Source organism: Urocitellus parryii, chromosome 14 (assembly GCF_045843805.1).
Source record: "Urocitellus parryii isolate mUroPar1 chromosome 14, mUroPar1.hap1, whole genome shotgun sequence".
Classification (NCBI taxonomy): Eukaryota; Metazoa; Chordata; class Mammalia; order Rodentia; family Sciuridae; genus Urocitellus; species Urocitellus parryii.
In genome coordinates, this window is record NC_135544.1 from 51,486,147 (window position 1) to 51,748,673 (window position 262,527).

The 262,527-nt window shown below is 45.5% G+C and overlaps 4 protein-coding genes across 10 annotated transcripts; 2 read left to right on the forward strand and 2 right to left on the reverse strand.

Moving 5' to 3' along the window:
- Positions 1-42,972: 42,972 nt before the first annotated feature.
- Entpd4 (ectonucleoside triphosphate diphosphohydrolase 4) lies at positions 42,973-72,380 on the forward strand. 4 transcript variants are annotated; one of them, XR_013342392.1, is made up of 14 exons: positions 42,973-43,101; positions 49,513-49,606; positions 50,938-51,135; positions 51,960-52,165; positions 54,886-55,036; positions 55,798-55,901; positions 57,473-57,532; positions 57,810-57,964; positions 59,705-59,871; positions 63,136-63,460; positions 65,371-65,456; positions 66,442-66,603; positions 67,890-68,821; positions 70,707-72,380. XR_013342392.1 is itself a non-coding variant. In XM_026397484.2 (13 exons), the coding sequence occupies exons 2-13, from the start codon at positions 49,599-49,601 to the stop codon at positions 68,116-68,118; spliced, it is 1,851 nt and encodes a 616-aa protein (XP_026253269.2). In that variant the 5' UTR covers positions 42,973-43,101; positions 49,513-49,598; the 3' UTR covers positions 68,119-70,138. The 4 variants fall into 4 exon arrangements, 3 of the variants coding, with proteins under 3 accessions (XP_026253269.2, XP_026253270.2, XP_026253271.2); XM_026397484.2 differs by lacking the exon at positions 70,707-72,380 and having other exon boundaries at positions 67,890-70,138; XM_026397485.2 differs by lacking the exon at positions 70,707-72,380 and having other exon boundaries at positions 57,810-57,940; positions 67,890-70,138.
- A 31,606-nt stretch (positions 72,381-103,986) lies between these two features.
- On the forward strand, positions 103,987-189,512 carry Loxl2 (lysyl oxidase like 2). Of its 3 annotated transcripts, none has more exons than XM_026397541.2 (14): positions 103,987-104,127; positions 132,231-132,670; positions 139,022-139,197; positions 152,973-153,184; positions 159,650-159,872; positions 162,425-162,629; positions 169,261-169,412; positions 172,670-172,837; positions 175,625-175,787; positions 178,209-178,452; positions 183,830-183,945; positions 184,662-184,798; positions 187,452-187,563; positions 188,143-189,512. In XM_026397541.2, exons 2-14 carry the CDS (start codon positions 132,307-132,309, stop codon positions 188,220-188,222), a joined length of 2,352 nt encoding a protein of 783 aa, XP_026253326.2. In that variant the 5' UTR covers positions 103,987-104,127; positions 132,231-132,306; the 3' UTR covers positions 188,223-189,512. The 3 variants fall into 3 exon arrangements, with proteins under 3 accessions (XP_026253326.2, XP_026253327.2, XP_026253328.2); XM_026397542.2 differs by having other exon boundaries at positions 162,428-162,629; XM_026397543.2 differs by having other exon boundaries at positions 162,446-162,629.
- Positions 189,513-190,621: 1,109 nt separating this feature from the next.
- Positions 190,622-197,096, reverse strand: R3hcc1 (R3H domain and coiled-coil containing 1). The gene is made up of 8 exons (XM_026397510.2): positions 197,043-197,096; positions 196,560-196,687; positions 196,046-196,183; positions 194,787-195,402; positions 193,765-193,934; positions 192,596-192,666; positions 191,866-191,961; positions 190,622-190,863 (listed from the first exon to the last, which is right to left on the reverse strand). The coding sequence occupies exons 1-8, from the start codon at positions 197,088-197,090 to the stop codon at positions 190,733-190,735; spliced, it is 1,398 nt and encodes a 465-aa protein (XP_026253295.2). The 5' UTR covers positions 197,091-197,096; the 3' UTR covers positions 190,622-190,732.
- A 16,136-nt stretch (positions 197,097-213,232) lies between these two features.
- On the reverse strand, positions 213,233-224,635 carry Chmp7 (charged multivesicular body protein 7). 2 transcript variants are annotated; one of them, XM_026397523.2, is made up of 10 exons: positions 224,270-224,635; positions 222,200-222,371; positions 216,715-216,900; positions 216,475-216,608; positions 215,690-215,738; positions 215,349-215,468; positions 214,970-215,068; positions 214,723-214,783; positions 214,093-214,272; positions 213,726-213,864 (listed from the first exon to the last, which is right to left on the reverse strand). In XM_026397523.2, exons 1-10 carry the CDS (start codon positions 224,566-224,568, stop codon positions 213,812-213,814), a joined length of 1,353 nt encoding a protein of 450 aa, XP_026253308.1. In that variant the 5' UTR covers positions 224,569-224,635; the 3' UTR covers positions 213,726-213,811. The 2 variants fall into 2 exon arrangements, with proteins under 2 accessions (XP_026253310.1, XP_026253308.1); XM_026397525.2 differs by lacking the exon at positions 214,723-214,783 and having other exon boundaries at positions 213,233-213,864.
- Between the last annotated feature and the right edge of the window lie 37,892 nt (positions 224,636-262,527).

Genomic DNA, 262,527 nt, shown 5'->3' on the forward strand with positions numbered 1-262,527 from the left:
AGGAATGGATAAGCTAAGTGTGATATATCCATCTAGTGGAGTGTCATCCAGCCTTAAAAAAAGGAGGGGAGGGTCTGGGTTTGTGGCTCAGCGGTAAAGCTCTTGCCTAGCACGGGTGAGGCCCTGGGTTCACTCCTCAGCACCACATAAAAATAAATAAATAAAAAATAAAGGTATTGTATCCAACTGCAACTAAAAAATCAAAAAAAAATATTTAAAAGGGGAGGGGGATTCTGACACATGTTACAACACAGAAGAACCCGGGTAGATTGTATGCTAAATGAATAAAGGCAATCATAAAACACAAATATTGTACAATTGCACTTATATGAGGTACCTAAAGGCATCCAGTTCATACAGAGAGAAAGGACTGTGGTCAAAAAGGACTGGGAGCAGGGGCAGAGGGGAGTTATTATTTAGTGGATACAGAGTTTTAATTTGGGTTGGAGAAAATGGGAAATTTTGTCGATGGTTGCACAACAATGTGAATGTACTCAGTGTCACTGAATTATACACTTAAATGGTTAAAATAGTACATTTTATGTTATTTTACTGCAATAAAAATTTTAATTTTAAAAGTTAAAAATTTGAATGACCATTTATCAAACAAGCAAGGAGCTGCCTCTGAGAAAAGAAGTTTCTCCCAACTGGCAGCAAATAAGAGGCTGGGGAAAATGTGGGACATTTTGGAATTTAGGTGGAAATTGACCTGGATAACCCTTAAGGTCCTTGCAGTTCTTTTCATTTGTCTCTTTTCCACACGTACTGAGCGCTCACTGTGTCAGTAGCTGTCAAGCATGGGAAATCTCGCCGACTGCCCACCATGCACAGACAGCACCTCCACCACCCCCCTTTACAGACGAAGCTCACAGGTCTTGGAGAGTCTGCTCAAGGCCTCCAACTTAAAGGAAGAAGGACAGGACTCCAGAGAGCACCCTATGCTTTCTCTGCTGCCACATATGGGATCTCACAGGCTGCCAAGTTCTGTCTCCAAATCACAGCCTCCTCAGCCAGGCCAGACAGTGAGAGAGCAATTTCACCAGTGAGGACACCTAGAAGGTTCCGTAACTTATAAAGGTCATGTACAGCCAAGGTAGGACCCAGGTCTTCCCACACTGGCTGGGCTTCTTGGTGACTCCTCACTGCACCCCACTCCTTCTTCCTCTGCTCTGGGCATTAAATGCCCTGCATGTGGGCATCCTCTGTCCTCAGAAAGCACACACACAGCTTCTAAGGACATCACTATGACCAGGATGCCTCATGAGAGACATAAAGCTCCGACCAACATTGGTCATACCATTCCTGACCTTTTAGGGTCACGTTTCCTAGTTAACAAGAATGGTACCTTGTTATTTTCTTCTTGGTTTCCCATGTCAAAGCTTCCATGCTCTCTCATTTAGAAGGTGGCTGTAAAGGATGGTTTGACAGCACCAGCTTTTTCATGAAACCAATGCCCATTTTAATTTTATAAGCACTGGGCTTTGTATTTGATATGATCCATAAATGCACTGAAGTCACATGTGCCATTTCAAACATTCTAGTAGCTACATTAAAGATGCAAAAAGAAAAGTGAAATAAAGCAAGGATAATAATGTATTTATTTGCCCCAATATATCCAAAGTTATTATTGATGGGATGTTTTGCATTCTTTATCCCTGTCTTTGAAATGGGTGTGTATTTCATCCTGAATGTCAACATTCACAGTCCAGACTTGTCACATTGCCACAGCTACACGGAGCCAGTGACTACCATACTAAACAATGCCACAGACTTTTTTTTTCCAAGGAGTCTGAGAAAGCACGAAAGCGAAAGAAGGTGGTGTTCTGAAGGAAGCTGGAGCTGGGGGAGTTGTAGCACGGACCCAGACAAGTTTGGAAGCCGGTGCTGGTTGGTTTCATTTTCTATAATTGGCACTTATTTCCTCCTTCTCCCCCTGCTCTCCTGCCTTATCCAGTTGCCATCACTTGATATTGGAACCACAGAGCTGGGACTCTCATCACCTGCAAGTCCCTCCCAAGCAGCCACTGCTCCCTGCAAGGCTCAGAGCAAACCATCCTCCCCCTGACTTCAGTTTCCTTCTTCGTGAAATGAGGTCTTCAGGAATTCAGCCGAGTAAGCACCAAATGCCATTCTGGGCGCTGTCACTCCCTTCGGATCCTCATGTTTGGTGTTCCCCTTGACTTCTGCTGATATTTTCTCTGCTGTGATATTTTCACAGGCGGCCAAGTTCTGTTTCCAAATCACAGCCTCCTCAGCCAGGCCAGACAGTGACAGAGCAAGGGAGAGGGAATGATTCCTAACAGGATGGGCTGGAGCTGTGCCCACAGCATGTTCCCCTTGGGGGTTTTCTTGGGACATGGCCTTCAAAGCTGACATGGGGATGTTCTAACAATGCCCCCTGAGCTCTTCCAACCTTGCACAGTGGAAGAGAGTTTCGGGAGGGCAGGGATCAGCAGAACGGGATCCCTAAATTGATCTTCCTTTCCGGAAGTGTGATTTGAATTTGCTTTTTGGTCCTTGGGGACTGCAGGACAGTGCCCCTGTCTGCAATATGGTAATCAATCCAGTTTCCCCTGCATGCTGACTGCGAAGGCTGCACACAGTGCAGGCACCTGCAGGGCCCAGGAGGGTGTCCAGGCCTGTGAAATCTGACTGCTAATGCTACAAGAGGCCGTACTTCAACCAGAGGGGGGAAGAATAGGTTAGAGACAAAGGGTTGTGAAGTGTGGAAGTAAAAGGAGAGTTGCAGATGGAGACTCTGCAGTACCTGTTCCTGCAGAGATGGGAAAAGGGGCAGCCCCAGCAAGGCCTTGATGGTCCATCCTCTGACAGCTCAGGGGCCTCTCGCTGGACAGTTGCATGAAACCCTGTTACTTATCTTGATGCCATGAAATGGCAGATTCATCTTGTTTCCTGGTTCCAGCTCACCACATGGCCTCTGGGTCACCCTTTGGTTTCCACAAGGATCATCCTCCAGAAGAGGAATGGGAGTTGGCTATGGAGGCCAGTTATTTATTTCTCACTGGATATTTATGGCTGGCTTGACCTTCTAGTTTGACATATGAATCTTGTGAGTTTGGTAAACACAAACCAGACCCTGGAAAGTCAAAGTCCTCTTGGGACACCCACCAAAGCAGGCTTATGAATTCAGAAGTAACTGGACTATGTGTAACCAGTCACCCAGGTGCCACCTAGCAAGAAGGGCCACACCTGAAGGCCACACCTACAGAGGGGCCTTTTCATTGATAAATGATGTTTGATCATCTTCCAAGTGATAGGCCTGGGCCTGAGTTTCGGGGACAATAGGCCACTGCTGCTTTGGTGTCTCTTTTGTTTTCAACAATAACATTCAGAGAAATTGAAAGAGCAGGCCTTTCTGATCCCTTTTCAGGCCAAAAGACTACCTTTAAAAACAAAAATAGACGTGAGCTGAAGGACACTTCTGTAGTCTGTCCAGACAAGAGATGTCTTGAGCGAGTGGTTTCTGCTATGGGCCTTCTTAAAGTCTGGCTCTGTCTTTGCTGAATGCTATCTGGATTGGGAACTGCAGCCGGGCCATCTGCAGACAGATGAGGAAATGCTGAGAGGCAGGTGGGAATATCAGGTGTACTGGAGCCCCAGAGTCAAATCCTCCCAAGGCTACAGCTATTGTGAAGTAACAAGAACCAGCTGGACCCACATATTTTTTTTTCAGCCTAATTCTGCCTAGAAGTATCCAGCCCAGCTGAGCTAGTTTGGAACATGTCTGCCATACGTCCACAAGTCATAGAGTTAATCACCCAAGAGGCTCCTGCAGGGCAAGTCGTCCACATTTATCTCCCATGGGCTTGCCGAGTCCTTTCTGGTTGATTAGGGGGAGGGTGGGTTCAACCTCCTATCAAAAACCATCTGCTCCCAAGCCCCAGACTCGTGTATGAAGCAAGATGTCAGAGAGGTGGTGGGTATGGTAGGATAAGCTAGGAGGGGCTCATTGCAGGAACACACCCATCCTAGAACCAGAGGAAGAAAAACTTAAAAAGGGGTAACAAGGGGAAGTTTGTTTTTGGAATGTGCTTTGATTGTCCAGACAGTCAACCTACGACTCTAGCTTAAGGATATTTAGCTCCTCATCAGGCACTGTAGCTAACTGCAGGCATGGCATTGCTCAGTGGCAACGAGTGGAATCTGTTCTTGTTATTTCTCTAGAGACATGTTATCCATGGCAGCTACTCTGCCTAGATCATTTAGAACTGATATAAAGCAGGGTTGCCAGAGCTCTGTGCCAATGGCAAAACCTTTGGCCTTGGAGAGGCCACCGAGTAAGAGATGCACATATATAGATCCCCCTGGTATATATCCCCCTATTATATAAAACTGGATGCACATATATAGATCTCCTGGTACCACTCCCAGAGATTCTGATTCTTTAGGTCTGGGGTAAGATCCAGGAATTTGCTTTTAGACATCACCATACCATCACCACCATCCCCTGCACTCCTGTAACACATGCCAAGTGATTCTCAAAGACAGTATCAGAGGACCCCATTTTGAGAAAGTCTGTGGAGGAGGTACTGGGCTTACGAGCTGAAGGCCTGAACTGGCTATAGCTGTATAGCTGTGTGATCTTGGACAGGTGCCTCCATTTCTCTGGGACCTCCATCTCTGTGTCTGTAAAATAAGAGAATTGACCCTTAAGGCCTTTTCCAGGACCAATATTCCAGAAATCAGACACATTCACATCACTGTCGCAGAGCTGTGGGTGTTTCCAGTCTCCTATTGAGCTACACTCTAAAGAGGATCAGTTGAGCCAATTTACTCATTTGGGATTAGGCCTTTGAGGAGAGTTAATGCTGTGCTAACCCAACACAACCCCTGCCCCCCCCCCCAGGTAACTCTAAGTCCTTCCAGGGGCATTATTTATTTTCACCATCGTAAGGCTAGACTTCAAGCAGGAAAAGGGGCAGCACTCCCTATTTATTGTGGGGACATTGAGGTGCAGAAAGATGGAAAAGCTCAGACCCGGGAAGCCCATCCCTGCTGACTGCCCTGCTTTGTCCTAGAGTCTCCTTCCCCACCACTGCTTCAGCCCAAACCCCGGCTCCCGGAGCCATCATCTGCCAGGGAGGAGCAGCCCCACTCACCTCTTCTCTCGCCTTCTGTTAGGAGTTCTTTGGCACAAGCTCGTCATAGGAGTAACTGCACAGGGCCTGTGCTCTAGGGTGAGACCCCTCCTGAGAGGAATTTGGAACTTTTGTCTTTTGTGTTTTCATTTGATCTGGTCACCACCACCCCAGCTACCTGATGGCACCAAATGAGGCATCTGGACTCAGGGGCTCAGAATCAGCCATGAATCAGCTCCCCCTTGAGTGACTGCCTGGTTATTAGGGTATGAAGAAGGGTGAAGGACCGTGACATGTAAATTTTAAAAGTCCTTATTTCTGAACTTCGCTGCTTAGTTTTACACTCTCCCTTCCCTTCTTCCCGCTTTGCAAATAATACACCTGAGATTGTTTCCCAGGCCCTGAGCAAACCTTCCTGGGTAGCTCTGGCAGCTGGACATCTACACTGACTTACTGTGGCTACTAATGGTTGAGAAACTCCTGCCAAAAACTGACCAGTCTCAGAACAGGTCCTGCCTGCCTCCAGTTAGGAATATTCACACTTTCCATCTGTTGGCAGCTCCGCATGTAGCCAGAGCTCTGTGCCAATGGCAAAACCTTTGGCCTTGGAGAGGCCACAGTGTAAGAGAAGCAAAGCCATGCTTTACTACCTTCACCACCTCCCAGAACAGCTTCAAAGACCACCAGAAACCACAAAGCAGTCAATACAAGAAAAAGGTTGTGAAAGCCAAAAATAGATGCCTTGTTCTTTTTATATTCGGGCATCCTCTGCTACAAGCCTCCCTACTGGTTATTTCACAAACAATTTCCAAAAGTTAACTTTTAAACCCCTGGTGGAGTAAAAGGAAGGAGGTAAGGTAGGCAGGTACTGACCACAGCCTTTAGAAATGGCAAAGTGTGGGTCTTCTGTGTTCTGGTTAGGAAGGAGGGAAAGAAGACAAAATATTCTAGAAATATTTCTACTCGAAAGCATTGCAATGTAAAAAAACAAATAAGAGATTAAAGGACAAACACTCCACCATCCGAGAAGATTCATTTCCAGAAAGTAGTACGCTGAGCTGCAGTTAAATATTTATTATAAGTCCATAAATCTGAATCTTTGGAGTGTGCTGGTTAATAGACCAGGGGTGAGCAAAGTGGAACATTTACCCAGCAGGCCTGATCAACACTGGCTAAATGAATCTTGGGACCGTTTTTTCCTGCAATTCCACACACTGGGGACTTATCTAATATTGCAATAAAACCTGCCACCCTTCCCTAACACAGTGCTGTAAACCTAAGCAGTAGGGTGGGGCAGTAGTATAGTTAAGGTCACCTCAAACTCACTTTTTGAGAATCTTTGAAACTTCTGGCACTCCTTCAAAAACCCTATTTTTAAAATTATTATTATGAATGTGACAGGCATTGTGGAAATTGCAGGAAATGTTAGTAAGAAAAAAGAACACAGTAAAAATCACTGACAATTTCATTTCCACACAGCTGTAGACATGCATCCTTTCAATCTTTTATATTTCAAGTCATTTTTAATTGAGTGAGAGATCCCAAAATACCTATTGTTTACTTCTAGAATCCCAAGCCCTCCTCTCATCCTGTGACCATTTACTCTGTGGAGTTGGGGTGTTTCCTGCCAGAATTACATATGTATAGAATGCATATAATTTTACATATAAATAAATAATGATATATAATGTCTTTTGTGTGTTAAGTGGTATTCCATTATATAGAGGAGCCATATTTTACTCGACCTCTCCCCTTTGAGTAGACACAGGATGGTTAGAATATTTTTCCACCACAAACAATGGAGCAATAAATATCTTATATATGTTTCCCTGTGTTTCTCTACTCCAAATTCCTACAAGAGGATATTGTAGGTGAGAGGTAGGCCCAAATCACAGTCACCATTGTAAGTATGCAACCAAAGTATGAAAACTGCCATTTTCCACAATCCAAACACCTTTCATCTCCCAGATCTTTCTACACGACCAGTACAGTGAGTATAAATGGTGTCTCCTCCTTGCCTTGGTACTTGCCTGTTAAAAATGTATTTGAGCATATTCTTTTATTATTATTATTATTATTATTATTATTATTATTATTGAGTACCAGGAACCCACAGGATTGCCTCTCCTTGTTGAACATATTCTTGTATGTTTGTGACATAAGTATTTCCCTATTTGGGAATTACCTCTTCATATCCTTAGTTCATTTTTCTAAAGGGTATTTTTTTATGTATCTGTAATACTCATTTTTTTTGTTGCATACATTGCAAATATTTCTCCCAATCTTCAGCTTGTCTTTAATACTATTTGGGATATTTTCTTATATAGTCTTTGGTTGTCAACGTAGATGACATTCATTGACTAACTTAAATTTTTCAGCCTTTACTGAGTGAGTTTTGCTTTTTATGATTTATTTAAGATCTCCCCTTGCCTGGGATCATAATGATATTTTCTTAGACTTTTCCTGATCATTTACATTTTTTTATGTTGAAGGGTTAGATTTTTTATTCATCTGGAATGTAATGTACAGCAGAGACATGGTTTTTATTTATTTTATCCACAAATAGCTGATTCTATCAATGCTGTGTATTAAAGAGTATTTTCCCCCACTGATTTGAAATGTGGTCTTTATTATGCAGCAGAAAGAAAGGGGAGAGGAGGGAGAAAGGAGTGGGGAAAGGGCAAGATTAAATGGTGACTATACCAGAACTGTCCCACCCATTAGATGGACCAAAACCTGCATCTCATCCCACAGCTGGACTGCTGGTACTAGGACATTGCCTTTCTCCTTGGTTGATCTACTATAATTCGTGTGCTTGGCTCTGTTTCCTATTGAGATCATCCCCTTTTTCTCCTGCTCAATGAGAGCTTCGTATGTATTATTGAGTACCAGGAATGCACAGGATTGATGCTCTTTGTTGAACACATTCTTGTATGTATTGGGCCACTCTTGTTCATGAGAATAGCTAAGACTTTGCTTTTTGTTTTGCCTTGCCTGTATTGTGTTTCTGATGCAGACATTTTTTAGTTAAATGTGTCGATGCTTTTCATTTCATTTAGATTCTGTCCTTGATGGTGATTCTCAAGAAATTCTTTTCTCCAAAGGTTACATAAATGTTCACCCATACTTTTTCCCCATACTGCCATGGTTTCATTTCTAAAATTTATTATTGTCTGAACGATCACCATTTCATGGATAAGCCATCTTTTTTTTTGCTGACTTTGAATGGGACTTTATATGCTGAATTGAGTCTGCTTCTGTACTTTCTTTTTAAATTAATGTACATTCTTTGGCCAGCATCACATTAATAATTATAATTATGTCATGTGTCATCTCTAGTATCAGGGTAAGTCTTCATTACTTTTTTATTATTTCTTTTTATATTTTTTAGTTTTTGTTTCAGCATCATCTCAGATTCATTCTAGCAGTTCTACTTGCTTTGTCTTTACTTGTCATATTATGAGCATTTCCCACATTATTAATTTCTCTTTTTTACACCCAAACATGGTCAACTAAACTCGAACAGATAACAACGGTTGGAGAAGAGAGAAAAAGTGCATGGAAACACATACCAGTCTAGGTTCAGATGTCCCAGGATTTTTGCTCTAACCACCTCACAAACAGGCAGACACCAAACTCCTCTAGTAGGTTCCAACTCTCCCACCCAAAGTCACAGGACAACCTGGGAGTGAAAGGGGAAGGAGGCAGAGGGAGGAAGGATGGGGATGAGATGACATGGGGTAGAGAGAAAAGAAAGACAGTGGGATATGAAATTAAGAGGAACACAAAACTATATGAAATCTAAATACTGAAAGCAATCTAGACAGAATATCCACAGATCCCAGATGTCCACTTTAATTCACTTTTGTAAACAAACAAAAAGTCTAAATGTTTTAAAGGAGACACTGAAAAGTTTCAGTACATATCCTTTTCTAATTTGTGGCATCTAGAACTTGCATCTCAGAGAATCCAGAGTGGCCTAGTCCTGGTATTTATCTTCTCCTGCCTCAGGTGTTCCCGGTGGCCTTTGTCTGGAGTGACTGTCTGGTCTCCTGTGGCCATTGCCTGAGGAATTATTGACTCACTATCTTCTGAATTCTTTCTGTGTTTAAATTTACCTTCCAAGAAGTGTGTCGTTAGGTGATTTTGATTTCTGAACATCAGAGAGGGCACTTGCACAAATCAAGATACACAGGGAAATCACAGGGTGGTAGAATATTTTTTAATTTATTTTTTATTCTAATTTGTTATATATGACAGCAGAATACATTACAATTCATATTACACATAGAGAGCACAGTTTTTCACATCACAATTTTGTATACAAAGTATGTTCACTCCATTTGTGTCTTCATACATGCACTTAGGGTAATGATGTCCATCTCATTCCACCGTTTTTCCTACCCCTGTGCCCCCTCCCTTCCCTCCCACTCCTTTCTCCTATCTAGAGTTCTTATAATCTTCCCATGCTGTCCCTCACAACTGCACTATGAATGAGTCTCCTTATATCAGAGGAAACATCCAGCATTTGTTTTTGGGATTGGCTAACTTCACTTAGCATTATCTTCTCCAACTCCATCCATTCACCTGTAAATGCCATGGTTTTATTCTCTTTTATGCTGAGTAATATTCCATTGTGTATATATATTTCTTTATCCATTCATCTAATAAAGGGCATCTAGGTTAGCTCCACAATTTAGCTGTTGTGAATTGTGCTGCTATACATATTGATGTGGCTGTGTCCCTGTAGTATGCTGTTTTTAAGTTCTTTGGGTATAGACCAAGGAGAGGGATAGCTGGGTCAAATGGTGGTTCCATTCCCAGCTTTCCGAGGAATCTCCATACTGCTTTCCATATTGGCTGCACCAGTTTACAGTCCCACCAGCAATGTATGAGTTTGTCTTTTTCCCCACATCCTCACCAACACTTATTGTTGTTGTGTTCTTAATGGCTGCCATTCTGAATGGAGTGAGATGAAATCTTAGAGTAGTTTTGATTTCCATTTCTCTAATTGCTAGGGTTGTGGAATCTTAAAGGATCACCATTATTTATGTGGTCCATTGTTGACAGAAATGCTATGCAGCACATGGCTGTAAGTCTGAATGTTAGAAAACTCTTGACATTACTGTCAAAATCTATCTTACAGTATTTATCTCCTTCAGCCCTGGTTCTGCCTTCTATAACTAAGCTAGACCTTCACTGATTTGAAGGTTACTCTTGTATTGCCCTTTTGTTGTAGTTTTCATGAGTTGATGGCTCCTGATTCCTTGAACTATTCCTTTTAGGACATAGTTTCTAGACCTCTCAGTAGCCTTCTCCCCCAGAAATCTTGCAAAACAGCTGACATTTCTTTAAAACAGTGAAACCCAGACATTAACCTATTTTATAGAGTCTATCTGGGCTGTTTAGTAAAGTGAGAGGGTCTCGTTCCTTATTTTGCATGTTTTAAATGGATGCATCTAGGGTTCTGGTTCTGTTTTAGAATAACAGACTCAGGCTCTAGCTCCCATTTGTCTCTGTGGTTGACAAAATTGATTAGGGCCTGTTCACACCAGCTAGAGAATGAAGTTTGCCAGGAGATGATCGACTCTTGGCTTGCTTTGATCTAGAAACCACAGGGGAGAGTTCTTCAAAGTCAAGTATAGGGAAAGGTGTGCCCCTTCCACATAGCAATGAAGAGTCCAGATTGGAGAACAGCGGGTGCTGAAGAAGTTCCCGTGCCAGGGAAGGAGGGATCCTGCCCATCAATGCAGAGCCTGGAGCTGTGTCAGTGTGTGGTTGTTAGGGCCTTGTTCCAGGTCTAAGTCTCTGCAGACAAATCATGATGATGGTGGTGCCTTCTCAGTCTTGTGTCCTGTTTCTCAGGGTTTGATGGGAGCAGTGAGGGCTAAATTGCTTACATCTCTGTCCTGTGCATCCTGGATCAGGTTAAATGGCAATAAATACTCAGAACCCCAGTTACTCCATGTCTAGTCTAGTACCCTGGGTCCTAGAGAGCCTTAGCCAGGTTCCTCCCAGAAGCTTCCCTCTAATGCACAAATAGTTTAACTCCGGGAGGATTTGTTCCACCCTCACTTCTCCATGGGCACCCAGGACAGCTGTTCCCATGTGTGTGGGAGGCTGTGGTGAGTCCACAGCTAGAACCATGGCCCTGGCGTGGACCAGAGCATCAAAGGCAGACCAAGAAACTGGGGGCCTTCATAGCCTTGTCTGAGCAGTTTTCTCTTGCTGCTTCCAGACCAAAAAGATTAGTGAAATGAACAAGTCAGCCCAGACTGAAACCCAGAAGGGAGTCTGTGCACACAGCGACACATCCCAGTTTTCCATTATCCTAAATCCTGCATACAGTATAATGAGTTAAGCCAGGAGCCAAATACTGGCTTTAAAGGGAGGGAGGAAGCAGGACGAGGGAGGAAGGGTGGACCCCTCACTCAGCTTCCATTGGTAAGAGGATCATGTGACCCTTAGTGCTAGTGCCTTCTGTAACACTTAGAAGTTTCTTCAACTAGTTCTTTGTCATGGGCCCAGTGCACTCACTTTTGGGGAGGGGGGACTTATTTTCTATTTTTCTCTTGGAATATTGAAAAAGGAAATTTTTACAATAAATTACATATGTCCTCTTACTCTGCTGTTCTTGCTGACAAATTCAGTCGCAGACAAAATTACAAAACAGCCTGGTTTAGCTTAACTTTTAACATCCAATAAGACACAGAGGAGAGGTGCTTTCTCTCTAGTTGGCTCAGCCCCGGTCTCCCTTTGCAAAAGGTGCCTCTGAGCACAAGGCCATGGGCATAAAAATATATGGGACCGGGGAGGCAGTGTCCTGCATCCTGCCCATGACACACACTTCCCCAAGCCCTGAGAACCCCTGGTTGCAAAGCATGTGACTGGGAAAAGAGCCCCCTCTGTGCACCTTCTCAGTCTTCCTCTCCTGGAACTCCCCTGTGCCTGGGCAGAGTGGGGAACCACACGCAGCCCCGCCCTTTCCCTCCTCCCTCACCCTGGGTCTGGGACAGCTGGGCCACTCTTTCCTTGCAGTCTTTTAACTTTTCATGTGTACATCTTAGCTCCTCAATCTCCGCTGTTTCCCTCAGAGTTTGTCCTCGGGCTCAAGACCAAAAATAACATTCCAGAATGAATGACCAAACCCAAGTCCCCCTGCACAAGTCCATTGGGAGGAGCTGGGCTCTCAACTATTTCCCCAGGCTAATTGGAACTAGCAAAGCTTTTGAGAAAGTGGCTGTAGAGTTAGAGTTGTCTTTATGTTCTATTCTAGACCTTTATATTCTAGGTTAGAATATCCACAAAAAGGCCATTCATAAAATCTCCAAAGACTTGAGATGTACTCACCCCCTCCTTTTTTTATTTTTACATTTTAGTGAGAAAACTTTCAAGCAAATACAAGACAAGAGAGAGCCTCTACCGTCTAGCTTTGGCAAAGTCAGCTCAGGGCTGATCTTGTTCTACTTGTTCTCTATCCATTCATTGCTACTCCCCCTGCAAGAATTATTTTGCAGCAAACAAAACATATCATGTCATTTTATCCCCCCAACTGCAGGGTGTCTCTGAAAGATAATGCCTCTTGTTTTAAATAACCACCTGCATGCTTTTATCAAGGTGCTCCGATCTTGACGCAGTGCCTCAAGGCTGCTGAACCCTGGCCAGCCTCCTGTTTGGTTACCATTCCAGGGGCCTCCACACTCTTGCTCATTCCCACCCCTCCCCTATTCCCAGGAGCCTGTTCCCAGGGGCACTGGCCTCTTAGGAGAGCTGCTGCTCTGGAGCTCGATGGGATAGAATCTGAGCTGCACTGTTTCCTGGCACTTGAGACCGGTGGTTGACCCTGCCATGCCTCCCTTTCCTCATCTAAAAGTTAATTAATAGTGCGTGCCTCATTGGGTGGTTGTAAGGGTTAACTGTGTCAAAATAATATGAAGTCATGATACAATCACACAATGAAATAATATTCAGCACTAAAAAGAAATAAGCTCTTATGCTACGAAAAGACATGAAGGAAACTTCAGTGCTCATCATTAAAAGGAAGAAGCCCATCTGAAAAGTCTACAAGATGTTACTCCAATTATATGACATTCTGGAAGAGGCAAGACAGAGAATAAAAAGACCAGTGGCTACCAGAGGCTAAAGGGAATAAGGGATGAATAGATGGAGCAGAGGCAGATTTTAAGGTAGCGAAACTACTCTGTGTGATGCTATCATTACCCACTGTCCAAACCCACAGAATGCACAATGCCAAGAGTGACATATAATGGGAACTGTGGACTATGGGTGAGGCTGTGTCCATGTAGGTTCATCTGTTCTAAGAAATGCACTGCTCTGGCAGGGGGGTACTTATGGGGGAGGCTGTGCACATGTGGGGTAGGAAGTTTATGGGAACTCTCTGTCCCTTCTGCTCAATTTTGCCATTAACCTAAACCTACTGTCAAAAATAGTCTCTTACAAAAACAGCCATAGTATTGGCACCAAAACAGACTGGCAGACCAATGGTACAGAATAGAGGACACAGAGACAAACCCACATAATTACAATTATATTATATTAGACAAAGGTGCTAAGAATATGCATTGGAGAAAAGATAGCCTCTTCAACAAATGGTGCTGGGAAAACTGGAAATCCATATGCAACAAAATGAAATTAAACCCCTGTCTCTCACCATGCACAAAACTCAACTCAAAGTGGATTAAGGACCTAGGAATTAAACCAGAGATCCTGTCTAATAGAAGAAAAAGTAGGCCCTAATCTCCATCATGTAGGATTAGGCCCTAACTTCCTTAATAAGACTTCTGTGGCACAAGAATTAAAATCAAGAATCAATAAATGGGATGGACTCAAACTAAAAAGTTTCTTCTCAGTAAAAGAAACAATCTGTAAGGTAAATAGAGAGCCTACATCTTGGGAGCAAATCTTTACCCCTCAGTAATCACTAGGGTATATAAAGAACTCAAAAAACTAGACACCAAAAAAACAAATGACCCAATCAATAAATTGGCCAAGGACCTGAAAAGACACTTCTCAGAAGATGATATACAATCAATCAACAAACACATGAAAAAATGTTCATCATCACTAGCAATTAGAGAAATGCAAATCAAAACCACTCTAAAATTTCATCTCACTCCAGTCAGAATGGCAGCTATTATGAAGACAAACAACAATAAGTATTGGCAAGGATATGGGGAAAAAGGTACACTCATACATTGCTGGTGGGATTGCAAATTGGTGCAGCCAATATGGAAAGCAGTATGGAGATTTCTTAGAAAATTAGGAATAGAACCACCATTTGACCCAGCTATCCCTCTCCTCAGTCTATACCCAAAGGACTTAAAAACAGCATACTACAGGGACACAGCCACAGCAATATTTATAGCAGCACAATTCACAATAGCTAAACTGTGAAACCAACCTAGATGCCCTTCAATGGATAAATGAATAAAAAAATGTGGCATACATACACAATGGAATATTGCTCAGTATTAAAAGAGAATAAAATCATGGCATTTGCAAGTAAATGGATGGAGTTAGAGAAGGTAATGCTAAGTGGAGTTAGCCAATCCCCAAAAACCAAATGCCAAATATTTTCTATGATATAAGGAGGCTGATTCATAGTGGGATAGAGAGAGGGAGCCTAGGAGGAATAGACGAACTCTAGATAGGGCAGAGGGGTTGGAGGGGAAGGGATGGGGCATGGGGTGATTAATGATGGTTGAACATGATGATCATTATTACCCAAAGTACATGTATGAGGACATGAATTGGTGTGAGTATACTATGTATACAACCAGATATGAAAAATTGAGCTCTATATATGTAATAAGAGTTGTGATGAATCCTGCTGTTATATACAAATTTAAAAAAAAGACTTAAAGTAAAAAAAAAGTCTCTTAAGGGGAATGATATGAAGTGCTTTGAAAAGTTCCTGGCACACAGGAAATCTGATGTGTTTGTTTTTATTCTTCTTTGCTTTGCACGAACACTATTTCTACCAGTGTCACTGAGTCTCTGAATTGACTAACAAACAATGATAATTTCTCCCATATACATTGATGAACTTCCTGAAGTCTTCTCATACACAGTATCAGACACAATCTTGCTATAATCCATGAGGGTGCCAGTCCCAGGAGATTCAGAGATATTAAAGTAGAACATCAGGAATGAAAAGATTTGGCTACAATGGCATTGTTTATAATGGGGAGAAATTAGAACCAAACCAAAGGTTGAAGGACACAAGATTGGATAAATCAGATACACCACATCTATATGTTGCTGTCATCATCAATGACGCCAAAGAACATTTATTGATATAAAAATTGTTCATGCTGAGTCACATGAAAATGCAAAGTTAACCAGGCACAGTGGCATGTACCTGTAATCCCAGAGGCTCAGGAGGCTCAGGCAGGAGGATCGCAAGTTTAAATCCAGACTCAGCAATTAAACAAGGCCCTAAGCAACTTAGTGAGACCCTGCCTTGCCTCGAGATAAAAAATAAATAAATAAATAAAAAGGGCTGGAGATGTGGCTCAGTGTTAAGCAACTCTGGATTCAATCCCTAGTATGGAAGGAAGGAAGGAAGGAAGGAAGGAAGGAAGGAAGGAAGGAAGGAAGGAAGGAAGGAAGGAAGGAAAGATGTAAGGTATGTACTACAGTGGTGTGCTTTCTTTTTTCTTTTGGCATAATACACTTGTTTCAAAGAGCAGAAAGATATGCATCAAATACTAATATTTGCTATTTCTGAATGGAGCAAAAAGAAGCCATTTTTTTTTCTTCTTTGTGTTTGAATATTCTAAATGGTATATAATGAACATGTATTACTTGGACAATAAGGAGAAGCTACTGTTTAAAAATACCAGAAGTAACTGTACATATAGCATGATTCAATTACATAAAAGATATTGAAAGAGCAAAATGTTAAAGCAGCACAGGAGGAGAGAAGAAACAGGCCACAGGGCCCCGAGAGTGTTGGGCAAGAGGGTGGGGAAGCTCCCAGAACCTGTAGAGGTGGCAGACTTGCCCTCAGCTGTGCCCCGCGGAGGCTGTGCCTCTTCAGATTGTGGTGCAACAGCCATCTCCCGGTTCCAGAAGCCAGCTGTTAGGGAGGAGTGAGCCCCAGAGGCAGATGCGTTCACTAGTGATAGCAGCCCTCACGGGACAAATCTCATGGGCCTTCCTAATCTGCTTCCCCGACAAGTGTTCTTAGGACAAAATAAAACAAAACTAGTGGAGGTGGAGGGGAGATGCAGTTGGATCTGATGAGCAATCCAAGAGACAGAGAGCAAGGGGGGGGGGCTCAAAGGGTTAAAGCTGTGGTGTGAGGTCACAGGCTGGAGGCTGTGTTTCCCCACTGCTCAGGGCTGATGATCTAAGACACAGCCCCTCCCCTGGTCAGTGCCCGGCTACTAAGAGGCAGACTGACCAAAAGGGTGCATGCAGAGCTCCCAAAGGGGAGCTCCCCACACCTCAGCCGCCAACCACAGTGGGAATTTCTGGTAGACCCTCCCATTTCTGCCTGTTTGGATTGGATTGTCACAGCAGATGGCTCTCATTGTCAGACTTGCTGCTTGCAGATCTGTGGTTAAGAAATAACTCCCAACTCAGCAATGTCACACAGTGGGCAGCCCTGGCCCTGCCCCTGTATATGGGAAAGGAGGCAGACCTGGTCCTAGGTGCAGGGGCAGCTTCTTCTCTGAGAAGCTGTCACTCACAGCCAGCCCTTCCACAGGCCCACATCACCCGGGAGGATATTCCCAGATCTGTCCACTGGCCTCAAAGTAAAATGGGCTTTGGGGATTTTTCCTTCCTAGGTAGAATGAGCCCAAAAAAGTATCTGTAGCCTACTGCCATTAAAAGTTCATGTGTAACTAGAAGAATGAGAAGTTATACTCCATTTATGTATGTTGTACATAAATACATTTATTGCCACTATAACTCATTAGAACAAAATTTTTTTAAAAGAAAAAAAGTTTTATTTCTTAACAAAAAAAAAAGTTCCTGTGTAGCTCTGACAGCTCCGGAGATCCGGAGATTCCCCACGTGTCTTGAGGAAGTCACTTCCCTGTCTTTGGAGAAGGGGAGTCTGCAGCAGTGACTTCAAGGCAAGAATGTGGAAGTGGTGCTAGTGGGAAGATGACTCACTCTCACTCGATAGCTGCCTAAGTCTTCCTCTGCAGGTGACCTCGAAAACCCCAGCACAGGCTTCCACTGGCAGTTATTAGCTTTGGGGATGGATTGAGGCTGACAGTGCAGCCCATGGGCCTGGCATGGACCAATGTGTGCAGAAGGAAACATCAGAAAAATAAAACTTGGTCTCAGGGTCTCCAGATCTAGAAGGGGTGATGGGGAGCCAGTCAGGCAACGATGCTGAACTCAATGATGTGATACAGGGTGTGAGCAGCATCACCCCCAAGCAGAACATAAAAAATGAACCCTAAAATGCACTTTGAATGTTCACCCCAGCCAGGGCTGGTGATGAGTGTGCTGCAGGGGTCCTTTGTCTAAGATTGCAGGAACTGCAGCTCCACCTCCCTGCCTGGGTGTCCTTAGGGGCCTCAACATTGACCTACAAGTGGCAGCAGCTGGGACTTTTATAAATGTCTCTGGTGGTGCTGATGGATGTCCTACACTGAGAACAGTATACAGGAGAGAAGATTCTTACTGGACCCCAAATTAATTTTAAGAGCACTCAAGCTGTTTCTGGAAGCTTCCGGGTCAACGAAATAACTCTGCTTCTCATTTGCAGGGGACATTCTCTTTACTGACTAAAGGTTCCTTTCTTTTAAATGTCCGGATCAAGACACATATTTTCTCCCTCTCCTGCCACTGATGTCTCCTACTGCTCTTTCAACACCAAGTCAATGTCATTAAATGAAGGCCAGGATTTACATTTGTGTTTCTTTTCTGTATATGTTGTCATTCCAGAGGGTGTGGCCACCAATACTCATGAGCTCCTCCATGGGACTTTAACAAACGTCAACAATCCTGCCACCAGGTAAAGAATCGCAAACACCATCGGAGGTGTCTAGTGATTGTCCACTCTCTATTGGAAACCTGACCATTAATTGAACTCCAGTGAACAGTTTGATAGCTGCTTTGGAGAGCGGGTGAGTCACAGATACTCAGGACCATGACTCGCACCTTACCCTATGCCAATTAGATGCTTGGATTATATTGTTCAAACCTATGTTTATCAACAAAAAGATCACAATCCAAACAGTCACCATTACAAATAGTAATTTGTATAGTGAGTAGTCATTTCAACAAGATAATTTGTGCAATAAACATCATCTTTGGATACAACAATTACACAAAAAGCACAAGTACATCCAAGAAATAGTTCTAACATCCCACACACTAACTCCCACTGGAAGAGTATGACAAACAAAATATGAATTTTCTCTCCATTCATATATCCAGACCCAAAGCTAATAGTTAATATGTGGGCCTTGATACAAAATTTAGAATTTTAAGCTATTTACATTATGCACATGAAGTTGATGGATGACTAATGTACCAAAAGGTGAATATTTCTACATAGATACCTTCATTCATGGTAGAAATATATGACTGAATCATTCTTCAGCACAATGGAGGTAAGCACAAAGGCAATACCAATTAATCTATTAATTTTTCTACCTTGCTCATAGAATTAGACTATATTAAAGAATACTTCCTTTATAGATACATTGAGAATTTGTAAATTCTTATGTAGAGATTTCTAACATATTTTCAAATGCATAAATCAAGTTCCATATCTCCAACACAAAATTAGTATTGCAAAACCTGTCCTAGTAGAAATTTGTCTTTAATGAGTAACTTGAAATGATTTTTAATTCAAATATCGAGGAGCCAACTTAAGCAATCAGGGCATGGCCTTTGCTTACACTGAATTACTGTAGATTATTTATAAACCAAAGGTTACATTTTAAACACTTTAAGTAGTTCATTCCCTTAAGTAGGTAAACAGTACTTGCCTTAGTTTGCTATAGCTCCCTAAATTCAAGCCTCAAATTGGTGGCTTAAAAGAAAACCACAATTGATTCTCTTACTGGACTTCTGGAGGCCAGAGTCTGAGATCAGCTTCCCAGGGCTAAACTCAAGGCGTCCACCTGGATGTTCCTTCCAGGGCTCCAAGGAACCACTGTTGCCTCCCCTTTTCCAGCTTCTGGAGGCCACCTGCCTCCCAGTGCTGCCTTCCATCCCTCCATCTACTCTCTTCCCTCCTCACATCTGGTTCCCCCTTTACCTTCTCACTTGCTCTTCTAAAGACCCTTGTGATTATTGTAGGCCCCACCCACATCATCCAGGTTAATCCCCCTGCTGAGATCCTTAGTTAAGCCACATCTTCAAGTCTCCCTTACGGTATCATTCCAGATTCTAGGGATTAGGAAAAGGACATCATTGGCGGGGAGGAGGACGACATTATTTGGCCTCCTCCAATACTTATGTGATCTTATTCACACTGTGCCTTTATGAATTTCTTTTTCTTTAGAGAAGGTGCAAAAAATAAGTTTCAGAATGGATGGCCATAATTACACGCCACGGTATTGACTAAGGTGCTGGATGGAGGAGGAGGAGGCCGGAGTTTAAGTTCTGCTCCACCGGATCATTAGTGGGAAAAGTGAGTGGACGTTGGCATGTAGAACAATTTTGCGTGTAAAGAGATCAAAGAGGTGAGGGAAGAGGAAAGAAAAGAAATACAAAAGAAATGTATGGGCTTGTGGACCTGAGACGACGAAGAGGAGCATGTGAATTTGCCTCCATCACCAAATACCATGCTGGATGATCTGGCCAAGTCGGTTCCTTGAGTTTCGGTGTTCCCATCTGGGAAATGACGTTTTGAAGTGTATTCCATCTCACTCTAATTACCTACAAATAGTAATCATGTACAAACTGAGGCAGGGTTTGTGGGGTGTCCTGTAAATGGTATGGTGCTCTGCATGTTGAAGGCAGCATCATACCCAAAAGCCCTGAGACCTGGGTGGGAAGGAAAATAACTTCATCCAATGTCAAAACCTGCCTTCTGTGTCAGCCTGGAAAAAAAACCAGCAATACAGCTAAAAAAGAGATCTTGTAATAATAATAATAATAATAATAATAATAATCTGATTGCATCCCTGGATCTCCTCTCCTCCTGTTTTTATCTGCATATCCAATGCAAACGCTCCCTTCTCTAAGACACCCAGTGAGCTGTGTGTGTCTGTAGCCTGGCCGTTGCAAGGACTGCAGTCTGCCAGGGTAGGTTGATCCTCCAACCTGGAATCTCTAGGGGTCTTGTTTCAGTCATCACTCAGATTTCAAATACCATTTCTCATTTCGAAGGAAACTGGTTTAGACATGAGTCATTTGCAGCATTACTGCTTTAGGAACCCTGCATACTCAGGAAGCAGAAGGACCTAAAGCAAGCAGCTTACTCCCTATGGGCATCCAATAATCAAGGCAAAACCGACATCAGAGTGCCACACTCAGGGCTGGGTCAAAAACTAAAGGATTAAAATGGGCCTGTCTCCTCCTCCCTCCCAGGACCCCACCAGGCTCCTTCTCAGGTGTGGAGTCCTGTTCTTCCTAACAAAACCATTTTCTTCGAAGGGTCAAGTTTCTGTTTGGTTTTATTTTCTGATTTCACTCCAGCTACTCTGTGACAGTTCAAATCCCTGGGCCTTGGTTTCCCCATTAAGAGGTATAGGCTCAGTGGATCACGGACAAGAGGGACTTAGTTCTATGTGCCACCTAGGACAACCTCCTCATGTTGCAGATAAGAAAACTCAGGCCCAGAGAAGGGAAGTGAGATGGTTAGGGCTATGTCTTGGCCTTCATTTGTGTCCCTGTAGGTGCCCAGGTCCACAGTTTCTGTGGACACTTGCTAATTGAGAGCGATGATGGAAGAAACACAGGACTGGGGGATTTTAGTTAGAGGGAAGACATCAAGAATAATCCAGGCTTTGAAGCAAGCCCAGATGGTCAGGTGTGGGAGGGTGGGGGCTCCAGGCAGCCACTTACCAGCTGGGTAACCTTAGAAAAAAATTATTTATTTTTGTTTCTAAAACTCATTTTTTTTTTCAATTTTAAGATGGAACAAGAGAAGAAACAATGAAAACATAAGGATAAGGTGGTAGTAAAGCACAAATATACTTGGCATTGCTGCCACCTTGGAGGCCAAAAGCAACAATAAGCTCTGGGGGCTCTGGTGGAGAGGGCACAGAACCAGTGCTGAAGGCCTGAGGCTCGCACACCCTCGACCAGCCTGGAAGCCCCGCCCCATCACCAAGGCAACAAGGCTCTCCTGGCTTCCACACTTATCCCTCGCAGCTGGTTACCATTCTAGAAAACTCAGAGGCGGCAGTCTGGGTCGAGCTGACCTGGCTACACCTGTGTGCCTCTAGGGGTGACCTCCCTGGCACCTCCCCATCCCACGAGTTCACGCTGCCCTGCAGCTGGTTCCTCCAGAGCACCGAGCCTGTGGCTTGCTACAAACTCCAGGAAGATGCTCGGGGGACCTGGAGGCACACCAAGCTGGGCCTTGGAGATAAGAAGGGCTGTGCCAACAGCAGGGTGGGCCACTCTGCAGGGAGGAACCTGCGTGGGCCTCCAAGCTGAGGAACGTTGATACAGCTATGGGGGAGATGCCCCTGTCACCCCTGGAAGAAAATAATAGCAGGGAGAGAGGTGGCTTGCAAGGTACTTTGAGGAAATCTCACCTCAGGCAACAACCGAGGAATTAATGTCTAGGTCATCTCAGAAAATGTTTCTGGCAGTGTGGCCCTGGCTGACAGGTACAGTTTGGCAGGTAGTTCTTCCAGTTCCTGAAGCAGGTCCTCTGCCAGGTGTCAACGCTGTGAATTATCTCTGCTCTCCTGAACCTCTGTTTGCCCTTGCAAAAGTGTGAACTGATAATGAAGCAGTGAGATTGTCAAGCCATTTTAACAGCGGCAGAATAAAGAGGGAAACTGGTGAGAGGAAGTATGGTGGCTCTGGAGTGCAGAAGGTTTGGCCGTGACTTCCAGTGATGCCCTGCCTTGGATAGGCGGGATTTTTTTCCATGTGTCCTCATCTATGAAATGAGAATGTCAATCTTGCTTGTTCTCTTTGATCATGGTGAAGTTCAAGTAAGAGTCCTGTAGTACAGGTGCTTGGTGAACTGTAAATGCTGTCCACCAGGAGGACGCTGTCATTGCCACTGTCTCTCCTTGCAGTTTCCTTTGGGGAGTTTTGAAGTTGGCAGGGAAGTTCTCAGTGGTGACTTGCATGCTGGTGCCCCATGCTGGCTTTCAGGGGTAGGCGTGCCCTGCAGTCTCTGTCCAGGGCAGTCTTTCCTAATTAACAGCAGGCACGTGCTTGGTGACCACCAGGAATCCTCCCAGTGGATGGAAATCAACCTCTCCCTCGGATCAGAGCAGGCCAGTGGCGATTGGTGCTTAGGAGGCAGGGAGGTGAAATCTCAATGGTACAATCCTGTGCCCTCTTCCCACCTGGATGGCCTTAGTTTCAGGATCCTGAGCCAGGAGCACAATAAGACAGTGACTCTGCTGGTGAGGGTGGCAGAAGACACGGGTGTGTGCTGAGGCCAGAGGGAAGAGAACGCAGGAGGAAAGTGGCTCACTCTTGCCTCCAAGATGCTGTCCGACACAGACTCTGGGTGGACACTGCAGTGGACGAGGAAGAGAAGAAGATCAGGAAGGACAGCAGGGAGCATGAGCAGGCCAAGAGGGAAAAGGAGCCGGAACAGGAGAGGATCCAGCAGAGTGAGAGATCCCTGGGCAGGTGGGAAGGGGGCGAGTTTCCCAGGAGATTCTGTGGGGACTGAGAAGGAAGCCTCTAGTCAGACCTTTAACCTTCTGGGTTTTTCTTAACTGAAGACTGGAGTGTGAAGCAATTGAAGGGCTCCGGGCTCCGTGGCAGGGAGGCAGCTGCTAGTTCTGATGCCCTCAAAGAAGCTGACCGGGGTCTGGGTCTGACAGTGTATCATCTTGAAGCCTAACTCAGAGGACTGAGGGAGGAGAGGAGACTCCTGGATTCCTCTGCTCTGTGGCTCCCTGATGGCTGACCTGGGACACCCCAGGACAGGGAAAGCTCTCAGCTCTCAGGCATGCACTTGGCACATGGGACTCTACAATCAGGCAGCAGATCATACAACCCATTCCAACAACTTACCAGCAAAATGTTCTTCTCTAAGAAATGTTTACAGTCTTTCTTCCAGGACTTGAAGAAATGTCTAGACCTTGTTTCTCCCACTGTCTGACCCTATGAGGAGTTCAGGGGAATTCACTGCAGCCAGGTGACCTTGACTGAGCACATCCTACCCGCCGGGCAATGTCCCAGGTGCTAGAGATTGGACAATGAATGCCATCTACTCCTGGCTTAAGGAGCTCTTGGTCTAGTGAGAGAAGATATAATGCCATCAATTTTACAGACGATGACACAAACTATAGAATTCTGATGCCATAAAATGTTCCTTTGTTCTTTTTTTGACTCATTTATTCAGAAAATCTTAGTTACTGAGTTCTCAGGATGTTCTGGGCATTGTACAAGGTGCTGATACCAGGACTATGGGACATACTCTGCCCCACCATTGACACAATGACAAATATATGGAACCCTTGAGGGGTTTATATTTTGGATGTGCTCTGGATCTTACTGACCTTAATCTCTGTGCCTTCATTTCCATCACTTAAATGCCATCCAGTGGGGTGAGGAGCATCTCTGGTGTGTGTCTGTGTTACAGACGTGTGGGTGTCTGTGATACAGATTACGTACACATACACACACACACACACACACACACACACACACACTACTGATACTGCTGCCCTAGAGATCTCAGAATACTGGAAAAGAGGGATGGAGAGTGAGATAAGAAAAGAAAGCTGCAGACAGATTAAATAGGCTGGTACATGCAGGCGAAGGGGACAGTATCATAGTTCAGAGGACAGGCTGAATATTCAACCTAGCTCAACACAGTGGTTACGGGATTGGGGAGGATCAACTGGATCAGCCATTCATTAGCACTGTAATCCTGAGGAAATTACTTGATCTTCACATCTGAGCTTCCTCCTCTGTAAAAAGAGAATAACCGTGCCTGTCTCACACCTGTGTGGGAAGATTTACTGCAGTAATCTATGGAATACTACTGGCCTGACATTATCATCCATCGTCACTATCAAAGTGGCACTGACCAAAGCACCCAAGGGGAGGGATATGAGAAGGTGGCAAAGACTTGAACTTGATGTTGGGTGGGGACAGCCTGGGGCAGATAGAATGGGTCCAAGTACCCTTCTGTCTCTCTGGGATCTCAGGCAGGCCTGGGGGTGACCCACATCCAGAGCTGGGCTTTCAGGGTCCAGGCTGCATCTGCCTGGGAAGCAGTGTGTTCTATCTGAGGAGGGTGGCATGGGGTGGGGGAGCCCCCTGCTCCTAGGGTGGAGCCCTGTGGCTCTTGAATAAGGACAGCAGCTTATCAGTTCTGTCTCCACCCAACTCCAGGGGGCTTTCCAGAGAGAGATAAGCTCAACTCATTATCTCCCTCACAGAGAGCAACTAGTTTGCATTTTCAATTAATTGTACATTTTTCTTGTTTTTTAAATAAATAATAAATGAGTATATTTGAAAGGATAGAAAAGTAAAAAGAACATTTTACAATTGCCCTAAGTCTCACCACTTGGAACAATCACCCTTCTGCATTCCAGATTTTTCATGTATTATTTTTTATGTGTTTAAAATAACATAGTTGCAGTCAGAGTATAATATTATTCTCGCCTAACAACACTTCATAAGCTTTCTTTATTGTAAAAGCTTTTATATACTCATTTTTAAAGTCTCCCTTTGATTTTAACTAGGTGATGTGTTCTTTAATAAGTCCTATATTTTAAAAATGTTTCCAATTTCATATTATTATAAATGACATCACATGAACATCTTTGTATTACAGCATTCTGTGACTTCAAGTATTTCCTTAGAGTCAATCCCCAAGATGGAATTCCTATAAAGGGTATAAATATTTATAAGGCAAATAATTTTTAATACCATTTCAGACATCTCAAAATATTTTCCAGTTTCCTTCCCACATTATTTGTAATTCATTTTCATTGTAAAAAAAAAAAAGTTAAAACAGAGACAATACAAAGAATGGAAAAAATGATTAATAATCCTACCCCCACAATAACCATTTTGACCCTTTCATATAAAATCATCCCTTGGTTTCCAGGGAATTTGGTTCCAGGACACTCTTTCTTCCCTGCAGATCCCCAAATCTACAGATACTCAAGTCCCTTCTATAAAATATAATCTAGGCACATTTTCCTGTGTACTCAAATCATAAAACTATACTTCGTATAATATGTAATATGAGGTAAAACTATGTAAACAGTTGTTATACTGTATTATTTAAGGAATAATGATAAGAAAAAGTCCACATGTTCATTACAGATGCGATTTTTCCCCCTAAACATTTTCCATTCAAGGTTTGGTTGAATCCACAGATATGGAATACATATGTTTAGTATGTAAAATTTGTATTTCTTGCTTATTTTAACTTATTTTTTCCACACCTTTAAGAATTCTTTTTAAACACAATTTGTAATTGCTCCAAAACATCCCACTGTGTGTAGATCGTTATGTCTCTCTTATTGGTTGTTTTGGGGATTTCTTGCCCAGTTTTCCACTGTTACACACAACACTAAAGCGAATGCTAAGAAGCCTCTATATTCCTGCCGAGGACCCACCTCAGTGAGTTGGAGAATTAGAAGACAGTCTTCTGAGAAGGCTGTGGGGAGCTGGGGCCCTCAGGGAGAGCCAGATTTCACCCCATGGTGGGAGGTGCACGGGGTATCCAGGCAAGAGCTTGAGAATGGAGAAAGTGCGCTGATCTCTCGCTAAGTGAGGTCGGGTCACACTGGGGGCTATATTAGGACCTCTCAGGTCCAAATGTCAGAAATTCAACCCAAACTAGACTGAGCAAAAGAAAGAATCCTCTTGCTCGTGTAACCGGAAGTCCAGGGCTCTGCGGTCTTCAGTCCTGATGGGGTATGGTCCCCAGAGCTCTCCTTGGCCTCTGCTGCACCGACCTCTGTTCTCAGCAGCCTCACCCCACTCAGCGCAGACAGTGCCCAGCAGCCCCAGGCGGATGTGGTCCTCAGTGTCTGCCAGCCTGAACCAGCCTGACCCAGCCACTGTGGTCATTGTGGATACGTCTCTAAGCGATCACCCTTGGAGGGTAGAACCCACAAGAACCACATGTGGGCAAGGAGGGAGAGAAGGGGTCCCTCAAAGGAAAACTGCTTTGCTGTCCTCAGGAGGAGGGCAGGGTACAGGACAGGCAGAATAACCAGGAGTCCTCAGCAGGTACACAGAGCAGGACCAGATGAGGGGCAGAGTGAGGTTGAGTCACCCCAAGGACTGGGTTTGTACTCATTGCGGCCACTGAGGAAAACAGAGCCATGTGGCATGATGGACCCGGCATTGCCAGCTTCTTGGGGGAAGGGGCCGTTGTCTTTTTAGCCCAGGGAGCACCCTATAGACTCTTGGCCAGAGCGCCATCTAGCGCCGTGTCGCAGTGTAGCAGGGAAGCTGCCTCCCAAGACAGCCCCAAACTCCTTGGGTTCCAGAACCGACCTCGGTGGTTAAAAAGAGGCGAGGAGTCATCTGACATAGGTTGAAGGTAAGAGGGAAGATCGGGTAGAAAGAGTTAAGAGGTGAGAAAAGGTGTTGGCGATTTGAAGAAAAAGTGATGAAATAGTCTGCATTTCTCCATGTAAGAACAAGCACCCATGAGTGGAAACCAGAGCAATTTGGGGGTTAATAATTTCACTTACAGGGCTCTCTAATGAAGAAGTGGGCCTTTTCCTAGGTAGTGAGTTCCCTATCCCTGAAAGTGTTTAGGCAGTGATTGGATACCTCTCCTAAGATGTTCTATAAAGACTCCTATATTGGGCATGGATTCAGCCCAAACAATTTTAGATTCTCTGCCTTTATTCTGTCCTGAAGAAGAAAGAAATCATCTGCCAAGTGGTGCAGTAGCTAAACAACATCTTCAGTGTCCTCTGTTTCCCTTTTCTGGCTCCCTCTTTCTGTCTCCAGGCACCCACCTACCTGCACCCTGAGCCTGGTATTCTGATACCCACAAGGTGCCCAAGACTGCCTTCCAGACCCAATGTCTCTGCCGCAAAGTTGGTCCTCTCCTTCCCCAATTTCCATTATCTACAAAAGCCTGGATGTAAACTCACACCCTGAAGGTCAGAATTTAAAACATGGAGCTGTGCTTTGAGTGTAAAGAGTCGGTATCATACACCTTCAGGGCTTTTCTTGCACTAGCTTCTGTGTTCACTCTTAACCGTATTTTAATTAATCTCATTTCCTCCAGATTATTAGAACCCAAGGGCAGTTTGTTTTATAAAATAACCTTCTGAATCTTCCATGAACTTAGTATTTTTGTAATAGGATATTGTTGGTTAAAATTGGAGTCCACAAGCTCCACTTGTGAGCTAGTTTGTTTATTCAAAACACATATGAGGACAGTTGTACCAGTCATCATGATAGGCAGGAGGATACACAGGTAAGTAAACAGAGTTCTGACCCCTCCAGAGTAAAAGTGAGTTATGAGTTACTTACTAAGTGCCAGAAACTCTGCTACACATTAGATCATGATATCATTTTACAATGGACAACCTCATCATTCAGGAATTACTAGTTTCGTGTTATAAACAAGAAAACTTAGGCAGAGAGGGCTTTGACCAGAAAATAAGAGCCAAAACTCAAACCCATATTAACCTGCCTCCCTTTTTCCTATAAGCAAATAAGTAAACACAATCCCAGAACACATGGGTTTTCACTGGAGAAGATATAGTCTCTTCGGGGGGAGTCTCCAGGAACAAAAGGACCATATTTTCCCTGTTATTGGATCCAGACAACACAGCAAAAAGCAAAAACTTCCTGGTTTAGTGCAGGTGGACCCCACAGTGGAATGAAGCCACACCAGAGTCAAAGTGGCTGTGTTTTGCTAGGACCAGACCTTGGGGCTGCTCTGGACCCCAGCTGGCCTGCCTCTTAGTGCAGCAACCAGAGCCACGAGCTTGGGAGCCCTCTAGTGGTGCTTCTGAAACCTCATTAAAAGGCTGGAAAAGGAGCCGGAGTCAACAGGATGCAGTCCCCTGTAGTGGGTTCTGAGCGTGATCCCAGAAACCATGATAGCATCCCCAGGAGAATTTATCTCCTGCTTGTGTTGCCATCACATCGATACCCCTGAGCTCAGAGGCCCCTTTCAGCCCACGCCCTCACCTTCCAGGCTTTCAGGAGAGTGATTTAAATTGTTCTCCTAATTCTCCTTTGTATTTCCATTGATGCTAATCACAAATGAAAGAGGAAAAAAAATGTTTTTAAATCTTAGTGAATTGAGCCTTGCAACTTCAACACACACACACACACACACACACACACACACACACACACACACACACCTTCATCTGTTAGTAAGGCCTCTCCAGGGGAACTTTTCCTAAAATAAAAGATAAAGGCAGACAATATTCAGCAGCCTGGGGAAGTACATGGGGCAGGACCACCAAGGTAGAAAATGCTGTCCTTGTAAAAGGAGGATCTGCAAATGGGTTCTGGGAAACATGGGCATCTTCAGCATCTTCATGAGGTCCAGGGCCACCTTGAAGGTCTCCCTCCAGCTCTTCTTTCCTCTCTGCCTGGTGTTACAGCATGTCACACCTCCACCCTGGCCCCACCTTCCAGCTGTGGTAGGCAGCTATGCAGAGTTTGAACCCAAAAAGGAAGACAGGCACTTTTGATTGTCCCCAGGTGCAGGTCAGTCCACAGAGTCAAAGGCAGTGGAGAGCCTACATGGTATCCCTGAGAACTTCTATGAACATTACTGGGTGATAGAGTTTTCTGAGGGTATACAATAGTCTCCCCTCCTCAGGGGACACATTTTAAGAAACCCCAGTGGAAATCTGAACCCACAGATGATACCAACCCAATACTCTAGGGGTTCTCCTAAACACACATACCTATCAGAAAGTTTAATTTATAAATTAGACACAGTAAGGGATTAGCAATAATAGAACAATTATAAGAATATACTGTAGTAAGATTGCCAGCATCACTGCTTTTGCACTTTGGGTTCATTGTTAAGTGATATAAGGGTTACTTGAACACAAACACTGCAGTACCACCACAAGCAATCTAATAACCAAGATGGCCTCTAAGTGACTAACAGGTGAGTAGCATACACAGCATGGATACTCTGGACAACAAAATAATTCACATCCTGGGTGAGACAGAGTAGGATGAGATAAGATTTTATCACACTACTCAGAGCAATGTGCAATTTAAAACTTATTGTTTCTGGAATTTTTCATTTAATAATTTCAGACTACAGTCGACCACAGAAAGCAAAACCTCAAATAATAGGGAGAATTTTGAACTGATTTTTGTATGTGGCTCACCTAATTTAGTCACTCATTATAGAAATTAATAAATAGTCTTATATATTTGTATTTTTTAATTAAAAAGCACATTTCCATTTTAGGTCTATGGTAGGGAAACTAACCCTTCTCACTACCTGTTATCTTACACAGGGAAAGAGAGATTGCAGATGTGATTAAAGTCAAAGACTTTGAGATGGGAAGATTTATTGGATTATTTTGGGGGGAGGCATGTAATCCCATGAATCCTCCAGGGAAACTTTCCAGGCTTTGGTCAGAGAGAGATTTGACATATCTGGCTTTGAAGATGGAGGAAGGGGACCATGCACAAACCAAGGAATGTGGATGGCCTCTGGAAGCTAGGAAATGGAAGCCAATTCCCCCTGGAGCCTCCAGAAAAGAAAGCAGTTCTGTGGTAAATGAGACTGTGTAGAGCCATGTCAGCAGAAGTGTAAGAAAATGAATTTGCATTGTATAAAGCCATAAAATTTGTGGTGGTTTGTTAGAGAAGTAATAAAGGCTAATAGTAGGTCTAATAATATGTAAGAGGTCTTCCTTAGGCTTTGAGATCACAAGTTCCCATTTAAGAACTGCCCAGAACTCTGTCATCACTCGGACTTTGCATTCTTATGAAAGCCATGTCTTGGAATTTTCTTTCAGGAGCTGGAAGAAGAGGCAACATTTCCATTAATAATCTATTTTGTGCTTGGACTCCAAAAAACATACTCAGTGTCACCTACTGGGACTGGTCACTAGTCTCCTGGCCTCCAAAGAATGTCTTCAGGCTCTTCAAAGAGTTTTGTGCATTTGGAGGTGGCCTCTGTGTCACTCATGTTTAACCTGAACAAACTCCAGAGACGGATCCATAAGTCTGTTCTTTAGAGAAGGCACACATCAGATTGTCTCTGTTGAGAAGTATTAGTTCCTTAGGGAACACATTGAACCCTGAAGTTGTCCATACCTCCTTTCCATAGTAATTCTGTTCTTGGGAATTTATTCTATCAAACTGAATCTAAAGGAGCTAAATAAAATATGCATGAAAAAATATTATCTATAATAATAAAAGCAACCAAAACAACAAAGGAAAAAAATACTGTTAGTTATACCATGGAATATAAAGAAATGTTATGATTCAGAATGAATATAGTATATTATAAAATAATATACACCCTCAATAATCATTTACTGACTTCATGCTACCTTTCAGATGTTGTACCAAGCACCAAGTAATTAAAAGGTACCAAAATAGAGACACTCCCTGCCCTTATGAGCTGAGGTATATCATAATCATAAACATGCAGAATGATGCTTTCCGGTGGCAGGTGCCAACAAACAAAGCTAGTTGGTTTTTTAGGGGAAATATTCTACTTACCCTTCTTATATTAGCTTTTCAGTTATAATAATTATTGAGGGACAGAGCAGGAAGAAAAACCTCTTGCCCCAAGTCATGCTGCAGAGCAGGGTGGCAGCAAATTCATCCAGGAAGGAAGGAGGCCTCAATGTTTTGTTTAGAAACACAATAAACAGTAGCCTTACAGGTCAGAAGACCGGCCTCTTCTTCAGCAGGGGGCAGGAAGCCAGCTGTACACCCAGGTCACTTCCAGGCAGGGTCAGCTGTGGTAGACCACTTTTGAGCCTGAACTGACATCCTCTGTGTGTTTGGGAAACTTTCCCTGGACCAAGCACACCCTGATGGACAGCAACCCCTGTCTCTACTTGTCTCTCCAGTCACCCAGAGCTTAACTGTGAAAGCAGATGTGCTGCACTGCTCATGGGTATGCCTCTGTCTGCGTGGGACAAGCCACATACCGACTTCGGTTTCCCTCTGTGAAGCTTCTAAACTCCGAAGCTATGGAGCCTCTCCTAGCCCAGGTGACTGGAATCTTCCACTTGTCTTGTGATCAGAGATTTAGGGAGAGAAGACCCTATAAAGAGAGCCTACCTGGAAAGTCAGGAAGACATTGAGGAGTTTGTTTGAGGCCAGCAACAGAGGAGAACAGAACAGAATCCCAGAGCAGAGATTATCAAAGTAGGACACCAGACTAGCGATGTCATCTCATGTGGAAACTTGCTGGAAGCAAAGAATCAGGGACTCAGGGGTGGGCCAGCAATCTGAGGTCCAAAGGGCCTTCCAGATTCTGATGCAGGAGCTTGATAGGGTGAAGTGAGGGAGGAGAGAAGGACTGGAACACAGGGTTGAAATGAGAGCTGGAGCGGGGAGCCAAGATGTCACATGGGCAGAAATTGTAGACTGTGGGACCAGGGTGCTGGACCTGCAAGGTCACTGATAGACAGGCTGGCACTTAGAAAAGCCGCACGTTTGAATTTATACCCTGCTGTTACTGTCTTGAAATTCTGAATAATTTTTGCACAGGGAACCAGCTGTTTCAATGTACACTGGCGAGTGACACCCTCTTAGGGGAGGTGTGAGTCTCAGCCTGGGTCAGGCAGGAGGGGCTGGGGGTGTTGTTGGGGGTGTCATCCCACTCCCCAGTTCCTTCAGGTCCCCTTTCCTTCTCTCTGAGTTAGCTGCTTTCCTGCTCCTTCTCCTTCTGGACCCCTTAATAAAAACTCTCCTCCTTCTCTGAATAAGGAAGTACCTTTACTTCCACTAGTTAACAATTTTTCACATTAAATTGTCCCTCTTCAAATAACCTAGATGCTTCTGTCTCCTGACTGATAGAGATAAACATAAAACTATTAAATAAGTAACATATATAGTTGTCAGATGGTGATGAAGAGACAGGATTTCTACAACCTAGAGAGTTGTACAACATAGAGAGTTGTAAGACAGAGTGGGAAGAGCTTATGATTTTAGATGGGAATTAGAAAAGACATCACGGAGAAAGATGTCAAATGGAGAAGTTGCATTGGATCCTCCTCCCTAGTTCCAATGGAAATGATGAGAATATGCAGCATCAGAGTACAAGTGTGCCCCGCCCCAGTCCAAATGCTCCACGGAATTTCCTGCTTGGCACATGGCACATGTGGTCAGAATATTGTGAGGAAGGACAAAGCTTATTTCTGGCTCTGTCCCTAATTCCTGTCTCTTTGTCTCTGATTTTCAGTGACTTTGAGTGGTGACATGTTAGCTTTCCATCATTAATAACAAAATACCAGAGATAACTGCCTTACAAAGAAAAACGTTTTATTCTGACTCAGAGTTTTAGAGGTTTCATTCTAAAACCGACTGGACAGGCCCATTGTTTTTAGATCTCTGGTGAGGGTGCCAGATGGCAACGGGAGGGAACTTGTAGCCAAGGAAATTGCTCACCTTGTGGCCAGGAAACAAAAGAAAAGAAAAGGTGCCCAGTTCAATGATTCCCTTCAAGTCCACACCCCCAGTGATCCAAGGACCCTCTGCTATGCCCCAGCTCAGAGGTTCCACCACCTCCCCATAGTATCAAGCTGAGGACCAGCCTTTAACACGTGGAGCTTTGAGGAACTTTCAACATCTCAACTATAACAGGTGGTATGCCAAGGAGTGACCTCCTCCACCAAGCTCCTTGGTGATTCTTGATCACAGAATCCTTCCAATCAAGAAGGAAAGTAGCATGATTTATTCATTCCTTCATTCACTCACCAGTCACTTAGCAGACAGTTTTGAGTACCTCCTCTGTGCCAGCCTTTGTGCTAAGCCCTGTAGAAGGTACAGAACTGAAGACACAGTCTCTGTCTTCAAAGAGCTTGAATGCTGTGGGAGAGGGTGTGGAGATAAGTGGATGCTAATAACTCTTACTCAGATCTAGGAATAATAGCAAGTACATTGTAACAAAATATGAATTCCCAAGACTTCCACAGATGAAGCAGCCAGGCGGACTCAAACAAGATGAAATCCAATTCAGCTCAGTTCAAGTAGACATTGTCGAGCATCTACTCTAAAAACACAGCATGGATTTCAAACAGAAAGGAGTTTGCAGACAGGACAAAAGTGGAAGCTCACCAGTGGGAGGAGGGTAAATCTACTCCTGCTTGTGGAAGACAAGGAAGCCAGGGCCTTCTTAGCTCCACAGGGAATTGGAGGGACAACACATGGACACACAAAACACACTTGTTGAATGGAACTCGTGGTTGCTCTGGGCTTAGAATACACAGAGGAATCGAAGAGACCTACTGTGGTCCTTCAGAACAATGATTCTGCCAAAGATGAAGAGAGAGACTTCCACCTGGGAGTTTAGGGAGCACGAAGGCAGCACAGCTTCTGGGGGTAGGGGCAATTCAAAGGATAAGTGGGCATTTTCCAGGAAGTCAAGAGTGGAAAGTGATTCCAAAGGAGACATGTGGAAAGACACAGAGGCATGGGACTATCTTAGGCACAACGGGGGAGCAAGCAGGTAGCTAAGCACGTTGGAACACAGGAAGCACTTCCCAGACCAGGAAGTATTAGAACACGAGGCTTAGAAGATGAATGTGACATAGTCATGGCCTTGGGGTGTCATGCTGAGAAGGTGAGCGTGAGGCCATGCTGAGGGCCATTGCCAAGTAGGAATGACGCATCGAAATTTCCTTGCCAGCGTACCCCATGTTAAATGGACTTGCCTTGGAAATCCGCTGTGACCTTGCATGTGTGTTTGAGAAAGGTGACCCTGCTCAAGGACCAGGGTGGATCCAGGTTTAAGGTGTATCCTGCAGGTTTTAGGAAGTATCCCGGTTTAAGATAATTTGGGTTTAAGGCGTTCCCGGTTTAAGACAATCTGGGTTTTAGGGAAGTTCCAGGTTGAAGGTTATTCCTGCTGGGAATGGGGCGTTCCTGCTGCCTGAGTTCCCTTTGAGTTCTCGTGGAATTGAGAAAGCATTTGGGACGTGAATTGTGCAGGCACAACTTGGATTTCCCCAGAACGTGTGTAGAGGCCGGTGTGAGTTTGGGAATAAAGAATTGCTGTTTGAATCTACAAGGTGTGTGGTGGCTCATGATTCAGTGCCCAGCCAAGACTGCGGCAAGGCCACCCTGTCAATGACATTCCAACACCCACTGATTTCCAGAGCCGATTTGCTCAGGAACTTGTACCTCAACATAAAGATGAGGAGGAACTAATGAAGGGGACTGGGAGGAAGGAGTTTATCTGGAGCCATGTGGGAATGTGCAGGAGTTGAGGTTTAGGAGGTCCAAAAAAGAGCCCACTACTTCCTGCCTAAGTCTGGATGGTTTTTAAAATGAAGCAAAAATCTATGGAAACCAAAATGTTGGCCAGGTATGTTGGCACATGCTTATAATCAAAGCGACTCAGGAGGTTGAGCCAGGAGGCTTGCAAGTTTGAGGCCAGCCTCAGCAATTTAACGAGATACTCAGCAATTTAACGAGATACTCAGCAATTTAGTGAGATCCTGTCTCAAAATAAAAATAAAAAGAGCTGTGGGTGTAGATCAGTAGTAAAGCATCCTGGGGTGCAATCCTCAATACCAAAACACATACACACACAAACACACATTTCATATGGCTTCCATCTGATCAGAATGACCTTGACTCAGAGACCAATTATACTGATGAGAGAGTGAAATTACCCTGCTTAACCAGGCTAGCATCATATTTCCATCCCCATTGGACTGCATGGGAGATGGTGTTGCTTTGGGACTATGAGCTACTCTTACCACAGATGAGTCTGGAGCAGCCGAAGCAACCACCCCCGGTACCACTTGCACATGTGGTTAATGTCCCATGTCCCACTGGACTATTTCCAGATAATGCTTGCTCTCTGTGCTTCAATAAGAAAAGGTGGGAAGAAACCTTGAATTCTGATGTGGCTCTGAGCAAGCCACTTTCTCCTTATGGTTCTCAAGTGCTCTCTCTCCACAACAGAAGTCCATAAAATAAGAATGCTCTTGGCCCTGTCCCTACCTTAGGAATGCTAGGCTCATAAATGAGGTCATGTCTATAAAGGGCTATACTCTTCTTGCAGCCAGATGCTGTATAAATATATAGAATTATTAGCCAAGCCACTCCAAACTAGCCCGTGCGTGAATGTGCTGGAAAGCCCTGGGGATGGGCACAGAGCTCATTATTCCAAGGTCTACACGGTTCCTTTGTTTCTGAGCCATCCAGCATCTCCCAGTTCCCTCCCCATGATGCCACACGCTGCTAAGCTGGACAGGTTAGACAATTTAGCCTCCCTGGAGTGACAGGTTATAATATTTGAAGAGTAAAGCCAGCAGAATTCCAAGAAATTCATACTGGAGTGTTTTTCAAAAAGATAATTAAGAAGAAATTGCAACTGGGTTTTAAATACTGGATTATTCATCTGCCCTAATCTATTTGTCAAGGGTCCTGCAGGCACTGGTTTAAAGAAATCTGCAGTTCACAAAAAGAAGGAAGAACTCTTCTGCCTCATGTTTGATTTCCTGAGGAGGAGGAGGGGAAGGAGAGTGTTCTAATCCAGTTCTGCTGCTGTAACAAAACACCACAGACTAGACAATGTCTAAAGAGCAGAAATTGATTTCTCACAGCTTTGAAAGCTGAGAAGTCCAGGATGGAGGTGCCAGCAGCTTTGGGGTCTGGTAAAGGCTTGTTCCTCATAGAGGATGCCACTAGGTGTCCTCACATGGCAGAAGGGACAGAGGGACAAAAAGGACACAGAACACTGCATTCTCACACTGCAGAAGAGCAGAGTAGAGTGAAACCACTCCCTCAGCCCTTTGACAAGGACTTTAATCCCTCAGGAGGGCTCTGCCCTCATGACTTCATCACTTTCCAAAGACCAGCCTCTGTCACACTGTCACTCTGGCCATTAGGCTTTAACACATGAATATGAGGAAGGTCATATCCTGACCTCAGCAGAGAGGGAAAAATGAGAGAGAAAGAGAAGATTCTGTTTTTAGTCTTCTCTTGCTGCTTAGAAATCATGAATTTTAGGCCTGGAAAGGACCTTCAGGTCACCTAGAAACCTCCTTCCACCCTAGCCCCTTTTGAGAATTGATATATGGCCAGTGAGGACCACTAAGGTAATTTTTCTTCTTTCTTTCTTTCTTTGTTTATTTATTTACTTATTATTTGTTCTATTTAGTTGTATATTACAGCAGCATGCATTTCAATTCATCATATACAAATGGAGTGCAAAATTTCAATTCTCTGGTTGTACAAGGTGTAGAGATATACCTTTTGTGCAATCATACATGTACCTAGTAATGATGTCCATCTCATTCCACCATCTTTCCTACCCTCATAACCTCTCCCCACCCTCCCCTTTGCCCAATCCAAAGTTCTTCCGTTCTTCCCTTGTCCCTCCTACCCCCACCCCATCATAGTTCAGCATCCACTAATCAGAGAAAACATTTGACCTTTAGTATTTTGGGATTGGCTTACTTTGCTTAGCATGATATTCTCACAAGCGATAAACAAATATATGAAAAAGTGTTCAACATCTTTACTAATTAAAGAAATGCAAATCAAAACTACTTTAAGATTTCATCTCACTCCAGTCAGAATGGCAGTTATCAAGAATACAAGCAATAATAAGTTTTGGAAAGGATGTGGGGAAAAAGGTACACTCATACTGCTGGTGGGACTGCAAATTGGTGCAACCCACTTTGGAAAGCGGTGTGAAGATTCCTCAGAAAACTTGGAATGGAACCACCATTTGATCCAACTATCCCACTCCTCAGTCTATACCCAAAGGACTTAAAATCAGCATACATACATAAATCAGTATGTGTATCAGTATTCAGCATACTGAATTCACAATAGCTAAACTGTGGAACTGATGCCCACCGATAGATGAATGGATACAGAAACTGTGGTATAGATACACAATGGAATATTACTCAGTATTAAAAGAGAATAAAATCGGGGCTGGGGTTGTGGCTCAGTGGTAAAGCGCTCGCCTAGCATGCATGAGGCACTGGGTTGGATCCTCCGCACCACATAAATGTAAAATAAAGATATTGTGTCCACCTAAAACAAAGAGAGAGAGAGAGAGAGAGAGAGAGAGAGAGAGAGAGAGAGAGAGAGAGAGAATATAAAATCATGGCATTTACAGGTAAATAGATGAAGTAAGTTTTCTGAGCTAGTTCGACAGTGAATTGGTAGCACAGCAGGGACCAGGATTCAGGTTTCCTGCCTCCTAGTTTGGTTCTCATCAAATCATACTGCCTCCCATTCAGTCCCATGACTCTGAGCAAGTCACTCAACCAGAAGACAAACTTTTTAAAAAGACTTACAGCAAATAATAGAATAATCAGGCAAAAGCATCTTAAACAAATAAAGGATTTATTTTTCTCTCATTACAAGGAATCAGGAAGTAGATGCAGCAACTGGTTCAATGGCCTAATGATGTCATGATGAACCCAAGCAACTCTGTCTTTCAATTCCCTCATATTTAGTGTTTGCTTCTTATCTGCATGACTATCGCCTCTTGGTTGCAAAATGGTTTCTGCAGTTCCAGGTGTCACATCCTTTTTCAATATTTTATTTAATACTTTAAAAATTCCAGACATATCAGAGGTAATTTGATCTTACAACCATGTTGGCTATGGTTCATTTATATAGATACTCTCCCAAACCAAGGAAGATCATTCCTTTTATTTATTCAATTTTGTTGGCAAAAATATTTTTTAAATAATGTATATGTGTTGATTTTTGTCAATTTTTTTATGTCAACTGAAATCATACAAAACATATAAATGTTCCCTTTTTGTATTTGTAGTAAACTATATCAATTGATTGATCGGTTCTCAAAGGTTGAACCAATCTTTCATTCTTTGAAAAAATCCTGCTTGGCTGTGCTATTGTTCTCTTCTTCAGATATTGCTGGTTTTGATTTGCCAATATTTTGGTAGAATTTTTGCATCTGTGTTCAGAAGGGATATTGCTGTATGATTTTCTTTCCTTTTAATTTCTAGGCTTATTCTGATATTCTATTATGAGTTAAGAAGTGCTCCCTCCTCCTCTTCTGTTTCTTCAAAAGCATTCTCTAAGATTAGTATTATTTCTTCTTCAAATTATTGATACAATTTACTAATGAAATCATTTGATTCTGGAATTTGCTTTTGTGGACCTTAAAGATATATGGAATTGGCTTATTTCCCTTAGCATAATATTCTCACAAGCAATCAACAAATGTATGAAAAAGTGTTCAACATCTTCAATAATTAGAGATGATCTAATATTCAGATGATCTATTTCTTCTTGTGCCAGTTTTGGGGAGTTGTATATATCAGGATTTTTTTTCCATTTCTTCTAAATTATTGAGATTAGAATAATTTTTTCATAATGTTTTCTTATTGTTTCAATTTCTATACATATGTGGCTATGTTCCTCTTTGGTGCTTGGTGTTAGCTGTTTACTTTCTTTTTTCATGATCAATCTTACTAGGAGTTAATCAATTTGATTAATATTTTCAAAGAAACCACTTGTGGTTTTTACTAATGTCTAACATTTTTTGTTTTCTTCTCTCTATTCAGTTTGATCTTCTTGCTTCTCTTATTATAACTTCTTAACATGGAAACTTAAGTAATTGATTTCAAATGTTTTTTCCTTTACTGAATTAAGCTTTTAAAGCTATGAATTTCTTGATAAATACTTCTTTAGCTGAATTTAGCACAAATTTGTGATGCATTGTATTTTCATTATCATTCTGTTTAAAATGTTTTCTAATGCTCTTAGAACTGTGCTTGGCTAAAGGAAAGTACTCAGTGTTACTTCTTGTTATCTTGGGGTTTCATTTCTCTTATTCATGAGTGAGAATAAGCCTCTTGAGAGCCTTTTTGCTATTTCCATTTCTTGCAAGGCCACTTCTTCTTATAGCCAGACTTCATCCTTGTTACAGTAAATTCTCATTCATCCTAAAGGTGTGACCGCAAAGATCACTTTCTCAAAGAACACTTTCCTAACATCCCAGACTAGGTACTAGGCTAAATAGTATTCCCTCAAAGGTCATGTCCATACAGAACCTGGAGGTGAACATTACTTGAAAACAGGGTCTCTGCAGATGTACTCAAGGCAAGATGAGGTTGTACTGGATTGGAGTGAGGTTAAATCCAATTTGACTTGTGTTTTTATAGGAAGAGGGCAATTTGAACATAGACACACAGGAATAACAACATGTGGCAACAGAAGCTGAAATTGAAGTGACATATCTACAAACCTGAGGAAGGCCACAGGAAAGGCAACCCCCAGAAGCGACAAAGAGGCAAAGGATCTTCTCCTGGAATCATTGGAGAGAGCACAACCCTGCTGACACCTTGGTTTTAGACTTCCAGTTTCTCTAGCTGGAAGACAACACATTTCTGTTGCTTTAAGCTACCCAGTTTAGGTAGTTATGGCAGCTCTAGGAAATTAATACACCATGTTAAATGTTTTCATCTTTTCCTATATATTTTAGTTTTTGACAGATAATGTGGGAGACCAACCTCGCACGTGACTGAGTTAACTCCCCTGCTAGGCAATGTGGCATTAGGCACTCATGCTGCTAGACTGCCCCACTCTTTTAGGGTTCAAGTGACTATGTCTTCCTGCCCAGGCGTGTCTTGCTACAGCCCCATGGGTGAAGCTACGTTCACCTGTTCCTTTGTAATATAACCCTTGCCTTGTTTAAGATGGAATGTTCCATGGAAGTGCCTTGTGTGTGTCCCCTTCTCTTACTGTGGCCTTGGGTGTGGCCTACCCAGGTGTCAGTCTACCTGCTGACAGTGGACATCATGAAGATAGACTCAACCCCCTGAAACTGACCCCTTGCCTCATTTGAATAGGTTCTCCTCAATAAAAGGGGTCAGCATGTGTGTGTGTGTGTGTGTGTGTGTTCTCTCTCTCTCTCTCTCTCTCTCTCTCTCTCTCTCTTCCTACGGACCTTTAAGGTCAGAGGAACCATCACAGCAACCCCAAAGAAAAAGGTATTTGTGTCTCATGTGTGGTTATTTTGCGCAGCCCAGACAGCTCAGTTTACCTGGAGTGACCCCTGAGCCTTTTAGTCGTGAACAGAAACCCAGGAGATGATTATTTCATATGAACTACCAGGAAACACACATAGTACAATAATAAACACCAGTGGCCAAGTACTCCAGCTTCTCAGTCCTGGACCTGGGTTATGTCACAGAATGTTTTCTATTGTAACTAATGTTGTTATTTGGTGTTTTTTTTTTTTTTAATACCAACAGATTGCCAAAAGAAGGAGAAGAGACGGAGAAGGAGAAGGAGAAGGAGAAGGAGAAGAAAAAGAAGAAAAGAAAAGCAAAGAGAGAAAAAGAAAAGCACTGACGCTGGAATCAGAAACATTGAACCTGTTACTCGTTCTGCCTCCCAGAGACCTTGCATTGTCATTCCAATTTCTCTAAGTTCTAGGTTCCTTTATTGTAAAAGGAAGAGCTGAGACTAAATAGTTCCCTTTTGATTCTAACCTTCTGTGGCTTCAAGATTCTAATGTGAATCAATATTTTGAAAGTCAGTGCATTTAGCCCTTCATATCCCTGGGTTCCACACCTGTGGATTCAACCAACCCCAGAGAGAAAATATATTTTAAAAATGGTATCTGGGCTGGGGTTGTGGCTCAGCGGTAGAATGCTGGCCTAGCAAGTGCGAGAACCTGGGTTCGATCCTCAGCACCACATATAAATAAATAAAAAGAAAGGTATTGTGTCTGACTACAATTAAAAAATAAATATTAAAAAATGGCATCTGTACTGAACATATAGAGACTGTCATTATTCCCTACATTATAACAAAATTCCCTACATTATAAAGTATAACAACTACTTACACAGCATTTACATTCTATTAGGTTTTATAAGTAATAAAGATGATTTCAAGGGAAGATATGTGTAGATTATATGCAAATAAACATTACACTATTTTAGGGCTGGGGTTGTGGCGGTAGAGCTCTTGCAACATGCATGTGCAAGGCCCTGGGTTCGATCCTCTGCACCACATGAAAATAAATAAAATAAAAGGTATTGTTTCCAACTACAACTAAAAAAATAAATATTAAAAAATTAGACTATTTTATATTAGGGGTTGGGCATCTCATGAATTTTGATAAACTGAGGAAGGCTTGGAATCGATCCCTCACTGATACCCAGGAACAACTGTTATTTAATTCTAAAACACAAGGTTCCCGTCACTGCTAGCCTACCTGCATGGACAGAAGCTCTATTGAGAGGTGCAATATTACTAGGGGGAGCAGGTGACACCAGGTGCTTGACCAAAGAGTCCACCTTAAATTATCAGTCCTGTCCAAGTATGTTTTATGATAAACGGAATTCAATAGATTGTTTTAGTCAATTTTTTTTTTTTTTTTTTTTTTATTTTTTTTTTTTGCTGCTGTGACCAAAAGACCTGGAAAGAACAATTAGAGGAAGAAAAGTTTATTTGGGGCTCACAGTTTCAGAGCTCTTAGTCCATAGACAGCCAACGTCATTGCTCTGTGCCCAAGGTGTGGCAGAACATCAAGACGAAAAGGAGAGGAGAAGGAAAGCAACTCAAGGCTGCAAGGAAGCAGAAAGAATGTTCCACTCAACAGGGATAAAACACATACCCCAAAGGCATGCCCAACAACCGACCCTCCTTCTCCAGCCATACCTTACCTGCTTACAATTCCCACCCAGTTAAGCCCCATGGATTAATGCAGTGGCTAAGTTGAAGCGTTCATAACCCAATCAACAACCTCCAATCTTTCTTGCATTGTCTCACACGAGTTTGGGGGGGGCATTTCATATCTAAACCATAGCATAGATGTTCCTTGGGCTTTACCTTTAAAAAATATCTTCAAGTGGCCAGTCACTTCTTATCTCTAACTCTTGACTGTCAAGGTCTCTTCCTATGGTCAAGTACAAAGCTCTGTGACTTCAAGGCAGTTTATCACTGAGCAACTTAGGGACCTTGAACTAACTGTGCTCTTCATCTTAGTATTTCTTCTTATAACTACTGCATATGTTGGGGTGTGGGAGTGGGAATGGGACAGACCTGCTCCCTTAGAATAGGCTCTAACAGATGCAAACTGGCGTCCTCAAGAGAATTACAAAAGCATAGGCTTTTATTTCCTATCTGTGAAACTCACAAACCTGAAACACTGTACAGAACCGGGCAGCAATGCTTAGCTCCTGTTTTCCTTGCGGGGCTGGTGCGGTGGACTGAACCCGGGGCCTCACACTTGCTAGGCAAGCCCTCTGCCATCGCGCTACCTCCCCAGCCCAATGCCTAGTTCTTAGGTTTTCCAGTGTTATTTTCCACAATCCTTAGAGCACCAAGAAAAGATAAACTGCGATCTCGTCAAAACAGCGTGGCTCGCTGACAGCCACACAGGCTAGAGGCGGCGGGAACCTCGGGCGCCTCCGCCTCGGCGCCCCGGGTTTGAGTATTAACCTCGGAGCAGCGGAGCGAAGCGGAGCGAAGCCCTCAGCGTACCTCAGGATTCGGTGCCCACCACTGGCCCCGCCCCCTCCCGGCGCGCACGCTCCCGCCGCCGCCGTGCGTACTCCGGGCACGCGCCGTGACGAGACGCCGACGTGAGTGGGGGCGGGGCCGCGCGCTGCGAGGCTCCGGGAACCGAGCGGAGCCTCCAGGAAGCGGGTCTGTGCTGCCGCCTCGCCCGCCGGCCGTGATGCTGCTCGCTCGCGGACCCCCGTCCCGGGAGCCCCGGCCTGCCGAGCAGGTGAGGCTGTCTTCCCGGCGCGGACGAGGGGAGGGCGAGCGGCCGAAGCCACGGGTGTAGGCGAGGACGGTTGGAGCGCTGGGGTCGGCGGGGCGGCGAGCGGGCCCAGAGCAGCCCGCGACCTGGGACTCCGGAGGACTCTCTCCGGAGCCCTCCCCGCGCGCGGCCCCCACTCCTCCTGCCCGGGTCGCGCGGCCACATCCGGGTTCTCCCCGGCAGCGCTGCGACCCCGAGTGGCAGGTGCTCGCCCCCAGCCCCGGTGGCACGAACCCGCATTCGTGTCGCGCCTCCACGGCGATCACGCAGGGTTTTCCCTCCCTGGCTGGTAGTGTGAGCAGAACCTGCCCAGGCAGAAGGCACAAAATCATGACATTTACATGTACTCCATCATTTTTACCCTTCTCTACTTTTAGTAAGTTTCATGTTAGATCTCTCCTCGGCATAATGGAGCTAATTGGGTGATAAAGTAATGATGCACAGCAGTGCTTCTCAAGTAATGCGTGGACACGTTGTCACGTTCTCTAGAGTATGCCCCAGGACATGAAGGGGTCCTCAGATCCCAGTGAGTTGAACACAGGTGCAGAGCATTTTCAGAGAATGTTTATCCCTAGGAAACGAAAGAGATGGATTATAAATTCAGGAATTTTGCATGCTGAAGGTAAACTAGAGGTTACTGAAGAATCCTGAATTAAGAGACTCAAATCCCAGCTTAAGTTTACATCGCAGTTTTATGTTCTGCTTTATAAGATGAAAATACCTAATTGTCTAACCTTGGAGAAAGCCTAAAAGGATTACGTTCTCTTGTGTTTTTGGATATTCCATGTTTCTGTTTGTATTCGGTTTAATTCTGTTTAACACTTTTACAGAATTATAAAAAGTAGCACTAATTTGTATAAGTAGTTTATTGCTCTACCTTGATGTTTATTTGTCACCTGTATTTGTTATATATTGAATCAATGACTTACATTCTTCTGACCCTAACAGGAAATGTATGATGTCTACCCTTTGAGAATATAGCCTAGGAAGAAGAGACAAAAATGAGAGTTAACTTAAGAATTTATATTCTGTACATATTTATTGAGGATGCTTATTTAAAATAGACTATACATGAAGAAAGAGAAGACTCAGAGTTGGTAAAACATTAGGAAGTAAAACAAATCTTGACAAAGAAAATTACTGTCCTTTGGGCCTTGAAAAAAAAATGTAATATTGAGAGCAGAATGTTAGAGGAAGTGGCATTATTAAAGGCCACAGGAGGCATGAGAACAGCTTGTGTGGGAGAGACCACCTCATCAGAGCATAGAGATGTTATCTGGACTGAGGACAGAACAGGTTGGTGAGATAAGATGGGAACAGTTGATGCATAGAGGGACTTGGGTTCCTCACAGAGAAGTTTATGTTGATCCACAGGATTACATAAAGTTCTTAGACTGCCATATTTTGAAAGCAGAGTTTTATAAAGAGGTGTTTACACAAAGGGATGTTCACAATGAAAGCAGAAGTGACCCTTCAAGATAGTCTTTAGATAGTCATGTCTGCTCTGTCATCCCTGATGTGTGGGATGTCTGAGGAAGAACTGTCAGGACTCGGTGAATAGAATGTTGGCACAATAGAAGAAAATTAAAGCTGAGAGCCAGGTAACCCTGGCAGTGGTGTTATCTCTCTTGCACCTGGATAATTTGGAAGGTGGTATTGTTTGCATCAAAAAATCGTGACCACAGACCTGGACTAATTGAATTTATGGTGCCAGGGCTTCAATAAGTTTGGAATGTAGACCTTGAGGAAAAATCATATTTGAGAGACTACAGACCGATGCAGTTGAACAAAATACACATCATAAAGGCACCACCATGCTTTCTTAAAACAGAATGATCAGAGTTGTTTAGGTGTATCTTTTACCCTAGTGAAATCACAGTGCCAACTGGCACCTTCACTTTTTTGCAGCTTTAAAAAAAAAAAAAAAAGACAGCTGTTTTTTAGAAACTTTGTTCAAATATTTGCAATTATTCAGGATCCTCCTGGGATCCTTTGATATTCAAATGATCTTTTTTGAAACCTGTCATCTGCCTTTTCTAATTCAGGAAGGCCTGCCTCTCCTAGTTGTTACCTGTTGGTGACTTTGTTTGCACTGGATTCAGGAGTTCCATAGTGCCTATTTCACTGCATCCTGCATCTATCACCAGAGAAAACTTTGCAGTTGATTTGTGTTGTTGGTCTTGACTGTCACAGAGAGACTGACAGAGACATTGACCCATGACCAAATGAGCTTCACACTGCTAAAGGATGATGAGCTAAGGAGGAAATAACCAACTGAAATAACCAGGCTTTGGGTGTCTCTCTGGTGATGATCTAATGCATGTTAGGCCTCTTAAAAACATTGCAGTATTACTGAGAATTTGCCTTCTTAAGCTCTGGTGCCAAGATTCTTAACTGAAAGGATTACTGGAGTTTACATTTTAATATCAAATTAATATTGTTGACTGCTAGCCAACAATCAGCCATACTTTTGTCCTAACTAAGAGTAATCACTTCAGCAAATTATGAACTGTCCTTTTTCTCTGTCTTTAAACACACATTTCTAAACTTAAAATAATATCATGTATTCTTGTCAAAACCCTCACATATCCTAAAAAAAAAAAAAAAGTTCTAAGACACATAACTTTCATCATTTTTAGGGTGCATCTTTGAAGGATATTCTCCACTCTCACCCCAACCAAAGGCTGTCTTCTACCTCTAGGAGTCCTTTCTGTTGGCAGTATCCTTCTGTTGGCAGTATCCTTCCTTTGCTCTTCTCTGAATTCCCACTGCAAGTTCTCTTGATAATTTCCTGAGTATTAGTATTTCTGTACCGATCTGCAAACTTCCTGAAACTTGGAGCTGGGATCATTGCTCCTGGAGTTGGTTTGTTCTCCTATCACCTTTCTAGTCTTGATCATTGACTCATTAAAGGCCTTTCTTCCCTTAGGACCCATTTGCCTTTAACAGTGTGTTACTAAAATTTTATTTTGTCTTGTTCTTAGTTCAGCTATCACATTCTATCATTGATTCTTTAAACTGTTCACATTGGAATTACTCTGTCTTGAGTTTTTAAAATAGGCTTTCTGCATATAGCCAAAGGGGATTTGATGCTGGAAACTGGCAATATCATCAGTCAAAGGTAGCTTGTTAGAAGTTAGTTATTTGTTCTGATGATAAAATTAATATATGCCCTTTGAAAAACATAGACAAATAACAGAAAATAATGACACATGATCCTACTGTTCAGAAATAAGCAAACACTATTAACATTTTTATATATTTCCTTCTGTTTTTCCCTTATGCATGATGGAATGTTTTCATTTAATGTATGGTGGCATCTTCCTGTTTCAATATATATAAAGCTAGATCATCACCTTGAATTATCACATTGTACTCAATTGCATAAATATGCAATTTTACCAACCTCAATAATTGACATTAGTAATGGTGATTTGCTCTTATACATTACTACTATGATGAACATCCTGTACATATTTTAATTAGTTAACCCTATAATTTCCTAGAAATTCTGGAAGGATGGGAGGTAGAGCAGAGGGTAAGCACTTTAAAAATTTTTTTTTTGTAATTTTAGATGGACACAATACTTTTATTTTGTTTCTTTATCTTTATGTGGTGCTGAGGATTGAACCCAGGGCCTCACACATATTAGGCAAGTGCTCTACCACCGAACCACAATCCCAGCCTGAGGGTGAGCACTTTGAAACGTTCACTTAAGTTACTCAATTGCCCCCAGAAGGTTAGTACCTATTTAGAGTCTCACCATCAGTACTTGATGTCCACATCACCCTCTTACCAAAGTCTGATCAGACTTAAATCTCTGCCAATCTGATAGCTGTCAAGTCTGTTTCCTGAATGCTGATGAAGTTAGATTTTTTTTAACCATATGTGTTTCTTATCTTGTTAATATCCAGTTACCCATTTTTCTGTTCCATTGTTTCTCTTATTTATAAGAATGTTTTATAAGTGAAGCATATTTCATTTTTGTTATGAGTGTTACAGTATTTTCCCAAGCCATGTGTATTGGAAGGGATTTTTCTTAAAACATACAGAAGTCCAAAAGTCTTATTGTAGACATTCTCCTTCATTGATGGTTTGAGACCTTGTGACTAGGAGAGACTGGACTTGCTCAGTGCTGTGCGGAGTACTTTCTATATGATTGTGTCAGAGTTCAACATCTGCATTGGCTAATGCAGATTTTGCATGTGACAGTTGAGTTCTTGAAATGAAGCTATTGCAAGTAAGGAACTTAATTTTTTATTTTATTTTAGTTACTTTAAATAGCCACAAATGACAGGTGGCTGCCATATTGAGCTTCTCAGGACTAGGTCTTGAGGAGCATTTTTTACATTCTAAGGAGTTAGGACCTTTTTCCCCCAGTGAAAGAGAAGAATTGGAGTGGGGAGTTCCTCTAATAGCTGTCAAGTTTGGAAAGATCATGCCGGTGTAGAAGTTTTTGACCCTGTTGGGTCCCAGAACTCTAACACTTGGCATCTTGCCAGCCCTTTCCCAGAGTCTGTGATGGTGGCAACATGGCCACTAAGCAGGCCTAAATCTGTCCCAACCCCCTACCCTAAAAAGCACTCATTCTGGAGGGGAAGACATGCGAACAGGAGAAAGCACACACACACAGAAGAGTAAGGGCCTCACACTTGAATCCCAGCTCCACATTTTACTCACTGACCTTAGGCAAGGTACTGAGCCTTTCTTCCTTGTCTTTAAAACTTCACAATTAGGGTACCTACCTACTATGCTGTTAGGAGGACTCAATATTTGCAAAACATTTGGAGCAGGGACTGGCACTAATAAGCACTTATGTAGATACTTAATGAAGTAAATGTTAAGGAGACAAATCATGGAAGGGAGCTGGGTGGAGGGGGATGTTTGTCATTATTGCTTCCTGAGAAGATGACATTTGAGTAAAGACCTGAAGGGGGTTAGAAAGTGAGCCTTAGAGCCATAAAATTCCAAGAAGAGGGAGCAGCAAGGTCAGAGAGCAGAGAGTATCTGACATTTTGAAGCCCATCAGGAAAACAGTGTGTCTGGAATGCAGTGAAAGGGGGCCAGTAGAGCAGGGGCCAGAGCCTGGAGGACTTTGGAGGTCAGAGTAAAGCCTTTGACTTTAAGAGGGTGGGAGCCACTAGAGGATTTTGAGTACAGGAATAATATTATCAGGGTCCTGAATGGAGCAGTGAGTGGGTTATCAGCTGCAGAGGAAGAATCTGTGCCTGAGGGTAGGGGGTAAACATTGGCAAGTCTCTGAGTGAGACAGCACATGAAACAAGAACCTATCCTTGTTGAAGGTGACAAAGAAAAGGAACGGGTTTTAGAAAGGCTGAAGTTAAAGAAATGGAAGGAATATATAAGAAATTGGGTCAGGAAGATGAAGTAGAGGCGGGTCACAACTCTGTTTTCTGATTTGAGCAGCTTGGGGTAGTTGAGATCAGCTGTGCAGGGGAGGAGCAGGTGGAGAGGAGAGAGGATGGGGATGGCAGTTTAGAAGTTCAATTACAGAAATGCTTCACTGTCTGCCACATTCAGATGGAGATGTCTTGGTGTTGAAGATCTATATCATAGCTCAGAAGAGCTGGTGGAGGAAGCTTTACGTGATCAGGTGAATGCAGCCGCATTGAGGCTGATCAGGAACAGTGATTAAGTTAGAAGGGAGTGGACAGAACCTAGGGCGTGCCAAAGCAAACAGGAGTGGCAGAGCACCCTCCCAAAGAAGTATTCAGGAGCTTCAAAGCCCACTAGCGAAGACTGAAGTCTTAGGAGGCCAGAAGGGGAAAACCAGTGCCCCAGAAAGACTTGGAAATATCCCCTAGCTTCAGCAGCCTGATAGGAGGCCCTGGCTAGATGCCACTGGCTTCTCTGTGCTGTGTGATGTGGGAGCTGGAGGAGGAGCAAAAATGGTGAAAGGGTCAGAGGACCAACTTGGGAAGAGCATCTGTGTGGCACTTTGTATAAAAGGGAAGTGTGATAGATATCTATCAAGTGAATGGTTATTTCCAATTCCCATTTACTTAATCATTCTGCATACCTCCTACCTCCTCAGATTCTCCCTGACATTCAGCACAACAAGACATTTAAATGTCATTAAATGACATTAAATAGGTCTTAAGACCTATCTGATAACCCAATATTTGGGGGGTTCCAGAGATCCTTAGTACTACCAAGTGCCAGACTATAATCATCTCTTGATTAAGTCCTGCTTCCCTGACAGCATGAAATTAGAAGTATGTTGCTCAAAATAAATACTTGCGACCCTTTCAACACAAGGATCACATATCAGAATCTGTGTGGCTGGATTGAAGTGTGCCCTTGACAGCATAGACATTTCCTTTGATGGCACTATCTTTCTCATTTCTGAAACAGAAGGGCGCTAACTAGACGAGGACCTCAGCACTGTCTGTGTGAGCAGCACCAACTCCATAGCATTGCCTTGGAGCTAGCCTTTCGGCATGGGGAGGTAAGTGATGGGCTAATGGCCGTCTTGAAACTGAGATTTGGGTGCCAAAAAAACAAGAGGGAGAGGGTTGGGGCTGTAGCTTAGTGGTAGAGCACTTGCCTAGCATATGTGAGCCACTGGGTTTGGTCCTCAGCACCACATAAAAATAAATAATAAAAAAAGTATTGTGTCCATCCACAATTAAAAAGAAACTATTTTAAAAAAGGGGGCTGAGGCTGTGGCTCAGTGGTCGAGCGCTCGCCCAGCACGTGCGAGACCCTGGGTTCTATCCTCAGCACCGCATAAAAATAAATAAAGATATTGTGTCCAACTACCACTAGGAAAAGTAAATAAATTAATTATTTTTTTTAAAAAATGGAAAAAAAAGAGAGAGAAAGAAATATAAATCCCAAGAGAAATAGGTTCAGAGTTTGACACCTTTATTCTTTCAGGGCCCAGTAGGTGAGGGAAAGTGATACTGTAGGAAGGTAGTTGCCATGGAGTGGCCAGATCCCTGTGGAGTCAAGAAACTACAAATGGAAAAGGCATTGAGTTGGCATGCTGCCTCCCCCTCAGTGAGGAAGTTGAATCCATAAGTACTCTCAAAGTGAACAGTGTAGAAATTAAATATAAACTAATAAAATTTATCCTACAGGTATTGAGAGTTTTTACAAAAAGCCTAATAGTAGTTCTAGAATGAGCCTCTCCTTCCTCACACAAACTAAAATGTTTCCTATTTACTAAAATGTTTCAAAGGAATCTTTCTAAAAACAGGTCATAACACCTTTATTAACTTTGTTATGAGGAGGTGTTGAAGAATCTGTTTGTCATTAGGCCTCTGGGAGAAATTTGCCTTGGAATTCCCTGTGAGGGAAATCTTACTTCCCTCAGCTACTTACACATCATGGAGAGTCTCCTGGATTGGTCTGCTCACATTTGTAGGATTAGCTGACAGCATGCTCACGACAGGCATTTCAATTCCCTCATTTTCCTTTGGCTTCATAATTTTTAAACTGACTTCATTATCAATTTATATATTTATCTGATTGAACACTTAAGTTTGTTTTTTGGGGGGAACAGAGCAGGGTAGAATTAAAATCTACACAATGCTCTCAAGAAGAGGGGGACAGTACACCCAGTGTCGTTTACCATCTGGGCCTAATTCTCATGTATATCATTTTTTAATAACATGTCTGTAGTAAGACAGCAACATGGAATGTACTGGTATACAGACACCAACAGGCAGGCAAGTAGGAGGAGCTCCAGCTGGACATCTACCCATAGGTTCAGTGCAGGGGAGGGGAGGCCTCTTTGAAGCATATTGCTTTAAAATCTGTTTTTTGGAATTTCAGGATCGGCATCTCCTGCCTTTTTCCTGCTTCTTGGCATTTTAGCATCTCTCCAGTAGGTTGTCCTCGAATTCTGAATACCAATTTACGCCAAATTATTGTCCTTAGCATCCTGGCTGCTTCTGTCTCACTTTTATACTATTCTGTCATCATAATCCGAAATAAGTATGGGCGGCTATCCAGAGACAAGAAACTTCAAAGGTAAGAGATGAAAACATCTTTTTTCTAGAAGGGATGCCATACCCTCTGGCTGACCTTATTCAGGCTACTATAACAGAATACTGTAGACCTCATAAACAACAGAAATTTAAATTTATTTTTCATAGTTCTGGAGGATAAGATATACAAGATAAGGTGCCAGCAGCCTTGATGTTGAGGGCCTGATTCCCAGTTCATAGATGGCACCTTCTTGCTTTGTCCCTGCAAGATGAAAGTAGAGTGCATTCTCTGGGGTCTCCTCCTTTATGATTTCATCACCTCCCAGAGGGTAGTATCACATTGGTGATTAGTTTTCAACAAATGAATTTGGGCGAAGACACAAGCATTCTAACTGTAACATGCCATTTTAAGGCTTCAAGGCATTTGAGTTAGGTTGAAATGTAAGGGAAATGTGGCTATAGGACCTGGATTCTGTATTGACTGCCACATGGCATGAAAAATTGAAATGTTTGAGAGTGGCTGCCCACTGACCACCCAACTGATGTTATAAGAGGAGTAGTTACTTAAACAAAAGCTTCTCCTCTATGATGTCTTAAGCCGATTTCTGAATTAACATTTGTAGGTTGGGAATGATTTGCTTTTTGGAACCTGTATGAGCTTCTGTAGAGGAGTAAAGAGCACAGCCCTGGTTAGATATTTTTCAGAACCACTTGTTTTGTCTTCTTTTGGCTCATCGGCTGTCCATGCTGAGAATGCTACAGGAAACCGCACAGCTTAGAAATCAGGCGTGGTGCTTGGGTGCTACATTTTCTCTGTTACGTAGGTGTAGGATGACATTCTAAGAGCATGTGCATCTTCCTCATAAGGTACTTGGCACGAGTTACAGACATTGAAGCTACAGACACCAGTAATCCCAATGTGAACTATGGAATCGTGGTGGACTGTGGTAGCAGCGGGTCTCGGATATTTGTGTATTGCTGGCCACGGCACAACGGCAATCCTCGCGATCTGCTGGACATCAGACAGATGCGGGATAAAAACCGAAAGCCCGTGGTGATGAAAATAAAACCAGGTATGTGAATGAGAACCGCCTGGTTTAGCTCCTGCTCTCTCTGGTGCCTTCCATATCCTCCCTTCTGTCCACCCTGTCCTCGGCCTACTTCTGCGCCCACACCAGCACCCGACAGCTCTCCTTGCTCACTCTCCTTCTCCTTCCTTTCTAGTTTGTACATGTGACTAACACCTTGATAAAACACCCAAAACTATGTCCTTCTGTGCCCTGTGGCGACTCCCTAGTGCCTCACTCGCCATGGCCACCCTCATACTTGCTGGTTGGCATTCACTGCAGGACTGTTTTCCCTGTTTGGTAGCCATAGTCCGCTAATGACAAGGCCATTTCAGATAACTCGTGAGACAATATACTGCATGTACTTGTGATTTAAAAACTATCATCCAAACACTTCTGATGACTAGAAAGAACATAAAAGAGCTAATAACATAATTATGGGCAGTTTTTAAAGATACTTTTGTTTCTAAGCAATTTGTAAAACTTAAGGCCTGGCTTCCCATCAGGTAATTTGAATCAGTGGTTCTCACTGTTTTCTTCATTGCACCATTTCCATGGGCAGCGGCCTTCTGTCAGGAGCATTCAGAATGAAACAATCAGGAGCGCCTGGGGGTGAACTTTTCTACAGTGGTGGTTAATAACATAGATTTTAAGTGGTGGACTGTAGATCTTAAGAGATACAGTGGCTTTTATTTCATCTTATCAATGTATTAAATGGCAAAATATTAAATCCAAACTATCCAAGGAACTTATCTTTAAAATATTAGAGAAACAGAAAGAAATGATAAATGTTTAAGATGGAAATACTAATTACCCTGATTTGATCATTACACATATGAATACATATCAAATGATTACACTATACCCTATAAAATGAAGGTTTATTACATATCAAGTAGAAAACTTAAAAAAGAACATTGATAAATAATAACCATAGCTTCTTATCACCATTCCAGAAATATAATTAATATCAGTATATTTCTGTGAGTGAAGATTAATTTTCCTTATAACTTGGTGAATGACTCAGATTTTAGTTTTCTATTTTCCTTTCCCAATTTGTATCTGTTTCTAATCTAGAAACATTTTCAGGGCTAAAGTAATATTGATCAAATAAAAAATTCAGCAGAAGACTAAAACGTGGAACTGGGTAAAGCACTGTACGTTTTATCTAGCTTTGTATACCAGGTCCCATTAGTGATTCATCACTTCTTGTGGAATAAGATAAAAACTTTCATGCTTTTCTAAATAAAGGGATAGCTGCATCATCCCAGGATGTACCCTGGACTCTTATTTAAATGAAGCTTACTGTGGTTCTCTCTCAATCTGTGCAAAGTACTGCAGGTATAAATCAGAATGCCTTTCTAGAGCACTTCTCATCTTGAAGCATGGACTCCCAGATACAGTAAGGATATGGCAAGATTCTAGAAATGTTCTTAATAGATCCTAGCTAGTTTGGGGCTTGGTGTCCATTGAAGTAGTATTCCATGTACAGTCAAAAAACTTGTCTATTAGTCCATTTTCTCCTGATGCCTTTGATAAGTCACTTCATCTTTCTTAGTCCACAGTTTCTTAGTCTGTGAAATAAGCAATCTTTGGACTTCTAAAGTCTCCCTCATTTTGAATATTACCAGGCTCTGCATTAGGTGCTGAGAATATAAATTTGAACCAGACGTGTGCCTTTGAGAAACTTACAGTTGTAATGGGACAGGCAAGTAAGTAGGTAATTTCTATATGGTGCAGTGAGTGTATGACTGGCAGTACTGGTGAACTGGAGATATAATGAGAGCTTTCTCTGTTGGGGTTCTGTGGGCAAGACTTCTGAGGAGAAAGGAGCTGAGTGGACAAGCAGGAGTTAGCCGGGTGAGAGAGCAGGGAGAGGGAAGACACTTCTGGCTGAAATGCAGAGGCCTAAGTCCAGAGTGTGGCATGTTACAGAACCGTTAACTCAGTGTAGGCAAAGGGAAGGAACTTGAGCAGAGGTGAGGATGGGTGAGCATTCTAGGGGTGGTGTGCTTCTCTAGAGTTGAGCTGTGTGGAGGAAATGGAACCACAGAGGCTTTCAAACCAGGAGGAAGCATCCCTCCAGCAGGGAATATTGGGGGACGGTGGAGACTGGAGTGTGTTGCACCAGACCACAGGGGGTAGTAGTGTCAAAAGAGACCAGGAGAAGTGAAGTAAAATGAGAGGAATTGAGGGGAGGTGTCTTTGAAAATCATTGTGCTGGCTGGGGGCTGGAGAAGGATTTTCTCCAAGATCCTGGCTTGAGTTCTGAGGGGGCACACAGTGGCACAGGCATGTTCACAGTGGAATTTGAGTTTGGATTGGATTTGTTGCCTTTGGGTGGCTGAGAGGATGAGCAGCCGAGATGGGCAGTGCACAGTTCATTCATACTGACCAGAAGGATGGGAAAGAGTTCTCAGGACTGGGGACAAGATTTGGAGACCGTGGCACATTGATGGTGCTAGCAGCCCTGGGAGTGGCAAGCTTGCCTGAGGAAAGGGGATGAGCTCTTGCCTGGGCCACTTAGTACATGCTCAGTCAGGTCTGTGCTCGTTGACAATGGAGAAGAGGGAATAGGGCTGAATGGATATTGCCATGGCAGCCAGGAAGAAAGGGGTAGGGCCCCCGGGAGAGTGTAGATGTAGCTTGACCTTCTCCACCTCCGCCGCGCTGAAGCTTGTCTTACTAAGATGCTCACCGCTAACTGGAGTGTCCTGTTTCCCAAGGCATCTCAGAGTTTGCTACCTCTCCAGAGAAAGTCAGCGATTACATTTCACCGCTTTTGAAGTTTGCTGCAGAGCATGTGCCAAGGGAAAAGCACAAAGAGACACCACTCTACATTCTCTGCACTGCTGGGATGAGAGTCCTTCCGGAAAGGTGAGCCTGCACCAGAGGACCAGGCAGCCCCCACTCCTCCACTGCCGCCCCATCACCATCAAAAGCAAGACATTCGTCATCTTTCTTCAAATCCAGACTCGTCCCAGGACCCACCAAATAGCTTTTAGTTTACTTATTTATGACAATAAATTAAACAGTTATCATTTTAGAATGACATCATTTAAAAAATCTATTATTTAAGGAATGGTTGCAGTTATTTTTCTTTTTTTGGTGGCAGGAGGAGGGATTCAACTCAGGGGCACTCAACCACTGCGCCACATCCCCAGCCCTATTTTTTATTTTATTTAGAGACAGGGTCTCACTGAGCTGCTTAGTGTCTCACTGTTGCTAAGCTGGCTTTGAACTTGTGATCCTCCTGCCTCAGCCTCCTGAGCTGCCGGGATTACCGGTATGCAACCACCATGCCCCGCAGTTGCAGTTATTTTTCACTGTAGGAATCACATAATCCATGTAACTTGTTCATTTTGAAAAGTCATTTCTACAATAAATAATCTTTTTTTTTTTTCTGGTGCTGGGGATTGAACCCAGGACCTTGTGCATGCAAGGCAAGTACTCCACCAACTGAGCATATCCCCAGCCCAAATAATCTTTTCAATGAATTGCTTTGGTTTTAAAATTCACTGTTGTGTAGGATATATCAAAGCCATGGGACTTTTTATTTTTTTGGTTTGTTTTTTCCAAAATAGAAAAAAACTGAGGTTATACTATTTTGATGTGTAAATTTTGGGGTTGCCTTACAGCCAGCAGAAAGCCATTCTGGAGGACCTCCTGACCGACATCCCAGTGCACTTTGACTTCCTCTTTTCTGATTCTCATGCTGAAGTCATTTCAGGGAAACAAGAAGGTTGGTATATTGGCTTTCAGCTTACAACCTGGGATGCTTTTTCTTTCAATTCTCCCCATTTTCCCCTGTATATACTTTATTAAATTTTGAAATATCTTCAAATTTGGGAAATCAAAGACCTGAAATATTCTTAAATGACTAAATTAGCTTCTTATATGCCTGTTCTTTATTACTAAAGCATTAAGCCAGTTTGTCTTTACCACATTTAAGGAACATACTTAGAACTCACTGTGATAGGGAAAATTTGTATTTCTTATCTGACTTATGTGGCTTTCTGAATTATAGTGATTGTTGAGCTTTTGGAATCTTCTCACTTATGCGTTAGCAAGGGGAAGTTCTTGACTTGATACTCTGAGAAAATGATAGTTCTATTTTGAAAGAAATTATTCTACTTTAGAATGAAATGACAAGTCAGTGATATTTGGGAAATAGCTTGCTAGAAATGAAGACTCAAAAGTCAGTATTTATTTCAGAATCATCTGTCATTTCAACAAGTACTACTTATGTGAAAAGCACTATAGAAAATACAGAATTTGGGGAGCTGCCATTGAACAGATAAGTGAGGTACACAGAACTAGGAGGTTAATTTAAGTACCAAAAGGAAGATAAAAAGTATCACATGAGTCAAGAGGTATTTTTTCTTTTTCCAGCCAGGACCATCAGGGAGTAATTGACCTCAGAACTATTCAACGGGTATTTCTAAATTGAACATGCCAGAGCAGTAGGAGGGTAGGGCTCTGCAGAAGGGGTAGGGAGTACATTCCAAGCAGAAGAAATGATCTGAGTTAGTTGTTGTTGGAAAGGGTGGCCCTGGACAGCTATTTAAGTAAGCATGGTTTAGTTTGAGCCCCGAGTCTGGGCTTTGTTCTGTGTGTCAGCCCAACAGCAGAGGATAGAGGGGTTACCATGCAAGGTGGAGGCAGGATGATTGAGCTCATGGATTGTCACCTCCTCTCTCTGTAATGACACAAATCAAGGTGAGAGTGAAAAAAGGACAAAAATTGTATGTAGGAAATGTCACAAAAATAGAATCAGACTTGGCAACTGAGTGAACGTGAGAGTCGAAGTAAAAGATAACTCAAATTTTTAAGACCTTTGAATTTATAGATTGAACTTCCTACAAAAGTAAAAATTTTAATTTTATTTTTTTAGTTTTAGGTGGACACAATATCTTATTTTACATTCATGTGGTACAGAGGACCGAACCCAATGCCTCATGCATGCTAGGGGAGCGCTCTACCACTGAGCCACAACCCCAGGCCCCAAAAGTAAAATTTTTATAACAAGTGAAAGCTCCAGTATTTTTAAACAAACCATTAATTTCAAAGGAAAACTTGGACCTGAGAAATTATATTTTCAACTTATGTAAATGACATAAAATTATCAGTATTAAAATTGAAAGTCCTTGAAAAATCACTAAGAAAAGATAAAAGAAATGTGTTAGGTGATATTTTTACAAGTTGTTGAGGATTAAAATAAATGAGATATTTGTGCAGGCTGTGCTGATAAGGGTTATACAAAGTGTTTAAAAGCTTAATTTTGCCTATTTTTATTTTGTGAAATGTCTGTAGGTGTGTATGCATGGATTGGCATTAATTTTGTCCTTGGACGATTTGAGCATATTGAAGAAGGTAAGTGTCATGTTTCCAATGAATGAGTCTAACTGGAAATTAAGGTTTTCTGTGTAATCCAAAGGCTTAAGAGGAGCTAAGTCTCAAGACGGTGCTGAGTGTGGGGGCAGAGCCAGAAGGCTCCGTCCAACTCAGTTGACTAAGCTCGCCTACCACTGGGAGGCTATCCTGGATTTGCCTGAGCACTTGAAACCTTCCAAGTACACAGGCGATGCCCCACAAGATCACAGTGTTCTGGGTTCGTTCTGCTCCGGTGGACATTTCCTGTTCTTTCTAGATGATGAGGCACTTGTGGAGGTGAGCATTCCTGGTAGTGAGAACAGCCAGGCCATCATCCGGAAAAGAACAGCGGGCATTCTCGACATGGGAGGCGTGTCGACCCAGATAGCATACGAAGTCCCCGAAACTGTAAGCTTTGCCTCCTCACAGCAGGTTACTATCTGTACAAATTGCCTTCTGTTTGGTTTGGTTTTCATTTAACATGTCTCCATCCATTTTTGTTTTGTTTCCTGAGTCTGAACACATCTTTACTGTGCTTGCTGTGGGCCCACCTTCTCATCCCAGGAGGAAAGAGGCTGCAGGAAGGAGGCGGGCCTCAGCCAGCCGCTAGCGTTTGTGCCTTGAGACCAGCTGGTTTGTTTTCTGAACTTAGACTTTTCTTTGGTATATGTCACTAGCATGCTTGAGTTTTTGATTTATGTTTTCACTTCAGTCACTTCTTTTCTCAAGGTATTTAAAATTTAATACAGTAGCTTCTGATTTTTTAAGTCATAATTGGGGAAGATCCTTTCTTTTTTTTTTTTTTTTTTTTTTTAAAGAGAGAGTGAGAGAGGGGAGAGAGAGAGAGAGAGAGAGAGAGAATTTTTTTTTAATATTTATTTTTTAGTTCTCGGCGGACACAACATCTTTGTTGGTATGTGGTGCTGAGGATCGAACCCGGGCCGCACGCATGCCAGGCGAGCGCGCTACCGCTTGAGCCACATCCCCAGCCCGATCCTTTCTTTTTAATGGCTCAATCAACTTTGAACTTTTCTGGAAAGAATCGAGGTTGTTATCCACTACCCCACATCTCTGAATTGGTGGTTTGCTTGTCTTTTCTCCACACCCTTGAGTATTCTCTGTCACAGCCTGTGGTCTTCCGCAGGCCAGGCAGCTGTGTACAAGGAACACCAGGGCCGCTTCCACGTGTTTTCCTGAATTACTTTGTGTCTCTATCGCTCGGTGTGGGTCCAGCTGGGAAGGAGCACCAAAGCCTGGTGTCCTGCTCTATCCCCCAGAAGTGGGGTGGGCAAACAGGCCTCATGGTGTCATCTTCCTGTTCCTCACCAGTTGTGTGACCTTGTGCAAGTCACACTGCTTCTTTGAGCCAGTTTGTTCTTCTCTTAATGTGATAAAAGCCCCTATAGGATGGGGTTAATGTAAAGTTAAAATAATGCACAGAATGTGTAATACACTTCCCAGCACCAAGTATGTGCTTAATCAATGTTTTTGGTGTCTTTGTTTCCTATTTCCCATTCCAAATGTGTCTTTAGAAATCATTATGTTCCATAAAAAAATCATGTCCCCACAATATAAAGCAACAAATACTATAAAGGAAGTTTGGTGAAAATTAGAAATGAAAATTCTATGAACTCATCATTTAAAAAATCATTATTAGTATTTTGGTGAATTTCTCTTTTTTTCCTATTTATAGTTTTAAAAAATACATTTGCCCTGACACTACTGTTTATATAATTTTGTGTCTCTTGTTTAGCAATGTATAGTATGTTCCTCTGTTATTGATTACTGTAATTAACTTAAGCTTCCCTTGAGATTGTGTATTAAGACAACCTCCAGTTTTTTTTGTCTCATAGAATTGTAAAGGCCATCTCTGTGTATAGCCTTTTTTGTTTTTATATTTATTTCCATAGATTTACTAGGTCAGAGTATGAACTGTATCTCTAACTTCCTTTTTAGAGAGTTGTAACAATACCATAAGTGTACAAAACACCTGAAATTTCCTAAGTCAGGATCATCATTTTGAATTATGAAGGATGCTTACGAGGATCATTGGGAAATGTTGAAGCATAAGTTTGCTATTCTTAGATCCTTTCAAGACTCTACTTAGATCCTCTTTTTAAGAGAAGTTAAAATTGCTTTAAAATATTAAAGTTCATTATCCTGTGTCTGCAGGAGGAAGTAGCTAAAAACTTGTTAGCTGAGTTTAACTTGGGATGTGACGTTCACCATACTGAGCATGTGTATCGTGTCTATGTGGCCACATTTCTTGGTTTTGGTGGCAATGCTGCTCGACAGAGATATGAAGACAGAATATTTGCTAACACAGTTCAAAAGAACAGGTAAAGCACCTCCCACTACTCGGTAGTTACTTGTACACCTGGGTCTTACATCAAAAACAGGACCAGGCCAAGCAAGGAGAGTTCCATCAGCAAAGTATGTCAGTCCTGGTAGCTTTGTATCAGCTCCCAGTGAGCTGGGAGGAGGAATGAGAAAGGATGTCATGGTCCTGCCACCAGCCCTCTGGCCTACCAGCCTCCAAGGAGGTACATGTGTGTACTGTCTCTCCCTCTAAAGACCTGCACCTCACTTATGGAGGTTTCACCATGAGGCTGTACAATAGTGTTGAGCCCTGGGGAGTGCCGTTCCTGATGACAGCACTGGTGCTGTCCTGGAGGCTTGCAGCTACTGTCCACTCCTGACCTTGAGAAGGCTGGTACTTATGAGTTCTGGAACCTATACATACCAACCTGGGCAACTGTCCAGTAGATGAGAGCCATAGTGAAAGGAGTTACTCAAGACAGAAGTGATACCAATGTCGATGGTTTTAAAAAATATTTAGCAATGAAACTTAAAAAAATGAGTTTATGTAAGATTCTGATATTTAAAAGATATGAAACAAGGCATACTCTGTTGTTTTAAACTTATTTTGTAAGTTTAAGTATATAGCAATTATGTATTTGAAATTCATCCATAATAACAGAAGTTAATTGAATGAATTAAAAAATTACATTTAGGGTTATATTAGATACCCTATTGATAACTGTGCCTTGTTTTTCTTTGCTTATTTTGATGAAACAATTTTAAGGGGAAATTTTTCAAATTCACAGGGCTAAGCACTAGTATACTTTCTTGACCAATTTGATCTTAATAAATATGTGAAGGCCTGAACTTCAATAAATACCAAGCTGGAGCTAGACACATTTGCCAGAAACTCAAGTATTTAAATAGGAAAAGCAGTAAAAACCATGTCCTGTGTTTATTTCCAAAGCTAACTGAATTCTGTTATTTATAGCATTGGAAGTCCCATGGTTTGTTTTTTTTAATGGGTATCCAGCATATTTAGGTACAATCATCTTTGTGTTAAAATATAAATATTCTATAAATTATATCGGAATCATTTTTGCAGATTTATTGAGCAGCTTCTTAAAAGCTAACTGAATTCTGTTAATTATAGCATTGGAAGTCTTATGGTTTTTTGTTTTTTTTAAAAATGGGTATCCAGCATATTTAGGTACAGTCATCTTTGTGATATAATTTATAAAATATTTATATTTTAAGAATATTGAAATCATTTTTGCAGATTTATTGAGCAGCTTCTTAAAAGGTTAGGGTTTCCTTGGCTTTATTACCAGTTTAAAATTTTTTGTTGTTTAATGAACAGTTCAACAGCATTTCTTAGTTTAGATGTGGGACAACTAAAATAGTAACATGAGGTATACATATGACTATCTTGGGTTTTTAATAATAATTACAAGTGTTTCATGTGTGAAGACTTGAGCCTTGAAGCATACTCTTTGCCATTTATGATGGTATTGTAGTTAGCCTTTTGTCATTTCGACAAAATACTTGAGAAAAACAACTTCGGGTAAGAAAGATTTATTTGGGCTCATACACTCAGAGATTTCCATCTATGGTCGGCTGTCTCCCTTGCTGTGGGCCTGTGAAGAGGCAGAACATCATGATGGAGAGGTATGGAGCAGAGCTGTTCACCTCTTGGCAGCAAGGAAGCAGGGAGAACAAGAGGAAGGGGCTGGGGACAAGATACATCATTCCAGGGCATGTTCCCAATGACCTACTTCCTCCAATTAGGTCCCACACTCTGTGGTTTTCACTGTCTCCCAGTAATGCCATCAGATTTTTAATCCATGAGTAGAGCAATACACTGAAGAGGTCAGAGCCCTCGTGATCCAGTCACCTTCCCAAAGGCCCCTCCACTGAACAATGCTGTTATAATAAATAGCATGACCATCTGCACAAGAACCTTGAGGGCCATGCCACTATAACAGGTGGTGATCAATTTTGATTTTTCTTTAATTAGGTAAATATTTTCATGGCAAAAGTCTTTTTTGATTGCAATCAAGCACATCATGAGTAGTCCTGATCTGAGAAATATACTTGTTAGTTGACTGTCAGTGGTGAATATTGAGTTCTGGAATATCTAACTTCTAACAGCTGAATACCTGTCACACTCACATGAGTTCATGGTGCCCAATACCAACATCACTTCTGTTTTTTGAGCTTTTTTTCTATCCCTCATTTGCTTGAAGGCACGAGTTCCCAGAAATCTCACAGGAAGTGGCAAGCCTGGTGCATTTCAAAAAATAGGTCAACTTTCCCCCAGAGCATGGGGCACAGCAGAATCCCTGCTACCTGCTGCAGTTGGGACCAATAATTGATAAAAAATAATTTTTAAAAATCAGTTGAAACAGGGCCTGGTGTGGTGGTGCACACCTGTAATCCCAGCAGCTCAGGAGGCTAAGGCAGGAGGATTATGAGTCCAAAGCCAGCCTCAGCAAAAGCAAGGCACTAATCAATTCAGTGAGAGCCTGTCTCTAAATAAAATACAACATAGGGCTGGGGATGTGGCTTAGTGGTTAAGCGCCACTGTGTTCAATCCCTGGTACAAAAAAAAAAAAAAATGGAAACAAAATACCATAAAAATAGATCAAATCTTAAACTTTTTTTCCACTTAATTATCAGCTGATCTTTTTTCTGAATTAAGCTGTCTTCTAATTCACCCTCATTGAGATATCATTTTGGCTTTCTTTAAAGAATATCCAGACTTAATAACATTCGTAAAGCAATCCTAGAATTTACTACTTTTTTCTAATTATTTTCTATCTTTCCCACTAGAGTTTAAAAAGTTTTCTAACAACTTGTACCTTTCATATTGTTCTAAAGTATTTAGTTGATTTTCCAGAACCAATTAGTTCTTTTCACAGTTACCTCTCAGCTTTATACAGTTAAAATAAAAGCACTGTTGACAAAATGGGGATAGGGAACAACGTGGTCACTGGGCACTCTGTGGCCAGTAGCATCAGGCTGTGTTGCAGGGAATCGAAAATGTCAGGTAATCAGACAAGTTTTTTTTTATCTGGACTTGGTTGTGTCTGCTGCATGTGACTCTGCACTGTGAGTCTCCAAAAGGAGGTTGGGTGCCAGTTTTCCTAACTTAATTATCTTAGAACCCTTTCTTTGCATACACACAGTCTTACAGGACCTGTGTCCCCCAGAGTGTGTTTGGATAAACACTGCTTTGCAACCACTTCTCCAAAATGTGGTACAGCATAAGTCTCATGATAGAATTGCTCTTTGTGCCATAGGCTTCTGGGTAAACAGACTGGTCTGACTCCTGATGCTCCATATCTGGACCCCTGCTTACCCCTTGACATTAAAGACGAAATCCAGCAAAATGGGCAGACGATGTACCTGCGGGGAACCGGGGACTTTGACCTGTGTCGAGAGATGCTCCAGCCTTTCATGAACAAAACCAATGAGACGCAGACTTCCCTCAATGGGGTCTACCAGCCCCCTATTCACTTCCAGAACAGTGAATTCTATGGCTTTTCTGAATTCTACTATTGTACTGAAGATGTATTACGGATGGGGGGAGACTACAATGCTGCTAAATTCACTAAAGCTGCAAAGGTAAACCTTCCAAGAAACCCTGTGCTCTGCATGCTTTTGAGAGACCAGAGTGGACAGGAACAGCTCACGTCTCCCTCACCCTTAGAAGGGAAGCTGGAGTATGGGAGGTTGTGGTCCAGCATTAGGGAATCCTGTTCCCATGGGTTGGGGGAGATGAAAATAGTCACAGAAGAAGTAAAGAATCAGGCTGGGGCTGGCTCAGCAGTAGAGCGCTTGCCTAGCATGTATAAGGCCCCAGGTTTGATCCTCAGCAACACATAAAAATAAATAAATAAAGGTATGTGTCCAACTACAACTAAAAAATAAATATTAAAAAAAGAAGAAGCGGCAGCAAATAATCCACCAGAACTGACTTCTACCCTGCACTTCAGTAACTGCACTGGTCATTGGGAACTTCCAATGTACTGTTACTTTTCTTCTTTGTCACATCTGACAGTCCTCCTGCCGGTCTTCCCATGCCTTTAGCCACCAGAACACTCCTGTCTTTTCGCGCTCCCTTCCTTTCTGACATTGTTTCCTCAGGCTCTTTCAGAAGTTTCCCCTTCACACCCCTTGAGCCTTGGTGACCCTAGACTTCTACTCATGGCCCACTGACCTAGTTCGTGGATGGTTTTCTGGTGCACCTCAAGAAGAGTCTGCAATCCTGACTTGTGCGCTGTTGCCTACTAGATTTCACAGCTCCAGACAAACCCACCGTTTCTCCCCATCTGTCCCTGTTGTGCCACCATGGTTGATGATATAACCAATGGGCCGTTCATCCCCAGTGTAGGAGTATGGACTTATCTCTTGTTTGTTTTTTGTTGCTGGGCTTTCCCCCTCTCATAGGCTTGGTTCCTGGCATTTCTTCATGAACCTCTTGCCCCAGGCTGAGTGCATTCTCTCTTGCTGCTTGTCCCACCACCCCATTCTCAGCTTCATTGTGCTATAAATAGAGGCTAGGAGAGAAGCCATGTGGAGGGCTCAGGTCTTCCATTCAGAAGCAGCACATGCTGCTCAGTAAACATGCTGCTCAGCACATGCTGCTCAGTGATTCATTTCATTCTGGGTAACTTCGGGAAAACCAAGTCCCTCTTTGCTTTTGCAGTCACTGTCATCTCCTCAGTACCTTCCACTGAGCCTGCCTCAGACACGGAACTCTGGGTATGTGATAGGCAGGAATGACCCTTCTCTTTGTTGAAGCGTTTGTCTGTGACAGGCATGGAGGGAAACTAGATAGTTTCAAGGAGCTTGTTTCCCACATCCTGTGCAGGGGGAAACAGGGTTCCCCTTGGTGGAATGGGCTGGCTGAGAAATAAAAGCCAAGAGAAATAAAATAGCCTGAAAAACCCACAGAACACAGAAAGCAATTTCAAAAGCAGAGGCAGGACAGGCAAGCTGATCAGAGGAATCCAGCTTCTGGCAAAAATGGAGCCCACGCCTGCTTTATTTATATCGGGAAACATCAAAGGCCTTCCATAGAATGTTCATCACCAAAATAGGATTAAGGTGGCCTGTTCAGTTCCTAGCAGGATACGCCATCTCCGTACTACTGAGAAGGACCTTTCTAGCAGAACAGACGGAAAGGCCACGTGCATTGGGCAACCCATTGTGTGGGAGAGCCACAGAAGATTCCCAGTGCCGGGCCTATCCGCCCCTGGCTCCCATGTGAGAGAGGGTCCTCATGTGTTTCACAGGTGGCTTCCCATAGGTGGCAGGCTTCTCTAGGGATTCCAGGCAGAGTGGTGGGGTAGAATGACCGAGGCATTGCTAACCAGCCAGCACGCTGCGTATCTGGCCCTCACTGCACTGATGCCATGTTTCTTGGTTGGAAGGATCTGCTTGTTATGCAGATGAGTTTGATATTGTTTTTAAATTCAAAATGTTTTAATAAGTCTTTCCTGATGATTTATTTTGGGTGAAATTGCTTTTAGGACTATTGTGCAACAAAGTGGTCAATCTTGAGGGATCGCTTTGACCGTGGACTCTATGCCTCGCATGCTGACCTCCATCGGCTTAAGTAAGTAGTAGACAGTCAAGCTGCAGGTGCTTTTAAGGACCAGTAGTAGTTCAGTGTCGGCCCAGTATACATCCTTATTCTCTGCAATCACTATGCCTTTTTCATCTACCCTTGACTCTTCCATATGGGACAAACATTTGTTCCTGGACATATCAGACATAACATACATTCATATATACACACACATATATATATTGGGGGGGCAATTTTGAAATCCCCCTGTTTGTTAGAGTTATGTCAGATGCTGTCCCTTTCCAGGCTTCCTCTGTCCACTCACCCTGACTCCACCGCTCTTGAGTCTCCACGACACTCATCATACCCCTCTAAAGCATGGATCCTATTCTGCTTTGGTTTGTTGTTGTTTGTTGCCTTTTTAAACTTCCCTTTCATTATAAGCCACTCAAATGGAGCGATTGTGCCTTATTTACTATTACATCTTATTACATGCATAGCACAGTGCTTTGCAAAAAATAAGCTGCTAGTAAACATTTAGGATCACAGAATATCAGAGCAGAGAAGGACCTTCCCGCCTTCTCATTTTTTTGTTTTTTTTAAAATTCTAATTTGTTAAATATGACAGCAGAATGCATTTATATTACACATATAGAGCACAGTTATGTTTCATATCTCTGGTTGTATGTAAATTCACGCCATTCTTGTCTTCCACCTTCTCGTTTTGAAATAAGCTGAGGTCCAAAGAGTTAGAACTTACTCAATGTTTTTTCAGTAAATATTGGAATCCCTAATGGGAAAAATTTGTCATGTTCATGGATTCAGTTATACCAAAACCAAACTTCACAAGCTAATCAATTTTGGCAGGTGAACTTATTCATGTTGTGGGGAGCAGGCAAGAGCCAGGTAATTGGCTGGAAATATGCAGCTGATTTGGCCGCTCAGAGGGCTTGCCTGCTAATGCCCGTTCATCTCTGTGCTGGGCCCATTCTGACATGTGAGTGGCTCTGACTCCTGTGCCTGGTGTTTGTAGGTATCAGTGCTTCAAATCAGCCTGGATGTTTGAGGTGTTCCACGAGGGCTTCTCGTTTCCTGTTGGCTATAAAAACCTGAAGACGGCCTTACAGGTGTATGACAAGGAAGTGCAGTGGACCCTGGGGGCCATCCTTTACAGGACCCGCTTCTTACCATTGAGGTAGGCAACAGGTTTGGTAAGGAGGACCACAAAAGATGCTTCTCTCCAGTTCAGGGCCCGTGGCACCTGTGTTTTGTGGATGTCAGTGTGTTGCTCTCAGAGCTGCCCAGGGCAGGACTAAGAGTCTTTGACACTTCACTTTAGTCTCCTCCCCTCCTCACAAGGCCTTGCTCCCTTCCCACCCTGCTCACCCCACAATACACAGCACTTTGTGCTGTTGCCCATGTTTGATTATTCTCAGCTGTCCTCTAACCTCTACAGAAGGGTTGATCCAGGGGTTCAGAGGGTTGTACAGGAGACCATTACATCAAAATGCACTTATCCAACGATTACAGAAAACACACTTGTCATAAAGTGGTATGTGTTCTTTATTAGCACATTAAATATCAAGATCTGGCCCTAGAACTAGTTATTTCTATAATTTCAGTGTAATTATGAGCATCCATGGTACTTTGAGGCATCAATTACAATAATGAGATATTTCATTAGTAACCAAATCATAGGTACTGCTAATATTACAATAATTTGTTGTCTACATTCATGATTAAAGGAAAATATTAAATATTAAACTTCAGTCTGAGATTGCTGAAATAAAGATGTACATTTTGGGGGCTGGAGTTGTAGCTCAGTGGTAGAGCACTTGCCTAGTATATGTGAGGCACTGGGTTTGATTCTCAGCACCATAAATAAATAAATAAAATGAAGTCCATTGACAACTAAGAAATTTTTTTTAAATGCACAAGTTCTTTTTTTATAATTTCCTGGTTCAGGTTTAGAGACTACATGCGACCCCATGTTAAGGACCCTGTTTCCTGGGCATGTGGTCTGTGGCAGAGTGCTTGCCTAAGATGCACAGTTCAATCCCTTGTACCAGAGCCAAAACAACCTCTGGTTAACCTATAAATGAGATATCAACTCTTTATCCCATTTAATTGAGCATCTTCTAATCGTACTTTTAGTTGAATCAACTGCAAAAATTGTTTAGAGTAGGATTACTGTGTGGTTTCACATTGTGTTGACTTCCTTGTGTTAGTGAAACCCTAATAGTTCTGATTTTTGCTACCCAGTTTATCATGCTGGTAATTGGTAGGGACTCAGAGCATTCCTTCACGTGTTACCACAGACTTCCAAGTACCCTAGTGCAGCCTTACTCTCCTCCATCTCAGAGGTGGGGAAACTGAGCGTCAGTGGCCAGCTCTCAGCTGTGTCTAGGGTCAGGCCCTGCAGGTGTGGTTTCCACCCAGCCCCTCTTACCCTGTTTCTGTTGTGTTTCCTCCGTTGGGCAGAGATATCCAGCAGGATGTTTTCCGGGCCAGTCATGCGCACTGGCGGGGTGTTTCCTTTGTCTACAACCACTACCTGTTCTCTGGCTGCTTCCTGGTGGTCCTGCTGTCCATCCTCCTCTACCTGCTAAGGCTGCGACGCATCCACCGACGCTCACCCCGCCACAGCTCAGCCGCAGCACTCTGGATGGAGGAAGGCCTGCCCTCCCAGAAGGTGGCCGGCACCCTGTGAACGCAGGCACAGCTGTGGCAAGACTTTTATAGGAAAAGCCATTTTTGCCTCAGGGTTTCTCCTCTGTGTTCTCAGATGGTTTTATTTTTCCTTTCCCTTTTTGTTCTTTTAAACAAAATCCATTGTATGTCGGCCCTGCTGTCTAGAAAGTACTGCCTTTAGCCGTTTTGAATACAGCTTTAACTGAGGAGTAGAAAAAAGGGAAACTCACCTGATTTTTGCTGCATAAGGTGTCTGCCAAAAATTAATGAGATTTGTGGGTTTTTCTTTAAGATATGGTAAATTTTCAACAAATGCACTTTGATTTTGGAGGCAGGTAGGAAAGATGCTTTCTGTCAGTCAGTGGAGATAGGACTGAAGATTGACACTTGTACGGAACCCAGAAGGCAAATTATAACCCTCTGTCTTTTTTGAAAGCTCCAACCTAAAGAGGGTGATATTTATTTTTTATTCATTGTGCAGGTCTGCCCCTGTGTGTTTTCTTTGCAGATTTAAAAATTCAAAATCAGTATGTCCAAAATAGATTAAAAAAAAAAGCACCAGGAGGAAACTATTTTTAAAACTGATAGTGAAAGATGTGAACTGTTGACCAGAGCGTGTGAAAAATGCTGAGGACCCAGAGAGAGGGACAGGCGCCCTGCACTGGCTGCTTTGCATCATTTGATCTAGGAAGTGCTCCTTGCTGTTCCTTTCCTAACTGCAGGTAACTGCACGCATTATCCCATCTTTCAGCATCCTTAGAACACTTTGTTTTTGAAAGAATTGGGGAATTCATAAAATTTCCCTCTTTTTAGTTAAACTTCATGAGAACTGAGCAGGCGTGTACTTCTAGATGCTTCAGCATTTCTTAGAAGTTCATTTGCGCTTGTTGAGTTATGCAGTTTTTTCCAATTTCAAGTTAGTATAACGTCCCCCTCCCGCTCCCTACCCCCCGCCCCCTGTTAAAAGTTGTCTTAGCAGTTTTACTTACTAAGAAACTTTTTTTTTAATGCAAAAGTTTTTTTTTTTTTAAAGTTCATTTTCCTGGTTCAGGTTTAGAGACTAGACGTGACCCCATGTTAAGGGCTGCTTAGAGCTGCAACTGTGGCTGGCATGCCCCAGTAAATCCGGGCCAAGGAAAACTGTGAATTTAACACAAGAAGTAAATTTACATTTTGAAGAAAGCAAATTTGACACTTTAAGCAAAAACCTAAAAAGGACAACTGGATTGGCGTATGCCTTTCACCTATTCTTAGTTTAGAAATTCTCAGTTTTTTTAAGAAGTTCTTTTGTGAGAGTACGTGTTTGTACATTTCTGGACCCTAAAACGGTTAAATTAATGTAGGTGGCAGCAGTTGGTATTCTGAGAACCCATTAGCTATTTATTAGAAAATCATTGATTAGAAAAATAATTCAAATTCTGAATCCCTGTTTAAGCTAGAAAAAGGAGTTGAAATTTATCTTGATTGATTACTAATTATAAGACATAGTGTCTATTGATGACTTCAAAGATTACTGATTTGTAAAAGAAATGTGAATGTTTTAATTCTCTTCAAAGTGAATATTCTAGCAAAGAAGAAAGTTATTGGTGGAGAGTTAGAGAAGGCAGATGTTATAGCATCTGAAGTGCTGGCCGCCAGCCACTTAAATCCAGTGCAGTTGAGCTGCCATCGATACCCCAGGAGCACACTGAGCTGTGCCACACCTTGAGTTCAGAGCCTTGTGGACCCTGGTGGTGTCATTGAGGAAAAGTAAGTGCAGTTACAGTTTAGCTTCTCTATTGCCAGCTAGTTGGAACAGCAGGGCCCTACCCTGTAGAATAAAATCTATGAATGCTTAGAGTTTGTGGTTTTACCTTTAAATCAAGACAAAGAGAAGCTAGCCCAGGAATAGATTTAAATAGTCCTTCATTAAAACTTACTCGATTAAATAAACACTCTTGAAGCCTGTAATTCCAGCAATTTAGGAGGCTGAGGCAGGAGGATTCCAAGTGTGAGGCAAGGCTGGGCAACTGTTTTCTGTACTGTCTTACAGAAACAAACAAACAAACAAACAAAAATGCTGGACTGTCTTCTGGGTTCAATCCAGGATCGATAAATGAATAAATAAGCAAACAAACACTCTTTTAAATGAGGAAGTCAGTTTAGTCCAGCTCTGCATTTGGGGGGCAGAGTAGACACACAAAGGAGCTCTGATGTTACTCTGCTCAAAAGATCCCGTTGCAAGAACCTACCTCATTCTCCAAAAGAAGTCCCCAGATTAGGGTTCCGCATTCCACACTACCTTGTACCTGATAAGCATGCACGCTTCTCTCACAGCTCCTTGGAGCAGCTGGGCAAACTTGCCAATCCAAAAGACCCTAGAACTAAGAATGGTTTTTGTGTTTTTAAAAAAATTTAAAAAAAATGTTGAAAAATATGCAGTAGAGACTATATGTGGCCTAAAATATTTGCGAAATGGCCTTTTACCATTACAAAGAATGGTAAAAGTTTTATGGGAAAAGTTTGGTGGTCGTGTTACCTTGTGGTCACTGCTACAAATACCTGAGTGAATCAACTTGTACAGAGAACAGACATTTTTTTTTTTTTTTTTTTTTTTTTGGTTCACAGTTTCTGAGTTTTCAATCTCTGATGGGCTGATCTTGCTGCTTTGGCCCTGTGTGAAGCAGCACATTGCACATTATGGTGGAGCAAAATCCGTCTGCTGGCTTTAAACCTGGAGCTAAGAGAGAGGAAGAGGAGGGGCCAGGGCCCAAGGACACACCCCCAGAAACCTGCCCCTGGGCCCACCTCTTAAAGGTTCTACTACCTCCCAGTAGTGCCAAAGTGGAGACAAGACTAAGAACAGTCTCATTCAAGAAAGGAAATAGGCATTTGTGGACACAAAAAAGATGGGCAAAAGAAGTGACCAAGTTTCAACCTTAAAATACTGGCTTATCCACCAGAAGTTAACTTCGTATCTTTGCTTTTAGATTATTTTCAAGATCAGTGTCCTACCAAATGAGGAAATCTGCCCCAACTCCAATTTTAAAAATAGTGCTGTTCAAGGGCGCTCAGTGTTATATTGAGAAAACTGCATCACAGCAAATTGTATTCCAGAGAGCCTCAGTAGTGTCTCAGAGCTATGTGTCCCATGGAAGAGAAGAGGGCCACATACTTCCTCTAAGTGATGCAGGGATGGATTTGAGGCCAGCAGAGGAGAAGCTTGCTTCAGGCAGAGGAGGGTTCATCCCAGTTCAGGGCTGGCAAGGAGAGCGGCCAAGTCTATACTTGCAATGGAAAGCAAAAGAAATCAAACTGGGACTTGATAAAAGCTTTGTCCAAGAAACAGTTTCTATGATAATCTTGGTAGAAAGACTCCCCAGTAAAAGCTTATGTCCCATTAGCCATGTCATGTGCTCTCCTTTCTATGCCTCCAGGAGATGTTCTCACAGGCTTCACAGTCCATTTAGGGACATCACAGGAAAAGACACAGTTATATTTGCACCAGTTGTTTTTGCACACACACACACACACTACACACCCTCCCCCTGAAACTGCTGGCTTTAGGCAGTGCCTACCAGCTCCAGGGGCAAGGGTCAAAGATGCTGCTCATGGCTTAAGGCCAGTATTGTCAGGGCTTTGCCTGATGACCCTCAAGGCTCTCGCCCCTGTCATCCACACCTCTGCACTCTAGCATAGCAAATGCTCGATGAACAGATATTTAAATTTTAAACTCAGGCCTACATAGTTTTCCTTATAAGGAGCATGTATCACTTTGCAAGAAACTGAAAAAGGCAAATGTGTTTTCCAAGCTTTAAAAGAAAATCTGCTTTAGAATTGTGTGTGGTCATGTGCAATACAGCAAAACTACCTTCGAGTAAATTATTTATTTATTTCAGTGTTTTGTTTTTTATGATATTGAGTTTCCCTTTCAAAAATGGATGATGTGACCAAACAAGGAGAATTCTTTGTTCTTTTACCCAAATCGTATTTTACAGATAGGAATTACAAGAACTAGGGGAACCTCTTTAAATGTCTTTTGTTTAAGTGATGTTTTCCATTCAGAGTGAGAAAGGGTCCTGGGACAGGGTTGTGGTGTCATATCACCTTCTGCATTTGGTCGCCTTGTCACACTTGCACACGGAGGGGTGCTGATAATCAATAACATGAAGGTTCACCAGCAGCCCCTAGGTGTGTGCTTGCTTCTTGTGATTGAAACAGATTTCTCTCTGATATTTGAATCTTTTTACTTGTTAGAATGATTGGTCATACTTGAGTCTAAGTTCAGTAAAATAAATTAAATCTGACTACACACTCTTTGTGTCTCATCTTGGGCATGTGGGCCGGGAAGCACAGCTGTAAGGGTCACAAAGACTCTGCAGCCCGCAGCCATCACCAAGGGATGCTTGAGGAAAGATACCCTGGGCAAAACCTAGCCAGTCACCAGCAGTACCTGCTAGTCTGAAACTGCCATTTATAAGCCCCTCACCTTGAAGTGCCTGAAAGCTATATGTATAGACAGGAAAAAGAAAATTAACCAAGGTTTATGTATTGTACCATGAAAAAAGGCCAAAATGGAGTGACAGTATTTTGGGGCACTTAAAATGGAGTTGGGAGGCCATCATTCATCAGGTCGCAGATACAGCTCAGCTGAGCCTTTAACTAGGCCAAACCACAGTTTCCTGGAACGTTAACTTCTGCTGACTGGAGGGTGGACTCCTTACCCCCACTACCCAGACACTAAGATTGCAACCAGCCCCTTTCTTATAGAACAGCTTTTCCTCTGCCAGCACCAGTTAAAGTTTCCCATCAACAAGTGGTGTGATTTCCAGCCCCCCTGGTGGCTAAAAGCTCTGAATGCAGTCTTCATTTTCTAGAACCTCAGAGCACATTCTCAAGAATGCTTGAATCTGTGTTCTCCCAGATTGCAATCCTAAACAGTCCCAGGTAAATGTAATTTTCGTTGTTCTCAACTAGGTTATCATATTCTCGGTTGACAGTCTTACTGATAGTAACAATAAATGCTCATTTTAGGAGACACCATTGCAATTAGACCTAAACTTAAATCTGTGGTTTATTTTCAGAAAATTATTAATCTCATTATTGACATTACTAATAACTCACAGAAAAGATCAAATTAGAAGCTAAGCTTTTTTTAGCTCTTTTTAGAACATATAAATAGAGGTTTTCCTGGAGGAAGAAGATGGGCCTGAGCCATACCTGAAAATAGACATAGAGACAGATGGCAAACCAAGGGGGCCAGCTGTTAAGAACCACACAAGCCCCACAGTGTTCCAAAGGAGCCAGGGAAAGGCAAAGGCAGTATGGGGGGGGGGGGCAGTTAGCACAAAAGTGAGGTGCCCAAGCCATGGACTGCAAGAACAAAGCAAAGTTAAAATAGAACTTACTTAAGTCACTTTAAGGCAATATGATCCATGTAGGACTTCACACCTGAGGGTAAATATCTTAAAATATCTAAGACAACTAAAGATGTCTGAATTTTCATTCCACTTGGTAGAGGGGAAGTACCTATATCCAAAAGCTGACCAGGCTAACAGATCAGAAAGGCGTGATTCTGGGTTTTTGTTTATTTTCTGTCTTTTTAGTCTTTTTATGAGTTTGGAATGCACTCTATGGATCTTTTTTGTTGTTTCTGAGGGGTTGGTTTTGTTTTGCTTATTTTAGATCCTGAAATGCTAATGGTGTGCATAGAAGGGGTTTTGGCCTTCACGGGGACCTGGGAGCCAAGGAGTCCATGTCAGCTCTGTCAGAGTTAGAATGTCGTCTTTTATAAGGGTCATCAAAAGACAAAGGCCTGTCCTGCTAATCCCAAAGCACAGCATAGCAGATCTGGAAACGTAATACCTTTTAGAGTCTTACAAGCTCCTCAGGCTTCTGTCAGCCTCCTCATAACAAAGAAGAATTTATCTGTTGATGTATTTTCTCTGTTTTTAACTAAGTAGCCCCCCTCCCCCTGCACACGGCCTCTTTCTGTTACTGTGCCCATTAAGACCCAGAGACCTGCTCTAGGGGACCCAGGCTGGGGGCTCTCTGGCCTTTGATCTTTGCCCTTCACCTGATCCTGTTTGGCAGGGGAATTATATCTGGGCTCCAGACGTCATGGCCACTTGACCGTATGTCACATGGAGGAGACTCAAACAATAAACCAGACCTTAAAAAGGATTTCTGCCCAGAGAAAAGTACTGAAAGCTCTTCACAGAACACCGTGGTGACAGGCACAGAGGCAGGTCACTCTAAATACACATGCTCACCCAAGTGGAGGGAGAGGCGGCTTTTACTCCATCATCAATGACTGTCTTAGGCATTGTGTTGTGGGATTCCCGTGTGTGACAGAAAGGGGAAGAGATATCCTATGGCAAGGACATCAGAGGACCAAGGATTGCCTTTCTAACTCCCAGCGTGAGGCTGACTTTCCTTGTATTCTTTCAATAAAGTATGTACACAGGCTGCCCCTGCTGTTCTCTGGTTCATCATTGGTAGTGTGAATTCTGCTTTTCACCCATTTTTGCTTCAGAGTTCAAAGCCAGCTACTCTAAAAAGATGAATCATCCTCTTCTTGGCTGTGGTTACCCAGGACTTAAACTCCAGGAACCAAGCTTAGCACTTTCTCCTCTTAAGATTTATCTCCACTTGGACTAACTTTGTTATGCCAGAGTTTAGGTTCAAAAAGACTGAGACACTTAAACATTTAATGGACTCTACTTAGCTTGTGAAGTTCTTTTATTCTGGTTATGGCAGCACAGGAGAATTTTCTGGAAGTTCCTGGCCATTCTGCTATGGATTGAATGTGTCTCCCAACATCCACGTGTTAGAAATGAAGTCCTCAGTGCAATACTGTTGAGGGTGAGAACTTTGAGAGGCGATGAGGTCATGAGTTGACCTCAAGGTCAGCATTATCTCAGGAGTGGTTTTCTCATGGAGAGAGAGGCTCTGTTACGAAGGTGTGTCTGGCCCCCTCGCCACTCTTGGACACACTCTCCCTCCATGTGATGCCCTCCATGAAACTGTAACAGCAAGATCTCACCAGATGTGGCCTCTGATCTTGGACTTCCCAGCCTCTAGAACAATGGGCCAAATAAACTTCTCTTGTTTATAAATAACCCATCTCTGATATTCTTTTATAGCAACATAAGACAGACTAAGACATATGTATAACGTTCAATTTACATCTTTAAATTCCAACTTTCTCTCTTTTTTCCATCCATGTATCTGTCCTATCTCTGAACTTCCTTGAACGTGAATCAATGCAAGGGACCTGCACTTACTTTCTTTATATTTATAGCTAACCCAATGATGAAAATACCTTGTAGCACATAATGTTTCCTAAATATTTGTAATCTTAGCAAAATATGATTTATTTTTCCAGACACCTCTTTAGGCTTCTAGAATATGTGCAGTAAGTCTCTCAAAACTGCCACAGTCCAGCTGCAGCAAAATAACCGGAGGGGCGTGACGAGGAACTTGTGTAGATTGATACAGCAGGAGTGGGAGCCGTGTATTGTAGGACAACAGAGGTATTTATACATTCCACACAGCTTATCTTAATTAACATAAACTCGATACAGCAGTCAACCAATAAGGAATCTCCACACTTAATGGCTCACTGGCGCCACCTCACAAACCACTCCCTCTGGCATTTTGCCAGGCACCATCTTGACTTGTTTACAGACCCTAACATTTCTCTGGCAAAATGCCAGGCGCCATCCTGACTTGTTTACAGACTCTAACACAAAACCCTTTTATTCTTGGGACTGGAGTTGTAGCTCAGCGGTAGAGAGCTTGCCTTGCACGTGTGAGGCGCTGGGTTCGATTCTCAGCACCATATAAACAAGTAAATAAAGTAAAGGTCCAACGACAACAAAGGTCATATAAAATATATATATATATATCTTTATATATGTATCTTTTATTCTCAGTCTTTGTTGTTCTTCCAGATTGCAGTTTTGTGCAGCTTTAAGACCACATGCAGGGCTGGGGATGTGGCTCAAGCGGTAGCGCGCTCGCCTGGCATGCGTGCGGCCCGGGTTCGATCCTCAGCACCACATACAAAACAAAGATGTTGTGTCCTCCGAGAACTAAAAAATAAATAAATAAATATTAAAAAAAAAAAAAGACCACATGCAGTGCGATGGGGGTGGGGGTGGGGGCAGGGGGGGTGCCCCTCACTCTTAGACATGGTTCACTTCTGATTTAGGGTTCTCTAGAGGTACAGAATCAACAGGAAGTATAATTATAAAAGGAGGACTTATTAGATTGGCTTACCCAACCAGAAGCTGGATAGTCCACAATGGTGGTTGGTAGGCTGCAGAGCTGGAAGAACCAGTAGCTGAGTAGTTCAAGAGGCTGAAGCCCCAGAACAAGAGGGATCAACGGTGCTACCCTAGTCCCAGACGGAAGATTTCTGGAGATCCGCTTCTGAAGAGTGAAGAAGCGAGTCCAGTATCCTCAAAGAATCACAGCAGCAATCAAGAACCCATCCAAGAAGAATCAGCTAGCATCTCTGCTGCTTTCTTGTTCTTCTAGTTTTTATTCCATCCAAGCCATCATCCTATCAGACGGTGCTGCCCACGCTTAGGGAGGGTCTCCATTTCAGTTGGCTATCCCACATGCCAATCGTTCCTAGACACACCTCATTGACACACCCAGGGGCCTCTTAATCATTGGCATATCTTAATCCAACCAAGTTGACAATTAACCATTACAACTTCTCTCTCCCACCAAAAGCTAAAGGAGCACTGCGTCCTCAAGCTGTGTGTAGAAAGCCTTGGGAGAACTGGGTTGACTTCCAGTTTTCTTTTATCTTAACCTGTTCAGACTTGAAGAAAAGGGCAGAAAGCCTAGAATGAGGGAGCGATAGTGGAGCAAAGGAACACTGATGTTTTCTGAAGCCCAGTCAGAGAAAATGATCCCTTTGTATTTGTCTTATTCTGCATGTAGTTTTAGCAATTTTTTTCATTCCAAATCGTCCTTAAAAAGTGAGTCTCTTGGGCTGGGTTTGTGGCTCAGTGGTGGAGCGCTTGCCTAGCATGTGTGAGGCCCTGGATTTGATCCCCAGCACCACATAAACAAATTAAATAAACAAAATAAAGGTATTGTGTCCATCTACAACTAAAAAATTTAAAAAGCAACTCTTTTTTTTTTTTTTTTTTTTGGAGGGGGATACCAGGGGTTGAACTCTGGGGTGCTCCAACACCAAGCCACACCCCCAGCCCTATTTTGTGTTTTATTTAGAGACAGGCCCTCATGGAATTGCTTAGGGCCTCATTTCTGCTGAGGCTGGCTTTGAACTAGCAATCCTCCTGCCTCAGCCCCTTGAGCCACTGGGATAATAGGCATGCGCCACCACATCCAGCAAGTGAGTCTCTTTTTAAACCTCCAAAGAACTAAAGGCATGGGGGAAATGGTGGGTTTGACTATGTCAAAAGTAGGTATTTCTGTTCAACAAATGGCAGACCAAGAGGGCAGTGACTAAAATTGAAATTTTCAACAAGAAAAAGGAAATCCAAAAGAAAAATTATCTATGCCAGTGATGCACAGCAAAAGCCACCACCCTATGCTCCTCTGAAGTGTTGACAATGAGGTGGGGGACAGTAGCTTAGGTGTTTTGTTGGTGTCGACTGCTCCATGGCACCCTGAAAAGCAAGCTGGCAGTATATTTAAGTTACTGGTGAAGGGTCCCCTGACCCAGAGAGCACTGAAGTGTATTCCCCAGAGAAATTTCTCCCCAGGTCCACAAAGGGATGTGTGAAGTGATGCTCTGGCAATGTTTGGCAGTCACCATGTTGGGAGCCAGCAAGGTCTTGGGTAATTAAAAAGAGACTTTGCATACTATGGAATACTGCGAAGCCAGAAAGGAGAGCTAGAAGCATGTACAGAAAAATGGATAATGGCTCTTAAAAATATTGTTGAATACTGTAAGAAATGAGATTTGTAGCTTAACGCCATGTGTGTAAATGTCAGGCACACGACACAGTATATCTTACAAGGATATGCGCATTTGACAGTGGCTGCTGTATTGAGTCAGAATTTAAATGGGCTGTAAGTGTAATTATATACCAGATGTCAAAGACTTAGTTTTGAAAGAGTTAAGTATCTCAATTTGTTTATCATAGTTATGTGGGCTGTGATAATAATTTGGATATATTGAGTTAAATAAAATATGTTTCAGTAGTTCCCCACCCCCCTACCCTTATCTGAGGCTTTGTTTTCCACAGTTTCAGTTAACCTGCAGTCAACTGAGGTTCAAAAATATTAAGTGGAAATTTTCAGAAATAAACGAAAGTTTTAAATTGTACACTGTTCTGAGTAGTGTGATTAAATCTCTTGCTGCCCTATTCTGCTCTGCCCAGGACATGAATGATCCCTCTTTCCATTGTATCCATGCAGTATACACTACCCACCTATCACTCACTTAGTAGCTATCTTGGTTATCAGGTCAACAGCTGCAGTATCATAATGTCTGTGTTCAAGGAACTCTTTTATGGTAGCCTAATGCTACATCACAATGGCTGTATCATTCATTCACCTCAGTTCATTTCATCATAGAGGCGTTTACCATCTCGCCTCACGGGTGAGAATAGTACCAAGAAAGATGATAATAGTACAGAAAAGATATCTTGAGAGAGACTGTACTCACAAAACTTTTACTATAGCATATTGTTATAATTGGTCTACTTTATTAGTAGTTGTAAACAACTACTAACCTTACTTTTACTACTAATCTCTTACTGTACCTAATCTATATATTAAACCATATCATAGATATGCATATATAGCAAAAAATATAGTCCAGTACATACACTCAGTACTATCTGTGGTTTCAGGCGTCTGCCTGAGTCATGGAACATATCTCCATGGGTAAGGGGGGGCTACTGTACTAGATGAATGTTGCCCCTTTTAATGTGGACATTGGACCACTTTAATTTGCCTATGTGGCTCATGGTGTATTTGTGGTAGCACAAATCTAGGTCTTTTTGCTCCTTAAAATGTGGTCCTTGGACCAGTGCATTGACATCACTGAATCCTAGTAGAAGGGCCCATCTCTTAGGTTGGGCCCAGGCCTTCTGGATCAGACCCTTCCCTTTTCACACCCTCAGTCATTCACAATGGGCGTCAGTGCTTGAAAAGCACTGCTCTAGAACAGGGCTCAGAAAAGCTTTTCTCTAAAAGGCCAATAGGATCTACTTCTACCTCGCAGGCCCTGGGACCTCTGTGGGCAGATCTCCCCCTGTCTTTGTGGTGTGAAGTGAGCCATAGGCATGGCCACCTGTGGAGCCCATGGTGGGCCAACCCTGACTCTCAACCCTATGTGGCGCTGGGCCCCATGTCAGGGGAGGTCGGCCTACCTCCAGGATACACCAGCTGGCCTTCATTTCTTCCAGAACCCTCCTCACAGACCCTATTTCCATTCCCCCTGCATGTAACTTGGAGGACCCTGAGGACCCCTCCTCTCTCCACACCAACTGTAACGAACAGAAGAAACCTGGAGGCCATTCTGGACCGTTCCTTCCTTGTCACCCTCGTTGTTGTCCATCTGGTCAGTCACTGCTCAAGTGCAGGACCCACGCCACTCACTGTCCCCTCTTCCTCTCCTCTTTCTGTCTTGCTCTACTTCAATCCTGTGGTAGACTCCTAGCTGAACTCTCGACTCGGCCATTCCAGCCCCTCTACTCAGCCAGAGTGACCTTCCCAAGGCTTCTGGCTGAAGCCCCTGCTACAGGACAATGGCCAACCTTCAAGCTGGCCCTCTGTGTTCTGGTTTCACCTCCCCCCCAGCTCATCCCCCCTTGCCTTGCTCAGTCCTGCCAGATTTTTAGATGTGGAACGAGCCTTTTCTGCTACTGTTACCTCTGCTGCCAGGTTCTCCTATGTGGCCCTCTCGGAAAGCCACTCAGCTTCTACTATTTAGCCTCGACCTTAGCCGCTCTTGGGAAGTGCACTGATTTGCTAGAGACATAATAACCAAGTACCACAAACTGAGTGGCTCAAGGCAACAGAAATTGATTCCCTCGCAGTTCTGAAAAGTCTGAGGTCAGAGCCCCACAGGGCTGTGCTCCCTGGGGTGCTCTGAAACCCTTCTTCGCCTCTTGTGGTTTGTGGTCATGGCTCCTTGGAGCTCCTTGGCATCCTGAGGGATCACTCATTTCTGCCTCTGTCTTCACGTGGCATTTTGCACTCATAAGGCCACCACCTGTCCTATTGGATGGAGCCCTGCCCTAGTGACCTCATCTTAACTTGATGACATTTGCGAATCCTGTTTCCAAATAAGGCCACACTCAGGGGCAGCAGGGTTGGGACTTTAGCATAACCTTCTGGGGACACAGATCCCTGTCTAACAGGAAACCTGCTCGCCTGAGTTCAGGCCCTTCTCTCTGACCCCATGGCGTCTTTCCACCCTATCTGTCACTGAAAGCATCTGTCTGTGTGTGTCATCCGCCCTCTGTCCACCCGAGACTGTGAGCTCCTTAGGAACAGTGACCTCGTGTCTTCTCTATTTCTTTGCCCAGTGGCCTCTCTCCCGTATCATCGGTTGTATCTGGTGGAAGGAGTTTAGTGGTCAGAAAGCCTGGCTGTGGCCCCGAGTCAGAAGGCCCACAGGAGGTGTCCCTGTCATCCCAAATGTGGCCTCTCCTCTAGAGTGTGAATAAAATGTCCTGCCCCAGAGAGGTCTGGGGCTCCAGCTGGCCGGGAGTGATGAAATCCTGCGGAGCTGACTCTGCCATAGGCCCCTGCAGCCACACTTTTCCACCCAAGCTTTTATTTCCTCCTCCATTTTTCTTGGCCTAAAGGTCCCGGCCGCAACAGCCGCAGCCTTAGTCACCCTGTCAGGATAGTTTTCTCTGGTGCTTGTGGTGGAGTGGGGAAGGGAGCCAGTCCCATGTCCCCTGATCAGGGCCTGAGATCAGCCTGTGGTCCTGCTTGAGGAAGATGTCGCCACCTAGTGGCCATCAGTCCTTCTGTAAAGGTCACATCCTCTGTGATGTCAGCACAAGCTAAAAGTAGTATTTTTACCAGAAGTCCAGAGATGTTGCCTGAATTGCACAAAGTGACACAGTAAAATGACACTTCCTACCACCCCTCACTCCCTGATTCTTGGGGCGCTACAGTGGCCTGGGTCCACTCAGTGCTCCTGCGTGCAGCCTGGGTCTGTGCCCTGGGGCTCTTCCCTCTCCCCAGCCAGTTCTTCCCACTGTTAGTGGCTCCCCAGAGAAGAGGGAGCCCCAGGACCCGGAGAGCTGAGGAAGGGGAGGGGGCACGCGGGTGGCAGGACATATAGACCAGCCCTTGATCTTGGGAGGGCCCAGTGGAAGGCTGCAGAGAAACCCACTTCAGATCCATGAGTTGGAATAGCAGCAATGCTAGTTTCCTGTGGCTTCTAGAACAAATTATCACAATTATGAAATTTATTCTCTCACAGTTCTGGAAGGTGGAAGTCCAAACTTAAGGTGTCTGCAGGCATGTAACTTCCAAACCTCCTGACAAGAATCCTCCCTGTCTCATCCATCTTCTAGTGGTGGCTGGTGGCCACCATCCCTGGCACTTTTTGGCGGTGGCAGCTTCACTCCCGTCTCCAATCCCTGACTCTCTCTTCACATGGCTTTCTTCTCTGTATCTTTGCATCTGTCTCCTTCTAAGGACACCAGTCATTAATTTAGAGTCCTTCCTAATCCGGTGTGATCTTATTTCAACTTGGTTACATCTGCAAAGATTGTTCTTCCAAACAAGACCATATGTAAGAGTTAGGACTTCAACTTATCTTTTGGGGAACACAGTTCATTCATCAAGCACCTCCCAGGAAGAAATGGCTCTTCAGATGAGATAGTTAATTAGCATATTAAGGGACTCATCAGAAATGTAGGGAAATCAGTGTCAGAAATAGACAAATTCACTATCATAGTAGGTTGATACACACTTCTCCCAACTACTGATAAATCAAGCAACAAAAATCAGTTTACCCCCTGCACTGCATCCATACGCTAAGCAGAGCTTGACACAGTAGGCGCTCAGAGAACACACACTTCTGAAGCACATGTGGGAATCTGCAAAATCAGAGCTGAACAAATGTTAAGCAATTAGTTTCACACAGACGGCATTTTCTGACTTCAGACTCATTAGGTTAACAACTAATGACAAAAGATAAACTTTTTAGAAAATCAAATATTTGGAAATTTTAGAACATTTCTAAGTAACTCATACAATGAAGAAGAAATCATATTGGAAGTTAAAAATTAGAACTGACCATTCATGAAATAACACCTCTTAAAACTATGGATGCAAGGCATGTCTTGTTTGTAGAACAATTGTGGTCTTAAAATACGTATATTAGAAGGACTGGGGATGTGGCTCAGTGGTAGAGAGTTTGCCGAGCTTGTGCAAGGTCCTGGGTTCTAATCACAGCACTGCAAAAAATAATAATAATAACTAAACAAATAGAGCATAAAAGATAAAGTTTAGTAAACTAAGCAGAAAAAAAGAACCACAGAGTAAATACAAAAATAAAAAGAAGGAATCAAGGGTCAGCAAAGCCCAAAGTCAATTCTTGGAAAAGGCTGATAAAATGGAAAAAATTGAGGCGGATCATTAAAGAAGAAAAAAAGAGGGCAGAAATAATTTTAGGAATAAAAAGAGGAAGCATATGTCAGATTTTTTTAAAATTATGACTATCTTCATGACACTGAAAATTTGGTTGACCTGAACAAAATCTTATACAATTATAACTTACCAAAACTGATTCCAGAAAGAATAAGGAACTTGAATAGTCCTACATTCATAAAAGAATGAATCAGTAATTTTAAATTATTAGTAATTTTAAACTGATGAGTCTAGCAGTTTTACAGGGAAATTTTACAAAATATTCAAAACACAGATGATTCTAGTCTTAATGCAAACTTTCCTAGATAATATAAAATAGAGGGGGAAATCCCCAACTCATTCCATGAGGCTAGTATCACCTAATACTAAAAGTAGCAGGAGAGGGCGGTAGGAAGAGTAAAATACTAATAAATTTATGTAGTTCAACATGTTAAGACTCAAGAAGAAAAACAGTCTGACCATGTCCATAGCCACAGGAAATGCTTGTGATGAAATTCAACAGACTTTGTAATAAAAATCTACCTGTAAACAATGAAGAGAAGGTAACTCCTTAGCTTGTTAAAGGTTGTCTACCACAATTCTTCAGAGAGCCTAACTTCTCATGGTGAAGTGAGTCTCTGCAAAATTAGAAGCAAACCTAGCATTCCCACTAAGACCATTTCTACTCAACCGTCTTATAGAAAAATAAGGTTATGCACAAGACCAGGGGGTAAAGTAAAAGGGTTGGAAAGGCAGAAATTAAGCCATCACTTTTCACAGATGATATGCTCATCTGCATTGAAAACCTAAAAGGGTCTTTTAAATTATCAGAATTAATAAGAGAGTTGCTAGATGTTTTCATATCCAAAGAGCAATTGTATTTCTATACATCAGTCACAAAATTCAAAAATGGGATTTTAAAAATGATATTTATAGGGTTGGGTCTGTGGCTCAGTGGTAGAATGCTCGCCTAGCATGCGTGAGGCACTGGATTTGATCCTCAGCACCACATAAAAATAAAAGATATTGTGGCCCCATATAACTAAAAAAATAAATATTTTTTAAATTGCATGAAGTGCTTTGAATAAATCAAACAAAATGGGGAAGAGCTTTATAGAGAAAACTGTGCAATTTTACTGAGAAACAAGAAGATCAAGAACGGAAGAATATACTTTATTCATAGGCAGAAAAGCTTAATATATCAACAATAAGGTAATGACGCTCTCCAAGTTCATCTATTGATTCAATGCAACTCCTGTCAAAATTCCAAAAAGGGTTTCAACAGGTTGGTTCTAAAGTTTCTAGGGAGGAACAAATGGTCAAAAATAGCCAAAATTCTGTTTTGTTTTGTTTTGGTGTGTGTTGTTGTTGTTGTTTTTGGGTTTTGATTTTTGGTGTTGTTGTTGTTGTTACTGTTGTGTGATGCTGTGGATCAAACCAGGGCCTCACATATGCTAGGCAAGTGCTCTGCTACTTTGCTATGCCCCCAACACCCCCAACACCCCCAACACTCTCTATTATGATGCTATGGTGGCATATCCTAATCACTGTGTATCCACCTTCCTGATCACTGAGACAGTGGGCCTTGGTGCCATGGTTGAATCCAGGGTTTGCCTTTATTCTGTTATCAGGGCTGTGATGACCTGTCAGTCTCTGCTCCAATATGTCTCCTGCTTTAAGGTCCTTCTAAGGCAACAACCAAGCTTGAAACTCAACACGAAATTCAAATATATCCAGCAGGATAAGCAAATTAAGGCAATCATTTAACTAATTAATTAGGTTAGTGAGGATTTTTTATTAGTTTTCATCAGATTGGCAACCTTAAAAATTAGTACCACCTAATTCTGGTGAAATATGACAATATAGGTGATCTCAGAGCTCTGCTTGATTGTAGGAATGTGAATTGCTGCAAAAAATCTTTGGGGAAAATAATTTAATAGTGTCAATTAAATTTTAAAAACTACTCCACATTTGGTTCCATCATCCCCTCCAAGAAATCTCTCCTAGACAAACAGAAATAAATGTTCACATCACAAGAGACTTGGCTGACATCGACGAGCTTCCACACTGTGGCCAGGCAGCCCTCTGGGTGCCTGATCTCACTGCATCCCCACAGCAATACCTTGAAGCGAGAGTTATTACTGTTCCCACAGTTCATTCCCATAGTTCACACGAGGAACTGAAACAAGCTACTTGGTAAAGCACATGGTTATTAAGGGTGAAGCTGGGATTCAAACCCAAGAGATACATGGTAGCAAGCACTTAAACACCTCACTACCCAGACTCGCTTGTCAATCACCTAAGTGGAATAAACTGAATGCTTGCCCACAGTGGAGGCTGAATAAATGATGAGACACCCAGGCTGGGAGCCACTGCGGTTACTCCAGAGTGAGTTCTAAGTACTGGCTGGAAAAGCCATCTCCAATGTGTTTTTAAGTAAATGGGCAAGTCACAAGGTAATTTGTATCTCATTAAACCATTTTAAGTGTCTTTAAATGATCCAGTTTGTTATGTTTATATAATAGGTTAAGTAATGGAGTTAATAGTCCTTTTGGACTATATTTCTCATGAGTATCTTCTCCCGTTTTAGAGCTTGGTGTTCTCACTTTCTTTAAACCATGTTTTGATGGATAGAAGTTCTTAATTTCAATGCAGTAAAACAGATCAGGCTTTTTAAAAATTATTTAAATTTTTCTTTTTTTCTTTCTTTTTGCTTTTGGATTTAGTTTGAGAAGGAGAACTTCTGACTTTCGGAAGGAGAGAAGTCAGGAGCTAACTCTGCACTCTGCAGGCCAGTGCTGAGAGGAGGGAGCCCTGCCGGGCAGCATGGCCCACTGGGATCTGCTCCTCAGGACGCTGCTGACCTCGAGGAAAGCCATCCATTCATTCCAAAATAGTTAGTGAACCAAGGCAACCCTGTTCTAAGTTCTTGAAGTAGCAGTGAAAAAAAAAAAGGATAAAAGGATAAAACTGATTAAAACTGATTTTTTTCTTTTTTTTTTTTTTTTTTAAGAGAGAGTGAGAGAGGAGAGAGAGAGAGAGAGAGAGAGAGAGAGAGAGAGAGAGAGAGAGAATTTTTAATATTTATTTTTTAGTTCTCGGCGGACACAACATCTTTGTTGGTATGTGGTGCTGAGGATCGAACCCGGGCCGCACGCATGCCAGGCAAGCGCGCTACCGCTTGAGCCACATCCCCAGCCCCAGATTTTTTTCTTTTTTAATCCCAGTGGACCTTACATTCCAGTGAGGGGGGAAAAAGTAAGGAATATATGTAGTTTGCTAGAAGGTATAACACAGGCTAAATGGAGAACTACCGAGAACATGAATAGGAAATGCCAAAGGGGGAGGGTGTTGAAATTTATATTTAAAATATGGCAGTCAAGAAAGTTCTTCCAGAGAAGATGGCATTGGAGCAGAGATTTGAAGGAGGCAAGGGAGGAGACCCAAAGAGCATTCCAGCAAGAAGGAGCAACATGTGCAAAGGCCCTGGGACAGGAACATGTGGGGCATTTGAGGAACAGTGGGAGGGCAGTGGCACTGGAGCCACTGTCCGAAGGGCTGATGTAAGGATTTTGACATTCACACTAAGAGTGATGGGAAGTGAGTACAAGAGAGCACGTGATTCCATCAATATTTTAAAAGAATTACTGGCTTCAACCTTGAACATCAGCTGTTGGGGCAAAGAGAGAAGCACAATGATCAATAGGGCTGTTTCAGTCACCCCGAGGAGGCAAGGCGTGTTTGGATTCTGGAGGTCCTTCCAAGGCAGGGCTGCCAGGATTTGGAGTGCATCTGCAGGGCTACACGTCAAGGAAGGATGGCCAAGGAGAAGCCCAGGCACTCTGCAGTGCTGGACATGCGTGGTAGACACCCAGGTTAAGAGCTGGACACTGGAGTCTGGACATCTTTGGAGAGGGCCAGGCCACAGACACAGGATTCTGCATGAGATCATCCAGCCCTGAAATTAGGAGGTCAGGGAGAGAAAAGGCAGAAGCCATCACCATTCACAGCAGGAGCATGTTGACCCATGGCCCGGGGAGGCGGCTCTGGCAGGAGCCTGTGGGTCATGGAGATGGTGCTGGGGACTGGTAATACACTAGTCCTTGAGCTACGTGGTTGTCATATGGGTGTTTTCTTGATGTCAGTCCTGATTGTTCATATTTATGTTTTATGCACTTAATTTTTTTAATTTTAGTGGACAACTCATACTGTATATATTTATGGGGTCAGAGTGATGTTGTGATACATCATGGAATGATCAAATCAGGCTAATTAACGCTTCATCACCTTTCCCATTTATCATTTCTTTGTAATGAGAACTTTTAAAATTCATTCTTTAAACTATTTGGAAATCTATAGCACATTGTTAGTTAGTAATTACTAAAACTCATTTCTCCTGACCAACTGAAACTTTGACCAAAGTCTGCCTTTTCCAGTCCACCTCCCTCTCCAGCCCCTGGTAACAATGGTTTTATTCTCTACCTCTACAAGCTTGGGTTTTCAAGACTCCACATATAAGAGATCATGGAGTATTCATCTTTATGTGTTTGGCTTATTTCACTAGCATAATCTCTGTTATTGTTTAGATGTGGTGTCCCCTAAAAGCTCACATGTGAGACAATGCAAGGTTTGGAGGAGAGATGATGGGGTTGTAAGAGTCTTAACATAATCAGTGAATCAACCCCGGATGGGATTGACTGAGGGACTGGAGGCAGGTGGGGTGTGGCTGGAGGAGGTGGTTCCCTGGGGGTACAGCTATGGGGTATATATTTTGTATCTGAAGAGAGGAGTCTCTCTGCTTTCTGATCATCATGTGGGCTGCTTCCTTCTGCCACACTCTTCTACATGATGTTAGGCCTCACCTTGAGCCCCAAGGAATGGAGCCAGCTGTCTGTGGACTAAGACCTCCCAAACCGTGAGCCCACAAATAAACCTTTCCTCCTCTGTAATTGTTCTGGTGGGGTCCTTTAATCACAGCAGCAAAAAAGCTGACTGAAACAATATCCTACAGGTTCGTCATGTTGATGCAAATTATATGACATCCTTTTTAAAATCGATTGATTGATTGATTGATCCATCCAGGGATTTAACTCAGGGGCACTTAACCACTGAGCCACATCCCCAGCCCATTTTTATATTTTATTTAGAGACAGAGTCTTGCTTAGTTGCTTAGGGCCTCGCTAAGTTGCTGAGGCTGACTTTGAACTTACGATCCTCCTGCCTCCAGCTTCCCGAGCTGCTAGGATTATAGGTGTACATCACAGTATCTGGCATACAATGTCCTTTTTTAAAAAAACAATATTTTTTAGTTGTTGACGGACCTTTATTTAATTTATTTATTTATATGTGGTGCTGAGAATTGAACCCAGTTCCTCATACATGCTAGGCAAGCGCTCTACCACTGAGCCACAACCTCAGCCCTACAATGTCTGTTTTTAAAGGCTGAATATTATTACTGTATGTATATGTATCACTTTTCCTTTATTCATTCATCCATTGATGGGGCTTAGGTTGATTCCCTATCTTGGTTATGTGGACAGTGCTTTGATGAACACAGAGTGTAGATTCTCTTTGACATACTGATTTTCTTCCTTTGGATATATACCCAGGAGTGGGATTGCTGGATCACATGGTAGTTCTATTCATAAATTTTTAGGACCTCCCATAATATTTTCCATGGTAGCTGTGCTAATTTATACTCCTACTTTGTACAAGAATTCCTTTTTCTCCACATCTTCACCAACATTTTTGTCTTTTTAAGAATGACCATTCTAGCAGTTGTGAGATTATGGCTTATTATGGTCTAAATCCAAATGAATGATGTTGAGCATTCTTTTATGTATCTGGTGGTGTGTGGGAGACCAATCTTGCACTTGACTGAGTCACACTTCCCGACTGGGTGCTGAGGCGCTCAGTCACAGAAATGTGGCAGAGCTTTCCCCACCCTTCTTGGGTTCAAGGGTCGGTGTCTCCTGCATGGGTGTGTCTTGCTACAGCCCCATGGGTGAAGCTACGCTCACCTGTTCCTTTGTAATATAACCCCTTGCCCTGTTTAGGATAGAATCTTCCATGGAAGTGCCTTGTGTGTGTCCCCTTCTCTTACTGTGCCCTTGGGTGTGGCCTACCCAGGAGTCAGTCAACCTGCTGACAGTGGACATCATGAAGATACTCAGCCCCCTGAAACCTGACCCCTGGCCTCATTTGAATACGTTCTCCTCAATAAAAAGGGGTCAGCGCGTGCTCTCGTGCTCTCGCTCTCTCTCTTCCTGAGGACCCTTAAGGTCAGAGGAGCCGTCACAGCGACCCCAAACAAAAAGGTATTTGTGTCTCTTGTGTGGTTATTTCGTGCAGCCCAGTCAGCCCAATTCAACTGGAGTAACCCCCGAGCCTTTTAGTCGCGAGAACTGAAACCCGGCAGTGGTGATTTGTATGTCTTCCTTTGAGAAATATCTATTCATGTGTGCTGCCCATTTTTTAGCTGGGTTATTTGGTATTTTGTTGTTGAATATAAATAGTCAGAAATGATGCATGTTGAACCACAGGAAGCTACATTATTATTATCTTTATTATGTTTTTAACTACAGTCCAGGGATCTCTGAGCCTCTTTTTGTTTAAGGAAAATGACCTCAATTCCCAGTATGGAAGACAGGACCTGTGTTCAAAGACCAGTACTGCATTGGTGGAGGATTCCTTGACTGTTTCTTAGCAACCATCTACAGGCTTAAAGCTGGGCGGGGCCCTGGCTAAACTGTCCCTTGCTGATTAGCCTTGACTCGCTCCTTCCTTAGTAATTCCACCCAGAGCCCTGGACCATGTGCCCTCTCTAGAGCGAGCTCATATTTAGTTTGTTCAGTTTCCTTACAGTTGAGTATGTGGGGAAGACAAAATGATTCCTCAATCTACAAAGAAGAAAATCAAGATTCAGAGAAAACAACAACGCCATTTCTTCAGCAAGGAGAGGACTTATCTGGCTCAACTCCTTCTTTCCTAGGAAGAACCTGGGCTGGAATCCCAGCTGTCTGATGTTCCTGGAGCCCTTCAGTCGGTCTGGAGGAAGTGGTCCCTTGGCTGGGTCAACAATGGCCAGTTCCAGAGAATGAGAATAAAAGAAATAAAATTCTAGTTTTACTGTGAAAACAGTTTGACCCAGTGGAGCTCCTGAAAGGGACTCCGTAACCCCCAGGGGTCCCGGCCATGCTTTGAGAACAACTGCTCCCCTAAGCTTTGGGGTTGAGTGGGACGCAGCTGGTCACCTGGGGAGGTCGAGGTGAGGTCAAGGGGAGGGGGCATCTTGGGGACATGCAACATTGCTTGCTTCATCTCTGAGGGCACCTTAATGTAAGACTCGGATTCCTTTGGGGAAAGCAGTGGGCCTCAGGGGAGCCTGTAGGTGACAGAGGGGAAGGTAACTATGGAGGCAGTGGACAGAGAAGCAAAGGCCCTGGGGTCACTTTGTTGGCCACACCAGCCACGGCTGGGAGGCTGGCAGCTGTGTGCTGATCTCAGGCAGCTCATGCTGGGTGGTTGACACAGCAGACGTACGCTCCTCAGGGTTCTGGGGGCTGGGAGGCCCAAGGCCATGGGCCTGGCCCATCAGCTCCTAGTGGGGGCCCTCTCCTGCTCTGGGGGTCATCTGATCACTGCGTCCCCCATGGCAAGGCAATATCCCTCTTCCTCTTCTTACAAAGCCACGGATCCCATCAGGAGGGTCCTTCTCAGAAGCTCACCTAGCCCCAGTCCCCTCCAAGGCCCCCTCTAGGCACCATCACATGGGAATCTGGGGGGACATACTCAGTCTGTACGCTCTTCCTGCTGCTTTGGTGACTCATGCCATTGAGGTTTGGAGGCTGTTTTCCTGAACAGTGGCTTCCTCTGAGACACCATCCTCTCCGCTGGCTGCCTGGCGACTGATAATAGAGCGCTGTGCCACTGCAGACTGATCCAGGCCTCTCCCCAGGAGAGGTGGCCACGGGCAGGGCAGGACGCACCTCCCCTGCCTCCTCTGTGGTGCTGAGCTGGGCCTGGGCACGCAGGAGCCTCATAAATACCGTGGCTGGAATGCAAGGAGCCAGCGTGTCCTCAGCCAACCCAGAGCCACCTGGGCAGGAGCTCGGACGCCTTCTGGGAGACTGGCGGGGCGGACTGGCCTGTGGCCTGGAGCCTGGGCCCTGCCAAGTGCCAGCCCATCTCGCTGCAGAAAAGCTCCCATTTTTGTCTGTGTCCCCCGCCCTGTTTCAGCTACATCTTTGAGACAGGTGGCCAGAGCTGGCAGAAGCCAGGTGTCTGGGAATGAGGTGTGAACTCACCTTTTTTGTTTGTTTAACTTTTTTTTTTCCCCTCTAAATGACTGTTCTGCATGAAAACCTCCCTCTCCTCTAGCAGGAGACTTTCCACATGAAGGGAGCAAGCGGCAAGTCAGGGAACCTGCAAATTATAACGTTGACTAAGCTCATCATTGGGACCTGTCACCAGTGTCTGTCCCAGGGATCCTCCGGGAGCAAGGATTAGCTGGCTTCTCAGGTCTGAGTCTCTTTTATGTACCCTCCACCTGCCCCAGCTGCGAATGCCTGGCCCTTCTACTGTCTTCTCAACCCCTTCCACATACCCGGCCCCTCAGGCTGCATCAGCACCCACCCCCCACTCTCTAGCCCCTCTGATCTCCGCTCACTACAAAGTGCCAGGTATTCCTCAATGAATCTGCCTTTTTTTGCTATTTAATATCTTTGTGATCTTCTCTCCCAAATCAGAATGTAAGCCCCTTGAGGACAGTCCCAAGTATTACTCATTTCTATTCCCTGTCCACCTCCTTCCAGAAGTTGAGCATTCCATATGCACACATGTGTGCACGCGCACGCACACACGCACTCTAGGTGTTGGTGAAAAGTGGGAGGATAAAAAGACAAGCCAGACATTAGAGGAAATCTGTGCAAAAACACATATCTGATAAAGGACATTTGCCCCAAATATACAAAGAACCCTTAAAACAATATCCAACTTAAAAAAAATGGTCAAAAGACCTGAATAGGCACCTCACCAAAGAACACATATAGACATACAGACGACAAATGAGCAATAGATGACAAAAACATGCTCTCTACAATATGTCATAGGAAAATTCAAAGTAAAGCAACAATGAGATACCACTGCATACCTGTTAGAATGGTCAAAATCCAGAACTCTGACAACACCACAGGAACTCTCATCCATTGCTGATGGGAGTGCAAAATTACACGGTCCCTTTGGAAGACAGTTTGGCAATTGCTCACAAAACTAAACAAACTCTTACCATATAGAGGCAACATTTGTCTTCCTTGAACACTTACATCCACACAAAGACCTGCACATGCATGTTTATAGCTGCTTTATGTATAATCACCAAAAAAAGTGGAAGCAACCAAAATGCCTTTGTGTAGGTGAATGGATAAACAAACTGTGGCACATCCATATAATGGAATATTATTCAGCAAGAAAAAATGAGGTGTCAGAAAATGAAAAGGCATGGAGGAGACTTAAATGCATATTAGTAAATGGAAGAAGCCAATCTGAACAGGCTACACACTGTAGATTCCAGTTATGTGACATGCTCAATCAGGTCAAGGTATGGAGACAGTAGAAAGGGGAGTATTGCCCTGGGTTAGGGGAGAGGGAGAGATGAATGGAAGGAGCACATAGGATTTTTAGGGCAGTGAAACTACTCTGTATGGTTATGTAATGATGGACACTTTGCATTTGTTAAAATACAGAGAACAGGGTTTACACTGAGTATAAACACTAAGGTACAGACTTCATTAATAAGAATGCATCGATCTTGATTCATCAATTGCAACAAATACACCTAACTAATGCTGCATATTAAATATTGGGGAAGCTCACTGTGTAAAGAGGGATACAGAGAAGCTCTCTGTATTTTCCACTCAATTTTTCTATAAATCTAAAACTGCCTTAAAATTTTAAAAAGAAGGGCTGGGGTTGTAGCTCCCAAGTACAGCGTTTGCCTAGCATGTGTGGAGCACTGGGTTTTATTCTCAGCATTGCCTATAAATAAATAAAATAAAGATCCATCAACAACTAAATTTAAAAAAAAAATTCAAAAGAACTATTACTAAAAAAAAATCAACTTGAGTGAGTCCAGGTCTAACGTGTCACATAGGGATAAATGAGTTTAAAACCAGCTGGTACTTGCCACATGTCAGACACGGGGTTCTAAGCACTTTGCATGATTGAATTCATTTCAGCTTTACAAAAATCCCATGCATTATCTCCCCCTTGACAGCTGAGGACTCTGAGACCCAGAGAATGAGAGGGCTGGCTCCGTTCCTGGACTCAGACCCAGGCACTGGGGTGGCAGCTACTGGGCTCTTCATCATCCCGGATCCTGCGCGGCCCTTCCTCCAATTGTGTATTTTAAGAGAGGATATCAGAGGGTGGAGGACTAATTTTAATATCAACTTCACTTTGAAATAATTTACATAAAACCAAGCCACCCATGCTAAGTGTCCAGTTTTATGAATTTTGAACAAATGTGTGTGCCAATGTAAATGCCACCGCAGTCAAGAATAGACCATTGCCATCTCCCCAGAGAGCCTCCTCCCGCTCCTATAGCTTAGCGTTGACATCTCTAGTTTCTTAGGAATAGAATCATACAGGATGCTACTCTTTTGGGACTGGCTGTTTTTTCTCAGCATATTTCTTAAAATATTGTTTTTAGTTGTAGATGGTCACAATAGCTTTATTTTGTTTATATATTTTTATGTGGTGCTGAGGATCGAACCCAGTGCCCCACACATGCCAGACAGGCGCTCTGCCACTGAGCCACACCCCAGCCCCTTCTCAGCATATTTTTGAGATTGAATCATACAGTTGTATGTGTCGCCAATCTGTTCAAAGGAACCCATTTTTCCTCTTTAACAATTTTGAAGAGTGGTATTTATTTCACTTCTGTTGTTGATGTTATTATTCATATTATTATGATTGAGATGAGATCTCACTAAGCGGCCAGACTGATCTCCAACTCATGGGCTCAAGCAGGTCTTTTGCCAGAGTCTTCTGAGGGCCAGGACTCCAGTCACATGCCACCACACCCAGCTGTATTTTATTATTACATCAGCATTTTTTATTTTTGTCACATAGTTAATTGTTACATATTCACAGATATTTATATAATTGTGTTCAATGAGCAATAATCAAATCAGAGTATTTAGCATGTCCATCACATCAAACATTCATGTGTGTGTGTGTGTGTGTGTGTGTGTGTTAGGAACATTCAAAGCCCTCTCTTCTTGCTATTTTGAAATATACAACAAATAATTATTAACTCTAGCCACCTCACTGTGGTATAGAATGCTAGAACTAATCTCCTGTCTAACTGTATTTTGTACCCATCAACCAGACCTCAAAGAGACCAGTTTCAGATCTGGTAACCCCAACAGGGTTAGGAGTAGGAGCTTCCCAAGCTGCTCACACTGTACTGACCCTAGTCCAGCTTCAAGACAGCAGAGGAACTAGGTGGCATCAGACTGGACCCTAACTGGACTTCAGGTACTACAAGTTACTAGGGGAGCCCAGCCCAGATAAGGACAGGAAGGCAGGTTACCATGGAACTAGTCATGGAGGGCCTCTCCTTGCAGCCCTTGATTTTCTTCTCAGCTGAATCCAGGATCGCCTCCCTCTGCCTACTTCATCAGAGAAGGGGGCTGAGAAGTTTTGAACTACTCCCACTAAACAGCTCTGTACTCTTGAACATGCTGGTGACAATGACGACGAATAATAGATCAAGGAAAAAATGACTAAAACTCAGCCCACAGTGTATGATGAATGTTTTGACATCCTAGAAAACAGATGATTTGAAAACGATGTGTTTTAATTGAAAACGAAGTTTCCTGGAGAAAAGGCAGGTGGATCCCAATGCACACGTGCAATTTATAATAGTGCTTTTCAGCTGATCAAAGATGCTCCTGGCCTGGGTCTTGCCTGGTGTTGTTGCTCAACCTTCAAAGGGTCCACGCTCAGGCTGATCGTTCTCTGGGCCTTTGGTTCTATGTCTGTTAATGAGATGCTGGGATCAAAGTTCTCTAAGATTTCCTGGTGATTGTAAAACCCCATTGGTTTTGTAACTTGGCACCAAGAGCAAGTGCTCATTGTTGTGTGTGGAACAGGCCACTAGGGGGAGCTGCCTCCCCAGAGGAAGCAGGAGGTGCCTTGCTCTGCCCAATCTTCTGTGAAGCTCTACACTCATCAGGAGTTCCTTAGAATGGCACAGATTTGTAATGACGAGAAACACGGAAGCCAGATCACAAAACCGATAGATATCCAGCCAACATACGACCCCTGGAATGTATGTGACCAGCCAAGATTCCCTGCCCCAGACCAAATGGGGCAATACCCTTACATTTCCAAATCACTTTCCCAAGGGAGGGGCCAATACATTTTGCTTGCTTGCTTGCTTGCTTGCTTGGTTCCCCTTTTACTTTAACAAATAGATCACATGGAGATCTTCAGTTCTGTTTTTTAAAACTACTATTTCTCCATTCTTATTAGTCTGGGAATCACTAATTAAACCTATTTCTGTTTAATCCTGCCTCACGGGCTTCCAGGAGTTTCCTGTTCAACCCGATGCACCTTACAAACACGGAAAGCCTGCGGGAGGGTGGGGCACACTGCTGCCTCCCAGGGTGTCTACAGAGGTTGCAGAACGTGGCCTCAGGGTACTGTGCACAATGAGCCCAGAAGAGAGGTGCATTGAATATGTAAACTACAATATAATAGAAAGTGACTCGTGGCCCAGGAGTGATGTGGGTTAAGTGCCATGGACACACCCTGAGGAGTGTGGGCGCCTCCCTGCTCAGTTGTCGGTTCGGCTCCCTGTTCATGCTTCTGGATCTTGGGCCTGGGACCACCTCATCCAATGGGCCTTCTCTTGTCACCTCTGGTGGACTAGCACCCATGGCTTCCCTCACCCTCTATCCTCCCCATCCACCTTGGCTCTCTCCATAGCACTAGTCACCACCTGCCCCCTACCATGGAGTGTGTTTCTTTGCTTTTGTCTTCTCCGTCTCCTGCTCTGGGATGCAAGTGCCAGGATGGCGGCTGGCCAGGACATTAGGTGGGGCTCTCATGAGCTCCAGCTGTCCTTACAGGGACACGCTGTGCTTCTTGTGATGTAGGTTGGTCCAGACTATTTGGAAACTAATTTGACTACAGAGCCTCAAAACCAGGAAAAAAAATCAAAAGGAGTCCCCAGCCTTTGATGAGCAATCCCCTCTGTCCTAGGACAGAGGGGTAGTCGGGCAGGAGGTGCTGCCTTCCCTTTGAGGGGGGTCTGCAGATATGAGGAAGGAGGAGTTGGTAGCTTGGCTCTGCTCTCCTCCCGAGAGGCCTCCTTCCTGCACCTCAGGAGCAGATGTGGCAACAGCGCACCTGCACTGTGCAAGGACCAGGCTGGGACTGTCCTAAGACCCTCTGTGCATGTGCATTCAGCTCCTTTCCCCCAGGAGAATTGTGAGTGAGATGCTCCTTACAGATAAGGTAACTGAGGGGAAAGTGTTCCCTGTGCAAGACAGGAAATGGTGGGGCCAGGATTCGAACCCAGGTTCTCTGACTGCTCAAGCATGCTCTGAGTCCATCATCTGGCTATGCCTTGGCAGCAATACAGGACCTGGGGCAAAGATGGAGGGTGGGACACCCGGACTTAAACCCAGCACCCTGTCATTTTGTTTCATCTAGAACAGGTGTCCACTGCCATTCTGAAGTAGTGCAACTTCCCTTGGTTTCAGTCCAACAAAAAGTACATCAAGAAATTACTATGTGCAAGCTTCCAATGCTCATTTTCCCTTGGGAGGAGGGGCGTGGTGAGGTTCAGATTGGCTTGCTGAGATACGCCTCCAGATGAGGCACTTATTACTGGTGATTACCTTTAATCACCCCAGCCTGACCACTCTTCAGCGCTGAGGCTCCGGAGTAATTACTTCACTTCTCTGGGCCTCAGCTTTCTCAATTGTAACAATTAGCAAGAACCACACTCAGCTGCTCCATAAACATTACTCTCACAAAGATAATTACAATGATGTAATTGGTACTAGTAAACATTGTAAACAACTTACGTTCAACAATGGAGAAATGGCCCCATGACATGGTAGTAGACACTGAAATAATCAGGAACCACTAAAAATTACATTAAGAATCAACACGAAATAACATGATGAGAAATCATGATATGGAAACTGTACCTATAATTTGGTGGGGGAAAATATCCTGAGGGAAATAACTGAAGCTATTAAGTGCTGACCAACAGCAGCAAGATGGTACAAGAGGTATCGCCTGCTCATATCCCATGGAAACCATTCTACACCCATCCACAGCAAAACTCACTTAGTGGGAGTCTCAGGATTATGACTAGAGGCTGTGGAATCCTGCTGGATCTGAAGACCTAGGAGGTTATTAGGAGAGTGCAGACCCACAGCCAGGTGGCAGACCCACTGATTGTACCTCTGGGCACAAGCCTGGAAACAGTTCTCTTCCTTGAAGGGCGTGGCTAGAGCCCTGTTTGGCTTTGAGCTGCAACTCAAACCATCTGCCAAAGGGTCCAGGAGGAGTCATGGGTACATCCTAGTGTCTCACTGAAGAGTTCATCTGTCCATCAACATCCATCTTGGCAGTAGGCTTGACAGCTGACCTATGGCTCAGCTTCCGCTCCCATTTCTGGTAGTTCTAGTTTAATACAAGGACCCAGAGGGAGGAAAACCTGTGTCTTACACTGTTGGGTTCCATCTGAACCTCTGTGACAGGGGGATCCCCAGAGGGCCCAGTTGTGGCTCCAGCCCCTTGCATGGCACTTGGAGAACCATCTCACTTGTGCAGGGAACTGTTGAGAGACCTATGCCCATTAGCATTACCAGAGTCTGAAGGCCTGTGTCTCTCAACAAATTCTGAAGGGGCCCAGGCTAAGATCTAACCCTCACTTATCTATAGTCAGGCCTATGCAAGGCTCTGCTGGGAGGCATGCCCATCTGGGCTTCTGGGCAAGGCTTCCAGGTCCTGGTCAGATTTCCCACACAAAAAAAGCATTGAAGTAGAAAGCTTATTTAAAGAAATTATAGAAGAGAACTTCCCAAATGTGGCAAAAGATACAAATATGTAAGGCACATGAAGATTAATAGTCACCAATAAGATTCAATCCAAATAGGAGTACTCAAAGACAAATTGTCAAAGAAAGGACTCTTAAAGTATCAAGAGAAAAGAAGGAAATAATAGAGGGTGCATGGGGGCAGGAAAAATGGTAGAATGAGAGGGACTTCATCATCCTAGGTACGCATATGGTGTGACGCTACATTGTGTACAACCACTGAAAAGTTGGGCCGCAATTGTGTACAATAAATCAAAATACATTCTGCTGTCATATATACCTAATTAAAATAAATAAATAAATAAATTTTTAAAAAGAAGAAGAAAATACATACATCAGTATGTCTATCAGCAAATTCTCAGCAGAAACCATACCAGCTAGGAGAAATGAAATGATACATTCAAAAGATTGAAACATTAAACTGCCAACCAAAAATACTATTCCCAGCCAAACTGTTCTTCAGAGAGAGAAAAGCCAGGTGTAATGGCACCCACCTAGAATCCCAGCAACAGTAGAGACTGAGGCAGGAGAACCTCAAGTTCAAGACCAAACTCAGCAACTGATTAAGACCCTGTCTCAAAATAAAAAGGGCTGCGGATGTAGCTCAGTGGTAAAGTGCCCCTGGGTTCCATTCCCCGTCCAAAGAAAAAAAGAAAAGAAAAGAAAAGAAAAGAAAGGAAGGAAGGAAGGAAGGAAGGAAGGAAGGAAGGAAGGAAGGAAGGAAGGAGAGATAAAGACTCCCAGACAAACAAAAGCTGAGGGCGTTCGTTCATCACCACCTGGCTTACCTTAAAAGAAAGGCTAAAGGGAATCCTTCAAGGTGAAAGAAAAGGATGTTAGTGAGGAACATGAAAACATCAGAAAGCATAAAATTCACTGGTAAAAGTCAGTATAAAATCAAATTCAGAATATTTTAATATGGTAATATGGATTGTAAGCCACTATTATCTTTAGTAATTTAGGCTAAGTTTCAAGATAATAATAGCTTCAATAAATTGTTGAGGGATATGCAACAAAATGATGTGAGCTATTGCATCAAAATTTCAAAATGTGGTGGGGGAAAGGAGTTAAGGTGTGGATGGTTTTTAAATGCAGTCAAAATTTAGTTGTTATCTGCTTAATATCATCTATTATAAGATGTTTTTTGCAAGCCTTATACTAACCACAAAGCAAAAACCTGTGACACACTTTAAAATAAAAAGCAAGAATCAAGGCATAATACTAGAGAAAAATCATTTAACAACAAAGACATAAGAGAGAAAGGAAAAAGGGATACACAAATCCACTAGAAAACAAATAGCAAAAAAAAAAAGTGCGATAATAAGTCTTTATCTATTCATGATTACATTGAATGTAAATGGATTAAATTTTCCAGATAAAAGCCATTTGGTCGCCAAATAGATAAGAAAACAAATGCCAACTACATTCTATGTAATAAGAAACTCCCTTCACCTGTAAGGACACTTCCAAAGGAAAGTGAAGGAATGCAAGAAGACATCCCAAATTCTAGAAATCAATAATAGGAAGATGCTCAGACTTTACAAACGTGAAAATTTAACTTAAGAAGGAAGGAAATAATAACAGAGCCGAAGTAAATGAACTAGAGTCTAAAGAAATACACACAGTCAATAAAACAAAAGGTTGGTTTTTTTTGGGGGGGGAGATAAACAAAATTGACAAATCTTTAGTCAAGACTAAGAGAGAAAAGACTCAAATAAAATCAGAAACGAAAAATGATACAACTGATACCACAGAGGCTATAATGAATAATTATATGCCAACAAATTGGATAAGTAAGTAGAAATAAATAAATTCTTAGACTCAATACATCAAGATTGAACTATGAAGAAATAGCAAGTCTGAACAGACCAATAACATTGAGAAATTGAATCAGTAATCAAAAGTATCCATCAAAAAAAAAAAAAAAAAAAAGCCCAGGACCCAAGGGCTTCACTGCTGAAACCTACTAAAAGCTTAAAGAACTGATATAAAAACTTCTTGGACTATTCCAGAAAATTAAAGAGGAGAAATTCTTCCAAACTCATTCAACAAGGTCAGAATAACCCAGATACCAAAACCAGACAAGGACACAACAGAATAAGAAAACTACAAACCAGAATCCTTGATGGATATAGATAGAAAAAAATTCAACAAAATATTAGCCAACAGCACATTTAAAAGATCATTATGTGATCAATTGTGATTCACTTCAAAGATGCAAGGATGGTTTGACATAGGCAAATCAATAAACATGGTACCTCACCTTAACAGATGGAAGGATAAAATCATATGATCATCTCCATATGCAAAAAAACCCCACATTTGATTAAATCCAAAAGTCCTTCATGATAAGAACTTTCAACAACTTAAGCATAGAATGAATGTAGCTTAACACCACAAAGAGACGTATAAGTAATTCACAGCCGGCATCACACTGAACAGGGAAAAGTCAAGAACTTGGAATGTCTGCTTTCATCTCTTCTGTTCAACACAGTCATGGAAGGCCTCACCAGGGCAATTGGGTGAGAGAAAAAAATAAAAGATATCCAAATTGAACACAAAGGCACTAAATGACAGGCATAAGAAGCCCTAATGACTCCACCAAAAACCTGTTAAAACTAATAAATCAATTCTGTAAAATTATAGGATGCAAAGTCAACATACAAGAAACAGTATCATTTATTCTTGCCAATTGCAAATTAACTGAAACAGAAATTAAGAAAACAACCCATTTACAATAGCTGCAAAAACAAATAAAATACTTAGGAATAAATTTAACTAGGAAGTAAAGGAACTCTATGCCCCAAATATAAAATACTTATGAAAAAATTTAAAGAGAACACAAATAATGGAAAGACATCCTATATTCATGAATTGGAAGAATTAATATTACAGTAATAATATCCATATTGTCCAAAACAATCTATAGATTCACACTATTTGGTGGGAATGTAAATTAGTATAATCACTGTGGAAAACAGTATGGAGATTTCTCCAAAAATTAAAAGTAGATCCACCATAGGATCCAGCAACCACAATACTGTGTATACATCCAAAGGAAATGAAATCAGTATGTTGAAGAGACACCTGCACTTCCATCTTTACCGCAGCACTATTCACAATGGCCAAAATATATCATCAACTGAAGTGTCCACCAACAGATGGACACAGATGTAGGAAGAAAAATGTGATACACAGTAGAAACACTGTGTCAGTCAGCTTTTCATCACGGTGACCAAAAGACCTGATGAGAACAACTTGGAGGAGAAAACGTTTATTTGGGGCTCATGGTAGATATGAGATACACAATGTGTTTTGATGCATGGATCAGAGCTCTCGGTCCATGGTTGGTCAACTCCATTACTCTGGACTGAGGTGAAGCAGAACTTCATGGTAGAAGGGCACGGAGGAGGAAGACAATTCAGCTCATGGCAGACAGAGAGGGGAGAGAGGGAGAGACAGAGGGAGGGAGAGAGGGAGAAAGAGGGGGGAGGGGGAATATGAATGCGTATGCGTGCTCAAGGAACCAGAGACAAGGTTTAGTATCCAAGAGCATGCCCTCAGTGACCTACTTCCTCCACTTCTGTCCAGTCCACAGTGGTACATGGTAAATTCAGTAGTCTATTAAATTGTTTATCCATTAAGTGGATTAATCCACTGATGAGGTTAGAGCTCTGATCATTGCCTGAAGGCCCCACCTGAACCTTCCTGCATTGGAGACCATGCTTTAAAAACATGATCTTTTCAGGGGACATTTCTTAACAATCACACACACACACACACACACACACATACACACACACACACACACACACACACAAAATGTGATTTTGTTATTTGTGACAACATGCAGGAACCTGGAGGACACTGTGTTAAGTGAAATAAGCAAGGCACAGCAAGACAAATGCCACATCATCTCACTCTTGTGTAAAACATAAAAATGTTATCTCATTAAAACAGGATAGAACAGTGGTTACCAGAGGCTGCAGAGGACAGGGGAGAGGGAGATGGAGAAGGGGGGGTCAATGGGCACAATGCTAGGGTTAGATTGGAGGAACAAGTTCTTGTGTCCTATGCACAGTAGTGTGACTAGTTATCAATAATGTGTTGTATATTTCAAAAGAGAAGAGGATTTTGAATGTTCCCGCCCCAAATTAATGAAAGATGTTTAAGGTGATGGAAATCCTGATTTGATAATTCAACAATGTAGCCATGTATCAAAACATCATTTCCTATTTCATAAAATGAAAAGTAGAACTACCATAGGATCCAGAAATCCCTACAATTTCATATGGTCTGATTATTTCACAAGAAGCTTGCTTTTTGTCAGAACTAGACAAAACAGTTTTCAAAGTTGGTTTCCTTTCATTTTATAACTTATTAGTTAATGCTTTAGCAAGAGGGTTTGGACTGGCTGTGGAGGGATGGGAGAAAAGGGAGAGGGAAGAGGAGAGAGTTCAGTTCCACCAGCATTTATTGAGCATTTGCTGTGTGCAGGCACTGTACAAAATGTTGACAGTGATAGTTGAGTGTCATCTCAAAGAACTAGGTGTTGCTAGGCAGACAACCAACAAAGCAATGGTATGGTCAAAGGTCCTGGGGATGAAACAGCAGGCACTAGAGGACAGCAAGGAAGGCCAACGGCAGTGAGGAGTGTACGGTTGAGAGACAGGTATGTTGGAAATGACCAAGTCACTTTGTCAGCTGCACCAACGGGTTTGGATTGCATTCTGAGGGCCCTGGAGCCACTGTGTATTTTGTTGTTGTTGTTTCGTTTTTTAATTTTCAACTGAAATTGTATTGGGTGTAGTAAGTTCTACATAATTCTACCATAGTTTCTTGCCACACTTGAGATACTGAACTGTTCCTACACCACAAACACACCTCCCCTTGGCTTCTTATGATCACACCCCGCTCTCCTACTGGTCCTCTGTCTGTGAGACCCCTGGCTAATTCAAATCTCAAGGGGCCTGAGAAGACCCCATTTTTGCCTCTGAGATCTCTCAGGGGATGGAGTGGGCTTGAGTTGGGGTGCCAAGTTTGGAGTTGGCCATGGTTATGGGAATGTCCAGAGGCCAAGGAGGAAATGTCCTGGTGTTAAGAGGTGGATGGATTTGCAATCCCATGACTGAGGAGAGAAGCCTGGGTGGGAGGGGAAACCTGGTACTCACACCTGTCACAGCTGGTGTGGAGCTCTGCCTAGGGCACAGGGAAGAGGACAGGACTGAGGAGGAGCCCCGAGAGGATTGCGCCCTAAAGTCAGTGTCTGTCCTAGAGGAGCTGACAGTTCCCTTCTTACAGAGGACTCCCAGCTGGTCCTTTGTTTTAGAACTGGCTGCTTCCACCGACAAAGCCTTGCTCTTACAGGAAGGGCAATCTGTACAGAGGGCTTTCCCTGGCCTTAGGACCCAGACCCACTGCAAACCTCAGAGCCAGACATGTTCTGTCCTTCTGCACCAGGTCCACCCCCTAGCTGTGTCTCCTTCAATTTCTGGAGTGCAGGGCTTGTTAATCTGGGGCCTGGTGCAGCAGTGGGGATGTGTGTGTGTGTGTGTGGGGGGGGGGGGAGACTTAGAGGTCACAGGTTCCGAAGCCTTTAATTTGCAAAGGAGAAGACTGGTCCTGGGGGAAGAGAGACTAGGCCAAGACACAGATCTGCTGGCAGAAAGGGGGCTGTTTGTTTTCATGTTGGGAATCTGTTTCCACCTACAGGTGAAGGGAAGTGAAACCCAAGCGAGATAGATGAAAATCTGTGATCACTTTCAAGTCTTACTTTTTATTGAGCGTCTACTAAGTGCCAGGGAGGGGTAGGGTTTTGGATATGGAGCTGGATTGGGCACCGGCCCTAATGCTACTGGTAAATGAGGACATCGAAGGGTTAAATTCCGGAGCGCTGTGGGGTCGGGATTGGGAGTCTCCCCTGCAGAAAAAGTGCACCCTTTTCCCGCCCGCTCCTCCGACTCCGGAAACCTGGGCGCGAAGAGCCTGGGAAGGGCTGCCCCGCTGGCTGGCGCGCAGCCTCCCCCGCAGAGCCCCCTCTGGCCCGGGAGTGGCCGCTCTCGAATTACAACAAAGGGGGCTGGAGGCCCGGCCTGTGGCTGTGACCGTAGTCGGCCAAGGGGGTGGGTCCAGGGAGGGGTTTGCCGCCCGATTTGGCTTAAAAGTTCGGGGGAAAGAGCGGAGCCGCGACTCCGGCGCGCGGCTCCCTGGGCTGGAGCTCGCCTTCGCTCTTCCGAACGGCCGAGAACTCTGCCTGCAGCTGCGGCGACGGGAGCGGAGAGGGGCCACCGTGGAGAGCCCAGTCCCGGCCCGGCCACAGCGGACCCCTGCTGCCAAGTAAGAGCGCGCGTCCCGCGACACCCTTCCCACGGCGGTTCGAGGAAAAGCTGGGGCGTCCCCGGGGGTCTCCAGGCTCGGCTCCCCACCGGGCCGCCCCTCCGCCCAAGTGCGGATTCCCGGGACCTGAGCGGTGGGCACCCGCTGAGCAAAGGCTCCTTGCGGGGAGCGCGCGAGGACGTGCAGGCTGGCAAGTCCCCTCCGACGCCGGGGCCCCGCCCAGCCAACCCCACCTCGCCCGGGCCGGGGGAGGCGCTGCGGCTGGCGCGCCCCGGAGCTCGGCTCCCTGCTAGTCTGGAGCTCCTGTGGCCCGGCAGGGCGCAGCCCGTGGAGCCTCGTTGCGCGCTGGGTGCCTTGGAGGGTGCGGCGTGGGGACAGCGACGTGGGGACGGCGACCGTGACCGGAGTTTTGGCTTTTGAGATGTGGAGCGCTCTCAGGGGTGGGAGGGCAGGGCCACGCAGGAGTTCCCCCGAGCTGTGGCTTTGGGCATGTGAGCGCGCAGCGACGAGATGGCGTGGGGGTGGGGACCACTGGGGCTGCGCCCCAGAGCGCACCGCGTGGAATTGGGTTTTCTTCCCCGCGATCGGGAAGGCTGAGCGCCAGAGCAACCCGAGCCCTGCCGTTGGAGACGCGCGGTCCCCACTTCGAAGTCTCTCTCCCTGGCTCGTCTGGGGACCCGGAACCTCTCCCGCTTTATCACCGAGGAAACATCGAGCCACGGTGGTGCGTGCAAGATCTCCCCGGGGTAGAGCGAACCCCAATCTGAAGTGATTAGTCCCGCGGTCCCCTATGCCCACAACTTTCACGCAGGCGCCTTGCCCACCCTGCCTCCCCTTCTTGGTCAAAATCTGCCAGCGCTCGGGTGTAGCTCCCTGCCGGAGGTGTCGCGGTGGAGGAGTGCAAGGCGAGGGGCAAGCAGCATAACACCGGGCGGGGTTGGGTGGGGGAGCTACTCAATATGCTTAGGAAACTTTAAGTCGTGATGAGAGGGGAGATGCATGACAGCCAGAAACATGCCCCCAAATCTTGCAGCTGAGGAGGTAAAATCAGCCCAACCATTACTTTTTGCAGAGAAGGAAAAGTACCGAAGCTGAAGGCCACTGGGTTAGTCAGCGTGGGAACTCAAACCCACAACCCTTTTTCCAGGGCGCTCCCTTACACCACTGCTGCCCTGTCTGTCTTAGAGCACCCAAAGCCCTTTTGTGGTCTTCGGGGAAATCCATTAGGTTATTTCTGGTATCTAATTCTTAATGGCCAGGGATGGGGCTTAGGATGGAAGATAAGAGTTCATTGCTCTGGTCAGTTCCCAGATAAATGCCTGACTCACCAGACCCTGCCTTGGATAAAATTTTAATCTCCTTGCCTGCCTTTGTCCTTTCCCCTTCCTAGACCTTAGCCCCTGAGATGTCCATCAAACCCATGGCAAAAATGCATGCATCCTGTGGGTCCCAGGTAGCTGTCCCCCAGGGGGTTGGATCTCAGTGGTGTGTGTGTGTGTGTGTGTGTGTGTGTGTGTTTGCTTGTCCTCTGTGACTGTGCTAAACAGTGTCTTGGTGGCAAAAGATAAATATGAAACTCAGGTCCAAGGCAAGGCATGCACTTACCCTTACATGTTGCCTGACATTTTGATGCTTCCCAGACAGGAGATCCTAGGAGGATACTTCCTTTTATCTCCTTTGCAGCTGGGCTCCTTGCCTGGCCTCTCCTGGCCTCTTCCCAAGTCCTTGCCCTCTGACCTCTGGATGACCAGTTTGAAAGGGCCTTGTGGAGGAAACAGATTTTCTGTGCTCTGGACGTGACAATCAGAAAGCTGACTAATGTCCCAGAAAATTCTGCATTGTTTATTTAAATGCTTTTTGAATCTGAAAAATTTCAAATATGCACTCAAGTAGAGAGGAGGGTAGAATGGAACCCCCATATATATCTCGGTGAGCTTCAGCTGTTATCAGCATTTGCTGCACATAAATCTGTGCTCTTCCTCCTTTTTTCCATTGATGTATTTTAAAGCAAATACCCGACATCGTGACATTTCATCCCTACATAATTCAGTGTGATCTCTAAAGACATTAAATGTCTGTGGTGCCATTATTATATCTAAGAAAATGTGTGAAAATTTTTTGGCATCCAGCACTGTTACCAAGTCTAGATGAAAAATTTTACCCCAAAATTTCTTTTTGTGGTTGCTCTGAGTTCCTCTGATTCATATAATTTGTTAAATTCCTATTGTACATTATTTCTTTCAAATCACCCTCTTATCAAATTGTTGTTTGATTCTTGCAACTTCCCACTAAAGAGTGAGGGGGGTATTATTAAATTCATTTTACACTAATGAAACTTGAAATCAGAGGAGTCGTCCAGATGGCACAGCTGCCACCAGGGAAGCCTGCATCTGACGGACCCACCTCTCGATTCTGGGCAGCAGCCCTTCTGTTCCTTTTTAGGAAGACCTGCTCATGGAATATCAGAGGCTTCTTAAAGACTTGGCCTTGACTTGGGCTTCACCTGAGCACTCACTTCCTCTATAAGTGCTGTCAGAAATCCCTGTGGAACCATTTAGTAATTGGCCATTTGGTGCTTGAGATAAATGAGCCGCAGAATCAAGAAGTCTGGGTTTGTTTCCAAGCTTATTGGACAACTCTAAGAAAGCAACTTGCCTCTCGAGGGCTCTGGGATGGGGGTTCAGGGGCCTCTGAGCTAGGTAGCATTGTCTTTCTCATTCTCTGGCTTCTTGATCTAAAAGTAGGATGCGTGAAATGACTGCAGCTGGGCTTCCTAGAAGAAACAAAGGCTCCAGGAAGAAATTTGGTAGAGAACAGTCACCCCACTACGAGCGTTGCTTGACTGCTTTGGCAGCTGGCATCTTCACATTGAGCACCTAACTCCTGAGACAGGGAAGCAGAGCAGAGATATAGCTTAGTTTATGGACAGCTTTGCTCGTTCTGCCTTTGTTTGGTGAGGATCTCCAACACCAGAACATTTTGCTTTGAGCATCTTTATTACTTATTTATTTGCTTTTGAAATGGGGTGATAAGTTTTTTTTACATCTTATTAGTAAAACTCATGAGTTGGAATCCTCCTTCCTTGGCAGGCAGTGTGAAAAAAAAGGAAGCCCTTGTTGCTGGACTCCTAGGCTGGTATGTTCATTGTACTGAAATAGACAGGCAACAAACAGATCTTCCATAACAGAGCCAGTTGGGGGCAGAGAAATGGGGGGATCCCATCCCATCATCCACCTGGAGGAACTCAAAAGAAGCAGAACATTCACCTTCAGGCACACTGTTTTCTGGCAGCTATACATGCTCTTCCCCGTTAGCTAATAGAGTGCTGGGGGTGGGGGGTAGACTCATAGGTGATTCACATTAGCACCTGCAGTTGCAAGAGCATCATTGCTTTCTTCATCTTATAGTTTAGGAGTCTTAGGAGGGATCCTTCCCACCCCTAAGAGCAGCTTGCAATCACCGCTGTGGTCAGTCTGTGTGGCAGTCACACCCTGGTGGACCATTTGCAGCCTCAGATGAAGTGGCTGAAGTCCACCTGGCTCTAGGGCCATAGAACCAGCAAGACCAGCAGTTGTGGGCTAGGAAGGGAAAAGCCAAGCAGATACCACCGGGGTACAGCAGCAGCTGTAGGTACCCAACAAATCTTCCTAGGCTTCAGCCTTGTGGAAATTGAAGCAAGTCTTCAGAAACTTCTCAGCCTAGTAATTCTGTGGATGCACTCCTGTCCTTGAGTGTGGTGTGTGCTCAGTGGGGAAGACAACCTGTGTGTTCTGGTTTCCCATACACTGTCAGAGAAGTCTCTAGGCTCCAGGACTACCTTTGCAGAATAGCCACTTGCTGGAGGATGATAAAGCACAACAGTGACAGTTTAGATATCTATCCAGAGTTTTAAAGAATATTTCACACTTCCCTTGATAAAAACAATTTTACCAGGAAAATTGTGTTTGGAAAATAAGGATGTTTGAGCAACCATGCATTTAGCAGACAATGAGGATGTAGGTAAGACCACAGCTGATCAGCTCTTTTCATCCTAGGTTTTTGATTCCTTCACTTGGGACACCTTTAGAATTATATTTAATTGTAGTTGGCCCTCTTTATCTGTGAGTTCAGTTTTCACAGATTCGACCAACCATGGATTTAAAGTACTTTTTTATTCTGGAAAGTTTCCAAAAGCAAAACCTCAGTTTGCCATGTACTGAATGCTGTGCAGAATCCATATGAATGAAGTGATGTGTGGGCATTGTGTTAGGTATTAAAAGTAGTCTAAAGATGATTTAAAGTACATAGGAGCACTGTGTAGCTTATAGGCAAATACTGTGCCATTATACAAGGGACTTGAGTATCTGCATATTTGCATATCTGGGGACGGGGGAGAGCTGGAAACAATCTCCCCTAGATACCATGGGACAGTTATATACTATTATGTGCAAATGGCAGTATGTTTTCTCTTTAGTTTTTTCATTGCCAGAAATCATGTCAGACAAGCACACACAGCTGCTCCTATATGTGTCTTGTGGCAATAGTTCCCACATGTGCTCCTTGATGTATTGCCAGCATAATGTATAACTTCTGCAAAAATAATGCCATTTGCCTATGAAATATATACTTTATGAGAGGGTAACTTGTGTTGATGACTCATGAACAGCTAATTTTCAGTTTCTTTGGAACGTCCTTGAGCTTGATCCATGAACTGCTCCCTTCCCCAGCCCTCCTGATGGTCCACTAGTGGACCTGGCTGACATAGCCCAACTTTTTAGAGGGCCTGCATGACTCAAAAATGTAAGAGGAAGGACTCCCCCCATACACATATCTTTCTGAAAATTCTCTAAACAAATACAACTATAAAATTGAATAATGTACATTTTAAAAATCAACCATTTTTTTTCTAAGAATAGCACATGTAGGTAAAACGACAATACTAAGTATATACCTGGACGAACTTTTTCATTGCATTTGTTTTTATCATGGTAAATATACATAATATAAAATTCACCATTTTAACCATTTTTAATTGTATCATTTGGTAGCATTAAGCACATTCACAGAGATGTGCTGCTATCACCACTGTCCATCTCTAGAACTTTACCATTTTCCAAAACAGACACTCTATAATGTTAAACACTACTAACTTTCCATCTCCCCATCCCACCTTTGGTACCCACCATTCTACTTCCTGTCTTTGTGAGATTGACACCCTGTTTGTCCTTTTGTGATGACTTATTTTACTTAGTGCAGTGTCTTCAAGTTTCCTCCATTTGTAGTATGGAATTTCCTTCCTTTTAAAATTGAAATAGTATTCCATTGTCCATATGCACCACATTTAATTTATCCATTCATCCATTGATGGAAGTCATCTCCCTGATTTTGTGAGGAATAATACTTCTATGAACATTGGTGTACAAACATCTGAACGAATGCAAAACAAACATGCCCTTGTAACTACCACCTAGGTCAAGAACATATCATTACCAGGAATGCATGAATTTAAGGGTAAAGCAGGAGGGTTCCAAGATGTTTCCTACCCACATCCAGAAGCTTCAACTACACCTCAAGGTCTTGGGATTGGACGTTCGTTTTCTCTACCACGAGGGGTTTGGAAGAGGTATTTGAAAAACTACAGTTTGCAGTCTAGAAGACCACTAGAATAGTTGTGAGATTGATGCAAGTTCTTTCCTTAAAATATCCAGGGAAGGAAGTTTACCATATGTGGGACTTGTAGTTATAGCTGACTTCAGCCCTCACGCTAGGTTCATTCTTCAAGGATCCCATAGCAAGGAGGGGAGTTCCAATCCACATGGCGAACTCCTGCTCATCTGTCAGCTTCTGCTGGGCATGGCTCATAAGCCCCAGGAGGGGATTCTCTGGGCATATCTACCTTCCTGCCTCACTTGCCTTCCTTCCTCTTTCCCTTCTCACCTGGTCTTCTTTCTCCTTTTTTTTTTTTTTTTCTTTTTAACTAAAAGAATGTATTGGTGACTCCTGATTCCCTACTGTGCCAGACACCCTGTCAGTCACCTTAGGAGACCACTCCCACCAAAAAAAAAAAAAAAAAAAAAAAAAAAACAAGGTGTGCTATTTGACATGTGCATTTAAAAATGAATCTACAGCCAAGAGTAATATTCTGAAGCGTGGCAGCCAAGTGCCCAGTGCCCTCAGCAGCCTTGCAAGGAGGCAGCCCAAGCATCAGTGGAGTTTGGGCTGTGGCAGCCCAGGGAAGAGAGGCTCCCAGCAGGCTCTCTGGAGCTGCCTTGCTGTGCTCTTGGGTGCCCATGGCCACGTCAACAGTGATTCTCTAAACGCTTTGAAACTGCCTGGATCCACTGCTCACAGCATCCTGCTAAACTTGAGGCACAAGCACCAACCACTTCAGTGACTAAGAAGAAACAAATTTCAGACATCGGTGAAACCCAGTGGGGCCCCTAATCCTTTTCAGCAGCACTTGTGACTTTCTTAAACCCTTACTCCTCGGTTTTTTTTTTTCTTCTTCTTCTACTTCTTCTTCTTCTTCCTTTCCCGCAGCTCTCCGAGCTATGCCTATCTCTACCACCTCTTTCAGTTATCCGGTGGCCCCAATGTCATGACGTCATGGCATCACCCCGCTGCTGTTTTTCTGGAGAGTTTTGAGAGTCCTCTACCTGGCTTCCCTTCCCCTAGTCTTCACCCACGCAAACCCGTCTTCTGAGGTCGCCTGCTGATCCTTCTCAGTGAGCTGTTCTGAAAGGAACAAGATAGCAAACGTCTTACCCTCCATGAGCCACGCGGTCTCAGTGGCAGTGACAGGCTCTATTTTAGTGTGGAAGTGGCCACAGGCAGCACGCAGAGGGCTGTGGACAGCGGTGTCCCAGCCACCTTGATTTGTGGATTTGGCTCCCAGCCGAGGTTCGCCGACTCCCGCTCTAGATTACAGGTCAGCCCGCATCACCCTCCTGCGACCCTTCCCTGACGTCCCACCCCTTGAAGGGAACCCCATCTTTCTCAGCATGGCCTTTTGCCTGCCAGCCTAGCCTCACTCCTTCCTCCATCATCGTGGCCACTTCCCGCGTCTTCCCTGATTCATCTGGCGGTTCGGAATTCCCAGAACCCCTGCGTTAAGTCAGACCCGCTGCACCTGCCACTGGATGATGGCCAGCGCCCCTTCCCCACACCTGCCAATCAAACTCTCACTCTTCTTCCAAACCCGCGCAAGGGGTCAGCTGCCCAGAACCTTCCTGGCTGCTCTTCCCCAAGCAGACCACTGCCTTACCAATTCTCTCTGGACCTTGGATTTAGTTCTTATTCACTCTCAAAGTATATGGTGAATTCCTCAGACCGTATCAGATTCATTTTTGAATTCCCAGCGCCCGACACTTAATAAATAGATATGACTAAACTGTCATTAAGTAGATTCTTTGATGGCCATAGTGAGATGTGATTCGCATACCACACAATTTGCCCATTTAAAGAGTATGCATCTGGATTTTAGTATATTCATGGATCTGTGCAAATATTACTACCGCCAGTTTTATAGCATTTCCATCAACACAAGAGAAGCCTGCCCTTAGACATCAACCGTATCCTTTCACGCACCCACCTGAACAACCGCCAGGCTACTTTCCATCTCTGTATGGCTGATTCTGGTTATTTCCTACAAATGGAATCATATAATATTTGGGTCTTTTGTTTGGCTTATTTCACTTCACCTAATGTCTTCAAGCTTCATCCATGTTGTTATCATGTGTTAGTCTTTATTTTGTATGGCCAAATAATATTCCAGTGTGTTATACCACGTTTTGGTTATCCAGTCATTGCTGAGGGACATTTAGACTGTGTACACCTTTTGGCTCTTATGAACAATACTGCCTTGAATGTTCTTGTACAAGTTGTGTCTGAACTTATACAAGAATTTGTTTCTTTAGGGTGGAAGTGCTGGTTCATGTGGTCATTCTATGCTTAAGTTTTGAGGGGCCACCAAACTCTTTTTCATTGTTGATTGCATAATTATAAATTCTGACCAGCAATCGTGAGTGTTCTAATGTCTCCACATCTTTACCAACACTTGAAACTTTCTACTTTAAAAAAAGAAGATTATAATCATTCTAATGGTATAAAATGGGATCTTGTTTTTTTTTTTTTTTTTTTTTTTTTTTTTACATTTGTCTAATGACTAATGATGTTGAGCAAATGTTGGTGAGCTTGTTATCTGTTTGCATACTTTCTTTCAATTCTTTGCCCCTTTCTTTCTTTCTTTCTTTCTTCTTCTTCTTCTTCTTTTTTTTTTTTTTGGTACTGGTGATTGAACCCAGGGCCTCCTACCTGCTAGGCAAATGCTCTACCATTAAATTACACTCCCAGGCCTTTGCCTAATTTTTAGTTGGGTTGTTTGTCTTTTTATTGTTGAATCATAGGGGTTTTCACATATTCTGGACCCCAGACCCTTATCAGACATATGATTTACAAATATTTTCTCCCAGTCTGTGGCTTGTATCTTCCCTTTCTTGATGGTGTCTTTTCTTTGCAGTTCAAATCACATTTACTTAACATCTATTTGAAAATAGAACCAGAAAGGTAAAAATACAGGTACTCACCATCTCGGGGGCTCACTGTCTTAGAAGGAGATGAATGCAGCAGATGACAGGACAGAGGCATAAGTGCAGTGATACTGGGCCACTGCCCTGCTTTACCACCCATCACAGCTGCTCTGGCTTGAGAAGCACCTGAACCGTGTTTTCTTTTTCTTTCTTTCTTTTTTTTTTTTTTTTTTTTTTTAGTTGTAGATGGACACAATATCTTTATTTAATTTATTTATGTATATATGGTGCTGAGGATCGAATCCCGTGCCTCACGCATGCGAGACAAGTGCTCCGCCACTGACCCACAACTCTAACCCCCGCACAGTATCTTTTGATGCATAAAAGTTTTTAGTTCTGATGAAATCCAATTTCAATGTTTTTTCCCTTTGTTGCTGTGGTTTTGGCGTCTTACATTGTCTAAGGAGGTCTCAAAGATTTCCCCTTATGGTTTCTTCTCAGAGTTTTACAGTTTTAGCTTTTGCCTTTTGGTCTTTGATCCTTTTTGTATTGATTTTTGTGAGTGGTACGGAGTCTGCATCCTCCTTTATTCTTTTGCATGTGGCCGACCAGTTGTTCCCATGTTGCTTTTTGAAAAAGCTGTTCTTCCTACATTTTTTTTAATGAATGAGGTGTCCCCCAAAAGTTCCTGTTAATGCAAGGATATTCAGAGGTGAAATGATCAGATTATGAGAACTGTAATGGAATCAGTCCACCCTAGTTAGGACCGTGGACAGGTGGGGCATGACTGGAGGAGGATCACTAGGGGTGTGCTCCAGAAAGGTTTATCTTTCCTGAAGTCTCTTCCCCCCTCTTCCCTCCACCCTCCATTTCTTTGCTGCCATGAGGGGAGTAGCTTACCTTTATCAAATCAATTGACCCTTGATGTATAGATTTATTCCAGCATCTCAATCGTGTGACATTGAGCTATATATATGTCTCTTATGTCAGTGCCATTCCACTCTGATTTTTAGTATGTTTTGAAACCAGATAGGTGAGTTCTTTCACTTTGTTACCCTTTTCAGAACTGTTTGACTATCCTGTATCCCTTGTAATTCCATATGAATTGTAGAATCAATCAGCTTGTCAAAAGATCATTGAGATTCCAGTCAGATTATATTGAATCTGTAGATCAATTTGGAAAATATTCCCATTAAAAATGTGAAGACTTAAAGTCCATGAACATGGGCTGGGGATGTGGCTCAAGCGGTAGCGCGCTCGCCTGGCATGCGTGCGGCCCGGGTTCGATCCTCAGCACCACATACCAACAAAGATGTTGTGGCCCCAGAAAACTAAATAATAAAACATTAAAAAATTTCTCTCTCTCTCTCTCTCTCTCTCTCTCTCTCTCTCTCTCACACTCTCTCTTTTAAAAAAAAAGTCCATGAACATGGGGTGTATTGCCATTTATTTAGATCATCTATTCCTTTTAACAGTGCTTTGTAGTTTTCAAAGTATGAATTTTGCACTTATTTTGTTAAAATTTTTCCTACATTTGTTTGATACTATTATAAGTGGGGATTGCTTTCTTAATTTTACTTTTGGATTATTTATTATTATATATTGTTCTTGCATCCTGTAACCTAGCTGAAATCATTTATCAGTTCTAGTGGATTTTTAGTAAATTTCTTGCACCGGGCATGGTGGCACAAGCCTATAATTCCAGCAGCTCAGGAGGCTGAGATAGGAGGATCTTGAAAAGCCAACCCCAGCAAAAGTGAGGTACTAAGTAACTCAGTGAGACCCTGTCTCTAAATAAAATACAAAATAGGGCTGGGGATGTGGCTCAGTGATTGAGTGCCCCTGAGTTCAATCCCCGGTACTAAAAAGAAAAAAATTCTTGAGATTTTTAAAATATACATATGTGAGTTCATTCTTAAACAGATAAGTAGGGGTCATTAGGTGGCTATGTGGTGTTTTAGAATAAGGAACAGCTGTATTTTATTTGGCTTTTGTGTCACTGTGACCAAAATACCCAACAAGAACAATTTAGAGGAGGAGATTTGGGATTCATGGTATCAGAGGTCTCAGTCCATAGAAAGCCAGCTTCATTGCTCTGGGTCCAAGGTGAATCAGAATAACATGGGGGAAGGGTGTGATAGAGGGAAGCTGCACCCCTCATGGCAGCAAGGAAACCAGGGGCAAGGGGAGGAAAAGTGGGGAAGGGACCTTAGGGAAGGTGAATCTTTCCAGGGCACATCCCCAGTGATCCACCTCCAGTCATGCCCCACTTGCCCACCGTTACCACCGTTACCAGTCAGTCTGTTCTAATTAGGGTGGCTGATTACATTACAGTTCCCATAATCTGATTATTTCACCTCTGAATATCCCTGCATTAACAGGACCTTTTGGGGGACACCTCATATTCAAATATCTAACATTCTGCCTCTTATTCCCAAAAGCTCATGTTCATCTCACAATGCAAAATGCATGAAGTCCATCTCTGAGAGCCCCATAGTCTTAACAGTTTCAGCATTGCCCCAAAGTCCAAGTTCAAAGTCTCCTGTAAGCCTTAAGGCAAACTCTTTGCTGCGAGCCCTTATAAAAATCAAAAGCAAGTTGCTTATACCCTATATAAAGTTGCATAGAGTAAACATTCCCAATTCAAAAGGAAGGAGTAGGGGCACAGCAAGAAAGGGTAGGGTCAAAAGAAGATTGAATCTCATCTGGGCAGATAGATCTGGTAACTACTTGTACAGCATCTAGGACACAAGATTGCAAGATGTTATTTCCAAAGGATTTGGGCATCCCTGACCCATTGGCCTTGCAGGGTGCAGCACACTTGGTCTCTCTTTTAGCCTGGCTCTCTCCTTAGCCAATAGTTTTTATCAGCAGATAATCCCATTGCTGGCATCTCTTGATTCCTGGGGTCTCCATTCCACCTTTGCTTCATCTTCAGTTGTACATATGGCCCTCTCAGGGTCAGCCTTCAGGGATTCCAATCCTGCTACACTTTGCATGGCCTCCTAGGCCTTCCTTTGAAATCTCAAGGGAAGCAAAGTCTTCATGACCCCTTAAGTTTAGCATCTTATTCCTGCAGAACTTGGATGATGTCTGCTGTCAGTTCACACAATATCCAGGCCCCCAGGAATCACAGATGCAGCCTCTGAGTGCTTGTGTAGCTTAGCACTATGAAACAACTCCCTAGCCCCCCTGTATGAGCAGAGTACCCCCATATCTCTTTTCAAAGGAATTTTCGGTGCCCTGGATCCTGTAGTGGGTATGGTCTTGTAAATTCCTGAAGTGCCCTCAAGCCATCTTTCCTGTTGTCTCTGTGCAAAGTACTTAGCATCTCTTTAGAGGCTGCAAAGTCTTCAACAAATACAGCTTTCTTTGCCCAGCTTTGCAAGGTGCAAGTTTAAAACAAAAAGCAAAAACAAACCCTTTAGCTCTGCTTTCTGCTCCTGATTCTCACAGTAAGCCTGGCTAAAATCTTCTAACAATATCCATGCCATTGACTAAATGCTGCGCTGCCTTGAAATTTCCTCTGCTGGTTTAATTAGTCCATCACTTTTATATTCAGCCTCACACAAAGTCTCAGGACACAGGAACAGGTAGCCAAGTTTCCTGCCAGACTATAACATGAATAACCTCTAGTCCAATTCCCAATAGAGACCTCATTTCTCTCTGAAACCTCAGGAGTACAGTCCACATTCCCGTCAAAATTCTGGTCTTCTGGGTGCCCACCAGAATCAACTATTAAGCTCTGCTTATAACATTGTAAAACTTTTCCAGCCTGCATCTATAAACTTTTAAAATTTCCTCCTGCAAACCACTTCTGAACCACATGGTCAAGTTAGTCATAGCAACAGCCCCACTCTTAGTACTAATTTCTGTTTTGGTCAGCTGTTGTGTTCAAATACCCAAAAAGAATAACCCAGAGAAGGAAAAGTTTATTGGGGCTTATGGTCTCAGGAGTCTTGGTGCATAAACAACCAACTGCATTGCTCTGGGCCCAAGGTAAGGCAGGACATTATAGGGAGAAAATGTGACAGAGGGAAGCTTCTCCCCTCCTGGCAACAAGGAAGTAGAGAGACAAAGAGGGAGAGAGAGGGTTGGGAAGGGAGGAAGGGACTGCGAGGAAGAGGTACCCTCCAGGGCAGCCCCCTTGACACACCTCTTCCAGCCATGCCCCACCTGCCCACGGTCACCACCTAGTCAGTCTGTTCAAACGAAGATGGACTGGTTAGGTCGCAGTTGTTCATAATGTAATCTTTTCACCTCTGAATATTCCTGCGTTAACAGGAACTTTTAGAGGACACCTCACATCCACACCATAACAAAGAGTGAAAGCAGGCGGAAGCAGATGCATGACTAGTCCTTGTCATGCTCCAGAGAGGGGCGGCGTCTGACAGCTGAAAGTGGGAGCCATGCCATGACTGGAGACACAGCAAGAATATGAGAATCATTCTTGGAAGGATGTCTAGTGCAGGTTTACGATCGGTACCAGTGCTGATCAGCTTCAAAGGTCACTGAAAAGTCCGTCCTCCTCAGTCAGCATAAGAACCTTCAGGTCTCTGGGTACGTGCCACTGCCCTGCCAAGGCTGCTGTCTTGATGAGTGATCACTGGTGACCCACGTTACCAGCCGGCATTGTGCAGCCAAGCCAGCCAGCTTCACTGATGTGGCAGTTGGTGCCTGCTGCTTTTGCTCACTGGGCTTCTGGATGGCAGCCAATGCTTCAGCGGGCAGCAGAAGCCCAGGTCTGGGGCCGTGAGCAAGCTGTCCGCTGCACACCTCCCCTCTCTCTCATGGAGCCAAACATCTCCAGACAAGCTCAAGGTGCAGTTGTGGTTTGTACCTGCCAGCCCTGTCACTGCACTCTCTGGGTATGGCTGTCATCTGAGAAACATGGTCATCTGAGAAGCACCGTCCTGAAGAATCGATTCTAGGCCCAGGTTATGATGTTCAGATGACAGTGTGACCCGGCAGTTTCTGGAGATGGAAAATGTCCAGAAAAGGTGTCCAAAGTCCTAATTTGAAGGCAGGCTCCTGCCTGAGGCAACCTGCTAAGCTGGGTCGTGTGTCACTTAAGGACTGAGCTGTTGAAGTGTCTGTCAATTTTTTTATGAATCATCTCGGAAAAATTGGTCGTGCACTCCCTCTCTCCCAGGACTCCCATAATCTCCCACCCATCACACTTATCTTACCCCAACCATCTGAGCCCCTCCCTACCCCGGTGACTGTGCCTGGACCAACTCTCGGCTCTTCTCCAGGAATAGGTGTCCAGTGAGCCCCATCCCTGGGGACACTGGGCTCCTTCACAGTGGTTGGAGTGCCTCTCAAGTTTGTATGTCCTTCTGGACCTCGCTTCTGTTCTCCCCTGCCTGCCTTTTGTGGACTTTTAACGTCTCCCTCCAAATGGCAAGAAACCCAGACCAATTTGGCTACTGCTGTTAGCTCTGGGAAATATGTCTCCAAGTGTGTGTGTCGGTGGGGGGAGGGAAGCAGGAGTGTTAAAGCCTGCTGCCCAAGTGGTGAGTTAGGAGTGGTTGATGGGTAGAATGTTGCCCCTCCTGGTTTTTGTCTGGATTGTTCCCAATTTTAAATTACGCTAGTTATCACCTGCTGAGCAGTGGCTATGAGCCAGTCTTTGTACCAGGCACTTAGATTTCTTATGAAATCCATCAAGTCACTAAGACGCTTCTCTGTTTACAGAAGCCAAATTGGAATCGGAGTTCAATCTTGGATGCTTGTGCCATGTTCTTTGGATTGTTATGTGTTATCCTGTAGTTGAGCTATGTTTCTATTTTTCCTAGGGATTGGGGGTTGGACAATTTGAACCCTATGGGCATCCTTGTCTTGATCAGTTTCTGTGTTGCTCTGAAGTACTGACTGGTTTTCCCCTGTCCCTTCTCCATGAGCTTCCTGCTGAAGAGATACGTCTCTTCTAGAAGAGATCCAAGCCAGTATCTCCAGAAGGCGTATTCTAAAGTGTTTTGGACCTTCAGTCTCCCAGGGAAGCAGACTGGTCAAAATGAGATTCCACCCAGAACCAGACATGGACTGTGAGGAACCCCAATTGGTCACAACAAATTATGCCAACAAAGGCCTCTTTTTGGAAGACTGAAAAATATTCAACTTTGTATGCCTGCCTTCTTCCCACCTCACTGTGCTCTGAACATTCCCGCTCTGTGGCCAGAAATAGACCGAACTGAGGAGGAATCCTTGGCCAGAAGCCAGATGGACCAGCCCTGGCTGAGCCTGGTGTCAAAGTCTCCATTCTTGTCTGAGGTGGTTCAGAAGGGCCACCTCATCCCCCACCCACTTCCCGCATCCTCCAAATACATCCCATTCACCCAGGACTGCCTCCTTCTGTGCAGGAGTATGTTCCATGTGGCTAGAAGCAGCTCCCAGGCCGCAGAGGGGATCATGGTACTGTGCTGTGCTCCGGACCATTCGTCACTCCTGTTGACCATTGGTCACTCCTGTTGACCTCAGCAGGGGTCCCAGGCACAGAGGGTCCAGTGGAGAAGACAGCCCCCTCCTTGCCCTGACCCCGAGTGTCTGCGTCTGGTAGAGAGGTGAAGCAGGGCGTTCTGTCTGGGTGACAGAATTCAGCTGAGTTCCCAGCCCCACTGTTTTAAGCAAGTGCCCAAAGCAGTGTGGCCACTGCTCCCAGCTAGAAAGTGGCCTGGTTGTTTGTACCATGCTTCACATCTGGGGCAGGCGGGGCCATGACTGGGAGCTCCCAGCCGCAAGGTATGAAGCAAGTAGCAGGAGGAGTGACTCATTCCCCTGACCACTGGGGCCCATGAGGCCAGGCACACAAGGGGGCCCTACAGATGCTGCTGAAGGAGAGAGTCCTGCGTGTGGGTGTTCGTGTGGGGGAAGGGCACTGTCAGGAGGATCAGATGAGGATGGGGTTGGGTAAGGGCGATTTGAAAACCCAAAACCACAGTGTCCAGATGTGATTGGAGTCTTTTGCCTTATTTGTCATGACTAGGAATTACTGTGGCGATTGACAATTAATAGTCGTGGTCATGTACTAGGAACCGGTTTGTCACATTGGCCGTTATTTGAGTGGATGCCACAAAATCAAGCGTCCCCAGGTAGAGGCCGCAGTTTGGGGTTGTGCTTTTGTTTAAGGACATACTGGGGAGTCAGCCATTCACTTGGTTTTGTAGAAAGGTGAGAGAGACGCCCCAGGGTGCCCTTTTCTGGAAGATGATGAAATGATTCAGAAGAGATTGCTTTTAGAGGAGGAGAACTATTTGAGCAGATTCAAGGAAACCTCACTACTGAGTTCTGGGGAGCAGGCCTTTCACCTCCCTTCCCAGGCCAACTCAGCCCTTGAGAGTCACCTAAGGAAAGGGCCCTGGAAATTCTAGCTTCAGCTTTTCCTCTTGGAGTCCTGTTGGGTCAAAATTAAATAAGACTTTATCAAGTGTCCTCAGGTATCCCTGTATTGTCAGCACGAGGCCACTGCTGAAGACAGAAATTGGGGATTCTGAGATGTACTGGAAAGTTCTTGGGATGACTGATGTCCTCCAACCGATGATGTTTATCAGATGATGGAAATAGCACTATTCAGACGCACTCAAAACTGGAGTAAGTAAGATCAAGGTTGAGAACCTTTTCCCCTCCCTCTGACACCAGCCTCACTCCCATCTCCTAGCAGGACCAGCAAGCATTGGTTGGCCATGCTTAGAGTCTTACCTGTAGACCTTTTGAAGTGCCGTTTCCCTTTGACTCAGCATAATTTAGCACCTACCTGGTTTATACAGCATAAATGAGTTCAGCTTTTCTTATTTAGGTAATTAAGCCTTTGCCCAATATTTTGTATTCTGCAAATGTGCTTTTTTTAGCCAGGCATGGAAATGCCCATCTTTAATCCCAGCAACCTGAGAGGCTGAGACTGGGATTGAACAAGGCCAGCCTCAACAATTAGGCAAGGTCCTAAGCAATTTAGGAAGACCTGTCTCAAAATAAAAAACAAAAAGAATTGGGGATGTAACGTAGTGATAAAGCCCCCCCCCCAGGTTGAATGCTCAGTACCAAAATAATGGGCCTTTCTAGTTTCTAAGCACAGTATTTCAAAAACTGGATCTGAAAAACACTACCTAGGCTTATTCTGAAGAGCTCCTAATTCCCCAAATAACACTTAGGAAAACTGGAGATCAAAATTAAATTATTCAGCTGAGTCTCAACCAAAACCGTAGTTGACACTTGAAAGCTGGGCTAGAGTCTTGCAGGTGGAGTCTCGCTGATTTTTTTCTGACTGCCTTCTATGGGTCAGGAACTTAAAGAATGCAATCTTTCATTTTTAAGGAGGTGTTCCTTGTTTTTCCTTTTTGAAAGTTGTTTTCAAGTATATATAGTTTTTATTTTACAGAGGAAATACTGAGACTTAGAAACCTGAAGTGTTCCTGAGGTCACAGAGATAAGGAGGGTGGTAGAAATGTGATGGGAATCCAGTTCTGTGTGACTCTGACACTCTAGTCCTTTCTATGTACTGTCCCCAGCAGGAGGAGCGTGTAGCCGTCTCAAAGATCACCATGAGCAGGGCAGGGGGTGCGCAAGGCCTTGGGGAAGGGGGAGTGATTCCAGCTGCTGTTTGTTAGAAGTCCCTCTGACCCTGAGTCCCAGCCATATGATAGGATGGATTCTTTCCCCATCTTGTCTCTCAGATACCCTTGGGGCCCAGTGCCTCTTTTTTTTTTTTTTTTGGTACCAGGGATTGAACTCATGGGCATTTAACCACGGAGCCCCAGCCCCAGCCTTATTTTGTATTTTATTTAGAGACAGGGTCTCACTGAGTTGCTTAGTGCCTCACTTTTGCTGAGGCTGGTTTTGAACTTGCGATCCTCCTGCCTCAGCCTCCCGAGATGCTGGGATGACAGGTGCATGCCACTATGCACGTCCCCAGTGACTCTTGTCAGCAGACCTTCCATTATTATCCACTGTGTGAATAACACATCCTCAAATAGATTGAATTGAATTGAATAATATCCTCAATTGTTGAGTCACAAGCCCAGTGAGAAAATATTGGGGACATAATTTACCACTTTCTGATAAGCTACAGTCCTGGCCAGCCTCCTTCTGGCAGTCACTGACGTTTATCCCATCCGTCAAATGCCTTAGTCCTTATGCATCCTGCCCCCAGCCCTCTGCTGGTGACCCACTCCTGGGCTTCACTGTGTGAATAATTAAGACCATCTGCTGCAGAGTTCCTAGAGCTCACTTGAAAGAGGTTTCAACAGAAATTCTCCAAGGTGGGCCTTCCTCTCGAGGGACAAACCCTGGCATGCCGTGAACCCCCAGCCTGGCTTGATATGTGCGAACTGAGCTGCAGAGATGCTCCATGTTCATCTGCTGGGTTGGGCTGACCCAGTTGGCAGACGCTCTCTGCTTGCGTTCAGGGTCGAGGATTCTGGAATTTCCGTGATGCGTGATGATGCAACTTCACTGGCGCAGCGTCTTCTTGGACTGTCAGAGGGAAGAGACACTCTTGGAGGCCTGAGAACGGAGATGCTGAGAAGAGATCCATCTTCCTGTAGTTCAGCCACTCTCCCAACGGGGCATGGAGACCTGACTTGAGCCAGGCTTTCTAGTTCTTTCTGAAATGGACTCTGACCAAGGACGGACAGAACAGGTCTGGAGTAGAGAAAGGTGACTTTCACCAATCCACATGTCCTCAGACGTCCAGAAGGGCAGATTACTGTATTGATGTTTAAGCATCAGAAAAGGTTAAGAGATATAAGGTATTGCTGTCTTCAGTAGAAGGCAGTGCTGCAGTGGCCACAAGGCTCAGCGGAGTCCTGCCATTCAGAGTCCCTTCTTACCGAATGCCTGGCAGTTTTCCCCTCCTGTTAAGTTGGATGGACACCAGTGTGGAAAGTGAATTTAACAATACAGTAGCCACAGGTGCGAAGCCATGATCTCCTGAGAAAGAAACACAGGTAGGGGACATGTTCCACGACCCTGGTAACAGAAGCAATGCTATTTAAAACAAAATAACAAGCCCTTTTTGCTTATCAAATGGAAGAAAGTTTGAAAACATAGTCACAGCCAGAGTTTTGAGGTTTGGGGGGAACCCACACACTGCTGGCTGAGCTATAGACTGGCTGCCTTTCTGGAAAGCAGGCTAAAACACTTTGCAAAAGTGTTGGCTTTTTATTATATGCGTTGATCCATCATCTTATTCTTAGGAATTTATCCCAAGATAGAATTTCAGCAAGAAGGATATTCATTTCAACAAGGTGCATAACAGTGAAACAGTTTAACAGGTATCATTTGACCAAATACAGGGTAATAACCTCGTGAAAGAACAGTCAATGAGGGCTGGGGGTGTAGCTCAGTGGTAGACGGCTTGCCTAGCATGTGCAAGGCCCCAGCCTGCAGCCCTAGCACCACAGGAAAAGGAAGGAAGGAAGGAAGGAAGGGAGGGAGGGAGGGAGGGAGGAAGGGGCATAACGTTTGCATTTACTGTGCAATGTGTAAAGCATTTGATAAAGTAGTATGTAAAAAATTCCAATTTGTAAAAGGAAATAAGTATAGAAAAAAGACCAGAAGAGTAGACACTAGAAATTTGATAGTGGTTACCCCCAACTGTGGTATTGCGAGTTATTTTCTTTCTTTTATCACTTTGCATTTTTCCAGATTTTTATTATCAACTTGCATAGTTTTCACAATAAAGAGGAGAAGAAATCCACTAAAGTTTTTTTTTTTTTAAAAGGAGAGAGAAGCAGCTGGATCTGTTATGTTACAATCCCCTGGAGGAGGGTGCAGAAGGCCCAGAAAAGGAAACAAGTAATTCAGGGGCACTTTTCTAGGAAAGACTTAAGCGTTGAAAGCACTGAATGTTCCCAGAGTACAAAATCCAGGAAAATGGGTGGAACCATTTATAGATAATGCAAATCCAGAGATTAAGAGTTCTTTTTAAAAATTGCAAGATCACATTTTCTCCATTTCTTTCTGGAACAAAATTAGAGGATCTGGAAGTGTCTGAAGCCCTCACGGATGGGAGGGAGGCAAGTGCTGGCTGGGGCAGCAGAGCACGGAGGGAGGGCCATGGCCTGGGCCAGCCTGACACCTGTGTCCATTTCCTGGCTCACACTTACCATCACTGCAACCTTAGGCAACTTACTGACCTTGTCTGTGCCTCAGTTTTCTCCTGAGGATACTATGTTTCCTACTGCATCAGGTGAAGTAGAACCAAGGAGTACAGTAGTTCCTCCTTATCTGCAGGGGATACATTCCAAGACCCCCAGTGAGTGCCTGAAGCCACAGGTAGTATATGCAATGCTTTTTCCCACTATAGATAAATACGTATGATAAAGTTTAATTTTAAATTAGGCAAAGTAAGAAATTACGGTAACAAATAATAAAATAGAACAATTATAATATACTGTAATAAATTTATGCAAATGTGTGCACTCTCTCTCTCCAATCATCTTATTGTACTATACTCACCCTTCTTCTGGCATGAATTTCTTTTTCCTTATACATAATTTCATAGATACAAGAGTCATTCTTATTATAGATTTTAGCAACCTTGGCTCATGATATTTCTTTTCTTTTATGTCAAAAACTTTATAGAAGGCACATTACAGCTTCTCTGAATGACCAGCATGAGTACTCTTGCACTTTGGAGCCAGTACTAAGTAAAATAATGGTTTACTTGAACATAAGCCCTGTGGTACAGTGTCAGTCATAAGACAAGCCACTGGGTAACTACTGGGTAGGTGGCATATACAAGGAAGATATAGGTCACACTGGACAGAGGCATGATTCCCAGCTGGGGAGACAAAGTAGGTGGCCCAGCACAGAGGGAGATTTCATCACACTGCTCAGAACAGCTGCACAATTTAGAATATGAGTTGTTCATTTCTAGAATTTTCCATGTAATATTTACAGAATGCAGTGGACCCTGGGTAACTGGAACTTTGGATTTTGGAAACTGACCTACGGTGAACATAGGAGGTACTTTGTGTTAGCAGTTTATAAATCATTCTTCTTGACCTTTCTGTCTTTAATATCCACACGACGAGGGATAAAGGGGCTGTGTAGAAGAGGGAAAGCCTTTTATGAATTCAGAGTCAGGTCACCTGGGCTCAGACACCTCAGTCCATGAACAATGATTGATGTTCACGTTCTGAGCTAGATTGGCAGCATCGTTTGGGTGCCCAGGCAAAGAACACTTCCGCCAGACCTACCACGGGGCTCATGAGGAGGAACTCTGTTTGCTAAAGAATCAATCAGTTTGGCATGGTGAGCTGGATGGAGAGTAACAGCAATAGGTTCATTTCCTTAACCATTACTTCCAAAATTTGGGGGTTTTCTAGTTGTGATGGTTAGAATATGACTTGAGTGTGTCCTCCGAGGACCCATGTGTTGAAATTTAATTCCCTTTGTGAGGTATTAAAGGAGGCAATGTAACCTGACCAAGGTGTTTGAAGGTGGGGCCTTGGGAAGGTGATTAGATCAAATGAAATCATTAGCATGGAGCTCCCATGGTTGAATCCTGGTGGCTTGATAAGAAGAGGGAGAGAGAATAGAAGAGACATTCTTGTGATTCCTGACTCTTGCCCTGTGATGCCCTCCACCCTGGGTCCTGCCAGCAGGAGGCCCTTACCAGTTGCAGCCCCTTCTCCTTGAGCCTCCAGAACTATGAGCCAAAATAAACCTCCTTTCTTTATAACTTACTCAATCTATGGCGTTATGTTATTCAAAACAAAAAAAATGAACACTGCACTAGTTCTTCTTATTGATTTGTGGCTTCATTCTACTGTGGTCAGACAATATCTTTCATTGATTGTGTTGAGACATGTTTTATGACCCAACTTGGGGTTCATCATGGGAAATCTTCCAGGTGTCCCTGAAGCAAATCTGTCCTGGTGGTTGATGAGCACAGGTTATAGAAACTTGAGAATCAGGTCAAGTTGGTTAATAATGCCATTTACATCTTCAATGCTGTTATGGTTTAGATGTGAGGTGTTCCCAAAAGCTCACGTGTGAGACAATGCAAGAAGGGTTGGAGGAGAAATGGTTGGGTTATAGCCTTAATTTGATCAGTGAATCCATCCCTGATGGGATTAGCTGCGTGGGGACTGGAGGCAAGTGGGGTGTGGCTAGAGGAAGTGCTTCATTGGACTCGTGAATATATGGGGTATATATTTGTATCTGGAGAGTGGAGTCTCTGCTTCCTGACCACCACGTGAGCTGCTTCCCTTTGCCACACTCTTCCACCATGATGTCCTGAAGGAATGGAGCCTGTTGTCTGTGGATTCAGACCTCTGAAACCGTGAGCCCTCCAATAAACTTTTCCTCCTCTATAATTGTTCTGGTTGGGTCTTTTAGTCACAGTGACAAAAAAGCTGACTAAAACAAGTGCCAAAATATCTTGTCTATTTCTTCCATCAGCTACCAAGAGAGGTGTGTAAAGTCAACCCCTGGGATTATAGTTCTATTATTTCCTTTTAATTCTGTCAGTGTTTCATGCATTTTGAGGTGTTGTATACAATGTCAGCAGAGTTGCATCTTCTTGGTGGATTGACTCTTTTGTCATCATTAATTGTTCCTTTGGTCTCTAGTAGTCAACTTTATCTCACTTCATACTCACTTTCCCTTAACTAATGTATGCATAATGTATCTTTTCCCATTCTTTTACATTTAATCTGTCTCCTGTAAGAAACATAAAGTCTCATTGTTTTGTTAACTTCATTCTGATGACCTTAGCTTTGTGTGTGTGTGTGTGTGTGTATGTGTGTGTGTGCGCGCGGTGATGCTGGGAATTGAACCCAGGGCTTTGTGTATGTGAGGCAAGCACTCTATCAACTGAGCTATATCCCCAGCCCTGACATTAGCTTTTTAATTGGAGTATTTATTTCATCTAATGTAATTACCAATATATTTGCACTTAAATCCACCACCTTATTGTTTTTCTTATTTATAACAATTGTTCTATGTTACTTTTTCTACAACTTTAGTTTTGGATTCATTAGGTGTGTCCCCTGAAGGCTCCATGTGTTAAAGGCTTGGTCAACCAGCCCATGGCACTATTGGGAGATGATGGAACCTTAGGAGGTGGGGCCTAGTGGGAGAAAGTTAGGTCATTGGGGGCGTGCCCTTGAAGGTAAAATTGGGACCACAACCAGTTTTTCTCCTTGCTTCCCAGTTACCATGCGGTGAAGCAGCCTCCTCTGCCATGTGCCCCTACTATGAAGTTCAGCCTCGTCACAGGCCCAGAGCAATGTGACCCACTGACCATGGATGGAAACTTCTGAACCATGAGCCAAAATTAAATTTTCTTTTTTATAAGTTGAATTCTCAGGTATTTTGTCAGAGTGACAGAAAGTTGACTAACACATCAAGTACTTCTTTTTAATAATTTTGTTATTTGCCTTTTCATTGTTAACCTTTCGACTTTTTTGTTGTTGTTTTGCAGTTCTTATGGTGGCTACCATCCATGAAGGTTAAAATCAAGTTTACCTTTCAACTGTTGTAAAGTCAAGTCTAGTAGATAATAGTACTTTTACTACATCTCAGATCACACAAGAACCTTAAAACACTTCAATTCCTTTTAATTCCTACATACCTCTGTGCTATTGTTGCCATACATTTTAATCACAAACACACACACACACACACACATACACACACGCACACACATACACGCACGCATACACACAGTTTTTATTTGTTTTCCTGTGGTGCTAGATAAAACCCAGGGCTTTGCCTATGCTAGGTGAGTACTCTACTCCAGGCCATAATGCAAAAATATATGGCCATATGACATCATTATCATTTTACACAATGAATTTTTACTTACATTTACTGACTTAGTTTCTTTCTCTCCTTTCTACGCTCTCATACTATTATCTGGCTGAAGAGTCTCCTATTAGTATTTCCACCTTATGGCTAAGGTAACAAATGATCTCCACTCATCTTTGTCTGAAATGTCCTTATTTCATCTTCATTTTCTCCAGTAAGTCCAGATTATCAATTCCTTTTTTCCTGCCATTTGAAAATGTCATGCTGCTGTCTTATTGCTTCCTAATTTTTGTGGAGAGACCATAGTGGTCCTGTTGTTCTTTGAAAGTTAACAACCCACTCTACTCTGGTTGCATTAAGACTGTCTTGGATTTTCCGTGGTTGGATTTTGATGTGCCCAGGGTGATTTTCTTGATAAACTGTATGTGTGGGTTTAATAGCATTTGTCAATTTTGGAAAATTCTTGGTCGTTATCTCTTCAAATATTTCCTCTGCACATTCTTTCTTGTCTCTCTATATTATGTTTTTTAAAAATATTTTGTTAGTTGTAGATGGCCACAATACCTTTATTTTATTTATTTTTATGTGGTGCTGAGGATTGAACCCAGTGCCTCACACATGCTAGGCAAGCGCTCTGCCATTGAGCCACAATCCCAGCCTCTACATGAAGTTTTGAAATGAAGCCTCACTATGCTGTGTGTGTGTGTGTGTGTGTGTGTGTGTGTGTGTGTGTCGTGCTGGGGATTGAACCCAGGGCCTTGTGCAGGCAAGGCAAGCGCTCTACCACCTGAGCTACATCCCCAGCCCTCCTTCTTGTCTCTTCTTGGGGATTCTGAGTATGTGGATTTTAGACCTTTCTAACCAGTCTGTGCCCTAACTTGTAGCATTCAGCCATTTGGGGACCCCATCCAGGAGCCCAGGGCTGTCTAGCAAGTCGCCCTGCTCCTTGGCAAGCTCTGAGCCCCATTTTTTCTGTCCTGTCAGTCCTTGGAGGCTGCCAAGAGCTGTGCTTAGCTTTTCAGCCTCTTGGCCCCTGGCAAGTTCTGTGAGGGAACAGCAGAGACAAACATGAGCCTCTGATGACTGTGTTTCCTGTCCCCGTGGAGTATTGGCTCCCGGGGCCCTCGCTGGCCCGGTTTGCTGCCTTGGTAGCCTTCCAGTGTCTTCCAGTTCGGCCAGGTTCCACCTAACGATGGGACACATTCTGATAAACGCATCATTAGGTGCCTCTGTCACTGTGTGGACATCACAGAGTGTACTCACAGCCGCCCAGCTGGCACACGTCAGTCCCACAACACGATCACTTGATGCAGTAAAGAGATTCATGAACACAAGATGCACGAGGTTCTTGGTGATGTGACACCATGTTCTGTTTTACATTAAAGTTTTATTTTATAAGTAAAAGGAGTACACTCATAGATAATGACAAAATGGCATATATAGGGCCAGGTGTGGTGGCGCACGATGTAATCCCAGCGGCTCAGGAGGCTGAGGCAGGAGCATTGCGAGTTCAAAACCAGCCTCAGCAAAACCAAGGCCTAAGCAACTCAGTGAGACCCTGTCTCTAAATAAAATACAAAATAGGAATGGAGATGTGGCTCAGTGGTCGAGTGCCCCTGAGATCAATCCCTAATAGCCCCTGCAAAACCTATATACAGTAAGTACTTAAACCAGTACCATAGTCATTTGTTATCATTATCAACTATTATATATAATGGAATGCGTTGTGCTTTTACATGGCAGCCAGGGGCTTGTTTCCACCGGCATCATGAGCACATGGGTGATGCTTCATGCTAGTGGGTGCTACCAGGTCACTGAGTGGTAGGTATTTTTCACTCTGTTGTCATCTTATGGGGCCACCATCATGTACACAGCCTGTGATTTAGTGAAAAGTTGTTGTGGGGTGCCTGACAGGGTGTTTTTAGTATTTCTCTACTTTTTCTAGTTGTTCTTGGCAAGAAAATTTATCGAATGCGAGCTGGTCTTCCCTAACCAGAAACAGACGTGGTGCTTTCTGGGGATGACAGAGGGGTGTGGTTTCTGTCCCGGGGGGCTGAGGCTCTGGTGGCAGAGCCAGACACAACAACAGTATAAAGCATTAACAAAATGCGACTTTCAAGGGGCCAGAGAAGACATTCATTCTCAGAGGAGGACCTGGGAAGGTCTCCCGAGGAAGAGGAATGTTGTGGCATCCCTCGTCTCCGACAGGAAGGGGCCAACGTGCTGTGCTCTGGTGGACATGATGGGGTGTTGGGAAGGGCAGGAGTGAGGACAGGGAGGGAGGTACAGTTGGAACTGAAGCTGGAAGAGCCGGTTTGCACTGCGTTGATTCCCAGGCTGAACTTGACATTTTTTGTATGAGATGGGGGATGGCTGACACCTTCATAGGTTGCGGGTGGCCAGTTCCAGCTTCGTCTGTACTAACTATGCAGCTGATTGTCTCAGTCTTCATTTTTTCCCGTGTGCAATAAGAAATTGAATACTTGCCTCCTTTCCTCCGCAAAGGCCTCTGTGGCCAGGAGGGGAGCCTGGCCAAGCCACCATTCTGCTTTGGAGCCACGGCCTCGTTTGTCAGGGTGTGATCTGAAGGGGGTGGTCTTGGAAACCCCCATCACTTCTGGCCTTGTTGTGAGTCACGGGATATGAGTTGCTGGGGATCCAGTGACAACAGAGGGCTTCCTGTGCTCTGGCACCCACCTCAGGGCTCTGGGCTCCATGGGCATCCCTAGACCCATGGAACTGCCTCTCTTCCTGGCAGATGCTCGGCAGCTCTGGGTGGCTGTGCCTTTGGGAAGGTCATTTGGTCCTCCCCCCAGGGTAACATGCTGTGAGCTGAGGAGCGTGATCACCCTGCCCCTGCGCACAGTGGTCACAGTGAGTGTATGATGCCCCTGCGGCTTCCACCTTCTCGTCCTGCTTTTGCCCTTTGGGATTCCACATCCCATTCTGCTTCCTCCTCCTTGAGATGCACCTGCAGTCCTTGTAAAGCCCCAGATCTCCGTGATGTAAGGTCCAAGGCATGGGAAGTTCCTTGACCTCTGCAATGAGAATCAGGCTCCACTGGATATGGTGACCACAAATGCTCCTGTAGTGCTTATGAGGTGACCTTCAGTTAATCCTCAGAACATTTCTGTGGGCTAGATATGGGTATAATCCCCATTCTGTAGATGAGGAAACTGAAGCAAGGAGAAATATTGCCCAGGAGACCGCACAGCTACTAAGTGTCAGAATGAGGATTCAAACTGAGACCCTCTGGCTCCTGCTAACTTGCTAACTTCCCATTCTGCTAACTTGCCTCCCTGGCTAGTGACAGGCCACTTGGCCCTCTTCTTGTTTGCCACAGAGAGCGTATTTCCTCCTCTCTGGACCAGGAGCAGGCTGGTCCTAATCTCCTGAGTTCTTCAGGAATAGTCACTATGAAAAGGAGGAGATTGTCACCAGGGCACTGTGGCTGCTCTGAGGGTGAGATATAGACCTCGGGATGGCTCCCTTGCACAATTCCCAGTTTGGCTAAAGACAAATCCTGAGGCCTGTTTGAGGGGGCTTTGACTGACTCCCCTAGGAGTGGTTGCCCTCCTCATGGTCCAGGATGTAAGGCATGGTATGATCAGAAGTGTGGGTGGGTGTCCAAAAGCAGAGCAGAGGAAGGTTTGGATACGTATGGGAGAAGAGAGAGAAGGAGAAGGAAATGCCAAGCTTCCCTTTAGCTCCTCAAAGAGGCCATGTCCTTCTGGTCCATGGTGCCCAGCGGGAATGCCTTACCCTAGAGAACTGGGCAAGCTCACGCAGAAACCTGCCAGACTCTCCAGCGCGGGCAGCTTCAGAGTGGTACTCAAATCCTGCACCCCACTAGCAGCTCAGTCCCTGGAGCCAAACTATCTTCCCATCCAGTAAACGTGTCCATGGAGCCTATGAAATTTACCATGAAGGGGCCAGAGAACAGTAATGCACGAGCCCCACCCTAAGAGGCATCTAACCAAGTTGGGCACCTGAAAGTATCTGGGCAGGTAGCAGAAGAATGTCAGGATCCCCACCCAACCTCGGCAGGAGACGGCCCTGCAGGCTGGTTCAGTAGGGATGTGTGGAGGACGCCAGAGGCGAGCTGGCCCTGGGGAGCGAGAAGATGGAAGCAGTGGGAACCAGGGAGGGTGCGGAGTGGCGGCCTGCACTCGCCCCATCCCCCATCAGACCCACTGCCCTCCCTCTCCACCAGCCCCTGGACCCCCAGGTGGCTGGTCTACTGGGCTCCTCCGGTGGGTTCCTCACCCTCTCTTGCCTTCAGGGTGGGTTGAGTTGGGTTTGCCCAATAGGAGGCACCAGAAAGAGAGCAGAGAACATGGGAGTGAGGGCCACCATCCCTCCCAAACCCTCCTAACAGAGGTGGCTGTGGTGGCTCTGAAACCCTTTAGCAACGTCCCTGCTCCCGTCCTGGAACCAACTCCTCTCCCAGGGACCCTTCAAGCCCTGTGGGTGGTCAAGCCCACCTCCGTTGCCAGCCCAGGGTTCCCCACCGTCCTTCCTTAGTTCCCCTGAACTCTGCCCACATCTCCATAGACAGACGTTTAAAAACTCTTCCTAAATTGAGTTCCAGTGTGTGGTGTTCCTGGCCAGGAACCCTACTGAGAAAAGCCTTCCAGAGGTATGGGAAGGCAGGTGGGCAAAAGAGGTGGCACCCATTGACCCATATGGCCCAGATGCTAGGTGGAGTGGACATGGTGGAACACAGAATCGGAAAGCTTTCCAGACAAAGCCCAGAAGTGTGAACTCGGAGGTTCTGGGGTGTCTGTAACCCTGAATCCTGTCCTAAACACTCTACCCTGACGTGACTTTCCTCCCTTCCAGGAGGCCCCTGCTGCTTCCCCTGCCTGCCCCTGACTCCTCAGGGCTCCTTTGGAGGGATCCTCCCACCGCAACGAGGATGGCGAGGCCGGTCTGCCCCTGCCTCTGCAGCTCTTTGGCCTTGCTTGCCTTCCTGCCCTCCCTGAGCCTGGCGCAGTACGAGAGTTGGCCCTACCAGCTCCAGTACCCCGAGTATTTCCAGCAGCCAGCTCCAGAGTACCACCAGCCCCAGGTGCCTTCTGATGTGGCCAAGATCCAGGTGCGCCTGGCAGGGCAGAAGCGGAAGCACAGCGAGGGCCGCGTGGAGGTCTACTACGACGGCCAGTGGGGCACGGTGTGCGACGACGACTTCTCCATCCACGCGGCGCACGTCGTCTGCCGAGAGCTGGGATATGTGGAGGCCAAGTCCTGGACGGCCAGCTCCTCCTACGGCAAGGGCGAAGGTAAAAAGCTCTGTGTTTGGAACTCAGTGCCCATCACCTGGCAAGACCGGGAGCAGTTTTCTGTAGGTTAGCCTGGCAAAGAAAGCTCAGATTGCTATCGAGTCTGAATTCATGCCTGCTATTCCTCCATCGGCCTGCAGGCTGCGTCCTGCAGGAAAGTGGGTGGGAGGGCACCTGGGAGGGACATCCTAATTTTCTGGGACTTTCCTGGTTTGAGCACAGAAAGTCTCAGGCAAACCACGAATGGTTAGCGACTCTAGGCGGGTGCTGAAATCGGCCTTGAGCATCTCTCCAAGCCGATGACCTCCCTGAACACTGCATCAGCTGCCCAAGAGAACCATGCCTTCCTCCGGATGGCCCCTTCAGAGCAGGACCTTTGCCCTGTCTCACAACGGCTGCCCAGGGACTAGCACATCTACCCAGGTGGAGTTCATCGCTTTAACACTAACATGCTAGTGTGGCCTTGGGCATGACAGGAACAGAGTCACTTTGTGTTTTTCACCACTTTTTGGCCCATTCTTTCCTCCATTATTAGATTCAAATTACTTTATCTTGAAAGAAAGATGCAGCAGCAGCTTGTAGGAGCTTTGAAAGGTGGGTCTTAGAACCCTAAACCCAACTCAGAGCTAGTGCTGACCTAAGGACACATTGTTTAATGTTGGGGATAAGGTCTAGAAATGGGTCATTGAGTGATTTGTTGCTGTGACATCATAGAGTGTCCTTGCACAAACTGAGACAGCTAGGAGGTCACTCGGTGATGGTATAGAATTTGGGGGGACCACTGTTACATACATGGTCTGCAGTCAACTGAAATGTTGTCATGCAGCATGTGACTGACTGCACACGAGAAGTCAGTCAGACTTCCATAGAGGGAGACACATATCCTCTTTGGCTTCAGTTTCTCCATCTGGAAGTTGGGCTCTCTGAGAACTCTTGAAATCCTCAGCCTGTGTTCCCCAAAGGGAAAGTAGGTGGTGGAGGTGAAGGGCATCATTTAAACAATCTCCCTCCAGGAGCTGAGTTCTTCCCTGGCTTGGTAAAGCAAAGGTAGCTATCCCACCAGCAGGGGCCGGGTTGCCAACTAGAGAGAGGTGCCGCACTCCTGTCCTGGGCTACTGGATCAGTGCACTGACTGTGTCAGACTCTCCCGAGGGGATGAAAAATACAGAACACCTCAGACCTAAACCCACAGTCTTCTGGTTTCCAAAGTCTGGGCTGGTGGTGGGGAGCTGAGCTTCTGGGAGCCTGTGCCAGGATTGTATCTGTGAACTGGTTTGGGAGACAGTGAAATAGACAAGTGTTAGGCTCCCTTCCAACCCTTCCTTCTGTTCTAGAAATTATAGGAGAAAGGACGCATGCACCATCCCCTGCATGCCTTACCTCCATGCAATGGAAAGTTTCCTGTTAGGAGAACTGGCTCAGGAGCCGGTACCTAGAGTCAAATGTTTTCAGCAGCTCGCTCTGGGCTTCTTGCAGGATTAGAGCCAAAGCAGCCGAGATGGGTTAGCAGATGTGGGACCTTTGGAATCCATTTCTGCCTTCTTTAAAACTTCCAGGGCTCCTGCGTATGTCCACACCTCTTTATTCTGCCAGCTGAGGGATCCAGGGCTGACAACATCAGGCTCATGGTTTTTTCCAGACTCTCTAGGGTTCATTATTTTGTGATAAGTACTCTCCAATGACAGTGGGGTATTTTTGTCTCTGGTGACAACTTTATTTTATTTCTGCCCAAATTTAAAGCTTACCTGTCATCAGACAAGGTGGTTATGTTTTTTCTCAGCAGGAGCAGGCATGAGGGTAGTTGGAAAGATGGGCTTTCCTGGGTGGGATTCTGCTCTCTAAGGATGATGTGGATGAAGAGTTCAAGAGAGTTGAGGGAGGGATTAAAGCTTGGTCCAGGGAGCTCATGCTTGGTCATGGAGGAGTAAATGATCATGCAGGTTGCTGCCATCTGTACATCAGTGGTCCCTGCAGACACCGTGGCATTAAAGGAATAGACAGATAGCAGGAGGGGCACAGATGGAAGAGTGAAGTGTGAAAAGGAGGTGGAGGAGGGCACAGTGGTTGGTAACAATAAGGTGTGAGCTATGACCATGGAGGAGCTGGGTGGAGGAAGGCCGCTGGACAGAGGAGGTATGTGACCGAGAATCCAAGAATACTAGAAGGGCAGTCTGTGGACACTGAAGCCATCAAGGTTATGGCAGGCATAGTTCAAGGAGAGGACAGAGAGAAATACATGCTAGACTCAATGAACAGTGTCCCGTGTCCAGGGCTTTAAGAGGCAGGCTGTTCATCTAAAGTGGTACTTGGTTTGCATTATGAGAGGCCTTTTAAATATGAATGTGAATTTCATTGCCATGGGTGGAGTTTTGGTTTGCTTTTAGCCCTGGGCACCTGTCGGGCACTCCTTAAGTATCAGCTGATTGATCCATTTTGATCTGGGAGAATACAAAAGCAGTTGACACAACAGTGTGTGCTATTATGACCCGAGTATGGCCAGTGCCCTGGGCTGTGCCCCAATAGAGTTTGACCTGTCAATCAGGCTTGTGACCCTATAAGAGGCCATTCTTCCAGGAGTTCCCAGTCTCTTGTGTAGTTCAAGCAGAAGTAATGAGACTGGGGTACAAGGGACCCCCTCCCCTCCCAGTTTTCCAGCCTGGCTTGTCAGCAGGTCTCAGTGCTCACAGAACCTCTGATAAACCACGGCCCTTTTAGTTCTAGAAGAGGCAGCTGGCCCATTTAACACCCTCTGGGTGGCTCCCAGCCTCATGAACCCAGGTTGAGGTTCTCCACCCAACTGCACCCCAATTCCTGATCAGAACCCCAAAGCTGATGACCCTGCAGATTCTAACTTGAACAATTTCCATTACCCCGGCAGAGCCCAGGGCCTGGCATGCAAACGGAAGTTCGTTTATGATCTTTCTCCTCCAAAGGACCTGTTAATTTGTTCACACATCTCTTCTCTCATCAGGAGAAGCATTTCATAGAGTAAATGAGTGGAAAGAGTAAAAGGAAATTTTGCTTCTGATTGAATAGCTTTTTTGTGTCCAAAGTGTGAGCCTCATCTTGTGTCCCAAATACCACTTTCCCAGCAAGTGAGATGCCAGTCTATGCCTAGATCCATCCTGTGTTCCTGAAGGCAGGCCCAGAGGCTGAACAATCTAGGAGATGGACATTAAGTGTCCAGGGGGAAATCACAAAATAAAACAAAAAATTGTTGTGAAATTGGGCCAAAGAGTAGACCAAGCATGGTGATGTCATCTTGTTCTAAGTTCAGATTTACATATTAAGAAAAAGTCATTGGCCAGGCTTAGGTCGTGTGAGCAGCCTCACTGGGGGTCCATTGAAGGTGCAGAAGAGAGCAACTGTTGGGTGGCTCAGCTCCCTTAGCACTCCTGGGTGCTAACTTCCTAGGCTCCATCTCAAACGTGAAGCTAACTCCGTGGCATCCAGGCTTTGCAACTCTGCACAGTTCCTTTAAAGGTGTGCTGCTCTGCTCCAGCCCTTAGCGAGGATGGTTTCTGTCGCTGCAGATGGAATAAGGGCACCACTTCTTTTTGCCATCAGCTCTTGGGCAGCGCAGCTACAGAACATTCCAAGGGAGAGGCCCCGCTTGAAAGGTGGAGGGTCTTTTCCGTTGCTAGTACTTAGTAAGACAAACACGGGCTTGTTGTAGAAACAGCAATTGATTAGGGAGCATCTGTTTCAGTGGAGCTCCACGGCTTGGGAACCAGGCCAGATTGAGAAACCAGTTGGAAAACCTCAGCCCAGATGTTTTCAATAAACTCTTTGTTCCCACAACGTGTCTGAGGCGCTCTCCTTTGAGACCAGACTAACCATCCATCAGAGCAGACGCGTTCCAACCAGGCCTGGAAGTCAGAAGATTGGCCCTCGTGGCCTCCCTGACCTTAAAGAACCTCAGCTTCCCTCCTTGATTTTCTGATCTCTATAATGGGGGTGTTTTAAAATCTTCTTTTTTCCTTGATCATGGAGGCAGTAAAATGTATTGTTTTCCTGACTTCCTGGGAGGAGGAAAGGAAGACTGAGTATGTCCCAGGCAAACCCATTATTTTGTTGGATCTCCATGGTTACCTGTTGATTGGGCATTGTTTCATTTGAAAAATGGGAACCAAGCTTGGTTAAGTAGCTGACCAAGTCACTAGTGCCCAAGTCCATGGTAGATGGGACTAGAAGCCAGGTTTGTGGGACTCTAATGTTCAGTGGGCTTCTAAAAGGAGCCTTGAGAAAAACGAGACTCTTGGTTTTCTTTCATTTGGTAGTGGCATTTATAAAAATCACTATTTAAAAACCCTCCAGCACCTTTTTAAAATTTTTTTTTTTTTTTTTTTTGGAGAGAGAGGGTACCAGGGATTGAACTCGACCTCTTAGCCACATCCCCAGCCCTATTTTGTATTTTATTTAGAGACAGGGTCTCACTGAGTTACTTAGTGCCTCGCTGTTGCTGAGCCTGGCTCTGAACTTGCAATCCTCCTGCCTGAACCTCCCAAGCCACTTGGATTACAGGCGTGCACCACCATGCCTGGCATTTTCTTTTAATTTTTATTTTTAATAGTGGTAAAGCACATATAACATAAAATTTATGCCTTCACCATTTTGAAGTGCACAGTGCAGTAGTTCACTTTTAGGTATATTTAGCATGTTCACCTTTCCTGTGTAGACATCTCCAGAACACTTTCATCTTGCAGCACTGAAGCTCTGTGCCCATGAAACAAGCACAGCCCACTCCCCTTGCCCCTGGACCCTGATGACCCCATTCTGTTTCCTGTCTCTGAGAGAGTTTGACTGTTCTAGGTGCTGCATCTAAGTGGAATCATCTAGCATTTGTCCTTTCATGACTGACTGACCTACTTCACCTGATGTCTCCACGGTTTGTCCATGCTGTGATAGGTGTCAGAACGTTTTTCTCTTTAAGTCTGTTCCATTGTATTTATGTACCACGATTTGTCAACAGACAACTAGACTTGCTTCCACCCCTTGGCCATTGTGCATAATGCTGCTGTGACCAGGGGTGTGCAGGTACCTGTACGAGACCCTGCTTTCAGTTCTTTTGGATATATACCCAGAATTGCCAAACTGTATGATAGTTTTATTTTACTTTTTTTTTTTTTTTGGCACGAGGGATTGAATCCAGGGATGCTTAACCACTGAACCACTACTCCAGCCCTTTTTTCAATATTTTTTATTTAGAGACAAGGTCTCACTGAGTTGCTTAGGGCCTCACTAAATTACTGAGGCTGGCTTTGAGCTCACTATCATCCTGCTCCAGTCTCCCGAGCTGCTGGGAGCCAACTTGCTGCTTTCCATAGCAGGTGCATGATTAGACCTTTGCACCAGTGGTGCATAGCCACACCAACACTCACTATTTTCTGTGTTGTTTTGATAGTAGCCATCCTGATGGTGTAAGGTGGTATCTCACTGTGGTTAACCTCTAGTTCTTTGCACACTGGATTCTCTACTTAGCAGGTGACATAAAAGAGCAGGAGGTGAGCAGAATTCCACAACGGCCTTCTGGAATGTGAAGAGCTGGCTCTCTGGGTTAGTGTAGCTGGCCCATCTCTCAACCAGGCTTAATAAACATCAAGAAATGAAATGGGCACTGAGCAGGGAATTGAGGCCCAGGCTCTGGGATCAGAAGCCTGGCACATGTGGGCTACCTCTCTGAACCAGGGCTCTGCTTCCTTCATGTGGAAATAATCATGCCACCCTGTCCTCTTCCCCAAGGTACGGAAAGATCTAGGAGGTAATCCATGGGAAATTGCCCCCAAATCTGCAAATCTTCAATTGCAGAATAGCTTTGCTTTTCCCCAAGGGGTCAGAGGTCAGCCTCTACCCCACATGGCAGGTGAAGCTGGCCTGTGCGATCGTCAGGAACACTAAAATCCTTCTCTTCCTTGTCATTACCATTTTTGGTAACTAAGGGGTGGCAGTAAACCAGGCACGTGCTATGCACTATCTAATCAACACACACCCCTACAGCTCCAGTGCCACTGTCACCCCACTTTAGCTTTAACCAGGATCATTCAGCTGAAAGTGCCTGAGCTAGAACTCAAACCCAGCTCAGTGGCTGATGCCCCTGCTTTTTCAGCTACACCACATGACTACTGAGCTTCAATCTGATTCTGTCTTAACTGTTTCCAGCCTCCCACTTCTCCCAAATCACATCAGCTGCCTATTCCCGCAAGGGAATCCTGATGCTCTAGGACCAGATGCAATATCTTCACATGAAATCAAATGATAGCCACACACAGCTGCCAAAAATCAGTACCCCCCGCCCCAGACACCCGATCTGCATTGATGTGGTGCTTGATTTCTCTCTTCTGCTTCCTTCAGGGCCCATCTGGTTGGACAATGTCCACTGCACTGGCAAAGAGGCGACCCTGGCAGCCTGCTCCTCCAATGGCTGGGGTGTCACCGACTGCAAGCACACAGAAGACGTTGGCGTGGTGTGCAGTGATAAAAGGATTCCTGGGTTCAAATTTGACAATTTGTTGTTCAACCAGATAGAGGCAAGTCACATGCTCTTGATGACTTCCTTTTTAATTTTTATTTTGAGACGGGGGTAAGTTGCTGAGACTAGCTTGGAACTTGCGGTCTTTCTGTAACTGAAATTCCAGGGGTGCGCCACCTGGCTTCTTGATAACTTCGTCACCTGGACATTTTCCTTCTCCCGTGTAACTCACTTCTTTCCTGATGATTTTAAGAAGTGTGTGTGTGAGCACAAACGAGGGAGACCTGCCCCAGCTGGATCTGTGTGTGAGGACACTTTGGGGATGGCATTCATGGGGAAAGGGAATTTCTGGCACAGAGAAGAACTGGGGCAAAGTCAGGAGAACAGAGTGTGGCCTGGGATGATGTTGGAGAGAAGATGCATCAAACATGCATGAGACCTGAAGCTAAAAAGGCGAGCAGGACACACCTTCTGAGTTTGCCCTTTGGACTGGGACCATGTATTTGTTATTATTTGATGGGTGACACATTTCCCTGGATTTTTCAGCCTAGCAACCACATTTATTATCTTGCATGGTTTCTGAGAGTCGGATGGCACAGTGGCTTAGCTGCTTGATTCTTCTCAGTCTCCTGAAGCTGCAGTTAGGGCTGGGCTGGAGCTGGAGATTCCACCCCACCCCATGCTAATTCCTGTGTTTGTAGGCAGGCTTTGGTCTCTTTCTGGCCATGGGCGGGAGCCCTCTGTTTCCCTTGGCTTGGCCTCTCCATAGGTTGCTTGAGTGTCTTCAAGACATGGTGACTGTCTGCCCCCATATTGAGTGACGGTGAGAGGGCAGCACCAGGTAGGAGCCAAAGTCTCTTAAAACCTCATCTCAGAAGTGATGTCCATCATTTCTGCTGTATTCTCTTGATCGCACAGACCAACCCTGGTCCTGTGTGGGAGAAGATGATATAAGGGCAGAATGATATAAGATGAATATAAGATGAATACAAGAATGATATAAGATGAATATAAGATGAAGATGATATAAGATGAATACAGAAGACGGAGATCATTGGGGGCCATCTTGGAGGCTGGAAACCACTGGATAGTTGGTCCCAAATCTAGCTGAGGACCAGATTACAAATGCAGACCTGGGGTCTCGCGCCTGACCTCCTGCAATAGAACTTCCTGTTACAAGACCAACTTATTTTTCTAAGCTTCCTCTGATGACTCTAATGTTGCCAGCCCCAATCAGCACTTAGAAGAGGCCAGCAGGACTTGTGACCCTTTGACATTTATGGCGCAATTTCAGATTGAGCTGTTTTTTATTTTCCACAAACTTCACCCGAACAGCTAAACAGATGCCTCTTGCTCTCCTCGTATGTGTAAGGTAGGACAGGAAAAGGTGGCAGTGAGACTCCCGTCCCCGTGGACCATGTTAACTCTCACCCCCAAGGGACTGTGGGATCTACCATGAACCCGGGTCAAGGAGCCTCACTGTGCCTTGGCCTCCAGTCCACCCCAGCAGTACTGCTGATGAAAGGTGACTTGAAATGGCCTTATTTGGGCCCCAGAGGAAGTGCCCCCCAGACTGTGGTCCATGTGTTTTCCTCTCCTGACTCACGCTGCCCTGCTTCTCTCTCTGTGTTCCCAGGGCAGGCCAAGTACGCTGGGAACAGGTCCAGCCTGCCCTGAGCGTGGAAAGGATTCCCATCCATTCCTCAGCTGGAAGGGCTGGACCGCCTCCAGTGGACGCTTGGACGTGTGTTCTTCCATTGGAGATAACCAGAGGGTGTGTTGCAGAGACACACTTTGCTTGGTAACTGAACTTTACCAACGGCAACTTGGCTTTACCATAGAGTTGATTTGGAAGGTGGGCTTGTGCAGCCCAGTCTCTCAGAATTTTCTACTCTTTATAACCTCAGGCAGAATAGTTAGCACCCATTGGTAGGCATCTCATCCCTCTGAGAAGCCCTTGAGGGCAGGAGTTCTATCTTAGTGTAATTCTAGGTACCTCATGGGAATGGTATCTCCAACTCCCCAATTTTTTTCTCCCCAGAAATGCAAGGCAGATATTCCTTAGGTGGAGGGCTTAAACCAGCCATGAGAAAGACCTAGGAGCAAATCACCCCTTCATAACATTTCCCTGCCTGATAGGACAGTGACCTTCGTTATAACATCTTTAACAGACCTCCGTTCCACGTAGAACACCAGGATAACTCTCTGGGAGCATCCAGTAAAGCGCCAAGCTTCTTGGCATAAGAAAGGAATGGATGGTGTGGATAAAAGGCCAGAGCATCAGTGGGTTTGGGGCTGAGGATGGGAACATTCATCTTCCACTAGAAAAAATGATCCTGGAAAAAGGCCTCTGTGAGTGACACTTCATTGGATAAATGTTTATTGAATGCCTACTATGTGCCAGTTCCAATACTAAGCATTTGGGGTGGGGGTTAAGATGGGTCATATCAAAAGCAGAAACCTAATGGGATGGAAAAGGCATAGACAATCTGAAAAACATATCGCTGGAGGGAACTTTCTTATTCTTCCCTCGTAGGGAAGCTCAGTACCCATCTCTGTTCTGCACACTTGGTGGATGTCTGCTGCACATATCATGGTCTGGGACACTAGTTAAAAGAAGACAGGGCTCTTAGAACGTGTGAGGGCAGGATGTGGGCCCTGGGGAAAGAGTAAGATTGTCCAGGCAAAAATCTCAGGCCCAAATGCATTTACAGTGATCCAGAGGGTCTGTCAGGGCAGACATCTGGTTTGAAGGGTCAGAGGACATTCACAGCCATCATCCTGCATTTTCCTAGAAGGCCACTCTCTCGCTGTCACACAGACCACTCTAGTGACCACGAGCCAGGGTGGAGCTTCCTTGCCCAGCCACAGACCCTGAACATAGGAAATTTCAGCTGATGGGCCGTCCCCCGGGACTTTTTTCTTTGGTGTCCACTAAAAGTAGGTCATGTGGGGACCTCTATTGAGGTTGCCTAAGGAAAGCCTTTGTGAGTTGCCAGAAGATTCTGGCGTCTCAGGCATTGTGGCTTAAGCTCATGCTTACAGTCAGCCCTGACAGAGAGGGAGCCACCCAGACCACCTACAGGGGACACTTGAGGGATGCAGAGAAGTTTCTCCAAAATACCTGATGGAATGGCCTGTGTCAGCCGCTGAAGTCACGGAATCATTCCTTTTGGCTAAGAAAATGACATCTATTAAATTCTTGTGGATGAGAGGATGAGACATAGCTTTGGTGGCCATACAGTTAGGTGGAGTCGTTGGGTACTGACTAATGATACCCAGGGAGAACTAGTGACTAATTTAGTATGAGCACAGGGGATGGTCTCTAATGGTGGGCCTTAAGGCTCTGCTTCAGCTGACCCATCAAGCTTCAGGAGTTATTAAGATTTGGGCTGATAAAATATTTAAGAAACAGAAAACTAGGAGGGACTGCTGGAGTTTAAAATTGTGGAAGAAAGATTCAGGAAAACTACTGTAGGTTGAAATAACAGTCTCCAAATGTAACAATAATAGACTCAAAATGTAACCTATTAAGGAGAGATGTTACCTTTTCCATATGCTACCTTCAAGATCCTGTGTCATGGTTCACGGAGAAAAGGAATCAGCCCCAAGAGAACAGGCAATAGGGAAAGTGACGAAAGAACACTGATTATTAAAAAACAAACAAACAAAAAACCAAAAACCCAATCTCTGTGGTGTCGATTGACTAAACACACAGCAGGGGCCAACTTGAAAAGTGAGTGCAAAGTGCCCCACAGAGACCGGGTGGTTTCAGTGACCTCGCCAGTTCAGCTCTAGTCCATCTCTTGACCAGGTCACACCAGCAGTACAGAAACAAGCCTGGAAACCACATCGTCTAGGGACCGACAATTTTTCAATCAAGAAGAGAGAGGTGGACAAGGCTTGTTAGTTCTCCAAACGTCTGAGGTACTACCATGGAGAGAAATTCTACAATACTGTCCAGCTCCCACAGCCAAGACAGAGGGCCGGGTGTTGGAGCCAGTTTCAGCTGTGGGGAGCCCACAGTGGACGCTCCCTCAGAAGGGGTGAGCTCCTTGTCCCTGGAGGAGTGCAAGCAGGAACTAGACGACCTCCTGCCAGGAGCGTTACAGTCAGATTCCTACGTGGAGAAAGGAGTGGGATTGGTGATTGCTGAACCCCAAGATCCCTTCTTTCCCTGAGACTTAAAATGTACCCACTGTCCCTCCTTGGAGGTGCCCACCAGCTAGCTCTTGGCACTGTAAACCCTTGTGTAGATTGGTGCCACCTCTTCTCCGCCCCCAGACGCCCACACACACACATAGGCCCAGCTAGTGCATGTGTTGTATGGTGGGGCCCTCTCCTGCCTCTTCCCTGGACCCTCACAACCTTGACCTTGAAATCAGCTGCACTTAAACATCCTCACTCTTCCACATCCAAGGGTGTGTGTATATATAAGCCCTTCCTTGATAAGAATTATTTTTGAATTAATTCAAAAGTGGCTAGGAGTGAAGTGCAGTCCAAAATGAAGTGTCAGTTAGTGTTCTGTCTGCGTCTGTGACCCAGTTGTAAACCCCTGGGTTGATGGAGGTGAGGACACCCTTGTCTCTTCCCACCCCTACTCTTCAGAGATGTGACTCAGGCTCTGTGTTATACTCCCTCAGTGATGTCTAGAGATTGGGGACAGATCACAAAATTACAGATGACCCTTACAGGCTTGCACTTTCTCCACAGTGCATTAGAGTTACCCAAGCAGAAAACTGCACCAGCATAGACCAAGGTCATTCCCCTCAGGGATGCTAGAGGCATGAGTCACGAAGTCTGGAGCCTGGCTGATGAAGTTTCACCTAATTGGCTAATTAATCGTGTTCCTGGATTTCTTTGGGCTTGGAGCATCCTGGGGGCTCCTTTGTAAATTCTCCTGTAGATGGCGGAAACTTTCCCCTTCCTCAGATGAATGCCCTCACCAAGGGAGAGTTCACAAGTTGGACCCTGTTGGCCAGTGTCAGAACACTGGGCAAATACCATGGTCAGTAAGCCACAGTGGCATTAGTCTCTCAGAATGACACAGCATGCACTCATCATTTGCAAGGCAGTTTTAAATGCTCTGCAGGGGCAAGAATCAGAGCATTTCTATAAAAGTGCTTTGCAAGACTATAAAGTGCTGCAGTACGTTGGTGTCCCTACTACTGATTCAAGAACTAAGTTCATCCCACTCAGGGATGCCAGAGGTATGAGTCATGAAGCTCGGGAGCCTGGCTGATGGAATTTCACTTGATGAGCTAACTGTGCTTCCCTGAACTCTGGCGTTTGCTCAGGGCTCGCTCAGGGGCTCCTTGACACTTGGTAAATGCCTCTCCAGAGGCAAGAGAAAGGGCATCTGCTTCTCATGTGTGGTCATGTGACCATTTCATCCAGAAAATTAGCAGGATGGGATCTCAGTTCTCCCCTCTCCCAACACAGACTGTACCGTCTGGCTGTGGATTCTCACTTTTAGACCCTGGAGTTGGAGACTTGGGTTCCAGTCTCATAGACTGAGTCTTGCAGCTGTGTGTCCAGAGTGGCTGACTCCGTGGGTCTCTGGACACTGCACTGCAAAAGAGAAGTTTGGCTGATAGAAGAAAATGAGGCTTGGGTCAATAGCAAAAAGGAGGTAGGCAGGAGCAAATAATAAAACATGCAATATGTTGATTCCAGGAAAATAGATTGTTTTTAAACCCAGAAAACAGCCTCAACCAAACCTCCCAGGGTTTCAAAGGCTCTTAAACCATGAGGCTTTGTTTCCTGTCTGTGGCGGGTAGACAAGTTGGAAAAAGCATTAGATAAGGAGAGATGACAACTCCAGACACCCTTCTGAGCAAATCCCTGTTCCCTGGCTGGTTTGCACATTGCTAGATCATGTGTTCCAGAAGGCTCCTGGCCGGGCCATGTGTTGTTACACCAGGAAACAGGAGTGCGTCCTTTCCCCTCCTCACCCTCCCTCTTCCCTGCCCATTTTTAAAAGTTTCTTTTGCAAAGAAAACAAATAGATTACCAGAGCTGATAGGAAATCCCCGGGCTGTGAGATTGACATGTTGCCTATCCCCAACTGACTCTGAGCCTCAGTTTCTCCCCGTGACAGGAGGCAACCTAGGAAGGTCTGAGAGACCCACAGAGAGATGATAAGGACAGAGCCCGGAGGTCATTCATTTCCACTAGAGGGGAGAATCTGGCACCCCTACCCTCTGCTCTCTTGCATTCTTCTGGAAGGACTTGGGAGACCTGAAAAAGCCCTTTCTTCTCCTCTTAACCACAGGGACTAGGGTTGCTGTGAATTTTTTAAATTCCAGGAGACCTGGTTTTTATTAGTCACAGTCAGCTGCCAAAATGTTCCAACATCACCCTCCCAAGCAACAGGCTTATCTGCCTGCATCTTGGGGATCCAGGGCATGGAGGCCCCAAAGGAAGAGTCTCTAGAGAGAGTTCCAGAAGAGTGAGCGCTTCCCAGCCAGGAGCTTCATTGCCCTCTTCCTGGCAGGTTGCACTAGGAAAGAAAGGGGCCTATTTTCACCCGTGTGCAGTATAGAGAGGGGTGACCCCTTCCCCCAGATTACTGAAACATAACTGGACGGCTTCCCTGTGGTAGGAGAAATGGTAGCAATGAGTGATTTGTGCTGGAGTCTTTGGCAAAGGAGTGAAGAGCAGAGGAAGAGACCTGCAGCCCTGCATCCTAGGCCACCTGGGCTGTCAGGTGAAGCTGTCGTGGCTGTCATCTCTCCCACCTCCCAGGGCACTTAGGCAAGAGGAAGTATAGGATCCTGCCCGGCACTCACATTCCATGATTCTCTTATTCTCCGAGAGCCTCCCTGTGGCTAGGGCTTGCCAGGCATCACAAGGGACACAAGAGAAGAAGCTCTAAGGTGACCTATTTTCCCAACCAAAAATAGGTTGCAGTGTCTGAAAAAGCAAGAGTGTTTATGCAGATAACAGAATAAAATATTTGAAACTGTGCACACCCTCGTGGATCTGGAAAATTGGTTTCTGGCCAAGGTGGAGCCCATGGGACCTTGTGCAAAGTTTAAACATCATTCTAACCATTGGTGAGATGAAACAAACAAGTAAGTAAAGTCATACTTATTTAAAGATGACATAAATGAACCAGGAGCATTACCATTTGTTTTAGGTGACAGAAATGAATGAGCAGTTTTACACTCAAACTTATATGGATGGGACAGTACATTGTGTGGCCGTCTGGAGAAGAGAAGATTGATGGGAGAGAAAAGAGGGAAGGTTGTTCTGTGGAAGTGGGGCTGAGCAGGGTGGAAGAAAGCCTGTCCCTGTTCTGGTGGGCAGCCCCGTTGTGTGGGGTGGTCTGGTACCACAACTAGGACAGGCTGGTAGTGTCCAGCTTGGCTCTGCAAGAGGCCTGAGTGCTTCATCTGAGGCACCTCAGCCATGCTGGGTGACCAGTGCTGAGGAATCTCCTACCTCCTCCCCATGAGGCTGTATGTAGCTACAGGATCTGTTCATTGAACACCTATACTGGGCATGAGGATAAAGGGATTGTCCTCCTCGAGCTTACTATCCAGCAATGGAGAAAGATGGTTTCAGGACCCATTGCTTGGTTACCATGGTGATGGTTGCTATGAGGAACCAGGGTGCATGGGAGATGATCTGGCTTGGCCCAGGCCTCACCTGGTCTTTAGCCTCAGAACTCCACCAGGGACTGAGGAGCTGTTGGGCCAGAGGTGCTGGTAGCTGGAACAGGCAGCTTTAGCTTCCTGCTGATGGCAGGCCTTGCCTCTTCTCTAAAGAAGCAGCCTCTGTTACCTGCCCAAGTGCTTCCAGGTTGGAAAATGTAACTGAGAACATTCCATTTCCCAGCAGCCTTTGCACAGCTTTTGATTTATAGGAGGAAGCCCAGACGGACTGCTGGCTTTTTCCTCTGGTGGCGTCAGTATGACCTCAGCTCTCCTCGTCACCCTACCACACCCCTGCCCCCCACTGCTCTCCATCCTGTAGAGCCTAGCAACAGGAGTCCCTGAAATGCCTTTCCTATCTCCCTTTATTCTGTCTGACTGGGTCAGAAGTCAGTCTCTGGCTAGAGAATGTTACCCGCAGCTTCTTAAACCATGGATTCGTGATTTGATCATCCAAAGGGGGATAATTACAGTGTAGGAGACGTTTCTAACACAATTTCCTCGCACTGTTTATAGACAGTCTGCTCTTTGCTAAGCCATCTGGACCTATGCTGAGGATCAGATAGCATCTCATTCAGCTCATTAACCATTAATTGGTGTCAGGTCTTAGGGGAAGTGGAGGTGACATGTTGAATAGTTCTAGTGACAAGAGAAATGCCTGGACAAAATGCCACGTCCCCATGTCTATCCATAAGTCCTGTAAGCAGTGCTTATATTAGGAAGAGAGAAAAGAAGTCCCTGGCTGTTTATCTTGTGTGCAACTAAGAATAAAGGAAGTCTTTATTAAAGTTTCTGGCTGGGGTGCCCGACATTTCTAAGCTAAACTCCTATTGTTAGATTTTAAAATATAATTGGCTTATTTAAAAATGTTTGAGGACCCACAGTGTGGCTGGCAGTAAGAGCTGTGGGTAATACAAATAATGATCGAGGTGTAGTTTTGCCCTTTGGGAGATTAACAATACAACTGGGTGGCCAAGACACAGGGAAAGATAAATATTAGTACTGGTAGGCATGGAGAAGGTGATGCTGTCCCCTCTGGCCTAGGCACCTCATGGCAGCAAGGAACTCACCTATCCTGTGTGTCCCAAGGTCTCATACAGTCCCTGGGAGGTAGCAGCCCTCAACAGATATTTATGAATGATTAACTTGAGAGTTAATCCTGAGGGTTGGTAGGATTCTGATAGGTAGAGAGAAGAGGGAATCGCAGAGGATGGCTTGAGCCAATGATGTTGGGAATCCCCAGACAGGTCTAAGCGAGACGTGTGGGTACACCATGGTTAGAGTAGATGAGTCTGTGGGTGGATGGGAGCTTAGACCAGAGCCCAGCAGACAGCACCGGGCTGACAGGAGATGATGGGATTAGGATGCCCTTCTGGTCCGTCCACAGTTCTCCCTGCCCACCTGCCTGTGCAATAGAAGTGGGGCTGAAAACCTGGTGGAGACAGAAAGGCATTGCCGAGGCCAACTGCGAGTGAGGAAGAGAGGGTGGGAAAGGAGTTGAGGCTTGTGGTCTGCCGAGCTGGCTGGGCAGCAGCTTCACTCGGCTCCCTGAGAGGAAGAAGGACTGAGGGCATCTTGGGTGTGTTTGGTTTAAGGTGCTGAGGAAGCTGGCAGGCTGGCAGCGGGGAAGATGGGTCTGAGTCTGGCAGGCCATTTTAAAAAATAGGCAAATAAAGACAGCCACAGGCTATAAAAGCAAGATGCAGGAACGTGTCAGCGTTAGAGGATGACAGTGTGCTATGTGAACAGAGGGCGTGGGGAACTAGCCCGTGGTAGGTTCTAGTTAGATGTTGGTTGCATAATGCTACATCTCCCTACCCGGGCACCGCCCCCCAGGATGACTTCTTAGAGGGAAGGCCTGTGATGAAATAAAAATGGGTGTTATAGAACAGAGGAAAGGGGACAGGTCATGGAGGGAGATCAGGCCTTGCAAACATCCCTCCTGGGAGGCCGTTAGTCCAGGGCTGAGCTTTTAGACCAACGTTGAGTAGGTTCTTAAGGCTCATTTTGCCCTTCGCTTTGCTTCTCCCCCTGGTTCCCTGATGCAATCTTCAGCTAAACTTTCAAAATGCAGTTCTCACTGGCGACAGCCCCAGACTGTTCCATTTTGGAATTTGAAGTCACGGACAGATGCTGCAGATGTTAAATGGCATTCGGGCATGAGCCTGGTGTCCCAGCCCCCAGGCTCCCTCCTCAGCCCTTCTTTCCACCAACCCACTGGCTGAAGCTCAGCGAGTCCCTGGCCTCACTGCACCTTGGGTGTCCCTTCTGAAAGCAGGTGCTTCTATCTAACTCTCAGGGCCTCCCTGAGTGACAGAATGTGATGAGTGGGGGGATGGGACAAGTCCCAGGATTTTTGGAAGTCCTTAGGAGGGAACCCTTTTGGAGGCCTGTGCCACTATTATCTCTTGCCAAAGGGGCAGCTTTCAGGTTTTCGGGGTTTTTTGTTGGTGGTGTTTTGCTTGTTTGCCTGTTTGTTTTTGAAACAGGGTCTCGCTAAGTTGCCCAGGCTGGTCTCAAAGTCACCATCTTCCTGCCTCAGCATCCTGAGTAGCTGGGAATACTACTGTACCCAGCTTTCTCATTTGAATTTTTAAATGAGCCAGGTACTTGATGAGCTTCTAGGCTATTGGGCTTAATGTTAATGGTAAGTTCAGTGAGCCCTTTGTTTAAAAAAAGACAAATGTGTGTCTATTTTCAAACCTTCTCTTTTGGGACTGAACTTCTGGGAAAAAGAAAATCTAGCACTTGTGGTTTCAGAAGGGATTCCACAGCAGTGAAGTAGGGGACCGTGCGTGCCTGCATGTGGTGTCCAACCCGAGCTCTCCCGGGAGCCTGGAGGAGCTGCTTCACTCACACAAGTGCCCAGTGCAATCTACTGAGGGCTGCCCCGCTGCTCCCACTGGCCTGAGAAGGAGAGCATCTGGGGCTGAGTTCTCCCCTCCATACAGAGTCCAACCTGACACACGGTGCAGTCCTGGGCTTCAAGTGTGCACAGCACCAGGCAGGCCCTGAGGGGACCACCCAGAAGTCTGAGCCCTGTCCTCTGGAATACCAGGTAATGGACAAGCCTTGGGCATGAGGGTAAGGGCTGCTTGGAGTGTGGTGATCACTATGGCCTGGAACACAGGCTTGGAGTCAGGACTCGGTTTTTATCCTGCTTTACTGCATATTGGCTTGTGAACTTGGGCAAGTTGCAAAACCTCACCAAGTCTTTTCATGTCTTCACTTGTAGGTTGGTATAGCCTGAATCAAGAGCTCCGATCAATAGATGCAAAGGTCTATGCACAGAGCCTCGTGTACAATTGATTGGTATTTGATTAGTGATGGCTATCATGGTCACTCTTCAAAGAAGAGGCAGGGCACTATGGGATGTAGGGAAGAAGCCTGGCAAGGTCCATGGAGGACAGAGTCTATATTTTGTCGAGTATATGAGTGATTGAAAGTGATTCAAGCCTTGGGCTGGGGATGTGGCTCAAGCGGTAGCGCGCTCGCCTGGCATGCGTGCGGCCTGGGTTCGATCCTCAGCACCACATACCAACAAAGATGTTGTGTCCGCCAAGAACTAAAGAATAAATATTTAAAAAAAAAAAAAAAAAAAAAAGAAAGTGATTCAAGCCTTACAGAAGGGGAAAGATTTGGTTCCAGGGAGTGAGGGAAAGACGCGCCGTTTCAGAAGAGGGAGTGCAGCTCCTATCCTGACTGCTTTCCTGAGGCAGTGGAGGGACAGGTCCCTTTCCATCTGTCCACAGACTCACCCTCCACACATAGAGGGTGACACAGGCACACACCCATAACTGGTCACATGCATGTCATCATGCACATGGACACAAATGCAGATACTTGCTCCCTGAGACACACATGCAGATTCCGACACACATGACACGTAGACACAGGGACATGCACGCGCAGGCGCGTGCACATACATCCTCTTCTTGGAGGAAGAATGAGGACGGTGGCAGCTGGGCCTCATTGCCAGCGTCCTGGAGCCCACAGTCGACTGGGGGGACCCTGCATTGAAACAGGAGAGGGCCAGCTTCCTTTGGCAGGTGGGACGGTGTCTGCTGGCCTCGGGCCTGTGGCCAGCATGGGTTTTCCTCCTCCTATAGTAGCAGTGCTGAGGGTCACGTCTCCTGTCAGCCAGCCTACGCTGCTGCCCCATAGCCAAGGAAGGGATCTGTGAATGGAATGAGGTCAGCCTGGAACTTTCCTTCTGGGCATGACGCATTCCACACTGGAATGCCAGCCAGCCTCCCAAGGTGGGGAGAGGCAGGAGGGGCTGGCCCATGGACTGGGGTTAGACCTCAGGCCCCCTCTTGGCTCATCCCTGTCCACGTGTCTCGGTGGCACGGGTCCTAGGGCCTGAATGAGGGCTGTAAAGGATCCAGGATCCAGGCTGGGAAACATAATGCTGCCGCTGGCAGCCTTCCTTCCGCTCTGCGTGGAAGGAAATCGGGGCCAAATGCCATCACTCTGGGCCACATACTTTCCACCACCTTGCAGGACGTGTGGAGCAGTAACTGGCTTTGGACCCTGAAGCTGGCGGGAGGAGTTGAGTCCCTGGGCACCCAAATAATGCTTCTGTTCAACCTTGTGGTTCATTTGCATCCTGGCTGGACAGGCTCGGGTGCTCAGGTCACTGGGTTCCAGCCTTCCAGTCTCACCCTCACCAGCTCCACCCCTCCCTCCCTGGCCCAGCTTAGGGTGCATCTTACACTGCACCTCAGGGTGGTCCAGGGGAGGAAACTGGAATCAATCAGTTGGTTTCCTCGCCTGAAAATGGGAATGATGAGAGCTGTAAACCACCTTGTTCTGCAGCTGAGGGTTGAACAAGAGATCACACAGAACGTGCTCGGCATAGGATTCAGCAATGGAAAGCACTCTTGGTAGCTGAGACGATTACAAACTGCATTTTGTGGTGTCTGGGGATTGATTTGGAGCTGTGGACATTGAGAGGGCTGGAGGCATAGGTGGAATCAGTCATGAAGTGCCACGAGCATCTCTCTAAGTCATTTGTGCATTGTATAAATAAAGAGGAGCCAAAGAACAAGTTAGATCAGTGTCTTGGAAAGAACTGTCTGGTGGCTGACAGATGGGTGGGGACAGGGACTCAGTTAGAGACTGTTGCAAGAGCTGGCCATGCCCCCCTAGAGCAGGAGCAGGGGCAGAAATAGGGGGGCCAAAGGTCAGAGATTCAGAATGGAGCTTCCTTAGGATTTGGGGACTGATGCAGGATGCCCCAAAGGAGCCTAAAGAGTGTCAGTGTGACTCCAAGGAACCCCCCTCCTACTGTTCCTCTCATTGGGTGTGGCTTCTAGAGGCCCCTCCTTCTGGGTGGTAGGCATGGCATGGGGCATTCAAGCTCAGTGTCAGTGAGGAGGAAAACCCATGTGACAGGGAGAAGAGCGCTCCTTCCATCCGCCCCTCCAGCCTCTTTGGCTTCCTCGAGGGCCTGCCAATGAATCCTCCCAACCCTGACCCCAGTCTCTACCTGCCACTGCCCAGAAAGATGAGGAGGGGACTTTCCAAGCACCTGGAGCATTCAGAATCTCACCTTGCCTCAACCAAGTGACTGTCCCCCAACCCTATTTATCTACCTTCCCGGCCCCTGGCACACACTGGGCACCCACCTCATTTCCCTGGGAGCCCTGCCCCTTCTCCAGCCTCTGGGGAGAGGAATGCAGGAATGCCATCCCTAGGATTTGAGGTAGTGCCCCCTGCTTTAGGAGACCTGGGGCTCATCTTCCTGGAACTTCAGTTCTTCGAGGTTGTTGGAGGAGACACGCACACGTGCGCACACACACTCAGAGGCACATGTACACACTTTGGAATAAAATGTAAAACCCAGATTATTTTACATGAAAATTCAAAGAACACTTTCTCATGCTCTGATTTCTGAAACCTATGCAGGAGGAAGTACTGCCCATGGCCCTCTGGGCTCTTTCGTAGGCTGTTGGGAACTCCCGGGTCCCTCAATTCTTTGATTGCTCCAGGTCGCGTTTGCTCCCCCCCCCCCATCCCTGCAGCCACACTCCCCCACCCATAGCACTGTGTTTTGGGCTGGGTGGTCATCGGGGGCATCATAGCCCTCTGTTATTGCTGAGGGAGTTCTTGCTGCCTGGCACCCCTTCTGGGGTTGGCCAGGGTGGTCACCCCTCTGCTTCCCTCTCTCCAGAACCTGAACATCCAGGTGGAGGACATCCGGATCCGCCCCATCCTCTCAGCCTTCCGCCATCGCACACCCGTGACAGAGGGCTACGTGGAGGTGAAGGAAGGCAAGTCCTGGAGACAGATCTGTGACAAGCACTGGACGGCCAAGAATTCCCACGTGGTGTGTGGCATGTTCGGCTTCCCCGGAGAGAAGACCTACAACACCAAGGCATACAAGTAAGGGGCTGTGCCAGGCGGGCTCTTCCTGGGTGCTCGCCCTCCCGCTCTGTCAACAAGTCAGGGCTGGTGACTGGCCGTCCACAGCCCCTCACAGCTGGGCAGGCTGTCGTCCTTCCAGCAAGCCTGCGTGGACCCTACCTGTGAGAAGCTCGCAGCCCTGGGAGACGGGCCTGCACCTGAGCTAGGAGAGAATGGAAAGGCTTAGGAAAGTCAAGGGCAAGCTGCTCCTGGCCCGGAAGTCCCTCCTCTCGGTGCTGACGGGCAGCTCATAGTCCAGGTAGCCTGAATAAGGGCAATACACGGGCTGGGCCAGGCAAAGACAGTTCCAACTTTAGAAGAAAGGTTGGCTTTCTCTCAGCAATGATTGCTCAGAAATCTGGGACTGGCAGCAATTGTGAGGTAATTGAGAAACTGATCAACCCAATGCTCTTCAACCAATCCCAAATAAACCTGACAGCGCTGTGATGATTCCCAAGGTGAATTTCACCCAGGGGGAGAAAGGTAGATAGTGGTAGGACTTAGAGCTGTTGGACCTGAGGGGTGTCCAGGGAAAGGATTTGGGTGCCCTGACAAGCTGTGGGTAGGGTATGCAGCCATCCCTCAGTGTCCTTGGGGGGCTGGTTCCAGCACCCCTCCCCCACACTAAAATCCACACTCAAGTCCCTTATGTAAAATGATGTCCCTTTCTTATATAACCTACACATATTCTCCTGTATACTCTGAATCCTCCCCACATGACTTGTAATGCCTAATACATTATACATGTTGCTTAAAGAGTTGTCATGATGTATTGTTTAGGGAATAATGACAATAGTCCGTACATCTTCAGTGCAGACATTTTTTTTTCATAGCATTTTTGACCCAAGATTGGTTGAATCTGCAGGTGCAGAATCCTAGGATAGAGAGAGATGCCGGAATTTGGTTGGAAGTGAGGTTTTCCTGTCTCTCTGTGCTGACTGTGTGCCAGGAACTGTTCTTTTTCATTTAATCTTAGCAATGCTACCGAGAAGTGGAGGTCTAGTTTCAAGCTGAGGAAACTGGAGAAAAGTCACAGAACCAGTAAGTGGCAGATCCAGGCCTCGGGTGCCAGGTCTGCCCTCCTGGAAAGTGCCCTCTCACGTGCCTCTTTCCTGACTTTGGATTCAAGCCCCAGTTCCACCTCTGTTTTCCTGGGGTGCAGGGTAAGCTGTATCCCTGTGGGCACCTGGCCCTGTTCTGCCTGGTCATGGCCTAGACACAGCTAAAGAGAACTATGCTTTGCTCCTAGCCCCCAGCCCACCATGTACAAGAGTGAGTGTGGGCAGCACCCTGGGGTGACACAGTAGTGAGTGCCACCCTCAAGTCCCTGAAAAGGGCTCAGACCTTGTTGGCACCAGGAGGTCTCTATCATCTGAATATTTGGGGGACCCCCACCAACTGGCTAGCTCTCCCTGGCGAAACACTCTGGTCTCGGCTTTTGCTACCAATGGAAGAGAGGAAACCCAACTCCTCCCCCACAGGCTTCCTCCCTGGCCGGCCCCACCTGAGCCCCAGCCGGGCCACAGATCTGAGCTGGGCAGCATTGGCTTGTTCCGATGGCATTAGAAAGCTGTCTTCACCTGCGGCTACCAAAGTCCCTCTCCTGCTTTTGAGGAGGCCCTCTGAGGCCACTTTGAACATGGCCCCCAGTAATCGTCACGTGTTTGAACTGCTCCCTGCTCTTGCCATCCCCACAGCTGTGGGTTTCTCTTTTTAACTGAGAGGAGGGAAAGGATTTGAAGGCCAGGAGTTGTCCCAGGTGGTTAGGGTTAGGGTCACAGCGAGGGGGTGGCAGGAGGGTATGAAGCCTCCTGAGCTTCTCTCTGTAAGCCTCTCTGTTGTTTTTGGGTTAGTCCCTGGGACTCAGTGGCCAGTTGGGCCTCTATGTGCTCTGGGATAAAGGGAAGAATTTCTGGTGGTACTTCTGGGGCTGAGCTGGGAGGGATTGGAGGGAGCCAATGGCACAGAGCCAGGGCTCCCGGAGTGCAGCAAGCCTCGGAGGTTACAGGCCCATGTCTGCAGTCTGCCGAGGAGATGGAGACCTGAGGGGAGTGGGCCTCAGTCACACTGCCTGCTCCTGAGGAGCCTTTGGGACTGCCCAGGGCTGCTCCATGACAGCTGTCCCCCGGGGTCTGCACCACAGACTGTGGCAGCTCTGGTCCTCCTGGTGGCCAGGCCAGCTCGGCAGGGCTGAGGCACTGCTGACTTGGGGAACAGGATATCCAGGGACCTCGCTCAGAGGTTGAGGCCCCCAGAAGCCTAGGAGCCAAGACTGAGGGCCTTCGTGGTCCCTGAATCAGTAGCTTCCAGTAGCACCTTTCCCCATCTCCACTCACTCTTCCCACAGCCTGTGATGTGATGCTGACACCACACCCATGGCCTCCCATGCAGCCCGGTGGTGCTAGGAAGGAAGTTGTTTACAAAGTGGTTCTCAGTCTGTGTCTGTAATAATCTCAGCATTCCCCAAAGCCCCTTCTGGATTTTGAAGTTCGGAAATTCTCCTGTGTAGCCCGCGAGCCTCTCCGTCTCGGGTTCGCCGCACTGTCTTACTGGGACTGGCTCTCTCTGCTAACCTGTGCAACTGCTGGTCACTCACAGGTTCAAGTTACCCCACGGCCTCAGAGCGTCTGTTCTCCTTTCATTTGCCCACACCCCAGAGGCTTCTGCACCCTTAGCCTCACCACAAGTAGTCAGCCATCCTGACCCCAGACTTCTCTCTCCCTGCCCTGGCTTCTGCGCTGATCTGGGGAGCCATGTATGTACCCTGAAGCTACGAAGCTTACACATCAGGGCCCTGTCCCTGGGGCCAATTACACTGTGTAGTCATCATCTTGATTTTAAAAGCAGGACCTCAAGGTAGGTATTGATTTGAGATGAACTCACTGAGCGGCGATTCTGCTCGTAATGTCGTGACTCAGGAGTTAGAAAGGGCTCTGACAGTTTGGTTAGCTGAACCTTCCAAGCCCACTGTGAGTGCTGGGCCTGCCTTGGTCTAACATAGGGGAAGGGATGCCGAGGCTGAGGGAGACTGAACTGTTGGCGTGGGTTTGTCACTGAAGACCTGCTCAGGCAGAAGGGTCGAGGATGCACACCCTTCACCATGTGGTGATCAGTAAGTTTATAAGGGGCCCCTGCCTCCTTGAAGAGCTCTGTAGTGTCTCTTCTTTGTGGGCCAGGCCCCAGTGGGAAAGGCAGCACCAAACTGGGAAACCTAGCGCAACGGGAGTAACTCAGAGTGGCAGGAAGTGGTGCCAATCAACCACCAAAGACAAGGGGCCATGTTCCCTGCAGGGACAGCAGAGTCTGACTCCTGCAGACCTCTGCTCTGGCAAGTGCATTTGGTGCACCTCCCAGTGATAAGAGAAGCTACTGAATTCTCCCATCACCTGCAGAAGCAGACAAGTTCTAGGTCAAGTGAACAAGTCTAACCTGAATCAGAACAATAGAAAGTCACAGCCCTTAAGTCAATTCCCAGACTTAAGCCCCACTTTACAGACAGAAAACTCCAGAAAGAAGGAGAGGCCAGGTTCCCTTGATAAAGGACCTCGGTGCCCTGCCAAAGCTTATACTGTTGTAGTTTCTCTCAGCCTTCTCCAAAGGGTCCCTTTACCAGGATGACCATGCACTGGGGAGAAGGAAATAACTAGATCTTTTAGGGACTCCTGGGCATTGATTCCAGGAGATCCAAAACATCCCTGTGGCCCTCCAGTCCGAGGGGCTTATGGAGTTTTAACCTAAGTCTGTCTTAAGGGGAATCCAGTGGATCTCAAACTTATTTTCTCAATTCTGGAAAGAACATTGGAGTAGACATACTCAGCAGCTGGCAGGATCCCACACAACCTAGTTCCCCCTTGGCTGGGGAGCCACTAGGACATTGCAAGTTTAGTGGACTGGGTCCAGCTCAGTGTTCCCACTAATCCCCAGCCATGGGCCTGGAGACCTCTTTTGTAAGTGGCTTCCATCTTGGCCAGTCATCCCTCCAATCTCCCCAGAGCCTCCTCTCTGTGTTGCTGGGGCCGGCAAGCCCATCTATCCAGAGTGAATCATGCTGGGGTAGAGGAGGGGGTGGCCCCTGGCTGCTGAAGGCCCGTGGAGGGTCATGGTGGGCCGTGCATTCCTGGGAGCTGATGTCAGATGGAATCGGGGCTGCCCGGGGGAAGGCAAGAGCAGGGCTGGGGCCGCTCCGCATTTGCTGTGGGTGCTTCGCTCTCAATTAGAGCCTAGGACATCTGTTCCTGGAGAGGGTGGTGTTCACTGATGGCTGGAAGCCAGAGGAACTTCCTCAGCCAAGGCCGCCCAGTGTGGTCTGACCAATCCTGGTGCAGCTCCTGTTCCCCTGAGTGTGTCCTCCCGGTCAGCCGATGTGGGGGAGTCCAGGGGAACAAGCTGTGGGTTTCCCTGTGCTGGGGCCTTGCAGGAAGTGGGGAGGGGCGGGCGGTGGTTCTTGGAATGATTAATAATTCTCCTGTGGAGTTCTCCACTCTCTGATGTCACTGTGGCGAGCACACATCCTGAATTTCCCAGGATAGTCTGCATTTCCAAGGTTTGTGTCGTTGCACCCACAGGTGAACTGGAATTGTCACAAGCCCCAGTTTGGGTTAAGGAGAGGATGACGGTGCCTATAGGATTTCCTCTGTGCTCACATCCCATTCGCCCCAAGACAAAGCAGATGCTTTCAGGCCACTTCTGGCCCTTCAACGGTCAGCCTGCCTTCTGTTGGGCAGCTGGCCATGATGCTGTCTGACTTTCTGTGGCATCTTGCAAAGTTCTGCCAACGAGGGTCAAGTGCATAGGCCCCAAAGAGCTGGCAGCATGAGAGGACAGGGTGCTTCTTCCCTCCTCCTTTTCAAATCCCACGATCACTCAAGGCCTAGTAACAAGCCTGCTCTCCCATGAAGTCACCCTCATCTCTCTAGCCACAGGGGTTCCTCCTTCTTGTATCTCACCTGGGCTTTTATATTTATTTATTGAACAGACACTTCCTATGTTTCACATACTGTCTTAAGAGCTTTATAAATTTTGATTAATTTAACTGTCAAAATGCTATAGTTTGTCTCCTCCAGAACTCATGTTGAAATTGAATTGCGATTGGAACAGTTTTAAGAAGTAGGGCCTTTAAGAGATGACTGGTAGCTGGGCATGGTGCTTCACACTTGTAATCCCAGCAAATCAGGAGGCTAGGACAGGAGGGCTGCAAGTTCAAAGCCAGCTGCAGCAATTTAGCAAGACCCTGTCTCAAAATAAAAAAGGAAAAAGGTCCAGGGATGTGGCTCAGTGGTTAAGTGTCCCTGGGTTTAATCCCAGCACCAAAAAAAAAAAAAAAAAAGGCTTATTCCTGAGCACTCTGTGCTTCTGAATGGATTAATGCCACTCTTGTGGGACTGAGTTGGTCATCACGAGACTGGTTTTGTTTTAAAAGTAAGTTTGGTCCAATTTCCTCTGTCTTGTGTGTGCCTGCTTGTTCTACCATGAGGTGACCCAAGGCCCTCCCCCGATGCTGGCAACATGCTCTTAGACTTCTCTCAGTCTCCAGAACCATGAGCTAAACAAACTTCTGTTGTTTATAAATTATCCAGTCTGTGATATTCTGTTAGAGTAGCTGAAAATGGGCTAATACACATCATAGTCTTATTAAGTAGATATTTATTCTACTTCTGCTTTGAACATGAGGAAACTGAGTCATAGTTACATTTTTATTAATCCATATATTACTTATTATTTTGGAAAAAAACCACATTGTCTTATCTTAATCCATATTCTGCCTTAAAAAAAAACGAAAAAGGAACAATTTGCATGTGTAGGAAATACAGACTAAGAAATTTCCTAGGACATGATATGGTGACAGCTTCCACCTCACTGATTTTCCTGGGTGAGGATTTGATAAGAGCAGGGCATTTTTTTTTTTTTTACTACTACTAAGAAAATTGTACTTTTGATGCCACAGATGGGGTCATTTAAGACTGTTCTCACTGGATTACATATTTAGTCTTGACTATCATTGGGAGAGAATTTAGCTGTCAACTTGTACTGATGGTTGACAAAGAGAAATAAAGCCGGTGAATGACAACAGCTTGTGCTTAAATTAACTGAAGAGTTAGGGTTGCCAGTCACTGAGAGTGGGGTCTTGGGGTCAGGGACCTCAACTCCCTAGAAACCTTGTTGCATTTTGTATGGACAGGCTGTGTCATTATCATTTCAGTGCCTGAGTTAGTCCTTGCTCTCTTAGAATGGCAGTAGGCCCTGTGCACCCTCTGGGTCCTGTCCCCAGGTGTCCAGCATAAACCTGGGCTCAGGGGGTGCTGGCAGAACACACTGAGCAGGACCCTGTCTTGGAGGCAGGCTGAGCTCTGGGAGCAGCGGCCGTGTCCATCTTGTTCTGCTTCAAACTAGAATCAGGGCTGTGTGCCACGATGCCCTGGTCACTGTCCTCTCTCCCCTCTGCAGGATGTTTGCCTCTCGGAGGAAGCAGCGCTACTGGCGGTTCTCCATGAACTGCACCGGCACGGAGACCCACATCTCCAGTTGCAAGCTGGGCCCCCATGTGTCTCGGGACCCTGTGAAGAACATCACCTGTGAGAATGGACAGCCAGCTGTGGTCAGTTGTATGCCTGGCCAGGTCTTCAGCCCTGATGGGCCTTCGAGGTTCCGGAAGGCCTACAAACCAGAGGTGAGCATGGGGCTGGAGGTGTGGCCACTTGGCATCCGGCAGGCTTGACCCTTCCTCTGCAAAAGCGAACGTGCCCTATTCTGTCTTCCCTCCATAACCACGAGGGGCAGTTCGCTCTTCTTTTTTCATACATCCACCAAATGGTCCCTGTGATATTTCTGTTCTGGAAACTGCTGGTAGCGGGTGGGTGGGCAAGAAAAGCATGTGGGAAGAGAAAAGGGAGGGGGAAGAGAGAGGCTGACCACTGGTCAGGGCTGCGTCCCTGCCCATCCAACCCGGGTACTTGGTAGTCGTTTACTGCAGCCTGGTGCATCCCGTGTTAGCTGTGGTCAGACCCTGGGTATAAGGGAGTGGAGGGAGGCAGCAGGGAGTCCTTTGTCAGCCAGGTGAGGACGGTGGGCGGAGCATGGGAGCAACAGCCCCTCCCCTCTCTGGGGTAACCTCTCTCCTCACTGCCTCCTGTCCCCTCGGTCCCTCCCCTGGTCCTCCCCTACTTCCCTCCCTGCGGCACCTGCGGAACTGCTCCTAGGAAGAGAAATGAAATCAGGGTGACAGCCAGAAGCCTCCAGGGTGCCTCTCCCAGTCTGGGGAGATGTTTGGACAGAAGAAGAGCCTTAGATGACAGGGGCACAGCACAGGCCGGGCTCTCAGCTCAAGATGTAGGGACTGTTTGGAGTGACTTCCTGCCTCCTTAGCCCCTCAAGGGTTTCAGAGTACACAGACATGACCACACCACCAGACGTGCTTGCAGCCAGGGGACGTGGGCCCTCCTAGGCAACCCTATTTCACAGCCTTCCACAAGCCAAACCAGCCCCCTGCACGCCCCACCTCCCCTGCTGCACAGTCTGATGGCCACGTCCTCTCCCTGGCCTGAGCCAGAGCCTGTGAGCACTCCTCGTGTGTCATCCAGAGTACCAGATCCTACTGTTTTGGAATTCCTCTGCTGTGTGGTTTATAGCAGAGCAATCAAGTTCATACCAAACCAATGGAAAAAGAAAAAAAAGAAAGAAAGAAACAGGATGATTACATCACATTTTCCTTGGTTTCCGGCTTCCCTCCAGGGCCAGCTGACTCTGCCTGGCCACTGCTGGGCTGGGGCTAGGTTATCTGACACTCTGCCTCCATCAAGCTGGGGCCAGGATGCTGGGTTCTGTGGGAGGAGCCCCCTGGCATCCCCCTAGACAGCTTGAGATGAGGGAGCAGGGAGGGGAGATCAAGTTCTACAGAAAACAGCAGTTTTATTGATTATGTTCCATTTTTTTGAGGTGAGAATAAAAGTTCCTAAAGCCACTGGACAATCTGCCCTCATCCCATCCCCCTCCTTTATTTCCCTCTCTCCCTAGTGCCTGGATCAGAGCAATCCTGGGGGTCTGTGAGTTCCCCAGCACCCCATCCTGCCAGGCTAGCTAGGTGCCACCACTGGGAGAGACAGAGTGGCAGCTATGGAGAGCTAGGCCACCCTCAGGTGGCCAAGGGATGTGAATTCTTGAAATCCACCCCTTCCAACCAAGTCTGCCTCATCCCTGCCATGGGTGGGTGGGTTGAAGGGAGTCCTGGGCCAGCTTAGGTCAGGGTGGAACAAGGACTGTGGTCTGACCTGACTAGGATGTCACAGTCGCCCAATAACACAGAGCCGCACAGACTTCTGAGCCTCCCTCAGCACACGTGCACATGCAGAAATGCTAGTAGGTAAGTGTGCACAGCATGCAGACATGCACAGAAACTGGTGCAAAGCAGAATTTGTGAACAGATTGAGGCCAGTGGTTTCCATCTGTGGAACATGACCATTGGCTTCAGGATGCTGGTCCAAGTCCAGAAACCCCAGAAGGGGAGGAAGGCTTCCAGGCCATCCGTGAGCACCAGGACCATTTAAACCATAATGCTCCCACCTCTGCATGCTGGGGGCAGGAGGCTATATCTTCTGAAATCAGGCTGCTTTGGGCTGGGCCTGGAATCAGGGAGCAGCTGGACAGATGTTAGTCTTAACTAGGGAGGCTCCTGTCCCTGAGGCATCTGTGTTCTGAGTCACGGCCTGATTAGGTCTGGCTTTCTGGGTAAAACCTCACTTTCTAGCTCCCGATCTTCCCATTCCTCTCTCTGCTCCTTCCTGCCTCTCGTGGGTGGGCACAGCATACTCTCCACAGGGCAGGCTCCCTGCAGGCCTGGTCTCCAGGGCTGCGCTGTAAGCAAGTGGGGTTGTGAATTTGCAGATTTGGGGGGGTAGGAGCTTCTCTCCATAGCTCTCACACAGGAGGTTCTGCAGTCAAGTGATGGTGGGATCCTGGAGCCATGCCTAGGGTGGGGTGACGATCTCATGAGGGTCCTTGGTGAGATCCCCAGTGGTCCAGGACAGAAGATCTCCTGGGGGGCTGCAGAGGAAGCTGTGCTGAGCTGACTCTGCCGCATGACCCGCTCCCCACCACCCCTCGCAAACACATCTGGCACAGTTTCAGCTCCTAGACTGGGGACCTGGCCTGGCAGAAAGCAGGGGACTGGCGGGGAGCGGGCAGTGACCGCTGGCTGGCCGAACGCGCCTCGGCTTCTGCACTCAGCAGGACGGTGTGTCTCTTCAGCAACCCCTGGTGCGGCTGCGAGGTGGTGCCCAGGTCGGGGAGGGCCGAGTGGAGGTGCTCAAGAACGGAGAATGGGGGACCGTCTGTGACGACAAGTGGGACCTGGTGTCGGCCAGCGTGGTCTGCAGAGAGCTGGGCTTCGGGACTGCCAAAGAGGCCGTCACAGGCTCCCGGCTGGGGCAAGGTAAGGCACAGGGCAGCTGTTGGTGGGGCCTCTCTTCACGGGAAAACATCTCTGTAGCTTGGCCTCAGCTGGGGACCGTGACCTCATCCAGCCCTTCGTGCTTTGCTCCTCCACCGGCAGCTGCTGCTCCATTAGAGAATCGCAAACTTCTCCCCAGACAGTTGGGGCTGAAAGGGATCTTGGAGAGCGTTGAGTCCCCATTTCATGGGTTTGGAAGCTGAGGCCTAGAGAAGGGAGTCAGTCCTCGAAACAAAATAACACTGGCAGCCAGAGAACACTCCAGCCTTGCTCTCCTGCTCCTTACCCTGGGCTCTCTGCTGCCCCTCCAAGAAAGACAGGATTTCCAGGCCTTCCTCCAGGGCAGGGTCTCAGGCTGAGGACCATGCAGGCCACAAATGAACCCACTGTCACCTTACTTTCCACCCTGCTGCAGTCTCACAAACATTGACAGCTGAGAGAGTGAACAGCGTGCCCTTCTCTGACCTCATGAAACACTAATGAGAAAGGGCCTGGTTTTTATTAAGTGTCCTGAACAAACTTTTCATGTGAGCAAAGAACATAAGTACAGAAAGCTTTCGTGGGGGCTGCCTGTTGAGAGCAGTGCTGTCACTTTGAGATGGCAGGACAGGTTGCCTCTGGGCCTCACGAAGACAGCTCATGCTTGCAAGCCCTGGTCCTTCCAAAGGAAGAGTCCTCACCCCAGATCCACCATAAGCCGTGAGTGCACAGCCCTCCCTAGGAGAACTGTGTTTGGGTGAGGAAAGTCATGGTCAGTCATTTCCTGGGATAGTTCCAGCGTACAGGGAGGCTGCTGCAGCCGTGGGCCACTCTGGCTGGGAGGAGGCAGCGAGGAAGGTTCTTGGGCTGTGGATGAGGGGTGGGGTGTCCTACAGTGTGGGGAGAGGATGTTCCCATACCGTCAGATGTGGAGCCATCACCCCACAGGAAGGAATGTGGTGAGGTCATTGGTTGCAGCCTGGAGGAATAATAGTCCCCCCTCACCCGGGGCCTGAGTGCCCCATCCAGTGGCTTCCCAGGGTGAGACTCCAGAGTCCTGGGTTGAACTTCACCTCCAGCTCACTTAAAGAACAAGGAGCTTTCCCAGTTCTAGCAGGGGAGTTCACCTCTCTATGGCCATTTGTTAGTCCTTTCTGTAGGATGCAGTACCCCAGCTACTAGGAGACAACACTTAAGTGATTCCTGAGGCTGGATGGAGGCTCCTGTAGACTAGGGACAGTCTTGGGGTCATAGTTAGCACTGTTAGAGAGGACCTTAAGCCCCAGATTTGCCTCCTTTTACCCCCACCCCAACCCAGACCTGTTCCCATTGGAACTCCCTCTGCCTCTGTCCTTGAACCCATGTGCACATGCTGGGTGTGCGCTGAAGGCTGAAGACCTGGCTGGATGTTAGCAGCACATGTGCCACCTCGTGGCCTCCATTGTTCCCTTTGACAAGTGGTCCTCCTCCCTGGTTCCAGGGAACTCTTCAGGGTCCCCTTGGCGCCTGAGTATTCTCACAGTCCTCTCTACCAATGGACCCCATGTGGGTTTGCCCTTTCCCAAGGCCTACAGGACCAGGGCCACTCACTCCGAGGAATAAACAAGTTCCCAATGACATGAACATTCCATTCACCGCGGGTGGGGGCTGGGTGACATCATGGTTTCACTGCCCAGAGCAGCCAGAGGTTTCCGAGGGCCTGGCGAACTCTAGGAAAAAGAGGCTCCGGGCATTTTTGCTGCTGCCTTTGAGAGAACCAGTGGGTGACTCATCGTCTCCTGCCACATTGGGTGGGCAACTCCAGTAGGCAGAAAGAGAAAAGTACCACATTCAGTGTCACACAGAGCAGGCAGGGTCATCCTTTGGTCCTGGCTCTATGAACCAAGTGACCACACCCACACCCAGGGTGGTGAAAGGGCAGTGCCTCAGAGCTGAGCAATCTGATCCTCATCCTGGCCCAGCTACCTACTTGCTCCATGACCTTGAGGAACCTTCTGGGCCTGGGATTCTTCACCGTAAGGCAAGGTGGCTGGGTGGATGGCGTCTGAGGCTCTGTCTGGATCACGGGATGGATGTTGAGTCTTTGGGGGGCTGCCCTTGGTACTTCAGGACCCCGCAGAGCAGGACTCCAGCTCTCTGTTGACACAGTCACCCTCCACCTGAGACCGAGCACTAGGTGAGGTCTGTGCCTGGCTTTTCTCTCCGTGTCCTTGGAGTCCGTGCCCAATACAAGTGCTCCGGAGATGGTCACATGGTAAACAATGAATGAACGTGTCCCACCGGAATAAGAGGAGTCCTCTGAACAGACACCTGGGGTAGTTCCAACACTCTAGACCAGCACTGTCCAGTAGAAATATAATATGTGTGATTTTGAATTTTCTAATAGTCACGTGACGTTAGTGAAACTAACTTTAAGATTTCCTTTAGCTCAGTATATCCAAAATATTATGATTTCAATGTGTAATCAATATAAAGGCTATTAATGAGATTGCTTGCATTTTCAGTACAAAGTCCTTGAAGTCCAGGGTATAGTTTAGACTTTGCAGCATGTCTGTTTGTACTGGCTACATTTTGGGGGCTCAGCAGCCACACGTGGCCGCTGTCTACTATATGGGCAGGGCAGTGCCAGAGAAGTGGCTTTAAACCTCTTCGGTTCACAGTGAGAGATAATTGGCAGACGTGCCATACCTCCAAAACTGAAGCAGAGGTTTTGTGAAAGAGCTTTACCTTGACAACTTGCAGAGCACCGAAAGTCCCGGTCTGCTCTGTTGTGTTTTCTAAAATCCGATTATAACCGGCTTAGTTGTCTGTTTGACCTCTGACACCACAGAGTCCATGGCATTGCTCCAGGAGGTCATTTGTCGCTCCTTCAAACGTGTGGTCACCCAGGCCAGGGTCTGTGCATGGAGGAGGAGCAGAGCCAGGGTGGAGGAGGAAAGGTACTAGGAAGAGAGGGCTTTCGGGAACAACCCAGAACCCAGAACAAGTAAATGCTGAAGGTCAAGGATGTAGAATGTCAAACCCAAGTCAGGAACAGGAACCAGGGACCCAAAGGTACCCAGCATGCTACAGCTGGTCCCCAGTGCCCAGCATGTCACCACCATCCCCCACGCCATTCCACAAATTACAGAACAGGGAGGGGCAGGGAAGAGGTGGGACACACTGAACCTCCCATCTCTGGGCTCCGCCTCTGATGTGCCATCTTCCAGGGTCTCATTCCTTGATGTCTGGGAGAGTCAATACGTTTACATAGAAATTAAGTCAGAAGGGGACAGACCAATTGCTAGATGGAGTTTAAAGCATGTCAAGCCTTGAGTTAAACATTCTCTTGGCGAGGCCTACACCATGGTCTAGCAACCCTCCACTATCCTCTGAGGGCCGTTTGGGCTGCATCCTGAAGTGGAGAATTCATTTATTCCATCAACTCCTTTAGTTATGGTTTCTGCTCTTAAAGAGCTGGCATCAAGTAAGAGAAATAAGAAATAACCCAAAGATAACTTATACTAAAAATAGTTGATGATATATAAGGAATAGTACTGATGACAGTGCCTGCCATTTCCTGGGTCCCTAGGAACCTGAAGGACTTAGTCCCACCCACTCCTCACGACCTCCAGCCTGCGCCATCAGTGTTATCATTGTCCTTCTACAGAAGAGCACGGCTCAGGAAGGTGTGCCATGTCCCACGGATCCGTGGCTCCCTGGCCTTCCATCCTGAGACTGGATTCGGCCTGGGGCCAGCTGACCAGCTCACTGCCTCCTAAGCCAGAGCTTAAAGGCTGCAGCAGTTTAGACGATGCTGAGGTTTTCATCAAGCTGTGTCAGGGAGGGGGACAGATCTGAAGTGCTACTTGATGTCGTCTTCTGAGATGGGCAGAAAGGAGAAGGCACCCCAGGAGCAGGAGGCAGCTGTAGCATCCCAAGGGAATATGGGGACCTAACCCAGAGAGGGAGCTCCTTCCCAAACAAAACCTTCCGCTCCTTTCCGACCCAGGTTTCCCTCCTGGTTCTCCTGAGAGGGCTTCAGAAGCTCAGCGAGACCATGCCATGGGGCTACTGTCTGGTTTGAATCCTGGATCCCCCACTGGGTCTGTTACTTCATATTTGCTGCTCAGATTCCTCATTTTATGGGATCGCTGTAATGAAGAAATGATGTTTATAAGCGGTGGGTTTAGGATGGGATCCACCCAACCCATAGTGAGTGCTCAGTAGAGATCAGCTGTCATCAGATCCCCATCACCATACTCAGAGTCTGCAGAAAGCCCCTGAGGCCCCTGGGGACCTAGACCCCAGGCTGCTGCCCCTTCCTGTGACCTATAAGTTGTGCTTGCTTCAAGGGCTCTGTTTAGCATCTGTACTGTGTAACACATACCTTTGCACTCTTGAGTCCTTGGGTGCTTTCAACCATTGTCCCCCAAGTGTTTTTATAAATTTATAAAATTCCTGGGAATTGGAAGCATCATTGCTTATGGATTTCCAGAGAAATGGAAACTTGGCTCTTACCTACTGTAGGAGTGGATCCCAGAAGGCAGTTTGTGGCCTCAGTATGCTATAAACACTGTCTATCTCCAGAACCCCCTAACAGGGTCAAGAGAACCTTCTGTGGGCTCTGAAGCACCTGTGGTTTTCTCTGTCTCTATTCTTGACCCCACAAGTCTTTGTGTAACTCCTGCCTCCCCCAGGACTGGGTGCTCTTAGCTCCTCCTTCCTTGAATCTCCAACACCTAGCACAGAGGCCGATGGGTAACAGGTGTTCAGTGAAGTCAACAGCATCTGCAGAGACACCAGGGAGCATTTGCCATATGCCAAGCACTGGTTGGGAACACACAAAGGGAAAGCTAGGGACCCTGCCCTTGTGGGTCCTCCAGCCCAGCAGGGAAGACAGACAGATGTTCAGTAAAGCAGTGTGCTCAGTGAGGGAATCCAAAGTAGACTAGGGTGATGTAGGGGTCAGAAAGGCTTCTCTGGGGAAGTGAAGGATGAGCAAGAGTCAGCTGGTAGCAGTCCAGGCAGAGGGAGCACTCAGCTCCGTTGAGGAGCCTCGAGACCCAGCTGTGGGGAGGACAGCAGGCAGAGCTGGAGCACAAAAGTGAAGCCAGATCACGCAGGACCTCGGAGGCCACTTGAGGACTGTGAATTCTGCCTGCTTCTCCCTCGGTGCATTAAGCCGCCAGCCAGGCATTTTCAGATGGGGAGTGACATGATCCAACATGCATTTAAAGCTCTCCTGGGCTGTTCTGTGGCCAATAGGCTGAAACAAGCCAGAAGGAAGAAGGCTCGCAGGCCACTGTGTCTTTATACATGGGAGATGTTAGGGTCATATTGAGTCACAGTGATGAAAAAAAATGCATCCGGATTTTGAGGAGTGAGCAGGACATGATTGATGGGTTGTCAGGGATTCAGGAGGAGGAGGAGAAGGTCCAAGAGATGACCTTTGGGTTCCAGCAAAAACAGCTCAGTGGTTGGGGGTGCCATTTCCTGGAACAGGGAGGGCTGGCAGAGAAACAGGCGAGGGAAGATCTCAGGAGACTCTTCCCAGAGGTTTGCCCCAGTGGGGAGGAGTGTGCCAGGCTCAAAGGAGGCATGAGGTCATAGGAGAGGCTCATGAAGATGGGAGGTTTGAGATCATTTTAGAGCACTGAGGGACAGGACCCACGTGGGGGGATGGGGAGGATCAGGAGGGCAAAGAGATAGCAGCAGAGCAGGGTCCAAAAAGAGGTGGAGTGTCTGTGAACCCCAGAGCACGTGCCTAGAACTGCACCTGCTGCTGCCTGATGGCCTTGGCAGAGGGGCAGCACCTCTGTGAGCAGAAGGGAACTGGAGAGTGGTCGCCCTGGAATTTCTCTCCCCAGCTGTGGAAGGCTCACTACTGTCATCCCAGTGCTACTAAGAGAAGGGTCCCCACATTGTCACCAAGGGGCACTTGCTGGATATGTCCCATCTGCGCCTCCAGTTCCACTCCCCACTGTTGCCCAGGGTGCCAGGTGCCCAAAGGCACAGCTGGGTTTGGTCAACTCAGAGCACTGACAGGAACCAGAGGAGAGGAGCGCAGGGGGTGTTTATTTCCCTGTAGGGCTCCCATGGGTGCTGTCCCTCCACCAAGGGGACAGCTCTTCTCAGGTGGCTTCTTCCTGTTACTCACAGGGGTACATCCAAGCTCCAATGTTATTAGATCCTGAGTACCGGAACTGCCTTTGTGATTTCTACACTCCATCCATACCTTCATTTTAAAATTCCCTTTTTCTAATCCAGACACCCAATTTGTATGTACCATCTTTCCTGCAAAGACCCTAACTGATTTAGCAGCAGTCAAGGCTTAGGATTCGTAAATGCCTAGAACGCTGTTAGATATCTTCTAGTCCAACTCCTTTATCAATGTAAGAAACACTGTGATTTGGCCAAGATCACACCTCAGGTTAGTAAAGAATTTTTCTTGCTCCTATGGTGGAAGTGAATCCCAAGATAATTACAGTGTTCTTTACAGGGAGAAGAGCTGGGGTCTCTGAGCTGACCACAGGCAGCAGTTAGGAGAGTTTGGAGGATGGGAGAGACAGGTTTTCATCGTCCAGGGCTTTCTCACCAGTTCCAGAGGTTGCCTTCTGATGCTTTCATGGCCCATGTCCCTCTGCCTCACCAGGGATGGGACCCATCCACCTCAATGAGGTCCAGTGCACGGGGACGGAGAAGTCCATCATAGAGTGCAAACTCAACACGGAGGCCCAGGGCTGCAGCCATGAGGAGGACGCTGGCGTGAGATGTAACATCCCTGTCATGGGCTTTCAGAAAAAGGTAGGAGACAGGATGCCCAGAGGGGACTGTGCTACCAAGGCCCCAGAGAGGACAGAGCAGGAGGCCTCACAGGGAAGGATTCTCCAGGGTGAATGAGGGTGCTCGGAGGTGAACTCAGAGAAGGTTCGGGCTCTGCTGCTATCACCATGAACGTCATTGTCACCTAGAATTTGTAAATGTGCCAAATGAGAAAGCATGCATAAGCCCCACCTCCTTAGTGGCAGATGCCCAGTCATTCCCTGCAGGCCACACTCTGCTAGGGGACGGGACTGCAGTCTGATGGCAGTCAGTTCTCCCTGCAAGGCACTTAGTCTGTGGCACACAAATGTGTTCTCCCAGTCTGGTGGCTGGAAGTCCAAGTCAAGGCATTGGCAGGGTGGTTTCTTCTGAGGCCACTGTCCTGGGGCATGCAGATGGCACCTTCCACCCGTGTCTTCACTGGGCCTTTCCTCTGTGCATACACCTACCTCCCTGGTGTCTCTTCACCTTATAAGGACACTAGTCCCTGTTACACGGATACCGAGACCCTCAAATAACTCTCAGACACACATTGCCATTCTAATTAAGCCTTTATTGCTGGCCAGCGGTGGACACTTTGCTCTCTAAAGAATGAGATAGTCAGGGTAGCATGCCCGCCTTCAGTTGCCCTCATATTTAAGCCAAAAAAAATCACAAAAGGGATGTTTGGGGGTTTAGCCAATGTAAGCAAGAAAGTACAGAAGCTGAATTGGGCAGTTAACGGGACAATGCAATGGGTACATTGGTGTTTCCCACAGGACTTTCCAGGTTGGTATAGCAGCAAGCCAACAGAAAAGAAGTGGGTCAAAATGACCCTAGTTGAGTACAAGTTAGAGAATGGTTACTCACGTCTAGACAATCAATCTCAGACAAAATACATTGCCCAAGAAATATAGAAAGCAAAGAGAACAATTTTACATTGTGTAAGAATTGCTATTTTGTGTTGCCAAGTGTGTTATAGTAGGTAACTATTTTTGGGTCCAGAGGTGGGGCTTTCCCACGGGAGAAGCATTTCTTACATGATATGGAGTCTCAGGGTAAAATGGAGTCTGTTTGGTCATTGTCCATATAGCCTGGCCCATAGCATCCCCACGATCTGATGTGACCTTCATTACCTCCTTAAAGAACCCATCTCCAAATACAGTCACATGGTGGGGGGAATGTCAACGGCTTCAAGGTAAGATTTAGGAGGGGACACAATTCAGTGCCTAACAATCACCCCATAGCTGATTCCTTAATTAATCTCAAGTCTTTGGTTTCTACCTATGAAAGGAGAGAGTGGAGAGATGACTCCTAGGTCCCTTCCCTCCAGACCCATTCAGTAGGGAACAGGCCTCTGCAGTAGTGGCTGGGAAGGGCTGCTTACTTGGGACCAGGTGGTCTTGTTATTCAGCCACAGCAGTCTCCATGTCCCCCCTGCAGGGAGAGAAGAGCCGCCGTGGAGGCCCTGGGTAAGCTGACAGGCGGGCTTCCCTGGCAAGCCGATCCACCTGGGCGGTGCCCTTCTCCACCTGCGGCTCCCCCAGCTGTGGGCCTGGCCCTGGTGCGTGGGAGCTGGAATGTCCCCACTTCCTTACATGTTAACATCTGGCTTGTGTTTCCTCACCTCTCACCCCACCACCTCCCAAAATAGGTGTGGGACTGGCTGGGCATAACCCTATCAAAACCCAGTGCAGCCTCCTGCGCTTCCTGCCCTCCTTTAATCCCCTGTAGGATTAACTGAGAACCAAAGGAGCAGGAAAGGTAGTGCCTGGCAGTTGAGAGACTTTGAGGAGGCTTGGCCTTCCTGGCCACCTCATGGGATGGTGGTGGACAGGTGCAGACCCGGGATTCCTGGCTGTCCCTGAGGCCTCCTGTGTGTCACTACCACTGGTGAGGTCAGCCCACCTTCAGCCAGCAAGCCCAGGAGTCACCAGGATGCTGGCGTGTGAGGTGGGGCCCTGGGAGTGGTTAGCTGGGTTCGATGCTGGGTTAACACCAAGCCTAGTGCTCTTGTGTCTGCCAGTCTTCTAAAGAAAGGAGAAGAACCCCTCCCATCAACCTCGGTGTGTAAACCACCTGGATCCTTCCAGAGCAGTCAAACCTGTTCCATGTCAAATGTAGCTTCAGGTCTGGTCATTTTTGGAAGGGCTTTGGGAAGTGCCTTTGGTGACCACATGATTTCCTTGCCCCAGAGTCAATGTGGAAGCCATGCTCTTTGGCCAGAGCCTTTGAAATTTTATTAGGTTTTAGAATCCAGGGTGGGGATACTGCTGCATGGTCAGCCAACTTAGGGGAGGGCAGGCCAGCAGCAGTGGACAAGGGGGGAGACCCTCTGGCACCTCCCAAACACAGTCCAAGAGGCAGTAGTCTTCTCCCGGAGGGTTGGCTGGAGCACACCACCCTCTGGAAGCAGGAAAAGTGAACAGGTTCTTCAGGCACCTAGTCCCCGCCTCTTAACTGACCTTGAGGTGACAAAGGGAAGCCAGTTTTTATGCATCAGTGGCAGGGAAGGGAGCCATCTGCCCCAGATGCAGTCAGGAAGGCAGGACACAGTCTGGAAAGAACTAAAAAACAGTAACCCAGTGGAAAGTCGTTTGGCCTTGTATCCTCCCCCTGGGCTGCCATTCCAGAAACATGAGAGCTAAGCTTGGTCTACTGGAGGCTCCACCCCCGTGCCCTTCACCTCCCCAACATGCTGGCCGCAAGGGGTGGAGGTGGGAGCCTGGAACCAGGCTCAGAGGAAAGGAAGGCACCCCCAGACCCCAACACAGGCTCCTAAAGTTCAGGCCTTGGTTTTGCAGAGGGCTTGTCCTAAAGGAAGGGATGGGGTTAGACCTCTAAAAGTCTGCCTGAGATGTCCCATCTAAGCACTGTGCCTGTCACATATTACTTACTCAGTACCTCTTGGGTGAATGACTGGATCTGGAATTACCAGCACAGTTCAGTGTACAGGGCCCAGGACGCTGGGTGGGGACCTCACTGTAAAGCTGTGTTGGGCACAATGCCACCACAGGGAAGGTCTTGAGGATGCTGCTATTGGGTGGGGTGGGGGGTGTTTGTTTTGCAGGGCTGACGGTCAAACCCAGGGCCTTGCACACGCTAGGCAAGTGCTCCACCACTGAGCTATACCCCAAGCCCAGCCAGAGGACGCTGCCAAATCCCAGCGTGGCCCAGGCAGGACCCCCTGGCTTTGGGAAGCTGGGGTTATGGGGAAGCTCCCTTTTGTCCTGGTGACCATGCCTTCTTTGTTTCCACAGCTGCGCCTCAATGGGGGCCGCAATCCCTATGAGGGCCGAGTGGAGGTGCTGACAGAGAGAAACGGGTCCCTCGTGTGGGGGACGGTGTGTGGCGAGAACTGGGGCATCGTGGAGGCCATGGTGGTCTGCCGGCAGCTGGGCCTGGGGTTCGCCAGCAATGCCTTCCAGGTGAGAAGCCTGGGCGCAGGCCCTGCCCACCCTCCACCCAGCCTGACCTTCCCCATTGTCCACCAGCACCCCTCTTCCCGGAACCTTCCTAGCCACGAGGCAGGTAGAGCCAAGCACTACACCTGCAGGCAGGAGGCCTCGTTCAGGCCACAGCTCTGTCCCCTGCCCCTCTGAGCCTGGGCAGGTGTCTCCCTCCCTCTGGCATGTTTCCAGCTGCAGAAGAGGGACTCGGCTCTGTTGAAGCCACTCTGTTTCTACACTGGATTGTCCCTGGGCTGAGGGCCGAGCCTTGGGGGATTTGCCTTTTGCAGAGGGAAGAAATTCAGTCTTTTGGGTCCTGGAGACCACTGGGGCCAAGGCTAACACCCCGAACACCTTACCATCCCTTGGAAGCTCCCTCTGGCTAGAGTGTGTCCCGGCTCTCCACACCTCACACATCCTCCCCAGAGACCTAGTACACCTCTAAACAGTGTCCAGAGCCCTTGTCTTGTCAGCTGTCCCTTCTTCCCAGGCCCCTTCTGTAAAGACAGGTTGGCTTGGCTGGGCCACTGAGCCCTGGCCTGATGTTCCCTCTGTCCCACCCTGTCAGAAGGAGCACAGGACCAAGATGCTGTGGGTCTGCTCCCAGCTCCATTCCACCAGTAGCTGCAGGACTGTCTGGGGCCAAAGCAGCCACCCTCTGCCTGTTGTCCTCCCTGTGACATGGAAATAAGAATCCCAAGCCCTCAGTGTCCTGGTGCTAAAAACTCTCATTAGGCAGGAAAGTTCTTTGAGACCCATCTTGCTCAGCTCCTGGTCCTAAGCCACCCTGCTTGGGGCCTAAGGAAGGCATTTCACAGGAGGGGAGAGGAGAGCGGGCAGGGAAGGAGAGGAACTCAGCGTCTTTGTGGAGCCTGTCTTCCACAGGCCACCAGGCCCAGGTTGCTCCCTGGGAGTTGCTGAGCCCTGAACAGAGGCTTCGGGTTCTCTTTCCTGAGGCTCTTTGTTTCAGCCTCCAGGAGGGACAGGCCAGTGACACATCCTCAGAGCTCAGCTTCCCAGGGCAACCTGGTGTTTCTGCTAACACTGTTTATGACCAGCTGGGCTCACTCTGATTCTCCAGGGAGAGCGGAAAAACAGCCACATTTCAACAGAGCCCTCTCCAGCTGTTTTTGTTCTCTGTCAGCTCAGGCCTGAGACACCTGGGCCTCAGCAGGGGTCACAGAACGGGCCTAGACCGAACATCAGTCCCAAACCTGCCTCCAATGAAAGCCCCATCTCTTCTTGAAACCCATTTTTTCATCTGGAGGATAAGGAGGGTATTGATCAGGTTCTTTAGAGGAATACAACCAAGAGGGTGTGTGAATGTACAGTGATCCCATCCTTCAGTAGCTGTGGGGGATGGGTTCCAGCACGCTTCTCATATACGAAGCCCAAGGATGATCTAGCCCCTTATGTAAAATGGCATAGTATTTGCACATAATCTACACACATCCTCCCATTTACTGTAAATAATCTCTAGGTTATTTGTAATACCCAATGCAATGTGAATGCTATGTAAATAGTTTTATATTGTATCATTTAGGGAATAATAGCAAGAAAAATCTGTACATGCTCAATACACATACAATCAAAAAAAATTTTTTTCTATATGTGGTGGGCTGAATCTATGCACACAGAACCCATGGATACAAAGGGTTAAAACTACATATATGCAAGGAGGGGGGATGTTGAGATTTTTAATTCGCTGCAAGTCCAAATTCTGCAGGGCAGGCTGACAGGCTGTAGACTCAGGGAAGAGTTGATGGAGCTCAAGTCCAAAAGCATTCTATAGGCAGAAATTCCCTGTTCTTGGAGGGATCTCAGTCATTTTTTCTCTTAAGGCCTTCAAGTGATGGGATGAGGCCCATCCACATCATGGAGGGTACTCTGCTTCTCAAGTCAACTGATTGAAATATTAGTCTTATCTCAAAACTATGTCACAGAAAACATCTAGAATAGTGTTTGACCAAATGTCCAGGTACTGTGGCTTGTACATTGACACATACAATTAACCCTAGAGATCTCAAGAACACAGGGACCTAGATCCTCATCCCAGCTCTGCACCTGACTTTACTCCCCGCAATTTCTCACTTTTCTCTACTGGAAACTTCTCTGAAGTGGGAGAATATGTCCCAACAGTGTTTTGGAGCCCCATAGATGGAAGGGGCCCAATAAATCTCAGTTTCACAAACCTGGCGGCTGGCTCCTCGGCCTCTATGCAGAACTGCTCTATTAAGTGCTTTCCCCAGAATGAAATCCAGAAGCTAGACTTCATAGACTTCTAAATAATGACTGACATATACAAATGGTTTCTTCTCTCCTGCAATTCTGATCGATTGGTCGGGTCTTCCTGGAGCCCTGTGTTGAGGAGGATTCTGAGCTCCCATTCAGGATTAAAGGAGAGTGCTTCTGTTGATTGGCAATGTCTGTCATGGCTCAGGACAGGGAGAGAGGACAGATGACTTGGAGGTGCCAGCCATTCCTGACCTGCAACACTGAGCAGCCATTTGATCTCAAACTCAGCTCTACTTTCCCAAGGGGGGGTAAGGAAGATTCCCAGTGATAGGGTCGGGAAACTTGGATTCTCACTCATTCTGCCACCAACTAAGTGCATGGCTGGGGTGAGTGAGTCCTTGCCCCTCAGCCATCTCCATCTGAAAAATGGGATCATAAAACCATGGGATTTTTGTGAGGCTGTCAGTTGACAGAATATGAGAGAGTGACGATTCAAGGTGACATTCTGGCCATTTCTTTTGACTCATTCAGGAGACCTGGTATTGGCACGGGAATGTCTACACCAACAAAGTGGTCATGAGCGGAGTGAAGTGTTCGGGAACGGAGCTGTCCCTGGCTCACTGCCGCCACGATGAGGACGTGGTCTGCCCCCAGGGTGGGGTACAGTATGGGGCCGGAGTCGCCTGCTCAGAAAGTAAGAGCTCCCGGGGGCCGCCTCCCTCCCTTGCCACCCCAGCAGGCTGAGGGGAGGAGGAAGGCAGAAGGAACTTGGTTAAGTGAGAAGAGCTGGGGGAGAGAGATGAGCCATTAACAGGGTGGTGAGTAGGCAGGGAGGGTGTGGCTGGGGGAGGTCTCTGCTTCCTGGGCTCCAGCCTGGGCTGCAGTCACAGGACCTTGCTGATGATGCAGGGGAGACAAAAGCCGGTGGCAGGCTTGGGAGCCTGGGAGCCCCAGGCTCAAGTCACAGGGCCACCAGTGACTATTTCAGTGAGCAAGGGCAAATTATGGGACCAAGGGCTCCTTTTTCATGCCAGTTAAATGAGGAAGATGATATGTTCCTTGGAGGCTCGGAAAGCAGGTGGGGCCATGATAGGACACAGCACAAGGACACATGCATCCGCTTCCCTGCCCCCACCTGCTCTGTACATCATTTCCTGTTTTAAGACCCTGGAGGCAACTTCGTCACCTATTACAGCCTGGGAGTTCTAGAGACGGGGCATTTCAGGGGAAGCCCAGCCAGGATTTACAATGTCCCCCTCACAGAGGCTTCTTCCATGCAGGGAGGACCAGCAGGGCAGCCTGGTGGGTGGTTGTCCTCCCCAACCCAAACCTGGCTCTCCCCGTGTGACCTGGAGAGCCTCGCTGAGCCATCTCTGTTGCAAAGCCAGGACACTGACCAGGGAACTCAGAGCAGACCCTGCCTTGTTAGCTGACACTGGCTGACCGCACCACCGGAATGGACACCTGCAGTTGTCTCTAGCAACTGGAGATCAAATGCCATGACGCATATGTTCAACTGCGTCATCATATGTGAACACGATGCACTGTCCTCTAACCATCTCTGAGGACAAGGGGTGTTTTAGGTAGCCTTTTCACTGCTGTGATCCAAAGACCTGACGAGAAAAATTCTAGAGGAGGAGAAGTTTGTTTGGCATGCAGGGTTTCAGAGGTCTCATTCCAGAGCCAGCGGGCTCCATTCCCTGGGGCTTGAGGCAAGACAGACATCTTGGTGGAAGAGCCTGGTAGAGGAAACAGCTCAGGCCAGAGACCCCTCCAGCCACACCCTCCCTGCCTACAGTCACCACCCAGTTAATTCCTATCAGTGATTAATGCACTGATTAGATTGAAACTCCCAGAGCCCAACCATTTCACCTCTAAGCCTTCTTGCATTGTCTCACAGTGAGCTTTTGGGAGTCACCTCATATCTAAACCGTAACAAGGAATCTGAGTACACCGACCTCAGTCAGCACACCCCAGCCCCTGTAATCAGGACTCACAGCCCTGATGCAAGCTCCTCTGATCGGCTCACCAGCTATCACATCGTCAGAGAGGAGAGATGGCGAGGTCACCACTACTAGCCCAAGAAGAGCAGAGGGGCTTTCTCTTTATTCACCAATTTATTTATATTTTCAATGTTCCATCCTCTCCAAAAAGGAAATTAATATAAACCTAAATAAAATTCAAGATAGCATAACATGAAAACAGGTGGAAGGAAGGTCTGTACCACAAAAATGGAGCTTGGAGAGAGGTTAATTAAAAATGTCTGTACCACAGAGTTCTATGCACTTACTATGGGGAGGTCATTAATATCACAGTGAGCTTCCTAGCAGCCAAAGGAAAGAGGGAAACCTCCTCATTAATGCAACTTATAGTGCCCATGAGGCGGAAGCAAATTTCTGAGTCAAGAGAAGTCCACTAGTCTGGATTCTGACATCAAAGGGAATTTCTCTGTATGGGGATTGAGAGTTGAGAGATGAACAATACCTTAACATCCTCATAGCAGAAATGAGTTGTAGGGGGCCATTGCTACGAGTGACCCCCAGCAGAGGCTGAACGCATTACTCGATTGTTTCTCCAAGGGGGTAGGGACAGTAGCCATGTGGTCCAGGAACACAGCTCTCAGCTGGTTTGGCTAAATGCATGTTAGAGTAGTTGGGGAAAGGAATTTCCAAAGCACCAATGTATATATCTAAAAATATGTAAGATAGGTAAGGTTACGAATTAAATATTATGTAGCCACGAAATAAATGTCATAATGGATATTTATCAACAGTGGAAGTGTATTTTAAGGGTACAGTATTAGCAGACTATAGATCTACATCATGCCCAGAAGAATCAGACCCAGGGGTGGGCAGTGTTCTCTCTCCCCATCATTAAAGTAACTTAAGGAACCCTCCTGTGCCCACCGCCCACATCAACACCTGCCCACCTGCCCTGATAAGCCCAGGGGTGTCAAAAAGGACGCTCAGCAAAGGGAAAGAGTAACTGGGGGTCATGTTCAATGAGGAGGGTAACATTGAGCCCTTGAGCTGTTCCAGGAGATGGCAGTGGCGGGGACCAGAAGTGAAACCCTGGGTAGGGGTTCCTCACCCTTGACCACTGTGTGCGCCCCCAGCGGCCCCTGACCTGGTTCTCAATGCCGAGATGGTCCAGCAGACCGCCTACCTGGAGGACCGGCCCATGTTCATGCTGCAGTGCGCCATGGAGGAGAACTGCCTCTCGGCCTCGGCCGCCCAGACCAACCCCACGACGGGCTACCGCCGCCTGCTGCGCTTCTCCTCCCAGATCCACAACAACGGCCAGTCCGACTTCCGCCCCAAGAACGGCCGCCACGCCTGGATCTGGCACGACTGCCACAGGTGGGCCCTCCCTCCCATCATCACCCACCTGCCCCAGTCTGCTGCGTCCTGCAGGACCCAGAATGGCCAGGGTCACTAGAGGGGGAAGTGACCACCAGGCTGGCCCTCCGCGTTCACAGAAGCTGTTCTCCACTCCCAGTCCCTGCCCCTGAGCCTAGCCCCTGCTGCCTGTGCCCAGCTCCTCTAGCACTGGGCCACACACTTGAGTGCCACCCCGTCCATGGGCCTTCCATGGATGGTTTTCACGTGCATACACACAGTGTGAACTCTGCGCAGTACTTTAGGGTTCTGCACTTGCTGGATGCCAAGTTCATGTGGAAGGGTATTTCATGCACTGATATCTGCTCTAAATATCTTGAGATAGTGGACGTGGAAAGAGAATGGGGCCCAGGGTCAGGAGAGCTGCTCCCCAGCTGGCTCTCCAGCCCGCTGCAGGATGTTAGACAGCCTGGGGCACATCACCTGGCTTGCCAGTCTGTTGATATGATCCCAGGGCTATAAATCCTGGGCCAGAACCAAAGAACACAGTGAAATTCTAAAGCCAGCCCTAGCTGGGGCCTACTGCAGCCACCTGACTTGCCCTCCTTCCTCTGTCCTTCTTTTTTTCCTTTCCTCTTCTTTTGTTCCTTGACGCGTATCTAATCAAGACCCACTGTCCCTGCTTGGTCACACTGTGTGCGCAGACCTGACTGGGCAGGGTAGGAAGACAGAAGTCAGCACAGTTGGAAGAGAAGGGAGGGGGCCTCTATTAGTCACAGAGCAGGAATTCCCCCCAGAGTCTCCAGATTTCCTCTGGTAATTCCCCCATTCTATGCTCGGGTATAAAACAGAGCCTTTGCAGAGATCCCTGCCTCTCAAAGTGAGGCCCTTCCGCCAGTGTCTCAGCCACCACCTGAGAGCCTGAACGCAGGGTGCATTGCAGACCATGAATGCGAACCTGAGTTTTAACAGGACTCCCAGGTGACTGCACATCAGAGCCTGGGAAGCCCTGGTCTGGATGAACTGCGGGGCTTCCTTCTGCTCTGCGATGCTGCCGTCACAAGCAGAAGTGCTCACGTGTGTTGGCTCTTCTAAGTGCCAGGCCATTGGATCCCTGTTTTCCTAGGTAAGGCATGGAGCCTCAGTGTCATGGAACTTTCCCAAGATAACAGGGAGTTGCTGAGCAGGGTCCCTGCCAGGGCCTTCTGTCTCCAGAGCCCAGATTCTTCACCTCGGCTGCGTCTTCTTCAGAAACTTATCTTTAGCTTCAGGAGTGTGGCCTAATCCCACTCAAGTCAGTGTGGTGATAGAGTTGTTTGACCTATTTCAAAAGAAAGGACTATGGTGGCATTGGGGGGCGCTGATTTTCCTTTACAATGATTGTCTTGTTGTTTCGAGAGTCCTAATGAGCTGAAGAATTTCTGATCTTTATATAGAAGCGTGTCAGTCTTCTTCAAAGTGCAAGTCGAATAGAATTCAAGTCGTGGTGACATTGGTACCTGGTTTCCTTCAGACAGTACGTGGTCAGCCGGGGACCAGTGGGGCTGTCGCTGCCCATGGGTCTGTAAGTGGAAGGTAATTGCATCCCAGCCCTGCATATGGCGGCCCACCCAAAGATTACAGGGTAGGACTCTCCAAGTGCCATATGGAATCAGTCTCTCCTCTAGAAATAGTCACATGGTGACATCATGGAAGTGTTCTGATCTGGAGCCCGAGGGAACCCTGACTTTGTGGTCTGTTTTATTTCTTTGCTTACAGATGTTCCCACTAACCGTTTGGGAGGGAGGGGTAGGAAGAACATGCAGCTAGGCTTATGCCCTGCAGGCCTCCCCCTCCTCAGCCTTGACTGAGAAACTATGTCCATAAGATCCCAGGACCATGAGAGGGGACTCCCAACCTCCAGAGTCCCTGGAAACTTCTCCAGACTCTTCGGGTGGGCCTTCCAGCAGGGTGCCTGGCCTAAGCCTCGGTTGGGTCCCCTTGGGAGGCTGATGAAAGCTGGCCCTGCCGCAACTTAAAAAAAAAAAAAATTCTGGAAGATTTAGCGTCCCATTTCAGCAGATTCACAGAGACATCAAGCCCATATGTGGAGCCAAGCGGGAGAACCCTGGCTCAAATTAATGTGAACAGGGAAACACATGCCATTCCCAATGTAACTGATGCTACAGTGAGGAACCGAGCCATGTTCTTGGAAAGCTCTAAGCTGAAACCCAAGGACTGAGGCCTTTGGAAGATTTTTCACCAGCGGGACGTGGGGGAAAATGCCCTCAGTGTTGTTCTCTGTCCAGTGCATCATCCCTTGGCTGATGATCTTGATGTGGACCCTCTGCTGGATTTTCTTTCTTTTTTTCTTTTTTTTTTTTTTTTTTTTTTTTTTTTGTTCCAGGGATTGAATCCAGGGCCAATTAGCCACCGACCCACATCTCTAGTCCATTTTTTATTTTTTGAGACAGAGTCTCGCTAAGTTGCCAAGGCCCCTCTGCTGTCTGCTGTGCCCCAGGAAGTGGGCCACACCTGCTCAACTGGCATATCGTGTCCCAGTTTTGACAGGGACCAGACAGAACTGGGCGCCAGTGCTCAACAATGTCCACAGCAGGGCAGCTGCTATGTCCCAAGGGAAGCCTCGGGAGGAGGTGGCTGGGAGCTAGAGGAGCAGGGGAGTGGGCCCCGCATGGCCACAGCCCCCACATCAGGGATGGCACTGCTGCAGAAAGGAGTCCTCTGCCGTGCCGCCCGGTGTGGAGCAGACCCACGGAGGGTCCAAGCCCACAGAGGTGACGGGGCCTCTGAGCCAGTGAGACGCCCTCAGCACATCCGTGGGCTTTGTTCCTCCCAAGTGGCTGCCCAGCACCTGAGGACAGCAGGGTGGAACCCCCTGAAGGGCCCCAGCTTTTGTGGCAGCCCCCCCGGAACTGGAAGACACCCAGTGTCTTTGAATTGCAGTTAGGAGCGTTGCCCAACCACGGCAGAACTCTACCAAACGGTCGATTGGGAGGCTCCAGGGACACGTGGCTGGGGTGGCAGTAGACGTGTAGCACAAACACCTCTGCCGAGTGCGCAGAGCCCCTGGCTGAGAGTTTTCCTGGGGCCACCAGTGAGTGAGGATCGCAAAGAATGCCCCTGACCGCCTGTCTTTCTCTGAACCGGCTTTCTCTGTCGTCACCCACTTTGACCCCTCCCCCCAGGGGCACCAGGTCCCAGGACAGCAGCTTTGGAGTCCCACCGTGAGGGCCATCCTTCCTTTCTTTCACGAGGACCTCCATCTGGCAGGAGGCTGCCCTGTCTTCTCCTAGTGTTCTGGAACTTCTTCCCAGGTCTTCCTTCCCTGCCTCCGCCCCAGGGGTCAGGCCCCTCCGTGACACCCAGCCTGGGAAGAGAAAGCCTGGCGCGTGGCCTCCCGCTTCCCAGGGCCCCCATCTGTATTGGGCAGCGGTGGGGGGAGGCCAGGGGGGTCTCCAGGCTCTACCTGGGGCCTGTTGGGAGGCAAATGTGCCCCTGGGTTTGAGGGGATGCCCACGTACACCCCCGAGGTAAAGGAGAGACGTTCAGGTCAGAAGCTGGTGAAAACCCAGGAGCCGTAAAACCAGCTGCTTCCCTCCCCAGAGGGGAAAAAGTGAACCTAGAGAGGACTGAAATCAGGTCTTCAGGAAGCAGGAGCGCGGGAGGAGGCCGGCCTCACAACAGCCCGTCTGTGGGCTCCGTCTGAATTCTGTTTAGACAACGGAACATAAACTACCCCTCTTCAGTCTTTCCAGCCGGCCTGCATGGTCACATAAGCCCCTCTCTGAAAGAGGCAGACATTTTTGGGCCATGAGTCAGACCTCATGTCTCATTGGGCTCCTTCAGGAAGCCAAAATAGACTCTTTGAAAGTCATCACTTGGACTGCCACAAAATGCTCCTTGTGAGTGTTCTCCCAGGGCCCCCGGCTCCGCACCACCTCACCCAGAAACATGAGTGACCTGGGGGAAGCCCGACTTAGCAACTCCTGGCGTTATTTTTAGCACAGCAAACACAGGAGGAAGGAAAGAGAGCCTCTAATTTCCTCAGAAAGCCCCACTTTCCGTCCCCCTCTTCCCTCTGCCCCCCATTGCCCCTATACAGCAAAGGGAGCTCGAAGCCACTATGTATGGCATGGGGCGTGGGGGCCGCCAAAGGCCTGAGAGTCATACCGACTCTAGGTAGTATTAAATGCCACCACCACAGCTGCTGATGGCAGTGATAATGAGACAGCTGACAGGTACTGAGCACCCGCCCTGTACCAGCCTCTCATGAGGCCTTTCTGTCATTTACCTATGTGCTCCTCACACTGCCCTGCAAGGGGCTGATGTTATGATTCCTCTTTCCCGAAGAGGAAACTGGGGTCCACCATAAACAAAAGCAGGTCACTCTACCCCAGACTTGCCCCTTCTTCTTCACTGTTCCAAGTATCCCTGTGATGGTGGACACACGCACGTTGGGATATCGGCAGACACTCCTAGGCAACACACGTGGCAGGTTGGGATGGTGCTAAAGCCAGCCCAGTGCCTTCAGCCCTGGTCCTGGGCACTGAGGGATTCCAGAATGCTCCACGTAGCAGCCATGTTTGCCTTGTTTATTCTGAGCCAAACGTGTCACTTTCCAAGATTCTGCATCTGTTCTCAATTCCTCCCAGTGAAGAGATGGACTGCTGTGGACAGGCAGCTGGGGGAGCTAGAGCCTGTCTGCACAGGTGCCCTTCCACCCACTCCCTTCCAGAACCCCGGATGCGCCTTCCCAGGCATAGCCCATGTCTCTCCCTGAGAATGACTCACTTCTCTTCCCAGAGGGCCTCCCCGGCTCTCCTCCTTCCCCTTCTTGCTTCATTTGCTCTATACAAGCGGCACAGACACCGTCATTCAGTTCCCAGGGTCTGGAGGTGAAGTGCATGAATGTCCCGAGAATGCGTGCATGTCCTTCTCTGGCCACACACGGTTTCTTCATGCCTCTTCTTTCCCACTCCCCCCCTTACTGACCGCACCTCCCCCTTCTCATCCTCTCTCCCTTCCTACCGTATGTCCACCTTGAAAATGTCTTTAAAAGACACTGGAATATGATTTTTTAATCAAGTCTAGAGAAAGGGTACAAAGCAAATGGGGAGGGCCTCCTGAGGGCTCAGAAGGGCCCCCACTTATTAAAAATAATAGAGGTCTGCGAGGCTTGGCGAGGGGAGAGGCTGGCTGACTCTGGAGCCCCGACACTCTCTGAGAAGCACCATGGTCACCAGCTTCCTTACCTTTTCCCTTGCCCTTCCCACTTCCCTCCTGGCCACCCAGTGACCGTACTGCTTAAGATTCCCTCAGGCCAATGGCCAGCTGAGCCACTGCTCGCAGGTGACAGTGCTCAAGACATCTCCCCTCCCGTCCTCTCTCTGGCCCCCAGGCACTACCACAGCATGGAAGTGTTCACCCACTATGACCTGCTGAACCTCAATGGCACCAAGGTGGCAGAGGGCCACAAGGCCAGCTTCTGCTTGGAGGACACAGAATGTGAAGGAGGTAGGCTTGTTGGGGGAGGGACCATGGGGACTTCATAAGGGCTCCAGTGCTTCCACCCCTGTGCCAGCTCCCATCCCTGTGTCCCCTGGCCACTGCTGACTCTCCACAATGACCTTTCTTCATGCGAGGCCTTTGCTAGGCTTGAGGCAGGGAGGCAAAACCTGATTCTAAAGCACCTGTTCCCCAGAGTTGTGCGGGCGGGCACTGTTAGGGCCACGGCCTGCCAGTCAGGTATAGACCCTTGGCTGACTCACATGGGCCTCCTGCTGCTTGCCAGAAACCTTTCTTCCCAGGTGTCCCAAAGCCCAGTGCCCCTCCCCCACCAGACTATGATCCTTCACGTCCAAGTTCACAAGAGTTGCCCACCCTCTCTCACTTGCTTCCCCAGGCAGGGCATGGTCACCCAATAGGTCACCTCTAATAGGTCACCACACCTGCACTGGGATCACCTGGTGGTGCACCCACTGCCCTGACACCAGGGGTCCTTCGAGGAGAGATATGTGTATTCTCACTATACCCACTGCCTAGGCAGCTGGGGGAGCTAGAGCCTGTCTGCACAAGCAGACAGGTGCCAGGCACAGCAGCTGCATAAATGTGTGTGTGATTAGTCCCTTATTCATTGAAGCAAAGGTGGGAGCTCGAGGGCAGGAAGAGAGATGAGGCAGGGGGTCGTGGGTACATGGTGACAGCCCCCCCCCCACCATCCCTGCCTGTAGACATTCAGAAGAATTACGAATGTGCCAACTTTGGTGAGCAAGGCATCACCATGGGCTGCTGGGACATGTACCGCCATGACATCGACTGCCAGTGGATTGACATCACCGACGTGCCCCCTGGAGACTACCTGTTCCAGGTGAGGTGAGGGCCCTGCTCATGGGAGGAAGGGAGGCAGCCTCAGAATGCAATTCACTCAGCCCCTGGCACAAATCCAAATGCATTTGCAAACTGATTTAGTCGTTGAGCCAGGAACGGGTTCCATGGACTCTTAGACAACCATTCCTTTGGCTTCTTTTTGAACTTCTCTCCCCTCCACCCTGATTTACCCCAGTGCCCCCCACCCTACTGTGCTGAGGCTGAAAGCAATATGAGCTCACGTGTGTTTGACTCTTTCCTGGGTCATAAAAGAGGCTCTGCTGAGGGGCTGTTCTCCATGCAAAGAAATCCATCTATAATGGTAGAATGTCAAGCTGGGATAGCCTGGCCAATGACTGTACTGTGGGGACTCCCTAGGGCTTCCACCCTTGGGGAGGGCCAGCCTGGAAGAGTAGCCAGGGAGCCTTGGCCTCCCAGCTTCTGACACACAGTGGCATGCTTCACCAGGGTCCACTTGGCAGGGGAGACAAAGGACACTGGACCCCACTGACTCCCCTTCTGGCACATGGCCATGCTCCTGTCTGCAGAGGCTTCATTTCAACACATTTCTACCCATCTCACTTCCCAGTGTGCCCCCATTGGGTGCCATAGCGGGTGTCCCTGGAGGCTTTCCCAAGGAGGTGCTCAGCTGGCTGAGTCCCCACCCCCATGTGCTTCCCTGAAGAACCTGCATCTGCAGAGAAGTGACCACGGGGCTTTGAGAGGTCTCCTTGGCAGCCTCAGATGCTGGAAATCAGATGACCAAGCACTTTTCTACCCATGATCCCAGAACCACAGACCTGGAGAGGCCCAGCCAAATTGCAGAGTGTTCTTTATTTTTAAAAAGAGAATATCTGTGGCTCTGTGCACGTACACAGTGCCCGGTAGCCCATGTTGGCAGTCTGCTATGTCTTTGCCAGTGAATGGGTATCATCCTGTATTCTGAAAAATGCCATTGATTCAACAACTATGATTTATTGAAGACTTATGATGGGCCAGGCAGCCTGTCTCATTGAATCTCCCAGTGAAGGAGCCTTAGAATTATCCACATTTTACAGCCAGGCAAACTCTTGTTACTTCAACTCCATATTATGTGTTTTTGACCCCTAAATGATACAGTTAGCAAACAGACTCAGGGCATGTTAATGCCTCTGATGAAAGAAATATTTCCTTTGTTATAAACACAGAGTCTTAGATGTCTTCAAGCCTGGCCATTTCTGGATACAGTGCCACCTGTGGGCACCAGGTTCTGCTGCAGGGACAGGACAGGGCACTGGGAGAGAAGGAATAGGTGCTCTAAGTAATGACCAGTGCCCAAAGACTGAGACAGGACTGAAAGGGCCACTAGGTTTCTTGTGGTCTTTGCTTTGTCCTCTTTCTTGTCACTTCCAAGATTCACAGAAATATAGGAAATTAAAGTCCTTCTGGCAAATGCTCATGGGATTTAGAACCCCAGATAGAGAGTGGGGTGGCATTGTGGAGCCCTTGGATTTCAGCCTCCTCTTCATCCCCAAGTGGATCTTATGGGCCCTAACAGCCCAGTGGGAATCCTTGATGCATCCTGTTGCCCTCATGGCCACACTTCAGGGACACTTGGTGGGCAAGGGACTGCTTGGACCTCAGTGTGAGAGATAGTGATTGCCCTATGTCACATGGGTGGGGCAAGGGGACAACCAGGGTGGTTGGGTAGAAAAGAGACCAAAGAAAATTTAGGCCACCTCAGAGTGAGGCATTTACCACAGTGGGACATGGCCTCTGGCAGGTCTGGCCAGCCAGGCCAGACACAGGTCCTCAGAGTGACTGCCTCCAGCCTGGACACAGGAGGGGCCAGGTGGACCTCCATTTGCTAAAGCATCTCTGAAGGAGGACCCAGGCAATCCGCTAAAGGGCCCTCTGGGACCTCACACCTAGAATATTCCTTAACAAGCATACTCCCCCAACCCTGCTCACCAGGAGGTGGGAAACGCAGCCTTTCCAGTGTGTTCAGCCCCTGAGGGAAGCCCTGTCACTTATGTCCCCTTCATACAGCTTTTGTCTCCTCATCTTGGCCTCCAGTGTCATTTTCCTTTCTTTTGGTTGCTCACCCAGAATCTCTCTGTCCCTCCTATTGCTGCTGCTTCTAGCTGTGTCCACTCAGCCAGGGTAACAGGAAGGAAGCAGGCGGGTGGGGTAGAAGGTATAGCAGAGGGGGTCCAGTATCCACCAACAGTCCCAAGCCAGATCCTGGGCCAGCAGAGCAAGGAAAGACTTCAGGACCACCTAAGTCCAGCCCCAGTGCCCAGAGAGGGGGATGGTGTGTCCTGTCCCCAGCACCCCTCTTCTCGTGTTCCACACCACACAGTCCTTGTCTCCACTCCCCCTTGGCAACCTGCTTCCTCCTCCTGCAGAAGGCCCAGCTGCTTTCCTAGGAGGAAAGTGACCCTTGCTAAAGGTGTGTGTTTTATACCAAGAAAGAGGGACACAAGGTCCTGCTCCTCCAGGCCAAGCCCCTCCCTGGCCAGTCTCACCCCCAGCTGCTCCTCGGCACCTGCCACACTCCCCTCTCCTGAGGTCCCCAGCTCTGAACGCTGGGCTGGCCTTGGCAGAGCCCAGGCCTGAGGTGGAGGATGGCCTGGGAAGGAGGGAGCAACTTCCTGTGGCATGATCTCCCCCAGGTTGTCATCAACCCCAACTATGAGGTCCCAGAATCTGACTTCTCCAACAACATCATGAAGTGCAGGAGCCGCTACGATGGCCACCGCATCTGGATGTACAACTGCCACATAGGTAAGGCCCCTGGGCTTCAGCCCACCCTCCAAGAAATGGGCAAGAGCAGAGGCAGCTTCCTCATCTGGGCAAAGAGCTTGGGGAACCGGGCCAGCACCGCATTCCCGGACTCAGGCCTGGGCTGAGACTTAGTTTTCACAGCCAGCCCTGGCCACAGAGAGAGGGTGGGACAGAACCAGCCGGCCCAGCAAGAACAGACCCCAGAGCCATTTAAGGGCTGGAGTTGAGGCCACCAACTTTATGCATCTGACCTCAAAAATGTGGGTGTCAGCAATTTGTGGGCTCTGTATATCAGGTTTTCTTCTGTCAAGAATTACGTCTAGTCTCTAGTAGAGGCTTTTCCCTTGGATTATACGACCTGGGGAACAAAATGGAAAGCAGTTTTCTCCCCTGCAGGAAGGTGATGGACCTCACTCTTGGTGACAGTAAAAATTAGACCACATTTATTCACACATACACTTGAGTTTAACAGGGTCCCTATATATCTGGCCCTGCTCCTGATGGGTGCTCAGAGGTGGCCTCGGTTCAGGCCCTCGGGGCTGAGTGTCTAACTTGCCAAACTCTCTCCCCGATTCCCAGGTGGTTCCTTCAGTGATGAGACGGAACAGAAGTTTGAACAGTTCAGTGGACTCTTAAATAACCAGCTCTCGACGCAGTAGAGAAGGCTCCTGGTCACCTCCCGTGTTCAGGTCACAGTACATCTTCCCTGGGAGGACTAATCACCGCAGCCTGCCCCGTGCAGACCCAGCTCAGGAGGAGGGAGCTCCCTCGTTCACCAGGTGCTGCTGCCTGACCTCTGTGGCCTCGGAAGGCCTTGGGGGCTGGGACTTGTCCGAAGGGCTATGGGAGCAGTTCTGAGATCCAGCCTTATCCAGGACCCTGGGTGGTAACGCAGGCTGTCATCAGCTTGACCCACCCAAGCTGTGGTCCACCCTGAGTCTGGCACCACCAGACTCTGCGCAGATCATATAGGACTGCTTTATTCTCCAGTTACACGTGGGCAAATGTGAGCTTCTCAGCCCAGAGGTGGTCAGGCTAAATCCCATTGCTCCTTCTCTTAGGTCATTTCCAGCTAACTTGAATATCTCGACCTCTCTTCCAACTAAGCCAACTGCCTCTAGTCAATTTTAGTCACACTTATTAAGTACAGTAGTCCCCCTTATCCACAGGGCACATGCTCCAAAACCCCCAGTGGATGCCTAAAACCACGTACAGTATTGAACCCTATATATACTGTTTTTTCCTATATATACATATCTATGACAAAGTTTTATTTAGGCACAGTTAAAAGATTAGCAACAATAGTTAATAATAAAACAATTATAACAATATGCTGTAATAAAAATTATGTGAATATGGTTTCTTTCTCAAAATACCTTATTGTACTTTCATCTTTTCACTTAAAGAAAGCACTTTATGGCTTCTCTTTGGCATATCCAAATCACCAGCATCATTACTCTTGTGATTTGAAGCCATTATTAAGTAAAATCAAGGTTACTTGAACATAAACACTGTGGTATTTTTACAGTGGATCTGATAACTGAGATAGTTACTAACAAGTGGGTAGTGTATACAGTGTGGATACACTGGACAAATGCGCCTCCCAGGTTAGACAGAGCAAGATGGTGCAAGAGCTCATCATGTTACTCAGAAAAAGCATTCAATTTAACTTATGAATTGTTTACATCTGAAATTTTACATTTATATTTTTGGACCACAGTTGACTGTAGGTAACAAGCCACAGAAAGAGAAGCCTCAGATAAGGGAGGACTACTATATAGATGCCACGTGTTTTCTAAGTGAGCCCAGAGTTGGTGCTTTCCCCCTGCTCCCTCTTACTTTCAAGATACCATTATTATATGTTCACAAACTTTGAAACACAAAGTAACTTAGGGGCATTCAACATCAGGCATCTGAGCCTTTGAAAATATAGCTCAAAAGAAAAACCAGCCACTTGTGTGAGTCATCTTTCTATCGCTTCAATTCAATTGATTCCATTGTGTTATAACCTGGGTTTGGGTGATGAGAACGCTCACCAAACCCATGTCTTATTACACTTATACCTACTTGCATTGTGGACTGAGACAACGTGCACCCAGATTTGGTCTAAACCAGTGTGTACAGGCCCTGAGCTTCCTGTGTTCTGTCACTGAAAAGGAGCTTTATAGTTTCACAGTTTCACAACATGCAGAGATGGCTCCCATGTCCCCCACAGTCCAATGTGGGATAACAATTGCTGCCCTCTGCGCAGTCCAGGGAGATCACAAAAATCTAGCCATGACCTTTCCTGAACTGCTTTTTGCTGAAAGTTGCCAGGGACATAGTTGTTGTGTCAGGATTGCACGGGACAACTAGATTTAAAAAGTCACAGGCAGCTTCCCAAAGCTGGTAGAGAGCATATGCATCTGCAGAGCAGGCACTCTGAGCCCTTTCCTGTGGCAGAGGGGTGAACCCAGCCACTGTTAGGGGGCTCCCAAATGTGTAAAGGGTATACTAGGGCCCAACAAATCAGGTCCACAGTGACACCAAAGCTTCAGGCAAGGACCCTACAGCATCACCTCACCACCCAAGCCAGAAGAGACACTGGGCCTGTGCCAGAACACCCTTGCATCTGTTCCTTCAGGGGAAGCAACCTCGGCATGCATTAAGATCTCACCTCTTGGCTCTGTTAGTGTTTCTTTCTGCAAAGAGCCTGTTGTGACACTACCATGTAGCATGGGGACCAGCCCAGCCAGAGCCTTGGGACCTGAGTATCACCTTGATTCAGCTGCTCTACAACAAAGGATCGCCAGCTGGCATACCTGACCTACTGGAGGGTGCTGGGCAGATGGCATGGAGCAGGAGCAACTTACCTCCGGTGTAGGGTAAACTTTACAAATGTCCCCAAGGCCCAGATGGGATCCTCCAGGCCTCCTAGGGTGAGCTGGCCTTCAATAGCCATAATCCCATAGCACAGATGGGACTGCAGATGGCACAGCACCCCCTAGTGTCCTGCCGCAGACAATTACATTTCAAAGCAAACATTAGAACTAAAAAGCTTTTATTTCTTTTTTCCCTCAATTTGTGGAACTAGACCAAATTAAAGCTGACCACCCCACGGTGAAGCTCCAACAGTGGCACAGAGCTGTCCCGGCATCTGTAAAGGCTTGTGGTGTTAGGAGCTGGGGCTTCAGGGCGGCAGGGGACTGGGGACAGCAGGCGGCTCTTTCTTTCTGTGTTGGAGGCCCAGGGCCCGGGACACCAGCCTTCGGGCCACTGCAGCATCCGTCTGTGGCCTTTCCTTCACCAGACGCAGGAGCTCTGAAAGGAAGGCCCCACCCAGTGGGGGTACTTGGGATCAAGACTGGCTGCTTCTCCCAGCAACAAAGCACCAAGCTGACATCTAGTTACATGTGTGGGGCCAGAGGCCCAGCTGTGCCCACAGAAGCCCTCCTGATTGTGAGAGGGGCTGGCCAAGTCTCCAGGCCTCCGTGTTCCAGGGTCCCTGTAGAATCCTGACCCAAACCTCTCATCTCTTGGCAACCAGTGGGGATTAGAGAAGTTAATCCTGTCCACCTCCCTGCTTTGTAGGGCCTTTGGATGAGAAATCAAGTCAGGATGGGATGTCTGGTGGAGACAGGATATTTATTGTTCCCAAGAAATCTGAGACAAAGACCACATCACCTTCCTCAACACAGGTGGCCCCGACTGGCCTTCCCGCTAGGCCTGCTTTGTAGGCCACTACTTTGCAGTCATGGGAAACTGGCATCTAAAATCCCTACCCAGGTGTTCTCAAAGAGAAAATGGCAGGAACTAACATTTATTTGGCACTTTCTGTGTGCCCCTCTTGGCTCTAAGCAGGTCTGTGTGTTCCTTGATCCAAGCCTCCAGTCTATCACATACAATCTGCTTATTTTACAGAGGAAGAAACTCACAAAGTGATTTGCTCAAGGTCAACCAGAATGAGTGACAGAGCCAGGGCCTCACTCAGGGCTGACCCCAGAGCCCAAATACTTTTCACCCCTGCAAGGTGTGCTTTCCATGGCTCTCCGAAAGGAAGACCAAGCTTCCCCTGGAGTAATGCTCAGAAGAGGCTGTGAAGGCAAGGGCAAACCCTGCTGAGCATGGCAGATTCCATGCTCTCACGGGGCTACTGCCCTGGGCTCCCAGGGCCCCTGGGGCAGGATCAAGGTTCCATGGGCTGCTATACCCCTAAAGAGCAGGGAACTGAAAGAGGAGAACAGAGAGAGAAGGCCTGCTCCTCACCCCCAAACAAAACACACATGTGCACAGCCTCCCCATCCAGGGACAGTGTGTTCTTACTTGGCCTTTGCAAGGCTTTGAGCTTGGACTGCTTGGTTCCCTGTGTGAGAGGCCGGATCTTGAGCAGAGGGAACTCCTTGGTCAGGGCATCAGCAGCTGGGGAAAGAGTGAATCTGGATAAATCCCCTACTGCTGCATGAGATCCCTGGGGCCCAGGAGTACACAGCAGCTTTGAGTACCCAGCCCCAGCTTGGGTAGGACTGCTTTGCCACCACTCTGGCTAGATGAGAGACAACAGCCCCAGTTCACCTCATGCTCCAGAGCCCTGCAGATCTGCATGGGAGTGACTACCTGGGCTCTAGGTATGCCCTCAGCCCACAGGCAGGAGCCACAATAGCAAGGCTGTAACTCTCACATTGGGTGAGGCAGACTCTGTCTTTGAAAGCCCCAGAGCTAAGATCAGACTATCATTTCACCACTTAAACCCCCCCAGGGACACTTGCACTCCTTGCCCTGGTCATGCTCCACCTCAGAGCACCTGCCTTTTTCACAGAGGACAACAGGACACAGTGGGAAGACAGGTCCTTGCCTTCTGCTACTTTACAGATGAGGAGACTAAGGCTGGGACATGGCCTGCCTATCCAGGCTATTTGTGACAGAGCCCAGAGCTCCAGCTAGTGCTGGGAGCAGAACCACACAGGCCCTTGGCTTGGGGTGGCCTGCACCTGGACATGAGTGGCCCTCCCTTCTGGTCAAAGAGGGGACTGAGCCCAACACGAAGCCACCTTACCTGAGGCCAAGCAAGGAAAGATGCCGAGTGCGTGAGTGTCATCCACCCACTGAATCTTGAACCCCTTCTCCCTGTGGGGGAAGAAGGCACAGGAGGTTACAGAAGTCAGCGGCCAAGCCCTTTCCCACTGGATGCCATAGGAAAGTTCCCTCCCACCTGATCTTCGGCACTGGGACCTCAAAATAGCAACTGCAGCAAGCTTTCTCTCAAGAGCATGTGGTCAGCTTCAGAGAGACAAATACTACCCTATAAATCCATTAGGCAGGTCCCAGGGTCTAGCACTGAAGGAGCCAGGATCTGAAGAGCTCCTACAGCACAAGGCCAAGGGTGAAGGGGGATTCCCTGCAGGCATCACAGCCGGGCTGGGGGTGGGCCCCAAGGCTGGAGGCTAAAGGCCTCCATGGTGGTCAGGGAAGCAGGACCTGAAACAAGCAGGACCAGGCACTCTCAGCCAGCATTCTTCCTATTGCTCAGGAAGGCACCACAGGTCTGTGCCTGGGAAAGACAGAAAGCAGCTGTCCCAGCACCTCTGGTGCACTGCCCATCCAGCTAAGGAGGTCACTGGTGGCTGCATCTGGCCACACCAAAAGGGATGGATAAGAGCAAACCATGCCCCTCTGGGCTGCCCCTCCAGCTCAGGCTGAGAGAGCAAGGGAAGACGTGTGAGAGGCAGAGTAAGGACCCAGCAGGAAAGGGCTTTTAAAGGGCCCCCACAGGAAAAGAGAAGTGAAGAAAGGAAGAGGAGAAGGAAAAGAGGGGAAAAGATGGAAGTCGGGAGTTTGAATCCAAGGGAAATCAGGGTAACTGTGAAGTCCCCTCTGATGTATCCCTCTGGCCCCTGTTGAGCATCCTGAGCCAGTTCCCCCCAAAGAGTTCCCACACTAAGATGACCCTTGGCCAGTTGAAGGGCTGCCACATCCTGAGGGACTGATGGCCTCCCAGTATCAGCAGCCGAGTCTATAACCAAAGCCCCTGCTCTCCCCTGTCCCTTTCCCCAGCCACAGCCAGGTTGACCTGCCCGGGAGCAGGAGCCAAGACAACATGCCCACCTTCTGTCTTTCTTTCTGCAGAATTAGGTACTTGGGGGGCGGGGGCAGACAACAAAGGGCTGTCCCAGCTCCTCTCCAGAAGGCAATACCCGGCCTCCCCTGCCACCTGCTGGCACTCACTGGAACTCAGAGAATGTCGCCATCAGGTCCTCAGTCTTGAGCGCTGGCTCAAAGTCATAGATCTCCACCACATGGGCAAATTCCTTCCCAGGCAGCTCCTCTGCGAAGGAGGACGTGTCCAGGTGGACCTTCTCGATCTGGATCTCCTTCTCAGTCAGCTTGTCTGTGATCTGGGAGCAATCGGACCTTTTGGCAAGGGGAGCTCAGACACACTGGGACCCAACGACCAGTTTTAAAACCACCCTTGACAGTTCTGCTGGAAGGAGGGATCCCTGCTGGCAAGAGTCTGAGAATGACAACATGATCTCAGAGTGGGATGAGCCACTCAGGACTCAGGAGTTTTAGGGCGTGCACTCGGTTTGACAGAGTCCCCACTGGGAACTGGAACCTGCACACATTAGATTTAACATAAGCCTGAAAAGTACCTTCTATACACCCCCTTTACAGATGGGGAAACTGAGGGGCAAAGAGTTAAGAAGTTTTGCCCAAAGTTGCAGTTAGTAAGAGACAGAGCTGGGAAAGTCCAGGATCTTTCATTCCCTTATTAATGATGTGATATGTAAGCGACTCCTTTCAGTCTGCATTCTTCGGGTTCAAAACAGCAATCCAACATGCTCATCCTACCAACCAGCCCCACAGCCCACCTCAGGGACAGAAACATGGTTCCAAGGAAATATGATTTGAAGACAAAGCTCCAGGTAGAAGAGTGATTTTCTGTAGTGCATGAAAAGCACTTGCACTTTCTGTCTGGGACCTTGCAAATCTATTCCTTTTTATTTTCTCAGATGAGGAAACAGACTTAGAAAAGGAAAACGACATGCCTGGCATCTACTAGCTCCTAAACGGTTGAGCTGGGATCTAAATGCACACCTCCACCCCCATGCTCCCTGTCACCCCACACCCAGGCCTGAGCCACCCACACATCCCCAGCCCTCCACCCCATGACCCTTTGTCCCCATCCACCTGCAGCCACACCCACCTCACTGCCGCCCTCCCTTTTCTGGGCTCAAGAGCCTCATCACCTCCCGCAGCAGCTCACTGCAATCTTCCTCGGAGCAGCTGCCAGGCTCCTCCTCCTCCTCCGCTTCCTCCTCCTCCTCTTCCTCCTCCTCCTCCTCATCCACTGGGTTCTGCTCCAGTTGACTCCCATTCCCCTCTTCCAGGGCCGGCTGCAGGCTGGACCCAAGCTGTGTGGCAGCCTCCACCCCACATCCCTTTCCTGATGGACTCTCGGGTCCTGGGGGCTCAGTGCCAACTGGCTCCGGCAGTGGCTCCTTCTCACAACTTTGGCCTGGGTCCTTCAGGTCCTCTGTTCCCTGAGTCATCAACGTGGTGAGTCCCTGATGGGTATCAGGGTCCCCAGCACCAGCATCTCCAGGCTTTTCAGAGACCCCACCAGCTGGGGTCTCTTCCTTGACCACTGGGGTAGAGGGAGCTGCCCATTCTTCTTGCCTGCGCCGCACCCGGGGCACATACAAAGGCTGGTCCGGCTTGCGTCCTCGATGCCATCGGCGAGCCCGTGCACCCCGGGAACCAGCAGCCGCTGCCTGGTTGGGGGTGGGTCGAGGACCAGGGTACTTTCTGGTGTGGGAGGCAGGAGTGTGGCAAGGGCCAGAGGGATCATCTGAACTTGGTATCCTAGAGCAGGAACAGGAGGAAATGATCAAAGAATATTGGGGCCCACAGGAAAATGGCTGACTTGAGCCACCCAGACCAAACTGACCCTTAAAAATCCCTTGTGAAGAACATGGTGGAGGCAGAATACCATCTCTCACAAGTCCAAAGCAGCCAGCTTGCCCTCAGTACTACTCTTTACATCAAAGATGGCTGAATGTTTGGTTACACAGTGCATAAGGCAAATACTTGCTTTTAGGAATTACGTTATTAGAAAAGCACATAACTTTAAACACTAGGATCAGAGTTACAATGATAAGATGCTCATCCTGTGAGATGCGCATGGGAATAGAGATGACTAGCAGCCTGGCAGGTACTTCCTGGTGCCATGGTCTCTCTGGGGCCCATGCTCACCAAGAAGAGGGGCAGACCCCTCCTCACTATTTACATTGTTCTTTATCTCATCTGGCCCAAATGAAAAATTGAATTTGCCAAGTGAGTTACACAAGTAAAGCATGTCAACTGCTGAAAACAAAGGCAGTACTGTCGTAGGACTAGGGATGGAGGGGGGGCCCACACCCAGCCCTGGATCCTGCCAAACACCACCCTCCCAGGGACTGGCCAGGAACTGACTGCTGAAGACCCTCTAAAGCAGCAGGATACACACCTGATGTCCTGGTGACAGATCACTGTCCTCCTCTTCCAGCCTTCCCCAACAGAGAAACTGCTCAAGAGATCAAAATTCTCTGTTGTTCTATGGATCAGATACCGCAGGCGGCTGGAGACTGGGGGGAAAAGAAGAACCCTAGGAAGGGAACAGAAGAAGTCTTAAGCAGGTGCTTCTGGGACCTGGCTCCTACCAGGTCCACTCCCAGGGTAATGGTGGCTTAATACCAGGCTCCTTCTGCCTCAGTAGGCCCCAGGCAGGATGCAAAAGACCTGAACACAGGTGCCCACAGGGAGTTACTGGTCCCACCCTCATTCTTGAGCAGGCCCCTTTAGTCTTGGGGTGATGCTCAGAATCACAATGGAAAGATGTGGCTGGAAGAGGCCAAGGGCCAATATATTAGGACAAAAGGCCTGGGCAAGCTGCCAGCCAGTTACCTGGGTGCTGCTTCCAGAGTAGGGGACAAACCCTGCCCTTCCTAGCATCAAAGGACCCCCTCACATCCCCCACATACTTTGACAGCTGCTTCTGCAGCAGGAAACGGTCCAGTTCCTCCTGGACCTGGTGGACAAAGTCATTCTCCGCCGAGGAGAGGAAAACACCGTCCAAGCAGAGAAGGGCCAGGGTGACTGATGAGAGAGCCTGTAGGGGGACAGACAGGGCCGGGGATCAGAGCTCAGGACCTGGGCCCGCCCACGACCCCGAAATGTCGGTGCCCAAAAGGCCTCAGATGCTTTCGGGCCCAGGGTGTCTTTTTTGGCAATTGAGGAGTCAGGCTCGGAGGCAGAGGATTGCGGGGCCGGGTCTCCCCCGCATCGTTGGACAGGGAGGGTCTCCGGGCGAGCGCTGGCCTAGCATCCCGCGCTGCGCTCGCTGGCTCCGGCTCACGCGCGCCGCCCGCAGGGGCTGCCCCGGGCCTGCTCCACGCCTCCAAGTTGTCCTCCCCACCCCGGTGCCAGCGGACGCGGGCGTGCGCCCCCAGAACCGCAGCACTCACCAAGGCCGCCCTGCGCGACGCCGCTGCCGTCAGGGTCCACAGGGGCATGCGCGCCCCCGCTCGCCTGCGAAAGCCCCAGGCCTCCCCGGAGCCGCAGCGCCACCGCGCGGCCTGGGGGACGAATCGCAGGAGCAGCAAAGGGGCCTGTTCTTGTCACCTATGGAGGCGGGGACACCCCTGCGACTAACACAAACTTCCAAAGGACGCGACTAGGTAATATATTCACTGGAAAACCTAGACGCACAAAGGTGAAATGACTTGTCCAAAGTTGCACGGGTAGGGCTGGGGATGTGGCTCAAGCGGTAGCGTGCTTGCCTGGCATGCGTGCGGCCCGGGTTTGATCCTCAGCATCACAGACAAAGAAAGTTGCACTGGTAGTGAATTCTAGAATCTTGCTTTGAGCAAAGGTGGGTCTGATTGCAAAATCTGTTCTGTATTTTCCCCATAACTATCTTTTAGAATCAATTAAGCAGACACTTTTGAGAGGCTACTGTACCCTAGATAGGCAGCACTAGGTTTTTCGGATTTTAGGTTTCCCTCCGCAGGGAACTAACAAGAATAAAGAAGGAGCCGCTCCTGAGCACCAGGTATTTGGGCACCCTCTGCCCATCAGTGCCCCCCCTTCTCCTTTATAGAAGGGACCTGCAAAGAGCGCTAATTCACACCAGACAAATCGCTGACAAGGTGCTTGCCTTGTGGGTAATTGGGCGGGGCCATCACTCGCATGATTTGCAGGTCGACTTATGTTGCCCTGCTGCATCCAGAAGTCATTCCTGTGCCCACCTTGATCAAATTCTTGCTATCAGTCTGTGGGGTGGACTATTATCCTATAGGAGATCAGGGTTGGAATCCTGTCCTCTGAAAAGTGTTAAAATGTAAATATCTGGTCACCCTGAATCCAGAAATCCAGAGCGGCTCAGAGCAAAGCAGGGTCCTGGGTTAAGAGCCAACTTGGGTCCATGGGTGGGATACTCCTCCAGGTGGGCCCTGCAGTCAAGTATAGGCAGGATGGTGAGGGAGGGCTGTCCCTGCAAAGGCCAACTGGGAAAGGAGACGTGAGTGTGGAGAAATGGAGAAAAATAAAATGCATTTTGGTTTCACAATTTTTCCCTAAGTATTTCTAAAAGAGACAGTGTTGCCACATTTACAAAAGCTGAATTTCCTGATATCTATCAAGGAGGATTAAAAACTTGAGTCAAGACAAATAAGTGCAGAGAGAAATTACAAGTATTCTTTCTGAAGTGTCCAACCTAGGGTCCTCCAGCACCCAGGTCAAAGAAAGAACAGGGATACCATCTGCCTTCTGACTGGCCCCAGCCTCACCCGTGCTCTAAGCTGGCTCCTCGGAAGTGGGAACAGGCCGCAAGATGCCATCCTTGTATCTGACCAGACTTCCTTGACTGCAGGTATGAAGCTGAGAAACAAGCCCACCTGGCCCATAGAGACCAAGTAGGACCTAGCGAAAACGTCCGCCCCGACTCAGAAATCAAAGGCCCAACTTTCTCAGCAAAATGGTCTTTTTCTCCCCCTAGTGGAGAAACAACACCACCCACCACTCCCCCACCCTGGCCCTTCCCCCTTCAACTCCGGAAACGAGCCACGCCCACCTCTTTAGAGCTGGCCCACTGCAGAGGTGTTCAACAAATTCCAAGTGTCTAAGTAGAAACAAAGTCCTCAGAGGAGGGCTGCCCATGACCCCCCATTTCTGTAACACAGTACTTCAGGTAATTGAGAGGCTGAATTTGTAAAAAGATACCAGTGTCCAGGCTCCACCTGGACACTGGGAGGTCATCTAGGGATGCCTAGGTTGATAGGTAAAAGGATCAAAGTGCATCTATGCACACAATTTGGGGACAAATAGCAGGTGAATGTCTTTTGGGGACCATTCAAAGGTGAGCAAACAACAAGAAGCAGCACAAAGGATCTGTGGAATTTCTACAACAAGAGCCTAACAGAAAAAGGTGGAGAATAAGAGCATCTTGGACAATTCTGATGAAAAAGCAGAAGAAATTTTCAGTTAATAACTGCTTCATATTCCTCCGGGAAGAAAAAGAAAGCCTTGCATCCAACTTCCATGAAAAAGGATGGAAGGTACCCTTGAGAGCTGTGGAGAGATGTCGAAGACCTCATCGTGTGCATCCAACTGGAGTTGACACTGAAAACACATCTTGTGGTGGAGTTAAAGGACAGTAACTGCTGTTTGCACAAGTAACAGCTGCACAAACCACCCTCATCTAACTTGGAAGAATCCCTTTAGGTGATAGCTGTCACCCACAGAGCAGGAGGTTGCACCAAGTTAGCCCAGGGGTACCTGACTGTGGAGTGCAGAGTTAGCCTCAAAACCCACCTCTCACCTTGATGCCACACCCCTGCTATTAGACACCCCAAGATTAAGACTCTTCGTCTCTAGAATGTCATCAGAAACCTCTTGACACTGTGACCTGTAGCCATACATAGAAGTCAGGAACTTGATTAAACTACATGAAGCTGTCGGTGGGAGAAGCTGGAGGTGAGGAGGAGGGTTTCAGCCCAATTGGGAAGCATGATCAAAAAATGATGGAAGGAATGACGGCATGTGACCTGGGGTTGCAAGTGGTCACATCTGAAGGGATGGGCCAGGAGTCCCCTGCTCCCTTAGCAACTCTGAGTAGCAACCTGGGACAACCTCCCTTGCCTTGGGCAGGGGTGTCCCAGACTCACTTCTCCTGGCTCTGGCAACCTTGACGGGTCTGAGCAGATGCTAAGGGCACTGACAAACTCCTCTTCACATTGAAGTGTCTTTTTGCATGCCAGGAAGGTTAAATTTAAGAATATTCAGTTTATGTTTGTTATTTAAAGTCCTCATAATCTTTTCATGGCTTTGGTGTGCTTAGAATCTTTCAGGCACTGTGGGCAGTGATTCCAATTTTAAAAATGAAATGTATCTTGGCCTTGTTCTTCTAAATGGGCAGATGTAAGAAAAGTTGACCAGATTTGTAAGAGAACCAATCTTACGATATTTTAAGATCTGTAAGAGTTGTTTAAAATCAGCACATAGAAAGGATTTGCTTCTTGGTCTGCTGGGTGGGTTATTTGTTTAAAGAAAATGAGAACTTCTGAGAAGACGGAGCAGACAGACTTCTCTCTGTTCCTTCCCCCAAAACAACTGAAGAGCCTGGTCACTAAATATCAAAGAAGCTTAGCCAGATCTCAAAGATAGAGAGAAGAGAGCCTGCCAGTCAGGGCCTTGGGAGCCAAAGAAAGATAATGAGATAAGTTTCCTGAATTTTCTTTGTACCTCAAATCCCCAGGCCTGCAGATTCAAGAAGCCAGAAACTCAGAAACACCAACAGACACAAACCAATAAGCACACACAAAACAAGACCTCAACAAAAGACCTAAGAGTGGCCTAGCAAGATAGAAAGCTTTGAGAAAAAGATTTCTCTATGACAGTCATACCCCTCTGCCTGCAGGAAGGAAGGTCAAGTGAGGAACCTGGATTGTCACCCCCAGCTGGTGTCATGAGCATCACGCCTTCCCACCAACATGACATTAGAGAGGGCCAAGTTGGGACCTGGGACTGTCATCCTCTCCAGCCAGTCATGGCCCCAGCAGAGTTATTAGAGACTCCTGGAGACCTGTTCCTCCACCCTCTATGGTGCTAACAGAGGGTGCTATCAGGCCTACTGGACAGGAGGACTTCTATCATTGATCAGAAGCCACCCACCCGCATGGTGTCAGTGGAAGCCACCCTAGCAGCAGTGTACCACTTCTCCCCCACCTAGCCAGGAAGCTCTGTAACCATGACCCAACAGTGCCGAGGACCCCCCTCCCACTCAAGGCTGAAGGGAGCGGAATGGGTAGCCTAGACTTTAGCAAAGAACATAGGAGGAAGAAAATACACAGTGAGCAGAAATCAACAAAACAGCAGAGAAAATCAACACAGATTTGCTGACTCATTGAAAAGATCAATGAAATTGAGAAACCCCTCACAATAAAACTGACATGGTGGGGGAAAGAGAAGACACAAATTAGTATGATGAGGAATAAAACTGGGGTTATCATTACAGACCCTGCAGACAGCAGATAATAAGGAGATACAATGTACAACTTTGCACATATATATTTGACAACTTAGCAGGGGGGGAAATCCTATCCTAAATGTTACTTAGTCTATCTATATAAACTTTTGAAAGAGCAACATTTTAAACATGGAGAAGAGGTTAGTGGTTGCAAGGGTTTGGAATAGGGGACAGGGGGTGGGGAGGGGCGGGACAATGCAGGGAGAAGAGGCAGGAGGGAGCGGGCATGACAAAGGAGTCACACGAGGAACCTGTGCTCCAGCCTTGCACAGTGGTGGTGCATACAAGAACCTACACATGAGATCCACTCCTATCAGGCTAAGCACACAGACGCGAGTACAAGTCGAATGGGAAAATCTGAAGATTAGCAGATTGTATTGATGTCAATATCTTGATCGTGATATCATCTTAAAGCTTGCAAGATGTTATCACTGGAGGGATGGGGTAAAGAATATATGAGATCTCTCTATATTATTTCTCACAATTGCACATGATTTTACAACCATCTCAATAAGGATTTCAATTTAAAAAGGGAAAACCAAATAGATCAAATTTCTAAGTGCAGTTGAAATATCTAATAATGATAAATATGAGGGAAACTAGAATCAAAGTTTTAAGTGAAAATTGTTTTGTAATTTTGAACTATAGTTGTTCTCATTTTACATGAAATATATTAGATATGTAAGCAAAATTATTACATTTGTTAATGAAAATTTAAAATTTAATGAAAACTAGGTATTTAAATTTGGTATTTTTATAAACTAATATAACTTTAAAAATCTAATTATAAGAAGTCTTTTGTGAATAAGTCACTCCCAGACATTTAAAAAAAAAACTTACATAGAAAAACTACATGAAAATCAAAGAAAAAGGCAAAGATATTAAAACAATTAAAGATAGAGATGCACAGGCCTGGAGATTTAATAAATAAAATAATTGAAACACCTGAGAAAGAAAATTTCTGGAACAGGACAAAAATAAAAGGCAACAATATTTTCTTTAAACAGAACAAAACATGAATCTAGAGATTAAAATGTTGTTCCAGAAAATAGTGAGGCAGATTATGATTTTAAAAAGGTTATTTCATGGGGCTGGGGTTGTGGCTCAGTGGTAGAGCGCTTGCCTGGCATGTGTGAGGCACTGGGTTCGATTCTCAGCACGGCATATAAATCAATAAAGTCTATTGATGACTAAAATAAATTTTTAAATAAAGGTTGTCTCATGATTGTGAAAAAACTGTAGCTATACAATGATTTAGGCATAGTATTAAGGGGAAAAATCAGCAGCTTATAGATTTTCCTAGCAACTCATGCCAGAAGAAAAGGGAATAATATCTGTAGAATTTCAAAGGAAAATATGAAGACCAGAAATTCTATAGACTGTGACGTCAGTGGAGAGGTCTTCTCCACCTGCGGTGGCCCTGGAAGTCATCTCTCATAGAGCGTCTGCTGCAGGAGGTGGCCTGCACTCCATTTGCAGAGAGCACATGTTCCTGCACAGTTCACCTCTCCAGACTTTTTGTAAAATCACAAATACCTGAAAAGTCCTCTGTTTGAGAATAGATTGCCCAGGCTGGCCTCTTTGACAGCCTTTAGCTCTTCACCTCAATCAGAAAAAGAAAATTCTCTCTTCCTAGCCTGGCATCTTTCTGTCCCTTCACCTCTCCCCTCTTTCTTTCATAAATGGCTCCCCTTCCCCAATTTTGGCCTTAGTTCATTGATTAGAACCTAGCAAGTGTCTCTTCGTTCCATGTTCTTGTGAGTCAGTGTTATGGTCAGAATATGGCTTGTTCCTCCAAACTCACATAGGAGTTTAATGTCCCACATCTTATGTTAATGGTATTAAGAGGGTGAAAACTTAATCAGACTGTGGCATTTAGAGGTGGGACCCTTTGGAAGAGTTAAGATTAGATTAGATTAGATTAGATCACTTGGGTGTAGCCCCCATGATTGAACCCAAGTGACTATAAAAAGAGGGAGAGAGACACACACATTCCCATCATTCCCATCATGGTGTGATGCAGCCAAGGGGGAACTCTTACCAGAACCTGAATCATGATGTTTGGGATTGCAACCTTCTAAACTTTGATCTATATAAATCAGTTTTCTTTATAAAGGGTCCTACCTATGGCATTTCATTATAGTAATGAAAAGCTAGATAATAGAGTTTGTTTCCTAATTATTTCTGAATTATGATTTGACATTCATCATCCTTTCTGAAAAGCTACTAAAAATCATAGGCCTAATCAAGAGATGAATAAAAATAAATGACTCACAGACTTGAGTCTCATGAGAGACAAGGCCTGTGATGAACATTTGATTTACTTGAAACAGATGAACTGATGTAATCACAGCAACAAAATGGCATACACGTATAAATCTCAAAAAGAAGGCTATAGATGTAAAAAAAAAAAAAAACACACACAAAAGCATTTTTCGTCATAACAAATTGGGGCAGAAACTCAAAATAATTCCACAGTGTAGATAGGAGAGAAGGGCATATAACCATGCCCAAACCAGAAAGTGCTCTATTTTTTCCTAGTAATTGGCAGAAGTTAGGCAAGTTTGTTAATAAACTCAACACACCAACTATAGAGAAAAACATAACATGGCAGGAAGAAAAATCTCTTTAAAAAATCGGTCATAGAAGTAACACCTGACAAAGCTTTTTCGACAAACCCTAGGTGGGATAGTAGAATTATATCAAACATTAAAATGTACTCAAAAAGGAAAATATTACCATATGTTCTTTACCCAACTCACACCTAAAACAACTCTGCAAATTCATTAAAGGATCTAAATGAAAGTCAGATGCCCTGTGCTGAAAGGGAAGACACTTGAAGTGCCACTTTAAAATTTGGGACTAGACGAGGGTATCTCCCAAGGCCTCTGCCATTTGCCATTGTTCCAGAGGTAGCACAGGTGACAAAGGGAACAAAAACTGGAAATCTAGGAGTTTGATGGGATCTGATTATCTTTGATTGCAGTTGTTTTAACTAAAAATTTAATAAAACCAACTAAAAATTTTCCCAAGTAACAGCTGCTCCCTGGGGACCCTAGGAGTTAAAATAATAATAATAATAATAATAATAAGGCAGAGTCGGGCAGAGGTGGGAAGGCTGTGGAGAAGGGGCAGAAGTAGGAAGCAAGCGGTGGGACAGGCAGGGATGGGGACAGGAGGGGCTAGAAGGAGAGGGAAGGAGTCCCCTCGCCAGGCCATGCTCTACCTGATTGGCCTCCGCATGCGCCTCCCCAGCTGGGGAGCCCCACACACACCCCTAGATCTCAGGTGCTTTTGTTGTCCCAGTTCCCAAGAGACCATAACTCAACTTGGCTGAGTTCTAGGCTCTTCTTAAAGGGCCGGAGTAAAAGAACCCAAGATGGGGTCAGAGTTCTCTCCAGAGGGCTGCAGGGCTCAGACCTGTCCCCATCTCAGCCTCCAAGCTTCTGCTGCGGTCTCCTTAAAACAATAAGACTTTTCAGATGTTGGACACTATGGTCATCCCTTGGTGTCCACGTAGAGTGGGTTCCAGGATCCCTGTAGATCCTAATATCTGCAAATACTCAAGTCCCTTATGTAAAATGGTGTAGAATTTGTGTAAAACCTACATATATCCTTCTGTATATGTAAATCATCTCTAGATTACTTATAAGAATGAATATATTGCAAATGCTATGTAAAATGGTTATTATATTCTATTGTTTAGGAATAATGACAAGAAAATGTCTATACATGTTTGGTACTGGTAGAATTAAAAAAACCAAAAACGTTTCAATCTGCAGTTGGTTGACTCCTCCTTGGATAGGAGGGATGGCTTTGCCTCCAAGTCCAGGTTTGTTTTTCTCTGTCCAAGAGTCAATGTCCTATCAGTCTGTTGTCTCAGTGTCTAAAGGGAATAGAGGGAAAATGAATGTCAGAAATAAATATTAAGCCTTAGTAATGACATAGGAAGTGTCTACATTTAAAAGTTTAAGTTCTGAAAAAAAAAATGACACAAAATTGATCTCATCTGTTTAATAGACAGCATCAGAAAAAATAGAGAAAGAAGGTAGACTAAAATGTGGGCAGTGTTGCCTCTGAGTGCTGTTATTATGGATTTTCTCTTTAGGTTTCTGCTCTTCTTACACAAAATCTCCTAAAACATATGTATAGAGTCTATTTGGTAAGGTTCAGAGTGTAATAGATGTCTTGGTCCATTCAGGCTGCTGTAGTAAAATACCATATGTGGGAAGCCATTCTTGCACGTGATTGGTCACCTCCCGGATTGGGTGTGAGGCGCTCTGGCTAAACTGTGTCCGAGCTTTCCCTGCCCTCTCCTGGTTCGAGAGCCTGTCCGTGTGGGGGTGTGACTGACCACTGACCCTGAGGCCAATCACTGACCCTGACCTTGGAATGCTGCCCCCCTTGACCTTCATTGGATAGAATTTTCCCCTGAATTTCTTGTTCCCCAACAAAAGGCCACTCCCTGGCGTGCTCTCTCTTGTGCAAGAATGGCCTCCCACAACCATAGACTGGGGGGCTTTAAATACAAACATTTCTTTCTTTCTTTTTTAACTACACGACAGCAGTGGAAAGCATTACAATTCTTATTACACATATAGGGCACAACTTTTACAAACATTTATTTCTCACGGTTCTGGAGGCTGGAAGTCCAAGATCAAGGTGTGGGCGAAGTTCCACTTCCTGGTTCTTTGATGGCACCTCCTGTGCCTTCAAATTGTGGAAGAGGCCAGGCAGAGCTCTCAGGCTTCTTTCTGAAGAGCACTGATCCATTCATGATGCAGAACCCCCAGGACCCAATGGCCTCCCCGAAACCCATCATCTTAAAACCACACCTGGAGGGTTAGGAGTCCACCTAAGAATTTGGGAGGGACACAAAAACTCCCGTCACAGCAGTAGGTATGTCTTGGTTTCAGCTCCCCAGTTTCCACCGGTCCTGGGACTCATCTCTGACTCCTGGGTAGCTGCAAATTTACGTGTCCTTCTGTTTCTACACCGTCCACCTCAGGGCAGCTGTAGCAGCAGCTCGTCTGGGTTTATTCTCTTTGTTTTTGTCCCCTTGAGATTTATTCTTTTTTCTTGTGATCTCAGTTATGCATTATTTCCCTCCAGCTTCTTGAAAATGAAATATCTTGTCCAAAATAAAACCTGGTTCTTAACTGGGTGCCCCAGGATGGGGTGGAGGCGAGCACAGACCCACCCTGCAAGATGAGTTGAACACAAAGGGAGAAAGGAAAGAAAGCTCCCACAAAAGAAGAATTTTGCAAACCATGTAAAACTGTGAAAATGAATTTTGTGATAATTTTATACAGCATGTGAAAAAAAAAAAACCCCTAATGCTAAGGAACTTAAAAGATGTACAAGCTAAACGCAAGAATGCGCCTTTGTGTATCCAGATTCGGACAGAGGAGTGCAGAAAAGACATGCTTGATAAAGTCAGGGATATTTGAATACTGGTTAAGCATTTGGTGTTATGAAGAAGTGTTCTACTTTTTAGGCATATTTATGGATATTGTGGTTACGTTTTTTATCTGTCAGAATTCATTCTAAAGTGTGCATGGGTAAAATAATCATAATGCCTTAGATTTGCTTTAAAATGCTCCTGCTGGGGAGCAGAGCAGAAAAGCTCAACAGAGTGGAACAAGATTGGCAAAATGTTCGTAATCATTGAAACCAGCAACATGTACATCACTTCTCTCTCCTATTGTGCATAGTTGCCATTTTCTATAAAAAGAAGTTCAATTATTTTTTTTCAGGCCATACTAAAGTTCCTAGAAACAATAGTAAGATAGGTGGGCTTGGTATTCAGTGTGTGCCTGAAACATGTTTAGGTCCTTGTTTAGGGAAAAAATAGAGGCACAGAAGAATTTTAGAAAAATGTATAGTGAAATCCACATGTTCAAAATCTGAGGTAAATATGGAAAGACTAGAAACATAGTCTATAGTTTCTAAAGCATCAGAGGAACAGAGTAAAGATATAGAAATTTTATTCAACATAAAAGCACAAATGAAGAATAATAGAAGCAAAGGTAAAGGACAAGTGACAAAGTGGTTTAAATAAAGAAAACCCATACTTTAACAAAGCAAAACAAAAGGAGTAGCAAGAAAAGTATGTGCAACATTTGAAAAAAAGAATGATGATATGTACTATAGCCCTCCTTTCTGGAAATGAATTTGCAAGCAAAAAGTAGACTATATGTCCTAGAAGAATTGGGTGAGAGGAAGTTTTCATGGAAACCTAGACTCTCCTTTGTTTAATCCTTTATGTCTTTATTTGTTTATTTTTCCCGGTGCTGTAGATCCAGCCCCAAGCCTCTTGCCTGCCAGGAAAGAACCTCTTCTCTACCACTGAGATACCTCCCCAGCCTTGCCTTCACCTTCTTACAAATCAACATTTGATTTTGCAAATTTTAATATTTTTTTAACCTAAAGTCCTTCAACAAAACACCAAAGAAAGAAAGAGACAAAGAATATTTTTAAATGCATATAACAGTTCCTCCATATACAAGTAATATTGAAAACCAAATAAGGTATAAATTTTGCTATCAGACGTTGGACATAATTACTGATGAGAGAGAGGAGTCTACAAGTGAACGAAGACACAGAAGTCACCTGGAGGCACAGGCCTGGAGGTGACAAGGCCTCCAGAACCCACTAAGAGGTCACAGGTGTCGAACTGGTGTACTGGGCACCAGGCCTCCGTGCCTTCTACCTAACTCAGCTCAGTTAATCCTAACACAATGCAAGTGGGGGGTTAGTACTACTGTCATCCCATTTTATAGCTGAAGAAATTAAAGTACAGAGAAAGCAATCTGGCCAACCTTGCAGAGCCAGCACACAAACCAAAGCACTTGTCTTTTCTTGTTCCAGAAAACCCAGTTCAATCACTCCCAAGAGTGGAACCAAGGGTACCTGCTGCCCCTCAGTCACTCAGTGGTGGAGCAGTGAGCCAACCGCATCTGCTGGTAGACGGCAGAGTCTTTGTCTCTGGCCCTAATCAGGACCCCACCAAGTTCATGTCAACCTTTCTGATGTGTCCTGAATACATTCATCACTCGCAGGACTAAGAGAAGGCTAAAACCTGCTCCCTGCCTCAAGGGGCTTCTCTAGGTGAGAAGTCGAGCATTAAATAATTCCCACAGTCAGATAACAAACCAGGTCCTGCCCAAAACAGGAAAAAAGGAGGGGCTGGGCAGTTGGGGCGGGAGTGGAGACAAAGTCAGCACCAGTTATAGTGGTGAGGACAGACCTTAGTCACCCTCCATGGTGGCAGGGAAAAGTCCAGTGTGAACTGGACCTCACCTGAGTTTGTACAGAGCGGCTGGTGTTGTAAAGGAAGAACGTGGAGGAGGAAGGGGTGAGCTGACCACAGTAAAGCCAGGGAAGTGAAAAACTTTAAAAAGCAGATGGCAGTGGATGGTCCATGTGAGATAAGTGGTTAGAAACGATACTTGTCAAAGTGAGGCTGCTGCTCTCCCACATACACTGGAAAGCAGGGGACCCCACCTTCAGGTGTTGGCTAGAAGAAACAATCAATTCCTGGGACGACCTTGAGCTTTCCCATGCAGGTCCTCTTAGTCAGGTCTGGAGTAATCCTAGGAATGGGGCTTGCGCTGTTAGAAACCATGTCAGCGTCTGTTCAAGTCTTCACAGGCCCAGGCAGCGGGCAGGGGATGAGAGGACTCACAGGGCCTGTCCAGAGTGTGTCAAGGAGGGATTCGGGTGAGGTGTGGGCAGATAGGACAGTTCTGCTGAAGTGGAGCCAGAATGGGACCTTGAACTCAAAGCTGGGGGAAACTTCAGGCTTCATTTCTCGGTCTCAGGCCCCATTCCCAATTCCCAGAACTCTTTCTCAAGTACTCAGGGTCCAACTGGGTCACCCAGAACCTGCTACAAGAGACAGAGCTGGCAGATGGGCGTCTTCAGACCCTTCCAAGGCCACCCAGCCTCCTGCAGTCCAGAATGGGCCACTTCGATCTCCCGGCTCCCTCTGCACACCCTCCTCTCTTCAGCATCCATCAGCCTGGGCTGGTACTATTGGCCGGCCTGGTGCTGACTGGTCAAGAGGCCCCAGACACTCAAGTGGGAGTGTTGGATCCTCCCAAAGACCTTTCACAACTGCAGGGTCTTCACAACCATCAGCGCATGCCCTTGAGGCAGGCTCAACAAAATTATCCCTTGGATCTTTTTTCACACAGAAACAGGTTCTGCAAAGGCAAACACCTTGCCTCACGACACGCCTCCAGAGCCCACGGAGCCCACACTCAGCCCTTCTGTCTCCTGACTGCTCCAGGTCACCCTGGCTCGTCCTTGCACACACAGGAAGGTGAGAATGAGGGTAGCTCCAAATGTTACCGCTGTTGACCGGTGACGAGTCCTTGCTTTCCCAATGTTGAAGAATAACACCAGAGAAGCACGCCGAGGCAAGGGCAGAGTCGAAATTAGAAGTTTATTAAAGGACAGCAGGAAAGACTTCTCCCGGAGGAAGAAGGGGACCCAAGAGGTGGAATCCGTGGAAGTGCGGTTGTTTCCCCTTTTTATAGTTCTGGTGATGGAATGTAGGTGGGAAGGCCCGAGGGGTGGGACACAGGTGGGCCAAAGAAGTAATCTGGTCAGGAAGGACTTCTGAGTCAGCACCTTCAAGTTTGCTGGGGGCTGTTCACTTCTTTGAGGTGGACTTTGGCCTAGGGCCTTTTTGGACTTCATTAACATTCCATGAATTGTCCTGCTTTTCCCGGAATCATTCTCAGCATGGCCTCCATTTTAGATTTCACTCGGTATTAGACCCGATTTATCTAACTACGCTGACTACCTAACTTTAAATCTGGCTTCACAAACATGCACTTACCACAGCGACAGCGACTGTCCATCCCTGTCCATGGAACAACAGGCTGGGAACACACATGCTGGTATTTTGTACCCAAAAGGAAATCCGCGCAGCATCATTTAAGGAAGCAGACCCTAGGGAATTGATTAAAACAACCCAAACTGCAGGTATCCCATTGTCCAAATCTGCCTTCTGCCATTATCTCAGTATAGTATAGAGGTTAAGTGGTATCAGAGTACTTCCAGGATGGCCAGCGTGTGGTGGTTCCAGGAGGGGGTGCCCCAGAGGGGACTCACACCTACTGTATGCACCTTTTCATCCAGCTGTTCAACTTTGTAACACCCTTTCATAAATGATTAGTAGCCAGGTCAGATAGAAATTGTGGGTAACCAGGGAAGCTACTACTTGCAATCGTGTCTGAAGGGGGGCAGTCTTGCAGGACTGCAGACTTAATCCAGGGGTCTGTACTAACTGGTTAGAGTCAGAAGTGAGCAAGTTTTCGAGGCGCCCTGCTGGTGTTGGAGAAGTGGTAGTTGGGGCACGTCTGGATCGGGAATGTTCTGCGTTGACTGTTCAGAGTATCATAGGAGAAAAGGTGGGTTTTGTTTCCGACTATTCACAGACTACCCTGAGGTGACTGCACCATGTGTCCACCCTCACCTCACCAGCACCATCATCGATCCATTACCATGTCACCACCACCACCAATACCAATCCCCAGTGGTAGACTGAGCTTAGAGCCCATATGGCTGCCAAGCCTCCACTGAATTCTTCCTCTACCTGGTCCCCGTACACACCCAGCTCCTCTGTAAGTCACCCTGCCCGCTTCCCTGTCTTCAGTCGTTCATTCTGCGGTGTATGTGAGGCAGTGTGTGGTGTACTCAAAGAATATGTGCACATAAAGCTTGAGCTTTCCCTGTGCATAAAAAACTTTGACCCCTCTTCAAGAATTTAAGGAATGAGGAAAGGTATTTTGGGGCAGGAGCTAGAAGCCCTAATAGGATTTGGGGATGAAGACTGCCATAATGTAAGATGGAGAAAATTACAGCAATGAAAGGGAAAAACCTAGAAATAGTCTAGAGAATTAGAACCCAGAAACATAATACGAAAGGGTCCTGCACACCCCACAAGGGCAGACAGACCCCCATCACAGACATCAGTTTCATTCACTCAATATCAATTCAGTTGTGGCCTCCCAGCCGCCACACAGGAGTCCCCTGACATCTTGTTCCGGCTACACAGTACGCGTGGGAGTGGCAGCAGTGATGCCCAAGGACAAGGAGGTCCTCTTCGGGGCTTCATGTACCTCCCACTCTAGGACCAGGAGAGCTGAGTGTAGACTGGGGGCCACTATTGGAGAAGTGGTGGCCCTCCTCTCAGGCAGGAGAGGAATTTGACTGTCTCCATCACACCTCAGGGTTGAGAGGAAAGCCTGGCAAGAATTTCCTGTTAAATGCAGATCACATGATTAGAGCCTGAAACCTGCCACATTCCACAAAGGGCATGGTCTCCCCAGTGCAGGGTGGGTGCTCAGGGCCAGCAGCAGGGCAGAGACACCTGGCAGCTCAGACTCAAGGGCAGCCAGATTAGGACCCCAATGAAGATAAACTGTGACTCTAACACCCTGGATTTTTTTTTTTTTTTTTTTAACACCAGGGATTGAACCCAGATGCGCTGAACCACTGAGTCACATCCCCAGACATTTTTATGTTTTTAGCAGGGTCTCACCAACTTGCTAAGGCTGACTTTGAACTTGCAATCTTCCGGCCTCAGCCATCCGAGTCCCTGGGATTACAGGCTTGCACCACCAGGCTCTACAGAACCCTGGTCTTTTGTGAAAGATGCTGAATCAAGGGTTTTCTAGCAGCCAAAGAAAAAGAGCAACTAAGGAGGTCCATCTAGTCCAGGTCACTTCCTTACAGCCCAGTCCCTGCCCCTCAGGCTTCCCTGCACATTCCCTGCGGACTAACCTTTCTCATGAGGTCCCAGGCCTTCGGCTCCCCAGGCTACCACTCCTAACATCTTTTCCCTGGCTGCCTCACCTGCCAACTTACCTGGAGCTGCATGTCCGGTGTCCTGACAGGCCTTAGGCTGGCTCCTGGCTGCACTCAGCCTTTAACCTGTGCCCCCCTCAGAGCATGGCAAATATCATACGCAACAACCAGCACTGAGAAACGTCAGTGCCAGACTATGACACTGACTACCCTGAGGTGACTGCACCATCAGGTGAGCAGAAGAATTAGGTCATTCACCTAATGTAGATGAGGCTGTGGAAGACAAACATGACCCACGAATGGACTGGCAGCACACTCCACAGCCAAGGAGGCCAACCACAGAACCAGTCCCGCCCAGGGCAGCAAGGACCCATGAGGTCAGCCAGTTAGACTAACTGGCTGTCCTGCAGCTCAGGGCTCACATTCCCCTGTGGTAGTAGGTGGAAGAACCAAAGTGTAGCTCCATGGGGAGCCACAGTAGGCAGGAAGGCAGAGGAAACTTGATACCACCTCAAGAAGAGACAAGGACAAACACTAGGGTTTTCTCTTTTAATTATTTACCAGATAAAAAAGAAAAAAATAGTGATTGTTTCTCTTCACCCCCAACATTTCCGGTTACCAAGGTGGAGTGGGAGAGAAATGCGTTGATCAGTGATTCGAGCTCCTGGCCTGGAGCCACTCCTCCACCCCAAGCAGGAGGGTCAGGGCAAAGGGTCCAGGCAGAATCCTTGTACCTGGGCAGCAGAGTGGCAGTGTGGCTGTCATCTTCTCTTCTCCTTGCCGGAGCATTCAGACCCTCTCCTGCCTGCCGCTCACAGCCCTTCCCCCACTCATCAAAGGAAGTGGGAAGATGGGACCGTGAGGGGCAAGGACAGTGCAAAGCAGGGCCTGGGGAAGCACATGGCAGATCCGGCTGAGGGCCACAGCCGCCTGCTCCTATTGCACATCCTGGCTCAGATGCCCACCCTGAGCAGTGGTCTATGAAAATGCTTTCCAGATTTAAACAGGGAGTCTGTTGGTGTGTGCCAGGCTCAAGAGGGGAGGTCTGATATTGTGTGGAAGTTTTACCATGATGGGGCCAAAGCAAAAACTTTGCATCTTTAAAAAAAACCTGGGCTTTAGACAACTCAGGAGCTCTGTAGTCACCTGGGCTTTTCCCCACTCACGTTCAAAAGAGCAAGAATAACCCTTCCCCAACAGCAGATCTTCTGCATACCATGGAAGAGGCTGTGTTCACCAACCACAGCAGCCCCCCACCAGCTGTCAGGACCCTAAGCCACTCAAGCATAACCTCTTTTTCTGAACACCTGGAGAATCTGACAACCCTGGGAAAGAAATTTTGTACACTGTGTGTTTCTCCACGAAGCAGCTGCTATTAAGTCCCCCCAAATAAATCTTGTGTCTGATTTTCATTTCCATCACCAGTGAAAATAGAATAGGGCAGGAATAAGCTGTTTAACAGACATTACGACAGAATAAATCCCTCTCAAAAACCACGGGGCTGGGAGAGGACTGACTGATTTGGCGGAGCTGCACAACTTTCACCTTCATGGGCTGGAATGCAGCTGGCGGGTGAAGACAAACCTAACTGAGCCAACGGCAAGAACTGCAGGCTATGAGACGACAGGTCAAACACAGAACTGTATAAATTGTGGCACTATAAAGATGAGAAGGCAGGTCCATGATACGAGCTGGAGCAAGGCTTTGGAGCATCGCTTCCAGAAATTCTCTGTCCTGTTGTAAGTGGGAGCCTCCAGACACATCAGTGGTTCTCCTTCCTCCTCTTCCAATAAATTCTGAATGTTTCTCATTTAAATTACTATGTACACGCACAAAGCTGGTCTCTCTTTTACATGAGGGTCCTTCGTTGAGGGTCCTTCAATGGCTTTAGAGAGCTGGTTCCAATTGCCTTTTTGGAGATTTACTGCTTGGGACCAAACCTGCAAAGAGAAGAAATACCAGCTCTATAACAGGAAGATCTTTAAATGAAAATATCTTGGGCATTTAAGGGACTGAATCTTCATATAAATAATGAAACTCCCTTCTTTTGGGGGCCTAGGTACTGGGAAAATAGAATACATGGACAGGAAGCCATCAGTCTGTGCCTGGTTTCTCTGTTAGCCAGAAGGTCATATGCCCACTGGCAATCCTGGAGAAGAGCTCCATACCTCCCTCTGATAAGGACAGTTTCTCAAGTTCAGCTTCAAGTTCAGCATCCGAGATCCTAGGGTTAGGCACACTGTTGGTATAAAGCGTCTCGTGGGGGTTGTCGGGCAGGTCCAAAGGTTCTTTGGTGGTGTCCTGAAGGAGGATGTCCAATTCCTTCTCCAGTTCCTCACTGTCAAAATCTGGGAAGAATAGACAACATAAGAATATGATAACTCTGGGGAGGGAATGCATTCATTCATTCAGAACTGGGCTTATCAAAACCCAGCTCAGTTACAAGATACCTCAGCCTCCTTGCAGGTTAAAAGAGTCACATGAATTGGGAGACAGATATGATTTTTCCACATGCAAAGCTGGGTATACTCTGCTAACCCCATACAATTGACCCACTTCCCCTTATTCTTGAAGAAGGACCTGCCAGTCAGAAGGCTGTGAGTAAGGATCAGTGGATCAGAATAGCTGCTCAAGGATGAAATGGCAATTCTCTCTAACTGCTCCTGGATGACCCCAGAGGGGGCTGCCAGCACCAGGAAAAGCAAGTCCATTGTCCCACCTGTCACACCACAAGGAAGCAAAGCCTCTCAGGAAGGAATAAAGGGAAAAAGGAAGGAAGGGGGACCTTATCAGCTTACCTAAACCATTGGTTACCCCACCAGCCAGAGTCTGAGAAACTTCGTCCTGGGTGTCACACAGCTGTAAGACACAAGTGTAAAGCCCTGAACTGGGAATGGTGGCTTAGAGCGTCACAAAGTCTTTAGGGAAAAATGTTTAGGATTACAAAGCATCTGAGAAATCCAGGAAAGGTTCTTCAAGGTTATAAGGTTATGAGGTTAGAAATCTGTCCTCTGAAGCATGTATCCCCCCGGCCCTTTCCTGTACCTCCTGGATCTGATCCACAAGGCTCTCTGCCTTCTCCACTGTGACATCCTTCATGGAGAGCTTGAGGGCTCCCACCCCCGCCTGGTAGGCATTGAAAACCTAAAGAGAAGGCCAAGCTATCAGTGCAAATGACAAACACTTGACAAAATACAGACAATACTTCTTCATCACCCAAGAGTGCTTTGGGGTTTTTCTGGCCACCCAAGTTTGATTCACCACACACCCACTTAGGCCAAACTTCTGGACAGGGAAGGCAAAGGCAACCCCAGCCACACCCACAGAGAAGCCAGGTCTCTTCCCAACAGCATGGCCCTGGGGTGAGGAGGAGCAGCGTGTGCCAGAGACCAGCCAGGTGCTGGTGCGGAGGGGATGTGGCTACCATCTGATCTGTCTGGGAGGCATAGATGCGGTCCAGGATGCCTTGAACAGTGTCCAGCTTGGCATGTAGGGCTTCAATGCGTTTCTCTGTCCGTTGCTTGGCCTTGAGAGACCTCAGTGCCTAGGAGACATGAAGACTTAGGTCAGGCTAGATGTGGCAGGTCAAAGGGCGAGAGACAGAGGGCCCCTCGCAGATAAGATCTTCCCAGGCCTACTGCTGATTCGTTTATAAAACAGGCAGACTCTGTTCCCCTGACCCCAAGCATGCTGCACTCTGAGCTGCTGGCACCTCTTGCTGCCAGCCTCAGATGCTGCCACACAGCTGGAGGGGTCAGAACTCACCAACTGCTTCTTTCCTGCTCGGCATGCCCGGCGGGCTTCCTCTTTACACCTAGGAAGCAAAGGACAAATGAAAGGATTGTGCCACAGGACGGGTGGCGTGGTCCTGAAGAGTCCCTAAGAATAGAACTGAGTGAAACTGATCTCAGATCTGAAGATCAAATCCCCATGGCCAGAACTATGGTGCCCAGCAGCCCCCTGCCAAACTCTGAGAGCAAATCACGATGCAGCAGTTGTGTGTGGAAAGCAAGATGACCAAGGAGAAGCTGAAGCCCTTGGGAAGAAAACGTGCGAACATGTCGGGAGATGACAACCTAGGATGCATGCCTCCACCTCCCCCCATATCTGCTTTTCTCTCACTGAGGCAGAGTCACGGCTCTAACTCAATGTCTGTCTGTCTTCCTTTTAGATGGGTGTCTGTTACGAGGGACCCCTGTACAGGTATCCCAGAGAGGGAGTAGGAGTCCCTCAGGGGAACCTCCGTAAAGGCACAGACTTATCTTGCTCACTGACGTGTCCCATACCCTAAGATGATGTCAGCTGGATAAACGCTGGCTAACAGAACTTGGGTACGGAGAGGCATAAATAAGACATTAACAGTTACAATCTTTGGGGGAGGAACTGACTTATATTTCTCTCCTTGTGATACTCTGTGTTTTTTAAGGTTTTTGCATTGAGCAATTAGTGCTTTTGTCATCAGTCAATAAATAACTAGAATTTCTTTGCAAAGAGCCCCAAGACACCAGGGCTCCACACCTGGCTCAGCTCTGCCTGGCTCAGGGAGTTACCTCTCGGCTTCCTGGGATAAGGACTCCACCTTTCGTGAGAGAAGCTGCTCACTCTGCATCAGCTGGTAGACCCCAACATCTACATCGTTGACAGGAGACACCTTGGCATGTGGCCCCCGGGCAAACTTCACAATCTGGAGACAGAGACAAATTACTGTGGCCCTTAGATACATGCTAAGAAATTTCCAAGCAGTCAGGGCATGGGCATGTGCATGCAGATGAATGGATGCTCTTCCCCACCTTCTCCCCATTCTGCTCGAGGACAGTGACTCTCTTCTCCTTCTGCAGTTGCAGCAACACCAAGTAGAAGGTCCTCTCGTCTGGGCAGGAATTAGCGCAGAGGGTGCTCAGCTCTGACAGGGCCACCACAGGGTGGGAGGAGAGGGGCGAGTGCTGGTACAGGCGGTAAACCTCCTCAGCCTTTTCCTGCAGGGAGAGCAAAGGGGCCCACAGGCCCTGGTCACCGCCGAGGAGGCAGCACGCGGTGACCCTGAGCTCCAGACCATGAAGACATCAGGCAAGAGTAGGAGCAGCAACCCCACCCCCACAATGTAGGAGAATCTTAAAAAGGAAAAAAGATGTGTGTGGTTTTCAACTTTGGAAGAAAGTTCGTGACTATATGAATGAAATGAAGCACATGAAACTGCTGGCACTTCCACCTGACACTTTACATTTCTGCTTCTCCCTGGTACTGTGGTTCCTCCAGTGAGGAATGGCGGTGGGAACTATGACAGAATGAGCCCTGAACTAGAGCTGAGCCCGACTTCCAGCCAGGCTGTGCGACTCTCACTGGTCATCAGCATCCCTTTCACAAACCAAAGAGGGTGGATGAGATGATGCCCAAACCCCCTCCAATTCTAGTCTCCATTTTATCCCAACTGGAAATACTGCAGACCAGACACAAATGCCACTGAGCCCACAGTCTTAAGGGAACAGTGGGTGAACAGGACGGAGGCAATCAGTGAAAAGACTAAGAAATACAAGTTCCAAGAGAAAAAAAAGTCACTGTTTCTAGATGGGACAATTACTTCTGTAAACAAGTATTTGCTGATATATGTGTAGGGTGCTATGAAAATACAGGGAAGGAAATCTAGAGATTTGGAAATTTATTTTTTGGTACTGGGGATTGAGCCCAGATGCATTTTACCACTGAGCCACATCCCCAGTCCTTTTCATTTTGAGACAGGTCTCACTAAGTTGCTAAGGCTGGCCTTGAACTTGTAATCCTCCTGCCCCAGCCTTCTGAGTTGCTGTGATTACAGAGTGTGCCACTGCACCTGGCTGGAGGTTTCCTTTTAAAAAAAACTCTTGAGCAGAAGCTGAAGGGTGAGTAATCTCAAGGTGAAGTAGGTGGAGGGATACCTCAGGCAGCAACCATGAGCAAAGAAGTGTGAGTCGATGGGCTGTGTGTTCTTGTCTGGAGGAGAAGGCAGCGAGGGCAGAAGCACTTCTTTGCTATGCAGATGGAGTATCTTATACACCGTCCTTTGCTCTGCCAGTGGTAGGCAGTCGCAGGACTGTCATGACTAGAGCATGACTAGAGCTGACAATTGAGAAGGACAGACTATAGAGTCAGGGTTAGAGGTTGGGAGACCACTGACACAAAGGAAGATGTGGGGCTGAAACATGTGGTAAACAGGGAGAGAGAAGAGGTGGATTCAAGCAAAATTTAGAAGAAAAAACTGGCAGTTCATGATAACTAAGTACAGAAGGAAGAGGCCTAGGTTCCAACTTGAGTAACTGGTAGATGGGATGCTATTAACTAATAGCAAAAATTCAGGAAGGAAAGCCTATTTTAAAGGAAAGATAAAACATACCATTTTGGATATGTCTGGGATGCCTCAGGGGTATCCAGGAAGATACATACAGCAGATAATGGGACATACAAATCTGAAGCCCAGAGGAAACAGCAGGGGGTCCAGGACAGCACAGAGAACGCTCAAAGTCCTCAGCACACAGCAGTAATCAAGATCCCAGGGAAGTGAGACTACCCAAGGACACCCAGGGAGGAAAATAATGAGCTGAAGAAGACCAATGGTCAAGCCGTGAAGCGACACACTACAGACCTAGCAGGGCTTCTTAGAAAGAAACAAGGAGCACCTGTGGTGTAAAGAACAGATTCGAGAAAAAGGGAAATTTTAAGAAAATGGTCAACAACATCAAAGATAGCAGAAGAGTTTTTAGACAGAAAGTAAACTTTTCATTAGATTTGACTGTCCCAGAAGATAGTAACCCTACAAAGCTACTGTGATAAGGAGTTTGGTGTCCATATATAAATCAATTAATGGTATACAGCATTAAAGGCACTAGAAAACTGCCTATTTGGAAAAACAAAGGGCTTTTCCTCACCATACAGACAAAAACAAACAAACAAACAAACAAAAAAACACCCTCAAGTGTTGAAATCTAAACTGGAAAAATAACAGTATAAAGTAATTAAAATAAAATATAAAAGAATATCTGATGAAGTTTGAGGCAAAAGATGCCTTCCTAAGCAAAACCAGAAGTTCAGTAGACAGAATGGAAAATGTAAGAGCTCTAACTGCAGAAATATAAAAACTTGTGGATGATAAAAGTTTTAACAGTACTGTGGTTCTACTGAGTCTGAAGATTTATTTTTCTACCATAAATTAAAGGTAAGCAACAGACTGGGAAACAATATTTACATCCCTAATGCCAAATGTGTTTTAGGTATCTATCTCCAATACAGAAAGAACTATAATTCAGGAAAAAAGACAAACAATGTAACATAAAAAGGCAAAGGATATATGTGGGCGATTCACACAAGGAGAAGTCAGTGGCTAGTAAACAGGTAAAAAGATGCTCAACGCACAAAGAGGAAGTAATTCTTTTAAATATTTATTTTTTAATTGTAGTTGGACACAATACCTTTACTTATTTATTTTTATGGGTGCTGAGGATCGAACCCAGGGCCTTGCATGTGCTAGGCAAGCACTCTACCGCTGAGCCACAACCTCAGCCCAAGGAAGTAATTTCGAAGGATTAATGTTACCCAGTGCTGATAAGAATGTGGGGAGACTGAGTTAAGACATTCTTGATCAAAGTTTAAATTAGTACAAACTTAAAAAGTAACTGGACAATTTTTGTTAAAAAGTAAAAGGTATGCATGCACTTCTAGAAATCCGTTCTATGAAAATAAAAGTGCAGGTACAAAAGATGTACACATAAGGCTGTCAAAGTGCATTTATTTTAATGGAAAAATTGAGAAAGAACTTGGAATAAATTACATGTCCACCTGTGGGGAAAGTATTGCATAATGTGTAGCATATTACTACAATTATTTCAGAGCCATCAAAAAGAATGAAGTGGATCCATATTGTATAGGACCTGGAAAGATGCTCATGGTATACTAAAGTGAAAATAAGAAAAGCTGGGTGCAGACCAACTTCATTTCCAGGAAAAAATAAATGGAGTGAATATATACCCATTCATTCCTTCAACCAATATTTATTGACTGTCTACTATGCACCAGGCACAGTTCCAGGGTCCCAGAGCGTCTCCTTTCTAGTAGGAGAGTCAAGGGATAAACAAGTGAAAAAGTAAGGTTTTCCAGTTAGTGCTAAAAACAATACAGAGAGTAACATAATCAATAAGAAAAGACATATGTCTATAAGCACACACACACAAACAAAGGAGAAAAGAACACGCCCAAAGAGACAAAAATGCAATGAACTAGAGGAAACTGTCAATTCCATGTACAGTTTTTTAAATAGCAAAGTCATGGGCAATTTTCACTTTTTTGTATTTTTTTAGTACTGTTTTAAAGAAAGTAAAAATTTACTCACTGTTTTCCATACCTGGACCTGGGAAAAAGCAATCTCCCTCATGAGCAGGGTTTCTTTCCATATCTAGACCCTTCTAAATCCAGATAAACCCCTTTCATTTCACAAATGTAAACAAGTCCCCATCCCCCAAGAGAAAACAGGAGTCACCATGAATATGAAAGCAGATGTCACCGAATGAGACATAAAGTAATGTTGAGTGATGTGAAATGGACACACAATTAACAGTACAGAGTTAATCTACAGAGTCTGAAGATTTATTTTTCTACCTAAATAGCTCTGAAAAATTACGGTAAGTTCTGAGAGAACTATGTACTTCCCTATCCACCCCCATTCTTCACCTTTGCTCTCAAAAAGATTAGGACTCCAAAACCGTATCTGTGGAGCTCAGTGGATGCACCTCTTCTTGCTCCAGGTTGGAGAACATATGGGGTAAAGGCCTGAAAAGAGGACCTAAGCTTGGCCCAGAAACACCAATGCACCCTGCAGTCTCCATGGGGACAATGACTGAGGCCTGGAGAGGAGGCACTGGGAGGCAAGAGAGCCTGAGGCAGGGAAGGGGTGAAGAAAATGTGGGCTGCACAGTAGAAAGTCACACAGGACAGGGAAGACTGCTAGATATCGGGATTTCCCCTCAGCCTGAGGCAGACATCACAGGGGTCTGTCAAGATGAGGGGAAATGGATGCTTCTCCTGGGATGGGGGTGGGGAATGGGGATTCTGCTGGCTCCAGCTGTGTGGAAACCTCCAGAGACTTGCAAAGCCTCTGAAGTTGGGCTTGAGTTTCAAAAATAATCACGAGGGCAGCACACTTTCGCTACCTGGTGTTCAGTTAACTCTGTAAACACAAACAAACTTAAAGGTTCCCACAACCTTTCCATAGCAGTTTTGGCAAGAACAGGGATCATAAAAGAACCAATCTGTAATGGGAAAAGCTTGGTAGGTTTGGCAGATAAAGAAGGAGAGCATCAAAAGAGAAGGTGACGGAATATACAAAGCAAGTGACTGACTGACGAGACACGTGACAAGAGGGGTAGGCAAAGACTCAAGGGCATGTGTGAACAGAGGAAGGCCACTTCCCCTCAGAGTGTAGGAGACAGAGGGCTTGGGAGGTTAAACTTGAGGAGGAGGAACAGAACACTGAAGCCCTGGGTGAAGAGTCCACAGAGTTGAAGGGCAAAGGATGGATGGAGGCCACTGGTTGGGGGGGGAATGGGAGGGACCAAGAAAACTGGGCTGTAGAGTGGCTTTGAGAGTGTTCCTACAGCTGGGGACCATAATTGGGGCCCCATCAGGGTGACAAGGGCAGTGGGGCTGACTTAAGGCTGTGGATCTGCTGTGTGACTCCTGGTGTGGAACAAGAGTTGCTGCGGGCACTGGCATTAGTCAGGCACTCAGTGTGGTTTGGCCTAGAGGCAAGAGTGGCCCAGGAAGAAGCTGCTGAGTGGGAGTCAAGAGGGCTCCAGGCACTGGCTGACTCTTGAGGGAGAGGAGCAGGATGGTGCAGGGGGTGCAGGGCAAGCCATCAGTAAGCTGGAAGCGGAAATGAGGAGATGCAGGGTGGGAAAGTAGAGCTAGTTTGCTGATTAGGGGTAAGCAAAATTGGAACTCACAGGGTTCTCAGAAATCCAAGGAATTTCGTGTCAGCAAACTACAAAAGGCAAAGCATTTCGTAAACTGTAGTTTATTGTTAATCCCTACAAATACCACAGCAATCGACTACTTGTTACTGACAATTCTTAGACAAAGTGTCATCCTTGAAACATATAGTCTAACAAATACATAATGCTACCAAGTACAGGGCATTGGAAGTCAGGGAAACTCAGGTATCAACTCTTGTCACCAGCTTAAAAAAAAGACAGTCTTCTCCTAAGAATGTATGTGCAGGCTCCTGCCCCAGGTCTCTCCCTCTTGCATACATACCTTGAGCAGCTCCACGGCCACAAGTACCTCCTCAGCTGGAACCTTGTTATCCCCCAGCATGTTAGAAAGAGTCCACTTGAGGGGCTTCAGCAGGAAGACTCCAACCCCCCAGGAGATCCAGCTGCTGTCTACACTGGCCATGAAATCTGACTCACGCTGCAGCTCCCCTCGACTGCAGGGAGAGAAGAAAATCATGAAGTAGCACTTCATGCAATGTTCCATTCCAGTCCCTAGTGGCCCCATAACCCACAAAGTGGAATTTTATCATCATTATAATGACCTTTTATTAGATGTCTACTCCATGCAGCTACTGGAAGCAGCACTGTTTCTATTCCAGGGCTAGGCCTCACAACACTCTGCAGATAGATAGTGTCATCAGCATTTTAACTAATGAGGAAACTGAGAGTCTGAGACCGTAAGGAGAAAGTCAAATGGAAGCCATGATTTGTCTGGCTCCAGAAAACAAGCGCTTCACTGAGACTCCAGAGTCACAGGGAGCTACTGGGCCTGCACTGAGAGTTCCTTTCACAAACAGCTCAAAACAATCAAACGAAAACAATAATGATCACTGTCAAATGCAAAACAGAAGGAAGAAAACAATGATATACAGGGACAGGGCTTCCTGCTATCTCTAAGCTAAGGTGGAAATGAGATGTGTTTCTTGGTACCGGTAACATGACAGCTGCTAAATTCACTGAACACTTGCCATGGTCAGTTGGATTTGAGCCCAACTGTCTGACCCTCAAGCAAAGTTAATTCCTATGCAATGCTGCTTCCATGGGGAAATATCTCCCTCAGAATTTCTTCAGGTGTCAGACCCAATCAGGCACCAGGTAGCTTCAGTAGAGAATCAGCAGTCAAAAGAGGGGGGCATCAAGATGTCAAAGGTCTCTGGACAGGAAGAGGTAGATGATGATTGTCCTTCTATCATAGGAGGACCATTCTGGTCATATCCCTCAATGACTTCCTCGGCTACTGTCTGCACTGTTCTCCACTTTTGGCATGAAGCAAAATGTTTTCCACACCACTTTTTTTTTTTTTTTTAAAGAGAATTTCAGAAAGACCTGAACATCAAGGTTGGCTAAGGAATAGTACTGGGAACAGGGGAAGGGAGACTACTTAATCAGAAAGTGCAGCAAACTAAAAATGCATATCAGAGTTGACTTTCTCCTTTCTTTCACGGAGGGAGGATCCATGATAGGTTGCCTGGTCTAAGTATACATAAAGTGAAGTACAAATGATTTAAAATGTGAAGATCAGGGGTCCAGTCCTCTGTGTGTGTCCTAGCTGTGTGACTCTGAGTTCCTCAATCTCTGTGACTCAATTTCCAAGATTCTTTGATGAGTATAATTATATCATCTTGCTGTAAGGCTCTTGAGATGGTCAGGTGAAATGGAATATGTAAAGTATCTGCATACCGTGAAGTGTTGTGCACCTACTAGAACTTAAGAGTGTCACCTCCTCAGGTATCTCCAAAACACTGTGCCTGTCACACACTTATCGCCTACAGACCTCTTCAAGACCCTAGATATTCAGTGAAATCCTCACTCTCCTTTATGTCCTCTCTGTTCCAGTCTGTGCTGGGACAGGCCAGGAAAGGCCAGACACATGACCTGTGCCAGGGTTTGCTGGCAAGATCCCTAAAACCCTCTTCTCCATGAATTCTCTCCACTTAGCTTTGACCTTCCTTGCTTAATGAATCCTGTTTCCTAGACCTTCGCTTCAGGGGTAACTCAATTTTGGAGACCTTTAGGAAATAACTACCTAACGGGATTCCAGCCCTGACAAGTCATTGTCACCTCTGGCAGGCTGGTTTCTCATCTGAAACCCATCTTATCGGACTTCCCCGGCCTCCGGAAATCCCCTAGACCCTTATTCCTCTCCCTCTAAACATCCCCTCGCCCAGCCTTCTCCTTGTCTTCCTCCACTAGCCGTACAGTGGGCGCCTACTCTGGGCCAGACCCCGAGCAGGGCGCGGTGCGCTGTCGGAGACAGGACCGGGTCCCGGGCCTCGGGGAGCCGCCCCCCGCCCGCCCCGCCCGCCCCGCCGCGGCCCGGCCCGCCCCTCACCGCAGCAGGTCCTGCAGCACCGTGGCCAGCCCCAGCGGGACGCTGCCCTTGCGCTGAAAGGCCTCCTGCAAGTCCCGAAGACGCAGGCGCACCACCCCCTGGCGGCGGCTGTGGCTCAGCACCAACGGCGCCCAGAAGCCCATCTTGCTGTCCCAGTCGGTGCTGTTCACCTCGCGACTCCTCTTGAAGGCTGAGAACAGGAAGGACATGCGCTCCTCATCCTCCTCCCACTCGGGGGGCAGGAGGCCCGCCGGGTCTCCCCCGGCCGGGGCCTCGGCCTCCCGCTCCGGGGACCACATCGGAACCTCAGCCCCGCCAAGGATCCGAACACAACCCCGGCCCAGGTCCCCTTCCGCCCTAGTTCCCTCCCGGCTTCCGTTCCTGGACTACCTCCTGCTCTGTCGTCACGTCACCGCCGCCCCCAGCGTGAAATAAGTCCTGAAGAGACTCACGGCGCAGGCGTTGCGCAGTCCTCCCTTGGCCAGGAGGCGGGATGACGACATTATCTTCGGAGAGACGCAAAGCGCTTGCGCCGATTCCTCCTTCCATGGTCTTTGTGCGGAAAGAAGGGCCTTGCGCACGCGTAGTAACCATAGCGTCGGGCGAAGCGGGAAGTCGCGCCTGCAGAAAGCCGGGTGCGGGTTTCAGTCACCTGGACTCCCTGCCTGCGCTGGAGCCTCCAGGAGCGGCTGTGGATCTCCAGCTGCGGATCTCGGGGTACTGCTCCTCGCCGGCAGTTCTTGCTTAGACCTTTCACGATGATATTAGCGGATAAACAGAACTGTGTGTCACTTGACCTCTGTGACAGAACGCACGCTCATTTCTAGAGACGTTTGAAGTTCTGCCGCTCTTGCTCCGCACCTGCTCCGGAGTGTGTCTGCATCCTACGGATGCTTTAGCGTCCGGCCGGATTCTGACTCTTCCCCGACACCTCCCTCTGTTAAGCTCTCCGGTTCCCCGCCTCGTTCCCCCAGCACAGGACAGGACAGGACTCAGAGCTCGCTCACCCGAGCACTGAAGAAAGTACTCCAGAAACTGCAAGATGCATAACTTAAATCTTGCCCTTCAAATACTTTCTAATCTTGCTAGAATGAGGACTCATATATAGGATAAGATTCTCATAAAGAATCTGCTCATTGTTGAATAAAGTGTTTTTTTTTTAATTGTAATCAACTGTTTTATTTAAAGTTTTACCAACTATAATGTACTTTAACAGAATATCCCTGGAGGTTTATTAGACTATTTCTGAAGGAGAAAACAAAAACAAAGAAAAAAAAAAAGCAAAAACAACAACAAAAACCCAAGACATCTCAGATACAGCAGCAACAACTAACATTTATGTAGCACTTTACAATTCACAAAATGCTTTCCACATACATTATCTCATTAAACCCTCACAACAACCCTGTGAGGTTAAAGTGTGGTTTTTGGTTTTGATTTTGTTGGGGATGGGAACCCAGGGCCTCCCACATGCTAAGCCAGTGCTCTACCCCTGAGCTATAAAATTGTTTCTCCTTTAAAAAAAAAAAAAAAAACATTTAAAAGGTGAAGGGAAGCTGGGCATATGCAGCAGCACACCTGTAATCCCAGCGGCTCGGGAGGCTGAGGCAGAGGATGGCTAATTCAAAGCCAGCCTCAGCGATTTAGTGAGGCCCTTGGCGACTCAGCGAGAGCCTGTCTCTAATGGATGTAGCTCAGTGGTTAAGCCCCCCTGGGATCACTCATGGTACTAAGTAAAGTGATGCGAATTTTCTGTTACTTCCTGTTGCGCAACCTCCAAGATAAAGAAAGGAAACTATCTCTGCAGGATATAAATATCTCACCTTAACTTTCCGAGTCAGCTTCCTTTTATGTAAGATAATATTTTCTCTAAGGTCATGTGAAGAAAATGTTATGATGTACTGTGTAGCATGGTAGATATTAATCATGACTGAATTTCAGACTTTGTAGTAGTTGGAACTCAGTATGCGGATGAATTTGAATAGACATTTTGAGGGAGAAGGAATATGATTGGGTTATTAAACAAACATTGTGTGTCAACTGATGTCTATGTATTGTTATATTTCTCTAAGCACTTTCACATCTGAATTTAATTTGGTACTAAATTAAATTCATTTAATACTACCTAACAAGTTCTTTCTCAGCTCAAGGTTTCTACCCACTATACTTTTTCTCTACTCTGCCAGACTGCCTTTTTTCATACTTTAGGTCACAGTTAAAAGTCACTTTTTCAGGCCAGTTGTTATCCCAGTGGCTCTGGAGGCTGAGACAGTAGGATCACAAGTTCCAGGCCATCACAACTTAGTGAGAACTTCAGCAGCTTAGAGAGACCCTGTCGTGGAATAAAATTAATTTTTAAAAAAGTCCAGGCCCAGCAGCTCGGGAGGCTGAGGCAGGAGGATTGCGAGTTCAAAGCCAGCCTCAGCAAAAAGCGAGGCGCAAAGCAACTCAGCAAGACCCTGACCCTGTCTCTAAATCAAAAATAAAAAATAGGGTTGGGGATGTGGCTCAGTGGTCGATAGGTCCTGGGTTTAATCCCTGGTACCCCACCACCACCAAAACAAAAAACAGTCTAGGCATGTAGCTCTGTGGTTAAACACCCTGGGTTCAATAAAAAACTAAAAATAAATCACTCCCTCAGAAAGACCTTATCTGAAACCTCTATCTAAAACAGCACCCTTGGAATTTTATAATGGATGGATTGGTTTGGTAACACCTGCTGATTAATTGCAACATTCCCCAAAGAATGACAATCAGATATCATGTGCCTCCTGGAGTACAGTAGAAAGTAGGCAGAACATCTAGAGTGTTTTTGTCAAAGTGAAACTGAACCTGATTAAGCCACAAAATATTCATAAGTACTGCCATCCCCAGCACAAGTGTTAATCCAGAAACTGTCGAGGGGAAGTGGGGAGTCAATAAAAACAAACAGAAAGTTGGGGCAGGGTGGAACGTCCCACGCTGATAGAGATATAATGACTCAGAGCCAGCTCAGCACATTTATTATACAGGTTTTATCATCAAAAGGGTTTTCTGTCAGAAAGCTTCTTCAAAGAAAGCAAGCTGAAGGATGAACTCTAGCGGTCAATTATAATTACCAACTTTCACTCATAACACTCTACCCCTGGCAGCTGGCATCTGAACTCAGGGTCAAGACTGATAATCCCGTGCCTAAGCACAGAATCTCCTTTATGGAGGGGGTCACTATAGCAGCTGGGCAGTCTTGACCTGCATCTTTGCACAGGAAGTTCCCAATACAGGCGCAGCTCTTGCTGTAGAACAATCAGAGACTATGATTCAAATCGCTGCTCTGGACAAAATACTAGTTTATAGAAGTTAAAAAGAAATCAAATGATAGGGGGAAATGTTAAATTAAAACTGAGGTCATTATCAGCAACCTCCAGACTGGGAAAAATTACTTGATATTGACCTTGTTTCCACAAAAGATAATATCAACAAACAGGCTTTGGATGTTCAATGAGTAACATCCTGTTTACACAGAGAAGAATAATAATTCATCTGTAGACAAATATTAATTAGATTATACCAGTGAATTTTGAAAGCAATGGTTACATCTTATTGAAAGTCTTTCTATACGTTTTGGCCAGAAGCAGTGGCACACACCTGTAATTCACATGATTTAGGAGGCTGAGGCAGGAGGATCACAAGTCGGAGGCCAGCCTACAGAACTTAGCAAGGCTCTGTCTTAAAATACAATACAAAGGATTGGGGAAGTAGCTCAGTGTGTGAGGCTCTGGGTTCAATCCCCAGTACCACACACACATGTTCATGAAGTCTGAAGTCTTTATATTTTGAAGACAGACCTGAAGTATTTGTGGGTAAAACTCTATATTTGTGGCAAGGGGATGGGTGGGCTGAGAGTAGAGAAATTTCAATGATTGTACATTTCATACTTTTCCTCCCTTTTATAATAGTGGTGATTGAACTCCGGGCATTCTACCACTGAGCTACATCCCCAACCCTTTTGATTTTTAATTTTGAAACAGGATCTCACTAGGTTGCCCAGACTGGCCTTGAATTTGTGGTCTCCTGTCTCAGCCTCCTGAGTCACTAGGATCATAGGCAAGTGTCACCATACCTAGTTTCTCTTGCTTCCAAGTCACAGGAGGCTGTTGCTATCAACATGCTTCTAGATCGTGATCTAGAATGCCCCAATAACCATCTATAAAGTTGACTGACCCATTTCATGAACATTTGAAGGAATTTACCCTTTTTAAATTTCACCATCTTCTTCCCACTCTTTCAAATCGCACCCAATTTCCACACAGCACAACATGATAGAAGCTCGGAAGTCATCTCTTCATTCCAACAACAAGTAAAAAACTGGAAAAAAACTAAAATTAAATAACTTTTCTTAGATTCATCAAGGAACTGAAGTAAAGGGGGCAGACTACTGTCCCCCAGTCTGGAGGGCTAAACTCAGGAGCTTGCTACCACTGAGCTACACCTCGACTCTTTTGATTTTTAATTTTGAGGTAGAGTCTCACTGAGTTGCTCACACTGGCCTCAAACTTGTGATCCTCCTGCCTCAGCCTCCCAAATCACATGGACTATAGGTGTGCGTAACGGCAACCGGTTCCCTTGCTTCTTTTTCCATTGCATCACCACACCTGATTCCTTTTGCTTCATTTTTTAAAGAAGCAAAAATACCCCCAGGAAGCAGTGGCTGTCAACATGTACAGAGAATCACAACAGAGCAAAGACCCGCCAGCAAAATCTTTGGTGTGAACCAGGACTAGGGTAGGAAAACCAGAAGTTGTGAATTGTCAGAGGCTGACAAATATGAGCTTAAAAATACAGGGGAGGCCAGCCTTGGAGTGACTTCAAATGAAGCCCTGAAAGATGCTCACAGTGAAGATCAAATATTTCCCTTACTCCAACAGAAAGAAGAGAAAAACACTCCCCCACAACAGTACTCTCCCTCAAACCTAGTGTCTCCCAAATGGAAAGGCAATGTTCTGAAATATGCCAGAGCTCTCTCTGTTACTTTTTGTTGTTTATTTGTTTGTTTGGTTTATTTTTTATTTGTTCTTTTTAGATATACATGACAGTAGGGTGGATTTTGACATATTATACATACATGTCGTGTGTCCATATGTGAACATGGGAAAATTATGTCTGATTCATTCTACTGTATTTCCTACACTCATCCCCCCTCCCATTCCTTTATTCCTCTTTGTCTAATCCAATGAACTTATATTCTTCCCTTACCCTACCTTATTGTGTGTTAGCATCCACATACCAGAGAAAACATTCAGTCTTTGGTTTTTTAGGATTGGTTATTTCATTTAGCATGATAATCTCCAGTTCCATCCATTTACTGGCAAATGCCATAATTTCATTCTTCTTTTTGACTGAGTAATACTCCATTATATATATGTACTACATTTTCTTTATCCTTTCATCTGTTGAAGGGCATCTAGGTTGGTCCCACAGTTTAGCTATTGTGAATTGAGCTGCTATAAACATTGATGTGACTGTTGTCCCTGTAGTATGCTGTTTTTGGGTCCTTTGGGTATATGCTGAGGAGTGGGATAACTGGATCAAATGGTGGTTCCATTCCATGTTTTCTGAGGAATCTCTATTCTGCATTCCAGAGTAGTTGTACCCATCTGCAGCCCCACCAGCAATGTATGAGTGTCCTCTTTCCCCCATATCTCGCCAACATATTTTGTGTTCTTGATAATTACTGGAGTGAGATGGAATCTCAGTGTAGTTTTAATTTGCATTTCTGTATCTATAGAGATGTTGAACATTTTTTCATATATTTGTTGATGATTGTATTTCTTCTTCTGTGAAGCGCCTGCTCCATTCCTTTGCCCTTTTATTGAGTGGGTTATCAGAGCTCTGTTCTTAACAAGGCCTTATCCCAAGAGTAACTTCTATAGACCTTACCTGCTAGGGTCTTATCAAAGGTTGATTGACCTGAGGGAAGAGGGACTACCCAACTGCATCTCCTTTAGCCATATTGTCCCACCTAAGGTGAGGTAAGAGAGGCAAAGAAGCACTTGTGAAGTTAAGAGCCTAATAATGGGTGTACAGAATGCTTCCCCTTTTCCTGATACCTTACCACCGCCATGTTACTAAGGTATAGGTATAGTGGTTCCTTTTACCCAACACATCGTCCAGATCTTTAAAAAGTTAAATATCATTATAAGGCATGCTAAAAGGTAAAAGAACAACAACATTACTATCACGGTTTGAAGAGAAAAAGGAAGCATCAGAACCAAAGTTCTGTGGTAGGAATGTTAGAATTATCAAATCAGCAATGTAAAATAGCTATGATTGCCATGCAAAGGGTTCTAATGGAAAAAGTAGACAATACACAAGGAAAGAGATGGGAATTCTAAAGAAAGAATAAAAAGAAATGTTAGAGATCAAAAACACTGTAAAAAAATTAAATAAAACGTCTTTGATGAGCTGGTTAATGCACTAGATATGGAGAGGAAAGAATCAATAAGTTATGAAAGTTATGTAAATAGAAACTTCCAAAAATAGATGGGAAAAAAGTGGGTCAAAACTTTCAAGAATAGTGGGGGAAAGTGTAAAAGTTATAAAAACACAAAAAGGAAATATCAGAAAGAGAAGAGAGAAAGGAAAAGAAACAATTGAAATAATAATAATTAAGAATTTCCTCTTAGTTAAGAACAGACACCAAGCCACAGATCTAGGAAGCTCAGAGAACACTAAGCAGGATAACTGCCAAAATAAAACAACACCTGGGCATTACCATGTTCAAACTTCAGAAAATTAAAAGTGAAAAAAAAATCTTGAAAGGTGCAAAGATAAGAATTACATCTGATTTTCCCCCAGGACTCACGTAAACAAGAAGAGAATGGAGTAAAATATATTTTCTTTTTCCACACTTTTGTTGGTGCATTATAATGGTGAATTTTGTCATTACATATTCATAGATGCCGATGATATACTTTGGCCAATGTCATTCCCTAGTATTGCCCCGTTCCTTCCCTTCCTCCTCCTCCTAGTTCCTTTTCTCTACTAGTCTTCCTTTGATATTCACGAGATTCCCCATGCTTTTCTTCTCTCTTCTCTAGCTCCCATATCTGAGAGAAAACATACAATTAAAATATTTAAAGAATTAAGGGAAAAAACTAACAACTTAGACTCCAATGAAATCATCCTTCAAAAGTGTAAAACAAAAATAAAAACAAGTAGAATAAATATTAATTCAACTATATCTATCATCACTTTAAATTTCAATGTTCTAAATAAACCTTTTACAAACAGACTGTCAAGTGGGGAGAAAAAACAGACCCAACCTTATTTTGTCTACAAGAAACAAACATTTTTTGGTGTGTGTGGCACCAACGACCTTGCAAATGCTAGGCATGTGCTGTACCACTTCAACCCCAAGAATCCAACTTTTAATACAACATATTTACATTAAAAATAAATGGAAATTTAAAAAATAAATGGATAGAGAAAGATACACCATGCTAACACTAATAAAAAGAAAATGACAGCAGCTATCTTAATTTCTGACACAGCAAACTTCAAGCATGGAAAATTATCTGGGATAAGGAGAGGTACTACTTAATGACAAAGGATCAATTTTTTGAGAAGATATAACAACCTCAATGTGTATGCATCTGAAAAAAAGAACATCAAAATACTTGAGAACTTCAATAAAAAAAAAATGAGTCCACTGTTATAGCTGGAAATTTCAACAGGCACAAGCAGGCAGAAAATCAGAACACAGATGAGCTGAACAACATCATCAATCAACTGACTGAAATTGACATCCATAGAATACTTCCTCCGACAAAAAAATACACATTTTTGTCAAGCTCACATGGAATATTCATGAAGCTAGCTCACATTCTGGGCCATAAAACAAATTAACAAATTTGTGAATATAAATCATATACTACCTGTTCTCAGACCACAAAGAGATTAAACAAAGCAGCCAATTACAGAAAAGTAGCTGTAAAAATCCTACTTGGATACTAATAACACATTTCTAAATAGTATAGGGCAAAGAAGAAATATCAAGATAAAATTAAAAATATTTGTAACTAAATGAAAAATTTTAGGACTAGGGATATAGCTTAGTGGAAAAGCTCTTTGCCTAGCATGTGTAAATTCTGGGTTTAATCCTCAGCAACACATATACAAAAAAAACCTCAAATTTTATAAACTTACAACTAAATAAAAAAAACGTAAATATGCAAAGCAAAAGCAATGCATGAAGGGACTTTGCTATTAATAAATAAGTGAACTAGAAAAACAGAAACCTAAAACCAATAATATAAGATTCAACCCAAGAATTAGAAAAATAAGAGCAAGTTAAATCCAAAGTAAGCTGAAGAAAAGAAATAATAAAAAAGCAGAAATGAATGAAATTGAAAGGAAAGACCAATAAATATCAACAAAACCTTAAGCTGTTTTTTTTTATCCAGGCTCACTAAGGGGAAAAAAGGGAAGAAACTAATAGTTACTATCAGAAATGAAAGAAGAGGCCTTACTATAGTCCCATGGACATTACAAGGTTAATAAAGCACTGCTGTTATGGATATAAAGTGTCCCCCAAAGGCTCCAGTGTTGAAGGCTGGATCCTCGATGCAGCAATATTCAGAGTGGGGCTGTTGGGAAGTGAGTGAATCCACTGATGGCGGAAATTCCATGGCGTTATGGGAAGCTGGTGGAAATTTCAGGAGATAGAGTCTAGTTGGAGGAAGTAGGTCACTGGGATTGTACCCTGGAAGGTTATTTCTTGTCCCCAGCTCCTTCTCCTCACTTTGTGAACAACTTTCCTCTACCATAATGCTCTACCTCTGCTCAGGTCCCCAGCATTGGAGCTGACTGACCATGGATTGAAAACTCTGAAACCAGGAGCCAAAAGAAATCTTTCCTCCTCTAAGTTGTTCATATCTGGTATCGAGGTCACGGTGATGAAAAGTTGACTAACATGACTATGAATAACTGTGTGTCCACAAATTTGATAACCTAGATAAAAAAGAACCAATTCCACGGGGCTGGGGATGTGGCTCAAGCGGTAGCGCGCTCGCCTGGCATGCCTGCGGCCCGGGTTCGATCCTCAGCACCACATACCAACAAAGATGTTGTGTCCGCCGAGAACTAAAAGATAAATATTAAAAAAAAAAAAAATTAAAAAAAAAAAAAGAACCAATTCCTTCAAAGCACACTGCCAAAACTCACACAAGAGGAAATAGACAATCCAAATATGCCTCTATCTATTAAAAAAATCGGATCAATAATTAATAATATTTGAAATAGAAAGCTCCAGGCCCAGGTGTTGTCAGCAGTAAATTCTACCAAAACTCAAAGAAAGAAATTGCACCAATACTATATAATCTGTTTTGGAAGACTGAAGCAAAGCAAATACTTCCTAACTCATCCTGAAAGGCTAAACTTACCCTAAAACCCAACAAAACCCAGGAAGACATCATAAGAAAGGACCATTACAAAACTATGTATCTTGTAAAAATAGATGTAAAAAAATCCTTAATAAAATCAAATCCAACCATGTATAAAAATAATTACACATCATGACAATTTAGGATTTATTATAGGAATGCAAAGCTAGTTCAACATTTGAGAGGTTGGGGATGGAGCTCAGTGGTAAAGTGCTTGCCTAGCATGCACAAGTCCCTGGGTTCAATTCCCCAACTTTATAAAAAAATTAAAAATTAAAAATCAATCAATGTAACCCATCTTATCAACAGGCATGATAAGAAAAATGCATGATCATATGCATATATGCAATAAAGCATCTTATGAGATCCAATAACCATTCATAGAAAAAACTCTGAGCATGCTTAAAAGGGGAATGTGCACAACATGATAAAAACATCAATAAAAACCCTATAGCTAACATAAGAATATATGGTAAGAAATAGATGCTTTCTCACCGAAATCAAGAACAATGCAAGAACAACCCCATTCACACCATCCCTAGTCAACCTGGCACTGAAAGTCCTAGTAAATGCAATAAGACAAGAAAAGGAAATTAAAAAGTACACAGATTATGAAGGAAAAAATAAAATTGTGCTGACAGATGATAGAATTGTCTGTAGAAGTAATAACAATTATAGTAAGGTTGCAGGATATAAAGTTACAGTCATGTATCACTTAACAGTGGGGATGCATTATGATAAATGCAGTGCTAGGTAATTTTTGTCATTGGGTGACTTTCACAAAGTGTACTTAAACTAAGATAGCTGTGATGTCACTAGGTGATATGATTTTATGGGACTTATCTTCATATATACAGTTTATATATCACTGACTGAAACATTGTTATGCAAAATTATGACTTCATACAAAGGTCAACCCCATTCTATATAACAGTAATTAACAAGTGAGATATTAAATTAAAAACACAATATCATCTACAATAACACCTCTCAAAATTAAATACTTAAGTATAATCTAACAAGGTACGTATAAGATCTACATGAGGAAAACTGCAAAAACTCTGATGAAAAATACCTCAAAGAACTAAATATATGCACAATAGTCCATGTTCATGCGTAAGAAGACTCAATATTATCAAGATGTCAGCTGTTCCCAAATTGATCTATAGATTAATATAATTCTAGGTAAAATCCAAACTAGTTATTTTGTGAATATCAACAAGTTTATTTTGAAGTTTATATGGAGTAGCAAAAGACCAAGAACCGCCAAAATGGGGCTGGGGATGTGGCTCAAGCGGTAGCATGCTCGCCTGGCATGTGTGTGGCCCGGGTTCGATCCTCAGCACCACATACAAACGAAGATGTTGTGTCCACCAAAAACTAAGAAATAAATATTTAAAAATTCTCTCTCTCTCTCTCTCTCTCTCTCTCTCTTAAAAAAAAAAAAAGAACCGCCAAAACAATACTAAAAAAGAATTAAGTCAGAGGATTGATATGATCCAATTTCAAGACTTATTTCAAATCTGTAGTAATCAAGACAGGGTAATATTGATGAAAAAAGAGACAAAAATGAACCAATGGAATAGAATAGAGATTCTAGAAATAGGCCCACATGAATATAGTTAACTGACCTTTGACCAAGGAAGAAAGGCAATTCAATCTGCAAACCAAGCCTTATCAACAATCAATGCCAGAAGAAACTATACCATCACATACAAAAACCACCCAAAAGAACAAACAAAAACTCAAAATCTAGGCACAGATCTTATGCTCTTTACACTCACACACACCACTTAAAATGGATCGTGAGCCTAAATATGAAATACTAAACTACACAACTCCTAGAAAACAACATAGGGGAAAATATAAATAATATAAATATAAATAATAATATTTATAATAAAATATAAATATAAATAACTAGGCAGGGTGATCACTTTTAGATACATCACAAAAAGCACAACTTATGACAGAAATAATTGATAAGCTGAAATTATCAAAATAATTTTTTTTTCTGTGAAATGCATGATCAAGAGAATGTGAAGAAGGCATAGGCTGGTAAAAACTATTTTCAAATGACACAAGTAATACAAGACTAGTATCCAAAATATACAGAGAACTCTTAAAATTCAACAAAAAGAAAATGAACATCCAATTAAAACATGAAGAGCTGAACAGACACCTCACCAGGGAAGAAAGTGTATAAAAAGATGCCCAACATCATGTTATTAAAACAAACAACTTTACACCGAAAACCAACCAACATATACATTCCAAAATATTGACCACCCCAAATTCTGGCAAGAATGTAATGCCAGTAGAACTTTCCCTCATTGTTGATGGGAACATGTGTTAGTCACCTTTCCATTACTGTAACAGATACCTGAGATAATGTATAAAGAGGGAAAGTTTATTTTGTTTCACAATTTGGGAGATTCCAGCACATAGTTGGTTGGCCTGTTGCTCTGCCATATGTTCCCAACATGATACCCCATGTTGGGAGCATATGGCAGAGCAAACCATTCACCTCATGATCAAGAAGCAAAGAAAGTGAGGAAGTCCCACAGTGTCCTTCAAGGACATGTGCATAAAGACATAAAGACCTATCTCCAGATCCCTACCTCTTAAAAGTTCCACCGCCTCCCAATAACAACACCCTGAGTGTGGTAGGGACAAACGAGGCAAGGCACCGAAGATAGGAGGAAACAGTTTTATTTGGCTGCAGCCAGGTTCTGAGGGCACAGCCTTTGCTGTCATCAATCAATCCCCTGAACCCCGAGTTCAGGAAGTTTCAGAGTTTTATACCCAGCATGTAAGGGGAGGGGCTCAGAAGTTCACAGTCTGCAGAAGTTCACATAAAAGCAGCTTTTTCTTTCACTGTTCAGGGCAAGTTAACTCTTCAAGGACAGCACCTGAGAAGGGGAGAGCTTCTTCTCTTCTTTCTATCCTCCCCCTGCCAGCTGTTATCATGGAGCCCAACTGTAACTTATCTTAAAAATGTAGACATCTTTGTGAAGCCCAGCTCAAGGCCAGAGGCCTTGTTTGCACATTTCTTCAAAGTACTCTACTGGATATGTTTTTGAAAACTAGTAAGGGGGGGTCCAGCACCTGGAGTGCTGATATCTTCTCGGCCAGTGGCCAAGTAAACAGGGTGACACGAAAATAGGAAGTTTATCTACATTGGACTCTTTTGCTGACAGTCCTAAAATCAGCCATGGTGAAGAGGGCTTTTCTGTGGAGAAAGGGGGTGCCACTTCAATTCCCCCCTTTAATGATGCTCCCCATAATTTAATCCTTTAAATTTAAGAGCATCATTACCATTATCTTGGCTTAAAGCCTTATAGAATGTCAAAACCTTGGTTGTCGTCATCCTTACAACAGCAGCTTCTTTAGTGGACCCCATAGTTTTAATGCACAGTGGAGCCAAACATGGGAGCAATGAACAGGTTAACAGCAGAATACCCATTACACCAGTTAAGCTTTTAAATCTACCAAGAGTTGAAAACCATCTCCCAAAAGCATGATTGGGACCCACACTTTAATGCCCTTCTAGGTATGAACTAACACATGCTAGTTTTCTTGTGTTGATGGCTATATTCTTATCTCTTTGTCTATTGTCATCCATTTGGATGCAACAATCTGAGCTGTTGAACTCTCCACATATATTGTTTCCTCAGCCAGTAAGTAATTCTGATGCCAAGTGTTTTTGATAGTTAGCCACTTGAATCTGGTCTGTTGTGTGGCTAGGAGGTCAAAGGCTTGGCAGTCTGATTAATAATAATTTCTAGTACAGCTTGTAAGTGAATAATTCTGTTTAACAAGTAAATAGGAGTTCTATAACTCCAACTGCCATTTTGTGCCCAGGTATCTGGAGCATAAGTGGCAATAATCCTCTGGGGTGGCCAGTTACCTTCACCCCAAGATTGGTGACCTCCTAAATCAAGTTTCTTTCCAATGGATCTCTTTTTCCTTTCCAAACAGTCATCCATCTATAACATTTCTCTGGTGGGACAGGTCCTAAATATATGTTTTACCACCTCTTATATATTCTTGACACATGGTTCACATGATCTCCATGGTTGGAATAGGAGTAGGGCAGAATACCTCATGGTTATCAAAGGAAACCAAACTAGATAATAGACTAACATTTTGGTTAGCATAGGTTAAACATCATAAGTTAAAAAAGCCAAACCAATAACACTAAACAAATCCTAGAAAACTTATATAAGCAAGATAAAAAAATATAAGTGAAATTTTGTTATCCAGAGTCCAGTCAGTAGGAGTTATTGTTATCAAACCAGTAGCAAAAACCAAACAGAGAATTACATATATATCTAGAAGCAAGGGGTGGAAATGCATTATAGTATAAGAACTATCTTAGAGGTTGAAGGAGTTCCTTAGTCCTGGTGGGAGGTTTATCCTTCACTGTGTATTGATCGGCCAGTCCCTCCTGTGTGGCTGAAACAGAGCCGTAGTCTCCTCAAGCTTCGGCTGTGCGTAGACCAGTCAGCTTCCGGAGTGACTGGAGCAGGGCTGTTGTCCTTCTGATCCTCAAGCTTCTCTGGTGCTCCTTTTTCTTCGGGATGGTCAGCTTCAAGGGCATAGCAGCATCTGGAGAGCACTCCCAGTCGGCAGCTGCAGGCGTGAGTCTGGTGTAGTGAATCCAGGGACCTATCTCTGCAAACTTTACTGCAGTTGAGGTGGATAAAATAACAGTGAAAGGGCCCTTCCAAACAAATTCAGGGGTTGAATATTTCATTCTTTGACTCAGACTCAATTTCCAGGCTTGAAGGAGTGTGCACCTGGGTCAAACTTACTGACAATCTTTCTCTAACCCATTGGTTGAGAACCTGTAAAGTTTTCCCTAAGACCTGAAGCTGTCGACTCAGGGTTAATTTTCCTATCTCTCTTAAGTCTCCCTGTAGTCCCGTAATAAGAGGGGGGGGGCCTCCCATATATTGTCTCAAAAGAAAAGAATCCAGTCCTCCTAGTGGGAGTAGATCTAATCCACAACAGTGTAATAGGGAGAAGTTCATCACAATGTAAGTGAGTCTCCTGACACAGCTTTCCCAATTGAGCCTTAAAGTCCTGTTCATCCTTTGAACTTTACTAGAACTCTGCAGCCTATTGGCAGTACGTAACTCTCATCTGATATTTAAACTCTTGGTCAGTAATTGTATCACTTCTGCCCAAAAGCTGGTCCATTGTCTGAGCCAATAATTATTGGGACACCAAATCTGGGAATAATTTCACAGAGAAGCATCCTAGTATTTCCCTAGCCTTTTCAGTGCGGGTGGGAAAGGCTTTCACCTAGTCAGAGTATGAACACACAAAAACCAAAAGTTATTTATAGCCCCGTGAGCTTGGTAGTTCAGTGAAGTTTACTTCCAAGTCTTCAAAGGTGCTCCTCCTATAGTTTGGGTTGTTGTGAGCACAAACCTCACATTGTTTGCAGATCATCCAAGTGTTGCTTGTGAGCCAGAGGACATAGAAATGTTGACTCAGAACTGTCTCAAGTGCTGTATGTCCAACATATTTTCCTGCAAAACTGTTTGATAAAGGCTGGGGCTAGAATCTCCGGGATGGCTGTTCTAGCCATCAGAAATTTCCACCATCCTCCTGGGAGAAAATTTTCTTTTTCAGTCTTAAATCACTTACTTTCATGTTGGGAGTATGTGGGTTCCCATTCTGTTAGCTAGTCGGCCAGGCAGAAGGGCAGCATTTAAACCTGGGACTGAATTTTCTTCCCGTTTCTTGCAGACAGCTAACCTAGCCTCTCTGTCAGCTCTCCAGTTGCCCTGAGAAACCACAGTTTTTCCTTTTCGATGAACTTGGCAATATATAATCACAACCTTCCTGGGAGCCCACAGTGCATCCAAAAGTTTAAGAATTTCTTGTCCATCCATCATGTCCCCCCCTTTTTTTCCTCCTGAGTTAATTAGCCTACAGAAGGCCCTATGAACATGAAGGGTAGCGAACGCATATTTTGAGTCTATGTAAAATATTCACACAGACTCCTGCTGTCAACAGAGGTGCTCGAGTCAAAGCAATAAGTTTTACTTTTTGTGCCGAAGTTTCCTGAGGCAGACTTTCTGCCTCGACAGTAGAGTCCAGAGTGACCATTGCATACCCAGCAAAACATACCCCATCTTTTATGAAACTGCTTCCATGGGTGAAGTACTCTGCATCAGCGTCCTCGAGAGGCTGGTCTGTTAGGTCTGGCCTGCTGGAGAACACTTCACCCATGACCTCAACACATTTGTGATCAGGTTTTCCAGGTCCAATGGGCAGCAAAGTTGCTGGGTTTAGAGTTCTGACGACCTCAGCACGGATACATGGGTTTTCACATAACATGCCCTGATATTTGACCATTCCTTCATTAGTCAACCAATAGTGTCCTTTATATTTTAACAATGTCAAAATTGAATGAGGAACTCTGACAACCAGTTCTTGTCCCATGGCCAGTTTATCAGCTTCTAACATCAGAAGAGCTGTGGCTGCAAGAGCCCATAAACAAGGTGGCCAGCCCTGGACTATAGAGTCCAGCTGTTTGGACAAATAAGCCACTGGACAGGGCCATGTCCCCAGTATCTGAGTCAAAACTCCCACAGCCACTCCAGACAGATCATGGACATACAGAAAGAAAGGCTTTGTGAGGTCAGGGAGCCCTAATCCAGGTGCACTGGTGAGTGCTTGTTTAATGTCCTCAAAGGCCTTTTGCCTTGTTGACCCCCATATAAGAGGATCCCATTTTCCCCCCTTTGTGGCTTCATAGAGGGCTTTTGTCATAACTGAAAGTTGGGGATCCATATATGGCTGAACCCAGTAGCCCCCAAGAATTCTCTAGTCTGAAGGCAGGTTGAAGGGACTGGAATTGAGCAGATCTCCTGTTTCTTTTGAGGCCCAGTTGCTCTGTTGCTGAGTCAGATGGTAACTGAAGTATTTGACCCTTTTCTTGATAGATATGGGCTTTTAAGTCAGAGTCCAGTGCTGTCCCAAGGATGGTGTACTCAAGCCCCTGGGAGGAACTGTCATTTAAGGAAGGGAGGCGTACATAGAGCCTCTGGTGCTTTAAGATGCAGGAATTTTTTGTTATCTCCCAGTGCAGGATCTTGGCTGCTAGGATTCTCCAACTCTTAAATCTAATGTAAATCTTAGCAGAGACTGATGACCTGGGACATCATTTGTATAAAAGGCACCTATGTCAACCTCGCTGTGGGCCGTCTGTCAAGGTTGGAGGGCAGTGGTGTGGTCCCGTGCAGGTCCTGGTGTGGCAGTCACATTGTGCCCACCTAGGTGTTTCTCCTTGTCTGTGTGGCTTTTCTCCTCTTGTCAGATGGGAGCCTGCTCTAATTGTCTATAGTAGCTGCCCCGCTTGTGTTTTTGTTCAGTATGCCTACCCAGTATGCCATGGGACTCTGTGGCCCTTTCTGCTGGTGGCTCACAGCGTGTGGCTTGGAGCCAGGGTGGCATGTCCTTTTGGAGTGAGCACCCTATGGTCCACTACTGGCTGTTAACATGTACATATTCCTGGTTCATTTGGAGGCTTGCAGCAGCTGAGCCCTCCTGAGGCGCTGGGTCCCGTGCATCAGATGCAGTTCTGAGTGTCTCTGGGACCCCTGCCATATTCATCAATCATCAACTTCCGAACAAGTGGGAAGAAACTGAAAGGAGGGGCTGGGGCCAAAACAGTCATTCCTTCTCTGTTCAAGTCTTAGCATTTGAGCATGGCAGTGGGTGCTTGCCCGCCGGGGCCACTGGAGGCTTCCCATTTTATCTGGCCACACTTTTTTTTTTCTTATAAACATTTGGACCATTGTTTTTGTTCTAGTGAGACCCCCCTTTGAGTGACCTCTGGGTTTGTGGTGAGGGCAGCTCTAAGGAGATCCATCCTCCTCTTTATCTTTCTGGTCTGCCTATCTTTGAGTCTCTGGATCTCGATTGATGAAAACTGTGGTGGCCACCTTAATCAGCTCACTGACACACTTCTCAGTAAAGTCCTCTAGGATTGTAATTTTTGGCAAATGGCTCTCTGAACCTGTCCACAAAGGTTGCATTGATCACCTGTCGCTTGCACCCGTGCTTTTTTTCACTGACAAACTTGCACTGCGGCTGCAAGTTTATATGGTGCCCCTCTTCCCCCCGGGCACCTCTGGGCAGAGAGAGGGGCGGCAGCGGCGGTGGCCTGGACATTTAGCTCTGAGTCAGTTGGGCACATCTCTTTTGATCATTGCTGCCAGTTTCATAGGGCAGAGGGGCCTTAGGCAGATGTGGGGCTGACAGAAATGTTCAGGCTATCGAGGGTGCGAGAGGGAGATGCAGGAGCAGTGGGAGGCTTATCTGGGCTCTGTTTGTCTGCAGATGTGCTCCGCTTAGGCTAGGGCTCAGGGCTGGCTCCGATTCCTTCTAACTCTTGGGCACAGACAGTGTGTTTTGTTCTCTTTTTTTTTCTTTTCTTTTTAGACTTTCTATGAGGGCTTCTTGACATCTCTTTATTTTAGAACTTCTTCTTTGTTGGGGCCCCAACCTAGGTCTGGATAATGGGCTGCATCAGATCAGTCATGGCCCAGGGTTTCTCCGTGTAGGAGGGAGTATGATTTTCCAGCTTATGAGCTAAATGGTGGAGAAAGGCTGGCACACAAAACTGCCTTGTCCCCCTCAGGCATTTCCCTCTGATCAATATGGGCAGGTCCTTTAGTCCCTTGTAGGGGCATCTGGGCATCTGGAGAGTTTTCATCTGTAGGTTGTGGCTCTGGTCTCGGGACAAATCTCCCACCTTCATCTTGGGAGGTGAAAGAGTCTTTGATCCTAGGAAGCCTTTGGCTCTGAGGACATCACAGAGAAAGGAAGAGCCAGTATTGGGAGCCATCATTTGTTTCCTCTGAGGACAAGAGGGCTAGGAGACAGGCTATTGTCCCAGTGGTCTTGGCAATGTTGGTCTTGGGTCCTCTTCTGGCTCATGGGGAAAACTGTTTCCTTTCCTGTCTTTCCTAGTCAGGTTTTCTATTTAGCTGCGTTCTGCTGGGTCTTAGAGACCACTAGGCTCCTGGCTAACCTCAGCTTGGACTGTCCATCTAGACAGGCTCTCAACCAAGGGGACTGCTTCTGTACTATCTCTTGCTAGCAATCAATGTAAGAGAAATGGTTCCAACAACAATCAAAGGACCTCAGCAATGACTCTCATCTAATGATCCTTCTGGTAGCCTGCCCACATCTTGGGTGGACTACTCTAATTCACAGAGTATGCAACCTTTGTGGAGTGAGTCTCACCCCACAGTTACCAGGAAAACCTTCCTAAAGGTTTCTAACACATATTTCAGAAGGCTCCGTTTCCTTAGTGTGCCTCCTATGTTCCACCCTGCATCAGTGTCGCACACTTAGGACAAGACTCGCTTCGTCCATCTCCAGCCGCTCCCCTCGAGGGGACTTAGGGCCCTCTTAGCCTTGTGAGTTGGTGTCAGCCCCCGACCTGGAGCTTTCACCTGGACATTGGTTGGTGAAATTCTGCCATAGACTGTATGAGGTGCCAGGGAACTGCGGATCAGGACTCTGCACTCAGGTTGGGTCGGAACCCTTCCCTTTTTCTGTCTCATTCACACACTTTCACACACTTTCCCACAGACATGGCCAGGACAGAATTTCTATACCGCCCAAATTCCAACAATTCCAAACCAAACAGAAAAGGGAGTCACGGTGTCCCCTCTGCTCGCTGACCCCGAACAGAGACTACTTGGGTGACTCCCCTGGTCCGTTTCAGCTCCAACCACTTTGGAGGGTACTCGGGACCCAACAGAGGGTGATCAAGCCTCTCTTCCACCTGCTTAGGCCTTGAAGGGGAAGTCAGGTGGGCTGCAAAACCAAATGGACCCGGGTCCTACCTGTTCAGATGGGCGGTGCTCCAAAACCCTAATTCTGGTTCCTGCTGCCTGTGGGTTCTGTTGTGCTCCGGAGTGGCAGCCCCAGGGCACTGGGTGAGTCGATCATTCTTCAGGCCAAAAGTGGCCTGGGCGTGCCAAGGGGACCGCTGTCCCCCATCGCCCCAGGGAAGCCAGTCCCTGGAGACAAGAGAGGCAGAATAACCTTCCTTACCTCCTCTGTCTCATCTGGGTTGCCAAAAATGTTATAGGGACAAACGAGGCAAGGCACCAAAGATAGCAGGAAACAGTTTTATTTGGCTGCAGCCAGGTTCTGAGGGCACAGCCTGAACCCCGAGTTCAGGAAGTTTCAGAGTTTTATACCCAGCATGTAAGGGGAGGGGCTCAGAAGTTCACAGTCTGCAGAAGTTCACATGAAAGCAGCTTTTTCTTTCACTGTTCTGGGCAAGTTAACTCTTCAAGGACAGCACCTGAGAAGGGGAGAGCTTCTTCTCCCTTTCTTTCCTCCCCCTGCCAGCTGTTACCATGGAGCCCAATTGTAACTTATCTTAAAAATGTAGACATCTTTGTGAAGCCCAGCTCAAGGCCAGAGGCCTTGTTTGCACATTTCTTCAAAGTACTCTACTGGATATGTTTGTGAAAACTAGTAAGGGGGTGTCCAGCACCTGGAGTGCTGGTATCTTCTCGGACAATGGCCAAGTAAACAGGGTGACATGAAAATAGGAAGTTTATCTACAATGGACTCTTTTGCTGATAGTCCTAAAATCAGCCATGGTGAAGAGGGCTTTTCTGTGGAGAAAGGGGGTGCCACTTCATGAGGACCAAGCCTTTAACATATTATCAGTTATCAATTATCATATAATTCTCCAACATATGGGTTCTTGGGGGACATCCAATGGCCAAACTATGACAGGATGTAAACTGGTGCAGCTACTTTGAAAAAGTTTGATGTTTTTGCACAAAACTACACATTCTCTTTCCACACAATCCAGCAATTGGTTGGCATTTATTGAAATGTGTTGAAAATCTATTTACACACAAAACACCTGCACAGAGATATTTGTAGCAGATCTACCAATAGTTGTCAAAACTTGGAAGGAGCAAAGATGCCATTCTTTTTCCTGGCTGAAAGCTTTATTGTTTTAGTGATAAGCATTCCAAATACTTTGAGATGATTAAAATAGTTATTTCTGGATTACTATAATAAATGTTTTTCAAAAATTGAAATCAACTCAATAATCATACAGACTTTTTCTGTTCACTAAAGACTTCCAAAAATAACTCTTCTGTATTTAAAAACAAAAACCAAAAAACTTCCAAATGTCAAAAGAAAACTCAGTAATGGCCTATGCAGGACAAGAAGAAAATTCTGAGCTGGGCAGGGTGGCACACACCTATGACCCCAACTCAGGAAGCTGAGGCAAGAGTATTGCAAGCTTGAGGCCAGCTTCAATTTAGCAAGGCTTTGGCAATGTATCAAGACCTTGCCTCAAAAAAAAAAAAAAAAAAAAAAAGTGCTGAGGATTTACCTTGATAGTAAAGCGTCCTTGGGTTCAATCTCCAATATCCACCCCACCCCCCCAAAAAAAACCCAAATTCTGCTTGGGAAAACTGTTGGGATAAATGCTAATGGGTGCCTAGGAAAGCTTGAATTGTGATTAAACAATTCTCTGAAGACTTTAAGAAGGAAGAAAACAGAGGAAGCTGTCTACTTCCCTTATCTCCAAGCTTTAGGTGAGGATCAAAACAGAGTGCCATTGGTTTTAAAGTAAAAAAAAAAAAAAAAAAAAAAAATATATATATATATATATATATATATATATACACTCACTAGAACATCTGAAGAGGGTTTTTTCCAAGATGGTGGAAAAGAGCAGGTCACTTTCTTGGCTGCTCAGTGGTGTGAAACCAAGAAAGCAAACAGACAGTGTCTCAGCAAGGTGGGTGGAAGAAAAAAAAAAAAGGAGAGGGGGACTTTAGTGAATTTCATACTGGGCTCTCATAGCAGATCAGGGACTCAGGAGGTTGGATCCCCCTGCCCCCCCCCAAAAAAAAAATAAGGAAGAAATCCCCAGCACCACAGCTGCTGCCACACCCAGAGTGGTCCCTACATGAGCAAAGTGAAGGGATAAGGGAATTAAAGGAACCCTTATTTTTAGGAGGCCCGGGGCATGTCTGGGTAACGGGAGTTTAGAGCTCAATGACACTTACCCAACTAAACTGAAATATGGGCTGTTCAATATTCTTGTTTGGGAAAGAAGGTGAATCTGTCCTGGCAGTGTGTGGGGCAAGAGGAAGAAACCATTTTGCAGTTGTGGTGCAGACACCAGCAGCTGAGGGAGTCGATTCCTGGCACACCAGAGTCTGGCCTGAAATGCAGGCCTGACAAACCCACGCTGCATCACAGAGACTGTGCGACCAGGAGAAAAATCACACAGGGCGAAAGGTTCACAAAGGGGAAAACTGGTTGTGGAAACCCACCTGGCTCTACCCCACCCCCTCCAATCTGGCTGCTTGTCGGACCAGCTGGGGAGACCCCCTGGCTGGGAACTTAAAAGTTCAGGTGTGGGAGAGATTGAGTTTGGATACTAAACCCAAGACCAGAAAATGTGGGGTCCACAGATGAGGGAGTAGACTAAGGGTTTGATCCTCCATTACATGAGTGGAACCCAGGGGAGATCCAGCATGGGCCTGCAATTTCTGGGCTCAGGAGGTGCACTGATTTAAAATCTCCAGACCAATAGGCATTCAGCAAAGAGCCTGGAGCCCATCAAAGCCTGACCACCCCCCATCCAGGAGTTCCACCTATGGGATTGCCTCTCTCACACCTGAGGGTGGAGCAAGCACCACACTCCAGGAAACCCCACCTAACACTTCTGAGAAGGGAAGTTGAGAAACTTTTGAGCTCCAACATAAACAATGCTTTAAGTTTTCATTGAGATTTTTTTTTCCTGTTTTTCTTTTCTGTTTAATTGTGACCTTAAAGGTTCATGAACATTTATATTTATTTGCATTTTTTTTTCTTATTTCTAGCATTTTGGAAACCAGTACTTTTTCATGCATCAGTTTTTTCAGACTAGGATGTTTGATTATTATATTTCAGTTTTGTTTTGAATACTTTTATTTTTATTTTTAAAATTTTACTTCATATATATTTACATATTTTTTTCTCTCACTTATCTGTTTTTCTTTTCTTCTGCTAACAGTCTATCTCTTTTGCTCTTTGTTTCATTCTTCCTTTAATTTTTTACTTTTTCTTCTCTCCTCCTCCCTCACAATCATCACATTCAACATCATTTCTGTTCTTTCTCTGTCCACCTTTTGAAATTGCAAACACTTTTGCAATTACTATTTTTATTGTAGGCAATAACTGATCATATCATTTCTATTTATTGTGATAGTATTGTAGATGTCATAACAGGAACTATTTGGTTTAATGCTGTATATTGTCTGCATTGGTTATTGTTATTATTTGTCTCTCCCTAAATGGTGAGGAACTGGAAACCTTCAGGGACATTATAAGTCTACAGGATGGAAACTCTACTGCCTCATATCCATACTGTTATATGGGGTAGACACACAAACAACATGAAAAAGGGAACAAATCACCCCAAACAAACCAAGATACTTCAATAACAGAATCCATTGACACCACAGAGAAAGAAATGTCAGATAAGGAGTTTAAAATGTACATAGTTAAACTAATCTGAGTAGAGGACTATGTAAGGAGTGAAATCAGAGAGAAAATACAGGAAATACACTTCAATAAAGAGATAGAGATTCTGAAAAGAAAATCAAACAGAAATCCTTAAGATGAAAGACTCAATAAACCAAATTAGAGGGCTGGGGATGTGGCTCAAGCGGTAGCACGCTCGCCTGGCATGCGTGCGGCCCGGGTTCGATCCTCTGCACCACATACCAACAAAGATGTTGTGTCCGCCGAGAACTAAAAAATAAATATTAAAAATTCTCTCTCTCTATCTCTCTCTCTCCTCTCTCACTCTCTTTTAAAAAAAAATAAATAAATAAACCAAATTAGAAATCCAATGGAAAGCATCACCAACAGAATAGATCATGTGGAATACAGAGTTTTAGGCAATGAAGGCAAAATATATATAATCTTTTTACCAGGGATTGAACTCAGGGGCTCTCAACCACTGAGCCACATCCCCAGCCCTATTTTGTATTTTATTTAGAGACAGGGTCTCACTGAGCTGCTTAGCCCCTCACTTTTGCTGAGGCTGGCTTTGAACTTGCGATCCTCCTGCCTCAGCCTCCTGAGCTGCTGGGATTAGGGGTGTGCTCCACCATACCCAGCTATAATAATGAAAATAAAGATCACCATGGATATAAAATGTTACGACTATGAACAGAACTCCCAAGAAATATGGGATTACCTAAAAAGACCAAATTTAAGATTTGTTGGGGTAGATGAAGGCTTGGTGATACAAACCAAAGAATGGACAGTCTTTTCAATGAAATCATAACAGAAAATTTCCTAAACCTAAAGAATGAAATGGAAAAACAGATACTAAGGCTTACAGGACCACAAATATACAAAATTACAACAGACCCACACCAAGGCACATTATAATGAAAATGCCTAACATACAGAATAAGGATGGAATTTTAAAGGCTGTGAGACAAAAATATCAGATCACATACAGGGGAAAACCTATATGTAATCAGATCTCAGCTAATTTCTCAACTCAGATCCTGAAAGCTAGGAGGTTCTGAAATAACATACACAACGCTCTGAAAGAAAATGGATGCGAACAAAGAATCCTATACCCAGCAAAATAAGGGTTTAGAATCGATGATGAAATAAAAACCCTCAATGATAAACAAAAGTTAAAATAATTCATAACTAGAATACCTGCACTACAGAACATATTCAATAAAATATTTTATGGAGAAGAAATGAAAAATGAAAGTGAAAACTAGCAAAGGGAGTTACACATCAACAAGACATAAGAATTGTAAAATATTAATGCCACAAACAATGGAGCACCTATGTACATCAAACAAACCCTTCTCAATTTCAAGAATCAAATAGTCCACAACACAATAATAATGGGTGACTTTAACACATTTCTGTCACCATTGGATAGATCCTCCAGACAAAAACTAAATAAAGAAGCTATAGAACTAAAAAGTACAATTAATAATTTAGATTTAACAGACATATAGAATATTTCATCTAACAAAGACTGAGTATACTTTCTTTTCAGCAGCACATGGAGACTTCTCTAAAATACATAATATCTTAGGCCCCAAAGTAACTCTTAGAACTACTAAAAGTAGAGATAATACCTTGTATTCTATCAGATCATAATGGAATGAAATTAGAAATCAATGATTAAATTAAAAGTAGAAGCTACTTTAATACCTGGAGACTACATAATATGAATGAATGGCCAATGGATAATGGAAGAAACCAGGGTGAAATTTAAAAAAAATGCGTAGAGGTAAATGAGAATAACAATACAAAATATCAAAATCTCTGTGACAGTTCTAAGAGGAAAGTTCTTTGCATTGAGCTCATTCGTTAAAAGGATAGAAAGTCACCAAATAAATAACCTAACATTATATTTCAAAGCCCTAGAAAAAGAAAAGCAAACCAACATTAAAAGTAGTCGAAGACAAGAAATAATCAAAATAAAAGCTGAAAAAAAATGAAACTGAAACAAAAAACAAACCCCCAAATTGACAAAAAGTTGGTTTCTTTGAAAAAAATAAATAAAATTGATGAACCCTTAGCCAAGCTAATGAAGAGAAAGAGAGAAACTCAAATTACTAAAATTCATGATGAAAAAGAAAATATCATGATAGACACTACTAAAATACAGACGGTAATCAGAAACTATTTAAAAAAGTTTATACGCTAATAAAATAGAAAATCTTGAAGACATCTTCAAATTTCCAGTAGAAACATATGACTTACCAAAATTGAATCAGGAGAGCATAGAAAATTAAAACAGATCAATTTCAAGCAAAGAAATTAAAGATGGCATCAAAAGCCTTATAACAAAGGAAAAAGCCCAGGACCAGACAGATTCTCAGCTGAATTCTTCCAGATCCTCAAAAAAGAACTGACCCCAATCCTCCTCAAATTATTCCATGAAACAGAAGAAGCAGGAACACAAACTCATTCTATGAAGCTAGTATCACCAAACCAGGCAAAGACACATCAAGGAAATAAAACTTTAGACCAATATCTCTCATGAATATAGACGCAAAAATTCTTAATAAAATACTGGCAAATCACATTCAAAAACATATTAAAGACATAGTGTACCACTATCAAGTGGGGTTCATCCCAGGGATGCAAAGTTGGTTCAATATCCAAAAATCAATAAAAGTAATTTATCACATCAACAGACTTAAGACAAGAATCACATGATTATCTCAATAGATGCAGAAAAAGCATTTGACAAAATACAGCATCATTCATGTTCAAAACACCAGCAAAACCTAGGGATGGTAAGAATATACCTCAACATTATAGAAGTAATATATGCTAAACCCGAGGTCAATATCATTCTAAATGGAGGAAAATGGAAAGCATTCCCTCTAAAAACTGGAACAAGAGAGGGATGCCCTTCTTTACCACTTCTATTCTAGTCCTTAAAACTCTAGCCAGAGCAATTAGACAGCAGAAAGAAATTAAAGGTATAAGAACAGGAAAAGAAGAATTCAAACTATCCCTTTTTGCCCATGAAATGATTGTCTATTTAGAAGACCCAAAAAACTCCACCAGGAAACTTCTAGAACTCATAGATGAATTCAGCAACATAGCTGGATGTAAAAATAACACCCATAAATCAATTATGTTCCTATACATTAGTGATAAATCAACTAAAAGAAAAATTAGGAAAACTATCCCATTCATAAAACCCTTGAAAAAAAATAAAATACCTGGGAATCAATCTAACAAAAGAGGTGGAAGACCTCTACAACAAGAACTACAGAAGTCAATAAAGAAAGAAACAGAAGAAAACCTTAGAAGATGGAAAAATCTCCCATGTTCTGGTATAGGCAGAATTAATATTGTCAAAATCGCCATACTACCAAAAGCACTATACAGATTTAATGCAATTCCTATTAAAAGTCCAATGACATTCTTCATAGAAATTGAAAAGACAGTGATGAAATTCATTTGGAAAAATAAGAGGCCCAGAATAGACAAAGCAATCCTAAGTGAGAAAAGTGAACCATCACAATACCACACCTTAAATTATACTACAGAGCTATAGTAACAAAACGGCATGGAATTGGCACCAAAACAGATATGAAGACCGATGGTACAGACTAGAAGACACAGAGACAAACCCACACAAATACAATTATCTCATACTAGACAAAGGTGCCATAAACATACCTTGGAGAAGTGACAGCCTCTTCAACAAATGGTTCTGGGAAATCCATATGTAGCAAAATGAAATTAAACCCTTCTTTCTCATCCTGCATAAAACTCAACTCAAAGTGGATCAAGCACCTAGGCATTAGACCAGAGACCCTGTGCCTACTAGGAAAAAATGTAGGCCCAAATGTTGGCTTAGAAACCAAATTCCTCAATATCACTCCTAAAGCACAAGTAAAATCAAGAATCAACAAATGGGATAGTATTAACCTAAAAAGCTTCTTCACAGCAAAAGAAACAATCAATAATGTGAAGAAAGAGCCTACAGAATGGGAGAAAAATCTACCTTCACTTCAGATAAAGCATTCATCTCCAGAACATATAAAGAACTTAAAATAGCTTAATGCCAAAAAAACCCACAAAAATCCAAATAACCCAATCAAAATACGGGCAAAGTAACTGAACAGGCACTTCACAGAAGAAATACAATGGTCCACAAATACATGAAAAAATGTTCAACATCTCTAGCAACTGGAAAAATGCAAGTTAAAACTACACTGAGATTCCATCTCACTCCATTCAGAATAATAATTATCAAGAACGCAAGTGACAACAAATGTTGGTGAGGATGTGGGAGATAAGGTACACTCATACATCGCTGGTGGGACTGCAAATGGTTCAACCACTCTGCAATGCAGTATGAAAATTCCTCAGAAAACTTGGAATGGAACCACCATTTGACCCAGTTATCCCACTCCTCAGGATATACCCAAAGGACTTAAAAATCAGCATACTGTAGTGACATGGCCACATCAATGTTTATAGCAGCTCAATTCACAATAACAATCTAGTTGCCCTTCAACAGATGAGTGGATAAAGAAAATGTGGTATATGTACACAATGGAATACTACTCAGCCATGCAGAAGAATGAAATTATGCATTTGCCAGTAAATGGATGGAACTGGAGACTATCATGCTGAGTGAAAAAAGCCAATCCCCAAAAAACAAAGGCCAAATGTTCTCTCATATGCGGATGCTGACTCACAATAAGCAGGTGGGGGAGGGAAGAACAGAAGTTCATGGGATTAGACAAAGGGCAATGAAAGAAAAGGAGGGGGGGTGGGAATAGGAAAGACAGTCAAATGCGTGGGTCATTCCCTGTGTTCATGTATGAATACACAGCCAGTGTCACTCCGCATCATGTACAACCACAAGAATGGGAAGTTATACTCCACTATGTATAATATGTCAAAACGCATTCTACTGTCATGTGTAACTAGAAAGAAAGAATAAAATTTAAAACAAAAACCATCTGAAGAACTCCAGCTGTGCAATGGGCCTGCAGCCTATCCTATATATATTCCTTCTGCTTGGAGATATGGGGCAGCTCTCCATTGTATTCCGGCCTACTGCCACCAACGAGTGTGTGAGTAATAAAACATCCCAATCCCTCACGTTCTTTCTTTTGGATTGGGAAACAGGAAGCTGGCGGGCATCTGCAGCCCTAGAGTTGATCAGAAGCATTTCCACATGACACTTTTGATTCATATATTGCATGAAGGCAGCTAGCTTTGCTTTGCTTTTTAGAGCTTAGTCTGAGCTGAAATGCCAGAAACCCACAGCTTCAGGAGGAAAAGTGCTCTCATGATCTGCGGTGTAAGCCACAAACAGGATTTTCTGTAGAGGCTTCAAAGCTTGAAGAGATGAGAAAAGCTGAGCATGCGCACTCGACCAGACCCTCCGCAAACAGGGAAGGAGGCCTCTGCACCTGTAAAGGTGTCGTTTCCGTGCTTTTAGAAAGCAACAGATTTCAGGCTTTGATTATTTTCTCTTGAGAACAGCTTTAAGGATATTTTTTTCTCAGAAGACTTAAAAGTAAAATTCAGGGAGAAAAAGTGGCCCATTCGAGGGGGGAGGCCCTTCCTTAGCACTGGCCTCAAAAGTGGAGACTCATTGAGGTGGGTGACTATTCAGCGCTGGCTGAAAAGAAACCAGAGAGAGAGAGGCAGAAACTGAGAAGATAATAAGAAAATAATCCATCAGAGATGCACCAGTTGACTGACAGTGGTCACAGTCGCCTCTGCGGAAGGGAAGGGGAGCTCAGGCAGAGACAGAGGACAGCAGATGGGGGTCAATGGGCTTGGGGAAGCTGTGAGAAGTTGGTAGAGGAAGTGGTTGAGTAAAAATTGATCCAAGTGCTCACCATGGACACGTAGTGGAGCAGGAATTGGAGTCGTGGGCGCAGGAACCACTTATAAGCACCGTGCACAGCGGCCAGCGGAGAGAGAGGACTCCTAAAGGAGGCAGCCAGCGAACCCAGCAGTCACCTGACCTGATCCCCTGTGTGCCTGCACCAGAGTGGTTGAATAGGCCCCAAGAACACTGTGCCTGGAGCATGCGGGCTCTGGATTCCAGGGAGAAAGCTCCCGAGCCGCTGGAGCCCCATGAGAGCTATTGGGAAGAGGCCAATAAAGGCCACACCCAAGGGCTGTCACCGGCCATTCATAGTCATAGTGTGAATGGGAAACCGTGGACGTTTAGTTCCTGGGCCTTAAAAGTGCGTTTTACCAGAGGCCCCTGAAATCCAGAGGTCCTGCCGAGAGGCACCTCTCCAGCAGTAGAGGTCAAGGGTCACATCTCAGAGAGGCCCCGGACGGAGTTCCAAAGACCAGTCAAGACTAAACCCCAGCCACTGGAGCTTCCAGTTTAGGACCTCACCACTCCCCTTCCAAGAAGGCAGTTTGCCAGCATTTAAGGGTTAATCCACTCTCCACTGGGAGATGGGCAACTGAGAGCTAATACAACGAGTTTTGGCTCCTGACCACTAAGCTCGAAGCTAGACATTGGACTTAGCAACCTGCTGTCCTTGACCCAAGGGTAACAGAGCCCAAAAATAAATATACAGAAGGAAAGTCCATCTCTGCCAACAGTTTGATGCAGTGGAAACGAGCCCTTTATTTATGATTAAGATTTTTTTTTCTTTTTTTCCTCCATATTCCCCCTATTTTTTCATATTTTTGTCCTTTAAAATTTTTGTTCAAGAATAATTTTATCATTTTTACTCTTTTCCATTCTGCAAGATATATATTCATATAATCTAACTTTCGTTACAATTGCTTTCTTCTGCGATGGGGTCTGTTTATTATTTAGCCTTGGTTTGACTTAGCTGGGGTATAATTATGCGTGAGTTTGAGTTGTTCAAGTCTTACATTTGCTTGTTTGTTTGTACCTTAGGTTCGTCCTTATTGCCCCTTCTTCACTCTCTTCCACCACTAACAGCCAAGTTTTCCTATTCCGACTCCTTTTCTTTCATTTTTAATTACTTTTAGTCACATTTTTATTTCTCCTTCTTTATACCTCTCTCCTGCCTTCTCCTCTGTTCACATTTCTAAATATTTCAAGCTCTCTCTTGCCTTCCTGCCCTATTTTCTCTTCACTTAAGAAACCATAATCCCACTAATAGAATAATACAGTTTATGTAATTCCTACCAATTCGTGTTACTGTGATTAATAATACAGTGGATGATGTAGTAGATACCTGCTGCTTAATGCCTGATCTAGTCCACAGGTTTTTTTGTTTGTTTTTTTTTACTGTTGGTGCTGATGTTAAATGCTGACCCCACCTTTTCTATATAGGTGGCAATTAGTGCTATAGACATCCCAGTAGACTTTGAACATTTGTCTTAAAGTTGTACAGCTGTTGCTAACATTAGTACCATCCCTGGCTCTCTGCTTCCCCTAAGAGGGACTAGAAAGTTATTGGGACATTTTAAGTTCACAGAGTAGAGACACTGATACTGAAAAATATCCTCAACTCAGCCACACACAATCTAACAATGCTTCAACACATGGACTTGGGGAGAGAAAAAACCCAAGAGGGAATAGTCGGAGAGGGACATCAGGTTCCCTTATGGATATCTACTCACACATCAAAAACAGAGAGAAGACCCAGGATGAGATAGATGACTACACATGAAAGGACTTGTGTATGAAAGAGGAAGGGGAATCCATCTCAGTGTTTGTACAAGATCTCTGAAACACATGAGGAAACAGGTAAATGAATCTCCTCTCAAATTTCACAACCCCTTTGTCTCTTATCCCATAATGGAGTTTTGCTCAGTCATAAAGAAGAATGAAATTATGGCATTTTCTAGTAAATGGACATAAGCCAGACTCAGAAATTCAATGTTTTCTCTCATATGTGAAAGCTAGAGTAAAATAAGGGAGAGCAGGTAGGGATCAGAAATCATAAAGATATCAGTGGAGTAGATGAGTAAAACACATCAGTAGTCTTGACATTCTAGCAATACTGAGTCGTATAATCCATGAATATGGAAGACCTTTTCATTCACTAACATTTTCTTTCATTTCTTTTTAGTTTTACCTGTACAGGTCTTTTGTCTCCCTGCTGTGGTATTTGTGGTATTTCTGGTATTTGTAGGCTATTATAAATAGAGTTGCTTTCTTAATTCTCTTTTTGGGTTGTTTATTGATAGTGTACAGGAAAAATCAATTTTTTATGTTGACTTATTTTTCTGCAATGCTCTGAATTTGTTTATTTTTTCTAATAGATTTTTGCAGCATCTTTGGAATTTTCTACACATAAGATTATGTCATCAACAGCAGAGATAATTTTATTTTTCCTTTCTAATTTGAATGACTTTATTTCTCTTGTCTAATTGCTCTGGCTAAAACTGTCTATACTAGTTTGAATAGAAACGGAATAGTGTCACTTCATGTCTTGTTCCTCAGATAACGAAATCTTTAGCATTTTATTCTTAAATATGTCAACTGTAATTTTCATGCATGGCTTTTATTATATTGAGGTCATTTTCTTCTATTCCTAGTTTGTTGAATATTTTTGTTGAATTTTGTTAAATGATTTTTCTGCATTAATGGAGGCAAGGATGATAATGTGGGTTTTGCCTTTCATTCTGTAATGTGTTCATTACATTGATTAATTTTCATCTGTCGAACTATCCCTGCATTCCAGAAATAAATCCCACTTGATCCTGATGGAGCAGTTTACTACTATTGTGCTGAAAAGTTTTGCAATAATAGGCTGTGTCAGTGAGCTCTTTATTGCTCTGACAAAATACCTGAAGTGTCTGTTCATATCTTTGGCCCATTTTTAAGTTGGGTTTTTCATTTATTTATTGTTGAATTTTAAGAGTCCCTTGAATATTTGGGATTCCAGTTCCTTATCAGATCAGAATTTAGCCAAGTTTCTCAGTCCGTAACTTGTCTTTTCATTCTCTGCATTGTGAAATTGCATGGAATGTATAAATGAAATTGGGAAGAACTCACAGCTTGACAATATTGAGTCTTCATCTCCATGTACATGGACTATCTCTCCATTTATTTTGACTTTTATTAGATTTTATATCAGACTTACTTTCTAAGTCATGTGCATATTTTGTTAGTTTGTGCCTAAGTATTCATTTTTTTAGTTTTGGCAAAAATATTAGTGGTATGTTTTTAATTCAAGTTCCACTTGTTCATTGCTCATATATAAGACTATTGGAGTTTGTATATAAACATTGTATTCTGAAACCTTGTTATAATTGACTCTTGGTTTTAAGAGCTTTTTGTTATTGATAATGATGATAATTCTATGGCTTTTTTTTTTTTTTACATAGGCGATCCTGTCGTCTGTAATCAGAAATTTTTATTTTTGCCTTCTCAGTATGTATGCATTAACTTCTAGGATCAAATTGACTAGGAATGGTGTGAGTGGACATTCTTGTATTGTTCCTGATTTTAGTGTGAAAGTATCTAGCTTAGGTTAGCTGTAGGTTTTCAAATTTTTTCTTTTAATTTTTCAATCTTCTTCATTGATCTATATGATATTTAGAAGTGTGTGGTTTACTCTCTAAGCATTTTAGGGCTTTCCCTTTATCTTTCTTTTGTACATTTGTAGTTTAATTCCATTGGGGTCTGAGAGTATAATTGGTATGATTTATATCATTTACATAATGTACATATGTGTTTCCTGGCCCAGAACATGGTCTATCTTGATGAATATTCCAAGGGAGCCTCACAATAACATGTATTCTTTAGTTGTTGGATGAAATATTCTATGAATGCCAATTAGACCCAGCTGATAGATGGTGTGGAGTTCAACTGTGTCCTCACTGATTTTCTACAAGCTGGGTCTTTTCATTATCAATAGATGGCTGTTGAAATCTCCATCTATAATATTGGATTCTACTGGATTCTTCTATTTCTCTTTCCAGTTCTATCAGATTCTGCCTCCCACATCTTGTCAGTCTTGTGCTGTGCATACACGTAAGGAATTTTGATGTCTTTCTGGAAAATCAACCTTCTTGTTGTTATATATTGCTCCTTTTCATCTCTGATAAATCTCCCAACTCTAAAGTCTGCTTTGTCTAAAATTAATATAGCTATTCCACCTGTCTAGAATGGTTATTCCAGACATTACGTCATATCTATGTGCAGGGTTAGGGTTAACATAGTGTATCTTTCTCAATCCATCTGCTTTTAATCAATGTTTGCCTAAATTGATTGGATTTTTTCTGAAACACCATGTAGTTGAGTTTTGTTTGTTTATTTACTCTGAGAATATTCATCTTTTAAAAGATGATTTATATCATTGATGTACTATAATTGCTGATGGTAAATGTTTACCATATTTTTTACTGTCTTGTTTGTTTCCTTTGATCTTTGTTTTTGATTTTTGTGTGTGTGTGTGTGTGTTTTTCTTTTTTTGCTTGTTTGTTGGGTTTTTGTTGTTGTTTTGTTTTTTTGTGGTGCTGCTGGGGATTGAACCCAGGTCCTTGTGTATTTGAGGCAAGCACTTTACCAACTGAGCTATACCCCCAGATACACATCTTCATGAATAGTAGAAGTAACTTAAAACAGTGTGGTCTCAATTCTTCCCTCTATTCCTTATGACATTGCTATCATTCGTTGCAGTTACCAACAAGTTATGATTACTAGATTAAGTGTTGCTATTATTACTTTGAACAAAACTTTATCTGTTAGATCAAGCAAGAATAAATAAAATAGCCAGGCATGGTGGTGCTCACTTGTAATCCCAGTGACTCAGGAGGCTGAGGCAGGAGGGTCCCAAGCCTGAGACCAGCCTGAGCAACTTATCAAGCCCCACAGAGATTCAGCAAGACCCTATCTCAAAATAAAACCATAGAAAGGGCTTGGGATGTAGCTCAGTGGTAAAGCACCCCTGGGTTCAATGTCCAGTCCACAGTCCCCTCACCCAAAAAACAAAGAATAAATAAACTAAAGAACTTTATTTGGCTTTCACTTATTCCTTCCGTGCTCTTATTTTTCCTTTATAGATCTGAGTTTTTTACTTAGGCCATTTTCCTTCTTCTGAAGAAATTTTCAAAAACATTTCTTGCAAGGCAGGTCTACGGGCCACAAATTCTCTCTCTCTCTCTTTTTTTTTTCCCCCTAATAGAGTCTATTTCTTGTTCACTTCTGTTTCATATTTTTCCTGGATACTGAATTCTATGTTGGTAGATTTTTTTTTTCTTCTAGACCTTCATCCTTTCACTCAGCCTTCCTCCTGCTTGCATACTTTCCTCAATAGAAGCACAATGTTCTTTTCTTTGCTTTATGCAGAAAGATGGTTTTTCTCTCAATTTCCATCCCCCGCCCACCCCCAGAGGGGAATCTAGCTCAGGGCCTTGTACATCTCTGTCTTCTTTCAAGATTTTCTTTTTCTTTGTTTATGTGCAGCTTGAGGAATGTCCACGTGTGGTTTGCGGGCGGGTTTCCCCTCTTGTTTGCTATTTGCTCAATTTCATAGATCTGCAAGCTGGTGTTAATCATTGATTTTGCTTCTGTTCTGCCCCCACAACACACCTTTTTTTTCCTTCCAAGGTATCCATTACATGTTACTCCTTCTAAAATTGTTCCACTGTTCTTTTTTAATATCTATTTTTTATTTATAGCTGGACACAATACCTTTATTTTATTTTATGTGCTGCTGAGGATCAAACCCAGTGCCTCATGTTTGCTAGTTGAGCACTTTACCTCTGAGCCACAACCCCAGCCTGTCCACTGTTCTTTTTTTAAAAAAAAAAAATTTGTTTTAATCAGTTATACATGACAGCAGAATGCACCATGATGTATCATACATAAATGGAGTATGATTTCTCATTTTTCTGATTGTACATGATGTACGATCATATACAATAGGATAATGATGTCTGATTCAGTCTACTATGTTCCTACTCCCATATACTTCCCTTCCCTTCACTCCCCTCTACCTAATCTGAAGTAACTCTATTCTTCCCACGCCTCCCTCACCACCACCCTTATTGTGAGTTAGCATCCACAGATCAGAGAAAACATTTGGCCTTTGGATTTTGGGGAATGGCTTATTTCGCTTAGCATGATAGTCTCCATTTGCCTGAAAATGCCATAATTTCATTCTTCTTTAAGACTGAGTAATATTCCATTTTGTATGTATACTACATTTTCTGTATCCATTCATCTGTTGCAGGGCACCTAGGTCGGCTCCACAGTTTAGCAATTGTGAGTTGAGATGCTGTAAACATGGATGTGGCCTCATCACTGTAATATGCTGATTTTAAGTTCTTTGGGTATAAACCTAAAAATGGGATACCTGGGTCAAATGGCAGGCCACTTACCCGTAGGCACAGCCCTGGGTGTGAGGCCATGTGTTGCAGTCCTGCGGTTGCTCCACTGCCTGAACCTCGATTTCTCAATACAAGGACCGTTAGCAGAAACTGCATTGGTGGCTGCCTGTAGTCTGCTCAGCTACTGCCTGAGTATATGTACATGGTAACTGTGCAATAAAATCAGACCTGCTTCCTGCTTGGTCTCCGGAAGTCTTGATTAGCGACTCTGCAGCCACGCTGTGCTTTCCTCTACCCTGTTCCGTGGACCTCCTAGCTGGATGAGAGAGAGCCCACGTGGTGTCTTTACTATTTTTACATAATTTTGTTGAAAAAATGAATTGGGTAAAGGACCTGAGCTAAGGAGAACTTTTGCATGAGGTTTTATGTTCATCTGGCTTGGAAGGTATGTTTATTGTTTATGTAGCTGTAGGTGTTGGAGGCTAAAATTTCTACTGTTGTCTATGTCATCTCCCCTGTTGTCTTTGTAAAAAAAGTCTAAGAAATTCTCCTGAGTAATTTTTAAATATATTTTTAGTTGTCAATGGACCTTTATTTTATTCATTTATATGTGGTGCTGAGAATTGAACCCAGGGCCTCACACCTGGTAGGCAAGCACTCTACCACTGAGCTGCAACCCTAGCCCCTCCTGATTTTCTTCCTTTCTCTTCTCCTTTAGTTCCTTTTTCCTGATTATTCTAAGCATGTTTTTTTCCTCTAAAGCAAAATACAAGCTCATAGGGATATGAACATCTTAATACACCCAGTCAACATTCCATTTTATTATAACCATTTTACTGTTTCCCTACTGAAGTGCAAGTCTCTTGGAGCAGGTTCTACGTATTTTAACCTTTGTAGACATTATGATTGGTACATAATCAATGATCAATAAATTCTTAAAAAAGTATTATAAGCAAGGGACTAATAAACACTGTCTGCTCTTTTCCTGGTCAAATATGTCTTCCTTCCAGGTAAAGTCTCTCCCTTCCAGTGGTTCTGAGTGCTGATTCACAAGAGAATCACTTTGAAGGAGTTTTAAAAATATATGTTGGTCCAGGTGAGGTGGCACACACCAGCAGCGAGTTCAAAGCCAGCCTCAGCAAAAGCGAGGTGCTAAACAACTCAGTGTTGTGTTGGGTTCTGCAAAACAAAAACAAACAAAAAAATCCAGTCAACATGAAGGGAAAATGGACTATTTCAACATATAGTTCCTGATGTAAAACAGGAACCAAATGGGCATTTTAGAACCCCAAATTCCACAATTTGATATGAAAAATTCACTTGGATGATCATAAGAGAAATTAAACATAGCAGAAGAAAGTGAGCTGGAAGAGAGTTTTTTTTTTTTTTTTTTAAATCGAAAGGAGAAAGGAACTGAAAGAAATGAAGGAAAAGTATCTCAGTGACCTACAGAAAAATATGCATTACATGTGGAAATGGACACCAAGAAGTGGCTAAAAAAGGGGAAGGGTAAAAAAAAAAGGGGTGGTATTTTCTCAAATGCAGTGAAAAACATCAACTCACAGATTTGAGAAACTTGGAAACTCCCTCTCCCCCAAGAAAGATAAACATAAAAAAAAAATGCTACCCAGGAACATTACAGTCCACGGTAAAGAGGAAGTTTGGTACATAAAACATTTTTTGTGCATTCATAGGAACAATGATATAAAAGGTAGTTGATATAAAATAGTAGAGAAAATGATAATTCTATATTCAATATCATGAATTTAGACAAAAAAATATTCTTAAAGTACTGCCAGCTGCGCATGGTGCACATGCCTGTATTCCCAGCAACTCGGGGGGCTGAGGCAGCAGGATCTAAATTTCCAGGGTAACCTGGGCAACTTAGAGAGACCCTGTCTCAAAATAAAACATATGTTTTTTAAAAAAATATATTTTATTTTTTAGTTGTGATTGGACACAATACCTTTTGCTTATTTATTTTTATATGGTGCTGAGGATCGAACCCAGGGCCCCGCATGTGCTAGGCAAGCACTCTACTGCTGAGCCACAACCCCAGCCCTCAAAATAAAACATACGTTTTTAAAAAAAGGACTGGGGATATGCTCAGTGGTAGAGTGCCCCCCCAGACCCCCTCCCCCCCGTCAGTTTTAATTCTCAGTCTTGTTAAAAAGAAAAAAAGAAAAGGTGGGGGGGGCAACCTTACCAAGTCAAATCTAGCAATATGTGAGAAAGGTAGTAATAGCTCATAATACATCATAAGTGAAATTTAGTGGATATAACATTTGAAAGACAAACTCATTGATTATTTTAATAGCATAAGAGAGGAAAACTACAAAATCATCTCAACAGATGCAGAAAAATATCATTTGACAAATTTCAACAACTGTTCATGATGACAATTCTTAACAAACTAGGGATGAAAGGGAATTTAACCTGATAATGAGCATCCTATCTAACAGTGATATTGGATGCTTTCCTTCTAAGACTGGAAATAAGACAAGTATGTCTGCTTCAACCACTTCATGTAACACTGAAAGTCCTAGGCAGGGCAATTAAGCAAGATGAAAAAAGTGTGAAGATTGAGGGAGAAAGAAAACTAAGGCTGTTTCCAGCAACACAGAGTATGGTTGCTTATACACAGAATCCTAAAGAATCTACAAAATAAAACTGGAAATAATATACAAATTTAACAAGATCATAGAATACAAGACCAATGCACAAAAAACAATTGTACTTTTTTTTTTTTTTTTTTTTTTTTTTTGCTATTGAGGATTGAACTCAAGGGCACTTAACCACTGAGCCATATCCCCAGCCCTATTTTGTATTTTATTTAGAGACAGGGCCTCACCACTACTGAGGCTGACTTTGAACTGGGATCCTCTTGTGTCAGCCTCCCAAGCCACTGGGATTATAGGCGTGCAACTGTGCCTTGCCATCAATTGAACTTGCATGTAGGAGTAAAAACACCAATTTTAAAACAAAAGAATCTAAGCCAATTCTGCTAACAAT

Bases quoted from the DNA above. Each gene is read 5' to 3' on its own strand.
- Entpd4 (XM_026397484.2), top strand. The intron at 52,166-54,885 runs GTATGTGAATGA...CTGTTTCCCAAG, and splicing joins GGTGATGAAAATAAAACCAG to GCATCTCAGAGTTTGCTACC. The intron at 57,965-59,704 runs GTTACTATCTGT...CTGTGTCTGCAG, and splicing joins GCTTTGCCTCCTCACAGCAG to GAGGAAGTAGCTAAAAACTT.
- Loxl2 (XM_026397541.2), top strand. From the start codon at position 132,307: ATGGCGAGGCCGGTCTGCCCCTGCCTCTGCAGCTCTTTGGCCTTGCTT. The intron at 159,873-162,424 runs GTGAGCATGGGG...TTCTGCACTCAG, and splicing joins GGAAGGCCTACAAACCAGAG to CAGGACGGTGTGTCTCTTCA. The intron at 187,564-188,142 runs GTAAGGCCCCTG...CCCGATTCCCAG, and splicing joins GATGTACAACTGCCACATAG to GTGGTTCCTTCAGTGATGAG.
- R3hcc1 (XM_026397510.2), bottom strand. From the start codon at position 197,090: ATGCCCCTGTGGACCCTGACGGCAGCGGCGTCGCGCAGGGCGGCCTTG. The intron at 196,688-197,042 runs GTGAGTGCTGCG...GTCCCCCTACAG, and splicing joins CGTCGCGCAGGGCGGCCTTG to GCTCTCTCATCAGTCACCCT. The intron at 192,667-193,764 runs GTGAGTGCCAGC...CTTCCCCCACAG, and splicing joins GCGACATTCTCTGAGTTCCA to GGAGAAGGGGTTCAAGATTC.
- Chmp7 (XM_026397525.2), bottom strand. From the start codon at position 224,568: ATGTGGTCCCCGGAGCGGGAGGCCGAGGCCCCGGCCGGGGGAGACCCG. The intron at 216,609-216,714 runs GTGGGGAAGAGC...CTCTGTCTCCAG, and splicing joins TCGAGCAGAATGGGGAGAAG to ATTGTGAAGTTTGCCCGGGG. The intron at 213,865-214,092 runs GTATGGAGCTCT...TTCTCTTTGCAG, and splicing joins ACTGTCCTTATCAGAGGGAG to GTTTGGTCCCAAGCAGTAAA.